The sequence below is a fragment of the Anomaloglossus baeobatrachus genome, chromosome 12, assembly GCF_048569485.1.
Source record: "Anomaloglossus baeobatrachus isolate aAnoBae1 chromosome 12, aAnoBae1.hap1, whole genome shotgun sequence".
In the NCBI taxonomy this organism is placed as follows: domain Eukaryota; kingdom Metazoa; phylum Chordata; class Amphibia; order Anura; family Aromobatidae; genus Anomaloglossus; species Anomaloglossus baeobatrachus.
In genome coordinates, this window is record NC_134364.1 from 34745671 (window position 1) to 35010596 (window position 264926).

General features: G+C 48.1%; 1 protein-coding gene across 1 annotated transcript; it reads right to left on the reverse strand.

Annotated features, from left to right (window-relative positions):
• Nucleotides 1-28729: 28729 nt before the first annotated feature.
• Nucleotides 28730-221959, reverse strand: LOC142257844 (putative N-acetylated-alpha-linked acidic dipeptidase). The gene is made up of 18 exons (XM_075330092.1): nucleotides 221839-221959; nucleotides 187463-187667; nucleotides 173415-173703; nucleotides 168693-168818; nucleotides 168421-168604; nucleotides 164191-164281; nucleotides 159156-159251; nucleotides 152059-152144; nucleotides 148162-148281; nucleotides 133986-134068; nucleotides 127209-127272; nucleotides 108682-108749; nucleotides 94541-94641; nucleotides 93737-93827; nucleotides 86054-86306; nucleotides 62234-62315; nucleotides 49359-49451; nucleotides 28730-31203 (listed from the first exon to the last, which is right to left on the reverse strand). Exons 2-18 carry the CDS (start codon nucleotides 187654-187656, stop codon nucleotides 30987-30989), a joined length of 2238 nt encoding a protein of 745 aa, XP_075186207.1. The 5' UTR covers nucleotides 187657-187667; nucleotides 221839-221959; the 3' UTR covers nucleotides 28730-30986.
• Nucleotides 221960-264926: the final 42967 nt, after the last annotated feature.

The following is a 264926-nucleotide window of genomic DNA, read 5'->3' on the forward strand; positions in this document are numbered from 1 at the left end:
ACCATGATGGTGCCGGGCACTTCGGGTGGAAAAAGCTGGAGATGCTGTTGAGAGAGCGGTTCTACTGGAGTGGGATGCGGGAGTCGGTGAAAGCCTGGTGCCGGGAGTGTGGCCCTTGCACGCTGAGGAGGAAGGACGAGACCAACCAGAGGGCACCCCTGCATCCAATCATCACCCATCAGCCGCTGGAACTGGTCGCCCTAGACCATGTCAAGCTCACCCCCAGCCGAAGTGGGTACGCCTATGCGTTGACCATCGTAGACCACTATTCAAGATTCATGGTGGTTGTCCCTGTCAAGGACCTGACTGGTCGAACTGCTGCTCGAGCGTTCCAGGCTTATTTCTGCCGCCCACATGGATATCCAGAAAAAGTGCTTACTGACCAAGGTCCGGCTTTTGAAGCGGAAGTGTTCCACGAGTTTTGCCAGTTGTACGGCTGTAAGAAGATCCGGACCACCCCTTACCATGCCCAGACCAACGGCATGTGTGAGAAGATGAACCACTTGGTCTTGGGACTCCTCAAGACGTTACCGCTGGAAGAGCGGAACCTGTGGCCGGAGAAGCTACCCGACTTGGTCGACATGTACAACAAAATCCCGTCCAGTTCCACAAAGTGCACCCCAGCATATTTGATGAGGGCTCGCCCCGGCCGCCTGCAGGTGGACCTGGAAATGGGGTTGGAGGCCCCGGAAGCCCTTCCTTCCACAGCTGAATGGGAAACTCGGCGGAGGGCACAATACCGGCAGATTCAAGAGTATGTCGAGAAGAACTTGAGTCGGAGTCGGGAACTGCAGGAGCAGCGCTTTAATCAGAAGGCGTCTGCTGGCCCTTTCCAGCCCGGGGATGTTGTCCTGAAGCGGAAGAGGAAAACCCACAAGCTGGATGACCAATGGGAGCAGAACCCGTACGTCATACAGCCCACCGGATGGGAAGATGGGAAGGCCTACCAAATTAGCCGTGACCAAGGAGGCACTTTGGCCACAGTTTCCCGGGACCATTTGAAAAGGTGCCCACCAGCATTGAGGGCGATGGCCGAAGTACCAGTTCCTCCACCAGTGGAGAAGGCAGAAGAGGTGATCCACACTGTGATGGGTGACTTCCCAGCAAACTGGCCTACGCAGAATGGCGCGGTGATTCTTCCAGTGATACTGTTCCCACAACCTGTGGATGAAGAAGTGGTGGAAGCGGTCAACTGTGAACCAGAACCAGTGCCAGTACCCAGGGATGAACCTGTACCCAGCTCTCCTATGCCTCCACCTGCCCCACACGATAGAAGGGAGGAGGAACTGGTTGTTCCCTCTGCCCCACTGCATAGCCCCACTGACACCGGCCCCCGAAGGTCCACCCGTCCCAACCTAGGTAGACCCCCACTTAGGTACAGGGAGACTGTCCTTTAAAGAGGGGGGTCAGGAAGTCTGTGTGAGTTCATGTTTAAAAGTGTTTGAAAGTTTTGAGAATGATAAGAAAAATGATGATTACCGAATACTTCACCTGATTCTTTGTGATTGAACCGGCCGGAGCCGGCACCGTTGTCCCAGTGGGGACCGTTTAAAAAGTTTAGCATGGGAACTATCTATGGACAAGCCCGTGAACTTGCAGGGCAACCACAAACGTTAGTGGCTTGTAAATATGTTGTTTTACTGTACCGTTTTCCGCAGTTGCCACCTCCGGAGAGGCAGGTTGGAGGGAGGGCCCTCAGCAGAGCAGGCTGGGGCCCAGCCACCAAAGGAACCGGTGGCTACCCTCTGGAGGGGAAGGACAGATCCCACTCGGGTAACTTGTGCTGGACTGTGGGTCAAGGGGTGCTGCCTGGGCTTTAGGGGCAGCATCAGGGCCAGGTTGCTTGGGTGGGAGAGAGCGGAAACCGTACCAGTAAAACCGTTTAGTAACGTTTAAGAAATGTGCCTCCCGTTGTGGGATGATGTTATGCTTTATATGTTACCTTTTTACATTTACAGAAAAATAAAACCGGTGTTGGACGGGCAGCCCGCGGACGGTCTGCACTTTGCTAAGGGGGAATGTGACACCCTGGGCAAGCCAGGGGTCACAGGTCATCACACCACCACACCTACATCCCAGTTAGGAACACCAAAGCTACCAAAATCCTTGTTGCCTTCCTCCAGGGGCTGATGTTCACACCAGGGGGTGGGCCAGGCGGTTGGCTCCGCCCACCGAGGAGTACACAGCCCTGGAGGCGGGAGAAACCAGGCAGTCAAGTGAGGGAAGTGAAAGTAGAAGGAGGTGGTAGAGGAGCTAAGTGAAAGTGAAGTAGTAGTGGAGCAAAGAAGAAAAGGAACAAAAGTGTACGTAGAAAGACCTGAAGTTAGTCCAGCTAAGTGCAGGACAGGTCAGCAAGGTCAGCAACAGCGGTGATCGTCTGGAGGGGGACTGCTCGGAGGTTGCTGGAAGGAACGCGGTCGAGTAGTGGCCCGGCAGTCTGGAGCAGTATACGAAGGACAGTCAGCACCAGGGCAGGGGCCTCTCGGACCCCGGCAAGGCTAGGAGTCGCCATAATTTGCCGAATCCGTCAGTGAAGGGGACATCGATCCCCCAACAACCAAGTCCCGATTGAAGACAACCGTCCAACCATTAGTGAGGAACACCGCCACCGCCAGGGCACCAGTTCCTCAGGGCCAGCGTCTGCGGGCAAGAGAGGGCTCCTCCGGCCCATATCCAAGCCGGGGAGCGGGTTACCGGTGGGAACCCATCGCTACCAACACAGAAACACTAGGTGCAGGTCAAAGGGACATCACCGTTACCTACTGGGAGAGCAAGTGCAGCCGTCCGTGGGAACCGTCTTTCCAGCCGTGTGGTTTACCGTAAAACTGTGTCAACGTCTCAGGCTGAGTGAGTACCACAGCGCTGCCCCCGCGTCCCTGCGCCCACCAGGCCCTGCACCCTTCCACACCATCACTGGGCCCCGGGATCACCAACCCCTACCCACGGAGGGGCAACGCAACACCTGGCTGCTCCGCATCACCACTCCCGGGATCCCCATATTGAGCAGCGGTGGTGCTACAAATCACCACAACCGTGGGTGGCGTCACGGACAATCTCCCCAACAAAAACCCCCTTTCACTCACGGGCGAGGAGTGCCGCTTGAGAACCCCCGGGATCCGGCCCACCGCTCGAGCCACCACTGAGCAGCAGCAGCCGGACCCGAGCAGAGGGGTGAGCGCGGTGCCGGCACCCTCCTCCCCGCCCGCGACACCAACATATTCCGCAGCGCTTTACACTTCAGGAGGATCATATACAAACAAGTAACAGTTATAGAAAATACAATATTTAGAGGGAAAAAAAAGACAACCCTGCTCGGGAGAGCTTACAATCTACAATGAAATGGGGAGGGGGGGCAAGGTACAAGTGCTTATTTACAATGACAATCCAGCCATCTCAAGGAAATGGGGGATAGATAATGCCTTCCTGGACCAATTGGCCTGAACCTTGAGATGCATTTGGGTGCCATGGAGTTTGAAGTGGGGTTATGTTGTGAGAAGTTGTAGAGGGACTGTCTGAATTGGATTTGATTAGGGAGTGTGATAGGCCGCCCTAAAAAGATGCGTTTTTAGGGTGCGTCTGAAGCTGAGTAAGCTGTGATTCATCCAACTTCTTGGAGTAGAGCGTTCCAGAGGATTGGTGCAGCTCGGAAGAAGTCTTGGATCCGGGAGTGGGAGGTTCGAATTAGTGGGGATGTTAGTCGAAAGTCATTTGCAGAGCGTAGCGAACGGGTGTGGTGATAGACAGAGAGGAGGGTGGAGATGTAGGGGGGTGCCGCACTGTGGAGAGCTTTGTGGGTGAGAACAAGCAGTTTGAATTGGATCCTGTGATATATGGGCAGCCAGTGCAATGACTGGCACAGTCATATTATCATGCCATATATCAATATTATCATGCCACCTGATGCCTCCTGCGTGGCACCAGCCTTTTGCAGACAAGAGTGGAAGCAGTCTCCTGCCTGCCTGAGTAAACAGTGGAGTAGAGAGCCAATGGCTCTCTACTATGCTACAGTTGTTAACAGTATTGGTGTCCTTAATGATTTAGGTTGAAAAGACCTACTGTGCCAATGTAAGGAAATTACTCCTACAGTAGGAATGATTATGCACAGTGAAACTTGCATAACCAAATGCTGACACCTAGTGACCAGAAACAAAATAGTTGGGAACTAAAAAACACCTTAGGAACCACAGAAATGAGATTTGTGACAAAGGAGGGAGAGAGAAGACCTATCCACAGGGACATGAAATCTCCTGTTATGCAGCAAGAAAATATAAAACTCTAGAGACCAGGCCAAGATCTCAGTAATCGTCCAGACTTGTATCAAGTCACATGTGAAGCGACACCTGCACTAGTTTACAGCTGAACACTAAAAGACTGTCACTGAAGATTATTTCGCTATTGAACTTGTCCAGGGTTGTAGATCTTTCTTGGAGAACAAGGAATTCCGGTTGTCCTTATTAATGTCATGGAGATACTTGCATACCTGAGCAGCAAGTTAGGAGGTTTAATTAACGGGGCTGCACTTGGATCAGGTGACCAGAAGGCCAGGAGGCCTACTTAAAGGGAAAGGATTAGAGCTGCGCTCTAGGAATTGGGGAGAGCAAGAACAGGTTGGTGATAAATGGGACTGTTCGTGGCCTACCGTTGAAGACTTGCAGCCTTGACTCCTCTTAGGTCGTGTAAACCCCTTTGGAAGACAGAGGGGATGAGTGATAGCCTTATTAATGCAACTCGGACCCTGACAATTGACGGACCAGTGTATCCTTCTCAATATTGCTCAGTGTATTACATCCTTAAAGTTATTCAGATTCTCTTTAGAAGTCTGATTGTCAGTACACGAAGATAACGGTTAACTGTATTTGAAAAGCTAGGGAATCTGTAGTTGACGATTAGAATATTGGTCTCGCTCTTTTAAGGGTGGTAGCTCCAGGTATATTATTTTATACTGCAGTGACCAGGGTTTTAGAGACAGATAAGCACCATTAAAGTCAACGAAGATCTTAAGTACTGTGTTGCAATATACTGTCAGTGACTTTTACTGTATCTCAGTCTGCATTCTCTGTGTTGCTGCATTCTTGTACCGGTTTACACCAACTCCCTTGAGTACTGTGCATAGCGGGTCTAATTGGATTTCTTAATTTCCGAGTTTGTCTAAAAATAGCAATGACCTTATTAACCATTATTTAAAATCGAGAAAATGGCACAGGTATAAGGTTTATAGCAAATTTCCAAACTCTTCTCAAGTACAGTGGAACCTTGGTTAACGAGAACAATCCGTTCTGGGAGTGTGCTTGTTAAGCAAGTTACTCGTTAGGCAAAGCAAGATTTCCCAGAAATCATTGCAATGCAGACAATTCGCTCCACAACTTGTTATATGTCCCATCCTGGTCCCCTGTTGTGCCATTTCACACATGCAAAAACACTCACAAACACGCACAAACACACAAGCACGCATGCACACGCACATATTATGCTCACCTTACCTTCCGATCCATCGCCGGCCTGCTGGGACTTGCTGTTCGCTAGTCCGGGCTGTGTATCGGGTTACCATCACGACGAGGGAGGAACTTCCACACTCAGAGCGCTGACATCAATGGCAGGAGCCGCTTGCCTCTGATTGGCTAGCGGGCTGCCTTTGAGTAGCATCTGACAGCGGAAGTTCCTGCCTTGTCGCGATGCTTGCGGATACACATCCTGGAGCGGCGAACTGCAAGACCCAGGAGGCCGGCGATGGAACGGAAGGTACACATATTATGCTCACCTTACCTTCCGTTCCATCGCCGGCCTCCTGGGTCTTGTAGTTCGCCGCGAGGATTCCTCCCTCGTGGCGATGTACCGGCGAACTACAAGAACCATGCGGCCGGCGATGGAACGGAAGGTAAGGTGGGCTTAATACTGTATGTGTGTGTGTGCGTGTTTGTTTGTGTGTGTTTGTGCGTGCTTGTGTGTGTTTGTGTGGACTGCAAGTGCGGGTCAGAGTGCAGTGGATGTACGTAACTGGAAGTGTGTGCGGTGAGGATTTTGCTCGTACAGCAAGGCTTTCTCGTAAACAGAGTTACAAATTTACAGAAAGCTTTGCTTGTTCAGCGAAATTCTCGTTAACTGGGTTACTCGTTAAGCGAGGTTCCACTGTACTAATTTTGGACATTTCTTTGAGCTGGACACTGCTTTGGAGATTATGGCACAAAAATTAAATTCCACTATTACCCGTGTTTCCCCTTAAAATAAGACGGGGTCTGTTATTATTTTTTGCTCCAAAAGAAGCGCTAGGGCTTATTTTCAGGGGATGTCTTCTATTTTTTCCATAAACAACAATCCACATTTATTCTTGAAGAAAAAAAAAACAACCTTTATTAAAATCTAATCTTGTCATCACATTCTGGAACATCCACATTTTGTGTTATGCCAATTACTAGTTCAGATGCACATTTTCTTATCTGATCTGCTATTCCCATGGTGCAGAACCAGTTCCTATAGTGGAGGATACATACCATATTTACAGAGGTTTAAATTACCTGCTTACATTTATTATTCTCTATGTCCTGCTAAGTTTTCCCCCAAAAGAAAGCAGACACCCGGTAAAAGAATTGCACTTACCAGACCCCAAACAATTAGAGTTGGCAAGTAAATGGGCTCTCATATACAGATCTGCATTGCTGTCAAATCCCCCTGCATTGTTCAATGATTGATTCCAGTCACCAGGGGGAGCCAGTCTAATTTTCGGGGAAACTGTATACATCTGCCATTGTATGTAAAGCGCTGTGGAATTAACAACGCTATATAATTGAATAAATATTATTATCATCTAGCACAATTTACATTGATGCCCTCATCTTTGAACCTATATATTCCAAACCTTACAGACAGCATGGAATGTCTCAAACTACTGCTTCTAAATATTCTTCAATATAGGAACATTTCTTACAATGTCTCAATACCATGATATTATTTTTCCCATTTGAAATAAGGCCATAAAATCTGCGTGTTTGCCGTTGCAGCAAGAACAACAAAACTTACTCTTTTCCACATTAAATGGGGCCTAAGGCTCATTAATCACAAGCGTTTTGTACAATATTCTAGATTTAAATCCAGATTTAATATATTTCATTATCTAGATGTAGAAGATCTTCATAAAGTGTGGGGTGGAGATAGAGGGCGCAATCATTTGTGCATATCTTTCAGCTACTCTAAACCGCTGTCAGTTACTAGCGTACAATCTAATATATAAAGCTGAATGTGTGTGTGTATGTATGTATGTGTGTGTATGTGTGTGTGTATATATGTCCGGGACTGGCATCTGCACCGTCGCAGCTACAGCCACAAAATTTTGCACACGTCTGGACCTTGAGAACGTCATAGGTTATGTTGTGAGGTGAAATTTTAACCCCGCGCGTTCCAATTTACCAATCAATTTTGCACCTATCTACATAATGGGGAAAAAGTGAAACAAAAAGTGTATCCGCACCGTCGCATTTACAATCACGAAATTTTGCACAGACACCTCATCTGACCCAGGGAACGTTGTAGACTATGTTTTGACAGGAAAATGTAACCCTGCATTTTACAGTTACGTTCCAAAAAACATGCCTCCATTAAAGTAAATGGAGCCTGGAACTACAGGTTATTCGTAGGAACTGTGATTGGTTGCTATAGGAACAAAAGACATTCATAGTATAAGAAGCTTATATGTGAGGTAATAAGATGTCAGTGGGGAGACAGATAGGGAGAGACAGAGAGAGACAGACAGAGACAGACAGGAAAGAGACAGAGAGATAGAGACAGACAGGGAAAGAGACAGACAGAGACAAATGGTGAAAGAGACAGACAGAGACAGACCTGGAAAGAGAAAGAGACAGACCTGGAAAGAGACAGACCTGGAAAGAGACAGACCTGGAAAGAGACAGACCTGGAAAGAGACAGATGGCGAAAGTGACAGATGGGGAAAGAGACAGACAGACATGCAGACAGGGACAGGCAGACAGGGAAGGAGGAGACAGCCAGAGAGACAGACAAAGATAGATGGGGAAAGACACAGACCTTGATAGAGAAAGACGGGGAAAGAGAGAGAGAAATAGAGACAGACAAGGAAAGAGACAGACAGAGATAGGCAGACAGGGAAAGAGACAGACAAAGAGACGGGGAGACAGACTGGGAAAGAGACAGATGGGGAAAGAAACAGAGAGATAGAGACAGACAAGGAAAGAGACAGACGGAGAAAGACAGATGAGGAAAGAGACAGACAGAGACCGATGTAAGAAAGAGGCAGACCGGGAAAGAGGCAGACCGGGAAAGAGGCAGACCGGGAAAGAGGCAGACGGAGCACATTACTTGGCCAATTTAGTTAAATCTGTGTGGAATATCTGTGGTGTTGAAATATATGTTGTGAAATACTTCTATTAGCTTAGTTTTTGCCTTTCAATAGTTACTTTTATATCTATTTGTTTTGTGGTTTTTGTGCAGAATACATTTTTGTTAATACATTCTATTTTGTTAACAGCAGTTATTAACCCGGGCGTAGCCGGGTAGTACAGCTAGTTCTGTTATAAATGATGACATAATTTTTGTCATAAATTTTGATATATTTATCAGACGCAATCGGCCATGCCCCACTCCTGTCTGAGTTTCATCACTTTTCAAAAAGTTGACAGAACAGTCCTGAACTGACATAAAAATGCCCAACATTTTCACAACAATGAGCTCTGCAAATTGGTCTGAGCACAGACCACAATGCTTGGACTGGCTGCGGCTGTCCTGACTCGAGCGCCACTGCCTCATAGAATTATTTTTCTGTGGGAGAGAAAGCGCACATAGGGTCATACCAGGTATGAGATTTCACAAGTAAGGTGCCAAAGGCACACTCACCTGCTGAAGTTGTGTCAAGCACAACTCCTATATGCACATAAATCAAATGGTGGTCAGCAGCAGCCCAAAAGAAAGGGTTAAAACAATGTAAATAAAAATAAAAGAGATACGGGTTTAATGCTGTGCTAGAAACCACATGAATCCAAAGGTGTGTGATGAAATTCTTTATTTTTGCAGGTCAACGCGTTTCAAAGACATATCAGTCTTCTTCATCAGGACAAAAGAACAATACCTGTGTTCTTTTGTCCTGATGAAGAAGACAGATATGTCTTTGAAACGCGTTGACCTGCAGAAATAAAGAAAAAAGGATTTCATCACACACCTTTGGATTCATGTGGTTTCTAGCGCAGCATTAAACCCGGATCTCTTTTATTTTTATTTACACTGCCTCATAGAGAAATATATAAGGCTGTGACACTCGGGTCAGGAGACCTGCAGCCAGCCTCTCCATTGGGGTTTTTTGCTTGAATCAATTTGCATGGACATCTGAATTCGCCCTAAGCTACTCGGCTGCTATAAGAGGTTACATAATCGCTGCAATGATCACTTTTCCTGCCAGCAATAGAGAGGCTGCCACCTGTACCCATCAGCTTATGCTAGGTGGTTGTCTTCTTTAGAGCCAAAAATCAGCTTCAATTAGTGTGGTCTTCTGCAAGACTTTTAGGACCCTATATTACTTTTCAACCTGGATCCAAGAAAAAAAAATTCTTGTGGGCCAGCCTGATCCTGGGTATGTGATTTTGCGGTTTTTCTATTTTTTTAAGTAATTCACAGTCTGGATATTGCCTACAAAGTCTGGACTGACCACAGCTTTCCAACTGAACAACCTCATAATCTGTTGAGTTTTGCTTAGGAGACCAGAGAACTCTCTAGCATTGAGTTCTGTCCTCGTATCGTGATGTCACAGGGGTAATGTAGTAATTGGGAACAGAGGCTCCTAAACTGGCCCTCAGGCTGGGGGGACACCCTAACTGTCCCTTATCCCAGAGGTACTTCTGAAGGTGAAAAGGCCTGAACCTCCAGCATAGCCCTGACTCCTGATCAGCCCTAAGTCTAATACTCCCTTACCTCCAAAACCAAGAGAGGGTCGGGACTGGAGTGGTGAATCCCACACAGAAAGTTAGACTGGGGGAAACCCAAACATAAACTCCCAGCAATCACTCACAGGGGTATAAACAAAACATGCTCACGAGGAAATAAAGAAAAGGAAGGAAATAAAGGACAAGCGTATTTCCACAAAACACCAGAATAGAATACAGCAGTTCACTAGGAGCTGGATAACCATGTGTGATGCCCCTGGATTATCAGGTCGTCACAGGGTACTGCACAAGCTGCCCTTCCATGCAGTATTCCACCTCCCTCTTGGTTCTGGGTCCCTACTTAAATGGTGTTGCCTCCAACAGCAAATCAAATCCTAGAGACACCCTGCACCACACCCACCTGACACACCAGTGGACGGCTTGAGTGGAATAGAGTCGCCCATCTGGGGGCGTCGGGGAGGGGAGGGGAGGAGTGTAGTCAGTCTGTCTGTGAGTGGAGAACTAGTTGGAAGTAGCCCTCGAGCTGAGAGGAGCTCAGAGGAAGTCGGGAGTGTTGACTCCTGAAGTAACTGCCTAGGTTGCAGATGGTGGTCTGGGCCTAGAGGAGGCGGACCCCCGATCGCAGGGGATTATGGCAAGGTGCTCGGACCTGTCGAGGAGGACGGCCGGCAGCCTAGCCCTATCACCGGTCTGGGACCTAAGGCACGACGGGGTACATGGACCCTAAGACAGGGAGTAGCTTCAGGCAACCTGACAATTCACCTGAGGAGAAGGGAGCCTTTACGATCCATTCCCACCCACTCCAGAATTGGGGCATTAGTGCAATCAGGGGGATAGAACTTTCCAACCAAAACAGTCCAGAAAATCCCAAGTGTGAGCCCTGAGAGCAAGCTCCCATACTTAGCCATAGTAGGGAGAGGGGCCCGGCTAGTTCCATGCTACCGGGCCATCAAGCTGAAGTCAAACTAAGTGCCAGGAGGCAGGTCACAGATCACCAGGCAGCACCACTTGGGGACAGGACCCGACGAGCTCCCCTCAGCAGCAGCGGTACTCAGAGACTTGGTTTAACCGGTTGTTAGTGTCTGCCTATGAACTGAGTGAGTACGAGAGTGACCTCTGCATCCCCACGGCACCCCCTCACCGAGTCCCGGGGCACCCCCTACCCATGGAGTGTTACAACACCTTGCTGCCCCCGCTCCATCATCCCCGGGTACTCCCAACGGCAGCGGTGGTACTCCCAATTACCACACACTATGGGTGGCGTCACAAACTATAACTCCCCTATAAATAGCCCCCTTTTTCATTCGAGTGGCTGCACGACCCCCGGGTCCGGAGACCCTCGAGCCACAGCGAACCCGGATCCGAGCAGCTCGGCTGCTTCCACGGGGGCGGTACACATGCACACAGACCGGACATGCAGAGCTATTATCAGCATGGAGGAGAAGAGTCCACCATCTTTTAAAGGGTAGAGGTGGCTGTGATAGGTCTCCAGAAACCCATGACCCTAGCAGCAAGTCACAGGCCAGCAGACATTAACTCCTGCTAGACCGCTCAGTAGTTAACACACAACAGGTCGTTGCACCACTCTAACTAGCAACGCTAATGCACCAGGTGGTGTGTCAGAGTCTGCAGTGTGAACAGGGCCAGAAGGCGCCATGACACCTGGTGTGTTTAGAGCTGAACGCCCATGAAAACGCATTGAGCCAATCATCATCTTGTGTTATTCCATTTAAAACTAGTTTTGCATTAATATGACGAATAGTCGGCAATTACTATGCGTCCGTGTTCTCGCCTCCTTTACCATTAAACTGTTATCACGTATTCAGATTATACATTTTTCATTTCTGAAAATGACTATATTTTTCCAGTTTAACCAATTATGTCAACAGTGGCTTCTACCTGTTTGAGTCTGATAAGTTCTGCGCCATTGAGATAAGCCGTATGGCATCTGTTATGTGCACAGCGATTACACAGCTATAAATGGAATGACTTCTGCCTCATTGCTCGCAGTCTGATTCATGCAGACCGGCAGCAACACAGGAAGTTGAAAATCATCTCTTGCCTCCTGCTGGTAAAATATAAATCCGTTCTACAGAATATTTGACCTGCAAGTTAAAAAGGGACCCTGTCAGGACTCAGGAGCTTCACGTTCGCCAAACTATTTATGTGGCGCCCTGGCCTAGCCAGGTCGTCACAGATAACACACAAACACCCCCCACCCACACTAGACAGGGACATCAGCCAAACAAAAACCCTTGTTGCCTCCCTCCAGTGTCTGATGTCCACACCAGGTGGGGCGGAGCTAAGCGGTTGGCTCCACCCACCGAGGACTTCACAGGCCTGGAGGCGGGAAAAGTGACAGTAGTCGAGGGTAGGAGTTTGAAGTGAGAGGAGCAAGCACTTGGGTGTCTGGGTTTGTGGCCCAGGCACTGACAGCAAGGTTGGCAGACGGTGGTGGCCGTCTCCAGGAGTGGTGGAGCAACGCGGAACCGTAGGACCGGGGACGGGCGACGGCCCGCCGGTACCGACCGGGGAGCGAAGTGAAGCCAGCACACACAGGCAGGGCCATCGGACCCCGACCAGGTTTGGAGCCGCCGACAATAGTCAGATCCGAATGTGACTGGAACCCCAGGGGTTTCACAACAGCAAAAGTCCCGATTGAAGGCAACAGCCCACACCGTGAGGGTATACGGCTACCGCCTAAGGCTAGAGACCCAAGGGCCAGCGTCTGCGGGCAAACGGGCTCCTCCGGTACCCATACACCGGGGAGCGGACTACCGTTGGGAATCCATAGTAGTCAGAAAGAGAACATCAAGGTGCAGGGAAAGACAGCCGCCATCACCTGTCCGGGGAGAAGCACTGCAGCCGGCTGTGGGACCCGTCCATCCAGCCGTTTGGTTTACCGAGGACTTTGTACCTTTCTTGCTGAGTGAGTACATCTGTGCCATCCGGCACCGCGCCGCGCTGTCCCTGCAACCCTGCACCTCACCAACCCTGCCTCCCCGTCACAACATCACCGGCGCCCGTGACCACCGACCCCTACCCACCGAGGGGGAAAACAACATCCCAGCTGCTCCCTACCATCGCTCCCGGGATCCCCGTCACCAGCAGCGGTGGTGGTGGTGCTGCCGCCGCTCGGTGGCTCGACCGGTGGGCCGGATCCGGGGACTCGAGCAGCGCTCCTCGCCCGTGAGTGAAAGGGGTGGTTGGTTTGGGGGATTTAGTCCGTGACGCCACCCACGGGTCATGGTGAAGATGGGCACCACCGCTGCTGGTGACGGGGATCCCGGGAGCAATGGTAGGGAGCAGCTGGGATGTTGTTTTCCCCCTCCGTGGGTAGGGGTCGGTGGTCCTGGGGCCCGATGATGAGACAGGCAGGGTTGGTGAGGTGCAGGGTCGCAGGGACAGCACGGCACGGTGCTGGATGGCACGGGTGTACTCACTCAGCAAGAAAGGTACAAAGTCCTTGGTAAACCAAACGGCTGGATGGACTGGTCCTGCAGCCGGCTGCTGTGTTTCTCCCCGGACAGGTGATGGCGGCTGTCTTTCCCTGCACCTTGATGTTCTCAGTTGACTACTATGGATTCCCAATGGTAGTCCGCTCCCCGGTGTATGGGTACCAGAGGAGCCCGTTTGCCCGCAGGCGCTGGCCCTTGGGTCTCTAGCCTTAGGCGGTAGCTGTTACCCTCATGGTGTGGGCGGTTGCCTTCTATTGGGTCTTTGGCTGTTAGGAAACCCCTGGGGTTGCGGTCACACTCGGATTTGACTATTATCGGCGGCTCCAAGCCTGGTCGGGGTCCGATGGCCCTGCCTGTGTGTGCTGGCTTCACTTCGCTCCCTAGTTGGTACCGGCGGGCCAACGCCCGACCCCGGTCCTACGGTTCCGCGTTGCTTCACCACCCCTGCAGACGGCCACCACCGTCTGCCAACCTTGCTGTCACAAACCCAGACACCCAAGTGTTTATTCCTCTCACTTCCACCTCCTGGACTAAACTCCAACACCTAACTGTCACTTTTCCCGCCTCCAGGCCTGTGAACTCCTCGGTGGGCGGGGCCAACCGCTTGGCTCCGCCCCACCTAGTGTGGACATCAGACACTGGAGGGAGGCAACAAGGGTTTTGTGTTCGGCTGGTGTCCCTGTCTAATGGGGGTGGGGGTGTTTGTGTGTTATCTGTGACGACCTGGCTAGGCCAGGGCGCCACACTGGTATATATGGGCTCCCAGACTGGACCCCAAGCTGGTATATGGGCCCTAGCCTTGGTATACATGTCTCCCGTTCTGCGTTTAAAAAAAATCATATACTCCCCTGCTCCAGCAGGCCTTCAGCGTTGCAGCGCGGGCAGAACATCTCGCGCACAAGACATCAAAGTCCTGGTGTCGCGGGCGGGGAGGAGGGTGTCAGCACTGCGCTCCCCCCTCTGCTCGGGTCCGGCTGCTGCTGCTCAGTGGTGGCTCGAGCGGTGGGCCGGATCCCGGGGGTTCTCGAGCGGCGCTCCTCGCCCGTGAGTGAAAGGGGATTGGGTTTTGGGATATAGTCTATTGTCCGTGACGCCACCCACGGTTGTGGTGATCTGTTAGCACCACCGCTGCTCGGTGTGGGGATCCCGGGAGTGATGGTGTGAAGCAGCAAGTTGTTGTGTTGCCCCTCCGTGGGTAGGGGTTGGTGATCCCGGGGCCCAGTGTTGAGGTGGGTAGATGCAGGGCTTGGTGGGCGCAGGGACGCGGGGGCAGCACTGTGCCTTGCGGCACTGTGGTACTCACTCAGCCTGAGATGTTGACACAGTTCTCGGTAAAACACACGGCTGGAAAGACGGTTCCCACGGACGGCTGCACTTGCTTTCCCCAGTAGGTGACGGTGATGTCCCTTTTCCTGCACCTAATGTTGTTGATGGTCTCGATGGGTTCCCACCGGTAACCCGCTCCCCGGCTTCAAGCTGGACCGGAGGAGCTCTACTCTTTGCCCGCAGGCGCTGGCCCTTAGAAACTGGTGCCCTGGCGGTGGCGGTGTCTCTACTGTAATGGTTGGGCTGTTGCCTTCAATCGGGACTTGGTTGTTGGGAGACAGACGTCCCCTTCACTGACGGATTTGGCAAATTATGGCGACTCCTAGCCTTGCCGGGGTCCGAGAGGCCCCTGCCCTGGTGCTGACTGTCCTTTGTACACTGCTCCAGACCGCCGGGCCACCACCCGTCCGCGGTCCTTCCAGGAACTTCCAAACGGTCACCCCTCCGGACAATCACCGCCGTTGCTGACCTTGCTGACTCTGTCCTGCACACAGCTGGACCAACTTCAGGCTTTTCTACTCTCACTTTTACTCTTTTCTTCTTTGCTTCACTACTACTCCACTTTCACTTCACTGTTTACTCCTTCCTCACTCAAGCTCCCCCTGAGCTGACTGCTAGGTTCTTCCCGCCTCCAGGGCTGTGTACTCCTCGGTGGGCGGAGCCAACCACCTGGCCCATCCCCTGGTGTGAACATCAGCCCCTGGAGGAAGGCAACAAGGATTTTGGTTAGCTGTGATGTTCCTAACTGGGGTGTAGGGTGTGGTGGTGTGATGACCTGTGACCCCTGGCTTGCCCAGGGCGTCACATTGGCACTTTGCAATGACATCACCACGCTGGGATTCGGACGTCCTGCGTGTGCGCTGTCATCAGCAGCAGTACAGGGAGGTTGTGTCTCCCTAGCACTGTCACAGAGGTGAATTATATTAGCGCGCTGTGCACGCCGATATAGTTAACGGTAACGCAGCTCTGGGTGGGTACAGCTCCGGGTGGACCCCTTCCTGAGCACGGGGCCCGGGGCAGCCGTAACCTCTGCCCACCAGAGATTCTATAGGTATAAGAAATGTCCTAGGTGACAAAGTCAGTGTTTCATTTTGACATTTGGAACAAGGGATTTGGATATTTTTGATGCTTACTTTTCCAGAAATCATCTCCTTTCTATTTCCTTCTATAATTGTACAAAGTATTGGCACGGAATGAAGCCATAGGACTTGCGGTAAATGTCTTGAATGTACTGGGAGCTTTCTCTATGCTTGAAAACAGGAAGCTGCAAATGAGCGAACAATTACTGGAAATAATCTAATATTCAAAAAGTCATTATCACATTTACCTGTGCCTACTCCTACAACATCCTTTTCATTATGTATACTTAATATAGCGCTAAAATGAGACTTAAAAGATTGGATTTGCATTCTTTGTGTTATGGAAAATCCGTGAGTCTTCCACACGGAGTTATGAATATACATAATATAAGGCAGCAAGTGAACAGCCGGTTGTAAAAAACAGGAGTACACAAGAGTACAAGACAAACTGGCAAGTGAAAGAATATCAGCAACTTTTATATTGGCCAATTGTGATAGTTGGGTAACTGGGTCAGAAATTGGTCAGGTTTTGTTGTGTGCTGCTGGTGTGTAGTGGTGGTTAGTTACTAACAAAAATGGTCCAAGAAAAGGCAATCATTTAAAGAGGACCAACCAGAAGGATTTTGGTATATGAGATGTTGATTGCAGGCTTAACTGTTATAGAAATATCCCATACTTGGTTGATTAAATACCTTTAATCAAATTTGCAGAACTTCACAGCACTTTGATGTGTGCAACATGGGCTGGTCTTTGTGGGTCGGTTCCTCTGCATTTATTCCTCCTCCTCCGGCGTTCTCTGGCTTGCCCCCTTTAATTTATTTGGATATCACACCGCGCTGCCATTGCTATTGTTGGCGGCGTGTGTGCATTACTACAGTACTCAAGTCTTCATTAAAATGGCGCTGGAGTCAGCGCATGCTCGTACTGCGATCTCCGGCACCATGTTATTGAACACACTGTGGTGAAGACTGAGAAGCATCAGCGAATGCACATTTTTTTTTTTTTCCACATCTGAGCACTTGCCCATGCTTTTCAAAGTCTTCACTGCATTGTGTTCAATAACATGGCACAAGAGATCGTGGTATGCGCATGCGCGGTCCCAGGCGCCATTTTAATGAAGACCTGAGTACTGTGGAAATGCGCACGCGCCGCCAACATCAGCAATGGTGGCGCAATACGATATTCAAGAAAAATGTGCAAGCCAGAGGACACTAGTGGAAGAATAAACATGAGGAACCGACCATCTTGAACACATCAATCAAAGTGCAGGGCATTTCTGCAACTTTGATTAAAGGGATTTAATCAACCAAGCATCATAGTTACATAGTTACTTAGGTTGAAAAAAAGACCTAGGTCCATCTAGTTCAACCTTCCTCCACCAGTTCTACATTTGGTCACTAAGTCATTTATAACCAACAATGTTGTGTGTAGTGAGGAAATCATCCAGCCCTGATATAAAAGCTGTTATAGTATCAGCCATTACTACCTCTTGTGGTGGGCATTCCACAGTCTGACTGCTCTAACTGTAAAGAACCCTTTCCTATTTAGCTGTCGGAATCGCTTTTCTTCCACTGACACTGAGCAGCGATCTGGCCCCTGCTGGGAGATCGCTGCTCGTTACACACAGCCCTGGTTTGTTTTTTTATTGTTGCTCTCCCGCTGATAAGCACACATCGCTGTGTGTGACAGCGAGAGAGCAACAATCCTGAATGTGCAGGGAGCAGGAGCCGGCGTCTTACAGCCTGCTGTAAGCTGTAACCAAGGTAAACATCGGGTAACCAAGGTGGTTACCCGATATTTACCTTCGTTACCAGCCTCCGCCGCTCTCGCTGCCAGCATCGGCTCCCAGCTCTCTGCACCTGTGGCTGCAGTACACATCGGGTAATTAACCCGATGTGTACTGTAGCTAGGAGTGCAGGGAGCCAGCGCTAAGCAGTGTGCGCGGCTCCCTGCTCATGTAGCTGCAGTACACATCGGGTTAATTAACCCGATGTGTACTGTAGCTAGGAGTGCAGGGAGCCAGCGCTAAGCAGTGTGCGCGGCTCCCTGCTCTCTGCACATGTAGCTGCAGTACACATCGGGTAATTAACCCGATGTGTACTGTAGCTAGCAGAGGCTCCCTGCTCTCTGCACATGTTGCAGCACAGCGACGCGTGTCGTTATGATCGCTGCATCAGCTGCTGTGTTTCACAGCTAAGCAGCGATCATAACAGCGACTTACAAGGTCGCTGTTATGTCACAGAAAATGGTGACGTAACAGCGACGTCGTTGTTGCTGTCGCTTAGTGTGAACCCAGCTTAACACTTTACTATCAATCCCATCCACAAGGTCATTAATAAAGAGATTAAAAAGAATCGGTCCTAGCACAGATCCCTGCGGCTCCCCACTGCTGACTACAGCCCATTTAGAGAATGTACCATTTATGACTACTCTTTGTTTCCTATCTTTTAGCCAATTCCTTACCCAGTTGCATATAGTTTCCCCTAGTCCTTGCTTCTGGAGCTTTAGTATAAGCCTATTATGTGATACAGTATCAAATGCCTTTGCAAAGTCCAAATAAATCACATCAGCTGCATTACCAATATCCAGGTTTGCACTTACCCCCTCATAGAACCTCAGCAGGTTGGTTAGACACGATTTATCTTTCATGAATCCATGCTGTCTGTCAGTTATTATATTATTTTCTGCAATATTTTTTTGCATGTCATCCCTTAAAATGCCCTTAAAAACTTTGCATACTACTGATGTCAGGCTTACTGGATGATAGTTACCTGGATCTATCCTCTTACCTTTCTTAAATATCGGTACCACATCAGCAGTCCTCCAATCCTGAGGCACCAACCCTGTTACAAGAGAATCTAAAAAGATAAGATACAGCGGTCTGTCGATTACGGAGGTCAATCCCCTCAATATTCGTGGATGAATGCCATCTGGCCTTGGGGATTTGTCAATGTTTAATTTACTCAGACGTAGGCATACTTCATCTTATGTTGAATTAATTATATTGGGTGGTGAACTTTGATTTTTCACTTGTTGAATGATCCCTGGTATAGTCAGTTCCTTGGTGAACACAGATGAGAAATGACTATTTAATATCTCAGTCTTTTGTTTGTCCTCTATAACTAACATGTTGTTATATTTTAAGGGGCCAATACTATCCTTTGTTTTCCTTTTGGCATTAATGTATTTATAAAAGATTTTGAGATTTATATTAATGTCATTGGTGATTTTTGTTTCAGTAGCTAGTTTTGCTTGTTTTATTTCTTTTTTACATTTCCTATTTATATCTTTATACTTCTGAAATGCTATTTCTGTATTCTCAGCCTTTAAGATTTTAAGCGCCTTTTGTTTTATTATACTTTGTACAGTCTTATTTATCCACCGTGGTCTCTTTTTATTCCTGGACATTTTATTACCAGAGGGTATACGTTTTTTACAGGACTCTAGTAGTATATCCTTTAAACTTTCCCCATTTATGTTCAGTATCCCCAGTTACCATGACTTTGTCCCAATCTACACATTTAAGCTCTTCCCTTAATTTGTTGAAATCAGCTTTCCTAAAATTCCAGGTTTTAGCATTTCCCCTTTTGAAATGTTCTATTGAATATTACGTTGAAGCTTACCATATTATGATCGCTGGTGCCCAAGTGCTCCCGAACCTGTAGATCTGAAATTGTAAATTGTATCCGGTCTTTCTATAACAGGTATGAAGAAGAAAACGGCACTTCCTTCGTATATATTTTCAAAAGATGTCGGGGTGCACTTCAGGTTCCAAAGCCATAAAACAAGAAGTAACAAGGCACTCCCAAAGTGTGATGAAAAAATATATTTATTGTGCTTGAAGAACGTTTTCGGCCCAAATTGGACCTTCCTCAGTAGCACAAATGTGAGGCAGCCCCCATGCAGCGGTGGATTCCGCGCCTGCAGTCCATGCTACATTACTCCTCACATTTGTGCTACTGAGGAAGGTCCAATTTGGGCCGAAAACGTTCTTCAAGCACAATAAATATATTTTTTCATCACACTTTGGGAGTGCCTTGTTACTTCTTTTTCTATAACAGGTACACCTGGATTCAGCATCTTACTGCCTGTATGGCACGGCCTTTACCTCATATAGCAAAATCCAGCTGATTGGTCCTCTTTAACTGATGATTGATGCATGGACACAAATTGATGCTGGTGGGTAATAGAGGCTTGCCCACCTGGTTCAACCTGGGAAAAATGGATGGCATCATGATAAAAGGAAGGAAATCCAGTGGATGCCGTGGATAATGATCAGCTTGGAAACCTTGTGTCCTCTTATATATGTAGATGTAACTGTGACTAGCACCACCTACATAAATGTGATTACAGGCAAAGTAGACCCCTTCATTGCAGAAGTCATCTTTAATGTCAGTGTCAGTTTTCAGCATGATGAGGTTTTCCTGCCACATTGTAATAATTGTTCAAGAATGTTCAGGTACATGACAGAGTTCAAGGTGTTGACTTGGTCCCACAATTTCTCCAAATCGAGTATATGTGGGATGGGCTGGAAAAAAATTCTGATCCATGAAATCCCCATCTTGCAACATACGTATAGGATCTGCTTCTAATATCGTGGCGCTAAACGCTTGGGAAGCCTTGTGGAGTCTGTGCCGCCTTAGGTCAGAGCTGTTGTAACAGAATGAGGGCAACCAACACAATAGAAGGCCATTTTTTTTAATGTGTTCTATTACCGTATGTATTGTAAAATTAATTTATTTCAAATCTGATTTATTGATGAAACTGTTGTCAACATACAAACATATCATTTGTGCAATTACAATACATAAACATCATTTTCTCAATACCGGGATAACATCCAGAAATTATTACATTACTAAATTTCTTGGAATTCTTCAAATTACAGTATCTTTGTGCTATTACCATATAACCATTGATAAATTATAGGTCAGAATTCCCACTTCTTTTGACTTCCCGTATCCTAATATAACAAAACAATCACTTCTCTCGGGGAGACCAGCCAGAGAAAACACTGCCGGCAGCCAACGAGGGCACTCAAGACAGTGAAATCCTAGGTACATTGCCCCCTGGGAAATATGCAAATCAAAAAGCTCCGTGGAGCCTCAGCTGTCTGTGGATGGATACCTGGCCTTGGTATTTCCCTTGTCATATCTTTAAACTTGTCAAAAAGTTGGATATTGACTATAAGGGCCACTTAATATGGTGGTTATGGTGGTCTCCTAAAAAGAGTCACTCCTTTGCTGGGTCCTTCCCGGAGGGATATCTGGCTGGTTTCTGTGTTGAGACTTCTAACAGAGGCTCCACGGACCTTTTTGATTTGCGTATCCTAATATACTCATTCTCATTGTATGTCTATTGTCTTTTGAATTATTGATAAATCTTTTCATATAAAAAATGAAACTAGAAAAATGCAGATTACTGCTCAGAAAAGAAAGAAAGAAGAGGAAAGTTACAAGCATAAAGAAGAGGAAATTAGAGAGAAGGGGGGAGAGCAAGAAAAGAAAAGAAAAAAAAGGGGTTGGGAAGGAATGAGACTCCCCACAGTTTCTCAGTTCAAAAAGCTCGCCAAACTCTCCACGCACTCTGGGGACTCCATGAACATAATCCATGGTCCCCAAACTGTAGTAAATTTTTATGTGTTCCCATTTAGTTCTGCTGTCAGCTCCTCCATTCTCTTGAGGTTTGTCACCTCCTCCAACCAATCCAGCACCATAGGGGTAAAATTAATTTATAAGACGTACTCTGAGATGGTCCTAGCAGTGGTGGAGGCTGAAGATATGGCCTTATGCATTTAGGTTAATAAACTAGCAGTGCTTATATAAAGGATATAAAGTTCTAACCTGCCATACATTGCAAATGGGTGGGAAATAACTTCATTAAAAAGTAGTTGGATCAGTCCTAAACACAAATGTATAGGTGATAGTATCTAATGACATCTCTGGCATGTCATTATTTACTGCTCTTATACATCCATAGAAAGCAGTAAGCAGTGACCTCGTAATGAGCCACACTAGGGGAGCAGCTTGGGCCAATGTAGGGCTATTTGGAGACCGGTGCATACACAAAAATGAATTAGTAGTTTCTGTCCTGAAGAAGACATTTTATTCGTCGAAACGAATTTGATTTGTCAGTAACGGAGGAACACACTGACCGTAGAAAGGTAATGCTGGACTTGTCTTTGAAAGAGTTATATGCAGATAGTTGCTGGTTCAACCTGCAAATCCTACTATCACCATCATTATTATATTAACTCCTAGGGCAACCAGTTATTTTTGATAAAACATTGGTATATTTACCCTTCACCTTTGAATACAGTACCCGGATGTCACGGGTGACAGTCATGTGGTTTCTGGCAATAGTAGGTCACAGCGTTTGGCTGTGCAAAAATACTGCCTGACTTTCTATTGTTCATGCTGTCAGTATTCATTGCAATAGGCAGCTTTCCTGCTGGATTTCATCCTCCCCCCTTTTGGACCTAGCAGGAGCTCACCTTCCACCCAGTTGGTGATCATCAGTATTCTCTTGGTGCTTAAATACTCCCTTGACTGGTGCTGCTGATATTATTCAGTTCATTCTAGCTCTGGTTGCAAGCAGGTGGCTTGCTCTCATTTGTAGTATAGTTGCTGAAGCTTTGCTGAACTCCTGCCTGAGTTATTTGTGGATAAATAGGTCATGCACTTTTCCCCCTAGGTGTGTCCTTTTTGTGTATTCCTTTTAGCGTTTAGTTGGGTTGACAAAGAGCTCATCCCACTCGTTCCTTATTTAGGGTCCAGCACAGGTATCCAGCTCGGTGTATAGGTGAGGAATCTATCTAGGGTGGTGAGAGACCCTTTGGTCAGGGGTCACCATCTCCCCCTTCCCTAGATGCAGGGGTCCCTTCCCTTACTTTCACCACTTGCTCGGTACTTATGTCACGGGCGGGGGTGCAGGCTACGGCCAGTGGGGAGATACTCGAAACGCTCGGATCCGGGATCGTGGCTGTGGCTTGAGTGGCAGCCGGATCCGGGGCTCTTGCAGCAGCCCATCGCCCACAACGTAATAAAGGGTTTGTATATACAGGGGAAGAGTTTGCCAGTGACGCCACAAAGGGGTTGCGGTGATAGTTTGGTGACACCACCGCTGCCTTGGTATGGGGGCACCCGGGGCTGATGGAGCGAGGCAGCAGGATGGTATCCCCTCCACGGGTAGGGGAGGTGTTGTCCCGGGGCCCAGGTGTAGGTGATGTGCAGTGCTGGGGCGCCGTCTGCAGGCTGGACCGGGTGACACCGGTGTACTCACTGTTAAGAAATAAATCACTCAAAGTCCAAGTAGTAAACCAAGTGCCGCATACCGATAGCCTCCAGAGGGGTGTGCTTGGGTCCCACACACCGCTTGACAGCACAGGGGCACTTCCTCGTGCACTTCAGTGTTTTGTCTTGTGTGGTGACTAGTCCGCATGAAACGGTAAAAATTCCGCTCCCGGTGTCTTTGCTGTGGGAGCTGTTGCCCGCGAGATCTGACCCTTGGGATTTTTGCACGCACTTGCAGACGCCCTATCCCCCGTGTTGGGCTTCCGTCTCGCTCTATCTGGAATACTAGTGGGACAAAACTCGGAATCTTGTCCCCTGCTGGCTAATTGACAAGGTTCTTGAAGCTGTCCTCGCCCTAGGGTTCAGGCACCCCGACTGTGCACGGCCTCCGGACCGGATTCCCTCTGTCGGCACCGGCGGGCTATAACCCTGCCTCGGTTCACTTAAGGTCTCCCGCGACTGGATCTTCGTCTCCTGTGGCTCTGCTCTGCCGTCTGCCACCTAGTCAGCTCAGGTAGTCCAGGAGCTACAACCCCAGACCACCACTCCTCTCACTTCCACAGCTCAACTCTGTCTTCTCTCCACCACTCTACTGACTTGTTCCCTCCCCTGACACCTCAGGACCCCTAGGTGGGTGTGACCATCTGCCTGGCCTCGCCCACTGGTGTGTCCCTATTGTTCTGGAGGGGTGACTAGGCTTTGTGGCTGGTGTTGTGCCTGTGTGTGGGGTTTTGTTGGTAGGCAAGGAGGAGAGAGTCCTGCATCTTTATGATGGTTGCAGTCTCCTGTGACAACCTGGTTTTGCCAGGACGTCGCACTTCCCTGTACCTAGCGTGGCACCAGAGTCATACACAAGCCTTTTACTGATCGTGAACTGACCATCTGAATCTTTCAAAAGTCACATAAGGACCATTTAGTCATTATAGTATGGACTGTTCATTGCCTTTAATACTAGCCATATCTTTAAGGCTTTCCATCACCGCTATATATAGGCTACTTGATTTTCTATAGTTATCTCCATTTTTGATCCATAATTGCTCTTATCCGGAATTTCTTGCTTTTCGTTCCATTGTCTCGCCATGCTCACTTCATGCCGAGTATCTCAGCAGGAATGCCATTGATTTTCTCAGTAAATACTTTTTGCCAATATTCCTGCTGAGCAGTCACATAAACAGCACCGTATATTGTTTTTCATCAAGCGGCGAAGAAAGGCATCCTTACTTTGAAGCGATAAGGTTACAGAAACCACAAGAAATTGCACAGGCTTGGCTTACAGTATATGGCTATAAAAACAAACCGAAGATTTCCTGGAATATCTGATTGTCGCAAAAATAAATTACGGTATACCAAGGGTTCATTTACAGATAACATTGAGTATGAGATGAAGGCACCGCACGATTGGCTTCTACACATAATGTTCATTTTATAATGATGGGAACAGTTTTCACTGGAAAAACGTAGCAAATATTGTGACACTATGGAAAATAGTGTTTAATTTTACAAACGTATTCCGCAATGCTTGAGCATATGTGCCGCCCCCGTGTCGGCAGCCGGGCTGCTCGGATCCCTATCCGCGGTGGCTCGAAGGGTGTCTGGACCCGGGGGTCGTGCGGCCACTCAAATGAAGGGGGTATTTACAGGGAATTGTGTTAGAGTTCGTGACGCCACCCGTGGTATGTGGTAATGTGGAGTACCACCGCTGCAATTGGGAGTACCTGGGGAAGATGGAGTGGGGCAGTCAGGTGTTAGAACCCTCTACGGGTAGGGGTGAATGCCCCGGAACTCTGTGATGGTGGCTGGGGAGTGCCGTTGGGTGCGAAGGGAGTCAATTTCGTACTCACTCAGTCTAGTAACTGACACCGACAACTGGATAAGCCAAAGTTCTGGATACTGCTGCCGCTGAGGGGAGCTAGGTAGGGTCCCGTCCCCAATGGTACTGCCTGGTGATCCGTGACCTGCCTCCTGGCACTAAGTTCACTTCTCTGTTGGTCCCGGTAGTATGGAACTAGTCGGGTCACGCTCCCCAATATGGCTAACTGTGGGAGCTTGCTCTCAGGGTTCACGTTTGGGATTTTCTGGACCATTTTAGTGGAAAGTCCTATCCCCCTCGTTGCGCTAGTACCCTGATTTTGGAGCGGGTGGAGAGCGGATCTTGAAGGCTCCGTTCTCGTCGGGTAAATTGTCAGGTTGCCTGAAGCTACTCCCTGACCTAGGGTCCACTTACCCCGTCATGCCCTGGTCCCAGTCCGGTGATGGTACAAGGCCGCCGGCTGTCCTCCTCGACAGTTCTGTGCCCCTTGTCACGATCCCCTGCGACCAGGGGTCCAGCTCCTACTAGGTCCAGACCACTATCTGCTACCTAGACGCTTCCAAGGAGCCCGGCTCCTGACCTCCTCTCTCCTTCACCTCCAACACTACCCTCTCCCTTTCTCTGACTGACTCCTGACACTCCTGACCTCCCTTTAACCAACCCCCCCAAGTGGGCGACCCTATTCCACTCAGGCTGTCCACTGGTGTGTTTGGTGGGTGTGGTGCAAAGTGTACCTAGGATTTTAATCAGCTGATGTAGGCAACACCATGTAGTTGGGGACCCATAACCAAGGAGGAGGTGAATATTGCACAGAAGGGCAGATTGCACAATACCCTGTGACGACCTGATAGTCCAGGGGCATCACCTTAAAATTATGATCTCCTCAAACTCTTATTGGGTCTTAACTCTGAGGATAATCAAGACTGGAGGCAGGGTTATCTTTTGGGCAGCACACACCCCAAAGCCTGGAAGATGGAAGATATAAAAAAGGTTTCTTCCAAAAGTGCCCATTATCCAAGAGTCATACAAGTATGGCTAATTTCACCTGTATGTCCATATTAATAACTGAAAAAAAACAGAAGAGTAACAGATTCCCTTTAAGCTTGCAGTATGTAATGGTTTATGTGTCACAATGTGGCTGCAAGAGAATAAAACACTGCTACAGTAGTTCCTTTAAAAGGAACCTGTCACCACTTTGTTGACGTATAAGCTGCAGCTACCTCCGGTGCCGGTGCCACCTCTTTTGGCCATCTTTGTTCTCCTTCTCTAGCCACGGTGCATGACGCGTCCGACATCATACACACTCGCCGGCATTCAGGTCCTGAGCAGGGCAGATCAAAGTATTGTAATGCGCCTGCGCAGGACCAGCGAGTGTGTATGACGTAGCCGCGTCATCCACACAGGCTTCAGAAAGAGGACGGAGATGGCCGAAAGAGGAGGCGCTGACACCGGACAACGGAGACGCCCATATGGCCAACCGCACGACCGTTAAGTAAGTATTATAAAGTGTTTATGTTCTCACAGCGGCCTGCACTCCTATATACAGCACGTTAGAATGCTGTATATAAGAGTCCGGTGGTGATGGCTGCAGCTTATACGCTAAAAAGGTTGTGACAGGTTCCCTTTAACAGATTTCTGCTGATCGCAGGGAATTGCTGCGCTCATAATTGGAGGAGCCGTCATATGAAAATGTTCTTAAGTCTTTTAAGTAATACTATTGGAGTTCGTGTCAAAATGATGAATTTTTTGTTTGCCAACTTCTCGGGAAAATGTTACTAATCTCCATCTTCCTTGTCTTGATTTTACCGCAGATAACGCACTCCGAAACGTAGATTCTACGATCCATTGTAGCAGTGTGTTTGAATAGTGATTGCTTTTGCTTTGTTTTGCTTTCCTGCATTTCTTTGTGACATAATTATAACTTTGGCACTGGGATGAATGGAGTTGAGACTCTGCACACAATTGTTGCTGAAAGCTATCCTCAAAAAGAGTCAAGGTCAAGATGCAATCAAATGGGAACAGCAAAAAAAAAAGGAATGAATGGGTGGACCGATCCTTCAGCTATGGCTTTACTGGTCAGGATGAAGCAGGTCAAGATCTGTTCTGTTCAGTAATGCTAATTACAAAGAGGGATACTTCTTTATTTTTTTTTCCAGGACAATTGCAAATATATTCTAAAGTTATAGCTGCCGCAGTGCCCATATTAATGCGGGGCTGGTTTTAAACTTCAGTTATGAAAAGTAGCTGTATTTCTTTTCTTCTTCTATAGCGCACTGCTAGTTATTACAGATGGGAAGAAAACTAAGATGATTTAAATGTCATTATAGAGACTAGTGGCAATGGTCACTGATCGGCTGCAGCATTCACATGACACAACAATGCCACGTCACCCTCTGGGAACAGCAGTGCTGACATCACTGGAACGGCGCCATTGTTTTTACTGTCTATGTGCCCTGACTCAATTTAAGCAGGTGTTATCCAGTAGTTGCACTAATTGAACCCAAACAGAGGCATTACAGTAAGCAGGGACCCGACAATAAGAGGTCACATTACCATTGGCAGTTGGGCTCTCGTAAAACTGGCCATTTTTGTATGCTAAGTATCTCAATTTTTGAATGTTTTTCATAGCAGAAATGCAAGTCTATATTGCCATAATCATTGTTCCATATATCGTAGCACTACAGAGTGCAACTGTCTACTGTTTGTTACTATGTTTCATGTTCAGTTTGCACCTGTTCACATATTAGAAAGTTAGGAAGTGCCATCAGTCTATAGCATGCTTTACACGTTGCAATCTCGCATACGATATCATATGCGATTTGCAACACCCCCATCTTATGTGTGGCACGTTCAATTTGTTGAACGTGCCGCACATACGATTAACCCCCGTCACACGTACTTACCTTCTATACGACCTCGATGTGGGCGGCGAACGTCCACTTCCTGGAGTGGGAGGGACGTTCGGCGTCACAACGATGTCACGCGGCAGCCGGCCAATAGATGCGGAGGGGCGGAGCTGAGCGGGACGTAAACATCCCGCCCACCTCCTTCCTTCCGCATTGTGGGCCGGGAGCCGCAGGACGCAGGTAAGATCTGTTCATCGTTCCCGGGGTGTCACACGCTGCGATGTGCGCTACCCCGGGTACAATGAACAACCTAACGTGCAATTCTAGAGAAATGAACGATGTGCGTGCGATGAACTTCTAACGTTCAATCGCAATCGCACGTACCTGTCACACACTGCAATGTAACTTACAATGCCGGATGTGCGTCACTTACGACGTGACCCCGCCGACACATCATAAGATACATTGCAGCGTGTAAAGCACCCTTAATTCTTTATTATCCAGTAGTGGACAGCCCCTTTTGAAGGGGTTTTCAATTTTTTATCTTTCCATAAAAATTCACACTTGCTGTGATAAAGATAATAACATTATCTGGTATTCACCCTCCCCATGTCCATGGCTGTGTATATGCTGTTACTCCAGTGATTTTGTGTAGGTTGCAGTGGTCTACAGCACTATTCCCGATCTCCAGAGCTTGTGCTGTCTACATAGGCCACTGATCTATGCAACATGCTGCAGCGTAGACCTGTCATTGGTGCACCATGTGCAGTTCCACAGGGGTCCAAGAGGTAAGGGGGCCAATACCACCTGAAAAGCAGGTGGGATTGTGCATTGGATTGCAAAAGGCCCATATATTGTAATTGCACAGGGGCCCTTTTCTCTGTGTTCACCAGTGCTATATACAATTGCCAGCACAGCGGCAGAAATATAGCAATGGATCCAGGACGAGTGAATACCAACAAATTTATTTTTATCATGGAAAACATGAAACTATACAAAAAGTTGAAAGTGGACTATCCATTTGAAGTGGGTATCCCAGAAATCATCTTTATCCCCGATCCACAAGATAACTTATAAATGTATGATAACTGGGGATCTGACTGCTAAGATCCCAAGAATAGATTGCTCATAATCTAGTGTAAAAAACAGAGGTAATGATCATGTGCAACCACACTCCTATATATGGTGTAAGGAGCAGTGGTAACACATGCTCACTACTGCTCCATCCATACAAGGGGCAGTTGGACCTTTTTATCTCATGACTAGTCGGGATACCAGCCACTGGGTCTTCAACAGTAATATTTTCAGAACCTATCCTGTGGACAGGTTTTCATGGGACCAACTTCCTTAAAGTTAGAGTTGCAGTTGTTCTCGAGAGTGTTCTTAGGCGTGTGCCATAAATCAATCATTCATGACCAAATTTCACCTTGTAGACTTAATAAAGTCAGACCATAATGGCCAACCCTTTTTTAATGCTGCCAGTGTGGTTAATAAGAAAAAAGGCATACTCCTATACCGGGGCAGTGTCACGCCGGTGATTCACATGGCTAGTAAGTGCCGCCCCGCTCACTGTAGGCACACCTCAGCTCCTCCCATGTCAGATCGTCATGCTAGCTGCCTCTTTGGAACACATCGAACACTGAAACATCCTCCTGTTGCTGTAGAGTGTCCACCCGGCTGTAGTGAGGTGTGGCCAGACTTGCAGGAGTTTGATCACCTGTCTCCTGCAAGTGTTGCTTCTCTGGCCTTTCCCCTTCCAGTATTGGATATATTAGGCAGCTTCTCCCTCCACACCTTGCCTGAGCTTAGGTTCAAGTCCATTAGTCTTGATCTCTATCTGGCTTCATTTGTGTTTGATTCTCTTGATACCGACCCTGGTTGTTTACCAGTTTATCCTGACCTCCCCACTCCTGACCCTAGCTTCGTATTTTTATCTTGTGCTGCCTGTCCCGACCTTGGACTGTCTCATTTATGTCTCTACTTTTGTTCTTGGTACTTTGTAAATGCAGTTTGATTTGTTAGTCAGCTGCTGCAGGTTCGATGACTGCCCTGGAGTGGTACCTGGTGACTACCCTAACGGCACAAGCCTATTATCACCAGTAGAGGTTCTAGTGAAGACCAACCAGTCACTTAGTCACACTCCTCCAGGGTAAGCCTAGCTCATGACATAGTGGGTCCACACCCACCACCATCACAGGCCGCTCCACCATCAGATGGAGGAGTTCTGATTCAGAGCTTACATGACAAATAATGTGACACCGGGGGACACCGCGCTTGGAACAGAGGAGTTGGAGGCAGTCTGAGAGGTAGATGTAATATTTCATTAAGCATACGGGTGGCTTATAAAAGGGTTGTCTAGTGATGTTCAACCCATTGGGAAAAAAAATATATATTATGCGGGATTACTGGAGCCATAGGAGCACGTCATTAAACGATGTAGTGCATCGTTTCAGAATCCTTGGGCGGGGGGGGGAATTGGTTGTGACACAAACTAATTGACTTGAACATAGAAGTCTGAACTATTAAGGCTAGGTTCACATTTCCGTTGTTTTTCCTCAGTCACATGCGTTGCTTGACGCTTGTGACTGATGCGTTTTACAACGGATGACAAGAATAAGAATTCATTGTCGGACTCCGTTGTAGAACGTGAGAGAGAGCGATCAGCTGATCGCTCTCATTAGCCGGCCGCCTGGTGATCAGGTGATCGCTCACAGCGGCCCGCTGACCGGGTGATCAGCCGATCGCTCACAGCAGCCCGGTGACCGGGTGATCAGCCGATCGCTCACAGCAGCCCGCCGCCGGGTGATCAGCCGATCGTTCACAGCAGCCGGCCGTCGGGCGATCAGCTGATTGTTCGGCCGCTGAGAGAGAGCATGCGCAGCGGAATCAAAAGGATTCTGCTGCTCAAAAAACACTACATGATGCGTTCTTGCCGCCCGATGGTCAATCGTTCCATGACTGATCAGTCGGGCGGACGATGCAACGCAAGGGCATCAGTCACAATATGCCACTCATACAAGTATATGGGAACAAACGGATTCCGTTGTTTACCAGAGCCGCGGATTGTGACTGATACAAATTGACGGAAATGTGAACCTAGCCTAAGCCTTTTCCATTGTCAAACCTAAAAAGTTACCTGTGTACATTACATGAGTATGAAAACAGAGACATCAGACAGGGGTGACATTCCGCACAGAAATCACAAATGTATTTGTTACATACGGCTTTTCTTTGGAAACATTGAATTGTTCTAGAAGCGAGATGCGAGTTCTGGTTTCAGTGTTTTGTGCTGCCTCCACCTATACTGCTGGGGTCCTCAATGCTTCTTGCAGCAGAGGCAATGGTGTAAGCAATTACAGAAATTTCCTTTTTCACTTGTTTCCAGCGTCTTTCCTGGTTTGGATCGTTTTCAATATCAAACATTGCTGAAGCCAATCCTGGAAAACTGGAGGCGGCGTACAGATTGTGCTGATTAGGGGCATAAATCACATGCCTGGGGAGATGAGAAAAATATCTGTCAGTGCAAGGTTTGATCCGCAGACAAAAGAAGCTAAACTTTTAACTGCCACACAATGCACATTGTAATGTTATTTTCTCCGGAACTGGAGAGATTGGAAAATATGACCTTTTTATTATATATTTTTATATACTTAGTCATATACATCTGTTTTATGATACCTTTGCGTTACTTGTCAGCTCCTTATAGAAGGGAGCAATAGTGATAGCAGCCGCTATGGAGCCCAGGGACTGAGTGGGCGACGCAGGTGCAGAAACAAGTTTGATGATGACTTTCTGCTGAATTATCCAGCTGTTTGCACTAGTAATCTTCAGCTTATTTTACAGGAATATGAATTTTATTTTTGCTTGTAGAATGGCTGTGACCCATACATTCCTGGGCAAAATTATGCCACTAAAGTGGGGTAAACTTTCATAACTTTGCTAGTTGGGCGTCGATGCTCCCGACACCGCTCTGCTAACTCCAACTAAACTGGTGGGGATTAGGTCACAAAAATTTGGTGATATATTATAGGGAATCTGTCAGCAAGTTTTTGCTACCTCACCTGAGAGCAGCGCCTCCTGAGGAAGACTAACGCAAGAAACGTGCGTCAGGGTATCAGCAAACAGGACCACTCGTTAAGGTAGCAAATCTGTTTTGCATAACTTAAAGCACACACGGGATATACAATAGAATCGCTCTTATATTTTGAAACTACTTTAATCCCATCTAGCACTATATAATTTATCACTGGCATATTTATTTTTTGATAAAGCATAATTTATTATTAGGCAATATGTAATGAATGGAATAAAATAAGGGAATATTGTTGTCCAATAATTGTTTTTTATTATTTAAATTGAACCTTTTAATATATTTATCAATAAAATCTAGTGTTTTATTCTTATACATTTGTCATGTCACTATCCTTTTTATTTGTCTCTCATTCTGGCTCATGATTGGGAATTTTTTGATTGTTGATTTCACTATGGTGACTTGTTGCTGAGTTTTTGATTGCTCATCTGAGAGCAGCATAATGTGGGCAAAGAGATTCTGTTTCTGACTATGTATCACTTAGATTACTGGCTCCCAGCCGTTCTGACACTGTGCATTTTTGGCTTTAGTCATGTAGCAGAGTCCAAAGGGCTGTTCATGCCCACAGCTGGCTCTCTATAGACATTGTACATTGACTGTGAGGTGTCAATCAGAGGAGGGGGCATACTGGATAAAATGAGGGAGCTAGCCACAGCTATGATAAGCATCCGGCTGCTTAAAGCAAACATGACTAATAAACAAAAGATCGGACAGTGACCATACAGGCATGCCTCAACTTTCACTCTTAAACCTTACAGCATGCTTGAGTCAACATATATAGTAAAAACCTGCTGACTGATTCCCTTTAAGGTGTTTTATGCCAGAATTCTGGCGTAAACACCTTGATGAATCTGTCCCATCGAGCTAAATTGCAATATCCGATATAATCATGTATAACAGTGGTGATATTAGCTTGGCTAAGGACCAGGGGGCACTCACTGCGAGTGGAAGAAAAGCGATTCTGGCAGCTAAATCGGAAAGGGTTATTTACAGTTAGAGCAGTCAGACTGTGGAATGCCGACCACAAGAGGTAGTAATGGCAGATACTATAACAGCTTTTATATCAGGGCTGGATGATTTCCTCAGCACACACAACATTGTTGATTATAAGTGACATAGGGACAAAATGTAGAATTGATGGAGGAAGGTTGAACTAGATGGACCTAGGTCTTTTTTTAACCTAAGTAACTAGAGTATATTTATGGCATAAGTATATTCTTCCTTCTAATCTTATTCAGAATATCCCCCCATAACGCCTTAACCCCTTCACCACTTGGTGACTTTTCATTTCCGGCAGTATAGCCATATGAGGGCTTTTTTTGGGGGGGGGGGGACGAGTTGTACTTTTGAATGACAAAGTGGAATTTAAGGGGTGAAAAATATTCTGAAATTTGTCAAAAACAAGAATTACGCTTTTGTTGCCATTTTCTGAGACCTGCGTGTGGGCTTATTTTTTTGCATCCTGAGCTGATGCTTTGAATTATACAATTTTTTGGGGGATAAATGTAATGTTTTGATGGCATCCTATTGCAATGTTGCAGCAACCAAAACAATATAATTCTGGTGATTTTTTTTTTTTTTTTCTTTTTCATTATGCTATTTACCGATCAAATTAATTTATTTTATATAGTGGAACCTTGGTTTAAGAGTAACTTGGTTTGAGAGCGTTTTGCAAAACAAGCAAAGCTTTTTAAAAATTTGTAACTTGGTTTAAGAGCAATGCTTTACAATAAGAGCAAATCCTCACAGCGCACACTTCCGTTTCTGTCCTTTCACCGCGCTCTGACCTGCTCTGGAGGTAACTTTCTGTACATATGTACTGTATACAGTATACCATTGCACAGTATATACTATATAGCAGCATGTCTATCAATTTGCATTTGTAGATACAGTATTGTACTTTCTTTCTAACTAGTGCAGAACATTGCTTATACTGCAAGCTAATTGCCTGTCCAGTATTATTTCCTATCCCACATTTGGCCCTTATTTTTTTTGTGTATTGTACTAGAATAAAGGTTGTCATATTTATATATCATTTTTTCCCTGTATAGTGCACCTCCCATACACCAACAATTCTATTGTAAGCTATTGTGCAGTTTAATCTGTTTTATGTTTTTTACTGTACAGTATTTTGTATTAGTGCACTGTGATAATTTTATATGAATACAGTACATTATATTACTGTAATAAGTTTGTATAAATACAGTAAATATGTTTGGGTTGTGGAACGAATTGTCTGTGTTTCAATTATTTCCTATGGGAAAATTTGCTTTGATATAAGAGTAACTTGGTTTAAGAGAATTCTCCCGGAATCAATGAAGCTCGTAATCCGAGGTTCCACTGTATTTTGATTGGCTGGTGATACCAAATATGTGTATTTTTTATTTTTTTCTTAATTTTTATTTTCAATGGGGGGTTAAAGGGGGGGGTGATTTGAACTTTTTTTGTGTTTTTTGAAAAAAGAAAATTTTTTTATTTATTTTTTTTTGCTTTTAAGAGTCCCTGTTGGCAGTTTTGAAGCTGATACAGTCTGATTGATTCAGCACTGCTCTGTACGGCACAAATACGGTCTTCCTATGACCACCAGCACTCATTGGCATTCATAGGAACTACGTCATAACAGTGACAGGGTCATTAACTAGTTTGAGAGAATAACTCTACAACACTTCAATATATTGTTAGAGGTTTTCTTTTGGGGTTTTTTTCGTGACGTTGTTCTTCAAGTTAGTGGTAAATTATGCTCAATATTATTTGCATTTATGAAAATATTGAAACTTTGGCAAGAAAAATTGAAAATTTCACAGTTTTGTAACTTTTAATTTTTATGCCCTTAAACTAGATAGTTACACCACAAAATAGTTATATAATATTCCCACATGTCTACTTTACATCAGCATCATTTTTGAAATGTGTAGGGATATATATTAGTATATAAATTTTATTTATTTTTTTCTGTTAACTGCTGGATTCAGCGGTGGCCGTGGTTAACCTCAGTGACAGCTCAGCTGATCGCGCGGCTGTCTTCAGTTGCTGTGTGGAGGTGACAGGAGCGGCGGTGTCTGCTGCTTCTCCGGTCACCTCCATGCAGCAGAGCTGGAAGCGACGCTGGACCATCCTGGATTACGCCGGACATGGAGGGCTTTGTCGGGGTTAATAAATTGGTAATGAGGGAATTTGTTAGTGTTTTTATTTCTAATAAAGGATTTTTCGGGTGTGTGTGTGTTTATTTACTGTCACTTACAGATTAATCATGGAAGGTATCTCGGGGAGACACCTGACATGATTAATCTAGGACTTATTGGCAGCTATGGGCTGCCATTAACTCCTTATTACCCCGATTTGCCAACGTACCAGGGCAAATTGGGAAGAGCCGGGTACTGTCCCAGAACAGCCGCATCTAATGGATGCGGCCATTCTGGGCGGCTGCTGACTGATATTGTTAGGCTGGGGGGCTCCCCATAACGTGGAGCTCCCCATCCTGAGAATACCAGCCTTCAGCCGTATGGCTTTATCTGGCTGGCATTAAAATTGGGGGGGACCGCACGCCAGTTTTTTTAATTATTTATTTATTTCTAATTTTTTTTTTTTTCAATTCAACAAGCTTTATGGGCTTGTTTGAACTGAAAAATACATGAAACAATTGTTGACAAAACTGCAGCCAAAAACGCACCAAAAAAGCAGCAAAAACGCACCAAAAAAGCACCTACATTTCTTGTGACATTTCCAGGCTTTCTGACAAGGTGCAGTTTTGGCTGCAGTTTGTGAACACGAAAAAGAAGCAGCGTGCGCATGTAGCCTAGAGCTCAAAATTGGTAGGAATCGTTAGCGGACACTGTCGCTTTTGCAAAGTCCCTGATGTGCCTAAACAGTAGAGACTCCCCACAAGTGACCTAATTTTGCACCCGTTGAGGAAGAAATCTAAAGGTGTGGTGAGTGTCTTGATCCCACAGGTGCTTCACAAAAAATTAAAACCTTCTCCCGTGAAACTTAGAACGTTTTTTTTTCCCCAAAAAAATATTTTTAGCTACACTTTTCATTTTTATAATGGTATTTTTCATAATGGTAACAAGAGAAAATGGACCACATAAATTGTGCAATTTTTTCTGAGTGCAGGAATACCCATGTGCCCAAAACCTTTATTGCCAAGATGGATAAGACTCAGCCATTAGTGTATGACAGCGACTTTATACCCTTTACTGAAAACACATGAGTGCTTGGCTAATTGTTTAGCACCTCCACAATGCAAGATCTTTTGATATCATAGTGAGATATGTAAATTTTACTGTAAATGAACCAGTGTATGGTTTCTTTGCTATAAACCTGATTTTTGGACAAATAAATACAAGATAAAAAAAAATCTTTTCTGTGGGAACACTGTATTGGAGCCGTGTGGATTCTTCCTTCCCATCTATTATGAGTCACACCTAGAAAAGCTGGAAATGTGGAAAGTCACACATTCCGTGCTACATATCTCAGATACATGTAGACCTAGACACATCCTACTATTGTTGTTCTGAATAATTAAAACTGTTTCATTAATAGCTGCTGAGAATAAAAAAACGTGAGAGGTCATGCCTGCAGTGTTTAAAGAAACATTGGTGCAAATTAAGTAAATTATGCCAAGAAGCCCCAATACAAACTAGATGGCCATCTGGTCTTGCTGAAACAGACTTTAATTTTATATGGGACCTTAAAAGAAATGGTTTGTCAGAATTATTTAAATTAGGTTTTTAGTTCCATGTAATGTTTTTTTTTTATGTAACAAACAAAAAGTAACTCTGCAATCAAGGTGATGATTCATATGTGTGGAAGATGGTAAGGAGATCCTTGTAAAAGATTACCCAGGTGATGATGTTGAGGCGTTCTTGACTGTGTTTGAAAGGGACACGGAACAGGAGAAGCTACCTTCGGCGTAGTGTGCGGAGGGGCCCATGCCATGGCTTACGGGGGAACCGCAGATGGTACTGTATATTATGACCTGCCCTTGCACGACACCAAAGTGTACGCCAAGTTCAAAAAATGTAAGATCTTGGAGTGCTCATGGACTAACTCTGACCGTCAGGCCCAGTGTTGCACTCGTTGCGCCCTATCATGGTGACAGACCTCCCCGGTCACTAATGTTTGACTCATTACATCTAGTTCAAACGTGGTTGAAACAGGAACCCTCCTCCCCATCGCAGATGGTGAAGCGCTTTGTAATGGACAGGCTCTTACACTCCCTCCCGAGGCTGAGGATATCTCTGGCAAAACCAGGACTGCATCAGAGTGTGGATGACCTGGTGGGTTTGATCAAAAAGCTACCAGGTGGTTGAGAAGTACTTGGGTAAACAAGAGGTCATAGCATCTCTATAGTGGGGTTCCCAAATGAAACTAGGGCCACAGATGGAGGAGAGGGGGGAAGGGCATCCAAGGTCTCAAGACCAAAGGCCCTAGCTAATCATAAAATTTCTAGAAGGTGTCCGGCCCCAGGTCATATAGTTGCCTGTTGCCTCATGACTACCGAGCCGATGGATTGCAACAAGGGTCATCGCTGCTGGTATTATGCATATCCGGGCTGCAGTGCTGACTCTCTACCCAGCAAGGGGCTACAGGCATCTCCCATTTCAGTGAATAGAGTGTCAATGATTAGTCTGTTGGACTCAGAGAGTTTGGTAACCCTATTAATGATTGGGTTAGGGTTAAGCTGGTGTCACACATAACGACGACGACAACGACGTCGCTGCAACGTCACCATATTCTGTGACGTTGCAGCGACCTCAACAGCGACGTCGCTGTGTGTGACACATAACAACGATCAGACCCCTGCTGCGAAATCGTTGCTCGGACCTGAATGCTCCAGGTCATTTTTTGATTGCTGCTATCCCGCTGCGCCATGCTGATAAGCTGATAATCCTTTTGTTTGACACCGCAGCAGGGACGCTACGCTACGTCTGAAACCACACAACGACCGTCGACGTCGCTATGATCGCTGCTCCGTCGCTGCTTTTTATATCATGTTTGACAGCTTACTAGCGATCATCTATGGTCGCTGCTACGTCACAGAATATGGTGACGTTGCAGCGACGTCGTTGTCGTCGTCGTTATGTGTGACCCCACCTTTAACCCTAAGGGTCACACTTCCTTACCAGCTGATTCCTGAAAAGATGTTAGGGGGGCGTCCATTGTATCCATGGGGACACTAAGCACTACCCTGTGGCCTGGGTGGACATAAAGACAAACTGTGGCACTAAGTCCCATGAAGTTGGTGTAGTCAAGAACATATTACATGCTGTTAAAATAGGGCAGGACTTTGCCTGGCTTTGGGACTTGTGGGAGAGAAGGGAATTACTGGGTTACTCGGACAACAACCATGGCACATCAAAATAAACCCCGTCACAGCCTGAGTCTCATGGGTTTCCCTTTTGTGTTTTGGTGGGTGATAAAAATGAGCCCAACTGCCTGAGGCCAACATTTCTGAGCTAGGGGTGTCTGAAGGAAACTTTGGAACTGCTCAACTCACGGACCTAACTCTTAAAGGGGCATTTGATGTAGTAATTTTTAACTGGGTTGCTCAAGAACTAGGGACTGAGACCACAAACCCATAGTTTGCCATAAATTGTCTAAGGTAGGCATTAGGTATTGTTCACAGAGGCAATGTGGATAAGCTTGAATGGGCAGCTTTTTTGACTTCATAAAATTTCCAGGGATACAACAACCAACCCAGCCACTTCTGGGCACAAAGGTATAACCGTAAACAAACAGTTCAGTCAGCAAGCACATATGTCAGTGCGTGCTCACCCGAACAGTTTACAGTCAGTTTTCTTGGAGTAAACTTTTCATAAACAAGAGGTAGGTGCTACAAGTATCTGTGTCCCCTTCCTCTTGAGCTCCAGTTCTGAACAAATGTATTCCAGTTTGTAATCTATTCCCAGTGAACAACCTGGTCCATCAGCAGTTTCCAGACACCGCAATCTGCTCCATCCCTAACAGACTCAAAAACTCAGGTGAACTCATGCCCTTGATTTTAGTCAAAGCTAGCCAGGTGCATGTAATCAAGCCCTGTAATACTAGGATTTAGGCTGGGGCCACACGGGGATTACTGCGATCCCCTCGCATGACACTCGGCTCACGCTGGCTGTACAGCAGAGCCGAGTGTCATGCGAGTGTCCCTGCGACTGAGGTCCGATCGTACGAGTAGACCTCAGCTGCGGGGGACGGGCTGGCACTGAGGAGGGACGGGCCAGTGCTGCGGAGGTGGGTGCTGACACATAGGCTAATATTGGTCCGAGTGAAATGCGATTTATTTTTTTAATTTTTTTTTAATTTTATTGCACTTCATTCGCACCGATTTTCATGCCGTGTGGTTTAGGCCTTAAACTAGTCCTACTGGGCTTTGCTGTATACCCTCCACCTCTGCTCAAAGACCACTTGTGCCTCTATTTTTGGGTACCATTTTACAGCTGTTTTGTATATGGGAATGTGACATTTTCTGGACCAGTTGCACCTGGAATGTTGACTATGACTGGGCCAGTAAGCAAGGGGTTTTGAGTGGGTCCCTATCCTTCCTAACCTTTTAGTAGGTTGCCATAATATATGGTAAAGGTCATGCTTTTTTACAACCAACTGTGACATATTTTCAGCTTGTCATATTTTTTGACATCCTGTAGGACAAAGTCATAGTATGATTTCTGTGGTTCCTTTTAAAGGTATGGAGCTAGGAACTCTGGCCATTGCCCTGACGGCAGTTTCTCCCTGTCTACTACCTTCTCAAAGACAGTCAGGAAAGCCTCGATGTTGTCCTTCAGAGCCATTTTCTGAAAGACCTCCCATATCGTTCACCTCACAGTTGTACCTTCACTTTGGCTCGCAGGAGGTGCAATTTCTCTGGACCAGACAGGTTCTGCCAAGTGAGACATTTGCTGCTGTTGTTGCTGCTGTTTCAGGAGTTTAATTTCTTGTTGGTCCTGCCACTGCCCCTGAGGCTGCTGCTGAACCAGTTACATAATCTCCTCCATGCTTTCAGACTGCGATTTCCATGCTGTATTTGCCTTTACCCAGGACATTCAATGTTTAATCTGTAATCACAAGTGCTCTTTGGGACTTCTGGCCTGTAGTCAAAGATTCACGCTCTCTGGTATGCATTAGGTAGCGTTCACACAGGCAATGTGATTTGGTTCAAACTTGCCGTTTTATTGATTTCATAAATGTACTAGAGGTTCAATAACCAAAAGCAACCTCTTCTGGGCACACAGTTATAACCGCAAACAGTTCATTCAGCAGGCACATATATGTTAGTACGGGCTCAGCTAAACAGTTTAGGGTATGTTCACATGCAACATATTATTTTTTTACCACAAATATGCAGCGTTTTGTCCCAAAAAAAAGCACCAAAAGTGCTCCGCCTCAAAAACACATCAAAAACGCAATGTGGTTTTGATGTGTTTGTGACGCCCTGGACCCCAGGAGTCACAGGTAACAACACCCACCACACACACACACACACACACACACACACACACACACACACCCATCCCTTGTGAGGACACACCCGTCACCCGAAAGGGAGACCTGATGCCTCCCTCAGGGCAAGTAGGGCACACCAGGTGGGTGGAGTCAGGCGGAAAGACATGCCCACCGAGGAGACTACTGTCCTGAGGCAGGAAATACAAACAGATTGAGTTGTAGAGTGACAGTGACAGGATGTGTAGAGGAGCAGAGCTGTCAGGGACCCGGGTTGGAGCCTGGGATCCGCGTAATGTCAGGCAGGCAGACGGTGGTGGCCGCCTGCAGGAGTACCGGTATAGCAACTGGTGGAACCGCCAGGGTTGGAGCCCGCCGGCCCTGAATCGGAGAGTCAACCATTTACCGGAGCACCAGAAACTAGGTACTCAGACCCCGTCCTAGCTTAGAAGCCACTGAGTGTAAGCAAATTAACTGATTGCAGTCTGGACCTCACGGGTTCATCCTCACCTAAAGTCCCGAAAGAAGGCAACAGCCCACCGATACCGGGTGAGAGCCCCCGCCAAGGGCCAAACATCCGACGGGCCAGCGCCTGCGGGCAACCAAGGGCTCTTCCGGTAGCTAAACACCGGGGAGTGGGCTACCACTGCTCATGCAAGGGAGCCAAAAACCAAAACGAGAGGTGCAAGGGAAAGGGGCCACCATCAGCCTCACAAGGGACACAAGCAGCCGGCTGCGGGACCCGACCATACCCAAACTTTGGTTCACCAGTGACTCTGAGTGTGAATTAATAGTGAGTAAACCAGTGCCATCCGGGCACGACATCGCACCGCAGCACGGCGCCCTGCACCCCGACAACATCATCGCTCATCCCACCAGGCCCCGGGACACACCGCCCCTACCCAAGGAGGGGCTAACATCCAGGCTGCGCCTTCAACACCGATCCCGGGAGCCCCCATCACTCCAGCGCCAGTGGTGGTGCATCCCGTCACCACGACCCGTGGGTGGCGTCACGACCCGTCCAACGACAACGCGGCCTCCGGCTGCGGACCTCGTACCACACCACCAACCCACTGCCTCCCCTTAACAGAGCGACGTGGCCCCCGGTCCAGAGGCGCTCGAGCCACCGACAACCCGAGCCCGGACCTCGAGCGGCTCGGCCCGGCAAGGGAGCGGCCGAGCCCCTCTCAAAGCGGTACACATCGACTCTTCTAGCGTCACGAACAGGATTCGGACAGTCCACTTACCTGTGGAAGTGCGCCTTGGAAGTATCCGTCAGCGGCGTCCTGCCGAAAAAGTTGAAGTTCCGCCATCTTGGCGCGAACGTTTTCCGCTCGAGTCTTCTTCCCCATGCAGTGAAGGCGCGAAGGTGAAGCCCCGCCCCAAAAGGAGGAGTGCTGGGAGAAAACCAAGGGGGAGGCGGGCGGAGAGGCTGCCTGATGTGACCAAGAAAATAAAAAGGCAGGGACTCCAGGACCCTGCATCCGTTCCATTCCTGGACCCCGTCGGTGTAGAAGCAGCATGTCTGCCCCGTCCGGGCAGCCCGAGGGTTCGGAGCCCACTCCCGGAACCGCGGCGTGGATAAGAGCCCGGACAGCGGAGATTTGTCAGTGCCACCGGAGCCAGACACGCCTCCTGATGGAGCAGTGGACCGCAGAGGTGGAGGAGCTGGCTGCGATCGCCCGGGCGTATGAGATGGAGGCCGAGTTGGAGGAGCTGGTGAGTGACCCACACCTCTATGTCCCCCAGGGACCGGCCGCTGCGGCTGAGGGATCCGGTCCCCTCCTGGCCTCTGTGCGGCCTCCTCCGTTGACCGCCGCTGCTGGTCCACCTGGCCTGCTGCCCCCTGTAATGGCAGCAGAGCCCGGGATGCCGCGTGAAGAAGGCCTGGAGGTCAGAGTGAGGCCCAGCCGAGAGGGGGCCGACAGTAGCAACTCCGGTACCGATACCGAGCCAATCTCAGGGTCAGAGGAGGCCGATGAAGGTCACCTCAACGGCAGTGCCCCGGCGGCCACTTACATGTCGCAAAGCGGTGGGAATGGATACCGGATGGCCCTTTCCCACCATGCCTGTTGCATGCTGGAAATGTTTGAGGCAGAGGTTGAATCCGCGTCGGAGGAAGAGCTGGAGTAAGAGGGTAGCCCGTTGGCTAAAAAGGACCCGTCCCCGTTGGGACTTGTGTTAATTCCCTGGTTGCATCTGTTGCGTGAGTGACTGCTCATGGACAAGGCCGTGGACTTGCTGGCCACCCAAAAACTATTGGGCTTGTAAAGATTGCCCCATCCTGCCCCTTTTACCATACCTTCCCGTTCCGTTAGCCTCCGGAGAGGCAGATTGGAGGTAGGACCCGCAGCAGAGCAGGCTGGGGTCCGGTCACCACCGGGACCGGTGACCATCCTCTGGGGAGCCCTTTGACAACTGCCTGGTGCGCCGTACTGTACCCGTTCCCGCCTGGGTGATTTGGCCATGTTCCTGTTTCCGGACTGGGGAAAAAAGGGGTGCTGCCCATTTCTTAGGGGCAGCATCAGGGCTAGGTTGTTTGGGTGGGAAAGGCGGAAGGACATGAACCCGTTCCGTTAATAAAGTTATGCAACGTTAAAGTAAAATGCCTCCCGTTATGGGAAGACCTTCAGAAATGTTATATTTTGTAAAAATTATATTATAATTGTAAATGTTTCCCGTTTTACCGTTGACAGAAAAAGAAAACAAAAATAAACCGGAGTTGGTCGCGCAGCCCGCGGACGGTCTGCATTAAACCAAGGGGGAATGTGATGCCCTGGACCCCAGGGGTCACAGGTAACAACACCCACCACACAACACACACCCCCCATCCCTTGTGAGGACACACTCGTCACCCGAAAGGGAGACTTGATGCCTCCCTCAGGGCAAGTAGGGCACACCAGGTGGGTGGAGTCAGGCGGAAAGACATGCCCACCGAGGAGACTACTGTCCTGAGGCAGGAAATACAAACAGATTGAGTTGTAGAGTGACAGTGACAGGAGGTGTAGAGGAGCAGAGCTGTCAGGGACCCGGGTTGGAGCCTGGGATCCCCGTAACGTCAGGCAGGCAGACGGTGGTGGCCGCCTGCAGGAGTACCGGTATAGCAACCGGCGGAACCATAGGGACCGGGCCAGGGTTGGAGCCCGCCGGCCCTGAACCGTGGAGTCAGCCGTTTACCGGAACACCAGAAACCGGGTACCCAGACCCCGTCCTAGCTTAGAAGCCACTGAGTGTAGGCAAATTAAATGATTGCAGTCTGGACCTCACAGGGTTCATCCTCACCCAAAGTCCCGAAAGAAGGCAACAGCCCACTGATACCGGGTGAGAGCCACCGCCAAGGGCTAAACATCTGATGGGCCAGCGCCTACGGGCAACCGAGGGCTCTTCTGGTAGCTAAACGCCGGGGAGTGGGCTACCACTGCTCAGGCAGGGGAGCAAAAAACCAAAACAAGAGGTGCAAGGGAAAGGGGCCACCATCAGCCTCACAAGGGATACCAGCAGCCGGCTGCGGGACCCGACCATACCCGAACTTTGGTTCACCAGTGACTCTGAGTGTGGATTAATAGTGAGTACACCAGTGCCATCCGGGCATGACATCGCACCGCAGCACGGCGCCCTGCACCCCGACAACATCATCGCCCGGGCCTCGGGACACACCGCCCCTACCCACGGAGGGGCTAACATCCAGGCTGCGCCTTCAACACCGATCCCGGGAGCCCCCCTTCACTCCAGCCGCAGCGGTGGTGCATCCCATCACCACGACTCGTGGGTGGCGTCACGACCCGTCCAACGACAACGCGGCCCCCGGCTGCGGACCTCGTCCCACACCACCACCCCACTGCCTCCCCTTAACAGAGCGACGTGGCCCCCGGTCCGGAGGCGCTCGAGCCACCGACAACCCGAGCCCGGACCTCGAGTGGCTCGGCCCGGCAAGGGAGCGGCCGAGCCCCTCTCAGGGCGGTACATGTTTTTACAGCATTTTGCCCAATTGGTTTTTTAAGTCAAATCTATTGACTGGAAGGGCTCAAAAATGCAGGCAAAAAGGCAGAAGTAATTGACATGCTGAATCTTGGGTGCGTCTTCAAAAACGCAGCCAAAAAAAGATGCCCAGTGTGGACATCAAAACAGAAATCTCATAGACTTTGCTGGGAGAAGGAAATGCATGTATTTTTGTGCATCTTTGTGACCTCAAAAATGCACCAAAAACGCAGGAAAAGATTACCTATGTGAACTTAGCCACACAGTCTGTTTTCCTGGAGCAACCATTCCAAAAACAATGCATACGGTCCTAAACGTCTGTGTCCCCTTCTGTCTTTGATCCTGTAGCTGCTAGCACCAAACATATGTATTCAACTCTGTGCCCAGGTCCCACTGAACAGCCTGGTCACACAGCGGTTTTTACACAATGCACACTGCTCAATCCCTAGCAGACTCAGAGACTAAAGGCCCCGTCACATGTAGCGATATCGCTAGCGAGCATACCCGCAAATCACTGCCCGTGGCGCACAATATCGTTCTGAGCCGTCACATGGACCTACCTGCCTAGCGACGTCGCTGTGGCCTGCGAACCGCCTCCTTTCTAAGGGGGAGGTTCGTGCGGCGTCACAGCGGCGTCACTAAGCGGCCGCCCAATAGAAGCGGAGAGGCGGAGATGAGCGGGCCGAACATCCCGCCCACCTCCTTCCTTCCGCATTGCCGTCGGCCACAGGTAAGCCGTAGTTCGTCGTTCCCGCGGTGTCACAAGTAGCGATGTGTGCTGCCTCGAGAGCGATGAACAACCTGCGACCTCAACAATCAACGATTTTTTGAAAATGAACGACGTGTCAACGATGGACGATTTGGTGAGTATTTTCCAACGTTAACGGTCGCTCGTTGGTGTCACACGCAAAGACGTCGCTAACGATGCCGGATGTGCATCACGGAATCCGTGACCCCGGCAATATATCGTTAGATACGTCGTTGCGTGTGACGGGGCCTTAAGGTGAACATGTTCCCTGGACAATTAAGCAAAGCTAGCCAGGTGCAAGTAATCAAGACCTGAAGGGCTAGGATTTAATCTAGTCCTCCCTGCAATTGCTACAGTGTGTGTGTGTGTGTGTGTGTGTGTGTGTGTGTGTGTGTGTGTGTGTGTGTGTGTGTACAGTGCCTACAAGTAGTATTCAACCCCCTGCCGATTTAGCAGGTTTGATAAGATGCAAATAAGTTAGAGCCTGCAAACTTCAAACAAGAGCAGGATTTATTAACAGATGCATAAATCTTACAAACCAACAAGTTATGTTGCTCAGTTAAATTTTAATAAATTTTCAACATAAAAGTGTGGGTCAATTATTATTCAACCCCTAGGTTTAATATTTTGTGGAATAACCCTTGTTTACAATTACAGCTAATAATCGTCTTTTATAAGACCTGATCAGGCCGACACAGGTCTCTGGAGTTATCTTGGCCCACTCCTCCATGCAGATCTTCTCCAAGTTATCTAGGTTCTTTGGGTGTCTCATGTGGACTTTAATCTTGAGCTCCTTCCACAAGTTTTCAATTGGGTTAAGGTCAGGAGACTGACTAGGCCACTGCAACACCTTGATTTTTTTCCCTCTTGAACCAGGCCTTGGTTTTCTTGGCTGTGTGATTTGGGTCGTTGTCTTGTTGGAAGATGAAATGACGACTCATCTTAAGATCCTTGATGGAGGAGCGCAGGTTCTTGGCCAAAATCTCCAGGTAGGCCGTGCTATCCATCTTTCCATGGATGCGGACCAGATGGCCAGGCCCCTTGGCTGAGAAACAGCCCCACAGCATGATGCTGCCACCACCATGCTTGACTGTAGGGATGGTATTCTTGGGGTCGTATGCAGTGCCATCCAGTCTCCAAACGTCACGTGTGTGGTTGGCACCAAATATCTCGATCTTGGTCTCATCAGACCAGAGAACCTTGAACCAATCTGTCTCAGAGTCCTCCAAGTGATCATGAGCAAACTGTAGACGAGCCTTGACATGACGCTTTGAAAGTAAAGGTACCTTACGGGCTCGTCTGGAACGGAGACCATTGCGGTGGAGTACGTTACTTATGGTATTGACTGAAACCAATGTCCCCACTGCCATGAGATCTTCCCGGAGCTCCTTCCTTGTTGTCCTTGGGTTAGCCTTGACTCTTCAGACAAGCCTGGCCTCGGCACGGGTGGAAACTTTCAAAGGCTGTCCAGGCCGTGGAAGGCTAACAGTAGTTCCATAAGCCTTCCACTTCCGGATGATGCTCCCAACAGTGGAGACAGGTAGGCCCAACTCCTTGGAAAGGGTTTTGTACCCCTTGCCAGCCTTGTGACCCTCCACGATCTTGTCTCTGATGGCCTTGGAATGCTCCTTTGTCTTTCCCATGTTGACCAAGTATGAGTGCTGTTCACAAGTTTGGGGAGGGTCTTAATTAGTCAAAAAAGGCTGGAAAAAGAGATAATTAATCCAAACATGTGAAGCTCATTGTTCTTTGTGCCTGAAATACTTCTTAATACTTTAAGGGAACCAAACAGAATTCTGGTGGTTTGAGGGGTTAAATAATAAATGACCCTCTGAATAAACTTTTCACAATTTAAAAAAAAAAAAAAAATAAAGAAATAACATTCTTTCTTACTGCAGTGCATTTCACACTTCCAGGCTGATCTACAGTCCAAATGTCACAATGCCAAGTTAATTTCGAATGTGTAAACCTGCTAAATCTGCAGGGGGTTGAATACTACTTGTAGGCACTGTATATGTGTATATATATATATGTATATAAAATTGTACACAGTGTTATATAAACAACTGTAGTTCTCATGGTGAAAGTTTTGCTTTTTTTTCAGGATATTGCTTTTGTTTGTATGGTGTGATAATATCCTACTGCCATATACTAATGATGTATTTGTGCTAAGCGCTGTATTATTCTCCATGGCGCCGTAAAAGCAGAAAAGATTGTTGTGCCACACAATTGCTGAAGTCACTAATGATGTTTCTTGTTTGCCAAGCCTGTGAAAAGCATGGCAATATAAAAATAGAATGAAAATGAGCACATTATAAAACATGCAAAAAGTACGATGCAGTTATCTGTTTCTGGCTCACATAAAAGGCTGGGAAGCAATTAAAATCCCCGCTTTGCTTAGGATGTGAGGTATGTTTACAAGGCGGGGAGATGTCGTTAATATTTTTTCAAACATGGCAGCATTTTATTGCGCCTCAAGAGTGGAATTTGGTAATTCTTCGAATCAGCTGTTAAATTGACAGCCGGCTCGGAGAACAGTTAGAACGTCGGCTCCTTAAACTCACTATATTCATGTCTTTCAGACATAAATACAATTGAAGGTATGAGCAGCAGGTTGATACTAGAGTCTATGGGCTCCTGGTAGGTATGATATTATTTGGTCATGTCTCTGTAAAGTCATTTTTTAAGAGACTTGCGTATTCAGCTGAAAAATGGAGGCATGGGGGGAGTAGTGTCCTCAGTGTTTAAAGTTTGGGTTTGTATAATGAGAGGCTTTCTGCAATGAGGTTTTGGGGATGTATAAGGACTCAGAGGAATAGTTTGTGGTGGGATGTAGGATGTGTATAATGAGGGCTACTTGTGGTTTGTTGTGAGGGGTGGCGTTGAAGGGAGGAATAGAGTGGGGGGTGTATAATGAGGCAAGATGTCTGTAGGGGGGATTTGGAGATGTATAATGAGGGGTGTTGTTGATGGTGAGGTGTATCATGAGGAGGAGTGTCTGGTTGGATTTTGGGGGGTGTATGAGGGAAGGTATCTGGGATTTTGATTTCTTTTTTCCCTCCTGTGCCCACTTAATTTGTTGATGTGAAACTGTAGTTCATAGTTGACTTCCTCCACTGCTTATTTTTCTCCTAAAAAGCCTGCACACTGCAAAAGATTTGTTGGCTGAAAAAGTGGTAAAGCATTTTCACACCTTTAAAGGGAAACTGTCCCCGGATGTTTATAATACTCACCTAACTGTCAATGCTTAGCAGACTGGTCAGATGGGCGTCTCCGTTCTCCGGGTCTGTGCCTCATCTTTTGGCCATCTTTGTCCTCCTTCTGAAGCTAGTGTGGATGGCACTTTCTACATCATCTACACTAGCCGACATTGAGGTCCCGCGCAGGCGCACTAGACTATTTTGATCTGCCCTAGTCAGGGCAGATCAAAGTGCACCTGCGCGGGACCTCAATGTCGGCTTGTGTGTATGATGTAGAACACATCATCCACACTAGCTTCAGAAGGAGGACAAAGATGGCCGAAAGAGGAGGCACGGACCCGGCGAACGGAGACACCATCCGACCAGTCTCAACTGCACCGACCGTTAGGTGAGTATTATAAACATCCGGTGACCGTTTCCCTTTAAGAGGATCGCACACAGGACTTGATACTGTCATAACCAAAACTAATGCTTTCAGGTGCTGTTGATCCTCCTGTACCATCACCTACCCTCGAACAGACCATGGAATAAGTGGATCTGCACCTAGAAGAACATTTGGCTGGATATTGACTCTTTGGCTGTAATTTACAGCTAACGCCACCACCTTCCTCCTTTGACATCACCTCCTCATCAATCTGATCTGATTCCCTGATTCAGATGTCTGTGTGGGAAATGTCTTCGGCATTTTCCAACCTCCTGATTCCCACCTCAAGATTTGCCCAAATTCATAGTGCAACTAAGGCTTTGGTTACCAGTGCCCTTACATCTACTGTCTACTACCTCCAACACAGCAGGACCTTTCCATTATGTTCTCCACCTCCTGTCTCTCATCTCATTCAAGTCCAAACAAAACGTCAAATGGAATAAGCTGCTGTGAATGATCTTCCTTTGCCCCCCCCCCCCCCCCGTGTGCTGTGGCTTAGGCAATTAGGGGTCAGAAAAGACAGAGATGTCATTGATTGAATTGAAAGTCCACTATCAAAGATTAAATGTTATAATGGTGGAGAAAGAGGAGTGTGCAGGACACTGACGAAAACTGACGTGGTCACCGAGGGACGTGCCATATAGTCCACAGGTCTTCCAATTCACCCCGCACTAATACGCTTGTGACATGTGTTTGATAGTGTGCTCAACAAATTCCTAAAAATCCAACACAAATTTTTGATTCCTTCAATTCTAGTAATTCACATTACCTATAGTATAAGTTGCCGGCTACTCCAAGAGGATCAATGAAGGCTCTCTCAAGTTGCATCAGTTGATCATTAATCATTCTCACCTCCAGTGGACTAAAAAGGAAAAGAGGAAGTTTAATATAATTTTTTTGATAGACCGTTTGATATGATTATTTTGGGAAATGCTTCTCAAACAGTGAGGCACCATTTAATTATTGGTGAGGCCCAACCAAGAAGACAATCTTCACAGTAACGATCATATGCGGAAAGCTCTTCTATGGCTGCAGCAAGCTCTGGTGTAACAACATTATTTACTCATGTTGTACTTCAGGAGGTAAATGGAAACTTAAAGTCAACTAAGAAGTAATTTTAGTTTTTGAATAACCTTCAACCTGAAGTCTGGGCATCACTACCTGTTGCGGGTCTGTCACATGAAGCTTTGTGTTTGGTAATACAGTTAGGTCCAGAAATATTTGGACTGTGACACAATTTTCGCGAGTTGGGCTCTGCATGCCACCACATTGGATTTGAAATGAAACCTCTACAACAGAATTCAAGTGCAGATTGTAACGTTTAATTTGAAGGTTTGAACAAAAATATCTGATAGAAATTGTAGGAATTGTACACATTTCTTTACAAACACTCCACATTTTAGGAGGTCAAAAGTAATTGGACAAATAAACCAAACCCAAACAAAATATTTTTATTTTCAATATTTTGTTGCGAATCCTTTGGAGGCAATCACTGCCTTAAGTCTGGAACCCATGGCCATCACCAAACGCTGGGTTTCCTCCTTCTTAATGCTTTGCCAGGCCTTTACAGCCGCAGCCTTCAGGTCTTGCTTGTTTGTGGGTCTTTCCGTCTTAAGTCTGGATTTGAGCAAGTGAAATGCATGCTCAATTGGGTTAAGATCTGTTGATTGACTTGGCCATTGCAGAATGTTCCACTTTTTTGCACTCATGAACTCCTGGGTAGCTTTGGCTGTATGCTTGGGGTCATTGTCCATCTGTACTATGAAGCGCCGTCCGATCAACTTTGCGGCATTTGGCTGAATCTGGGCTGAAAGTATATCCCGGTACACTTCAGAATTCATCCGGCTACTCTTGTCTGCTGTTATGTAATCAATAAACACAAGTGGGGGGCGTGTCCTGGCTATGAAGGAGTGAGGACGTGACTTGTCTTAGCTCCTGCCACTGGACTTTATAACTGATGATCCACGCAACTGAGGACTCTGCAACACAGGCTATGCAGCGGAGGAGACGAGGGAGATCCCAGGGGTGCAGCAGCAGAGCTTCACAATCGGAGGAGAGAGGGATCAAACACTTTTTATCCAGGCCGGGGCAGAGAGAAGCTTCACAGGTGGCACCCAAGATGGCTGCTAAGGCTACACAGGAGGTGAGCTCAGCGTGCAGCAGTGAGATGGCAGCTATGGAGATGCAGGGAAAGGCTCAGCAGCTGACGCGACTGAGAGGAGAGGCCACCCGGAGTGAAGAGGAGATACAGAAGATAAGGCCAGACAGCCCAAGATTGCAGGTACAGGGGAAACCCGGAGTGAGAAGCACGGGGGAAGTGCCTGCTGATACAAACAGTAGCCCTGAAGCCTGGAGGCCTCTGGAGGGGGAAGTAACGTCCTTTCCTATAACACACATGCAGGAGTGTGAGGAATTTCAGGAGGGGGGACACTGCACTGCAAATGAGTTACAGGTCCCTGACAGAAGTGAGACCATACCCAGGGAGAAGCACAACATAAATCTAAAGTTACCAGATGCAGACAAGCATGCAGGGTCAGGGCCAGCCATAACAACAACACAAGAGTCAGGAGTTCTGACAGAGCTTAATGAGATGCGGGCACGTTTCTCAGCTATAACCACCAGGGAAGATATGGAGGCATATATAACCAGGCTGGAGCAGGCGTACCGCACAGAGCTGTCAGCCCTGAAGGGGGAGGTGGAGAGAGTGGACACCCAGAGTCAAGTGCAGGCAGCTAAAATTCAGAATATGGAGGACACTTCACAGGCCCACGGGGCACTATTAGAACAACACTCCCGCCAAATACAATACGTGGTTGAAGCAATGGATGATGCTGAAAATAGGGGCCGAAGAAACAATCTCAGAGTGCGCGGCCTGCCTGAGTCTGTCGAGTCCAAGGACTTACATGGCACCCTTCAAGTGATCTTCAATAATATTCTGGGTGAACCATCAAGCCAACCCCTGGAATTGGATAGAGCACATAGAGCGTTGGGCCCCAAACCAGCCCAGAACGACCGACCTCGGGATGTGATCTGTAGGGTCCACCGCTATGTTATTAAGGAGGCCATTCTGTTTAAGCTCCGCAGTGGAGTATCACCATCGTATGAGGGGAGCCAAATCCAGATTCTACAAGATCTATCCCGTTTTACCTTACAAAGGAGAAGAGCTCTTAAACCTCTGCTGGACATTCTCCGCTCATACGAGTTTCCATATAGCTGGGGGTTCCCCTTCCGCCTGCAGGTTCGGCACGCGGGACGAATGCATGTTCTTCGGTCTCCGGCGGATTTACCCTCGTTCACCGCGGCCTTGGACATTCCATTAGTGCCTATAGAGGACTGGCCGGACTTTTCAATGGGGGGGGAGTCACCGTCCCAGCCGGTGATCGGATGCGTGGCTCTCGTAGAGAAAGAGGAGGGAGGCCGGTCTGATGTATAAGAGAATGGTGGATTAAATTGTTCTAGTATGTTTTTGGTTATAGGATCACAGTAAGATGGAGTCTATCCCCTGGTCCTGATGGGAATTTCGCGTTGTGGGGTTATTGTATCGCCCTGGACAGGGGGGTGGGGGGTTCCCTCCTTCCATCCTGGGTGTAATGGGGGGCGCCCCTCAACATTATAAGGTACAATACCCTCTCAAAGCCCCTTCTCCCTTCTTTATACAGAGCTTTAGTTGCAAATCAAAATATATATAGTTAAAAGTTGTTTTTTAGTCCAGGGCAGGGGGCTCCTTTGTGGAAAGTTCCCTCCCTGATTGGGATAACACGCCACAGGGTAGTGGCGTAGGATTAACATCCCTGGTATATAGAGATTCTTATTTTTCTGCATTTACCTGTAGTCTATTTGACCAAGTATAAGGGTCACGTTACGACCCTACAGGCAAGAGGTGCTTTGACCTTTTTGCCTACGGTACTCTCTCTTTGTTTGTAGTTTCCTTTATATACTTAATCCTTCTACCCCCCCCTCTTTTTTTTTTTTTTTTTTCTCTTTCTCTCCCCCTCTCCTAACCTTCTCTATTCTCTCCACCCACACCTCTCTTCCCATCCCCATCCTCTGACCCTACTTCCCGGTTCCTCACCGTTCCTCCTCCTCAGAATGACGCAGATTACCTTTGGCTCATTGAATGTGAGAGGCCTCAATGTCCCGCAAAAACGGTCTCAGGTATTCTTTGACATGCATAAGAAACGAGTCCATATATTATTGATTCAGGAAACACATTTCAAAACTGGTCACCTCTCTAACTTTAAAGACAGATATTACACCAAATGGGTCCATAGCACCAACCCAGAGTCAAAATCAAAAGGGGTGTCTATAGGCATCCATAAAGCCCTGGTGCACACGGTTCTGGACACGAGAGTGGACACTGAGGGAAGATTCATTTTTCTGAAAATTAATGTTAATTCATCTATCTTTACCATTGTCAATTGGTATTTACCAAACAGAGATCCGGCGACGTCCTGCTCCTCTCTCCTGTCATCATTGGATGAATTCGCAGAAGGGACCGTGATCGTGGGTGGCGATTTAAACTTCACTTTGGACCCTAAGGTAGATACAACTTCGGGACACAATTTTCTCTCTCTCAGAAAGCTAACAAAAGTTAAACGCTCAATACAAGAGCTTCGATTGGTAGATGTGTGGAGAACGTTACACCCAGTGGAGCGTGACTACACATACTTCTCCCCGGCTCACTCCTCGTACAGCCGCATAGACCTGTTTCTTGTGAGCCAAAAGGCTCTGACTTGGCAGATACAGGCCTCTATAGGCAGTATATCCTGGTCTGACCACGCTCCTATATTCCTGAGCCTTACTATCCCAGATGGGGCAGGGAGGCCGTGGTCTTGGCGGCTGAACGATAGTCTGCTTGGGGATCAGGGGTGCATGAAGGATCTACAGAACAAGATTGATGAATTTTTAGAAATACACTCAGAAGACCCCACAGCCCTTCCCGTGCAGTGGGAGGCACTTAAATGTGTGTTGAGAGGGGTTTTGATCAAACATGGGGCTAGGCTTAAGAGAGAGAGAGCCCAAACCATTTTGTCCCTACTTCAGAATATTTCAGATCTGGAAAGGGCCCATAAGAAGACATTATCACCTTTGACACTGGCGGAGCTAGTCAAAAATAGAGAGGAGCTTAAATCGATTCTCGACCGACAGTATGAGCGACATAGGACTAGAATAAAAAGATTCCTCTATGAGTATGCAGATAAATGTGGTAGACCACTAGCTAGGATTCTACACCCTAGGGGAGACCCCAGCCACATTCCCATGATTAAACAAGCAGACGGCTCTTCGACTCAGAACCCAACTCTCATCGCGGAACAGTTCCAAAAGTATTATAGAGACCTATATAACATAAAGGGCAAATTTGGAGACATGCCACATGACGCATTAGAAAATAAAATAAACGACTACGTATCCAGAATGGCCCTACCGGTTATACCCAGCGCTGAGGTTGAAAATTTAGAGACGGACTTTACAGAAGCAGAAGTGGCATCTATCATTAAAGAATCTCCCTCAGGCAAAAGTCCGGGTCCAGATGGGTTCACCCCTAAATTTTATAAAATATTCCAAACTCCGCTATCCCCGTTCTTGACTAAAGTATTTAATTCCATCTCAGAAAATTCCCAATGGGTGGCGCAATCTCTCGAAGCCCATATATGTGTTATCCCCAAACCGGGGAAGGATCACATGTTAGTTACAAATTACAGACCCATTTCACTGATCAATCTAGACCTAAAACTTTTTTCCAAAGCCTTAGCCAACAGACTTGCTCCTTCCTTGCCCGGGATAATACACACAGATCAAGTGGGGTTCGTACAAGGTCGGGAGGCGCGTGACAATACCAACAAACTGTTCCTCCTGATGACTCGGTCGAGGGCTCATTCTCTTCCCATGTGTTTACTCTCAGTGGATGCGGAGAAGGCCTTTGACCGGGTCAGTTGGAATTTCATGATGGCCGCTCTAAAGCAGGTGGGTTTGGGCAAAAAATTTTTAGATAGGATTGCGTCCCTTTATTCGAGACCCTCAGCAAAAGTTAGGACGGATGGGTTTCTGTCGTCATCGTTTCAGGTCCACAATGGAACAAGGCAAGGATGTCCATTGTCACCTCTGCTCTACGTCATTGTCATGGAGCATCTCGCGGTCGCCATAAGAAATAATGCTAGTATCCATGGGATAGAGGCCGGGGGAGGGAATCGCAAGTTAGCTTTATTTGCTGACGACCTTCTCATGTTTATTTCCCAGCCACACATATCCTTCCCGTCTTTGCTCAAAGAGTTCGAGGAGTTTGGTAACTTAAGTAATTTTAAAGTGAACTTCTCTAAATCAGAGGCTATGAATGTGACCCTGTCGGCGGAAGATCTAGCCCGTACAACCCAAAATTTTCCCTTTAAGTGGCAACCGTCAGCTATAAAATATCTGGGGGTAGTTGTACCTCGGGATCCAACAAAAATTATGCATCATAATTTTCTACCCCTGTTAGAGAGGACAATTAGGGATTTAAAGAAGTACGACAAAAAAAGACTATCGTGGTTTGGGCGTATCAACGCTATTAAAATGGATGTTCTTCCTAGGTTTCTTTTCTTGTTCCAAACGGTACCTATTCAGCTGCCGGGGAGTTACTTTTCCAAAATTCGGACGGCTTTGTCAAGGTTCGTTTGGGGGAATAGGAGACCTCGGACAAGCATAAAAACTCTTACCAGACACAAAAATAATGGAGGGGCAGGGCTCCCAAATTTCCAGTTATACTACAGGGCAACTATTCTAACGAGGATAATGGATTGGCACTTCCATAGGAACTCGAAACAATGGGTCGCGATCGAACAGGACGGATTGGGAGTCCCTTTGCACTTCCTCTCATGGATGGGAAAGGAGAGTAGGTCACAGATAGAGAAGGGAATGGAGTTTATTTGGACAGTGATGGGGATGTGGGACGGTGAGGTTAAGAGGGGTTCTCTCTCACAGGGGAGGGGTCCACTTACCCCCCTCTTTGGCAACCAGGAGTTCCCTCCGGGGCTTCATTCCAATAAATTTCTGGGATATGCTCGGGTGGAGGAAACTCGTTTTTTTCATGTGCTCCAGGGAAATACCCTGCCCCCTTATGCATCTCTACGGGCCACAGGGAGAGAAGTTTCCTGGATAGAATATATGCAGCTGAAATCGTTTCTATCCAACCAGGACAGGGAGAGGAAGTTGAGGACCCCCCCTACTCCATTTGAGAAATTGTTCTTGCAGGGTTCGTCACCTGGGCATGTCATCTCTCTTATTTATAAAATGCTGAACCAGAGAGACATGTCGGACAAACCCAAATTTGTCTATAGATGGGGAGAGGAACTGGGAGAGGACATTTCGGAGGACAGATGGAGCAGGGCGTTTCTGTGGACCCACAAACTTTCTCTGGCTTGTGCCGCCCAAGAGAAAAACTATAAAATTCTCACAAGGTGGTACCAATACCCGACCAAATTGCATGCTATCTTTCCCTCAGTGTCCGACATGTGCTGGAGATGTGGTACAGAAAAAGGGTCTATGTTACATATATGGTGGAGCTGTGCTAAATTGCAACCATTCTGGGACTCAGTGTTTTCTCTGTATAAAAAGATGAGTGGGGGTGAGGTGGAGAGATCTCCCCAGGTGGCCCTCCTCTCTATCCTCCCAGGTTCATTCAAGTCACAAAAGAGAGACCTGCTGCGATTTTGTTTAGCGGCAGCCCGTATAATTATTCCCAGATACTGGAAACAGACTAGATGCCCCACGTTAGCTGACTGGGTAGAGGAGATGGCAAACCTCCAGAGAATGGAGGAACTCACAGCTGAACTTAATGGGCTCACGGAAAAATTTATCACAGTGTGGGGACCGTGGATTACGTTCATGGAGTCTCCTGAGTTCACGGTGAGTCTGGCAGGTTATTTGGGATGAGAAATGGTGACATACCTTGTCTTTCCCTCTCCCCACACACTTTTTTCCCCCACCCCCTCTTTACCCTACTTTCTTCACTCAATTTGATTCCTTCTTTTCTAAGCTTATATCTGTTCTTTTTTTTTTTTTTTTTCTAGTTTTCTACTTTTTCTTAAATGTTTATTCAATAACTTAAAAGGGGATTGTTTTATGCTGAGAGTGGTCTTGTCAATTATCAGGAAGACATGTTTAGCTGGAACTCTGATTTCTAGTGTATGGTTTGTCATGGAGTGTTAGCATAAGGATAGCTTATAGAGTTCCAATGAAATCTACAATGTGATGTTATTTTTGTCATTCCGAAACTGAGAGATCACTGTTTATGTTTTATAATCTTTATAAATGTTCAAGATGTAAATAAACACAAGTGACCCAGTGCCATTGAAAGCCATGTATGCCCATGCCATCATGTTGCCTCCACCATGTTTTACAAAGGATGTGGTGTGCCTTGGATCATGTGCCGTTCCCTTTCTTCTCCAAACTTTTTTCTTCCCATCATTCTGGTACAGGTTGATCTTTGTCTCATCTGTCCATAGAATACTTTTCCAGAACTGAGCTGGCTTCATGAGGTGTTTTTCAGCAAATGTAACTCTGGCCTGTCTATTTTTGGAATTGATGAATGGTTTGCATCTAGATGTGAACCCTTTGTATTTACTTTCATGGAGTCTTCTCTTTACTGTTGACTTAGAGACAGATACACCTACTTCACTGAGAGTGTTTTGGACTTCAGTTGATGTTGTGAACGGGTTCTTCTTCACCAAAGAAAGTATGCGGCGATCATCCACCACTGTTGTTATCCGTGGACGCCCAGGCCTTTTTAAGTTCCCAAGCTCACCAGTCAATTCCTTTTTTCTCAGAATGTACCCGACTGTTGATTTTGCTACTCCAAGCATGTCTGCTATCTCTCTGATGGATTTTTTCTTTTTTTTCAGCCTCAGGATGTTCTGCTTCACCTCAATTGGGAGTTCCTTAGACCGCATGTTGTCTGGTCACAGCAACAGCTTCCAAATGCAAAACCACACACCTGTAATCAACCCCAGACCTTTTAACTACTTCATTGATTACAGGTTAACGAGGGAGACACCTTCAGAGTTAATTGCAGCCCTTAGAGTCCCTTGTCCAATTACTTGTGGTCCCTTGAAAAAGAGGAGGCTATGCATTACAGAGCTATGATTCCTAAACCCTTTCTCCGATTTGGATGTGAAAACTCTCATATTGCAGCTGGGAGTGTGCACTTTCAGCCCATATTATATATATAATTGTATTTCTGAACATGTTTTTGTAAACAGCTAAAATAACAAAACTTGTCACTGTCCAAATATTTCTGGCCCTGACTGTAGGTGAGATATTTCACGTGCGCTGAGCTCTGCTTTCATTTTAATGAATAGGCCAGATGTGCAGTTCTCCACAGCAACCGCTATACAGTTGGCGGATCTGTGCTGTTTCGCTGCGCAACTGATCACGTCCGGCCGATGCTGGCACAAGGAATAGCTGATCAGCATGAATGCTGGCAGTCGCACCCCCACCGACCTAATATTGATGACCTATCCTAAGGATGGACCATCAAGATAAAATATCTGGGACTTAAAAAAAAAAAAATGTGTCTAAGCACTAACAAGCAGGTAGATTGGTCACAAATCGCTCATGCCGGCGATTCACTGCTTCCGCTGATGTTGCGACAACAGAGCAGCGGCTTCTCATTCACTCAGACTGGACGGTACAGCCGTCATCATGCTGATTGACAGGGGGTTCCCACACTTAAGGCCCCGTTACACGCAACGACATATCAATATAACTAACGATATATCGCCGGGGTCACGGATTCCGTGACGCACATCCGGCATTGTTAGCGACGTCGTTGCGTATGACAGCAAGGAATGACCGTTAACGATGGAAAATACTCACCTTATCGTCCATTGTTGACACGTCATTCCTTTTCAAAAAATCGTTGATTGTTGAGCACGCAGGTTGTTCGTCTTTCACGAGGCAGCACACATTGCTATGTGTGACACCTCGGGAACAACGAAGTACAGCTTACCTGCGGCCGCTGGCAATGAGGAAGAAAGGAGGTGGGCGGGATGTTACGTCCCGCTCATCACTGCCCCTCCGCTTCTATTGGGCGGCCGCTTAGTGATGTCGCTGTGACGCCGAACGAACTGCCCCCTTAGAAAGGAGGCGGTTTACCGGACACAGCGACGTCGCTAGGCAGATAAGTACGTGTGACGGCTCTTAACTATATTGTGCGCCACGGGCAGCGATTTGCCCGTGATGCACAAACGACGGGGGCGGGTACGCTCGCTAGCGATATCGCAAACGATATCGCTGCGTGTAACACCCCCTTTAGGCAGTGGGGAGCAGGCTGTCAATCAGCATGATGTTGGCAGAGCAGAAAAGAGGTCTCCTGCACAGTTGTTGTGAAATCAGCGCAAGTAGCTGAATCGCCAGCAGGAGCGGTTTGTAACCGATCTGTTCCAGGAAGGAATGGCGCCGGGCACAACAGGCAGGTACAGTGCCTTGCGAAAGTATTCACCCTCTTGGCATTTGTTTGTGTTTTGCCACCTCACAACCTGGACTTTCACTATTTTATTTTTTTTTTTTGGGTTTACAACCATTCAGTTAGAGATCATGCCTACAACTCTTAACATTTGTTTTTTTGTTTTATTGTGAAGAAAGCAACAAATAGGACAAAATAACTAAAAAACTTAAGTGTGCATAACTATTCACCCCCCTAATGTCAGTACTTTGTAGAGCATCCAAGTCGCTTTGGATAAGTCTCTATGAGCTTTCCACATTTTGCCACTGGAACTGTTGCCCATTCCTCAAGGCAAAACTGCTCCAGCTCCTTCAAGTTAGATGCTTTCCTTTGGTGAACAGCAATCTTCAATTCTGACCACAGATTCTCAAATAAAAGAAGGTCTGGGCTTTGACGAGGTCACTCTAATACATTTACACATTTCCCATTAAACCACTCAGGTGTTCTTTAGCAATATGCTTTGGGTCATTGTCTTGTTGGAAGGTGAACCTCTGTCCCAGTCTCAAATCACTGACTGAAACCGATTTTGCTGAAGACTATCCCTGTTTTTCACACCAATCCATCGTCTCCTCAACTTGGACCATTTTCTTTGTCCCTGCTGCCCAAAAATATCCCCACAGCATGATGCTGCCACCACCATGTTTCACTGTTGGGATGGTGGTCTTGGGGAGATGACTGTGTTGATTTGTTGCCAGATGTAGCATTTACCTTTTGGTGGCCAAAAAGTTCAATTTTGGTCTCATCTGACCACAGAACCTTCCTCAATTCTTTTGGGGAGTCTCCCAAATGTGTTTTGGCAAAGTCAAAACGAGCCTTCCAATTTTTCACTGCAAGTAAAGGCTTTTTTTCTTTCTTTCTTCTCTATGAAGTGGAAGTGTAAGGCTTATTGTGGTCATATAGACAGATACTCCAGTCTCCTCTTGGGAACTCTGCAGCTCCTTCACAGTTACCTTTTTGGTCTCTGTGTTGCCTCTATGATTAATGCCCTCCTTGCCCGAGCTGAGAGTTTTGTTTGGCAGCTCTCTCTTGGCAGTTTTGTTGCGATACCATGTTCTTCTCATTTGATGTTGATCGACTTGATAAATGATTCTCCGGGGAATCATCAGAGATTGGGATATTTTTTTAGAACCCAACCCTGACATGTACTTCTCAAGAACTTTGTCTCTATTTATTTGGAGATCTCCTTGGTCTTCACGGTGTTGTTTGGTTAGTGGGGCCTCTTCCTTAATTGTGTTTTAGCCTCTGTGACCTTTCAGAAAAAGTATATATCCTGATAGACCATGGGGATCACTTATATGAAGGTAATTACATGCACCAGAATTTTTTAGGGGCTTCTTAGCAAAAGGGGTTTATACATATGCACAAGGCATTTTTTATTTATTTTATCCTATAAATTTTTTATTTTTGCCTATATTTTTCTTACTGCCCCAACTTAGACCATTTAGTGTTCATACATCACATGCAAATTGGGTCAGTTGCTGCAGACCTGGTGTCTTCCAGCAGCCCAGCCCATCCTCACCATCAGAGGCTCTGGTGAAGACCAAGTAGACACTTGGTCATGTCCCTTCAAGGTAAGCCCGGTCTGTGGCACAGGGGTCCATACCTGCTAGTGTGACAGCCATGATATTTGATTTGTAAAACTCCTTTAATACTGAGCACATTTTTGCTTAAAGGGAACCTGTCAGGTCCTATATACCCTCAGAACCACGAGCAGTTCTGGGTGTATACTGCTATTCCCTGCCTAACTGTCCCTGTATACACTAGCATAGATAAAGAGATCTTTAGAAAAAGTATTTCTAAAGATCTTTTACCGTATGCTAATGAGTGAGGGCACTAGTCCCCTGGGCGTTAGTTCCCTGGCCAGTTGCCCCCATTAGCATTTTAGTACACCCCTGTGAATGTGCAGCATCAGAGGATGATCTCACTCACCTCTCCTCCGCCATTGTGTCCAACGGGGGATTTCGACTCAGTGCGCCTGACCCCGGAGTTTGGGTCATGCGCACTACTGCAGTGTGAAGCCAGGACGTGTACACCCGGCTTCATAGTGTGCATGACCCAATCTCCGGGGTCATACGCACTGAGCCGAAATCCCCCGTCGGACGCGATGGCGGCAGAGAGGTGAGTGAGATCATCCTCTGATGCTGCGTATTCGGTAGCATATTAGCACACCCACAGGGACGTACTAACATGCTAATGGGGGCGACTGGCCAGGGAAGTAACGTCCAGGGGACTAGTCCCCTCGCTCCTTAGCATACGATAAAATATCTTTAGAAATACTTTTTCTAAAGATCTCTTTATCTATGCTAGTGTATACAGGGACGGTTAGGCAGGGATTAGCAATATACACCCAGAACTCCTTGTGGTTCTTGGTGCATATGGACCTGACCGGTTCACTTGGTTCCCAGCACCATATACAAAGGAAGTCCAGAATATAATGAATTTCCCTGCTCTGTACGGCAGCGCGCTGGTCTACTCCATGTATTGGCTATGACATGAATTGATCCCAGAAGACATGCGTCTTTCCATTGATATTCGCATAATCTTTTGCTGTATGTGTGTTATGGTTTGACCCATTTTACGGCATTTTTACTCAAAATAGGAAGGCGTATAGTAATCCCAAGATGTTTACATACCCACCTACTAAACCCTGATGAGGATGTGGTCCTTCAAGGAGCACACATTCGCACTGACAAGAAAGGTTATGCTTATTCTGGTGGCAGAATGTTTTCCAAAAGAAAATTTTCCCTCTGGAGAAAGGAGTGGAGGATATAATGTAACCGACAATCACGGCGGTAACATTTCCTTTATTCCCCGGTGTAAGAACATGCTGTGTTAAAATGTAGAAAGACTTCTGTTCATGTGTTTTGTTATAAGCCAGTAAAGCAGATTATTCATGGTATCATTTTCCCCTTTGGGAATCGTTTTATCTCAACATTTCTAGTTTACATTTGGACGCCCTTTTGAGCATAGATAAAATCTCGAAATATTTTAAACAGGTTTTAGTCCAAGCAATTTTACAAAAATGGTACAATATATTGTGGAAGTGTGTATTTTGGGTGCAGTACCTTTTTTTACTCTTCTTGCTGTTGGAGCATCAAAAACCTATTGTATTCTCCCAGTTCCAATTATTTGAAAAGGGAATCCACTTATGCTTCAGCTCTACTTACTTTTCTCTATCTGCTTTCTCGGCACGTGACTGCATGGCCTTAGCTGCTTGAAGAAATTCACCGACTGCCTCCTTGACTGAATCTGGAAATGGATAATTCAGAACTTCTGATACATATATAACTATCCTGTATAATACTGTATATAAAATTACAGTTGAAGGGAATTTGTCACCAGGTTTTTGATATGTAATATGAGAGCAGCATGATGCAGGTATAGAGACCCTGATTCTAGCAATGCAAATCTTAGGCTAGGTCCACATTTCCGTTGTTTTGCATCAGTCACATGCGTTGCTTAACACTTGTGACTGATGCGTTGTACAACGGATGACAAGAATTGGAATTCATTGTCATGAGAAAGCGGATTCCATTGTAAAACGAGAGAGAGCGATCAGCTGATCTCTCGGCCGCCGGCTTTTGATAGCGATCAGCTGATCTCACAGTGGCTGGCTAATGAGAGCGATCAGCTGATCTCCCGGCGGCCGGGTATTGTGAACAATCAGCTGATCGCGCTCATTAGCCAGCCGCCGGGAGATCAGCTGATCGCTCACAGAAGCCGGCCACCGGGTGATCAGCTGATCGTTCGGCTGCCAAGAGAGAGCATGCACAGCGAAATCAAAAGGATTCTACTGCTCAAAAAACGTTACACTCTGCGTTCCTGCCGCCCGACGGTCAGTTGTTCCACGACTGATCAGTCGGGCGGCGGATGCAACGCAAGAGCATCAGTCACAATCCGCCGCTCATATAAGTCTATGGGAAACAACGGAATCCACCAAACGGATTGCGTTATTTAGCAGAGCGGCGGATTGTGACTGATCATAAACAACAGAAATGTGAACCTAGCCTTACTGGTCTGTTTGGTGTAGTGTTGATTAAATTCCTGTTTTCTCTGCTGCAAATCTAGCCGACCTCATAATGCTGAGCTCTGTATAAATCAACCCACACCACTGATTGCCAGCTTTTTGCAAATCTACAGTGTACACAGAAATCTGCCAATCAGTTGTGATATTATACAGAGCTCATGAATTGGAAGACTATATGGCACAAGCAGTGGCGTAACTAGAGTCTGATGGGCCCCTGTACAAAGTTTGGACCTGGGCCCCCTTAACTGTACACCGACACTCGGGGTATGGGATAATGACGCCGACACTCTGGGTACAGGATATTGTCACTGACACTTGGCTTTTTCCCATGATCATAAAATCCTTTTTTTCATCAGCACCCAGCTTCCTTAGGTTTTGATATCCATTTTGTCCTCAGCACGAACCTTCCCCATGCTCTGCTATACATCTTTCCCTCAGAACCCAGCTTTCCCATGATATCAGAGCACGGGAAAGCTGATTGCTGGTGGAAAAAGGTATAGTAGAACATGGGAAAGCTGGGTGCTGAAGGGAAGATGTATAGCATAACATGGGAAAGCTGGGTGCTGAGGAAAACGGCCTCTTTCCATCAGCACAAAACTTTCCCATCCCATGCTTTTTATCTTTGTCCCCCCCCCCTCGTATATAGCTCTCTAAATACTATAATGGTCCCTAAATAGCCTTCCATATAGTATAATGGGTCTTACATAACCCTTCATATATTATAATGTAGCCCCCATAGTCCTTCATATTGTATTATGCAGCTCACATACTGTTTAATGCACACCACATAGGCCTGCATATCTTATAATGCAGCCCCATAGTCCACAATGTTTTATAATGTACCCCCATAGTCCATGTATGAGATGTCTTTCATATTATAGTATGCATGCCCCATACTGTTTAATGCATCCCCATAGGCATCCATGTATTATACTACACCCCCATGCTCCATGTATAAGGTGTCTTTCATATTGTAGAATGCAGGCTCCATACTGTTTAATGCAGCCCCATAGGGCTCCATGTATTCTAATGCACCCTATAGTGCATATATAAGGTGCGGCACCGCCCCCCCCCGACTCACTGGTCCCATAGCGGCCTCATGATCTGCCACTGAACAACGCCGCTCCTCTCTCACTGACAGGACCTGGCTGCTTCTCTGCAGGTCCAGGTCGCAGTCGCAATCTCTGTGACTGCTTTTGTTACGCCCCTGGGCACAAAGCAGCTAGTCTTGTAATGATGATATCTTGATGATAAAACATTCGTTTTTCGGAAACTACAGCCAGTGACTTATCACTGGAATCCCAGTCTCTGCCCCTATATAATGTTGATTTCCAGATTACATATCAAAAACATGATGACCGATTCCCTTTTAAATTTTCATGTATTCTCAATAGTCACAAGGATACCAGAATTTACACCATCAAATACATTGATGCTGGATCAGTCCTAGGTCTCCTAGGACTATATTTAACCACTTTCAAGCGCACTTTTGTATTAGGTTCTGCCCACATGACGGCAGAGCACAGTGCACATACGCCAGCTGGCGAGGTCTCTGTGCAGGTGTAGCGCCCCTGAAGCCAACCGGGTGATACAAGGTTCTGCATCCCCACAAGGATGCAGAGCCTACCCCTTAGGGACCCGAAGACCCAGTGCCTGTAACACCAAAAACCCAGGTAATCCCAGTTTTTCCCCAACAATCCAGTGGTACCCAGCTAGGGTCGGAAAAATCGATGGCCGCCTAGAGGTGAAGCCAATCCAGTCCACTAGTTGACCAGGTGGGAGGGATAAACTGTGGAAAGTTGTAGAGAGTACAGTGTAGAGTGAGGAGGTGGACGTGAGGAGACAATTTGACGCGGGTTAACGGTGACCTTGTACCCAGAAGAGTGGTTGCCGGTGGAGTACTCCCAGAACTACGCACCAACAAGGTTCAGGACCCTAGGACAGAAAAGAGCTCCAAGCTGACCTGTTAACACCTGCACAGCAAAGGGGACCATCAAGGACCTTGCTGACCCTAAAAATCCAAAGACTCAGTAGTAAAGGGAGAACCGGGGACAGGACCAGAGACTCCAACCCCACAGGGTTCACGCTACCGTCAGGCGGACAGAAGCGGACAAACCACTGGACAGGGACCCCCAGTTGCTCTACGCCATGGAGACCCATTTACTAGAGACAGGTGCAGGGAAAGAAGGTACCAGAGAACCAGACTGACACTGGGACGATGGGGACCTGTAGATGAAACCAGCCGGCCTCGGGGTAACCAGCTATTACCAACCAGCAGTGAGTAAAAACCAGTTGCACTATACCTCTGTGTGGACTACCTTCTTCCGACGCCTGTCACAATACCCATCGTCTGGGGCCCGGCGCTGCTTGCGGAGGGCCTACCATCCAGGCTGCAATTAACACCAGCCCCAGTAGTGACATTCTGCAGCAGCGGCTCCATACTTATAGCCGCAATATCGCAAGTGGCGTCACGTATGAACACTAACCTAAATCCCCTGCAAATACACCCCATTACAAAAAGGGCCCAGGGCATTGAACCGGGCAACAGCCACCACAGTGACATTCCCAAGAGAGACAGTGCTCGGGACCGAGTACCCCATATCCCTGTGCGCAACACAGGCGCAAAATTTCTCCCTGCTATGTGGATGCAGGAGGCATCATCTACGTCAATTAGAAGAGGGGACTGTTGTGAGCTGCAGCCGAGACGAGAGATAGACGCTGCAGCAAGGACCAGACTGTCTGGATTTACATAGAGCACAAGAGCATTTCAAAAGGTTTTGGGAGGTGTACAGGGGGAGTCTGGGGATAATATACACCTTTATGGAAGGCAGCACAGGCGCTGATGAAAGTGCTAATCTTCGTTCACACATGAAAAATCTAGTGACAGGTTCCCTTCAATCTTTATATAGTGATTTTCAGCAACAGCTGTTCCCCTATACCTATGACTAGGCTGCACCACCGTAGTTGTACACACGGTTAACTGGTTAGGGGCCCAGTCAGATCTTTCGCCCTCCCCCACCCCTCGGAGCTGTACCCCTAGCTACTCCTTTGACTAAACCGGTTAAACTCATAATGGTTGTGGCGCTGCACTACCTGCCTCAGCTTTTATATGAGCTACCATAGGCTGTGGTATATTATGTGATGCGCTATACTGTGATAGCTGAAAGGTATTCTCTGGATGCCTGCCTGGCCATGTCTGAGGTCATGTGAGCCTTCTCTGGCTGAGGTAATCTTCTGCATTGTGCAAAAAAGTGTCGGGCATTTTTGGTGATGTAACATGAATTAAATTGCAAATTGTTCAACGTTGTGGGGTCCAACAAATTTCATGCAATTTAAAATAAATTTGCCTTAAATTGATTTGCTTATCTTTGCTGCCATCTCTAGGATGGTAACCATTTATGGAGGGCAACAATAACTATTACTCATTTTTTGTAAAGCAAAGTATTTGTAGATACTGTGCAAAATGGAAGATATGGTAATTCTGGCAAATGGAATAGTAAAAGAGTAGGGTCTGGGGTGAAATGTGTGTACCTCCCTGTACACCTGTCCACCTGTCTTCCAAAGCTTTCATGCATCCCCACCTGCCACAAAGCCCCTCTATGGAAACTTACTATATTTACAGATATATGTTGTCTTCACAGGGACTTTTACCTACCTATAGCACTAGAAGTCCCAGAAATTTCGAGCTCCCCCCTGAAGTCCTGAAAGAGGGTCAAATGACCCTTAATAAACTGAATAGAACTAACTAGAAACTAAATGGCTAAACTCAAAAGGAAAACAACAACCTCCTGTGGTGCGACAGTAATGGCCTTAATTACAGACCAAAAGACGGTGATTATAGGAGGTTAGCTAAAATCCTTCAGGTCATTCGACCCGTCTCTGGGTTCCAAAGGTAGAAATGTTAAATGACCCCTCTCTGGGACTTCTAGTGCTAGTCCCTCTTTAGGATAGATTTTGCCTTTATTCCCTGAAACAGACATTTCTCTCACTATTAGCCCAGGGGCACCGCAATGGGAAGCGACTGTGTTCCCACATATGCTTATTTGCTCCTGGGCTGGTAGGTGGTGAGGATAGTCTTTGAGAATGTAACTGATCAGGAAAAATGTTAAGATTGCCAGTTCAGGGAAAAAACCCCACTCAGCTTTTTCCCAAAGTGGCTTTGCCTAGAAAAACTTGTCTGGTCTGCCGGCGTCTTAAAGAAGTCATGTGCACATACCCTAAAGAAGGATTAGTTGTCTGTGATGGGATTTTATTTTATTTTTTATTTTTAACTACTGGTTTGTTAAAATAATACCCCTTCAACACAACTTCCAGAGAGAATCCCATTTTATGTAGACCTGTTTACTCCCATATTAACTACTTGCTATACTTACAAAATTACGACTCGAGCACATACTTTATTAGAACCATAAATTGTCATTCCTCTGTTATTGATCATTTTCCCTTTCTTGCCTAACTCTCTACATCCCCTACATTTTCATGCTGCCAGGGCTTGTTGCGGACAGGTAAACTATGCAAAGAACTTTAGTTCACATGTATCCAGTCATCTATTTTGCAAAAAAACAAGAAAGAAGAGGAAAGGTCGCTTGCTGTGTGATACCACAGATTGTGCAAAGAAATGGCTGCTTGTGAACTTCTCACTTGGATGAGTTGTGTGCGGCAAGCGGGAGGGTAATGATAAAGCTGCTTCTCCGTCCACTCCACTCATACAAGTAGGCGGTGCTTGCAAGGCACTGCCAAGAGGAGACTGAGTCGGATGAGGTAGATGGATTATTTATTCAATGGATTGCTAAAAATTAGTGAAAAAGCACATTTCAGAATTGTTACAACTGCTTCAGGTTTGTTAAACACAATAATCACTCCTAAGACCACTTTCACACTTCAGTCGTTTCAAATCCGCCAGGTCCGTCGTTGCGACTGAATGACGGATCCGGCGTTTTTAGCTGTCAACAGACGCAACGGATGAGTTATTTCAAAGGATTCCGTTCACTGTAATCCTGTGAAAAAACTGATCCTTCGCGTCCGTTACATCCGTCGTGATCCGTTTGTTTTTGGGACAGCCCAATGGGAGCACCAGACATGTCGGGCATGCTCACTAGAACATGACGAAATCCAGCACTGGATTCCATCGAGTGACGGATTACGGTGGAATCCTGCACCATAGACAAGCATTATACCTCTTGATGGATTGCGACGGAATCTTGCGCAGTGCGTTTTTTTGACGCTCCAAAACACGTTAGTGTCAGTTCCTTCCACCCAACGGTCAGTCATTCCGCAACTTATCCGTCGTGTGGCGGATGCAACACAAGATAATCAGTTGCAATCCATCATTAATACAAGTCTATGGGGAAAAAAACTGAATCCTGCAAAATATTTTGCAGGATACTGTATTTTCTCAAGGCAACGGATTGTGACTGATGGAAAAAGACTGAAGTGTGAAAGTAGCCTTATTTATATAGGAACTGGATTTGACGTCTTGGACCAATTGAACCACAACCTCCTTCAATTTCTTATATTGTAGACACACCCTTGAACATTAAAATTGAACAAAGTCCCCTGCGGTAAATATGGAACAAAGGGAATAATTTCACAAATAAAATTCTGAATAAAATGTAGCTGCGTAATAATAATAATAATAATAATAATAAAAAATATATCATACTAGTTGTACTACCCGGCTTCGCCCGGGTTAATAACTGTTGTTAACAAAATAGAATGTATTAACATTCCCGGGATAGAATGTATAAATAGAATGTATTAACGCCCGGGATAGTAACTGTCTCTCTGTTTCTCTCCCATTCGCTGTCTGTCTCCCCCTCTGTATATATCTCTCTGTCTCTCTCTCTCTTTGTCTGTCTGTCTCTTTCCCTGTCTGTCTCTGACTGTCTCTGTCTCTTTCTCCGTCTGTCTCAATCTCTTTCCCTGTCTGTCTATCTAACTCTTTTCCTGTCTATCTATCTCTGTCACTTTCCCTGTCTGTCTCTTTCTCTGTCTGTCTCTTTCCCTCTCTTTCCCTGTCTGTCTCTTTCCCTTTGTCTCTTTTCCTGTGTCTGTCTCTTTGTCTGTCTCTATACCTGTCTTTGTCTGTCTCTTACCCTGTCTGTCTCTTTCCCTTTCTTTCCCTGTCTGTCTGTTTCCCTGTGTCTCTCTGTCTCTTTGTGTCTGTCTCTTTCCCTGTCACTGTCAGTCTGTCTCTTTGTCTGTCTCTTTGTGTCTGTCTCTTACCCTGTCTATGTCTCCCTCTTTCCCTGTCTGTGTTTGTCTCTTTCCCTGGCTGCATTGTGACACGCCAACATTCCATATAGGTGCGTGGCTGTGCATTCTTCTGAAGTTCTGGCTGCACTGTGGCTCCCAGCTCCATTCGCTTTAATGGACGCAGGTTTTTTGGTGAATAACTGTAAAGTGCGGGGTTAAAATTTCCCCTCAAAACATAGCCTATGACGCTCTCGGGGTCCAGACGTGTGAGTGTGCAAAAGTTTGTGGCTGTAGCTGCGACGGTGCAGATGCCAATCCCGGACATACACACATACATACATACACACACACACACACATACACACATTCAGCTTTATATATTAGATACTGTTGTCATTTGGACATTCATCGCATAGGTTCCATGGTGTCATTTAGCCCCACGGGCGCTGGGGTGGATACATTTAAAAATCAAATAGGGTTCACGATTTACCAAACTCTGAAATCTGCTGAAAAAAAAGCTTTGGAATCTGTTCTAGGATAGGCAAATGTAAATTAATTGAAATAGCCCTATTTTTTTATTGTTTCAATTTGTTTTTATTTCTATGCTCTAATATTAAATGTTTGGCTAAGCTGTGACTGAAAGTGTCATTTTTTATATTCTATCGGTGCTTGTTGAGCGGACAATGAATGGGTTGCACGGTTCTTCCAATGTATTGAGAGACTGCAATCATGTTCCAGTAAATAAATGATAAAGCAAGTGTTACCAATACATTGAAAAAATTAATTAACGTACAAAACCTCCTTAGTGACTGCTGACTGAAAAGTAGTACAACCCTGTCTAATGATAGAACAACATTTACATTTGGGATTCCCACTTCGGAAGCATCCCTTCAGATCGTGTGATGGATGATCTCCCCTCATCTTTGTTTATGACTATACACTATATATATATATATATATATATATATATATATATATATATATATATATATATATATATATATATATATATATTTGGGTACACTTTTTCAAGAAATCTATTTTTCACAAGTTTGAATTCATTAATTAAATCCATGTTTATAGTGCAATTTTTTGGCTATGTCAATATTGCCCATATGGTATATTACCGTATATTATTAATCCAATTGGGATAATGGTTATTTTAAAAGTCCAGGTAACTGTTGACATCAACATCCTTAAAACAAGTAGCTGTGATGATGTTACCAAAAGCACTTTTAGAGATAACTAAATCAAGGAATCCTGTTGGCAGAATAAGAAAACAAAAAACTAAGGCCTTATGGATTTCTATAGAGCTCATTTATATACATATATAATTGTCTAATTCTGTCTCTCTGTAGCGGAAATCCTGCGTCGCTGATTGGTCGCGGGTGGCTGGCGCGACCAATCAGCAACAGGCGCAGTCCGGCTGCGAATTGGCGCAGGATTTGAACCATTTTTTGCTGATTCGTCGCACACACACCGCTGCACACAGAAGCCTCTATATACACCCCAGCAGCCTCTATATACATCCCAGCAGCCTTTATATACACCCCACAAGCCAAAGTCTCTATATACACCCCAGCAGCAGCCTCCAGCACGATTATACTCACCTTGCACTTCCTTCTCTTTTCATACTCGGTAGTACTTTCTCCCTCCCCTCACTGGCCCTGCAGGCTGGGAGATGCGGCTACTTCCTATTTCCTCTTCGGCATATCCCGCCCACCTCTGTGCTCAGCTGCCTCCGGATTGGATGTGGGTTTTGCTGAGGGACTGGTGCGGACGGCCCCTTAGATACCCGACTGCGGACTAGGCCCTGTGCGCACTTGTCGGTTTTTGCCGCGGATTTCCTGCGGTTTTGCTGCATGTTTCGCTGCAGGAAATGTTCATAACATCTCTGCATTGATTCACCAGCAAAACCTATGGGAAAATAAAATGCTGTGCGTACTATGCGGATTTTGACAGCTGCATGTTTTGCTGCGGGATTCCCGCAGCAAAAACAATCGCATGTCCCTTCTTTTCCGGAGGTAGCTGCAGCATTTCACTCCATGGACTGCAATGTAATCGTAAAATCCCGCAGGGAATAACGCAGGTAGCAAATTCTGTGCGGTTCATTGCGTTTTCCTGCGTTATTCCCTGCGGTATTTCGCAGTTTCGGGACATAATGTTCATCACTGCCTGCGGTTTGCAGGGAAGTGATGTCATTATGACAGGAAGAGGAAGTGGAGCAGAGAGTAAACACACACACATCACAGACATAGAATACACACATATCATACTCACACACAGACACAGACATATAGATTACAAAAAAAAAGCGTGTGCTCCGCCGTATTTTTACCGTCCAGCCAAGGTAAGCACACAGCGGCGGCCCGGTATTCTCAGGCTAGGGAGGGTGAGGGCCAGGGTTAATGCCCCCCTCCCCCCTCCCGCAGCCGAGAATATCAGCCCGCAGCTGCCCCGGGACTGTCGCATCCATTATGCGGCAGTCCCGAAGTGTCCCCGGCTCTTCCCGATTGCCGTGATGCGGTGGCAATTTGGGGTAATAACGAGTTAATGGCAGCAGATCGCCGCCACTAAATCCAGGCTTAATCATGGCAGAGTCTATGAGACAGCTGACATGATTAACCCGTAAGTGAAGTGAATAAACACACACACGGAAAAATCCTTTATCTAATATATAAAGCTGTGTGTGTGTGTGTGTGTGTGTGTGTGCGTGTGTGTGTATGTCTGGGATTGGCATCGGCACCGTCGCAGCTACAGCCACATAATTTTGCACACTCACACTTCTGGACCCCGAGAGCGTCATAGGCTATGTTTTGAGGGGACATTTTAACCCCGCGCTTTACAGTTAATCACCAAAAAACCTGCCTCCATTAAAGCGAATGGAGCTGGGAGCCACAGTGCAGCCAGAACTTCAGAAGAATGCGCAGCCACGCCCTTATATGGAATGTTGGCGTGTCACAATGCAGCCAGGGAAAGAGACAGACACAGACAGGGAAAGAGGCAGATACAGACAGGGTAAGAAACAGACAGACAGGGTAAGAGACAGACACAAAGAGACAAACACAGACAAAGAGACAGACTGACAGGGAAAGAGACAGACAGGGAAAGAAAGAGACAGGTTAAGAGACAGACACAGGCAGGTAAAGAGACAGACACAGACAAAGAGACAGACAGACACAGGGAAACAGGCAGACAGGGAAAGAGAGGGAAAGAGAGAGACAGAGAAAGTGAGGGAAAGAGACAGACAGGGAAAGAGACAGACAGGGAAAGTGACAGAGATAGATTGACAAGGAAAGAGATAGACAGACAGACAGACAGACAGGGAAAGAGATTGAGACAGACGGAGAAAGAGACAGAGACAGTCAGAGACAGACAGGGAAAGAGACAGACAGACAAAGAGAGAGAGAGAGAGATATATACAGAGGGGGAGAAAGACAGAGAATGGGAGAGAAACAGAGAGACAGTTACTATCCCGGGCGTTAATATATTCTATTTATACATTCTATCCCGGGAATGTTAATATATTCTATTTTGTTAACAGCAGTTATTAACCCGGACGAAGCCGGGTAGTACAGCTAGTTTTAAATAAAACACAAAAAGCCCCCTCTTTCACCCTTTTATTAACCCCTCCCAACACACAGCTCTGGCGTAATACACTGAGGTCCCACAACGCTTGCAGACTGCTGCAGCCGCGACTCACACTGTGCTGAATGCAGCCTCGCAACGAGCCTGCAGAGGTAACCACAGGTCATTTCCCACGGCCGGTAATGTGAACACACTACCGCTTGGGAGAACTGCAGCGTGTCATTTGTTGATTGATCTGCCCTCTATCTATCCCTCTATCTATCTATTCTTCTATCTGTCTATTTATCTATTTATCTATCTATCTACCATCTATCTCAGAGGGAAATTACTTTTTTTTTTTTCTCAATGTGCTTTATTGCATTGAATGCATTAAAACACATGTACCAACCCGCGGCAAAACCGTGGCAAACCGCATGCGGTTTTCGGGTGCGGTTTGCCGCAGATTTTTACCGCAGGTGCAGTAATCTTTCAGACCCTGCGGAATTTTCTTTAGAAAATTCCATTTTCTAGTGCGCACAGGGCCTACAGACTGTCACAGAACCTGTGTTAGTGTAATAGTTTATATATATGATGATCTGTTTAATAATTTCGTTCAGTTGTATTAAGTTCTATGAACAATAAAATTTAATGATAATGTATATATTTTACCCTGTATATTCATTGCATTATTCTTAAATCTTCATAAATAAACTACGGTACATACATATTCTAGAATGCCTGATGCGCTACAATCGGGCCACCATCTAATTTACAAATAATTGGGCTTCGTTTTCAGTGCCTGTCTGTCTTGCCTCGGGTTTAGGACTCGATCCGGTGATCTTGTGCTATGTGGTCAGCTTCCTTCCATGCTAAGCTACAGCCTGGTCAGTACTTGTCCATATTTACGCTCCATGTACCAGGATTCTCTGCTGGCTAGATTTCTATGTGGATGACTACTAAGGAGTTCCAACCCTGCAGTTAAGGGTTTTAGGCAGAGACCAGGGTTGTTTTCACTGTATATTCTTTTTTTGCCTTTCTTGCTCCTATCTTTTGTTTTCTATTTGTTTAACCCTTGTTTGTATTTCATATTTCTCCTTTGTCCATTTGTGCGCATTTTTTATTTCTACACCTTGGGTCCTTGTCGATCTCTGCATGTTTACTCTATCTTGATTTGTAGTGTTCATAATCTCCACTCTGGTTCCTACGGCGGTTCGAAAGACGACTCAATGGCCTTTCAGGCAGATTTGTCTGAGTTGTGGGTTTCAAGCTTTGTGGCTGAGAATATCCCAGTCTGTGCAAAAACAATTAGGGTTTTGTGCAGATAGGGACACTAGTCTGCACAGGAACTATATATATATATATATATATATATATATATATATATATATATATATATATATATATATATATATATATATATATATATATATATATATATATATATATATATATAATCTCTAATATATAAAGCTGAATGTGTGTATGTATATGTGTATGTCCGGGATTGGTGGCATCTGCACCGTTGCAGCTACAGCCACAAAATTTTGCACACTCACACTTCTGGACCCCGAGAGCGTCATAGGCTATGTTTTGAGGGGAAATTTTAACCCCGCGCTTTACAGTTAAAACCTGCCTCCATTAAAGCGAATGGAGCTGGGAGCCACAGTGCAGCCAGAACTTCAGAAGAATGCGCAGCCACGCCCTTATATGGAATGTTGGCGTGTCACAATGCAGCCAGGGAAAGAGACAGACACAGACAGGGTAAGAAACAGAAATAGACAGGATAAAAGACAGACACAAAGATACAGACACAGACAAAGAGACAGACTGACAGGGAAAGAGAGGGAAAGGGAGAGACAGGTTAAGAGACAGACACAGACAGGTAAAGAGACACACAGACAAAGAGACATAGACCGACACAGGGAAACAGACAGACAGGGAAAGAGACAGACAGGGTAAGAGAAAAACAAAGACCGGTAAAGAGACAGACAAAGAGACAAACACAGGGAAAGAGACAGAGGGAAAGAGGGAAGTAGACAGACAGGGAAAGAGAGGGAAAGAGACAGACAGGGAAAGTGACAGAGATAGATAGACAGACAGGGAAAGGGATTGAGACAGATGGAGAAAGAGACAGGGACAGTCAGAGACAGACAGGGAAAGAGACAGACAGACAAAGAGAGAGAGACAGTGAGATATATACAGAGGGGGAGACAGACAGAGAATGGGAGAGAAACAGAGAAACAGTTACTATCCCGGGCAGCGCTGGGTGCTATGTTGTGAGGCGAAATTTTAACCCCACGCATTCCAATTTACCTATCAATTTTGCCCCTATCTACATAATGGGGAAAATGTGAAACGAAAAGTGTTGGGGGCAAACTGACAGCTGCCAGATGTGAACAAGGGGGACTTAAAGAATGAGAGCGATGGCGCCAAAGAGTATATACTGTACAGTTGCTAAGGTGGGGCCCCGACATGGAATACTCACCACACTCTGGGATATGAACACACACACAATGCACCACACACTACCACGTACTTGAACACATATACCACCCTCAGCACACATCTCACCACACATACACCAACCTCGCCACATAATCGCCCTAAACACACACAAGTCTGGTACATATACCACCCTCACCACACAACTCACCACACATACACCAACCTCACCACATAATCGCCCTAAACACACACAAGTCTGGTACATATATCACCCTCAGCACACATCTCACCACACATACACCAACCTCGCCACATATTCGCCCTAAACACACACAAGTCTGGTACATATACCACCCTCAGCACACATTTCACCACACATACACCAACCTCACCACATAATCGCCCTAAACACACACAAGTCTGGTACATATATCACCCTCAGCACACATTTCACCACACATACACCAACCTCACCACATAATCGCCCTAAACACACACAAGTCTGGTACATATATCACCCTCAGCACACATCTCACCACACATACACCAACCTCGCCACATAATCGCCCTAAACACACACAAGTCTGGTACATATACCACCCTCAGCACACATCTCACCACACATACACCAACCTCACCACATAATCGCCTTAAACACACACAAGTCTGGTACATATATCACCCTCAGCACACATTTCACCACACATACACCAACCTCACCACATAATCGCCCTAAACACACACAAGTCTGGTACATATATCACCCTCAGCACACATTTCACCACACATACACCAACCTCACCACATAATCACCCTAAACACACACAAGTCTGGTACATATATCACCCTCAGCACACATTTCACCACACATACACCAACCTCACCACATAATCGCCCTAAACACACACAAGTCTGGTACATATATCACCCTCAGCACACATCTCACCACACATACACCAACCTCACCACATAATCGCCCTAAACACACACAAGTCTGGTACATATACCACCCTCAGCACACATCTCACCACACATACACCAACCTCACCACATAATCGCCTTAAACACACACAAGTCTGGTATTATCCTTCAAAAATAAAAATCTGATTAATAAGCAGCCAAACTACAAGAACAACAAATGTACCACATAGGAAATACGGCAGCTGTCAGTCACATGACCTGTCTATATGTGTATGTGTGAGCTAATATATACTGTCAGGGGGAGGGCTTTCTGTTGCCTGGAGATTTATCAGGCTGCCAATAGCAACCAATCACAGCTTAGCTTCTATTTTGCTACAGTTAATTAATCTGAGCTCTGATTGGTTAATATAGGCAACAAAGAACATTCTCAGTATGTGTGAGGTCATAGGATGTTAAACCTGTGTGTAATATCTGTGGTGTTGAAATATATGTTGTGAAATGCTTCTATTAGCTTAGTTTTTGCCTTTTAATAATTACATTTCTATCTATTTGTTTTGTGATTTTTGTGAGCAGAATACATTTTTGTTAATACATTCTATTTTGTTAACAGCAGTTATTAACCCGGGCGAAGCCGGGTAGTACAGCTAGTCTAATATATAAAGCTGAATGTGTGTGTGTGTGTGTATGTATGTGTGTGTGTGTGTGTGTGTGTGTGTGTGTGTGTGTGTGTATGTATGTATGTCCGAGATTGGCATCCGCACCGTCGCAGCTACAGCCACAAAATTTTGCACACTCACACTTCTGGACCCCGAGAGCATCATAGGCTATGTTTTGAGGGAACATTTTTACCCCGCTCTTTACAGTTATTCACCGAAAAACCTGCCTCCATTAAAGCGAATGGAGCTGGGAGCCACAATGCAGCCAGAACTTCAGAAAAATGCGCAGCCACGCCCTTAGATGGAATGTTGGCGTGTCACAATGCAGCCAGGGAAAGAGACAGACACAGACAGGGAAAGAGGCAGACACAGACAGGGTAAGAAACAGACATAGGGTAAGAGACAGACACAAAGAGACACAGACAGACTGACAGGGAAAGAGCTAGACAGGGAAAGAGCTAGACAGGGAAAGAGATTGAGACAGACGGAGAAAGAGACAGACAGACAAAGAGATAGAGAGAGACAGAGAGATATATACAGTTACTATCCCGGGCAGCGCCAGGTGCTATGTTGTGAGGCGAAATTTTAATCCAGTTTACCAATCAATTTTGCCCCTATCTACATAATGGGGAAAAAGTGAAATGAAAAGTGTTGGGGGCAAATTGACACCTGCCAGATGTGAACAAGGAGGGCTTAAAGAATGAGAGCGATGGCGCCAAAGAGTATATACCGTACAGTTGCTAAGGTGGGGCCCAGACATGGGATACTCACCACACTCGGGGATATGAACACACACACAAAATGCACCACACACTACCACGTTCTTGAACACATATACCACCCTCAGCACACATCTCACCACACATACACCAATCTCACCACATAATCGCCCTAAACACACACAAGTCTGGTATTATCCTTCAAAAATAAAAATCTGATTAATAGGCAGCCAAACTACAAGAACAACACATGTACCACATTGGAAATACGGCAGCTGTCAGTCACATGACCTGTCTATTATGTGTATGTGTGAGCCAATATATACTGTCAGGGGGAGGGCTTTCTGTTGCCTGGAGATTTATCAGGCTGCCAATAGCAACCAATCACAGCTTAGCTTCTATTTTGCTACAGTTAATTAATCTGAGCTCTGATTGGTTAATATAGGCAACAGTTTAATAATTACATTTCTAGCTATTTGTTTAGTGGTGTTTGTGTGCAGAATACATTTTTGTTAATACATTCTATTTAGTTAACAGCAGTTATTAACCCGGGCGAAGCCAGGTGGTACAGCTAGTCTAATATATAAAGCTGAATGTGTGTGTGTGTGTGTATGTGTGTGTGTGTGTGTGTGTGTGTGTGTGTGTGTGTGTATGTCCGGGATTGGCATCGGCACCGTCGCAGCTACAACCACAAAATTTTGCACACTCACACTTCTGGACCCCGAGAGCGTCATAGGCTATGTTTTGAGGGGAAATTTTAACCCCGCTTTTTACAGTTATTCGCCAAAAAACCTGCCTCCATTAAAGCAAATGGAGCTCGGAGCCACTGTGCAGCCAGAACTTCAGAAGAATGCGCAGCCACGCCCTTATATGGAATGTTGGCGTGTCACAATGCAGCCAGGGAAAGACACAGACAGGGAAAGACGCAGACACAGACAGGGTAAGAAACAGACATAGACAAGGTAAGAGACAGACACAAAGAGATAGACACAGACAAAGAGACAGACCGACAAGGAAAGAGACTGACAGGGAAAGACAGGGAAAGTGACAGACAGGGAAAGTGACAGACAGGGAAAGTGACAGACAGGGAAAGTGACAGACAGGGAAAGTGACAGACAGGGAAAGTGACAGACAGGGAAAGAGACAGACAGGGAAAGAGACAGATAAATAGACAGGGAAAGAGATTGAGACAGACGGAGAAAGAGACAGAGACAGTCAGGGACAGACAGGGAAAGAGACAGACAGGGAAAGAGAGGGAAAGAGAGACAGGGAAAGAGAGAGACATAGACAGGGTAAGAAACAGACATAGACAGGGTAAGAGACAGACACAAAGAGACAGAGAGACACCGGGAAACAGACAGACAGGGAAAGAAAGGGAAAGAGACCGACAGGGTAAGAGACAGACAAAGACAGGTATAGAGACAGACAAAGAGACAGACACAGGAAAAGAGACAGACAGGGAAAGAGAGGGAAAGAGACAGGGAAAGAGAGGGAAAGAGACAGACAGGGAAAGTGACAGAGATAGATAGACAGACAGGGAAAGAGATAGATAGACAGACAGGGAAAGAGATTGAGACAGACGGAGAAAGAGACAGAGACAGTCAGGGACAGACAGGGAAAGAGACACACAGACAAAGAGAGAGAGAGACAGAGAGATATATACAGAGGGGGAGACAGAGAATGGGAGAGAAACAGAGAGACAGTTACTATCCCGGGCGTTAATACATTCTATTTATACATTCTATCCCGGGAATGTTAATACATTCTATTTTATTTTGTTAACATCAGTTATTAACCTGGGCGAAGCCGGGTAGTACAGCTAGTGTATGTGTGTGTGTATGTATATATATATATATATATATATATATATATATATATGTACGTGCGTGTATATGTATAATATATGTATATAGTTTATATAATATATATATATATAGGTTATACTACCTCTTTACTCGTGTTGGAATATGTACATGCATAACACTTTCCATATAAAGAAGAGGTCATCAATGAACCTCCCGTAAAATAATATACTGCCCATTGACAGGGGAGACTACATGATAGAGAGGGATTCAAAGTGTCCCTTCAAAATGATTGGTGTATCTTGGGGTTAACCGCATCCCCAACGCACAGCCCTTCAACTGTCTATAGCTCTCCCCCCCCAAAGGAAAAAAAATATATTGTGTTTTTTAATATACGGTAAATTCGGTACTGTTTTGATGAAAAAAAGTTAATTGCTCACTGGGAATGATTTTCTCTCTGGAAAGATGAGTCAATTGCTTTTAGACCCAAATCATGCTTCATATCATACAGTGAGTTAATGTCTAATGTAAAAAATGAAAAATTGGAGGGGACTGTTAATTTATTTCACTAATGACTGAGAGGGTAATTGTCGCACAATGGGCTGCAAAAATAAATATCGTGAGAAATTTGTACTGTTTATAGATTGAGTCCAGAATATTTTTCGAACAGATTTTAGAGATTGGTAAATCGTGAATCCTATTGGATTTTGAAATGATCCACCCTAGCACCTGAGGGGTTAAAGGAGACCATTGAGAACACGCAACGATATATATATATATATATATATATATATATATATATACTAGCTGTACTATCCGGCTTCGCCCGGGTTAATAACTGCTGTTAACAAAATATAATGTATTGACAAAAATGTATTCTGCTCACAAACACCACTAAACAAATAGAAATGTAATTATTAAATTGTTGCCTATATTAACCAATCAGAGCTCAGATTAATTAGCTGTAGCAAAATAGAAGCTAAGCTGTGATTGGTTGCTATTGGCAGCCTGATAAATCTCCAGGCAACAGAAAGCCCTCCCCCTGACAGTATATATTAGCTCACACATACACATATAGACAGGTCATGTGACTGACAGCTGCCGTATTTCCTATGTGGTACATTTGTTGTTCTTGTAGTTTGGCTGCTTATTAATCAGATTTTTATTTTTGAAGGATAATACCAGACTTGTGTGTGTTTAGGGCGATTATGTGGCGAGGTTGGTGTATGTGTGGTGAGATGTGTGCTGAGGGTGGTATATGTGTTCAAGCAAGTGGTAGTGTGTGGCGCATTTTGTGTGTGTGTTCATATCCCCGAGTGTGGTGAGTATTCCATGTCGGGGCCCCACCTTAGCAACTGTATGCTATATACTCTTTGGCGCCATCGCTCTCATTCTTTAAGTCCCCCTTGTTCACATCTATTCGCTTTAATGGAGGCAGGTTTTTTGGTGAATAACTGTAAAGAGCGGGGTAAAAATGTCCCCTCAAAACATAGCCTATGACGCTCTCGGGGTCTAGAAGTGTGAGTGTGCAAAATTTTGTGGCTGTAGCTGCGATGGTGCGGATGCCAATCCCGGACACACACACACACACACACACACACACACACACACACACACACACATTCAGCTTTATATATTTTATATATATATATATTTATATATATATATATATATATATATATATATATATATATATATATATTACTGTGTATATGTGGTCTATATATATATATACATGTATATATGCTGTATATATATTATATAACTAGAAGGTGGCCCGATTCTACGCATCGGGTATTCTAGAATTTACGTATTGTGTAGTTCATGTATGATTTTTGTTATATATATAGATGTTGTTGTGTGTAGTTACCAAGTGTTTGTGTAGGGCGCTGTACATGTTCTGAGTGTCGCGGGGGGTGAGAGCGGTGTTGTATGTGTGTTGCGTGTGTTGCGTTGTTTGTGGAGCGCTGTGTGTCTGTAGCGTTGTGTGTGTGTGTGTGTTGTGCGGTTTGTGTGGGTGTGGTGTGTTTTGGGGGGAGGTATGTTTTGAGCAATGTGTGTGTTGTGCAGTATGTGCGTATATTTGTGTGTGCAGCGTTGTCTGTGTGTGTGGGTGTCTGTGTAGGGCGTTGTTTGTGATTCCTAGTGTGTGTGTGTTGTGCAGTGCGCGTGTGTGTGTGTGTTGGGGGGAGGTGTGCACCTCCCATCGTGCTCCATCCCCCATGCTGCGCACCCCCCATCGTGCTGCATCCCCCATGCTGCGCACTCCCAAACGTGCTCCATCCGCCATGCTGCGCACTCCCAAACGTGGTCCATCCGCCATGCTGCGCACTCCCAAACGTGCTCCATCCGCCATACTGCGCACTCCCCATCGTGCTGCATCCCCCATGCTGCGCACTCCCAAACGTGCTCCATCCGCCATGCTGCGCACTCCCCATCGTGCTCTATCCGCCATGCTGCACACTCCCAAACGTGCTCCATCCGCCATGCTGCGCACTCCCAAACGTGCTCCATCCGCCATGCTGCGCACCCCCTATCATGCTCCATCCGCCATGCTGCGCACTCCCAAACGTGCTCCACCCGCCATGCTGCGCACTCCCAAACGTGCTCCATCCGCCATGCTGCGCACTCCCAAACGTGCTCCATCCGCCATGCTGCGCACTCCCAAACGTGGTCCATCCGCCATGCTGCGCACTCCCAAACGTGCTCCATCCGCCATGCTGCGCACTCCCAAACGTGCTCCATCCGCCATACTGCGCACTCCCCATCGTGCACCATCCGGCATGCTGCGCACTCCCAAACGTGCTCCATCCGCCATGCTGCGCACTCCCAAACGTGCTCCATCCGCCATGCTGCGCACTCCCAAACGTGCTCCATCCGCCATGCTGCGCACTCCCAAACGTGCTCCATCCGCCATGCTGCGCGCTCCCAAACGTGGTCCATCCGCCATGCTGCGCACTCCCAAACGTGCTCCATCCGCCATGCTGCGCACTCCGAAACGTGCTCCATCCGCCATACTGCGCACTCCCAAACGTGCTCCATCCGCCATACTGCGCACTCCCCATCGTGCACCATCCGGCATGCTGCGCACTCCCAAACATGCTCCATCCGTCATGCTGCGCACTCCCAAACGTGCTCCATCCGTCATGCTGCGCACTCCCAAACGTGCTCCATCCGCCATGCTGCGCACTCCCAAACGTGCTCCATCCGCCATGCTGCGCACCCCCCATCATGCTCCATCCGCTTAGGAGTGCGCAGCATGCCGGATGGTGCACGATGGGGAGTGCGCAGTATGGCGGATGGAGCACGTTTGGGAGTGCGCAGCATGGCGGATGGAGCACGTTTGGGAGTGCGCAGCATGGCGGATGGACCACGTTTGGGAGTGCGCAGCATGGCGGATGGACCACGTTTGGGAGTGCGCAGCATGGCGGATGGACCACGTTTGGGAGTGCGCAGCATGGGGGATGCAGCACGATGGGGAGTGCGCAGTATGGCGGATGGAGCACGTTTGCTCAGCCTCTCTCCTTCCAGCCTCCCTCAGCATCAGCCCCCCCCTCCCAGCCTTCCCCAAGATCAGCCTCTCTGCTCCCAGCCTCCTCCAGCACGCCGTGCTCCTCTGCCGACACTCACCCACACCCGATCGCATCCACTCACCCACACAACCGATCGCATCCACTCACCCACACAACCGATCGCATCCACTCACACACACAACCGATCGCATCCACTCACACACACAACCGATCGCATCCACTCACACACACACCCGATCGCATACACTCACACACACACCCGATCGCATACACTCACACACACACCCGATCGCATACACTCACACACACCCCCGATCGCATACACTCACACACACAGACACTGACGATATTGCACATACGCGCTGATACTCACAACATCCGGGGATATCACATGCTTCTGGCCATGTGATCCTCCCGCAGGTCCTGGAAGCTCACAGCACAATATCGCCGCCGAGAAGCAAGCGATATCCCAGGATGTTGTGAGTATGTGGATGCGATGTGATGTGTGTATGTGAGTGAGTGTGATCTGATTTGTGTGTGTGTGTGTGTATGTGTGTGCTGTTATGTTATGTATGTTCTGCAGCTGCAGGACCTTGATGTGTGGATGCGATGTGATGTGTGTGTGAGTGTGAGCCGGTGTACACTGGTAACTATGATACACATCGGGTAACTAAGGGACCTTAGTTACCCGATGTGTATAATGGTTACCAGCTTTCACGGCCTCCGTTAAGATCCCAGCATCGCAAGGTTATGTCTGGCGCTGCCGGGATCCTGACGGAGCCGGTGTAGAAGCAAGCGATATCCCAGCATGTTGTGAGTGTGTGGATGTGATGTGTGAGAGTGAGTGTGAGAGTGAGTGTGATCTGATGTGTGTGTACTCACCTGGGAATCGGAGCCCCGTGTCAGTTGGGCCACAGCGAGCGTGCATTGCGTGAGGGGGCGGGGCCTGCAGAGAGCCGGGGCGAGAGGCCAATCCGTGTGGGGGGGCGAGGCCATGGCGAGCCCAGCGGCCAATCAGCTTTGTGTCACCGTAAGGACACAATTTCGGAGCATGACAGACAGACAGACAGACAGATAGACAGACAGATAGACAGACAGACAGACAGAATAAGGCAATTATATATATAGATATTTTATTATGCAATTGCGTTACATTCAGAATTTTAGTTGTGATATTATTCCCTTTGTTCCATATTTACCGCATGGGACTTTATTCAATTTTAATGTTCAAGGGTGTGTCTATAATGTATAAGAAATTGAAGGAAGATGTGCTTCAATTGCTCTAAGACGTCACATCCAGTTCCTATATAAGTAAGGAGTGATCATTGTGTTTATCAAACCTGAAAGAGTTGTAACAACTTTGAAACGCGTTTCTTTTTACTAATTTTTAGCAATTCATTGAATTTTAAAAGCCATCTACCTCATCCAACTCATCAGTCTCCTCTGGCGGCGCCTGCAACTACCACTTGCAGGGCTTGAATACAGTACATTCCTCTATTACAAAATACATTACTTCTCTATACAACTCTGTTATGTTCATAAAGCAATGCATAAGGGATAAAGGTAACACCCTAAAAACCTGTAACTGGCCCTGCCGGTTCCTGTACAGTCTAGAGATCCCAACCCTGAGTCCTTAGTGGTTCCTGCAGGAGTTGGAATAACCCTGACCACAGACTAAATGATAGAAACTCAGGCCTATGCTGCCTGATCAGCCGTTGAGCTCTTATATTCCTCATAAGGAAGTGGAGGACAGATGGAAGTGCAAATTTCCTACAGAAGGGAAGGTGTGCTGAAGTAGAAAGTGATCCCAGAGTGAGTAAGACAAACCACAAAATACAAGAGAGGGTGTATATTGCTAAAGAATATTTTGCCTACTTACTGACAACAAACATAAGATGGGTACAGAGTGGAGAATATAGACAGCAGAGAGAGGTATCTTAGCTGGTATTCCACAGAAACTAACCGCGATATTGCTGGACATCAACATGAGAAGCTCACCGGCAGGAAATGCCAGCAGGGGGAAAGCAGCACCCGAAACGTGATTGGGCAAACAAATGAGTAAATGAATACACCTGTTAACGTAATAGAACTAACTCCAGGATAACACAAACTATACTCCCCAAGAAAAGGTGCATTTTCTGGTGTTTCAGCAGACAGAAGCCAACCATAGAGCTCACATTCAAGGGTTCGAATCTAGACATATGCCAATCTGTTACAATTCATAAAGTAATGAAGTAGATACTCACTGTTTCAACACACAACACAATTCTGCTTTGAGATCTCTGTTAGGCCTAAGACACATGGCATGAAAATCTGAGTGAGTGAAATGCGATGTTTTATCGCATTCCACACGGACCAATATTAGCCTATCTCCCAGCATCCATGAGTGAGCGATTATTTTCTAAGCCCTAATCGGACCGAGAAAACAATCGCAGCATGTTGCGACTGTAATGTGATCCTAGATTCTCTCGCACCCATTCAAGTCTATGGGGTGAGAGAAAAGTCGCACTGCACTCGCATTACACCGGTGTACCGCGAGTGCAGGGCGCGAATGGCAATAGCCGGCAACGGAGGAGAGAGGGAGATAAATCCCTCCCTCCCCTCCTTAGAGCCGGCCCGCCCCCCACAGCTGAGGTCCGATCGCATGGTCGGACCTCAGTCGCAGTGACACTCGCATAACACTCATCTCTCGCTGTGATGCCAGCGTGAGCCGAGTGTCATGCGAGGATCGCATTAGTTCCCCGTGTGGCTCCAGCCTTAAAATCTGCTGCTCAGCAGGAAAAACACAATTCCTTTAGAATGAAGATAAAAGGGATGCAATGTACTACATAGGGAGAGGACCGCATCCACAAAGTAGACAACCTCACACAAACTAGAGATGCCAGGAGCCTTGTCATGTAACTGCGTGAGACTCACGCGAGCTACAAAGAGACAAAGTCTTAATAGAGTCTAATCTTAGTGTATTGACACAATCTGTACTTAAATTCCCCAAGAAACGTTAATATATATATATATATTTAAAGCAGTTTCCCAATCAATATACAACTCTAATCTATGCTACAGGTTGAAAATCCGCCGTGGTTGAGATGATTTAGACGCGATCGCTGCAGCACGTTACTTACTCAGCGTGATGTTATGTTCTAGGAGCTCAGGTCCGTATCCTCTGTGCACTTCATTCACAACTCTTTGCAATGTCTCTGCATAAAGCACACAGTCAAAATGCAGAATCACATCATCCGCCAGACGCAGGGCTAATTCCCCCCACAGCCGCGCTACAGCTTGATGATAGTAGAAACCTTTGTCCATAAGACGAGAAACCAAATCCACTGTCTCATACACCGAATGATACATGGGATATGAAGCTATAGAAGACTTCTAAAAGAAAATAATTTTTTTTTTTAGCATTTGATAAAACTAGAACTTTTTGTTTATTATTTATTTTCAGCCTATGCTTTACACCAAATAATCTACTCCGCTAATTATTTAGGTAGTCACATGGATACTTAAAGGGAATCTGTCACCAGGTTTTTGCTCCCCCATCTGAGAGCAGCATAATGTAGAGACTGAGACCCTGATTCCAGTGATGTGTCACTTACTGTGCTACTTTGTGTAATTTAGATAAAAATCAGTGTTTTCTTATCAGAAAATTCTCCATAATGGACAAGTAAACCTGCTGCCATGTAGGCCACCATATTCATGAGTTCTGTGTAACCCTGCCTTCATTACTGATTGGATGTTTTCTGCCTATGCACAGTGTACACAGAAAGCTGGCAATCAGTGGTGTGGGCGGGATTATATAGCGCTCAATGTACACAGAAAGCTGCCAGTCAGTGGTGAGAGCAAGGTTATACAGCGCTCAGTGTACACAGAAAGCTGCCAATCAGTGGTGTGGGTAGTGTTATATAGTGCTCAATGTACACAGAAAGCTGCCAGTCAGTGGTGAGAGCAAGGTTATACAGCGCTCAGTGTACACAGAAAGCTGCCAATCAGTGGTGTGGGTAGTGTTATATAGTGCTCAATGTACACAGAAAGCTGCCAGTCAGTGGTGAGGGCAAGGTTATACAGCGCTCAGTGTACACAGAAAGCTGCCAATCAGTGGTGTGGGTAGTGTTATATAGCACTCAATGTACACAGAAAGCTGCCAGTCAGTGGTGAGGGCAAGATTATACAGCGCTCAGTGTACACAGAAAGCTGCCAATCAGTGGTGTGGGCGGGGTTATTCAGGACACAGCATTCAAAGAACTGGTTGATCTGCAATATCTAAAACAATTATCAAAACTACAACAAGCAGCCCAGTAAATGATGCATTCTTGGAATTGGCATTTCTACGCCTACATCATGCTGCTATTAGATGGGGTAGCAAAAACCATTAAACGGCCTCTAAACAGTACAAACATATAAATGCAAAAACCTTGTGACAGATACAGCATTGTGTAGGTCACGTTATATGTGCTTATTATATAAAGTAAGCATGAGTTTTCATTAAATGACATCCACTTTGCTTGGGCAGTTAAATAGACGAGATCTACACAAAAAAGTGCAGCAGAAAACATGTGGCTTTTAGTTGATGTGGGAACATATACTTGAGAAGGTTTCGGAGGAGTTTTTATACTAGAGCATTTTTGCAACATTTTGATTTGATAGTGCTTAGTTGGAATCCTGATGGAATCAAAAGGAACATGCAGCTTCTTTTTTTTCCTTCAGCTGTTTCTCAAAACCTAAAGTGGAAAAAACACCCCCCAAAACTCTTCTTATTGATTTATCTAATATATAAAGCTGAGTGTATGTATGTATGTACGTGTGTGTGTATGTGTGTGTGTGTGTGTGTGTGTGTGTGTGTATATGTATACCCACTAAAGGAATCCGCACCGTCACATTTACAATCACAAAATTTTGCACAGACGCCTCATGTGACCCAGGGAACATTATAGACTATGTATTGAGGGGAAGATTTGACCCTGTGCTTTACAGTTATGCGCCAAAAAACCTGCTTACATTAAAGTCAATGGAGCTGGGAGCTACAGGTCATTAATAGAAGCTCTGGTTGCTGTAGGCAATAGAGGATATTCTTAGTATAAGAAGCTTATGTGTGAGGTAATATGATATGGGTAGAGAGATGGACAGAGATAGAGACAGAGAGACACAGATATAGAGGCAGAGAGACAGACAGAAAGAGAGAGAGGTAGAGAGAGAGAGAGGTAGATAGAAAGAGAGAGGTAGACAGACACGCAGACAGGGAGAGGCGCATGTAGATACGCAGACAGGGAGAGGCGCATGTAGACACGCAGACAGGGAGAGGCGCATGTAGATACGCAGACAGGGAGAGGCGCATGTAGACACGCAGACAGGGAGAGGCGCATGTAGACACGCAGACAGGGAGAGGCGCATGTAGACACGCAGACAGGGAGAGGCGCATGTAGACACGCAGACAGGGAGAGGCGCATGTAGACACGCAGACAGGGAGAGGCGCATGTAGACACGCAGACAGGGAGAGGCGCATGTAGACACGCAGACAGGGAGAGGCGCATGTAGACACGCAGACAGGGAGAGGCGCATGTAGACACGCAGACAGGGAGAGGCGCATGTAGACACGCAGACAGGGAGAGGCGCATGTAGACACGCAGACAGGGAGAGGCGCATGTAGACACGCAGACAGGGAGAGGCGCATGTAGACACGCAGACAGGGAGAGGCGCATGTAGACACGCAGACAGGGAGAGGCGCATGTAGACACGCAGACAGGGAGAGGCGCATGTAGACACGCAGACAGGGAGAGGCGCATGTAGACACGCAGACAGGGAGAGGCGCATGTAGACACGCAGACAGGGAGAGGCGCATGTAGACACGCAGACAGGGAGAGGCGCATGTAGACACGCATACAGGGAGAGGCTCATGTAGACACGCAGACAGGGAGAGGCGCATGTAGACACGCACACAGGGAGAGGCGCATGTAGACACGCAGACAGGGAAAGGCGCATGTGGACACGCAGACAGGGAGAGGCGCATGTAGACACGCAGACAGGGAGAGGCGCATGTAGACACGCAGACAGGGAGAGGCGCATGTAGACACGCAGACAGGGAGAGGCGCATTTAGACACGCAGACAGGGAGAGGCGCATGTAGACACGCAGACAGGGAGAGGCGCATGTAGACACGCAGACAGGGAGAGGCGCATGTAGACACGCAGACAGGGAGAGGCGCATGTAGACACGCAGACAGGGAGAGGCGCATGTAGACACGCAGACAGGGAGAGGCGCATGTAGACACGCAGACAGGGAGAGGCGCATGTAGACACGCAGACAGGGAGAGGCGCATGTAGACACGCAGACAGGGAGAGGCGCATGTAAACACGCAGACAGGGAGAGGCGCATGTAGTCACGCAGACAGGGAGAGGCGCATGTAGACACGCAGACAGGGAGAGGCGCATTGTAGACACGCACACAGGGAGAGGCGCATGTAGACACGCAGACAGGGAGAGGCGCATGTAGACACGCAGACAGGGAGAGGCGCATGTAGACATGCAGACAGGGAGAGACACAGGGAGGCAAGCCAGTCAGACAGGGAGGTAGAAAAAACAAAAAGCAGCACCAAATGTGCACTACAGCACTAAACATTCCAAACTGTACTTATTTTAAAAATTTTGAGATTTTTGGCAAAAAATTGCAATTTCTTGAGCTGCTTCGCCACGTCACGGCAAATCTCATTTGAAGCAGTCCTACACTAAAATATTTTTATAAAATGTGCCATACGGCCTCACATATGAATAGTAGAACTGCTCTTAGCAGCACTCACCTGGTCTATTTCAATCCCGTACCCATGACTGAGTCATGGCTGTGGGCGGGACAGGTCCAAGCAAATGCTGCATGAAGTAAATAGCCTGTGGACAAAGCCTGATGACTTAATGTGAACAGTCACCAACCGCCAAAATCTAGACAGATGGAATACATCCCAAATTGGGGTGCAAAGCAAGGTGGAGGTCAACCACCGACCAATTCAATGAAGAAAAAACAAAAAGCAGCACCAAATGTGCACTACAGCACTAAACATTCCAAACTGTACTTATTTTAAAAATTTTGAGATTTTTGGCAAAAAATTGCAATTTCTTGAGCTGCTTCGCCACGTCACGGCAAATCTCATTTGAGGCAGTCCTACACTAAAATATTTTTATAAAATGTGCCATACGGCCTCACATATGAATAGTAGAACTGCTCTTAGCAGCACTCACCTGGTCTATTTCAATCCCGTACCCATGACTGAGTCATGGCTGTGGGCGGGACAGGTCCAAGCAAATGCTGCATGAAGTAAATAGCCTGTGGACAAAGCCTGATGACTTAATGTGAACAGTCACCAACCGCCAAAATCTAGACAGATGGAATACATCCCAAATTGGGGTGCAAAGCAAGGTGGAGGTCAACCACCGACCAATTCAATGAAGAAAAAACAAAAAGCAGCACCAAATGTGCACTACAGCACTAAACATTCCAAACTGTACTTATTTTAAAAATTTTGAGATTTTTGGCAAAAAAATTGCAATTTCTTGAGCTGCTTCGCCACGTCACGGCAAATCTCATTTGAAGCAGTCCTACACTAAAATATTTTTATAAAATGTGCCATACGGCCTCACATATGAATAGTAGAACTGCTCTTAGCAGCACTCACCTGGTCTATTTCAATCCCGTACCCATGACTGAGTCATGGCTGTGGGCGGGACAGGTCCAAGCAAATGCTGCATGAAGTAAATAGCCTGTGGACAAAGCCTGATGACTTAATGTGAACAGTCACCAACCGCCAAAATCTAGACAGATGGAATACATCCCAAATTGGGGTGCAAAGCAAGGTGGAGGTCAACCACCGACCAATTCAATGAAGAAAAAACAAAAAGCAGCACCAAATGTGCACTACAGCACTAAACATTCCAAACTGTACTTATTTTAAAAAAAATTTTGAGATTTTTGGCAAAAAATTGCAATTTCTTGAGCTGCTTCGCCACGTCACGGCAAATCTCATTTGAAGCAGTCCTACACTAAAATATTTTATTACAGCACTAAACATTCCAAACTGTACTTATTTTAAAAATTTTGAGATTTTTGGCACATTTGGTGCTGCTTTTTGTTTTTTCTTCATTGAATTGGTCGGTGGTTGACCTCCACCTTGCTTTGCACCCCAATTTGGGATGTATTCCATCTGTCTAGATTTTGGCGGTTGGTGACTGTTCACATTAAGTCATCAGGCTTTGTCCACAGGCTATTTACTTCATGCAGCATTTGCTTGGACCTGTCCCGCCCACAGCCATGACGCAGTCATGGGTACGGGATTGAAATAGACCAGGTGAGTGCTGCTAAGAGCAGTTCTACTATTCATGTGAGGCCGTATGGCACATTTTATAAAAATATTTTAGTGTAGGACTGCTTCAAATGAGATTTGCCGTGACGTGGCGAAGCAGCTCAAGAAATTGCAATTTTTTGCCAAAAATCTCAGAATTTTTAAAATAAGTACAGTTTGGAATGTTTAGTGCTGTAGTGCACATTTGGTGCTGCTTTTTGTTTTTTCTTCATTGAATTGGTCGGTGGTTGACCTCCACCTTGCTTTGCACCCCAATTTGGGATGTATTCCATCTGTCTAGATTTTGGCGGTTGGTGACTGTTCACATTAAGTCATCAGGCTTTGTCCACAGGCTATTTACTTCATGCAGCATTTGCTTGGACCTGTCCCGCCCACAGCCATGACTCAGTCATGGGTACGGGATTGAAATAGACCAGGTGAGTGCTGCTAAGAGCAGTTCTACTATTCATATGTGAGGCCGTATGGCACATTTTATAAAAATATTTTAGTGTAGGACTGCTTCAAATGAGATTTGCCGTGACGTGGCGAAGCAGCTCAAGAAATTGCAATTTTTTGCCAAAAATCTCAGAATTTTTAAAATAAGTACAGTTTGGAATGTTTAGTGCTGTAGTGCACATTTGGTGCTGCTTTTTGTTTTTTCTTCATTGAATTGGTCGGTGGTTGACCTCCACCTTGCTTTGCACCCCAATTTGGGATGTATTCCATCTGTCTAGATTTTGGCGGTTGGTGACTGTTCACATTAAGTCATCAGGCTTTGTCCACAGGCTATTTACTTCATGCAGCATTTGCTTGGACCTGTCCCGCCCACAGCCATGACTCAGTCATGGGTACGGGATTGAAATAGACCAGGTGAGTGCTGCTAAGAGCAGTTCTACTATTCATATGTGAGGCCGTATGGCACATTTTATAAAAATATTTTAGTGTAGGACTGCTTCAAATGAGATTTGCCGTGACGTGGCGAAGCAGCTCAAGAAATTGCAATTTTTTGCCAAAAATCTCAGAATTTTTAAAATAAGTACAGTTTGGAATGTTTAGTGCTGTAGTGCACATTTGGTGCTGCTTTTTGTTTTTTCTTCATTGAATTGGTCGGTGGTTGACCTCCACCTTGCTTTGCACCCCAATTTGGGATGTATTCCATCTGTCTAGATTTTGGCGGTTGGTGACTGTTCACATTAAGTCATCAGGCTTTGTCCACAGGCTATTTACTTCATGCAGCATTTGCTTGGACCTGTCCCGCCCACAGCCATGACTCAGTCATGGGTACGGGATTGAAATAGACCAGGTGAGTGCTGCTAAGAGCAGTTCTACTATTCATATGTGAGGCCGTATGGCACATTTTATAAAAATATTTTAGTGTAGGACTGCTTCAAATGAGATTTGCCGTGACGTGGCGAAGCAGCTCAAGAAATTGCAATTTTTTGCCAAAAATCTCAGAATTTTTAAAATAAGTACAGTTTGGAATGTTTAGTGCTGTAGTGCACATTTGGTGCTGCTTTTTGTTTTTTAGACAGGGAGGTAGGCAGACATATTTACTATCCCGGGCAACACCAGGTACTGCAGCTAGTTTCAATATAAATCCTTATTACTATTCAAATGTAAAGTCTTTCAAGAGACTTTTAGGTCATTTATGTGAATTTTTTTTTTTAAAGTGCACGCTTTTCAAAAAATAAAAAGTCCATCTGCATGTAGCCTTGTGGGTTTTTTGCTTGTTGTTGGGTTTTTTTGCATTTTTTTTAACATTGCCCTGATCTTGGGGTGAAATTGCTGGGATTCTCACACCAGAGCGTTTGTCAAATATCTAGAATATTTTCTACTTGTGAATAATCTTTCTCCTTGTAAAATGATTGTCTCTAAATTCTTTAGAAATGGCCTTCTAACCCTGCCTAGATTGATGTGCGGCAACAATTGCTTCTCTAAGATCATTGCTGATGTCTTTCCTCCTTGACATTGTGTTAATAGGAGCCTGAATGCTCCAGACCAGCAAACTGCCAAATCTTCTGCTCTTATACAAGTGGTCACACTTGCTGATGATCAATTAATCAATGACATGATTAGCAGCACCCGCTTTTTACCTTCTTAATTCTTTTGGAAGCAGTAAGGGTGTACTTAATTTTTCTTCACATTTCTGCACTTTTTGTTTGGTTTGAGTAAATAATGACAGTGTCACTTGTAATTTGCATGTTGTTCATCTGAGGTTGTATTACCTAATTTTAACACCTTATAAATAATCACTAATTATATCCTGAATGATACAAAAAATCATATCATACACCCATAACCTTTATACTTTTAGAGAAAAATTAACTTTGAGAACCTGGATTATTGAAAAGGGAATATACATAAAATTATCAAGTTTCAAAATGCTTTTTTCATCCAAAGAATAATAAATTTTAACTTTTTGATCTGTATTTTCTGCCTTGACTTTACATGACCTATAGCTTTACCTTTATATCTCGGTACAGTACCTTATCATGCGTGTATTGCATATCTATTGCTGTTACTCCAAGCGTTTGCAGGAATGATGTGTGGTCACTTCCTGATCCCAAGTCAAACACACTGTAAAACCCCCAAAAAGTTAAACAATCTGTAATAATCTATAGGAAGGCTGACTATTTTGACATTATATTAGTGAAAGCGGGTCACATTTCATATGTCAGAGCACTTCTTGAACTTCTAGGACTTTAGATAAGAAAATAAGTGGCATGTCCAATACAATTTATTAAGGCAAGTTTATTAGAGCTGCAGTGTTTGGTGAGAGGTTTCTAATCTCCGAAGAGCGACTGTCAGCAGGTTGTTGCTATTTAATCTGACGGCGTGGGCAGAAAGCCTGATTCTAGGTATGAGTCACTTGCTCAGCAGCTTGTTGTACATTAGATTCAATACAATCAGTGTTTTATCAGCAGGAGATTATCATTAGAGGACTAGCTGTTGCCTGCCAGGCAGTCCAGTTTATTTATATAACGCCACCCATGATAGCTTACTGACAATGTATGGAGTACACAGTGGTGTGGGCGGTTATATATAAAATATATATATATCATTAGAATCAGGCTCTCAGCCCCAACATCATGCTGATTTGGGATACCAGATCTGAAAAGCTACTGACAGATTCTCTAGAATGGCCTGTGGGTAACAGTCTATACAATCTTTTGTAATGAATAACTATAAGAAGCATGCAGACAACTTTAAATGATCACTTTTTTCTTTTCTTTTTTTTTTCCCTGGTTCTTTTTGATTTGCTTAGCAAGTATAGCTATCCCGAGACATACCGTGGGATGTTTGGATCATACAGCGACGGCTGATTCTTCACCCATGTGTCATACACTGTCTTGCGTCCTGCCCGTATCTCGCACGGATTGGGGTTTTTTACCTGGGTAATCAGAATCAATTCTATGGATTAATATTGGCTTTTGTACCATTTTACATCATGTCTAGTAGGCAAAATGTACAAGCTGTATTCTTGTGGGCAAGTCAGACCCTGTCCAGTATAAATACATGGTTAATTCGATAGATACATACAACTTTTCCATGATATTGACAATTTGATATTTTGAGGAATTTCCACCCATTTTCAATCCCCCTAAACTTGTCATTTTCATATCAGCTTAAAGTACAATAGTACAGATTGATTTCCATAACGGAATGACCCACGAGATCTAAATACGTTATGACATAAAAAGATGCTCACAATTGTAACGATCCATTATATAATTGTGGCGCCCCTGACCTGGTCAGGCACCACTGAGTACTGCACCCATGCTGGGGACAGTACAATACAGGTAATCCAGAAGGCTGACCGGGGTGTGGAACACAGGCGCATAGTGATCAGGTCTCACACATGTACCCATGAGAGGACCCCTGGGGATCCCAGGAGGGGGCAAGCCTTCACCTTCACTGGAATAGTGGAGGGGGTAGAGTCTCCATCTCCTCTCAAGGGGTGTGGTAAGAGAATCTGGTTGCTAGGTGGCGTAGGCAAGAACAGGAGAGGAGGAGCAGTGAGTCAGTTAGAGCAGAACTCCATAGGGCTCAGTGAGGAGCAGACCTGTGGGGCTGTTGCTGTCTAACAGCGCCCGCGCAGTGGCTACAGACGGGGGAGAACGGTCAACTAGGAGTGCTGCCTGAAAGCCAGCTTCAGCTAGAGAGTGCACGGAGTGGGAAGTAAGGAGACTGCTAGAGAGCACCAGGCCCAACCGGGCGGCAGATCCCGAAGCGAGGATAGATTCACCTTTCCCTGCTAAACCTGCCGGTGTGGGGCTCTCAAAGCCCACACCACAACACCACAAAAGCCGCAGCCACGTAACCGCAGTGAGGGCCCATAGGTCATAGGAGGCAAGAGGCTGGAGTGGCCTGGTCCGGGGAACAAGCACACGGCAAACGAAGGGGAGAGAGGCTTGGAGCATCTTCCCTGGGTGACCCCCATAGGGACTCAAAGTCGGGGTCACCCCAAACCACCAAGGGCTAAGGAAGGCGAGTCAGTAGTCACCCTCATAACGTCAGCCTGAAGGATACCTGGTTCCTACCTGGTTCATCTCAGCTACGCCCGGGTTACTCACCCTGCCATCTAATGTGAGTAAAAACCCTGAAAGACATCCTGCCTGTGTGGTCATTCTGCGACTTGTGGTACTACAAACCTACACAGGGCCCTGGGGCTTGCCTCACTCTCAGGAGGCTCCTACATCCGACTGCACACACCATCAGCCCCAGGCGTCCCCTAACCTGCAGTGGCGGTCCCTACTGGCCGCAATACTGAGAGTGGCGTCACGATCAAAAACAGAAGATTTCCTACCAGTGACCAGCACCAGCAACGTGGAGTCCCTGAAGGTAATGCACCGACACCGACACAACACCTGTGGGGCTTCACATCTGGCGTCACGAACAGGATAAGGACTAGACCTGTCCAGACAGGTGACCATGTGCCTGGGCGGTCCGCTTGAAAAATTGGAAGCGCCGCCATATTGCCACCATGAAAAGCGCGCTGAAAAACAACAGCAGCCCGCGCTGGAAGAAGTTACCGCCCACGAAGAGGTGTGGCTACCCAGAGATCCCCTGCAGAGTTCTGACCTTGCCAGCTATGAGAGTGGAAGCGTCGAGAAACGGCGGAACAGAAAGGGAGCCACAAGCCTGCTGCTGGGAGAGGAGCTGCTGAAAGAGGCAGAGCAGAAACTGGACAGCTTGTTACAGGAGGCAGCGAAGAGTCCACTGCTGGGAGATCGTGCAGAAGACGGCGCAGAAGAAATGGCGTCTGACCGCAGGAACCCAGAACCAGGCTCCGCTGCCTGGTGGTATCGGGAGCTGGCCCAGTTCTGTGACCGACTGGAGACCCGGGTCATAGAGCAGATCAGAGAAGAACGCACGGAGCTCCTGGAGATGGCTGCGGCGGTGCGGACCTACGAGGAGGGAGCCGCGCGACGCATGTCAGACCGAGCGGCGACGACGCAGGCCCCGATGCAGCCACAGATGGGTGAGTCGAGTGATGCCCCGGCCAGCACAAGTGCCCCGACCCCTGCTGCCACGCTCGCGGTCCCGGAAGAGGCGCCCGGCGCGGCGCCACCGGACCAGGCCGCAGCCACGCTAGAAGCGGCCCGCCAAATCCAGGCTGCTGCAGCCATGCCCCGCCTGTCCCGCAGGGCTCCGACCACCACGGCAGTGCTCATCCGTGCTGCAGGTGTGACGCTGACCCAGGCTGCCACCCTGCTGAACCCGGTCCGCCAAGACCCCAACGCAGCAGCGACGCTCGTCCGCGCCGCAAGTGATATGCTGAACCAGGCCGCAGCCCCGCCGGGTGCGGCCCGCCAAGCTACGGTCACTGCAGCGACGCCCGGCTCAGCCTGCACGGACCCCATCGAGGCTGCGACGCTAATTGAGACCGCGGCTGCAATGCCCAGTCCGGCCCGCCAAGAACCGGCCGCAGTGGTGATGCCCACTGCAACGCAAGCTGCAACCGCGATGCTAGACCAGGCCGCCGCCATACAGGGCGCGGCCCGCCAAGACCAGGCCGCCGCCATACAGGGCGCGGCCCGCCAAGACCAGGCCGCCGCCATACAGGGCGCGGCCCGCCAAGAAAAGACTACCTCAGCATTTACCCCGGCCTGTAAGGCCAGAGCAGACACCGCTCCCCGGTCCACAGAGGTTCCTGATAGGCAGCCCACGGTGGGTGAAGACCCTGCATATTGGCAGATGAGGGCTGACCTGGAGGCCAAATTTCCACAATGGTTGGTGAGCCAGTACATACCCCCTCCGCATACCCCAAAGAGTCTCCTGCTAACTCCTGCAGCAGCTACACCAAAGAGTCCCCCACCTGGGCCGGCTGAAGAGCATCCATCCCCAGCACTGCCACAGCCGGAGTGCCAAGAAGAACTAAGGGGGAGAGGAGGCCAGGAAGCAGAAGGGTTGACTCCGACTCCAGTGCCACCCGCAGCAGATGTGTATTCAGAGCCGGAAATGCTGCCATACTCCCGCTGGGATGAGGAAGACCTGACACCGTCTGTTGACGAAGATCAGCCCCAAGACCTCACCTGGGAGTTTGTGAGCTGCCCTCTACAGAACCCAGCCCGCAAGACACGGCGACACAGAACACAGTGTGCTCCAGCCCCACAGTCTCCAGAGCAGAAGGAAGTCACCGCCAGAGACCTACAGGAGAAACGGTCCCTGAGAAGGGCCAAAAGCCAGGCTAGAGGACCCCTGTGTTATGGCGTAGTGGAAGACTTTAATCTGAGAAGCGGCTATGGATTTATTGTAGCACCTGGCATCAAAAAGGGAATATTTGTTAACAGGAGAGATGTCAGCGCACACCTGCCTAGAGGACACCCTGGCAGAAATCTGAAAATGGGAGATTCGGTACAGTTTACCATGCACCAAGGTGAAAGGGGATTGTACGCACTTGATGTAGCCTTACGTACCAGCAAACCCTACAGCCATCCCATGCCACAAGAAAGACAAGAAAGACAAGAAAGACAAGAAAGACAAGAAAGACAAGAAAGACAAGACAGAGATAAAGAAACAGATACAGAAAAGGAATCAGATGCAGACCAAGAAAGGAAAGACACAGAACCTACAGATGAGGCAACCACAGATGAAGAAAGAGACAAAGAGCAAGAAAGTCACAGGTGCCAGTGCCCAACGTGCCCTCGCCCTAGTGAAAAAGAGGAGTAAAGTAAAGGAAAGTAAGAAGTTACTGTTTTGACCAGTTTTGACAAGTTTTGTTTGCAACGTTTAAGAAATGCGCCCACAAAAACTATTGTGAGAAATAAACTTTAAGGCTATGAACTTGCTATAGCCACAAACTCTCGCAGTGTAAATAGTTACACCAGTGGCACCACCACCAGGGCCAGCCTGTTTAGGGGCTTGGCTCGTCTGCAACCAGGGGGGCCCGTCCGTAGAAAAGGGCCTTGGCTCACCTGCGACCAGAGAGCACGCCTGTTTATGGGGCCTTGGCTCACCACCACAAAGAGGGTACCTGGTCAGCACCAACTGTGGAGGCCGCCTCTGAATCCTGCCAGAAGAGGCTGACGGCGCGGATCCACCAGGCCAGGTATACCCTGAAACCACCAGCCCATGAAAGCCGCCTCTACATCCTGCCAGAAGTGGCTGAAGTTGCGGCCAACGGGAGAGGAAGATTGGAGGAAAGGTCTGGGGAAGTAGATGGCCCAGACCTGGTTACCAACAGGACCGGTGACCTGCCTCCTGAGAGGGTTTTGGGTGGGTTAACGGACTTGTGGGTGGAGGGTGGTGATGTCTGATACCTGGTGCTTTTAAATGTTTTACATGTTTTAATGTTTTATGCATTTTAAAATGTTGTCTTGCAGCCCGAGGACGTGCTGGTGATAACTAAGGGGGAATGTGGCGCCCCTGACCTGGTCAGGCACCACTGAGTACTGCACCCATGCTGGGGACAGTACAATACAGGTAATCCAGAAGGCTGACCGGGGTGTGGAACACAGGCGCATAGTGATCAGGTCTCACACATGTACCCATGAGAGGACCCCTGGGGATCCCAGGAGGGGGCAAGCCTTCACCTTCACTGGAATAGTGGAGGGGGTAGAGTCTCCATCTCCTCTCAAGGGGTGTGGTAAGAGAATCTGGTTGCTAGGTGGCGTAGGCAAGAACAGGAGAGGAGGAGCAGTGAGTCAGTTAGAGCAGAACTCCATAGGGCTCAGTGAGGAGCAGACCTGTGGGGCTGTTGCTGTCTAACAGCGCCCGCGCAGTGGCTACAGACGGGGGAGAACGGTCAACTAGGAGTGCTGCCTGAAAGCCAGCTTCAGCTAGAGAGTGCACGGAGTGGGAAGTAAGGAGACTGCTAGAGAGCACCAGGCCCAACCGGGCGGCAGATCCCGAAGCGAGGATAGATTCACCTTTCCCTGCTAAACCTGCCGGTGTGGGGCTCTCAAAGCCCACACCACAACACCACAAAAGCCGCAGCCACGTAACCGCAGTGAGGGCCCATAGGTCATAGGAGGCAAGAGGCTGGAGTGGCCTGGTCCGGGGAACAAGCACACGGCAAACGAAGGGGAGAGAGGCTTGGAGCATCTTCCCTGGGTGACCCCCATAGGGACTCAAAGTCGGGGTCACCCCAAACCACCAAGGGCTAAGGAAGGCGAGTCAGTAGTCACCCTCATAACGTCAGCCTGAAGGATACCTGGTTCCTACCTGGTTCATCTCAGCTACGCCCGGGTTACTCACCCTGCCATCTAATGTGAGTAAAAACCCTGAAAGACATCCTGCCTGTGTGGTCATTCTGCGACTTGTGGTACTACAAACCTACACAGGGCCCTGGGGCTTGCCTCACTCTCAGGAGGCTCCTACATCCGACTGCACACACCATCAGCCCCAGGCGTCCCCTAACCTGCAGTGGCGGTCCCTACTGGCCGCAATACTGAGAGTGGCGTCACGATCAAAAACAGAAGATTTCCTACCAGTGACCAGCACCAGCAACGTGGAGTCCCTGAAGGTAATGCACCGACACCGACACAACACCTGTGGGGCTTCACATCATACACTGTGAGATTCCTGCTGAGAATTACTGGGTCAGGCTTTACTATTCAGGTCAATCATGGTAATTATCGATCAAACATCTCAGAGATTATTCTAACTCCAAATTAGTAACTATGTGCCATAAATCCTCCACAATAATAAATAAAAGATCAAAAATTCATAAGACGGATAGACACAAACACAAAATTGTGCTAAAAATCTAATATATAAAGCTGAATGTGTGTATGTGTGTGTGTATGTCCGGGATTGGCATCTGCACCGTCGCAGCTACAGCCACAAAATTTTGCACACTCACACTTCTGGACCCCGAGAGCATCATAGGCTATGTTTTGAGGGGAAATTTTAACCCCGCGCTTTACAGTTAGTCACCAAAAAACCTGCCTCCATTAAAGCGAATGGAGCTGGGAGCCACAGTGCAGCGAGAACTTCAGAACAATGCGCAGCCACGCCCTTATTTGGAATGTTGGCTTGTCACAATGCAGCCAGGGAAAGAGGCAGACACAGACAGGGAAAGAGGCAGACACAGACAGGGAAAGAGGCAGACACAAAGAGACAGACAAAGAGACAGACTGACAGGGAAAGAGACAGACACAGACAAAGAGACAGAGACAGACACAGGGAAAAAGACAGACAGGGAAAGAAAGGGAAAGAGACAGACAGGGTAAGAGACAGACAAAGACAGGTAAAGAGACAGACAAAGACACAGGGAAAGAGACGGAGGGAAAGCGGGAAAGACAGACAGGGAAAGAGAGGGAAAGAGACAGACAGGGAAAGTGACAGAGATAGATAGACAGACAGGTAAAGAGATAGATAGATAGACAGACAGGGAAAGAGATTGAGACAGACGGAGAAAGAGACAGACAGTCAGAGACAGACAGGGAAAGAGACAGACAGACAAAGAGGGAGAGAGAGAGAGAGACAGAGAGATATATACAGAAGGGGAGACAGACAGAGAATGGGAGAGAAACAGAGAGACAGTTACTATCCCGGGCGTTAATACATTCTATTTATACATTTTATCCCGGAAATGTTAATACATTCTATTTTGTTAACAACAGTTATTAACCCAGCCGAAGCCGGGTAGTACAGCTAGTATATATGTATATGTATATATATATATATATATATATAATATATTTTATATTTTATATATATATATATATATATATATATATATATATATATATATATATATATATATATATATATATAAATATAATATTTTTTTTTTTTAAAATATTTAATTATGCATCACATAGGAGTTGCACTTATTTATCAACCTATATCTATGTACTGACATACTGAGATTTGGAAACAATAGAGGAGAACCAATGCATTTATTGGCACTGGCTTATACAGAGAATGTAGCACCCCGTAGGAATCTTTTTTTTTTTTTTTTTTTTCTTTCGACATCTTTTTTTTTAGCACCTGTGTAGTTTCTCATCACCCATGTAAAGGGTGACCAATTTCCCTACCAAAAGAAGTGTGTAAATATTTCTGTGGTGATTTTTTAACGTAGTAAATGTTGAACAACTATGGAGTCCTTTATTTAGTAAGCCTCATTTACAACCATTTTTTGCCAATTCAATTTACCTCTGACGCAAGTCAAAGAAACAATCCAGAAATGGATAGATGGTCAAATATGTATAGTAGGAATTTTATTTGACTAATGCATTTGTAATTTTGTCCTTTTTGAAAGTCAAATACATTAGCGTTTGGGTGAAATTTATGTGAACCACCACCACAGGCTCATTTGTTGACAAGTAACTGATGCATAGCTCTCTCATTGATGTCTCCAACATCGTTGGTGGCCATCAATTCTGCTGAGCGTGAATTGACACATCAGTGAACAGCACTGAGGCCCACTGGTCGCTCGTCCAGCGTAGATGATGCCCGTTCCTGGTGGTGTGGTCAGGTACCCTTGCAGGTTGTCTAGCACGTAGACCATGCTGTTGTAAATGGTTTGAATGGTCTGATGTGACACTTGGGTGCCTCTCACCTTCTTTAAATATACCATGAGTTGTATGTCATTCATCATCCAGTTCTGGAGCACATTGTTAACAATGAAGCAGTCATCAGTGTGGAATGTGGCCAAAAGATGTCCTCTTCTCTGCTTTTCTGTGACTCTTCCAGTCTCTCTGTAACTCTGTTGCCACCTGCTGATGACACTCTGTGACACTCTAAGCTCAGTAGCCACTTCCATCTGAGAACATCCTGCTTGAAGCTTCACAATGGTGAGGTACTGTTGATCAATTGTTAGTTATCGTCTTGGTTTCATGATGTCAAAATCTGAACAACATGAGAGGACTGTTTAAATACCAATTCTAATTGAACCCTAACATTTATTGGGTGATTCATGGCTCAAACACCTGTTGTGAATTTTGCCATTAAGCTCCTTGTTGGAGAACAGGAAGTTGTGTGAAAACTACTGAAACATTGAACAGTTGGACATGTGCATCCAAACGTTTCGAGAAAGTCAATATTAACTTCAACTGAAAAAGTTAGGGATATTTGCCTTTAAGGTGAAATTTCATGAGGTTCCTATAAATTTTTATGAGTAGTGTATATAAATCTTTTTTTATACTGCATATGTGCTTTGAATATGGTTTTAACTAAGTATGCCTTATTTATTAATCCTTTGTCATTTCATTTACTTCATATTTATTGTCATTTTTATGCAGTGGTTGCTCTTGAAATCTTTTTTGGAGTTCCCAAACAGCATTAAAGGGCTTGCCTGCTTTGAACAATGGTTACTTGTTAGAAGTTCGGAATAGAAAAAGAAAGGAGGTGGCACTCACCAAGTAAAAAACTTTGTTTATTCTTTTAAACAAGAGACATAAAAAAAAGCACGGAGGAATGCGGGGGGGGGGGGGGGGAAGGGGGGCGTCAGAGTCGACGGCGGCCGCTTTGCGCTCACGGGCGCTTCGTCGGGTTCCTTCGTATTTATTGTAGGGAGCGCGTGCTACAATTTTTCTCCATGTATCGATGTTTTTTTATATGGCCGTATGCATATGGTCCCATTGAGATACAGCACTATTGTATTCGGGATCCCGGGTGAATGAATCCTAAAGTGTGCACAGAGCCTGAGAAGACTGACTCAACTGACTGACTTTACACCTACAATCCTTCTGCTCGATCTCAGTTTGTGACTCTCCATAAATCCAGACAATTTACTGTAAAGGGAACCTGTCACCAGAATTTTAAACTAAAAGAATCCCCTTCTGCAGCTCCTGGGCTGCATTCTATAAAGGTTCATCTTGCTACTGGCCCCCCTTTCGCACCTAAATAACAACTTTATAAAATATTACCTTTTGCTATGGTAATGAGGTTTGCTGGCCCCGGGGGCGGGCTGTATTTCGTCCCTTATTCCCCCTCCTGCCGCTGTTCGCCGTCCCCCAGTGTTCATTTACATAGATGAGGCCTCCGCCCTCATGTTCCGCAGTGCTCCTGAAATCTCGCGCATGCGCAGTGGCACTATCGCGGGACTTAGCACTGTTTTCAAATCACGAGCACCGCCGAGATTATGGGCGCCTACTTGGATGACGGTGGCGATGACAATGTCATCACCAGCATCATCCAAGTAGCCGCCCATAATCTCGCGCCTGCGCAATAACAGTGCTGTCCCGCGATAGTGCCACTGCGCATGCGTATGATTATGGGCGGCTACTATGAACACTGGGAGACGGCGAACAGCGGCAGGAGGGGGAATAACGGATGAAATACAGCCCGCCCACCGGGACAGCAAACCTCATTACCATAGCAAAAGGTAATATTTTATAAAGTTATTTAGGTGTGAAAGGGGGGCCAGTAGCAAGATGAACCTTTCTAGAATGCAGCCCAGGAGCTGCAGAAGGGGAGTCTTTTAGTTTAATAGTGAAAATTCTGGTGACAGGTTCCGTTTAATGGAACCACACCATGTCTTCTTATTTTGTGTTCAATATCACACCAGGAGGAACATCTTTGGCATCTGAAGAATTATCTGTCTGGAAGCTACACATGAGTCATGCTGCTTTTATAGCTCTCTGATGATGATGAAATGACAATATTTGTCTTTCCAGATGACTCCAGATATTGAAGTTTGAAATGTCAAGGATAAATATGTCACGATCCACTTATTCTTTTAAATGTTGCTGTCAAAGAATAGTGGATTGTAAATTCTACTGCATGTGTAAGAGGATGGACTGTGATGGTCGTGTTTCTACCCCTGAAACCACCAATCACGATAATTGCTGTGTAATGTGACTATTGTCATGCATCTTTTTCATATAAAAGGTAAGGGTTTGCCCACTACCAGACTACAGGGGCAGACAGAGTTAATGTTGGGACTAGCCCACTGTGGGAGGGGTTAAAGTAAAGAAAAGGGGACAGTTCCTGCTGAATGGTGTAGTTGAGAGTGACCTAGTGTCAAGAAGAACATTGGACGAAAAGTTCCTCTGCTGTGCACCTACAAAGATACCTCCACATAGAGAGAGGTCCAAACAGAATATAAAACTGAGGAGGTAGTCCCTAATTGTACAAACAATTGTACTATAAAAGTGAACAAATAGAGAAAGGACCAGATTTCAAAATAATAAAAGTTGAAAACTTTATTAGTCTCCTTTGACGCATATAAACATGTTACTGTGCAAGAAGGACCCGACTAAAGTAAAGATAGCGACAAGATGGAAGTGAGGCTATCGAGGCAAAAAGTGAATAAACAACCAGCTACCAGGTGTCTCCAGTCTACATCAAATATTGTTGAGTACATAGGCAGCAAAAATACAGATTGTGATCTAGCGGCAGGAAGATAGTCCTGCACAAAAAATTTGCCTAAGTAAGTCGCACTAAACTTTGTCCTACTATGTGGAGTACCTCAAAACATGGCATGTAAATCCAAAAGACCTTAAGGTAGAGGGGAACAAGGCATAAGCTCAGGATAGCAAGAATGTTGCATACATCTATCCAGGGGCAAAGGGTACAAAAACACACAGTGTCTACCATAAAGGTCAGAGGTCATCAAGTGCAAAAAAGTGTGTAGCACAAAAAGGAACAATGATACTGATATAGCAGCAAGTTAATAAAGGAAGTTAATCTCATCCAGCAATACGTTACACTATAAACACATGTAAAGTCACAAATACCAAATTACCTGGGGACATAATGTAGATGGTGTAAGGAACCAAGGACACAAGGGAGCCAGGCGTGCCTCGAAACGTGTTTCTCTGACATTGGGCTTCGCCAGGAGGTATGAAAAGTCTGCTGCTGCTGAGGCCATATGTATTGGGTAACGAGTAGCAGGAGGAGAGAGAGACCGTATGGGAGATAGCGTGAACCCTATTAGTGGGTTGAGAACAGACGAGGACATTGAGAGGGATCAAGCTCGATCCTCGGACACAGCTGTGGCGCCCCTGGGGCTTCAGTCGCCACAGGGTCCATCCCGGGTAAGGAGGAGGTCATTGCCGGTAACCACCAATTCCACACAACAGTCAGTTGCCCTCCCACTGGGACTGGTAGGGACCTGAGGGTGGCCATCACAATATGAGGAACCTACTTCCCACTAGTTCAGCAAACCGGGAGTGGAGCTAAAGAAGGGGGAACAAGGCGACACACTCAGACAGTAAGAGACAGACAGGAAACAAGTGAGGTGTGGAGAGAAGACTGTTGCTGAGGAGAGAGCTGCGCCATAGCTCCCTCAGGACCGAGTGCAGAAAGCAGGGTGTGGAACCCTAGGCTGGGTACTTCAAGTCCCACCAGCAGAATCTACCGGGCAGAAGATTTCAAGTCTTCTGGCCCACACAAAGTGCCCGGGGCATACTAGAGCCAGGAGCCATGACAAAAGAGCGGCACCAGTAAAGGACTCGCGCTGCCTGCCATATGGGACAGGACCAGAGCCAATACAAGGCAGAGGGTCACTATGTGGCTTCAAGCCACAGAGACGCACGCACACGCACATGAATGCACACACACACACACACACACACACAGAGTGCAGGAAGGAAGAACTCACAGAGAAAAGCGCCGGCTCTGACCTCCGAACTATCCGGGATCGGCTGGGGCCCTTGACAGCGGGATCCGGTACTCCAGAGGCGGTGATACTTCAGTGAGCAAAGAACTTTGATTGCAACCCATGTTGTGTCGTTCAATCCTTCCCGTGCCCTATCCTCGCCCTAGCTGCAAGGCAGCAGGAGACTGCTGATGCACCCCAGGGCTTTGGGGTACTCTGTTGCGGGCTGTATATTACTGTATATTTCACCGGGTGGCTGTTGCCCAGTTCTTTGACCCTGGGGGTCGCTTAAAAGAGAGTATTGTACAAGGAACAAATAAAAATAGTGTTTTTCATGACGCCACTTGCGGTATGTGGCTATATGGGGAAAGCCACCGTTGCAAAGTCTGTCACTGTTGGGGCTGGTGGTATTTTAAGCAGCTTAGATGTGATGGCTCTCAGTAAGTAGAGCTAGGCCCCAGGGGAGGATGATAGTGGTTGTAGTACATAGATGCAGAAAAACAATTAGGAAGGAAGAATTCAGACAACACAGGGGCTGCGGTTTAACTTGTGCTTTTACTCACTGGTTTGGAGATGCTGCAAACCCGGCTGGTGCTGGTCTTTACCAATCCGGTATTCCCTTTTTTCTAGTGCCGGTGTAGTAAACTGGTGAGCTTTACTTCCATGCACCCATTTGTAGTTTGTGGGTCCCCGTGGCCTGGACCGTATTGGGGTCTCCTCCTGTTGTCTCCGTCCTGGCCCATACGGCAGGGAGCTTGAACCTCTCTTGGGTTGGACCTCTGTCCCCGTTCCCAGGTTCCCTCTCTGCTGCTGTGCCCCGGACACTTACGTCGGTAAGGTCCTTGATGGGCCCCTCACCGGGCAGATTGTTATCAGGTGAGCCTGAAGCGTCTTCCTGAACTAGGGCTCTGTACCCCGTCGGTTCTCGGTCCAGTGAGCACTTGCACCTGGTAACCATACTCCTTTTACTCAGCAAGTCACTTTACACTTTGTCAGCACGTTAACGTCTTAGGCCCTGTGTGCACTGGAAATAGGAATTTTTTTGAGAAAATTCTGCAGGCACTGAAAGATTACCGCACCCGTGGAAAAAAAACGCAAAAAAAAATCCGCACCAAAATCCGCATGCGTTTTTATTGCATTTTGGTGCGGTTTTTCCACAGGTTGGTACATGTGTTTTAATGCAATAAAGCACTTTGAAAAAAGGAAAAAAAATAGGTTATTTCCTTCTGATATAGATAGAGAAACAGATAGATAATGGATAGATAGATAGATATATAGATGATAGAGGGATAGATAGATAGATGATAGAGGGATAGATAGAAGGCTAGATAGATGGATATAATCAATAGACTGATCTGTCCTCTATCAATCGATAGATAGAGTCCCTGTGACTGCATTTCTCCCGGCGGTAGTGTGTTCACATTACCGACCGTGAGAAATGACCTGTGGTTACCTCTGCAGGTTCGTTACGAGGCTGCATTCTGTACAGTGTGTCAGACGCGGCTGGATGCAAGCATCGTGGGACCTCGGTGGATTACGCCGGAGCTTTGTGTTGGGGGGTTAATAAAGGGGGGAAAGAGGGGGCTTTTTTGCAATTTTACGATCGATCATACCCGCCCCCGTCGTTTGTACGTCACGGGCAATTAGTTGCCTGTGGCGCACAAAGTTGTTAACCCCCGTCACACGCACTTACCTGCTGTGCGACTTCGCTGTGGGCGGCGAACATCCTCTTCCTGAAGGGGGAGGGACGTTCGCCGTCACAGCGACGTCAAACAGCGGCCGGCCAATAGAAGCGGAGGGGCGGAGATGAGCGGGATGTAAACATCCCGCCCACCACCTTCCTTCCACATTGCCGGCGGGTGCTGCAGGACGGAGGTAAGCTGCTGTTCATCGTTCCCGGGGTGTCACACGGAGTGGCGTGTGCTACCCCGAAAAGATGAGCAACCGGCGCCATTTTAATTAAACGAGATTATGAAACCGAGCGACGAGTACACGACTCACGATTTGTGAGCGATACTGTGTCGCTTGGAGGTGTCACACAGCGATGCCGGATGTGCGTCACAAAAACCGTGACCCCGACGATCTATCGCACGATAGATCGTCTCGTGTAAAGCACCCTTTAGCAGAGATGATGGACACTGGCCCGAAACAGCAAGTTAATGGTGTGCACCTTGCTCGAAGTCAGCTAAGCACACAGAGTCTGCTTTGCGAAGGAGAATGACGCCTCTTTCAGTTGCGCTCATATTCTAAAAATCAAAAGCACCTTGCTAACTGCACCCTGGGAAATCCGGCCTCTTTAGTGAATGAGTTTTTAAGCTGTGGCCTTAAGATCAATTCTTTAGCCCTAGTGGAAATGTATAGACTGTATAATGAATTACTGATATACTGAGCTAATTTTGGCCAGTTCTTGCTATTGTACAGTTTCAATGGATTTACCTTTTTGGCTGCTGCAAACAGAAGTTTATGCAGGATGGGAGTTGCAGATGCAAGGAGGGTGGAATTTCCTGTAAGGAAGAGATGTAATCATGAATCAAGCCATGGTTTCACGAGAACAAGTAATGTCAAGACCAAGCTAAACACACCCGAAATGTTAATAAGATAACGCTATGGCAGCATGAAGTTATTGGCTTAGCTAATGTTATCTTTATATCAGGAATTTAGGAAAGCCATATGGAAATGGAAATCTGCAGAATTGTTTAACCCTATATATGCGAATGTGTCGCCCTGGGCAAGCCAGGGGACACAGAACACAACCACCACACCCCACATCCCAGGTAGGAACACCACAGTCAAAACACAAACCCTTGTTGCCCTCCTCCAGCAGTCTGTTGATGCACACCAGGGGGTGGGCCAGGCGGTTGGCTCCGCCCACCAAGGAGCTCACAGATCTGGAGGCAGGAAGTTACCAGGCAGTCAGCTCAGGGACGAGCTTGAGTAGAGAGTTAAGCCCAGGCAGGGCAAGAGTGAAGTCCAGTGAAGGGCTACAGTGAACAACCAGAAGTGAAAGTAGAAAGGAGAAAGTAGAAAGTGACAGAAAAGCCTGAAGGTCCGTGACTGTGTGTCCGGACGGAACCAGCAAGGTTGACAACGACGGTGACTGTCCGGAGTGGGACGGTTCGGAAGTTCCTGGAAGGACCCCGTTGGCTGTGTGCCCGGTGGTCTGGAGCAGTGTTCCGAAGGACAGTCAGCACCAGGGCAGGGGCCTCTCGGACCCCGGCAAGGCTAGGAGTCGTCAGATCTGCTAAATCCGTTAGTGAAGGGGACGTAGATCTCCCAGCAACAAAGTCCTGATTGACGGCAACAGCCCGACCATTACCGGGGAGACACCGCCACCGCCAAGGCACCAGTTTCCCCAGGGCCAGCGCCTGCGGGCAAAGTGTAGAGCTCCTCCGGCCCAGATTGCAGTCGGGGAGCGGGTAACCGGAGGGAATCCACCGCTACCACCATCAGAACACAAGGTGCAGGGAAGAGTGACAACACCGTTAACTACCGGGAGTGCAGGTGCAACCGTCTGTGGGACCGTCCTACCAGCCGTTGGTTTACCGTACAAACTGTGTCCGTGTCTCAGGCTGAGTGAGTACCACAGTGCCGCAAGGCACAGCGCTGCCCCCGCGTCCCTGCGCCCTCCAGGCCCTACACTTCACATCTCTTCACCAGGCCCCGGGATCACCAACCCCTACCCACGGAGGGGCAACACAACACCTGGCTGCTACCATCACCATCCCCGGGCTCCCCATCCAAAGCAGCGGTGGTGCCATCACCACAACCGTGGGTGGCGTCACGAACTATAATCCCAACAAACACCCCCCTTTCACTCACGGGCGAGGAGTGTCGCTCGAGACACCCTGGGATCCGGCCCGCAGCTCGAGCCACCAGGAGCAACTGCCGGACCCGAGCAGAAGGGGTGAGCGCGGTGTGCTGACACCCTCCTCCCCGCCCGCGACAACTTGGCGCTGTGAACAGGATCTTACCGCTCTGCCGTCAGGTAGAGGTGCGCCTTGTTACAGCCGGAGGTATCCGGCAGAAAAATTTCAGAAGCCGCCATCTTTGGCGCGAAAAGTTCCCGCTCGAGCGTCTTCTCGAGCAGTAGAGGCGCGAAGGCCAAGACCCCGCCCCGAGAGAGGAGGGGCCGGAAAGAGCTAAGGGGGACGCGATGGCGGCTGGCCGCATGTGAGCGCGGCTGTGGAAGCAGGGACGCCAGGACCCTGCGGCCATTAACTGGTTCCTGGAAGAGGCCGCTGCTAAAGATGCTGAGTCCGACCAACAACACCGTGGTCCCCGCGCCCGGCATGGCGGCGTGGGTGGAAGTCCGGACCGCCCAGCTAAGCAGCCGTCTGCAGGTCCGCATGCAGCTCCTCCTGGAGGAGTGGGAGGCCGACATGGTGGAAGCGGTGGCTGCTATGCGGAGATGCGAGGTGGAGAAAGATTTGGAGGAACGGGTAAGAGACCCACGTCCCTGTATTCCCGAGGGATCGGCCGCTGCGGCTGAGGGGCCCGGCCTACACCCGTTCACCCTGCTGCCTCTCCCGCTACCCGCGTTAGCTGCTGCTGCCCCGCCACTAGGCCCGCTACCACCACCACCGGTAGCGGTACCCTGCCAATCCGCCCCGGCGGACCGACCTGCAGCAGAAGCTCATGACCACCCTGAACCGCTTCTATGGAAGAAGCCAAAGGCTGAGCCCGTCAGCAAAGATGCACCGGAGGCACGGCGGGGATGCAGCTGCCAGGAGGCAGAGGAGGCCATGTCACAGCGGGGTCCCTCATTACTGAAGGTGCCGGTCGTAGCCGACACGGAGGGACTCTGGCTGGGTCCGTCCCCCGCACACGCTGAACCGGAGCAAACAGAAAGTACTCCCGGCTGGGAGCGGCGGCAACATCAGCTGCGCAGGAAGATCGATGCCCGAGAGGGGTGTAGAGCGGATGTGCATGCCCGCATGAATATGGAAGAAGATCGCCTGCAGCGAGCTACCATTGGGGTCCAGAGCGGTGCACCATGTGAAGGTGGCACTAGAGCCCCACGAGTGAGAATGGACTGCTGAGCCGCAAAAGGGCAATGGAGGCCCGCAGCACCGTCCCCGTTGGGACCACCTGTTTGTTTGAAAAAGTTGAAAAGTTTTGCCAAAAATGAAAAATGATTACCGAGTGTTCACCTGATTTTGAGTGATTTGCAACCGGCCAGAGCCGGCACAGTTGTCCCCGTGGGGACCATTTAAGTTTAAAATTGCATGGGAACTGCCATGGACAAGCCCGTGAACTCTGCAGGGCAACCACAAACGTTAGTGGCTTGTAAATATGTTGGGTACCGTTACCGTTTCCGCAGTGCCGCCTCCGGAGAGGCAGGTTGGAGGGAGGGCCCTGAGCAGAGCAGGCCAGGGCCCAGCCACCAAAGGGACCGGTGGCTACCCTCTGGAGGGAAGGACAGATCCCGCTCGGGTGACTTGTGCTGGACTGTGGGTCAAGGGGTGCTGCCTGGGCTTTAGGGGCAGCATCAGGGCCAGGTTGCTTGGGTGGGAGAGAGCGGAAACCGTGACCGTACACCGTTGTAACGTTTAAAGTAAAATGTGCCTCCCGTCTTGGGAAGAGTTTATTAAAATGTCATGTATGTTATGTTTAACCTGTTATCCCCTTTTTCACAGAAAAATAAAACCGGTGTAGGACGGCAGCCCGCGGACGGTCTGCATTTTGCTAAGGGGGAATGTGTCGCCCTGGGCAAGCCAGGGGACACAGAACACAACCACCACACCCCACATCCCAGGTAGGAACACCACAGTCAAAACACAAACCCTTGTTGCCCTCCTCCAGCAGTCTGTTGATGCACACCAGGGGGTGGGCCAGGCGGTTGGCTCCGCCCACCAAGGAGCTCACAGATCTGGAGGCAGGAAGTTACCAGGCAGTCAGCTCAGGGACGAGCTTGAGTAGAGAGTTAAGCCCAGGCAGGGCAAGAGTGAAGTCCAGTGAAGGGCTACAGTGAACAACCAGAAGTGAAAGTAGAAAGGAGAAAGTAGAAAGTGACAGAAAAGCCTGAAGGTCCGTGACTGTGTGTCCGGACGGAACCAGCAAGGTTGACAACGACGGTGACTGTCCGGAGTGGGACGGTTCGGAAGTTCCTGGAAGGACCCCGTTGGCTGTGTGCCCGGTGGTCTGGAGCAGTGTTCCGAAGAACAGTCAGCACCAGGGCAGGGGCCTCTCGGACCCCGGCAAGGCTAGGAGTCGTCAGATCTGCTAAATCCGTTAGTGAAGGGGACGTAGATCTCCCAGCAACAAAGTCCCGATTGACGGCAACAGCCCGACCATTACCGGGGAGCCACCGCCAAGGCACCAGTTTCCCCAGGGCCAGCGCCTGCGGGCAAAGTGTAGAGCTCCTCCGGCCCAGATTGCAGTCGGGGAGCGGGTAACCGGAGGGAATCCACCGCTACCACCATCAGAACACAAGGTGCAGGGAAGAGTGACAACACCGTTAACTACCGGGAGTGCAGGTGCAACCGTCTGTGGGACCGTCCTACCAGCCGTTGGTTTACCGTACAAACTGTGTCCGTGTCTCAGGCTGAGTGAGTACCACAGTGCCGCAAGGCACAGCGCTGCCCCCGCGTCCCTGCGCCCTCCAGGCCCTACACTTCACATCTCTTCACCAGGCCCCGGGATCACCAACCCCTACCCACGGAGGGGCAACACAACACCTGGCTGCTCCCATCACCATCCCCGGGCTCCCCATCCAAAGCAGCGGTGGTGCCATCACCACAACCGTGGGTGGCGTCACGAACTATAATCCCAACAAACACCCCCCTTTCACTCACGGGCGAGGAGTGTCGCTCGAGACACCCCGGGATCCGGCCCGCAGCTCGAGCCACCAGGAGCAACTGCCGGACCCGAGCAGAAGGGGTGAGCGCGGTGTGCTGACACCCTCCTCCCCGCCCGCGACACGGTACTTTTTAGGGGGGTCCAGAAAGAATTGTAAAGTAGATGAAGTCAATGGGTATTTATAAACCTCCGCAGTAAGCAGCGTTCAGGCTGCCAGTCTTGTTCATTTTCAGCCTTAAAATCCAACATTATCTGATATTTGCTCCATTACTTACCATCTGCTGCGAGCTAAAAGCTGGTGATTTACCCTTCCTGCAAATCAGAATAGTGCATTGCATGCATATTTTCCATGTTGTCTTCCCTAGTCAATGTTGCTTTGATGAATAGTACATTCAGATTCCTTGTTCATTAACTTAATACATTCATCAAAACCCCCCCCCAGAAGGTCAAATATTGAGAAATGAGATCCTTTTGTAAAAGTGTTGTGGGATCTACATGATGTTCTCCAGGGCATGGCATGTAGGGTGTATTATCGAGAATACATAGTGTATACGTCTTACGATACTGGTGGAGCATGGCTGGAATCAAATGGCTGGAGGAGCACGGGCAGGGAGCAGCAAAAGGTAGTGAAGTTCTTGGAAATAGTAATAGGTATTGTAGGAACAATTCGGACAGGAGTCAGAACAGTAGCGTAACTAGAGTCCGATAGGCCCCGATGAAAAATGTGGACCTAGGCAGTCACTCTTCACTGCATGTTGATCAGGTGTATGTGCCCTTGTAGCATTCTAAACCCCACAAATATATGTGTTGCCCCCCCCCCCTCCACCTTGTTTATGGAGTAATGTCCTCCATCCTTGGGCCTTTTTTGGTTATGTTTCCCATCTTGGTGTGTATATATACATGTATTTGTGTATGTATATCATCTCTCTCTCTCTCTCTCTCTTTATGTATAATATATATATATATATATACACACACATAGATATCTATCCCCATCTGGGGTCCCCTCATGGTAAATATATCTCCCATCCTGGTATATATGACCCCATCCAGAGCCCTTTCATGGTAAATATAACCCCCTTCCTAGTGTATATTTATGTCTCCCATCCTCTAGGCCCCTTCCCGGTAAATGTCCTCCATTCTGGTGGACGCACATCCAGCTGAATTAGGTATTGGGGTTGGCAGGCCCCCTCCACCTCCGGTTGCAGTAGCGACCTCTACGACTGCGATCGTTACGCCCCTGAGTCGGAACAGTCTGGGTAAAATCATTCTCAGGCGCTGGAGACTGGAACTAGACTGAAGGCTAGACACAATACTCCAGCAATGATTTAAAGGGATTTTCCACTGCTAAGACAACCCCTTCTGATTCCACATGTTTACCCCAATTAAAATAAAAAAACCTTAACTCGCCTCCAATGCCGACGCCATTGCTGTGGGGTTGGGGCTCGTGTTCTCTGGGCTTATGTGAGGTGGTGCCGCCACGAAAGCCCAGAGCCTAATCTCTGCTGGCATATTTCTCCTCGGCTTCGAAAGCAGGAGTGATCAACAGGAAGTGAGAGGCAGCCGCAGCTGTGTCTTCCTATTAACTTATTCATCCGAAGACGGAGAGAAGCTGGCAGTCATTGGGTTTGGGCCCAAACAGGAAACAAGATGGCTTCCACAGGTTCAACATGGACCATCTTAGCAATTGCGGAAACACAATAGCAGCCTCCAGTGGTAAGGAATGGAAATACAGCACTAATTTTCAAAGTGAATAGTAGCCACTAGCGTTCAATCCGCAGATGGACAATAAAATCCTGACGTTATGACCACTTGCCTAATTATGACACCCTGAAAAAACCAGGGTGTCACAGAGGTCTGCATCAATCTTTTTGGTGCAGATCTCATGCTCCCTTGGGGAGTTTCCAACACAGTGACACACAACACCAGTGGGCGGAGCAGAGAGGTCTGAAGTGTCTGGGAGGGAACTATATAGGGAGTTTCCAGTTTTACAGTGAGCAGTCTGCAGGAGGTGTGGAGTCTGGAAGGAGCTCTGGTGTGGAGCTTGGGGAGAGGGGCAGTAAGGGCCTCAGGAATAGGTCAGCCGCTTGTGGGGAACCGAAGTGGACCGGGACAGGGTAGTGGCCCGCCAGTGCCGACTGTAGGGACCTGGTTCGGAGCCGTGCACGGAGCAGACACAGACATCAGGCAGGAGAAAAGCACCTGTATTACACACCTGGGTGAGGGGCCTGTCCTGACAGCATCTGCGGGCACTAGTTACCAGCAACTTGGATAATTCCTGGACTTGTGTTAGTTATTGCCTTATATCGTGAGTACTCCTGCACCACCTGGTCCAAGTCGTGGACTGCACCCGTCACTCCCAATCCATTACACTGAGCCCTGGGGCAACCACCCCTACCCACGGAGGGGGTTAACATCCAGCTGCCATTCCATCGCCCCGAGTGCCTCCCAAGAGCAGCGGTGGTACTCCATATTGCCACACACCATGGGTGGCATCACGAAGTATTTACAGCAATCGCCGTACATATGTCCCTTTTTTATTTGAGTGTCCGCGCGCCCCCTGGGTTGGGAGACCCCTCGAGCCACTGCGGATCTGGATCCGAGTCAGCCCGACTGCTGACGTGGGGGCGGCACATGATCATATATTAATTTATGGCATGAATAATAAAGGTTCTGATGTTATCTGTAGTTGGAGGGAGAAGAATCAATGATTTGGGATTTAAAAGGTCTGTAAGCCATTATGGTGGCTCCAAATGCAGTGGTACTGTTCACTTCCGTCTAGAATAATGTTGCGCTCAAGAAGGATTCATGTAAAATAGTTTAGGATGAAAGTATAGAAAAAAAAAGTCTCCTAATATCGATTAATGGATCTGAAATACAGATCAAGCTGCAAGATAAAAGGAAGATTTCAAAGCAGATCAATCAGAGTAAATGGCATGCTTGATTATTATAGCAGAAGGTCAAAGTGTTCCAGTTCATCATGTGAAGTGGTTATCTGTGACATATAAAGGCTCTTACTGCAATACCGAGCTTTGGACTCTGTTGCCTTGTATTCCATTATTAGGTTTTAAACTGAACAAAGCATTATGGCATAGGTTTGCGATATAATGTATGAATGTGTGGGGCATGTCAGGGGGCTACACTGAATGCACCCTGACTGCTGAGCCCCGTATATAAAGGGTTAAATCCATCTCCCATGCCCGAATCCGTCCCCCTTGTGTTTGTCCAATCCCACTTTTTTCCCCCTCCTACTGTTTTTTCCCTATATAATCCCCCTACTTCCTGGCTTCGGTCTCTCCTCAGCCTGAGACCCGGACGCTGCTGTGCTGCTGGATACCCGGACACACTTGCGCTGCTGGTGAGAGATGGCCGACAATTTGGCTGCTGCCGTAAGGGACAGAATCAGGAGGGATGGTGATGCCTGGCTTACCACTATCTTAGATGTGCCAGGTCCCGTCCCTCCTGATGCTCAGGCGGCGATCTCCGGCGGCAGGCGGTCCGCTCGGCGTACCCGTCCGCCGGAGCGCCTGAGTCCTACACCGATAATGTCGCGGGGCGTGCGCACTTCTCGTGCGCGCGCCTCGCGATTAGCCCCCCAAAACCCACCTCGGTTCCCGACCGCAGTGGCTACACGCCAGTACTGTCCCTCTGGCAGCGTGGACCTGCGGTCGGTAGCTGGGAAGTCGTTGGGCGTGCGCACTTCTCGTGCGCGCGCCTCGCGCCTAGTTCCTGACACTTCAGCCCGGCTCCCGGCCGCGGCGGCTGTGAGCCGGGACTTCCCCCCTGGCCGCGTGTATCCGCGGTCGGGAGCTATGGCATCGCGGGGCGTGCGCACTTCTTGTGCGCGCGCCTCGCGCCTACTACCTGACACTTCAGCCCGGCTCTCGGCCGCGGCGGCTGTGAGCCGAGACTCCCCCCCTGGCCGCGTGTATCCGCGGTCGGGAGCTATGGCATCGCGAGGCGTGCGCGCTTCTCGTGCGCGCGCCTCGCGCCTAGTGCCTGACACTTCAGCCCGGCTCCCGGCCGCGGCGGCTGTGAGCCGGGACCCCCCCCCCTGGCCGCGTGTATCCGCGGTCGGGAGCTATGGCATCGCGGGGCGTGCACGCTTCTCGTGCGCGCGCCTCGCGACCAGTACAGCCCACTTCCACCCAGCTCCCGACTGCAGCGGCTGTGCACCGTCGGGACTACCATCCTGGCTGCGTGGGTCTGCAGTCGGGAGCTGTTAACCCCCCTGCAACACCAATGCATGTGGATTCCTCCCCCCTCATCCCCTCCCAGCCCCTCACCCCCTCTCAGCTTCCGGCCGTGGCTGATGCACGCAGGCACTGTTCCCCTGTCAGTGCAGAGCTACGGCCGGTACTAGTTAACCCCTGCCTACCCGAACCACCATTCCTACATCCTCCATCACTACTTATAATGCAGGGTCGCCATGTCTGCGGCCCCTCGTCTATAGAGGGGTCTGCACACATGGTGCACCCCCACGTCCCCCTGTCTCCTCAGCATGATGCACCCCTGGCTGCTAGGGCGTTAATAAGCCCTTCTACCCCCCTTTCACAAACCCCACTGCTGGCCTTGCCGCCATTACAGTAGGAGGCTGCAGGTGTGCACCCTGCAGTGCCTGCCCCCACCCCACAAGCCCCATCTGCCCCAGGTGCACCTGCCCCAGTCTGTCAACCACCATATCTTGCTGGTCCAACGCAGGTGATTGCTGGAACACCGGCCCTCGGTAGTAGCCACCGTGGGCGCGGTAACCGCTCCTCCTCGCTTTCCTCGCCGTCACCCCCTCGCACCCCTCGCCGGCACGGACGCTCTGTTGGATCACGTGGCAGACGTAGCTGCCATTCCGCCCGTCGTTCCCAATCCTCTTGGAGGAGCCGCCATTCTCGTTCATTGGGGTGGCGTTCTACTTCCACTACACCGGATTCCTCAGTCGTGCCCCATGGGCATCACCGCCGTCGTTACCAACCTTCTCAGGGGGAGATTGTTATTCCCTCAGCACGTCGGCAGCCTGTGGCATTTGTTGATCCTGCACAGGAGCCTTCTGACGCCCCCCTCCCGGATGCTGGTGAGTATCGATACTCGGGGGCCGGGGGGGATAGGGCGGGTATGGCAGCGGCTATTAAAACACTTTTAGATAATTTGCAGCCTGCGGCGGGGGGGAATATTCTAGTTGGGCCTTCATCTCCTGGTCACCCTCTTATACAATCTAACCCTCCGCCTCGCTCCGATATTCATAGGGACGCTTTCTTTTGCGGCGTTACTCCTTTGGGATCCCACTTGACTGAGGAGACCGTCCGGAAAATTTGGGCGAACGATTATGTTGATATATGGTCTTTAGTTTCGACCGATCAGCATACAATCGATAAGGAGCGGTGTCCATCTGATCGTCCTTTTGCGGGGACGCCCAAAGTGGCGAAGTCCATTAACAATTGGCTTCAGGCATTTTTTGTTATGGGATGTGTCATGGGACAAAAGCACCCTGAGCGCTGTTCCGAGATGTTTATATATCTCGACACCATATATAATTCTTATAAAGCTCATGGGGGATCAGCCTGGTGGCGCTACGATGAGGATTTTCATCGTCGTTTAGCCCTTCAACCCCAGTTGGGCTGGGGAGTTAAAGCCACGGACACCTGGCTGCGTTTAATGTTGGCCCAGAAGGATTATAACTCCTTTCATTCTGTGCCTCATAGCACCTCTGCCGGCTTCGGCCCAGTGGCCGTTCGTAGACCTGGCACGTGTTGGTTATTCAATGCAGGCCACTGCCGGTTCTTTGGCCTTTGTAAGTTTAAGCACGAGTGCTCCGCTTGTGGCGGACCGCACGCATCAGCCCAGTGCCCCCAATCATCTGCAAAACTGCCAGCAACGCCACTCCACATGCCAGATAGTGATGCCAGTGAGCCGTATGATGGCGACATGGCTTGACCGATACCCAATAAAGGAGTAGCTGCTCAGCGGTAATTTGGCTTCACTTTTGTTTTAAGTTTCATCTTTTATCCTTCCTAGGGAACCTTCGTTTGCTCCAATCCATAACCGGATTCGGTTTTTCACCGTGTTCCTTCAAATGCTGTACGTTGAATTGCAATTGGCGGGATCCTGTTTTCTTTTCCTGACACCAAGTTGATTTTTCGTATTTTACAAGGTCACCTTTCTGCCATCATTTTCTGAGTTGTTTTCAACCCCTTTCTTGGATGATTTTCTCTTGTCCGCCCAGTTTTGCCGCCTCATGTACACCCTTGCCCCACATGTGCGTAGTTATTGCCATAACATTTTTGTATTCACTCCTGGTAATTCAGTCATTTAAAGCATTAGTGCTTAGATGCTTGACCCTAACATCTGTTTTCGCATCTGTTTTCGCACCCGTCATGTTCTCGGTTTTGTAATTCTATTGCTGATACTTTGCCCGTTTGGTAGTGCGGCGGTTGGGCCATTCTTATATTTTGAGTTGGTCAGGGAGCGGTGCAACGGACGAAGCCTCCAGTATACAATTTTATTGGGCCCTCAGGACGGGGTCGTGCTATCTATCATGGGTGGGGGTCGGAGCGCAGTCTAGTGACTTTTGCTCCTCCGTGGCGGTCAGTGGTCGAAAATGGTGGATGTTAAGCGAAGGCTGATTGCGCCGGGAGTCCGGCCTGGCATTACGCCTCGTTGACATGGTATATTTGGTTGGTTAATTATACCTGTTATTTCAAAAGCTGTGACCGACCCCAACCCAACAAAAGATGAGAGTTTGTACATATTTGGTTATCTCTCCAATAAAGTTCATTTTTGGTTTACTACATTTGTGTGTTTTGTTCGGGCATGGGACACTCGATACGGTGGTGGGGTCTCAGCAGTCTGTGGGGCATGTCAGGGGGCTACACTGAATGCACCCTGACTGCTGAGCCCCGTATATAAAGGGTTAAATCCATCTCCCATGCCCGAATCCGTCCCCCTTGTGTTTGTCCAATCCCACTGTTTTCCCCCTCCTACTGTTTTTTCCCTATATAATCCCCCTACTTCCTGGCTTCGGTCTCTCTGAAGTGATGAGCCAGGGGTGCCTTTGGCTGTGTAGTCGTGGCCATGGTTCCGAGGCAGACCCCTGGCTCCACCACTCCTTTAATGTTAGAGGCTGGCTCGGTGAGACCAGATGTGACGGCGTCCTCGCCGGGTGCGGTACAAAGAGTGTTCAGGCAAAAGTTGAGATGCAATAAAACCGACATTTATTCACAAAGGTTATTCCGGTCAGCAGATTCCGGCACTTTCTGGGGAGCTGGGGACAACCTGCCCAAACGCGCCCTCTGGTGGGGATATGCCCTAGATACTCCTCTTCTCCGGGCTCCCACTCTTAGGTCAAGCACACACCGGACCCACACCAGCGGAATAGACCTTGAGGTTGCGTCCACCTCCTTTACTCCGGCGTCCCCTGATGTTCCGCTCACACACCCACTGCCGCTCAGGTTGTTCCCTCACTGCTGTCCCGGATCCTTCTACCCCACACACACCCAGCCCTTTCCTAGTCATCTGGCCGACTCCTCCTCCCTGGTGGCAACAGCCGTCCCACCCGGCCACTAGGGGGTGCCCTAACACAACATCACATAGTAAAATAAACATTTTTATTAATTACAACCCCGGGTTAAATAGGATGGTACTAGTAGGGGGTAGGCCCACCCACTACATGCCTCCCCTCTTAAAATCCGAGCCTCCCGGCAAGGCTCTGTCTAAAACATGTAAACTGTAACATATAAAACAGCAAGGTGTTAACCTCCAGTCCAGTCCACGACAACCGAGGCGCCAGTCCAGCAGTGCTCCCGGTCTTTTTAGGGGCGCTCGGGGGCGCAGCGGCGCTCCCGGTCTCAGAGGTGGCGCCCAGAGGCTCAACAGCGCTCCCGGTCTTTCGATGGCGCCCGGAGGCTCAACAGCGCTCCCGGTCTTTCGATGGCGCCCGGAGGCTCAACAGCGCTCCCGGTCTTTCGATGGCGCCCGGAGGCGCAACAGGTATAAGAACTTGTAACAAAACTTCTGCCGGTTAAGCAACACTACCGGACTTTAACAGATTAACTGTAGAGACTTACTCTGGAGGCCAGGACCGCTTCCACTCCTCCGCCTGTGCCTGTATATAGGCTCCCAAAGACTGCCCCGGCTGGCGGCGTACCCTTCGAAAGGACAGGGGGGCAAAGGGTGGCTCCGCGGGTGCAGCTGTTTCTCCTCCTGGCGGGGGTGATGGCGTCGCTACCCGGGGCGGTTGTGGCGCAGGTTGCGGCACGTCAAGGACGATGACCGGCTGATTGGTTACGCTCTGGTGCACTGCTACCACTGAGGGGCCCCTCTCCGGGTCAGCGACCGGGCCGGCTGATGCTTCCGGGGCAGCGGACAAGGGGTGCCGGGAGCGAGAGGGCGCGGACGAGACCGGTCTTGGATGGCTCCGGCGCCGCTCCTGGAGCTCCTCCCACTCCAGCTCCTCCTGCCACTGGGCCGCTTCCCGGGCGGTCGGCATCCGATTAACGCCAACGGCGAATAGGCCGCGACTTCCCGCGTCCGGCAAGAATTGGACCTTCTCGCCCGGCCAGAGTGTGTGGAGACGCTTAGGCAGTCCCTCCACATCCAGGTGGACTCTATTATAAAAATAGTCGTCCCCGGTGCTGACCTCGCGGATGAAGCCGTATCCCTCCTTCTGATTAAATTTCACCACCACTCCGGTGGTGAACTGCAGGGCCAGCTCCTCGCCGCCGGGACCGGACAACATTTCTCTAAAGACGGTTTCAGCCATCAGGCGTTCCCGGACCGGGTCAGGTGTCGGGGATGGAGCTCTGGGGGGCTGCACCTGAGAAGGAACGATGACCGGATCCCACACAAAGCCCCGGTGATCTTCCTCCGGCTGCTCAGCTAGCTCTTCGGGCGGCACTCCATAAGAGACAGCGGGTGCTGCAGCGAGGGCGTCCTGCTGTGGGGTCTCCCCAGGGGCATACGTGACGTACGTGGCCCGGACCTCCGTGGTCGTGCCTCCTGTCTTGGCGTCCCACGTGGTCTTCCATGACACCTTCTCCGGCCGCGTGGAACCTCCCGGTCCGATCGGCAGGTCCACCAGGGCTGCCTCACTTGCAACCGCAAACTTAGGCCGCCCCCGTCCCAGGCTAACCAGAGCCATGGTGGTGGTGAGCTCTTCCGGCTGTCCCGACATCTCCATATCTGTCTCTGCTTGCTGTACGACCAATGGCAACGCTGTCCAGAGTGAGACTGAGGAAAGAGGAGGCGGGCCTTTGTTTCCCGCTCTTAAACAGAATCCTCCCCCAGCCTCTCGCATTCTCTTGACTCCTCCGCGGCGGTACTTCTTTCTTTTCCGAACACCGCCCACTTTGTATGTTTTCCTCAATGCCCTGAAGCTGGCGCCTCCCCTCTTTGGGCGGAGTACTCCGTACCTCCTCTTCGGCACCGGCCAGCCCCAGGCTCTTCTTTCGGCGCCAATTTTTCGCGCCCTTTCCTCCTTTTCATAGATAACGGCCCTCTTGTCGTCATCTTGTACCCAGTCCAACGCTGCGGGCACTGTGCTCTCTTCCCACCAGGGAACTGGAAATCTTCTCCCATAGTCAAAATTCTGTGCCTCAGGCACTACTTGGTCTTCAGCCTCTTGGGTCCCCGGCAAGGGACTCGGATCCTGCCGACTACGCCACATGAAGTGATGAGCCAGGGGTGCCTTTGGCTGTGTAGTCGTGGCCATGGCTCCGAGGCAGACCCCTGGCTCCACCACTCCTTTAATGTTAGAGGCTGGCTCGGTGAGACCAGATGTGACGGCGTCCTCGCCGGGTGCGGTACAAAGAGTCTTCAGGCAAAAGTTGAGATGCAATAAAACCGACATTTATTCACAAAGGTTATTCCGGTCAGCAGATTCCGGCACTTTCTGGGGAGCTGGGGACAACCTGCCCAAACGCGCCCTCTGGTGGGGATATGCCCTAGATACTCCTCTTCTCCGGGCTCCCACTCTTAGGTCAAGCACACACCGGACCCACACCAGCGGAATAGACCTTGAGGTTGCGTCCACCTCCTTTACTCCGGCGTCCCCTGATGTTCCGCTCACACACCCACTGCCGCTCAGGTTGTTCCCTCACTGCTGTCCCGGATCCTTCTACCCCACACACACCCAGCCCTTTCCTAGTCATCCGGCCGACTCCTCCTCCCCGGTGGCAACAGCCGTCCCACCCGGCCACTAGGGGGTGCCCTAACACAACATCACATAGTAAAATAAACATTTTTATTAATTACAACCCCGGGTTAAATAGGATGGTACTAGTAGGGGGTAGGCCCACCCACTACATCTCCTCAGCCTGAGACCCGGACGCTGCTGTGCTGCTGGATACCCGGACACACTTGCGCTGCTGGCCCACCCCCCCTCCCCTTTTGCTGTATGTTATATTGTTTAAGTCACAGAGGTCAGTGGTCGAAAATGGTGGATGTTAAGCGAAGGCTGATTGCGCCGGGAGTCCGGCCTGGCATTACGCCTCGTTGACATGGTATATTTGGTTGGTTAATTATACCTGTTATTTCAAAAGCTGTGACCGACCCCAACCCAACAAAAGATGAGAGTTTGTACATATTTGGTTATCTCTCCAATAAAGTTCATTTTTGGTTTACTACATTTGTGTGTTTTGTTCGGGCATGGGACACTCGATACGGTGGTGGGGTCTCAGCAGTCTATAGTATTGCTGTAGTTTAGAATGACACTATTCAATTTACCATGCAGCGGAAAAACAGGAACCTTTCCATTTACGCCTACATTTCATTTTAAATGGACTCCTTGTGCCATTAAGGCTATGTGCGCACTTTGCGTTTTTACCTGCGTTTTGAACTGCAGCGTTTTTATGCCAAAATGCATGCGTTTTGATTTTCAAGCAAAGTCTATGGGAATTAGGGATTTCTTGTGCCCACCATGCAGTTCAAAACGCTGCGTTTAATTTGCATAATTTTGGGCAAAAACTCAGCGTTTAAAGAAGCAGCATGTCAATTGTTTTTGCCATTTGGGCTGCGTTTTGCTAACATTGAAGTCAATGAGAAGTGGCAAAAAGCAACATCAAAATTCCAGCGTTTTACCTGCAGAAAACATGCGTTTTGGACTAAATAAACGCACGCGTTTATGACATTAAAATAATGGAATGATATGTCCCTTTACACACACACATAGTCTGACAATTAAATTAATGAAAAATATTAATTTATTGTTATTTTAGCCATATATAGTATAAAACCGCTATAATTATAATAAATATAACAATTTTCGTTATGATTAAAATAATTATGTTTCCTTTTTTTTTTCCTTTTTTCATAGTGTTTGATTGTTTAAACTTTATTTGGCAGTGTCTTTATGTTCAAAACGCATCTGTCTTTACGCAATGGAAAAGCATGTAAAAAGCGCTAAAAACTCAGCTAAAACGCGATAAAAACGCACGCGTATTTATCACGTTTCTGTGGTCAAAAGCAACTTTAGCAAAAGCAATTTCTGCCAGAGAATGCGTTTTGAACTGCAACTACCTCGACGCAAAGTGCGCACATAGCCTAACAGTGACCTGGAAACGTCATTCTCCAGGTCAGTAGAATTGGGGCAATACCAGAATTGTATACTTTTTGCATATTAGTGGGTAAAAAACAAACAGATCAATAATAAATAATATATATTTTTTTTTTTGGTCTCTATTTTTCGAGACAGAATTTTTTTTTCTTGGCAGATTGTCTTGATAGACGGAATTTTTACAGATTCAGAAAATACCCGATATGTTGTTTTTATTATGTTTTTAATCTGGGAGAAGAGAGGTGATTTAAACATTTTATATTTTCTAAAACTTTTTTTTTTACTTTATTATTTTTTGATACTAAAGGCTGCTTTACACGCAGCGACATCGCTAGCGGTCTCGTTAGCGATGTGATACGCCCAGATCGTTATTACGATTTGCCGAGATTGCTCATAGGTCGTTTTGTAGCGGTCACACGTACACATCTCACAAACGACGCTACATATGCTACAGCGATATATTGTTTGACCAAGGCAGTCGTGTGGATGTTGTTCGTCGTTTGCAGGGTGTCAAACGTAGCAATATGTCTGCTGCGTTCCAAACGACGAACAATATTTTGAAACTGAACGACGTGTCAACGATCAACGATTTTCACCGTATTTGTGATCGTTCAGAGTCGCACGTAGGTGTCACACGCAACGACATCGCTAACGATGACGGAAGTGTGTCACGAAAACCGTGACCCCCGACGACATATCGTCAGATAAATCGTAGCGTGTAAAGCGGCCTTTAGAGGACTTGAACCTGCAATTATTTACTCTGTTGTTCTGTATGCTTAAATATAGGGTAAATAATGGTCTCCTATCATTAGGAAGATGAGAGCCTTGGGGGGTTTCAGGAGGCCTCTTACTTTCATAGCAGCCCATCAGCCCCTCCGAAACAGCTCGCTGCTCGGATTGCTTACTTTAAATGTTGCTGTCTGAGGTTGACTGCAGCATTTAAGTGGTCAATAGCAGCAATCAAAGCTGCTGTTAGCGATGGTTGTTGGCTGTGTAACACAACTGGCATCCACTGTGAGTGGAGGGGGCTCAGCTTCTCAGTCTGCTCCATACCACAACCAGTATGTGATGTACTTGTAGGTCTGAAAGGAGTTAAAATCTACACTACATGTCAACTTCCATGAATAAAAAATTCTGCCGAGATTGACTGCAGCATTTAAGGGGTTAACAGCAGCAATCAAAGCTGCTGTTAGAGATGTTGTTGGGTGTGTAACACAGCTGGCATCCATTGTGAACAGTGGGGGCTCAGCTTCTCAACCTGCTCTATAAAACCACACCCAGTAATGTATTTGTAGGTCAGAAAGGAGTTAAAATCCACACTGCATGGCAACTTCCATTAATTCAAATTCTGCCGAGGTTGACTGCAGCATCTAAGAGGTTAACAGCTGCAATGAAAGCTGCTGTTAAAGATGGTTGTTGGCTGTGTAACACAGCTGGCATCAACACTGAGTGAAGGGGCTCAGATTCTCATCCTGCGCCATATACCCGGTAAGTGATGTACTTGTAGGTCTGTATGGAGTTAAAATCCACACTGCATGTCAACGTCCATGAATAAAAATTGTACGGCCCTAATTAATTTTTTTTCATATGACTGGCACTATAATAAGAACTAGGTTTTCTGTGCACAAATCCACATACTGTAGATGCTCTGCATCTTTTCCTTCTCGTGCAGCCATATGCTAGGAGGATTGAGTCAGATTAGTCTAGGTTCACATTTCCGTTGTTTTGCATCAGTCACATGCGTTGCTTGACGCTTGTAACTGATGCGTTGTACAACGGATGACAAGAATAAGAATTCATTGTCGGACTCCGTTGTAAAACGTGAGAACGAGAACGATCAGCTGATCACTTTCATTAGCCGGCCGCCGGGTGATCAGCTGATCGCTCTCATTAGCCGGCCGCCGGATGATCAGCTGATCACTCTCATTAGCCGGCCGCTGGGTAATCAGATGATCGCTCCCGGCAACAGGGTGATCAGCTGATCGCTCCCGGCAGCCGGGTGATCAGCTGATCGCTCACAGCAGCCGGCCGCCGGGTGATCAGCTGATCGCTCACAGCAGCCGGCCGCCAGGTTATCAGCTGATCGCTCACAGCAGCCGGCCGCCGGGTGATCAGCTGATCGCTCACAGCAGCAGGCTGCCGGGTGATCAGCTGATCACTCACAGAAGGCGGCCACCGGGCGATCAGCTGATCGCTCACAGAAGACGGCTGCCGGGCGTTCAGCTGATCGTTTGGCCGCCGAGAGAGAGCATGCGCAGCGAAATCCTAAGGATTCCGCTGCTCAAAAAACGTTACACTCTGCGTTCCTGCCGCCCGACGGTCAGTCGTTCCATGACTGATCATTTGGGCGGAGGATGCAACGCAACGTCATCAGTCACAATCCAAAAACAATTGTGACTGATGCAAAACAACGGAAATGTGAACCTAGCCTTAAGTAAAGGGATCTGCATTTTCTCCAGAAATATTGCAACTCTTGTCCATAGGTGACTTAGACTGGTATTCACTTAGATTGCAATATCAGATAAATTATGGCACATTTTGTATTAAAACAAAACCAAAACAACAACACATAAATTGCTTTAATAGAACATTAAATTGTTGACCGCTTTTACGGCTCAGACTTTACCTGAAAGAGACAAGTCCACATTGAGGTAGGCTACAGTACGAGGTCCTAAAGCTTTTCCCAATTCCTGTTGAGAGATAAAATGTATATATTTGGAACCTGTTTTACAATACAATCCAAGTCTATATTCTGCGTTACTGTGCTACTTCTATAATCAATTATTTAAAAACGGTCAAAAATGTAGTGTCTGCAGAATTTTTTTGCCACCAGATTAATGCTGGATCTTTTTTAATGGATGATTATGTACCGCCCCGCGCTCGGCTCCGGGCTCGTTGGTGGGTGGCTCGAGCGCCTCCGGACCCGAGGTCACTTCGCTCTGAAAGAGTGCTGGCGCTACTTAGGGGGGTTGTAGGTAGGTGTACGGCTGGAGCCGTGTTTAAGTTCGAGACGCCAACCACAGGTTGTGGTGAAGGTGGACACCACCGCTGCGGTACTGGGCACGCGGGGCAGATGGTGATGCAGCAAGGTGTTAACCCCTCCGTGGGCAGAGGTGGTGGCCCCGGGACCCGTTGGGGAGAGCTGGGTGGTGCAGGGCGGTGCGCGGCCGGATGGCAATGTTGTACTCACTGTTATTGACACACACAAGTCTCCGGTAAACGAAGTTGATGGTGGTCTGTGCCCGTAGCCGGCTGCGTCTGGTCCCCCACCCGGTTCGGTGGTCTTTGTCTTTCTCCTGCACCGTGTAGTGCATGTGTAGACTGCCTGTGCCTCAGCGACGGTAGTCCACTCCCCGGCTGTATGTATATCGGGAAAGCCCTTTTGCCCGCAGACACTGGCCCGTGGGATCTCTCTGCCTGTGCGGTGGCTTTCTATCCCCCTCGGTGGGCTGTTGTCTTCAGTCGGGACTTGGGTGGGAAAGGACCTATAGTCCAGACCGCAATCAGTCAATTAACTCAGTCCAGTGGATTCTGGACCTCGTTTCAGGGTCTGAGTACCCCCCTGTGTGCTCCGGTTTCCAGTCAGTTCCCCGGGTCAGTACCGACGGGCCACTACCCTGTCCCGGTCCACCACGGTTCCACCGAGCCGTCTTCCCGGCTCCTGCAGGCTAAGGCCACCGCCCGCCTCTTAGCCAAAGGTGCCCGGGCTCCAACCCCGGCACCTGTTAGACTCCTTCACTCCTCACACACTGACTCTAAACTCTCCTACCCATCTGCCTGGACTTCCTACCTCAGGCCCTCACAACTCCTCGGTGGGTGTGGCCAACCACCTGGCTCCGCCCCCCTGGTGTTTCCATCAAGCACTGAGGGAGGTGACTAGGGTTTATAGTTTGGCTGATGTTACCTTATTGGGGGGACAGGTGTTGTGCGGGGCGCTATCTGTGACTACCTGGCTAGTCCAGGGCGTCACAATTACTGGACATGTGAGCTCAGCCTTACATATTCACTAATGTATCTCTTTTCTGTTTTTCCCTTTCTGCATTTTTACTCAGTACCTGGTCTCTTGTTTTAAGTTTCCCCCACGCTCAATGCACCCAGTAGCAGTTCACATCTGGCTTGTGACTGACTGACCCATGCAGCGCCTGTCTATAACCTTTATTGTAAACCATTGCTTGCACCATTGCACCGCTCCTATATAATCATAGATTGTAGCTCTTGTAAGCAAGAAGGTTTCTCCTCTTGATGGAAGTTTTGGGTGGAATGCGACCTTTATAGACTACTTGGCCTTGCTCATCTTGACGAGGCATCTCTATCGGCATCCGGTGTATACACAATGAGCATACACCTCACTTCACTAGGTGTGCACCAGGTGCCACTGGAAGTGGCCAGACTGTGAAAGGTCAACCAAGCCAGGAGGCGAACTGTCCAACACAGAGGAGAGCGGGTCTACCCTCATTGCCCCTTTATATGTCACTAGAATATAGTACTTATCCTGAACGAGGCAGAATATAGAAGGACATCTTTGCCAAGCTATTACTACCTGTTACAATAAATTGCATGCAATAATTGGGGGAAATGAGTCAGGGCTGCCACTAGGAATTTCAGGGCCCCTGACTGGCATAATTTTGGGGCCCTCTTGAGAGTCCACCCCAGCTCTGCCTCCATCCCTACTCCTTGAATAAAACTATAAACAAATGACTCACCTCTCGGCACGGTAAGATTCCTCCAAATGGCTCTAGTCCCTGGTGTGTGAGCCTCCTGCTTGCAGCATGGTGACGTCACTACGCTGAGCTACTACAGCGCAGGAGACGCAGCCAGGAGAATGAGGAAGGAGTCCGTGCTGTATAGTGTTGCGCTGACTCTTTCCTCATTGCGGGGAGGGGGGGTCAGCTTCGGTCGCGACGCAGGGGATGGCGGGCCCGTGTACGGGCCTCGGGCCCTGTCGCACTGGGTGGCGCAGGCGACCCCTGCTGCGACCGCGGTAGTTACGTGGCGCCCCTGATTTGTAAACCAATAAATGAAGCGTGAAGGGGCCCCCCTTCTGTTGGGGCCCTGGACAAGAGTCCTGTTTGTCCCCCCCTGGTGGCGGCCCTGAATGGGTACAGATTGGTTAGATTAGTGCCACATAATATAAAGCTACATCTTTATCAAAACTGATCTTTTTACATGTGGTGTAAACATTTTATATCCTTTATATTCCTAGGCTATGAATGTAAAGAAGAGCATATCCATCACATGTCTAGGATCTGGTCTTTAATCAGTCTTCATACCTTATATGCAAATTGCAGGGGCGGACATATCTTTGGTGCAACATGTGCAGCCACACTGGCCCAAGAGGCCAGGGGGCCCATTTCTACCTCCAAAGCAGATGGAAATGTACATTTTGATGGGCTATTAGATTATAAAAGGCCTTTATAATGTTCTTCACAGGGGCCCTCTTCAGTCTGTGTCCGCACTGGAATTGACTGTCTGCAGCTTGAATGCCTCTATAAACCAATCTCGCGTACACTCCCATGAATATGATCCCGCTGCTTATCTGTTACTAATGTACTGTCCTATTGTTTTGAACACATTATTTCTCCTCTGCCCCTACCCAGCATGAGAAGCAAGGTTGCTGAAGTGAGAGAATGGGAAAAGGTGAGAGACTGAGAGCAGTGGAGAAAAGAGGCATATGTGATATCCCATACTACCGGAAGGGGCTGAGGTGGGCATGACTCAAGTTCCGAGTATATTGGAAGTCCAGTGAGGAACTCCAAGCATTTTTCAGGGAACTGTTCCAAAAAAGTTGTCTAGTTTCCCTTTGACTTCCATTATACTCGGTACTCAAGTCATACCCATCAGAGCACCAACTGCATGTTAAGAGTATAGAGCACCCAAGCATAGTGTCACGACAGGGGAGAGAGACTATACCAGCCATATGGAACAAAACAAAGGAAGGGAGGAGGAATGCCTTATAGCTAGGAAAAGGGGGAAGTGGTGACCCCTGATTACAACCTTTGGCTCACCCTCACTGCCCTCACCAACCCTATATAGGTCCCATACCAGTAGCTGAGCTGGAATACTTGGGGCCCTGTCTTATCCTGGCAAATAGGCCCTACGTAAGGATGGAGGGTATGAGCACTAAGTCAACACCACTAAGACTAAGGAGTACTTCTCACATAGCGAGATCGCTAGCGAGATCGCTGCTGGGTCACGGTTTTTGTGACGCAGCAGTGACCTCATTAGCGAACTCGCTGTGTGTGACACTGAGCAGTGATCTGGCCCCTGCTGTGAGATCGCTGCTCGATGCACACACTGCTGGTTCATTTTTTATTGTTGCTCTCCCGCTGTGAAGCACACATTGCTGTGTGTGACAGCGAGAGAGCAACAATCTGAATGTGCAGGGAGCAGGGAGCCGGCGTCTGGCAGCCTGCGGTAAGCTGTAACCAAGGTAAACATCGGGTAACCAAGGTGGTTACCCGATATTTACCTTAGTTACTAGCGTCCGCCGCTCTCACGCTGCCAGTGCCGGCTCCCTGCTCCCTGCACACGTAGCCGGATTACACATCGGGTAAATAAGCAAAGGTTTGCTTATTAACCCGGTGTGTACTGTGGCTACGAGTGCAGGGAGCCAGCACTAAGCGGTGTGCGCTGGTAACCAAGGTAAATATCGGGTAACCATACCCGATGTTTACCGTGGTTACCAGTGTCCGCAGCTTCCAGACGCCGGCTCCCTGCAAGCACAGCATCACTTCCGCGTTGCTGCTGGCTGGGGGCTGGTCGCTGGTGAGATCTGCCTGTTTGACAGCTCACCAGCGACCAGGTAGCGACGCACCAGCGATCCTGACCAGGTTTGATCGCTGGTGGGATCGCTGGTGTGTTGCTAAAGTGTGATGGTACCCTTAAGGAGGACACAAGGGAACAATACAGGGGAAACACAACTGCAATCATCAGAGCCCTGGTAGATTGCAAAAGACAAACGCTTATCTGAGCTGCAGAAACCACAGAAGTCTAGAGCAACAGATGATTACCTCTCCGTAGCTCAGCAAGGAACAAACTATAAACCACACCCAAACCACGCTAGGGTGAGGTTAATAAAGGAAGTCCGAGGATGGCAACTAAGAGGCAGGAAAACAGTTCTCCAGGATCATAGAGTCCGCCTGCTGCAGAAACCGGGAACTGTCAGCTAACATGTTGCCAATCTCTGTGACCTTCTATCACTCGCTGCCACTGGATTATCAGCCGGCTTTGATACCTCTATGACAGGCCATGACACATCTGTGACACATAGTGATCAATATCAGATTTGTAGGTTTCCGACCCCTGGATGATAGCAGTTGCAGAGCTGAACACTATTGCTCAGCTGAGTAGCGTCTGCTGCCGGGTACTCAAAATGCACTCAGAGTCCTTTATTCAAAGGATATGCCATCTTTAGCAAAATAGTGAAAAAAACCTTTGAGTCTTTCATCACAAGCGATCTCTTTTAATATGAGTTATCACATCATTTCTCCTGGCAAACCAGAGATTTTTAAATACATCCCCTGCAGCCACTGCAAGCAAAATTAATTATTACATGGGAGACCCTTCAAGTCCATCCTAGTTTTATATTCACTCTCTGACCTCTCATACAGCAGGTCCCGAGAAATGGATCTCTCCACTATGATGTCCATATGGTCCTACACCTAATAACAGGATTTGTCCAGATTGAATGACTGCTATGAAGTCAATTATGACAATAAAATGAATCTAGAAATAATTATTATTAATGATGACAAAATTGCAGAGCCGAGTGGGGACAATTGGTGAATGCCACCCTCTATTGGACAAATACATTATAACCCTAAACCTTTTTAACCCTAGAACGCGCAACCATAGAAATCTACACTTTCACATACCTGGGGCCTTTTAGTCGTGTGTGCAAATAACATGGAGTAAAGCCCGCTTTACACGCTGCAATGTATCTTACGATGTGTCGGAGGGGTCACACGTCGTAAGTGACGCACATCCGCCATCGTAAGGTACATTGCAGTGTGTGACAGCTACGTGCGATTGCGATTGAACGTTCATCGCACATCGTTCATTCCTCATGAATTGAACGTCAGATTGTTCATCGTACCCGGGGTAGTGCACATCGCAGTGTGTGACACCCCGGGAACGATGAACAGATCTTACCTGCGTCCTGCGGCTCCCGGCCGGTAATGCGAAAGGAAGGAGGTGGGCGGGATGTTTACGCCCCGCTCAGCTCCGCCCCTCCGCATCTATTGGCCGGCTGGTGCGTGACGTCGATGTGACGCCGAACGTCCCTCCCACTCCAGGAAGTGGACGTTCGCCGCCCACATCGAGGTCGTATGGAAGGTAAGTACGTGTGATGGCGATTAATCGTTTGTGCGGCACAGTCAACAAATTGAACGTGCTGCACATACGATGGGGGTGTTGTAAATCGCATACAATATTGTATGCGAAATTGCAACGTGGAAAGCAGGCTTTACTCAAATAGAAATACTTTTCAAAGTTTATTTGAGATGTGAATATTTCAAAACATTAGGTTAACAAGTAATCTTGCAGAAAAAAAAGAAAACAAGTAACCTAGCAGGCCTGCGAGGCCCCAGGTATGCGTTCTAGGGTTAATCTACTACCCATTGCTCTACTTTGTAGTTTGTCATTATAGTGGTTTTAATTTTGTTAAGCCATGGACTTTCTCTAAAAACATGTAATCTGTTTTAATGACATGTAACTGATAAAGAAAATAACATTGGGACAATGCGGGAACCTCCTAAAAATATGACGTGTGCCCCTCAATGTACATGCACTGAAAGGTTGCCAACCTATGCTGTAGACCAAGGGTGGGCAATTAATTTTCCTGAGGGACAACATAAGAGATGTGACTGTTGTGGAGGCTGAACAAAAAGGTAGAAATTTAATTCTGCTCAATATTAATTTTAACATATTATAATTATTTTATATTAATATTGTATCACTTAACATTGGGCAAAATTAAGTATGCTGACATCCCACTATATACAGTATGACCCCACACAGCCCCCTATATACAGCATGAGCCCACACACAACCCCCTGTATACAGAGTTCATTATCAGCCCCCCACATACAATATGAACTCCCACATAGCCCCCTATATATAGTGATATAGCAGATAGTCGTGATATCTGGACACTGGCATGGTGCGGCTCGCAGGCCACTGTATTTAGCCCTTCAGCTGTGTCGGTCCTAGGGCCGGACTGGAACAGGTAGAGTGCCAGATGTGGTCCATGGCATGCACTTTGTCCAGGTCTGGTGTAGACCATAATAGGAGGGTAATGTTTTTATAGATGTAGTCAGAGATCAAGATGATGATTACTAATACATATTAGGTAATTTTGTAAAATTCTGCAAAAAGTGTGGGGGTCAATCCATTTTACACTCACTTCTACACTCTCTGCAGATCCAATAAGTCCGTATTCCTCGGCTCCCCAGCTGCAGAGCAAAATAGATCTTCTTGGACGCCAACCTGCGGCAAACAATGGAGACATTATTTTTTTTCTTCCAAGTACAGTGGGTATACATTATATACTTTTTATGGTGAATATTTAATTTGCATCTGAGAGCATATTAATGGAAACGAGAAACAAGTACGTCCCGCATCAGTCTTCAATCAGAGGAACACCAGGTCCTAAACAAAGGAACCCGACTGGGTAACATGCCAGTACAAGGATGATCGGCAGCGTCCAACTGGGATGAGAGCGCATCGAAAATTGTTTTATTGTGACAAATCCATAATGGCTACATTTCCACCCATTACAGGTCTTTATCAAACATGATGATGGGTCGAAATGTAGCTATTATGTATGTATATTATACTGATATTAATGGATATAAGAAAGGAAGGGACAAGATATTTTTCCTCTGGGTTGGAGATCACTTGTAAATAATATATTAGGAGTTTGTATTCATAAAATATCCTTCTATACTTTGAAAAGCCAAAATAATTGTACTGGAAGCAAGCTGAATCTAGCACAGGAAAGTTACATAGAGATTAATGACAATAAAGTAATGAAAATACTGAATATAAGACTCCATCACACGAACACTGGAGAGTAAGCACAGTTATAAAGGAAAGGCAGCAGATGATCCGGCATGTCGGGGAATTAATTCTGGGTGCAGATCTGTCTCACATCAACATAATGTTTAATAATATTCCTAAATCTGTTCAGCCCTTTTGTCTGAAGGAGAGGAGGACGATTAGTGGTTACTCTGTGTTCTCAATCAATAATGATGCCGGGCCGTCTCCAAAAAATCATGGTATAGTATGACTATAGTATAGCTCTCCTGATAGAGCCATGTCTCTTACCTTATGTGCAGGGCATTGCAGCTTAGGTATCCATGGTTATGTCCACTCATATAACAGTTACTTATTGCTCATGCTTGTAACCATGGATACCTAAGTTGCAATGCCCTGCACATGAGGTAAGAGAAATGGCTATATCAGGAGAACTATACTACATTAATAAGTGGAGGTATTTGTTAATATTAATATTACACCTACTATACGAGGGGCGATCCAAAAGTAATGATAATCAATAATAAACACAATGAATATATTAAAAAAAATATATAATTTTCTACATAGTCTCCTAACAGGTCTATACATTTAGTCCATCTCTTTTCTAAACTTAAACTTCCCTTCGAAAAAAATGATTGATCTTGGCCCTCAAAAAAATCCCCAACAGCGGTTATCACGTCGCTATTGTCGTCAAATGTCTTGCCCCGGAGGTGTTCCTTGAGGCAAGGAAAGAGAAAGAAGTCACTGGGGGCTAGATCTGGCGAATGGGGGGGGGGGGTGTTCCACCAGTTCAAAGCCCGCTTCTTGAATGGTTGCCATGGCAACTGCAGCTTTGTGAGCCGGCGCGTTATCTTGGTGAGACAGCACTCCAGCCCGCAGTTTGCCGTGCCTTTTCTCCTTCATAGCCTCCCGCAATCTTCTTATTTGTTCTGCATGGTAGGAGCCCGTAATAGTGGCTTCCTTTCTTTAAATAGTCCACCATAATAATTCCTTCAGCATCCCAAAAATCGGATGCCATAACCTTCCCTGCTGAGCTTGACACTTTGAATTTCTTCGGCGTCAGGTCGTCGGCTTGTTTCCATGTCATAGATTGTTGTTTAGTTTCAGGATCAAAGTGGTGGATCCAGGTCTCGTCCATGGTCAAAAAACGTGACAAAAAATTCTCCTTGTCTGCTTGGAACTTTTCGAGATTTGCTATGGAAATGTCAACTCGTTTCTTCTTTTGCTTGTCGGTTAACATTTTTGTCACCCAACGCGCGGAGACCTTTCTCATATGCAATTCTTTTGCAAGGATTCTTTGAATACTGCCATATGAGATCCCTGTGACCTCAGCTACATGCCTGATAGTCACTCTTCAATCTGCCAATACAACTTCCTCAACTTTTTCAACTTTTTTTTCAATCCTCGTATATAGGATCTTGGAGATGGGAATACCCCTTTAAGTTTCATCACTTCAAAAGTTGCAACGTTTTGTAACCAAGAATTGAGAAGGCTTTTCATATCTACACTGGAGATATTTTCATCACATATACCGGTCTGCATTGTGCAGGCAGTAACGTGTAGGAGATTTATTAATGATTCACAATTTAGTATCTAAGGTATTTTTTTTTTTTTTTTTTAATTTTGAAGTAAGCGAATATTCCTCCATGTTGTCCCACGCTATTTTTTTTTATGTAAATGTGCAGATATGAGCAGACATCAGAGGTTTGGAGATCACAACCACCACCTGGTGTTATTGTAATGTCGCGGGCGGGGAGGAGGGTGTCAGCACACCGCGCTCACCCCTTCTGCTCGGGTCCGGCTGCTCAGTGGTGGCTCGAGCCGTGGGCCGGATCCCGGGGGTTTCTTCGAGCGACGCTCCTCGCCCGTGAGTGAAAGGGGGTGTTTGGGGTGTTGGGATAATGTCCGTGACGCCACCCACGGTTGTGGTGATTTGTAGCACCACCGCTGCTTAATACGGGGATCCCCGGGGATGGTGATGTGGAGCAGCCAGGTGTTGTGTTGCCCCTCCGTGGGTAGGGGTTGGTGGTCCCGGGGCCCGGTGATGGCTTGGGAGGTGCAGGGCCTGGTGGGCGCAGGGACGCGGGGGCAGCGCTGTGCCTTGCGGCACTGTGGTACTCACTCAGCCTGAGACACGGACACAGTTTGTACGGTAAACCAACGGCTGGTAGGACGGTCCCACAGACGGCTGCTTTGCTTTCCCGGTAGGTGACGGTGATGTCCCTCTTCCTTGCACCTGTATGTACGGTTGGTTGCGATGGGTCCCCACCGGTAACCCGCTCCCCGGCTTCAAGCTGGGCCGGAGGAGCACTACACTTTGCCCGCAGGCGCTGGCCCTCAGAGACTGGTGCCCTGGCGGTGGCGGTGCCTGTGTTGTACGGGTTGGGCTGTTGCCTTCAATTGGGACTTGGTTGTTGGGGGAAGCTACGTCCCCTTCACTGACGGATTCGGCAAATTTGGCGACTCCTAGCCTTGCCGGGGTCCGAGAGGCCCCTGCCCTGGTGCTGACTGTCTTTCGGAACACTGCTCCAGACCACCGGGCACACAGCCAACGGGGTCCTTCCAGGAACTTCCAAACGGTCCCCCTCCGGACAGTCACCGCCGTCGCTGACCTTGCTGATCTGGCCCTACACAAAGCTGGGCTCTCAGGCTTGCACACTCTCTGCTCTGTCACCACCTCTTGCTTTCCTCCTTTTCCACTTTTCTATTGTTTACTCTAGCCCTTCACTGGACTTCACTCTTTCCCTGCCCGGGGCTATCTGCCTGGTTTTCCCGCCTCCAGAGTTGTGAGCTCCTCGGTGGGTGGAGCCAACCGCCTGGCCCACCCCCTGGTGTGCATCATCAGACTCCTGGAGGAAGGCAACAAGGATTTGTAGTTTAGCTGTGATGTGCCTACCTGGAGTGTGGGGTGTGGTGGTGTGTGACCTGTGTCCCCTAGCTTGCCCAGGGCGACACAGTAACACCCCGGCGGAATCACAATCCCGATAATGCAGGGAGCGAGGATAACAGGATATCCGTGATGCCAGGATTCACGAGTGTCAAGCATCTCAACTCCGTTCTCTTTAGATTGATGGAAGAACTGGAATATTTCTTTAAATTGAAACCACAGCAATGTCATCTGTTTCCTTTACCAGTTATTCTGCGAAATGCATAATGTTACCTCTAAAACATAGTTGTTACCAGGTAGAAATGGCCCGAACGGCCTCACCTACACAACCACTTAGCGAAATAAAAAAAAAAAATTTTATTCCAGAAAAATTGACAATTTTTTTTTCACACTGTTATCTGTATGTCAGTTTTTGGGGTTTTTTGCATCCATAAAGCCCGCTATACACGCTTCAATATATCTCACAATCCGTCGTCGGGGTCAAGTTGTAAGTGACGCACATCCGGCATCGTTTGTGAGGTATCTGCGTGTGACACCTACGTGCGATCAGGATTGAACGCAAAACCGTTGATCGCAAACACATCGTATCTTTGTCTAGAATTGAGCGTTTTGTTGCACAAACCTAGTCAATTGTAACGTGTGACATCCCTCATACGATTTTGGTGTCTGATGCTATGTGTGCAGGTGTGCGCTCTGCACCGCAGCTTAAAAAAGGTCCGCTTCAGAGCGCAGCTGAAAAGCTGCGTTCTGAAGCGCCTCACAATGTCTGTCATTCACTAATCTCTGTCAGTCGGTCACTATCTCTGTCCCTCACTCTCTGTCCATGTCAGTCTATCCCCCTCTCTCATACTCACCAATCCCCGGCGCGGCGCTGCACGGCATTCACACTGCTCCGGCGGCTTTTAGTGTTTTGAAAAAGCCGGCCGCCCATTAAACAATCTCGTATTCCCTGCTTTCCCCGCCCACCGGCGCCTGTGATTGGTTACAGTGAGACACGCCCCCACGCTGAGTGACAGATGTCACACTGCACCCAATCACAGCAGCCGGTGGGCGTCTCTATACTGTGCAGTGAAATAAATAATTACAAAATAAAAAAAAACGGCGTGCGGTCCCCCCAATTTTAAAACCAGCCAGATAAAGCCATACGGCTGAAGGCTGGTATTCTCAGGATGGGGAGCTCCACGTTATGGGGAGCCCCCCAGCCTAACAATATCAGCCAACAGCCGCCCAGAATTGCCGCATACATTATATGCGACAGTTCTGGGACTGTACCCGGCTCTTCCCGATTTGCCCTGGTGCTTTAGCAAATCGGGGTAATAAGGAGTTAATGGCAGCCCATAGCTGCCAATAAGTCCTAGATTAATCATGTCAGGCGTCTATGAGACACCTTCCATGATTAATCTGTAAATTACAGTAAATAAACACACATACCTGAAAAAATCCTTTATTAGAAATAAAAAACAGAAACATATACCCTGGTTAACCACTTTAATCAGCCCCTAAAAGCCCTCCATGTCCGGCGTAATCCAGGATGCTCCAGCGTCGCTTCCAGCGCTGCAGCATGGAGGTGACCGGAGCTGCAGCAGACACAGCCGCTCCTGTCACCTCCACACAGCAACTGAAGACAGCCGCGCGATCGGCTGAGCTGTCACTGAGGTTACCCGCTGTCACTGGATACAGCGGTGTCCGCGGGTAACCTCAGTGACAGCTCAGCTGATCGCGCGGCTGTCTTCATTTTCTGTGTGGAGGTGACAGGAGCGGCTGTGTCTGCTGCAGCTCCGGTCACCTCCATGCTGCAGCGCTGGAAGCGACGCAGGAGCATCCTGGATTCCGCCAGACATGGAGGGCTTTTTTGGGCTGATTAAAGTGGTGAACCAGGGTATATGTTTGTGTTTTTTATTTCTAATAAAGGATTTTTCGTGTGTGTGTGTTTATTTACTGTAATTTACAGATTAATCATGGAAGGAATCTCGGGGAGACGCCTGACATGTTTAATCTAGGACTTATTGGCAGCTATGGGCTGCCAATAACTCCTTATTACCCCGATTTGCCAACGCACCAGGGCAAATCGGGAAGAGCCGGGTACAGTCCCAGAACTGTTGCATATAATGTATGCGGCAATTCTGGGCGGCTGTTGACTGATATTGTTAGGCTCGGGGGCTCCCCAGAACGTGGAGCTCCCCATCCTGAGAATACCAGCCTTCTGCCGTATGGCTTTATCTGGCTGGTTTTAAAATTGGGGGGGACCGCACGCCGTTTTTTTTAATTATTTAATTATTTATTTCACTACACAGTATAGACACACCCACCGGCTGCTGTGATTGGGTGCAGTGTGACATCTGTCACTCAGCGTGGGGGCTTGTCTCACTGTAACCAATCATAGGCGCCTGTGGGCGGGGAAAGCAGGGAATACGAGATTGTTTAATGGGCGGCCGGCTTTTTCAAAATAGTAAAGCCGCCGGAGCAGCGTGAACGCCGTGCAGCGCCGCGCCGGGGATCGGTGAGTATATGAGAGAGGGCTGCTCAATTCAGTTACTCAGGAGATTAGCGGTCACCGGTGAGTCCTTCACAGGTGACCGCTAATCAGGACGCGACACAGATAGAGCCGCAGCATGACAATGAAGTCGGGTGAAGTTCACCCGAGTTCATTCTGACAGTGCGGCTCTGTCTGTGTCTGCTGTCATCTGCCATTCAGCTCTGCTACATGGCTGTCTGTGTCTGCTGTCAGCGGCCATGTAGCAGAGCTGAATGGCAGATGACATAGTAAAAACGCATCCCTACACATTACACACGCTTGTCAAGTCAATAAATAAAAAAAAAAAAAAGGTGCCCAATGCATACGTCACAGAACACATGATCTAAAGGATCGCACACAAAATTGATCAATTTAACATAGACTACTAACGCACGTGTGACAGCAAATGAACGACCTACGTGCAATCTCATAAGATCCCGTATGCAACCTGGGCGTGTCACATCGCAAATGCGATTGTACAACTAATTGCAACGTGTAAAGCAGGCTTGAGACATCTGTTTGTTTTTCTACATCAATAATTTAAAAACTATACAAATCCACATAGTTTACTGTGTTAAAGAAGTTGTCCACTACTTTTACATTGGTGGCCTCTCCTTAAGGGTGCTTTACACGAGACAATCTATCGTGCGATAGAGCGTTGGGGTCACGGGTTTTGTGACGCACATCTGGCATTGCTTGCGACGTCGGGCTGTGTGATACCTCCGAGTGATGCACTATCGCTCACAAATCGTGAGTCGTGTACTCGTCGCTCGGTTTCATAATCTCGTTTAATTAAAATGGCGCCGGTTGCTCATCGTTCCTGGGGTAGCACACGCCACTCCGTGTGACACCCCGGAAACGATGAACAGCAGCTTACCTCAGTCCCGCGGCACCCGCCGGCTATGCGGAAGGAAGGAGGTGGGCGGGATGTTTACGTCCCGCTCATCTCCGCCCCTCCGCTTCTATTGGCCGGCCGCTGTGTGACCTCGCTGTGACGCCGAACGGCCCTCCCCCTTCAGGAAGAGGATGTTCACCGCCCACAGCGACGTCGCACAGCAGGTAAGTGCGTGTGACGGGGGTTAATGACTTTGTGCGCCACGGGCAACTAATTGCCCGTGACGCACAAACGACGGGGGCGGGTGCGATCTATCGTGAAATTGCACGATAGATCGTACCGTGTAAAGCAGGCTTTAGTCTAGGTCATCAATTTCTGCTTGGCCAGGGTCCGACACCCCGTTCCAGAGCTGCCCCACATTCTCATACCGGCCCCGACCGGGTACTGCACATCCGCCTCCTATTAATTTAAAAGTCCACGGCCGCTATCAGCTGGTGGGAACTGCCAGCTGCCACCAACACAGAGAACAGCTGTCAGACCCCTACCGATCAGACATTGATGACCTAGCCTAAGGGGCTCTTTGCACACTACGACATCGCAAGCCGATGTTGCGATGTCGCAGCTGCGATATCATGGTGATAGCTGCCGTAGCGAACATTATCGCTACGGCAGCTTCACATGCACTCGTCTGCCCTGCGACGTCGCTCTGGCAGGCGAACCGCCTCCTTCCTAAGGGGGCGGGTCGTGCAGCGTCACAGCGACATCACACGGCAGGCGGCCAATAGAAGCAGGGGGGCGGAGATGAGCGGGACGTAAACATCCCGCCCACCTCCTTCCTTCCGCATTGCAGCCGGGTCGCAGGTAAGGCGATGTTCCTCGCTCCTGCGGCTTCACACACAGCGATGTATGCTGCCACAGGAACGAGGAACAACATCGTACCGTCACTGCAGCTACATTATAGAAATGTCGGACACTACACCGATGATACGATTACGACGCTTTTGGGCTCATTAATCGTATCATAAAGGATTTACATACTGCGATGTCGACAGCGACGCTGGATGTGCGTCACTTTCGATTTGACCCCACCGACATCGTAGCTGCAATATCGTAGTGTGCAAAGTGCCCCTAAGGATAGACCATCAATGTAAAAGTATTGACCAAACTCTTTATAAAGGATCCAATACAATTAAACGATAGCTATATAGATGGCGACCATATGGCATCCTTTTTTTTTTATTTTGTGTACCAATTGAAATATAGTATACGGACAGGTCTCATCCAAAAAAACTAATCAGACTAGTGCATACATTTTTTTTTTTTTTTTTTATTTTTTTTTTTCTGTTGGTCTATGTTGTAAATCGTACATATGAAATTACCCATTCCCTAACATTGGTGCATGTGCTGACTCTGTGAGGTAATTTTTTTTTTTATTACAGGCAGCGCTGGGACCAAAAATGTTTTTCTGAATGTAGCTTTACAATAATTTACCACAAATAGGAAAAAAAAATCTGGCCATTGTTTGAGCTCTCCTCTGCTGTGCAGCCCTAGAATATTCTGTTCTCCGATATATTGGTGTATCAAATGCTGATTGCAGAGGTACCACCAATAGCCATCAATTTTCCAGAGAGATGGCGACACTGGTTGTGTCAGACTGTATAATATTGGGGTGTTACAGTGCCTCTAGTGGTTATTAAAGGGCTTTTCCAATAAAATCCCCTTTTAACCCTTCAATCAGTGATCAATAAAGGCAAGAATGATAGAAAAGCCTGATCAGGTATTCAGGACTGTCTTGAGTGATATGAGATTGAATAGCTAGCAGCTTCACAAAGCAGGGAAGCAAGACCTATTAATAAAGTATTATCCAGAGTCTTCATTTTCTATAAGATTTTATGTAAAATACAAAAAAAAACATAGCCAGCAACATGAAATTATTCATTTTTCCCCTTTTTTTTTTAAAAGGAGTGTATCAACTAAGCAGATGGCCGTGTGTGGAATGTAACCCCTATAAAAATTAAATCTGTATTGCTCTAATCTCTGCCTCTGTTCTGCAGAAACGGAAGCTTAATCCAATATGCTAATTAGTGTGCTCAATGTCAGTGCACCCCGTTTGTGGCCAAGAGGTTCTGTGCTCCCTGCCACCTACCGGTTTTGGATTCCCACACCTCACTCTCTCTGGTGATTGACAGCGCTGATTTGGTTGAGCTTTCTGTGCTAGGCAGCACAATGAGGGAGATGTGAGAATCCAAAGCCGGTGGGTGGCAGGGAGCACAGAACCTCTTGACCACAAACAGGGTGCACTGACACTGAGCACACTAACTGGCATATATAATTAAACTTCAGTTTATCCAAATTTAAAATGTAGAGGTGCGTATTTTATTTTGTTTTTTTTTATAGGGTATATATCACCTCTAAGGCTTTGTACTTCGTTTCTACTGTGGTAGCTGTTCTGTTTCAAAAGTCAGCTTTTGGGATCACCAGTGAGGTCCTCTGAATTAGGCCTCTTTAGGCCTAATCAATATCGAGCGCTCGGAGAAAAGACCTGCATTCATGTGAGCATGATCAGTTTTCTGTTTATTTAGCCAAGGTACAGATTATTTATACCATTTACAGATCAATGTGATATTGCAAAAAAAAGGCTTCTAGCTGGAAATGTACAAGTTAATCATATGACCTTTTACGTTTGAGAAAAACAAAAATGTAGAGTCATGCATATGAGATAAGAAGAACATTTAGCAGACAATAATAATCCTTGAGCTTGTTTCTCATTCCGAAGGCTCCATAATGGCTATGAACCTACATCAGATATACTAATGGAACAATAAAATATTTAAAATCAAGAAATATAGAAACTATTAACCCTTCTATATCACTACTGTCGGTATGGGCTGACAGATTCACTTTTAAACCCTGCTACATCCATTCTAAAGAGGTGAAAATTGTTTTATCAGTGCAGATGACATGTCTGTTAAGTCAGATGAGACCGAACAGTGTATCAAGTCAGATCTCGGGAATCTTTGATAAATGTAAAAATAGCTGCTATTTTCTGGGCTCAGAATAGATGTGAACAAACTTGGCTGCTTTTCCGAAGTCATAAATGTGTGACAAAAGTAAAAACATTCACGCAAGATTCAGAAGACTGATTCCTTTTTTTTTTTATTGCTTTTGATAAGAAAAAAGATATACATTATGAGATATTGAGTGATTTTTTTCAGACAGGGTTTTATTATAAACTTATGGGAAATTTACAAAAAAATCACATTTTTCCCCAAAAATTTCACATTGACTACAAACCCACCCCCCAAAACTGTCATGTTGGACATTGTATCTGCCCTGCCACATCATTCTATAGCGTAAATAGTGAGAAGTCGATCAATAGCGAGTTTATGGCAAAGAAAATTTAGTATTGTACTTGTTTTGTAGCCATTTAAATTTTGCCCGGGAGTCTAGTGGGCGGTCCTCATAACAGGTGGTCCTAATAATGGGCGGTCCTAGAGATTGATAGTTCTTTTTCAATGCATTGGTAACACTGTCAATCAATGGTTACGACCAGAATGAGCAAAGATTTGAATTAATAAAATAACAAATCTGTTTTTCATAATACTGTATATTATCTGCTCTGCTTTTTATGCTCTATACCAGGGGTCTCAAACTCGGCTGGGTGTATGGGCCGCACACAGAAAAAAAATAATTTGAGAGGCCGCATTCTTTTCAGGACAAAGTGACATTGGTAGTGGTACTATATATATAATATATATATATATATATATATATATATATATATATATAAACGCACACATTTTTTTTGTAAGTAATACAGTTTTATTTACAATTAGCACCGCATAGTAATTTTGGCTAACATCTTGTAGTAATGTGCCCCATCCTGTTCCCCATTCTGTAAAAATGTGCTCATCCTTGTCCCCTTGTAGCAATGTGCCCCATGCAGGTCCTCTTCTTGTATTAATATCCCTCCATGCAGCTCCCCTTCTTTTAGCAATGTGCCCCATGCAGGACTCCTTCTTGTATTAATGTGCCCATCCTGGTCCCACCTTGTAGCAATGTGCCCCATGCAGGACTCCTTCTTGTAGTAATGTGCCCATCCTGGTCCCACCTTGTAGCAATGTGCCCCATGCAGGACTCCTTGTAGTAATGTGCCCATCCTGGTCCCACCTTGTAGCAATGTGCCCCATGCAGGACTCCTTCTTGTAGTAATGTGCCCATCCTGGTCCCACCTTGTAGCAATGTGCCCCATGCAGGACCCCTTCTTGTAGCAATGTGCCCCCATGCAGGTCCCCTTCTTATAATAATGTGCCCCCATGCAGGTCCCCTTCTTGTGGTAATGTGCCCCATATGCAGGTCCCCTTCCTATAGTAATGTGCTTCATGTAGGTCCCCTTCTTGTATTAATGTGCCCCATGCATGTCTTCTTGTAGTAAACACACACACACACCCTGTGCAGCTTCCGATTAACAGACACACACACACACAAACCCTGTGCAGCTTCAGCTAACAGACACACACACAAACCCTGTGTAGCCTCAGCTGACACAGACACACACCCTGTGCCGCCTCAGCTGACACACACCCCCTGTGCAGCCTCAGCTGACACACACACACCCCCTGTGCAGCCTCAGCTGACACACACACGCACACACACCCCCTGTGCAGCCTCAGCAGACACACACACACACACACACCCCTGTGCAGCCTCAGCTGACACACACACACACACCCCCTGTGCAGCCTCAGCTGACACACACACACACACACACACCCTGTGCAGCCTCAGCTGACACACACACACACACACACACACACACACACCCTGTGCAGCCTCAGCTGACACACACACACACACACACACACACACCCTGTGCAGCCTCAGCTGACACACACACCCCCCCCTGTGCAGCCTCAGCTGACACACACACACACACACACCCTGTGCAGCCTCAGCTGACACACACACACCCTGTGCAGCCTCAGCTGACACACACACACACACACACACCCTGTGCAGCCTCAGCTGACACACACACACACACACACACACACACCCTGTGCTGCCTCAGCTGACACACACACTCCCTGTGCAGCCTCAGCTGACACACACACACACACACACACACCCTGTGCAGCCTCAGCTGACACACACACACCCCCCCTGTGCAGCCTCAGCTTACACACACACACCCTGTGCAGCCTCAGCTGACACACACACACCTTGTGCAGCCTCAGCTGACACACACACACACACACACACCCTGTGCAGCCTCAGCTGACACACACACACACCCCCCCTGTGCAGCCTCAGCTGACACACACACACACCCTGTGCAGCCTCAGCTGACACACACACTCCCTGTGCAGCCTCAGCTGACACACACACCCTGTGCAGCCTCAGCTGACACACACACACACAGCCTGTGCAGCCTCAGCTGACACACACACACACACACACACACACAAACCCTGTGCAGCCTCAGCTAACAGACACCCACAGTGCAGCCTCAGCTAGCAAAACACACACACACACACACACACACACACACACACACCCACTCTCAGCTGCCACACACTCCCCCTCTGCAGCCTCAGCTAGCAACATAGACACTGTTCAGCCTTAGCTACGGTAGTGCGACACACACACACACACACCCTGTGCAGCCTCAGCCAGCAACAGAAACACACACACACACACACACACACACAAATACATTCTGCTCACCTATCCTCCGTCGGCTCGGGAGCACGCAGGCACGGGGACCCGATAATGATCACAGCTGCTGTCACTGCTGAACTTTCTGCCAGCGCGTGCAGAGCACTCAGAGCAGTTCTCACTGCACAACAGCCACTGGCCAATCACAGGTAAGCATCTGAGGTCATATGCAGCAGGTGCTTGCCTCTGATTGGCAGGCGGCTGTTATTGCGTTCTGCAGCGAGAACTTCACTGTGCGCGGCAAAGGCAAAACTGTAAGCTGAAATAGACAGCTGGAGGCTGTGGCCCCTTGCACCGGTCGCCATCTTTACCGGGTCCACGGGCCAGCGGGCCGCAAGAAGCCACCTGAAGGTCCGCATGCGGCCCGCGGCCCGCGTGTTTGAGACCTCTGCTCTATACTATTGTACCAGTCAATTGGGCAGCTTTCTCATGGTGTCAGATTTCCTTTTAAACCCTTTACGACCTGGGACGTATCTGTCTCTTTAACAAGCCCGCATTATTCCCCACACAGGTCTGCAGATCTGATCAGTTTCACAGTGCGATCTAACTAGTTAACAGGCGCAGGTGGATCTCTGATCCACCTGTGCCTGTTAACTAGTTAGATTGCATCGTCACGTGAACCTCTCTTATGCGATGTGCATACTTGTGGTCATTTGTCAACTAGTTTATTTTCCGCTTCTCTCCATAGGGTGTTGAGAGAAGCAGGAAAGATTAATTATGGCACCTGCAAATCCCATATGAGAGTTCGCATGTCTGGCAATAACGCGAAATCCTGACAGTGTACAAACTGCGCATTGTCAAGATAACAGCCCTCTATAGTGAGATGGATGCATTGCAGAAATTTATTAACAACCTGGAAAATCTTTTCGAAATTAAGCATTTATTGGCACGGGCTACATCTTGATCGGGTTGCTGCTTGTTAAAGGCATAGACATCATTGTAGGACCTAAAAGGGAGATAATTATGTTTTCAAGGGGGCACTGTGGTTGGCACTGTTGTGTTGGTAATTCTCATTTTGACACCTTTATATAGATCCTGTTGTAGCAGTAAAGACTACTTTGTGATTGTAGCTGTTTTAAAGACCTGATTGTTAAGCAGTGGGCACAATTTTATAGGCAATTGTAACTTGCACCACACTAGTAGTAAGGAGCCAGGCATGTGCAACCCCTGTGCCAGGGTGAGCCAAGGTGGCATCAGGTCTGGTGCGCACCTTTCATGGCCTACACTTCTATAGATGACAGCAAAGTCATCAGTGGAATAGGTTAGACAATGCCATCACACAAACTTGGGCTGTTTAGGAACCCCTGTCCAGGATATCCCACCACTAGGATCTGTACCAAACTTTAAAACGGGAGTTTTTGAGGCGTTTTGTGTGGCATAGATGATTGCCTTTTTTTCACTTCTGTGGGAGTTCCAAAAATTCAAGATCATCAAACATTTGCTACCTCTTTTCTCCCATTCTACAGATAGATGAGACCCACATCTGAGACATTTATGACATTTTGTGTCGATATGTTATGTTATAAATGTTGAAAATGGAAATGTCTTTTAAGATGGTAATAAGGTAGTTCCCCCTCAGTATATACCTTTTTGAAGTAGCTTTGATAATGCTCTGCTCAATTCCATCAAAGTAGCTGTGGCACTGGATGGATCAATGGCACCAAATACCCAAGCATCTCGGTGATTGCCTAGAATCACATAACGATCTATGCAAAGAAAAGAAAGAAAATTATTCTGTTTATGTATTTTACACAGCAATTATTTAGAAATTCGATAATTAAAAGGGTTTTCCACTACTTTTTCACGCCCTTGCCATATATCGTAGCTCTACAAAACAATACCTTTTGTAATATATTTGTATTGGATGTATAGCTTCTATGAGCGCATCTCAGCAGAAATCACATAGTACTGGATTGTTAGGCCGGGGCCACACGGGGCACTAGTGCGATACTGGCATGACACTCGGCTCACGCTGTCAGCACGACAGGAGCCGAGTGTCATGCTGGTATCCCTGCGACTGCGGTCCGACTGTGCGAGCGGACCTCAGCTGCGGGGGGCGGTCTGGCTCTGAGGAGGGGCGGGCCGGCACGGAGGATGGGAAGGAGAGATTTATTTCCCTCTCTCCTCCGTAGCCGGCTATTGCGATTCTCGCTCTGCACACGTGGTACACCGGTGTACTGCGAGTGCAGTGCGATTTGTCTCTCGCCCCATTCACTTGAATGGGTGTGAGAGAAAAGAGTCTCGCATTACAATCGCAGCATGCTGGAATTGTTTTCTTGGTCCGATTAGGGCTGAGAAAATAATCGCTCATGTGCGCAGACACACAGGCTAGAATTGGTCCGAGTGGAATGCGATGTTTTATCACACTCCACTCGCACCGATTTTCTCGCCGTGTGGCTTAGGCCTTATGCAGATTCTTCTTCCTCCTCTGATGCTTCCTTTTCCATAACAGAAATCAGATCAAATGAAAGGAAATTGTCACTGGGCTTCTGATGGTGGGTGTAGATGTTTTGGTGTGAATCACAATTAATCTGCCTCACAAGCTGAGCTGACCATTTAATTCAGCAGTAACAGCAGGGGTAGACGCCTTTTGCTTTTGAAATGTAGATAGCAGCACTTTACTACCAAAGGGTTTAGGTAACCCAATCACTGATGTGGGCAGCTGATAAGGGCAATGTCACACTGTAGTACTGGGTGTACTGAGGAAGTGCAACACAAACTCCACTAGATGGCAGCAGAGTAGAGAACGAGGCAAATAAACCTGCCCAGGAGTAGTACAGTGAAGTCACCACAAGGTGGCAATAGAATAGTCAAACAAGCCAAGACGGGAACTACAGGCGAGACTAAAGGCCCAGTCACACACAACGACTTACCAGCGATCCCGAAAACAATGCAACCTGATAAAGATCGCAGGTAAGTCGCTGGGAGGTCGCAGGTGAGAGGTCACACAGTCAGATCTTACCAGCGATGCAGGAACAATACAATTCGCAGTAGCGACCTGTATAACGATCTCAGCAGTCACTGTGACCCTGTCACACAGTGTCAAATACAGCGATGGGTCCTGCACAGCAGGACATCGCCTTTGAAGAAAATGGCCTGGACCATTGTGCAACGACTAGAGATCTCACAGCAGGGGCCTGATCGCTGGTAGGTGTCACACATAACGAGATCGCTAACGGGATTGCTACTGCGTCACAGAAACCGTGACTCAGCTGCGATCTCGCTAGCGATCTCGTTATGTGTGACGGTACCTTAAGTACAGAGGAGCAATCAAACACATAGTGAGAAACAAATCACGGGGTCAAGAGCCTGTCAGTAAGGGTACCTTCACACTTTAGCGATGCAGCAGCGATCTGACCTGGTCAGGATCGCTGCTGCATCGCTACATGGTCGCTGGTGAGCTGTCAAACAGGCAGATCTCACCAGCGACCAGTGACCAGCCCCCAGCCAGCAGCGACGTGCAAGCGACGCTGCGCTTGCACGGAGCCGACGTCTGGAAGCTGCGGACACTGGTAACTAAGGTAAACATCGGGTATGGTTACCCGATGTTTACATTAGTTACCAGCGCACACCGCTTAGCTTAGCGCTGGCTCCTTGCTCTCCTAGCTACAGTACACATCGGGTTAATTAACCCGATGTGTACAGCAGCTACATGTGCAGAGAGCCGGAGCCGGCAGCACAGGCAGCGTGAGAGCTGCGGAGGCTGGTAACTAAGGTAAATATCGGGTAACCACCTTGGTTACCCGATGTTTATCTTGGTTACAGCTTACCGCAGCTGCCAGATGCCGGCTCCTGCTCCCTGCTCGCTTCATTTCGTCGCTCTCTCGCTGTCACACACAGTGATCTGTGTGTCACAGCGGGAGAGCGCCTTTGAAGAAAACGAACCAGGGCTGTGTGTAACGAGCAGCGATCTCGCAGCAGGGGCCAGATCACTGCTCAGTGTCAGACACAGCGAGATCGCTAATGAGGTCACTGCTGCGTCACAAAAAGCGTGACTCAGCAGCGATCTCGGCAGCGAGCTCGCTTTGTGTGAAGCACCCCTAACTGAGGTGTCAGAGGGGAGATGGAGAATCAGGTCGGGCCAAAGCTTAAGTCATACCTAGAAGTCAATGTACACAAGACAAGGAGATAAGATAGGAGGGACGGCCTTGGAGGAGGTAAACAGACACAGGGATCAGAGGAATGTGGTTGGACAGATCAGGAACTCACCAGAGCCAGCTACACACACCAAAGGCAGAATATAACTGGCAAGGCACAAAGGGAGAAGTGGCTAGATATAGCGTCCTGGGAACAGGAAGAGGGAAGTTAACCCTTGACATGATCAGGCCAGGGCTGGAACACTGCCAAAGCAGATACCGTCATGGATCATGACAGGCAGAACTTTGTATAACAGACACAGTGACAGGGCTTTACTAGCCATATGACAATTGTCAGATGGGCTGGTACCTACCCTGGGCTGCTGTAACACTTGGTATCTCCCAATATCTTCAGCAGCACAGAGTGGAGAAGGGAGGGGGGGAGCTAAGTGCTGGATAACAGGCAACTGCATTGAATTATGTAACTTGTAGTAACGGAGCACTGTGAGCCTGGGAAGAGGAAGGGATGGATGTAAACCTCAGAGCGGAGGTTGGCAGACACAAAGTGATGCTATCTGCATGAAAGAAGGTTTATATCAATATAAGAGTATGGATGCATTTACTGGCACATAATAGGACGACTGATGAATAAAAAAATGAAATGAGTTAGGGTAGTGGGTAACATCTTTAATGTGACGTTCATACTGTAAAGCCCCCTGTGTGAATGGAGCGGGGGTGTTCCTGATCAGTCCCAATTGAACCCCCTTACTCTACAGTGCCATTCATTGCCTTGCGCCATCCCTTACCACTATGGCATCATAGGCACTGCCTGAAGGCCAAAGCCATTAGAATATACTGTACCTGGAAAGGAAATTGCTATAAAGGATTCCCCAAATACTTCCATTTCCGTGTGTAAAACCATTAATATTTGGCTTGTGCGATTGAAGGGGCCATTATATAATCTGTAAGTGCCATTTACAGCTGCATTTATGATTTCAGTAGGTAATGTCAGCGTGTGACTGTGCAGAGAGCGGTCAATAGATGACAATAATTATCACCTATTAATAGACAGTAATTTGGTTCCAAAGATGGTCCTGAAGGAAACTTCTCTGATCAGATTTTTACAAAACTTTTTTAAAAAAAACCTGATCATTCGTCACTAGTTTGAAAAGTTGTTGCATATAGAAGATTAATAAATACCCGGCTTAACAACTATTCTTTTCTGTTAGTTATGCTCAGTTTTGGACAGTTATTACCTTGCTTGTACTGCCATCTTCCAAGGAACTAGTAATAGCCGTATTAAGGAAATTCCTTCTAATGACATTGAATGCATTATACACGGAATATCAGAATATAAAGTCCCATTTAATTAGACAGTGCACTGATTTTTGTAGTGCTTTTACTTACCAGGCTCATACTGTCCTTCAATAAATCCAAAGACATTCTTAATACTTTTCTGTACATTATATGTTTTCACATACAGTTTTATCTTGCTGTTAACAAAAAAATAAAGAATTAAAACTGTGACTAATGTAAATTGATCTGCCGAGCAAGCAGATATCTCGGGGATAAAATGAGTCGGAGAAGAAGACATTATCTATATGACCAACACCATAAAAACTCAGATACCAGTCTTGTAAAACATTAATATATACAGTGGCATGTAAAGGTTTGGGCACCAATGGTCAAAATTACTGTTACTGTGAAGAGTTAGGGGTACTTTGCACGTTGCGACATCGCTAATGCGATATCTTCGGGGTCAAATCGAAAGTGATGCACATCCGGCGCCGGTAACGATGTCGCAACGTGTAAAGCCTAGATGCGCCGATAAACGATCGCAAAAGCGTCGTAAATCGGTGATCTGTGTAGTGTCGGACATTTTCATAATGTCGCACAAATAGGACATACGATGTTGTTCCTCGTTCCTGCGGCAGCACACATCGCTGTGTGTGAAGCCGCAGAAGCGAGGAACATCTCCTTACCTGCCTCCACCAGCTATGTGGAAGGAAGGAGGTGGGCGGGATGTTTACGTCCTGCTCATCTCCGCCCCTCTGCTTCTATTGGCTGCCTGCCCTGTGACGTCGCTGTGACACCGCACAACCCCCCGCCCCCTTAGGAAGGAGGCGGGTCGCCGGCCAGAGCGACGTCGCAGGGCAGGAAAGTGCGTGTGTAGCTGCCGTAGCGATAATGTTCACTACGGCAGCTATCACAAGATATCGCATGTGTGACAGGGGCGGGTACTATCACGCCTGGCATCGCTAGCATCGGCTAGCGATGTCGCAGCGTGCAAAGTACCCCTTAAACCAGCTCGGTGCATTTTGGAAACCAGTCCTGTGGACCGATGAGGTTAAAATAGAACTCTTTTGTATGTGTGGAGAGAAAAAAGGGCTCAGGACAAGAACATTTTGCCAACCATTAAGCATGGGGGTGGATCAATCATGCTTTGGAGTTGTGTTGCAGCAAATGGCTCGGAGAACATTTCACGGGTAGAGGAAAGAATGGATTCAATGTAATTCTTGATGCAAACAGAACACCATATGTAAAAAAGTTAAAGTTGAAAAGAGAATAGCTTCTACAAATGTATAATGATCCAAAACACAAGTCAAAATCCACAATAGATGACTTCAAAATGCGCAAACTGAATGTTTTACAGAGGCCCTCATAATCCCCTGATCCAAACATCATTGAAAATCGGTGACTAGAGTTCAAAAGAGCAGTGCATTCAAGACGAGCCAGGAATCTTACAAAACTGGAAGACGAGCCAGGAATCTCACAGAATTGGTAGACGAGCCAGGAATCTCACAGAACTGGTAGACGAGCCAGGAATCTCACAGAACTGGTAGACGAGCCAGGAATCTCACAGAATTGGTAGACGAGCCAGGAATCTCACAGAACTGGTAGACGAGCCAGGAATCTCACAGAACTGGTAGACGAGCCAGGAATCTCACAGAACTGGTAGACGAGCCAGGAATCTCACAGAACTGGTAGACGAGCCAGGAATCTCACAGAACTGGTAGACGAGCCAGGAATCTCACAGAACTGGTAAACGAGCCAGGGATCTCACAGAACTGGAAGACTTCTCCAAGAAAGAATGAATGAAAATCCCTCAAACAAGAATTGAAAGACTTTTGGCTGCTACAAAAAAGCATTTATGAGCTATGGTACCTGCCAAAGGGCAGGCTACTAGGTAATAACCATGCAGGGTGCCCAAACCTTTGTAAAGGCCCATTTACGGTACCTTTTTTGATAATTTTCCAATGCAAAAGATGAAAATATTATTTTTTTGCCTAAAATACAAATGAAATATGTCATCTTTTAACTTTATGCCTTTTAGAGATCATTTCATGTTCAGCCAAACTGTTCACAATAACAGTAATTTAGTCAGAGCTGAAGGGTCTTCTGGGGAGCCCGTGTGGTCATGTAAAATGACATTTTCCTGCTCTCTGATGCTTCCATGGTGTATCTAATGATACCCGGTAAGTGTTCGGATTTGCGCTGAATTGCAAATTTCAAGAAATTCGGACCTGATCCTCCATGGATCTTTCCGCTCATCTCTATTCATGCTTGATTTATCTTTCCGACTACTCGCCTTGAATAGAAGATGCCTTGTAGAGATTCATTCAATGACAAAGAATACCTTTAATTATAATGATACACCTCAGAGGCTTCTATGGTCTCATTTAGATACAATTTCCTTAAGAGTATATAATTTATTTTATTTTTTTCGTTGGGAATGTGGATATCCTGACGTCGCATTTAGATATTCTTTGTGCTACAATTCAGCCTCACCGCACAGATAAACATTAGATTCTGCACAGATTACAATGGCTCTTATAATGGTCCTGATGTGGCATTATCATCTATGACGATGGTTACATGGGCAGTTTTTATCAAAAGGCTTTTTTTCCAACCAATCAATGTAAAATAAATTCTGTTCATTGTTGCGGCAGGGGATAAATATGGGTGCATTCATGTTCCTTCCTATTATTAGCAATTTGAGGTTGATTTCCATATATGCACTTAGAAATTTGTTGACTCAAATGATGGTCCATTAAGGAAACCTTCTGTTTCATAATGTTCTAAGAATCGCATTCAATAATGATGAGAACCGAAGAGTATTATTATGATAATGGTAATCTGTGTAATTTCAAGTCCTTCATTAAACAGGATCTTATGTTAAAGCAAATGTGCCAAGACGGGACACCAGAAAAGGAAGACTTATAGGTGTTATGATTGCAAGTTGTGCAGAGTTGTAACATGTCTCTCTGACTCCTACGGACCCTATTGTAACCCATGTCCGTGAGTGACATACTCCAGATGTGGATTTAGAAGGAAACTACAAGTACAATTTTGGTGCCAGGTTCACACAAACATACTTCACGGATCTCAATGACGAGACTGACCGAGGGTCTCCTAACCCAACTTTATAGCCTCATACACATGAGACTGTAAGTACGGGTCCCACTGGACCAAGAATTGCCATCTATAAATGGGCTGTGAAATACTCAGGTGGACCCAATGCAATGCAGCTTTTGCTGCAGGGAAAGACATAAACATTAGATTCTTTGGTATAGCAATTTGAATCTTATCTTTTAATAACAAAATATAATATTTACTATATCTTTATTAATTTGAAATATTAATAAATATTTTTAAAAATCCACTATTGACTTGGCAGTCAGACACAATAAAACCTTTAAATAACATTTATATTGGGTAACTGACAAGTTATGTCTTCCTGTTTGTTTTCCATCCATCCCAGACCACCATGACTTTTCCCTGCCACAAGTGGTAGGGAGGAGGGCACTCTGTGTTACGTGAAAGGCGGAGGAGGACAGGAAGGAAGCTTCCTGGCAGCTATGGACCGAGACACCCCAGAAGGGAGGGCCAGCCTTTCGATAGATCTGCATAGTTTTCCAATAAGATTTCTTCAGTGCCTCACTTTTATAGCAAATCAACTCCTCACTATGAGCATAAAAATCTCATACTCCCACACACACGTTGCATCCTGAATATAATACTGCAACACACTGTGTACTATAATAATGTAACAGTGCAAGACATTGCGCCACCTGAAAATCGCAACAGACCATGTATCCATAAATACAATTACACCATAGACTAGGTCCCCAGATATGATGCCATCATAACCCTGTGCTCCACACACTGCCCTGTAAATAAAATCCTGGCACATACTAAAGAAGAAATGCTACACTCCATGCCTTTTGAATATAATACCATCCACAGTGCCACTTGAATATCTGAGACCACCTAGTCCCAACCTGAAAAAATTAGTGCAACATACTGAGCCTCTTAAAAATAGTGCCATACACATTACCCTGTGAGGATTTCAGTCTCGCCGTGATGCCTCCTTAACATATTAGTGCCACCTATGGCTCCTGATCAGTGTCACACATTGCCTTCTGAAAATCACAATGTAAAGCCCCAAAAATATACTTTTGGTATATACACTGAACAAAAATATGAACGCAACACTTTTGTTCCATGAGCTGACCTCATCTCATAAAATCTAAAGCTTTTTCTATGTACACAAAAGGCTTCTTTTTAGGCTGCTTTACACGCTAAGATTTTGTATGCGATCTCGTTAGCGATGTGACACGCCCAGGTTGTAAATACGATATCCCAAGATCGCACATAGGTCGTCTAGGAGCGGTCACATGTGCATATTCAAAACGACACAACATCGTTTATCAATATATCGTTAGATCAAGGTGATCGTGTTGACTCTGACACAAAGTGTGCCGCCCTGGCAAAACCAGGGTGTCACAGAGGTCGGCATCCATGTTTTTGGTGCAGATCTCACACTCCCTTGGGGAGTTTCCCACACACAGAAACACACCATCCAATCAGGTTCCACTCACCCCCTCCCCAGGAAAAGGGAGGGGCGGGAGGAGCTTAGAAAGAGCAGAGCAGAGTTTAGTTTTCAGTCAGTCTACAGTAGGAGACAAGTCTGGAAGCAGCTCCGGTGGGAGCTAGGGAGAGTGGCAGTAAGGGCCTGAGGAATAGGCCAGCCGCTTGTGGGCCCCGAAGTGTAGTGATGGGCAGTCCGGCTCTCTTTTGGTGATCCGGTTCCTATGGCTCCGTTCACCAAAAAGAGCCGGATCTTTCAGCTCGTTCTCGGCTCCTTATTAAATATGTGTTCACCGCAGGTGAACACATATTTAAGATTATAGTAATGCCAAAAAAGCCCCGCCCACCAACTGCTAAGCCCCACCCACTTACAAGCGCCCAATTAGATTGCTGAGTAGGTGGAGTTTAGACGTGGGTGGGCGGGGTTTTGAAGGCGAAAAGAGCCGTTTAGATATTTTAGCGGCTCACAGTGGTGATCCGGCTCCTGTTGTTCACAGCAGGGAGCCGGATCTTTGTGTCGGATCGTTCGCGACCGACACATCACTACCGAAGTGGACCGGGAGAGGGTAGTGGCCCCCCCGGTGCCAGCTGTCGGGACCCTGTTCAGACCTGTGCACGGAGCAGACACAGATCGCAGGCAGGAGAACAACACCTGATTTACACACACGGGTGTGGGACCCGTCCTCACAGCAGCCGTGGGCACCAGTTACCAGCAATTTGGTTTACAAAGGACTCTGAGTATTTCTTCCATCTGCGTTCCTGACCCTCCACATCAATCCAGCTTCATCCAGCACTACGATAACCGAACTGTGAGTGTACTACTCCCTGCAATCCCTGCCACCACCACAACTCCCAATTGGGTCCCGGGACTTGCTGCCCCATACCATCAGTCCTGGGCATGGTCCCCAGAGGCAGCGACAGTGCCACCACCTTGTCACCGCAACCCACGGGTGGCGTCACGGACAATTTCCCCTACTTAATCCCCCTTTTATTGTGGAGCCTGGGATCACAGACCGGGTCACGCCACCGTACACCTACAAAAGTGACCCCTTGGTCGGGATCTGAGTACCCCTTATCCCTGGGTGACACCAAAGCATAATACACAACGATTCCGGCAACGTCAGAGGCATATCATTGACCATAGTTTACATACATAATTGACAAATGAACTGCAAAAACGCCACAGCTGAGCTCGGAAATGAGACACAAACAGGACCGCTGACAGGGAAAAATGACTTAAATAACACTTTGCGTCCGCCTTATAAACCACGGCGGACAAATCTGAACGCAGTTGTGAACACCAATCATAGCGGGGGCGTGAAACCTTGCGTGTAAAGACACGGCCGCGTCGCAGATGACGTACGCACCATCGATCTTGTTCATCGTTGGCAGGGTGTCACACGTATCAATCAGTCTGCTGCGTATGACAAGTCGAACAATATTTAGAAAATGAACGACGTGTATGCGATCAACGATTTTCGCAACTTTTGCGATCGTTTAGGGTCACTCGTAGGTGTCGCACGCAACGAAGTCGCGAACAAGGCCGGATGTGCGTCACGGAAACCGTGACCCCGACGACATATCTTCCGATAAATTGACGCGTGTAACGTGCCCCTTTCTCTCAAATATTGTTCACAAATTTTGTCTAAATCGATTCACCTCTTTCATGTAAAACAAACCCTGGAAGCAGATTCTCAGGGAGATCTATGTCCGATTTTACATTTCAGAAAAATATGGCTTTCTCTGGAATAAAAGAGTGGATCATAAATATCAAGATATCATTTTATTCAGCTTCCTATGACTTGCATGCCCATACAGATAGCGTAGAATATTTGATTCCCCCCCCCAACTCACTACAATGGTTGTCCTGAAATGAAAGCTGATGATGTAGTCACACTCAGCTCTGCTGTATTCTTTACCCGGACACTGACTGCCCTCAGATGAAAGGTGTCTGTAATCCCACTCCTCTCTAATTCGCTCCTGGCACTTTGTAGTAGCACACAATTCTGCAGTAAAATTAGTGAAGAGAGCAGTCTGTCTGCCATTGCATGTCTCACACAGAAAACTGCACTAAAGTGTGGATGTGGGGTTTTTTTTCCCCCCTGTATGTTGCTGCCTGTTTATAATTGGTTAACTCCATGCAGGGGAAGAAGTACACGCCCACATTAATAAATCTCTGATAAGTTCTAATTTTTACAAGCGAATATCTCCTCAATGGAGAGGAGAAATGTAAAAAATAAAGTTTTATTCAACTCTGCAGCCATTGTTTAATGATGTGGTGAGTTTATCATGCTCAACCTGGTGAAAGGAGCTGACATTAAACAATAGACTAAATTAAGCTGCAAAAAAACCTTTGATACACCTAACATATTAAAGAAGTTGTCTCTGTATAGACATTGATGGCAATTGCTAGACTATGTGACCCTCGTCGGTTATGTTAGAAAGGTTCTACAAAAGTCTAGGGGAGTTCACGCCCCACTGATAAATGTAACTTTATTTTTTTCATAATTTGAGCAAAATGTCAGCATATTGCTGTGATATTAAGGAATTTCCTGCAAAAAAAGGTAAATTGGCCATTTCATGGCACAGATCATTCTTGGTGGCACTGCTAGGTGTCTTTCTAAAAATGTTACCTTTTTTCATACGGAGAAGCAAACCCTGGTCCAACTCTGTATGTGATGTTCAACCTGCCTTTCCACTTGTTTGGCACCTCCATTCCTGACATCTTGCTGGGAAATATAAATATAAGCCAAAGTAAATTATTACAATACATAGTAGTCCTTGTGCATAAAGACTCTTCAGAAAAAAAATTCAGGATTGCCCAGCATACTTTTCTAATCTTGGTTGACTTGCCAGAAGTAGACTGGGGACTGGTTTCCTTTTAAGTCCCATAAAATGCCTTTTTAAAATGTATGATTGGAAAATAATCAGATATAGATATGAAGTTTGTCATTCTTGGTCACTAAATTTTAATAGGAAATAACATGGTGTGAAGTGGGCAATGCAGTTTTTGGCTGCAGAGGTTCTACTTGTGAAACACATTGATGGCACACTGCAGAAAAAGGCAGAGTACACCCCATAGTCATTCATAGTGATGCGTGTAATCACAGGCCTGATGATAGACATAAAAACATATAGAATGATGAGCAAAAAGGTAACAATGTTTTGAACTTTTGACCTTCAGCCTCCATGTCTCACCATCTACTACAGGATTGAGCAAAGATTACCTTCATTTTATAGACCATTAACTTGGCTTCTCATACATAAATATGATTTGCAATTAGTTAGCATATGATTAGTTATGCAGATTCTTGTCATGTCACTGCATTGTTACTGTTTTGCTCCTGGTGTTTTGAAAAATCCTTTACTTCTGTATACTACAAATTATAACTTGTTCTCACATTCACTAATAGCTCAGTGTGTTATTAAATTGATTTCCAAGCAAAAGGTCACTGGTTCAAATTGATGAGCAGCCATGAAGAGGATTTTCCAATAAAACAGAAACCGCATCATCCAGTTCATTAATAGCAGTCACTCGGCCAAGCAAATTGACAAACTGTATCATGCGAGTGCCATGACAGTTGGAAGAATATGAAATGAAGTTCATCCATCCATTCAAAAGCAAAGACGTGACGTCCATACAAAATATTGGTCAACAAGTCGGCTCATCACAAGGTCTTTAAGTTCTGGCACAACAAACACGGCAATGAGACCACAAACGGCCATGCTAGCACTGTGCGACGCACGTTACACAAGTCTAGAATGGTGGGCCAAAAAAGGTGAAGAAACCTCAACTTCAGTATGGTCATAAGAAGCGTCGGCTCCAGTTTGCAAAAAAGTAGAAAAAGTGGACAGTAGAAGATTGGAAATGGGTGATTTGGAATGATGAGACACAAGTCAATAGACTAGGCTGTGATGGGTATAAATAGGTCTGGAAGAAACAAAGTAAAAAGGGGCTAATGGATCAAGAAATTGAAGTAACTCTCAAGTTCGGTGTAGGAAGCCTGATGATATAGGGTTGCATCACAGTCAAAGGCATTGGATACTTGACCAGGATCGATGGTGATCTCAATGCTGAGCTATATGTGAGTATCCTACAAGACAAGTTACTTCATGCATTTGAGAACTATGGGTATGAAAAGGATGACAGCATGTTCCAACAGTACAATGACAAGAAGCATGGGTCAAGATCGGAGAAGAAATAGTTCAATAACAATGAAGTAGATATGCTGGATTGTCCCCACAGTCCCCAGGCCTCAACCCAATCAAACACTTGTAGGCAGAGTTATATAAAAAGCTGTATACAGATCCAAGTGAGGCAACCAGTATACGCCAACACTGGGAACGTGTAGAAGATTTTGGTCAAGACGTGCTGGAATCTGATCGAGAGCACAGAAGGATTCAGGCAGTGCTGAAAGTCAAGGGTAGATTTACAAAATAATAAAAATGTAAATTTAGTTCTTTAGGAGTGGAGCAAAACAGTAACAGTGCAGTGACATGACAAGAATTTGCATAACTAGTCATATGGTAAATCGGTGCAAGTCAAATTTATGTATGAGATAGCCAAGATGATTGTTTATAAAATGAAGGTCGTCTCGCGATCAAAGCTGTAGTGTATGATGAGATATGGATCATAAAAGTCAAACGTTCAAAAACCCTTTGCTCATAAGTGTGTGTGTATGTGTATATATATATATATACTAGAAGGTGGCCCGATTCTACGCATCGGGTATTCTAGAATTTACGTATTGTGTAGTTAATGTATGATTTTTGTATATATATATATAAATGTTGTTGTCTGTAGTTACCAAGTGTTTGTGTAGGGGCTGTACATGTTCTGGGTGTTGTCTGGGTGTGGCGGGGGGTGAGAGCGGTGTTGTATGTGTGTTGCGTTGTTTGTGGAGCGCTGTGTGTCTGTAGCGTTGTGTGTGTGTGTGTGTTGCGCGGTTTGTGTGGGTGTGGTGTGTTTTGGGGGGAGGTATGTTTTGTGCAATGTGTGTGTGTTGCATGGTATGTGCGTATATTTATGTATGCCGTGGTGTTTGTGTGTTGGGTGTTGTGTGTGTGCAGCATTATCTGTGTGTGTGGGTGTCTGTGTAGGGCGGTGTTTGTGGTTCCCAGTGTGTGTGTGGTGTGTTGTGTGTGTGTGTTGGGGGGAGGTGTGCACCTCCCATCGTGCTCCATCCCCCATGCTGCGCACCCCCCATCGTGCTCCATCCGCCATGCTGCGCACTCCCAAACGTGCTCCATCCGCCATGCTGCGCACTCCCAAACGTGGTCCATCCGCCATGCTGCGCACTCCCAAACTTGCTCCATCCGCCATGCTGCGCACTCCCAAACTTGCTCCATCCGCCATGCTGCGCACTCCCAAACGTGCTCCATCCACCATGCTGCGCACTCCCAAACGTGCTCCATCCGCCATGCTTCGCACTCCCAAACGTGCTCCATCCGCCATGCTGCGCACTCCCAAATATGGTCCATCCGCCATGCTGCGCACTCCCAAACGTGCTCCATCCGCCATGCTGCGCACTCCCAAACGTGCTCCATCCGCCATGCTGCGCACTCCCAAACGTGCTACATCCGCCATGCTGCGCACTCCCAAACGTGGTCCATCCGCCATGCTGCGCACTCCCAAACGTGCTCCATCCGCCATGCTGCGCACTCCCAAACGTGCTCCATCCGCCATGCTGCGCACTCCCAAACGTGCTCCATCCGCCATGCTGCGCACTCCCAAACGTGGTCCATCTGCCATGCTGCGCACTCCCAAACGTGCTCCATCCGCCATGCTGCGCACTCCCAAACGTGCTCCATCCGCCATGCTGCGCACTCCCAAACGTGCTCCATCCGCCATGCTGCGCACTCCCAAACGTGCTCCATCCGCCATGCTGTGCACTCCCAAACGTGCTCCATCCGCCATGCTGCGCACTCCCAAACGTGCTCCATCCCCCATGCTGCGCACTCCCCATCGTGCTCCATCCCCCATGCTGCGCACCCCCCATCGTGCTCCATCCCCCATGCTGCACCAGCATCAGCCTCTCTGCCCCCAGCGTCAGCCTCTCTCCTCCCAGCATCAGCCTCTCTCCTCCCAGCATCAGCCTCTCTCCTCCCAGCATCAGCCTCTCTCCTCCCAGCATCAGCCTCTCTGTCCCCAGCATCAGCCTCTCTGTCCCCAGCATCAGCCTCTCTCCTCCCAGCCTCAGCCTCCCCCAGCATCAGCCTCTCTTCTCTCAGCCTCTCCCCTCCCAGCCTCCCTCCTCCCAGCCTCCCCCAGCATCAGCCTCCCCCTCCCAGCCTCCCCCAGCATCAGCCTCTCGCCTCCCCCAGCATCAGCCTCTCGCCTCCCCCAGCATCAGCCTCTCTCCTCCCAGCCTCCCCCAGCATCAGCCTCTCTCCTCCCAGCCTCCTCCAGCATCAGCCTCTCTCCTCTCAGCCTCCCATAGCATCAGCCTACACCCTCCCAGCCTCCCCCAGCATCAGCCTACCCCAGCATCAGCCTACACCCCCCCAGCCTCCCCCAGCATCAGCCTCCCCCAGCATCAGCCTACCCCAGCATCAGCCTACCCCAGCATCAGCCTACACCCTCCCAGCCTCCCCCAGCATCAGCCTACCCCAGCATCAGCCTACCCCAGCATCAGCCTCTCTCCTCCCAGCCTCCCCCAGCATCAGCCTCCCCCTCCCAGCCTTCCCCAGGATCAGCCTCTCTCCTCCCAGCCTCCCCCAGCACGCCGTGCTCCTCTGCCGACACTCACAGATCCGATCGCATACACTCACACACACACACACTCACACATCAGAACACACTCACACATATCCGATCGCATACATTCACACACACACTGACGATATCGCACATACGCACTCACACTCACAACATCCGGAGATACCACATGCTTCTGGCCATGTGATCCTCCGGCAGGTCCTGGAAGGTCACTCCACAGGATCGCCGCAGAGAAGCAAGCGATATCCCAGGATGTTGTGAGTGTGTGGATGCGATGTGATGTGTGTGTGAGAGTGAGTGTGATCTGATGTGTGTGTGTGTGTGTGTTGTTATGTGTGTGCGTGTGTATGTTCCGCCGCTGCAGGACCTTGATGCGCTGGTAACTATGCTACCATGGTTACCAGCGTATCCCGTCCCCCGCTCGCTTGGGAGCCCACACCAGCATACGGCGGCAACCCCAGCAATGCGAGGGTATGTGTCGGCTGGGTTGGCGGCGTACGCTAATGTGGGCTCCCGGGGGTACAGTACTCACCTGGGAGTCGTGGCTCCGTGTCGGTTCGGGGAATGCGTGCAGGGGGCGGGGCCAGAGCGAGCGTGCATTGCGTGAGGGGGGCGGGGCGTGGCAGAGTTGCCAATGCGTGCAGGGTGCCGGGGCGAGAGGCCAATCCGTGTGGGGGCGGAGCCTGGGCGAGCGGCCGGCCAATCCGTGTGCGGGCGGAGCTTGGGCGAGCGGCCAATCCGTGCGGGGGGGCGGGGCCATGGCGAGCTCAGCAGCCAATCAGCTTTGTGTCACCGTAAGTAAGGACACAATTTTGGAGCAAGACAGACAGACAGACAGACAGAATAAGGCAATTTATATATATATATATATATATATATATATATATATATATATATATATATATATAAAATTTACGGTTTCCATAACTAGACATATCCTTTTGGAATACCTGAGATATTTCACAGCATTATTGTAACCAATTGGTGTCACTGGAATTTTGGGTAGGTTCATGTTCTTTTGGTCCAAGAAAAATGCAGAATCTAAAAGGAAAAATTTTATATACTTTTATTTATAATGGAAGTTTATAAACTATGTGAATATAAAGATTTTACATTCATAAAGAATTAAAGAGAAGCTGTCACTAGCTGCAAGGACAGTATAAATCTTACTAAGTGATTATAGCCAACTAGGTTTTAAGCTGAAACTCTGAGGATTATAGGGAGAGACCTGACTTGTCAGACGAGGCCTCTGACACCGGCTTCTACTCACCCAGGCAGAGATGATTATTTCCCCACTTGAAGAAAATCACTGGACACAATGGTGATGCTAATTTTGACAGCAGGAGAACACTAAGCCTAGTGATTGGCTGCAGCAGTGAGGTCAACCTGACATCACTGCTGCAGTCAAGTCAACGAAGACTGGAAGCAACAGCAGAGAGCCGGCACGGGAGCGGCACTGAGGAAGTACAGATGTTCCTTGTTATCTTTATTCAGAGGAATCCAAATAATAATTAAAAAAAAAACCTTAAAACACAAAACCTCATGAAGGAGTGACGTCTGGGGGTTTGGAGCAATATCACCAGAAAATTTTGCACTAACCACAGCACACAGCTCCCTTTAGCTGGGTGTATTAGGGTTTAATTTTTTAAGTAACTCTACTGTACACCAGGTAACAACAAGAATCTTAAGTTGCTTTTCTTTGTGCAGCAAGTTATTAAATGCTTGGGACCACATCAGTGATTTTTCTGTACTATTTCTCATAACGTATCATGTACCGGTGTTCTTTTGAGGACCAAGGTGAGGTAAAGCTGTTTAACAGGTTATAAATATTAGATTCAGGTCTTTGATCCTTGTATGTCTAATATACAGTATAATCGCTTTCAAATACTAATATATTTTTTGTAGCCATATCTTGCCACAATGAATACAGGATAACTCTCCTTAAGGTGCTCAAATGATAGAATTTGACATCTCAGTGCTTCAATCAGATCCCTAAAGTCAAAGAAATCAAGTAAACCATGGCTACTACATCCCCAGAGGTCAAATATCTGGGCAATTTAGCTTAAAAAAAGGGAGTCAGCACGGAACAATTGGAAGATAGTTGAAAACGAACTGTATGTTTATGTAGAGTGGCGCGGGACGGAAATCGAGGGGAAGAGTTTGACTCCAGATGTCTCGGCATGCTACATGAAATACCTAGTCCTGGTTGGGTGTTTGGACTTGTGCTGTGCGGGCTTAGAACCAATGTAGGCCACATACTGCAGCGGACATCGGCTGGCCAGGACCGAATGATGACTCACACTCAAAAGGAAACCAACAGTTCTCATTAAACAACTATTCTTTACTGTAAGCAGTGGCTTCCCAGGATGCCAATGCAGTTGAAAGCAATGATGAAAGATCATCATTCTCCCTCGGCATTTGATATCACAGTGCAGCGAGCGTGATGGCGTCACTACAACTAGTGGGGGCCATTATACAGTGTGAAGAGGTGTGGGGGCCATTATACTGTATGTATTCCTATTATACTGCATGTGTGGGGGGCTCACTGTTTATTGATCATATTGTAAATAGGTCACCACAATTTGCCGGTAGTTGAGGGTGGTACAGTAGGGTCATCATACTGTGTGTTTGGAGGATACTGTGGAGTCATTAACTGTGGAGTATTGTGAAGTGTTTGTGGGGCACTGTTGGTGCAATGAAAAGGGATTCTAGGGGCTTAAATAGGGAGAAAATGATTTTGTAAGGTCTGCAAAGTTGAGATATGCTCTTCTGTGACCCAGATGAAAATTATATTTTTGGGAGATGGGGGGGGGGCAAATAGAATATCTGCTATGGGGCCCCATGATTTCTATGTACACAACTGACTGTACACTTCATTCACTTTCATAACTTCAAATTCCAGACAGCACATTTCTGCCGGCGTGTTATAGTCTTGCACAGCATTATCAGATACAGTTCAACTTCCCTCTGGGTTGCTTCAGCTCTTACTGGTCCTTTGAGTCTCAGCACAACCCAGTCTAGCATTACAGCACACACCTTGACGGTCAACCCTCCCTTCCTGCAGTCCCACATCCAGTCTGATTAGAGGTTCCATCATGGTGAACTTTTAGCGAGAAACCGCTTGGGTGGTTGATTACGTCCAAATGCCAGTTAAGATTAATCGGTACCTTGATGGCTAAAGAGCCTGGCCACTAGAGTCCTGTCCTACTATTTGCTTGGGCCACTCTGTTCAAGGATTGGTCTCCAGTCTTTAGTTTCAACTTTGTTTGCACCCTGTTTCTCTGGCCACACTCGAGGTTCATGTTATCTCGCTTTCTATCTCCTCTCCTCCTTCATTGCCAAAAACCATCCCCTGTATGTAACCTTCACGACCAACTGGCAATCCATCCGTCACTTTTGCTCATTAGGTCTTCACTCATTCATCTAGAATTTGCGATTTGTGTCTTCATGGGTAGGAATGTGACATCCATAGTCCACCATTCTTACTTTTATATCATATGTCTCTGAAATATTGAAATATACAATAGGGTCTAGTATAAAGTGAGGATGAACTTTAGGAGGATTGCCCCACATCAAAGATTTTGTATGGATCGGCACCAACCATATAGCTTTTCCACCTTTGTCCATTTATGACAGAACTAAAGCTTAGTCCAAAAGGCCAAATGGGTAGCATAGTAATGTGGTATGATATCAGGCAGGTCTAATCCTTTCTGTGAGTTGCATACAGTGCACTTGGAATTCCAGATAGTTATCAAGTCCTTTCTAAATTTAATCTCTTAAAGACTATTCCAGTGAATATCCCAGTTGATAATCATGGATAAAGATATTTAGGCAATGTTATCATCTTGGTTGCTGCCACAGGGCCCAGTAGTGAGATGTGTAGGATTTTTCATGTGACTGATAGAGCTGTCAAGTGCAGCTCCATTGAATGTGGTGCCTAGGGCTGAATACTGCAGAACAGCTCCTATTCTTTTGATAGGAGAGGTAGAGTAATTGAAGCCTCATTGGGGGTCTATCAGTTTTCCCCATCTTCTTCCTATTCAGGTAGCAAGGGCTGCAAATATTAAACAGTCACAGCAAAGAGCCATTTCACTGAACCTCTGCTTCCATCAGCCTCTAGCCATACCTCAATTTTTGTTGTTTTAATATTTTACCATCGGAAGTGGCATTAAACAAATATGGGATAATTAGAAACAGTGCCCTCTGACACACATTCAGCTTAAGCAAGGCAGGGACTGGGGTCAGTGGGTGCCCCTTCCACCCCAGGCGATCATCAGCTCATGGAGCGCCTACCTTTCCCCACCAGACGCCATGTCCTCACCACCTCCGTGGCTTTGCATTGCCTGCAGCAGTGTGATGAGGTCACAGAGTGATGACTTCATCACGCTGATGCACGATGACGCGCTGGCGCCCTGCTCTACTCCACTAACCTTGCTTCCGGCACATGGCTAATTTCCATGTGATGCCCTCTAAGGCCTTCACATGCAAATTAGCAATGTGTAGTAGCCATAGCGACAAAGCCAGCCCCTCTGCTGTGGCTGTGACTGGGGCATGGTGAAGAGTGGGCCCTGTCGGACCCGGGGCTTAATAATTAAGATAAGAATTACCCCGGGCCTCCCTCTTCACTGGGCCCCATACACCAGTCATGGTTGTCATGCCCTGATGGCGGCCATGTTTATAGGAGACCTTAATGGTCCATATGACATTCTATGGGTATGTGCACACGCTCCATATTTGCAGCATATAAATCTGCCAATACTGGAGGGTTGGCAGGAAAAATGCTGACTACAACGAGCATTTTTTCCCCTTGTTTTTACAGAACTTTTTTATCCTTTTTTTTTTTTTATTTATTAAAAAAAGTAATTAAAATATATTCATTTGAATGGGGGAAAAACCTTGCAGAAATGTTAAAATATTTGACATGATGCAGATTTGAAACTGCTTCAAACTTGTAAGGAAAAATTAAGCAGCATAAGCCTGTGCATGGGATTTCAGATCTTACTCACTTTCCTGATACTGTAAAACACTACACTTTTTTCCTGGAAAATTATGTAAAAAACACAACGTGTGAACATGCCTTTATCCTACAGATTATATATTGTACTTTCTTAAAGTATAAAGCATGTATTATACAGCAGTGAATTGTATCTACAGACGATTCATGATTGCACGCTCCTTACTTGTAGATGGGTAGAATGGCGTTTGGGGATCGCCATAGTTTGTAAAAAGAGTTCCTCTCTGAGTCCCCGTCCCTGGTAGCCACCAATCCAACGGGTATACTCTGTCAAGGCTGCCAACCACATAGTCTGCTGGATCGGAATATAAAATCATTCCGGCGCATCCAAATCTTTCTCCATTTTTCACCTAAATTTACAAATTAAGAAATGACGATGGATCCTAATTCTAAAAAAAAATTCGTGTTTTTTTTCTATTTTTAATTTTAGTTGCGAACCTTGTGACCTCTGAAGATTTTACCATATCTGGCAATTGCCACAGTGCCGGTTAAATTCATAGAGAGATTCCTTGTTAGGTATTGGAAGTCTTCAACTGTTCCATAGTTGACATACACAGGATCTCCCTGCAATAAAAAAAGTCTGCTCAGTACCACAGTGATCACAATTTTTAGCTGTCTAAACTGCTGGCAACAAAAATAAATATACTTCTAAATGAAAATGGCAAAATTGTGCCCAAATAACCATTTTCCCTTTCTGGTTTCATGTTGCAAGGTCTGAGGTGTGAATGGGGAGCCGGTGTGTTTCATGGTGTTATCAGTCACACACTCTCTCATACTGGTCCCTGGAAGTTCAATATGGCTCCTCCATGGCACAGAATTATCTGTGAATCTGAAAAAGGAATTGTTGCTTTACATAAAGATGGCAGAGGCTATAAGAAGATTGCCAACACAATCTGAGCTGCAACACAGTGGCCAAGACCATACAGTGGTTTAACAAGACAGGTCCCACTGAGAGAGAACAGGCCTCACTATGGTCGACCAAAGGAGTTGAGTGCACATGCTTAGCATCATATCCAGAGGTTGTCTTTTCAAAATAGACATATGAGTGCTGCCAGCATTGCTACAAAGGTTAAAGGGCGGAGGGGGGGGGGTCAACCAGGCAGTGCTCGAATCATACGCCACATACTGCATTAAATTGGTCTACATGGCTGTTCTCCTATAAGAAAGCCTCTTTTAAAGAAAATAAGCTAACAGAGAAAACAGTGTATAACAGGGTGCTGCAGACCATAAAAGGAATAATTTATTTTATTGCAAATTGGTCTCCATTGCTGTTCTTCTAGAAGAAAGCCTCTTTTAAAGAAAATGCACAAGAAGGCCCTCAACCAGTTTGCTGAAGACAAGCAGACTAAGGACATGGAAAACTGGAACCATGTCCAATGGTTTGATGAGACCAAGATCAACGTATTCGGTTCAGGTGGTGTCAAGTGTATGGCAGCAACCAGGTGAGGAGTATAAATAAAAGTGATTCTTGCCTATAGTCAGGCATGGTGGTGGGAGTGTCATGGTTTGGGGCTACATGAGTGCTGCTGGCTGGGAAGAGCTACAGTTTGAGGGAACCGCAAATGCCAATATGTATGTATGCCAATATGTCCTGCTTCAGTATGTCACACATTCTGTGACATACTGAAGCAGGACAGTATTCCAACATAATGACCCAAAACAAACCTCCAAGACCACCACTTGCTAAATAAATTTAGGGTAGAGGTGCTTTATTGGCCAAGCATGCCTCCAGACCCAAACCTTATTAGCATTTGTGAGGCATCCTCAAATGGGAGGTAGAGGAGAGCAAAGCCTCTGACATCCACCAGCTCTGTGACGCTGTGATGATGGATGGAAGAGGATCCAGTGACTCCTGTGAAGCTGTAGTGAATTCCATATCCAAGAAAGTTAAGTCAGTGCTTGAAAATACTGGTGGCCACACAATATATTCACATTTTGTTGTACTGGTGAAAATGGCCAAATTGTGCCCAAAGGTCTTGAAAGGAGGGATTAAGGGGGTTCTTTGAGAATGAGATAAAATGGTACCACTGTTCTAATTCAAACTACAGCTTGTACTAGTTAAGTGTCAGTACAGGCTGGAGACTGAAGATATACAGGTCCCGAGACCTTTGTCTCAACTGACGAGATGTATGACAGATACCTCAGTCAACTGGGAGCACGGCTATGATGTGTGAAGAAATATGTTTCTTCTTTGCGGAGCACAAATGGGGGTTATCTCCAGCTTCATCCTGTTCAATGTTTATTTGTTTCCCACTTGGGTGCAATCAGTCTCTGTGTGCTACTATAAAGCTGTGAGACTTAGGGGTGCTTCACACACAGCGAGATCGCTGCCGAAATCGCTGCTGAGTCACGCTTTTTGTGACGCAGCAGTGACCTCATTAGCGATCTCGCTGTGTGTGACACTGAGCAGCGATCTGGCCCCTGCTGCGAGATCGCTGCTCGTTACACACAGCCCTGGTTCGTTTTCTTCAAAGGCGCTCTCCCACTGTGACACACAGATCGCTGTTTGTGACAGCGAGAGAGCGACAAATGAAGCGAGCAGGGAGCAGGAGCCGGCATCTGGCAGCCTGCGGTAAGCTGTAACCAAGATAAACATCGGGTAACCAAGGTGGTTACCCGATATTTACCTTAGTTACCAGCCTCAGCAGCTCTCACGCTGCCTGTGCTGCCGGCTCCGGCTCTCTGCACATGTAGCTGCTGTACACATCGGGTTAATTAACCCGATGTGTACTGTAGCTAGGAGAGCAAGGAGCCAGCGCTCAGTGTGCGCGGCTCCCTGCTCCCTGCACACACAGCTAAGCGGTGTGCGCTGGTAACTAATGTAAACATCGGGTAACCATACCTGATGTTTACCTTAGTTACCAGTGTCCGCAGCTTCCAGACGCCGGCTCCGTGCAAGCGCAGCGTCGCTTGCACGTCGCTGCTGGCTGGGGGCTGGTCACTGGTCGCTGGTGAGATCTGCCTGTTTGACAGCTCACCAGCGACCATGTAGCGATGCAGCAGCGATCCTGACCAGGTCAGATCGCTGGTCGGATCGCTGCCGCATCGCTAAAGTGTGAAGGTACCCTTATGGAGGAGGAGGATGAAGCTGGAGATGTCCTTGCTGAGCACAACATGGGTTAAGACCTATTTCTTCATGTATCAGTAATGATTCTGTCCGACTGATGTATGTGTGATACAGCTCTTGTCATTTGAGACACAGAACGCTGTTTATCTTCAGTCTGTAGCCTGTACTGACACATCCGTAGGACGGACTGCAGTTTGAATTATATTGGGCATTCCATTTTATGCATTTTGGGCATTTCCATTCTCATTGTTGGAGAACCCCCTTTATGTTCATGGACACCTGTTAATTAACTCCTGTTTATCACTAAGAAAAAAATTTGAAAATGAAAAAAATTATATACTTTTATATTATATTTGTGACCTCTTATCTACAGCAGTGATACTTCAGGTTCAATTGCGGAATTTCAAGGGATGGTGATAACAATATTTTCTAAACATAATTGTCTTTTTCTGGTCCACATTTAGCATTCAGTGTCACAAACACTGGCAGTTGTGGACACATGTGATTGATACATGACTCTATATTGTCCAGGCAAACTGTAAAGGCTACTTTACACACTGCGATATCAGTCCCGATATCGCTAGTGTGGGTACCCGCCCCCATCTGTTGCGCGACACGGGCATATCGCTGCCCGTGCCGCACAACATCGCCCAGAGCCGTCACACATACTCACCTGTCCGGCGACGTCGCTGTGACCGGCGAACCGCCTCCTTTCTAAGGGGGCGGTCCATGCGGCGTCACAGCGACGTCACTGAAACGTCACTGAACCGCCGCCCAATAGCAGCGGAGGGGCGGAGATGAGCGGGACGTAACATCCCGCCCACCTCCTTCCTTCCTCATAGCGGCCGGGAGGCAGGTAAGGGGAGCTTCCTCGTTCCTGCGGCGTCACACGCAGCGATGTGTGCTGCCGCAGGAACGAGGAACAACCTCGTTACTGCTGCAGTAACGAGATTTGAGAATGGACCCCCATGTCGCCGATTAGCGATTTTGCACGTTTTTGCAACGATGCAAAATCGCTTATCGGTGTCACACGCAACGGCATCGCTAATGCGGCCGGATGTGCGTCACGAATTCCGTGACCCCAACGACTCCGCATTAGCGATGTCGTAGCGTGTAAAGCCCGCTTAAGTCAACCATGTCTCATTAAACTTTTACTGGGATCAACTGTTCTTGATAATTGCTGGCCCAATGATGGTCAGGCAGCAGTTTGACTTTCAATATTTTCTCTATAATTAATCTGAATGTTTGGGATAAATTCAGGTGCACCTAGAAGCTCCTGCGCCACTGTGCAAAATCTGAGACCAAACTGCCACCTATCATGTGTAATTTATTCAACTGGTTTTATTTGAGTCCTTTCCCCTTCCTTCTACTAGATATTAAAGTCTAAATACACTAAATGCAAAAATCTATATCTAGGTATTTAATCCATTTAATGGTAGGGTGAACTCTTACAAACTTCCCAAAGTTGCCTACTGCCTGATTCTAATTGGTGTCGATCGAGTTCATGCTTGAAAAATGAGATCAGACACACAGTCGGATATTCATCCTTCCTCGACCAAAGTCATCCCAGACTCTACCTGATTTATTCAAGGGCATGCCTTTATATAGCCTAGGAAAGGGGCATGGTCGGCTCTACAGTGAGCATACTTGGATGTGTCCATTGGTCAGTGGGTTGAACAATGTGTTAGTCCATGAGCTGATTGGTGGGCATCATCGTAGGTGGGTCTATGACGTCATTGGATAAATCCATGGTGATGTTGATGGGAGGGACGTCATCTAATGGATCCATGCTGATGGGAGGGTCTGTGATGTCATCGGGGGGCATCTTGGGTTCCTCTGAAAACTGACTGGCTTATGTCTAGAGAATTGATTTCATTGAACACACTTCTCACAATGCTCTATGTCCAGAGGTTAATTAAGTATTTCATCTTATGGCTCTCCTCAACAGTAGCTTCTCAATATCCTGTGAAACCCTTTGCTGGTTGCATGTGTAAATTGTAAATCAATTTCTTGAGCATTTGAGGCATCCAAATATAGTAAAATGGTATTTATTTTTATATTTTTTAAAGTACCATACTTTCTAATAATCTTACCACTATAACGCCAGGCGGTGAATAAGCATTGAAGGGATTTACTACAGAAGAATCATTCTGATCAGGACTGAGAATCTTTTCAACTTTGTCTGAGAGATCACTTTCAGTACCATCATCAGATAAGATGGCCACGTAATTGGGGTCACTTGCATTGGGGTACGAAAGAAGAACTGTGTAGTTATAGATCTTGGATCCATCCAGACTTGATTTCCAAGTGTTATGTATATACTTCATAAGGACCTCTTCATCCTGGAAACTTCCAGCTATATGAGGTCTCTTAGAAAAAAATCTGCCGAATAAAAAAAGGAAGAAAAATTAACTATTGTTAAACCTTACCTCGTTTGTAGTAACAGCAGACAAGATCATTTATTTCAACAAAGGTGCATCTCACGGTTCACATGCACCATATTCAGTTGACAGCTATCTCTCTCAACTCCCTCAATACACCAGAACATTTGCTTACTTCTGTTAGCATCTTACCTCTCCATCAAACAAAAGGATCAAGCAATTGAATTTCATCTCTTGATCCTTATTTTCCCCAACATAATCTGGGGGGAATCAAGGTCCTCACTCAAGTGAACACAAATTGGCTGATCCTGCCAAAATTGACAGTTTGGCAAACTTTTATCTAATGTGTATAGGAACCTTAAGACTTTGTATCTAGTAGTTTTGGGAACCTGGATACTATTTCATCTAAACTGCACAATGTAGAACTGCATTAAATAAATGTTGGTCCATGGAGTTGTAGTAGAAATGTGACGCCCTGGTCAAGCCAGGGGTCACAGGTCATGACACCACCACACACCCCACATTCCCTGCAGGCACACCAAGGTCAGAACACAAATCCTTGTTGCCCTCCTCCAGGGGCTGATGTTCACACCAGGGGGGTGGGCCAGGCGGTTGGCTCCGCCCACCGAGGAGTTAACAGTCCTGGAGGAGGGAAAACCAGGCAGTTTAGCTAGGGAAGTGAAGGAGTAAACAGTGGAGTGAGGAGTTGAGTTGGAGAGTAGAAGGAAGAGGTAGAGGAGCAAGTGACAGGAGTGGAAGTGAAGGAAAGTGACAGCAACTGAGCCTGAAGTTGGTCCGGGTGTGTGCCCCGGACTGAGACAGCAAGGTTGGCAGACGGCGGTGACCGTCTGCAGGAGAGGCTGATCGGAGGTTGCCGAAAGGACCGTGGACGGGTGGTGGCCCGGCGGTACCAGAGCGGTATACAAAGAGAGGCCAGCACCAGTGGCAGGGGCCTTTCGGATCCCGGCAAGGCTAGGAGTCGCCGTAATTTGCCAAATCCGTCAGTGAAGGGGACCTCCGGGTCTCCCAGCAGCAAAGTCCCGATTGAAGGCAACCGTCCAACCATGAAGGGGAGACACCGCCACCGCCAAGGCACCAGTTTCCCAGGGCCAGCGCCTGCGGGCAAGAGAGGGGCTCCTCCGGCTCATATCCAAGCTGGGGAGCGGGTTACCGGTGGGAATCCATCGCTACCAACAACCGTTTCTAGGTGCAGGGAAGAGACAGTCACCGCTAACTTGCAGGGAATATCTACACCGCAGCCGTCCGAGGGACCCGTCCAACCAGCCGTTTGTTTACCATGAACTGTGTCATCATCCTTGGGCTGAGTGAGTACCTCCGTGCTGTGCGGCACAGCGCTGCCCCTGCGTCCCTGCTCCTCCACAGGCACCACAACCCGCCTGTCCACCACTCTAACGCCCCGTCATCGGGCCCCGGGACCACCAAACCCCCTACCCACGGAGGGGCAAACCAAAATCTAGCTGCTCCATACCACCACTCCCGGGATCCCCAGACAGAGCAGCGGTGGTGTCCACACAATCACCACAACCGTGGGTGGCGTCATGGACATTAATCAAATCCCCCACCAACAAATCACCCCTTTCACTCACGGGCGAGGAGCGCTGCTCAAGTCCCCAGGATCCGGCCCATCGCTCGAGCCACCGAGCAGCAGCAGCAGCTGCAGAGCAGCGGCGGCCGGACCCGAGCAGTGGGAGAGCGCAGCGTTGACACCCTCCTCCCCGCCCGCGACAGAAACCCTTGCCAAAACAATGGATTAATATATGTATAACTGATGGGCTTGTAGGGTGTCACGTGGTCGTGGGTGAGGGATTGACTCTGGAGGCCCCGCATGCTACATGGAAGAAGTAGTCCTGGCTGGGTGTGTGGACTTGTCGTGTAGGCAGGGAACAGGAGCAGGCCACATACTGTTGCTGATGTCAGCTCGCCGGGTCCGGATGATGACTTGTAAAGACAGTTCATTCCAAACAACACTTCACTCAACTTTTAAAGGGAACGAACCATCAGGGTTTTCATGTGTAAAGTAAAGCCAGTGCTATACTGGCACTAGGAGGCTAAATGTAACCATACTTTTTGTTCGGAGATTGGATGTTTTATTTCAGAAATATGTGTAAGTAAAGTTCCAGCAATGCACTGCTCTTTGATTGACAGGTGCAACAGGAAAAGAATATGTGGGCCATGTCTTGCTATCTAGTTCTGCCCATTTCTGTCTGGCCTGTGCTGTAATTAACGTCTATGACAGCGACATTAGGAAAAAGGCCAGGCAGACAGACAGAGGGGCGGGAATAGATAGCAAGACCTGACCCACATATTCCCTTCTTGTTGCGCCTGTCAATCAAATAGTAGTGCATTGCTGGAACTTTACTTGCACATATATCTGAAATAAACATCCAATCTCAGAACACAAGCTATGCTTACATTCAGCATCCTAGCGCCAGTATAGCACTAGCTTTACTTTATACATGAAAATCCTGCTCATTGGTTCTCTTTAATAGTCTGCAAAAATGTTACACTCCAGATAGCAGGCACATATCTTCCAACACATTACAGTTCTACAAGGCCATATCCAGGCACAATCCTAGTTCCAGCTGGGTTGCTTCAGATCTTATTGGCCCTGTGAGTTCCAGTCCAACATTACAGCACAACATATGATTGTCACTTTCATGGTTGGTCTCCTTACAGGAGTGAGATCAGGAGTCTCATCACTATGATCAGAGAAGAGCCATGTGCTCTCAGATGCTCGAGGAGAGTCCGTTGGGATAAGCCAACATCACTCACACACCAGTTAGAATTAAGTGGCCTGGTCAGTAGAGTCCTGTCCACTAGCTCCAATTGTCTGAGGCCTTTCTGTTCGAGCACAAACCTCAAAAGTTAACTATCTCGTCTCCGGTCTCCTTTCTTCTCTTTGTTGACACAAACTACCCATTGATTGCGACCTTCATGACTAACAGACTTTCAGTCCATAACTACTGCTCACTAGATCTTCACTTATGTAGTGCCCCTGAGCCACTCAGGGCACTACTAGGAACTGCATCCTCACGGGGATGCAGGACCTACCCCCAGGGACCTGGAACACCAGTGCCAGCAACACCTAGACACACCAAAATCCTAGTTACCACTCCACACCAGGGATAATTGGCTAGTCAGACACAAGGGGATGGCCACTTAGAGGGCGGAGCCAGACCGGAAGAATAGACAACCTGGTGGGAGGGGACAGCAGTCCGTTCAGTAGTAGTGAGTGGAAATGGAAAGACGTGCCTAGAGCTGGGTCGTGTAACGGTGGCCCCGGGGGCACAGGAGAGTGGTCGCCAGGACAGGTACACCCGAGTACCGCTAGGACCAGAGAACCGAAGGGGCACAGGGCCCTAGGTTAGGTGACAGTTTCAGATGGCCTGGCAAATACCTGCACAGTGAGGGGACCTTCACAGACCTCACTGACCCACAGATCCGGGGGCACCAGCAGTAAAGCAAGGATCAGGGTTCGGGACATAGACCAGCCCTACAGAGTCCACACTGCCCGCCGTATGGACAAGGAGACTGCCACCAAAAAGGGACAGTTAGGCCCCAAACGCTCCATGCTACGGCGACCCAAACACACTGAGGGTGTCGGGGACAGAGCAACCGAGTCATCAACTGGCACTGGAAATACAGAGACCTGAACCAGCCGTACAAGGGTCCAGAGTGAGTAGAGACTGTTAACTGCAACCCACGGTTATTACTCCATCATACATCTCCCAGGCTCAGCCCTACCTGCGGAGGGCCTACCACCACAGCTGCCATTACCACCAGCCATGGGGATAATCTACTCCGCAGCGGCGGTTCCACCATCCTAACCGCAACCCGCAGGTGGCGTCATACAAATGACTTTAATCTCCCTTGTAAATACTCCCCAATAAAAAGCACCCAGGGCACGGGACCGGGCAACGGCCACAAAAGGGACATTCCCCAGTTATACACTGCCCGGGACCGAGTACCCCAATCCCTGGGTAACACACTTAATGGACTCTTCTAGAAGTGGAAATATAGAACCAGGACAGCAAATTCTGAATGAAAATAGAACTGTGTGCTACTTAACAACATAGCAACGTGACACCCTACAGATTAATAGGTAAGCAATCACGTGAGTCATGGGCTAAAACCACCTGCTTCATATATGTATACATTTAATAGGAAATCAACTGTGTAAATCTTTAAGGAAAGTTTTAAAGTGAATGACTGTTCTCAGGGGTTAAAGTTTATTTCACTGATAATCATTCATGAAACTAACTAAAATGTGTACCTATAATGAGAACAAGATGGAGTTTAGTGATCATCTATCACTTATTACTAACACACAAACTTGAATCTTAAAGGGGTATGTGTGAATGTTGCATTAGTCAATCATGTGCACTGCCGCCCCATTCATTTTAATGTGCTCTGTATGCTCCGGTGGTTCCATTAAATTAAATCTGTCAGCAGGTTTTTGCTATGTAATCTGAGGACAACATGATGTAGGCAAAAGCGTATCTAGGAAGGCCACATGGGGCATTTGCACCTGGCTCAACCGGCAGGTTGGCGCTGTCGGGATGCATGATATGTCGGTCTGAGGTATCTCCCTGATGGCTGCTTTTTGTCACACCTACCCCCTCTGGTGAGAAGGTGCAGCGCTGGAGAGCAGGGGGAGATAGATGCGGATACAGTATGGGAATCGGGGAGGACATGTGAGGAGACTGCATAAAGTGTGAGTGGGCACAGAATAGAGACTGGGTAATGTGTGTGGGGAGGACAGTATACAGAGCGGGTAGCATCTGGGGACAGTGTGAAGGCACAGCAAGCATGGGACAGTATGCCGAGGAGGGGCACTGTATTGAGGGGGCACAGTATAGAGACTGGGCACTACAGGGGGGACTCAGTGTGAGAGGACAGTGTGACGAGAGGGATCAATATAGAAAGGAGAAAGCAGCATGGAGGGCATGTACCATAAGCTGGAAAGTGTGTGTATCATATTTTGTGAAGGGAAACCAGTGAGAACAATTATTTATTCAGGGGCACAGCATAGGGCAGATTTATTTATTCAGGAGAAATAAAATAACATTATTTTCAAGGTCAACATGTCGGGATGTGCTGCAGAGAACCAGAGAAGATGGAAGTCTGCAGAGACAAGTTATGGATGTGAAAAATCGTCATGGCATCTGGACCAGATGATGAAAAGAAAAGAACTCCAATTTGAGACTACATCATGTGTAAGGTACCTGGATGTACATGTTTATTTGTGGTACTGACTAATTCTCATCAGTCCTGTAGTAACTGTATGGTCTGCAGTCTGATAACAACAACTCACAGAATCTCTTTACCAATGTTAAGGACATATTCAAAGTTCTAGATTTATGGAATACAAATGCATATGGTGCTGGCCTGACATTACAATTGATGTACTATATACTGATGGTGGTTCTGGTGCTGAATTCATGTACAAATTGGGGTACCAAAGATATAGTCATGCACTGATGTTGGTTCTGGGGATTTATTTATGTACTAATGATAGTCCTGGTGATGTATTCATGTACTGTTGGTTCTTGGGATGAAATCCTGTACTAATGAGGTTTGTCATGTTGTGTTACTGTACTAATGGGGGTTCTTTCTGCTGATGTATTTCTGCACTGATGGCGGTTCTGGTGATTTATTCTTGTGCTTTCATTGGTTTTGATCCTGTACACATGCAATAATACATAACTTGTAAGATTACGTAATACATGGCTATGCTGATAAAGTATGTAATCTGACAAGTTAAGGGTTACTACATTTGTATTTATGTTAAGAACATTAGAAGATTTGTCCAAGTTTGTGATGACAAAAATCAGTCTTTGTGATTTCCGACTTTTGAATTCTCACAGCAAGCACACTGTCAGGATTTTCTGGTGCTGGCGGTGAGAATGGGAGGTCACAAAACTGCAAGTATGCAATTGTATACTTAATCACATGCCAACTATATGGGCATGGCCTTATTCAATACAAATTAATGAAGAGAGGCCAGACACACAAGGTTGGATTGTTGCCTGAAGTTTGCAAATCAGATACTTGCGCTCACATGACCGTCCACTCTTGCCACTAACGTGGGAGAATTCTAAAAGTGTGCAGAACGTACGCTGTGGGAATTTGGAAGCCATCAGTAACCTAGAGTGAGTGCACACTTTCATTACAAACCTGGACAATCCCTTTAAATATAACATGAAGCACTGTAGAAATTCTAACAGTGTGTAATATACTCACGGTCAGGATTCAGCTCTGTTTGGCCATTCATGCATTTTTTTTTTCTTATACTCAGTTACATGACATCTACTTGTTCTCCCTGCTTCTCGCAGTTTTTCACAGAACATGGAGAGAATTAAGAAGAGCAGCTAGTCAGCAAGTGACTGTAACTAATCGCATATGAAAGATCATCACATGACAACTACTCAAACCTCTTGAGGGAGGATGAGGATGTGACGCCCCTTTACTATAAGGTCGTCACAGGGTATTGCACAATCTACCCTCCCGTGCAGTATCCACCTCCCTCTTGGTTATGGGTCCCTAACCAAATGGTGTTGCCTCCAACAGCAAATCAAATCCTGAATACACCCTGCACCACACCCACCAGACACACCAGTGGACGGCTTGAGTGGAATAGAGTCGCCCACCTGGGGGGTCAGGGAGGGGAATTGAGGAGCTTAGTCAGTAGTTGGTGTTGAGTGAAGAAGGAAGTAGCCCTCGAGCTTTGAAGAGCTCTGAGGAGGTTGGGAGCAGGGACTCCCCTAAGGAAACTGTCTAGGTTGCAGATGGTGGTCTGGGCCTAGAGGAGTCGGACCCAGGGTCGCAGGGGATCGTGGCAAGTAACACGGATCTGTCGAGCAGGACAGCCGGCAGCCTTGCACGATCACTGGTCCGGGGCCGAGGCACGACTGGGTATATGGACCCTAGGTCGGGAGTAGCTGCAGGCAACCCGATAATTTACCCATGGAGAATTGAGCCTTTAAGATTCGTTCCCAACCGCTCCAGAATCAGGGCACTAGCGCAACAAGGGGGATAGGACTTTCCACCCAAAACAGTCCAGAAAATCCCAAGCGTGAGCCCTGAGAGCAAGCTCCCACACTTAGCCATAGTGGGGAGCGGGACCCGGCAAGTTTCACACTACCGGAACTGTGGCGCCCTGGGCAAGCCAGTACGTCACAGGTACTGCAACAACACACCCCACACCCCGGCTAGGCACATCTAGGTCAAACAAAAATCCTTGTTGCCTCCCTAATGGGGCTGATGTCCACACCAGGGGGTGGAGCCAGGCGGTTGGCCCCACCCACCGAGGAGTTCACAGTCCTGGAGGTGGGAAAAGGAAGGAGTTAGTTGAGTTTTGAGTTTGGAGTTGGAGGAGTGAAGTGGTAACGGAGCAGACCGACTGTGTCCGGGTGCGTGGCCTGGGCACTTACAGCAAGGTTGGCAGACGATAGTGACCATCTGCAGGAGGGGCTGATTGACGTAAACCGTAAGGACCGGGGACGGGCGGTGACCCACCGGTACCGGATCAGGGAGCGAAGAGAAGCCAGCACCATTCGGCAGGGCCTACGGACCCCGACCAGGCTAGGAGTCACCGTAAAACCGGTCAAATCCATTAGCGAAGGGAACCTCCGGGGTTTCCCAGCAGTCAAGACCCGATTGAAGGCAACAGCTCAAACCGTGAAGGGAAATATAGTCACCGCCAAGGCTACAGTTCCCAGGGCCAGAGCCTGCGGGCAAAAGGGGCTCCCTCAGCATCCATCCAAGCTGGTGAGCGGGTTACCGGTGGGAAGCCACCAGAACCGAGAACATAACGCAGGTGCAGGGAAAGGCAGTCACCACCAACCTACCGGGAGAAGAACAACCGCAGCCGTCTGTGGGACCCGTCCATCCAGCCGTTTGTTTTACCGGAGACTTTGCATTCATCATTGGCTGAGTGAGTACCACTGTGCCATGCGGCATCGCGCTGCCCCCACGACCCTGCACCTCACCAGGCCCCGTAACCCGCCTGCCATCTCTCTCTCACCGGGCCCCGGGACAACCAATCCCCCTACCCACGGAGGGGAAGAACAACATCCAAGCTGCTCCCTGTTATCGCTCCCGGGATCCCTGTCCAGAGCAGCGGTGGTGTCACAACCTCACCACAACCGTGGGTGGCGTCACGTACAATAAATCCCCAAAACGATCTCCCCTTTTCATTCACGGGCGAGGAGCGTCGCTCGAGTCCCCGGGATCCGGCCCACCGCTCGAGCCACCGAGCAGCAGGCGAAGCAGCAGCAGCACCGGACCCGAGCGTGGTGAGCGCAGCGTCCCCTCCCCGCCCACGACAGAACCACCAGAGAAGTAAAATTAGTGCCGGGAGGCACGTCACGGATCACCACGCAGCACCATTGGGGACGGGACCCGAACTAGCTCCCCTCAGCGGCAGCGGTGTCCAGAGACTTGGTTTACCCAGTTGTAGGTGTCTGCTTAATGGACTGAGTGAGTACAAGAGTGATCCCTGCATCCCACGGCCATACCCCACACCGAGTTCCGGAGCATTCCCCCCCTACCCATGGAGGGTTATAACACCTGGCTGCCCCCCGTCATCACCCCATCCCCTCCAGTTACCGCGCACCACGGGTGGCATCACAAACTCTGTAGTCCCTTGTAAATACCCTCCTTCATTTGAGTGGCCACACGGTCCAGAGACCCTCGAGCCACTGAGAACCCGGATCCGAGCAGCCCAGCTGCTTCCACAGGGGCGGCACAGGGACACCAAACTGAATTTTTGCCCCGGGTGTCAGGATAACCTAAATCTGCCTCTGATGTAGGACTGAGTCACTGATTTCAGGGACATGTCACTTATTAGGTTGTGTGCTGTTGTTTCCATACAATAAGTGCTTTATCACTAGGTCCTGCAAAAAATCTGGTCAGACCACACCCCCAGAACTGATTAGCCGCTTACTGTCGATATACAATGTAGACAGAAAGCTGTGGTCTGCGCGGGGTCAGCTTTCTGAGCTTTGCTACATCTAAAATCTCTGATTGTACCACAACTGCTGCAGCCAGTAAACTAAGTGACACATCGAAGGAATCAGGGTCCATTTTCCCTTTGCATTATGCTGCTCTCAGATGAGGTAGCAAAAACCTGCTGACAAATTCCCTTTAAGGCCAGAGTCACACTTGCGAGAGACTCGCGCGAGTCTCGCATCGCATCACCCGGCACGGCCACACACTCTCCTGACAGGATTGGGTCGGCTGCATATATTTCTATGCAGCTGAGACACTCCTGTCCGGAGAGCGTCAGGCTGTGTCGGGTGATGCAATGCGAGACTCGCGTGAATCTCTCGCAAGTGTGATTCCGGCCTAAGAATGGATACAGCAGCAGTGCATATGCTATTAAACACTGCTTATCACCAAATGTAAATGATCCTTAGGTCATGTTTCAGGAAAGAGAATTCCAGGCCAGATATACTTAATATGACCTTTACTTTCAATGGGTAACTGTAAACTAATATGGCCATGTAGGGAACTAGTAGAAAAGAGCTTAGATTAAACCTCACCATTGACTATAAAAATACACAACATTAATGTACTGTAGACCTAAATGTTTGTATAAAATATGTTCCAAGTCCTTCGTAATTAGGAATTGAGTAATCTCATCGCATCTCATCACATTACATCTCGCCGGTGGAAATATCAATTGATATTTTGAAATATAAACAGTAACAATTTAGTTAGAACAGTGAACTGAAAGAAGAGGCTGAAATCCCGTCTACAAACAAAGCCTTTAAGACCCAGAAGATGTCATACCCTAATGAAAGCAGGATGTTTTAGGCTAAGTTCACACTTCCGTTGTTTTGTATCAGTCACAATCCGTAGCCTTGAGGAATTACGGTATCCTGCAAAATATTTTGCAGGAATCCTGTTTTTCCCCATAGGTTTCTATTAGTGACGGATTGTGACTGATGATGCTGCGTTGCATCCGCTGCGACGCGGTCAGTTGTTCTTTAACTGACCGCCGGGCGGGAGCAACGCAGCATGTAACGTTTTTTGAGCAGCGCGATCCGTAGGATTTCGCTGCGCATGTGCTCTCTGGCTCCCCACCCCCGTAACCAGGATAAACATCGGGTAACCAAGCAATGCGCTTTGGTTAGTTACCCGACATTTACAGTGGTTACGGGTGCAGGGAGCCCGCGCTGAGCTGGTATCCAAGATAAATATCGGGTAACCAAGCAAAAAGTGCTTTGCTTATGTGGCACCCCAGGACCTGGTCGCCACAACAGCATTGCCCTTACAAAGGGTTAATGCTGAGCCTGGAGGTAATTGGGAGGTCCATTGGCCAGCAAGTTAACATCCAACGCAGTTCTCCCTCCGGCCAGCAGGGGGAGCTCTGAACCTGGAATTCCAGGGAGCATTCCTCAAGTCTGACCTGAGGGAGGAAGTAGCAGTCAGTCTGTAGAGATAAGTGAGAGCGAGCAGACGCAGAGTGTGCTGTCCTGTGGATCTGGGGCCTGGAGCTGGAGCAGCTTGGCCCAGGGAAGCAGGAGTAGCAGAGAGGCAGAGAAGAGACTCGGACATCGGAGTCTGTGGCCACCAGGGCTTAAAATATTCCCTGGTAGCCGAATCCGAAGGGCAGGAGAGCTGCAAGCACCTGGCCCATAAACAGCCCGAAGGTACAGCTGCAGCATCAGGGCCCGGTGAGGACTCCAGCAGAGAAGCACCAGAGAGGGCCTGCGCAGCCTACCACAGAGGGAAAGGGACGTACCACCAGTCCCAGCAGCAAGAGGGCCATTGCTAGATCCATAGAGCAGGGTTCTATCATAGTAAAGAAAAGAACAGGAGTAGGCCTCATACTCAGCTGGCCAGAAAGATTACCCCAAGTACTTCCAGGCCGACCGGATCCCCTTCACCACCTGTGACGGTCTCCCAGGACTGGACTGTTCTTAAAGTAAAAGAGGAGAAGGTAAAGAGACTGTTGTTTGTGACTGGTTCTTTCATTGCCTGTCGGCCCTGCACCGTGTTATCCACACAACACCATAGACTCTCACGAGCACTAACAGTGTCCCCGGGGCACCGCTCCACCTGTGGGGAGCAGTACCACCATTGCTGCCGTACCATCACCCCGGAGGCCTCACACAGCAGCGGCGGCTTAATAGCCGCAAACCACAGGTGGCGTCACGAAACAAATACTTTAATTGCTCCCAAGTCACCAGCCATATTTAAACTGACACCAACCAGGGCCACGGAGTCGGGCCCCGCCACCACTGACGATCCCCGGACTAGTCCGGCCCGGCACCGGGTGTCCCATAGCCCTGGGGTGGGCGAGTCACTTATACCCGATATTTACCCTGGATACAGTGTGCAAGGAGGCCGACACTTCACCACTCGGCTCCGCCCCCTCCCGCACTCCGCATGTGTACACTCAGACTCACACTCACACACACACTCACTTGTCCCCAGCCCTACAGTCCCCGCGGCACTGACGTCCTCAGCTCCACGGCACCGCTCGGCACCGCCCCCTCGCGCTCCGCCACCCTCCCGCACTCCGCATGTACACATGCATGTAGACACACACACACACACACACTCACCTGTCCCCAGCCATGCAGACCGCGGCACTGACGTCCTCTGCTCTGCCCCCAGAACTCCGCCCCCCGCACACAACGGAGTCCGACAAAAATTCTTTTCTTTGTCACCGTTGTCATCCGTTGTACAACGCATCAGTCACATGCATCAAGCAATGCATGTGAATGATGCAAAACAACGGAAGTGTGAACTTAGCCTTACCCGTGTGAGGCCACTGTCGCACGTCAGGATTTTAATCAGTGTTTTGTGAAAGGGTCAGATGATTCTATTTTACTTTTTATGTGTTTATACTCCACTGATTTTGGCTCTGAAATATAGAAGTAATCCATTGACCAAACTACTGTCATGCCAAAATGGCGCAGAGTTCTCCCCGTACATTCTTTCTGCTATGTCATACTTCTAAAAATAATTGCATTGTTTCCCCTTCTATGGTGGATTATCTGTTAGGCTATGTGCGCACGTTGCGTAAATACATGCAGTTACGCTGCGCTTTGTAGCGCAGCGTAACTGCATGCGTCCTGCGTCCCCTGCACAGTCTATGGAGATTTTGCAGGAGCCGTGCGCACGTGGCGTCTTAGAGCGCAGCGCTTCGGGCAGCAGCCGAAGCGCTGCGCTCTAAGACGCCACGTGCGCACGGCCCCTGCACAATCTCCATAGACTGTGCAGGGGACGCAGGACGCATGCAGTTACGCTGCGCTACAAAGCGCAGCGTAACTGCATATATTTACGCAACGTGCGCACATAGCCTTAGGGTATAACTGTCAAAATGGTCTGGCACACCTGTTGGTACCGATGCAATGTGTAGGGTCATATTCACAGTGTTAATGGCCACATTGTGCTCCTCCTGGAACCACTCACAGCAGGTTTTGGAAGTATGCCCTACCCTGGAGACTCACAGGGGTGTAGGAAAAGCTCATAAATTCTGATGGCCGTAAACAGGATCTGAGGGACTACGAACCCAAACATACAACCATGTGTGTAAACCCTGTAGATGGGTTAACATATCATATTTTTGAGATATTTTTGGTAGCATTAAAAAAACCAACAATATAACCAAGAAAAGGGGAAGGATACAGCAGTTTGGAAGCAATGTGATCCGTAAATGTGCTTTTCTTTATGCAAATTTTTATATTATGACGAGCCTTCAAGTGTTTGTAAAAGGTGTTTGGGAGCAGTGGCGTAATTAGAGTTCGATGGGCCGTGGTGCAAAACTTTGATCTGGGCCCCCATCCCCGCATGTTGGCCAGATGTATGTATATGTATGTATACATTTAGCGTTATAAATCCAATAAAGACATTCAAGTTGCTCCCCCATTATGTAGTAATATTTCCCCATCCTGTTCTAATGTCTCCCATCCTGGCTTCCTTCCTGGTAAATGTCTCCCATCCTAGGCTATTCCTGGTAAATATGTTTCCCCATCCTACTAAATATGTCTCCCATACTAGTATGTGCCCCATCCTAGTATATACTGTCCCTCTACTGGTATACTTGTTCCTCTCCTGTGCCTCTCCTGGTATAGTCTGTCCCTCTATAAGTATATTCTGTCCCCATCCTGGTAAATAAGTTCCTCTCCTGGGCCCCTCCTATATACTGTCCCCCTCCTGGTATATACTTTCCTCACCTGGGCCCCTCCTGGTATATACTGTCCCCCTCCTGATATATACTGTGCTCACCCTCCCCAGCCCCCACATTGCACGACGTCCTCCTCTATAGCCGGCCGGCAGCTTTCATCAGCGTCTGTGCTCTGGCAACCCATGACATCATTGTCATGCGCTGCCTCAGTCACAGGGACGCCGCTGAAAGCTGTCGACTTCTGTTTGGCCGGCAGCGTGTATCACGGTGCAGGGAACTGATGGGTCTGTGCAACGCAATGCATTTCAGCTGAATGTGCAGCTTCGGATGCACATCCAGCTGAAGCATAGGTTAGGGTCAGCGGGACCCTGCACGCCCGGTTGCGGTCGCAATCCCTGCAACCGCGATCATTTTGCAGCTGTTGGGAGCAAGAAATTAAGACAGTCTCTGATTTTAGGAAACAGGAGTGCAGCATTCTGATTATTATTATTGAATGCACAATCGGGAACGCTCATGTTGGGAGAAATAAACCAAATTTTTACTAAGAACAAGTTAATAATGTTATTGGCCCAGCTGATATAAATCTTAGTCTTACTGTAAGTTTTTGTGAATTTCCTCAGCCTGAATCTCTTGATGAAGTTGTTGGCTGTATTCAGGATCTCCATCTCCGCTCATTTTCTTCAGCCATGAAAGTTGAGTTGGAATAATTGCAAAATGTCCTATCAAAATCCCAATTAGGAGTGAGGCCACTGCCAGCGCTGCCAGTCCCAGAATTTTCATCCTGTGCATTGTAACAAGCCCTAGAATGAAGAATGAATTCAGGATTGGTTATTGCTCATTTAGTAAACATTATTTTTTATATATACATGTGAAAGTATGTATATTGCATGCATACTCCCTCCGTGTACATTGTAAAGAACTGACCCAGAACACACTTTTAGGTTATGTAAAAAGCAGAAAAAAAATCTAATATAGGCTATATGCATACAATGTCTTTTTCATTCAGAAATCCACTGAAAAAGCAACGTAAAGGAGCCCCATAAGTTAAACATAATGCACAGCTATGTAAAAACAACATTGCTGTGCACATGTTCACATGTTTGCAAACCCTGAAGCAGTTAAAATTAAGTGACATTCTCATTCTTTAGGCGGCTTCCACTCAGAATTCGCCTGCTCTGTATACTTGACAGTATAGTGTGAAAGACGCCGCCAGTAGTGCCGTAAGAATGACAGCAAAGCCGCTACAGAAAAATGAGCACAATTTTCCTGAAGCTGCTTCGTCTCGGTCAACCCAACAGCTGTCCTGTAATCGAAACGATGCTGTGTGCACATAGACACAATGAGGTTTTCCAAATTTGGAAAATCCCTGTCCTTAGTTGCAGTGGTGTTTTACTCCTCTTCCCCAGGTCCTGTGCCAAGTCTAAGCCACTTCTCGTGGTGTCTGATATTGTCAGCAGTGCTGCAGCCAAAATGTGAACTCAGCAGATTTGATCTGCTTGTGCCATCAACTCGGGCACAGCTGTTGAGCTCAGTAATTGTCTGCAGTTAGGCTGCTTTCACACTTGCGTTGTTTTGCATCAGTTGCCCTCCGTTGTGTAACTGATGCAACAGATGCGTTGCAGATAGCGGCACAGCTGATGTGACTGATGCTGCAAAAAACGATCCATTGTTTTGTTTATTTTTACTGTTTTACCGGAGGCTGGCTATTGTGAATGATCAGCTGATCATCCGGCGGCCGGACGATCAGCTGATCGTTCACAGTAGCCGGGCGATCAGCTGATCGTTTACAGTAGCCGGGCGATCAGCTGATCGTTCACAGTAGCCGGGCGATCAGCTGATCGTTCACAGTAGCTGGCCGCCGGGCGATCAGCTGATCGTTCACAGTAGCCGGTCGCCGGGCGATCAGCTGATCGTTCACAGTAGCCGGGCGATCAGCTGATCGTTCACAGTAGCCGGGCGATCAGCTGATCGTTCTCAGTAGCCGGGCGATCAGCTGATCGTTCTCAGTAGCCGGGCGATCAGCTGATCGTTCACAATAGCCGGGCGATCAGCTGATCGTTCACAGTAGCCGGCCGCCGGGTGATCAGCTGATCGTTCACAGTAGCCTGGCGATCAGCTGATCGTTCACAGTAGCCGGTTGCCGGGCGATCAGCTGATCGTTCACAAAAGCCGGCTGCCGGGCGATCAGTTGATCGTTCACAATAGCCGGGCGATCAGTTGATCGTTCACAGTAGGCGATCAGATGATCGTTCAGCTGCCGAGAGAGAGACATTGATTTCAATGATTAAACACAAGAGCTGAGCATGCGCAGTGAAAACAAAAGGAATCACGCTCAAAAAATGTTACATGCTGCGTTCCTGCCGTCCGACAGTCAGTCGTTCCACGACTGATACGTCACATGGCGGATGCAATGCAAGGGCATCAGTCACAATCCGTCGTCCATACAAGTTTATGGGGAAAAAACGGAATCCTGCAAAAAATTTTGCAGGATACCATATTTCCTCAAGGCAACGGATTGCAACTGATGCAAAACAACGCAAATGTGAAAGCAGCCTTAACGTGACATCAGCGCTGCAGACAATAACAGACACAGAGAGCAATGGTGGAAAGTCAGTGCTGGACCCGGGAAGGATAAGAATTTTTTTTTTAAACTAATTGCAGCTAGGAGAATAGGGGGTTTCTGAAACCTTAAAACCTCTAAGCATCCAATAAAGTCCTTTTCTATACCCGTTATCTATATAAAGAGTAGCCCATGTAAGAAATTGTGTCTTAGACTTTAACAATAATAATCTCAGTCTATATAATGCATGCTGCTGATTTACACTATAAACTTCATTAAAGCAGGGTCCGTCATTCAGATAACTTGGCATATTAGCCATCTTACTCATTAGATATCCAGAATCCAGGCGCAGACATTTCATAGTTGCAAGGCCCACAAGGTAAGGGGCCGCTACCACCTCCAAATCAAGTGTAATTCTGCATTATTAAGAGCAATTTGACTGCAAAGGGGCCATACCTTGCTTTTTCACAGGGGCCCTTTTCTATCTGTGTCCACTTTGGTCAGATGCCATTGGGCTTAGTGGCAGCTGTGTGCTGTTATTAACCCCTTATTATTCCGATTTCTACCGCACCAGTGCAATTGGGAAGAGCCAGGTAAAGTTCAAAAGTTCCAGGACTGCCAATAATCATGGGTCTCCCCAGCCTGAGAATACCAGCCCCCAGCTGTTGGCTTTATCATAGCTCATGTCGTTTTTTTTAAATTATTTAAATGGGAAAAAAAACCGCATGCGGTTCCTCCTATTTTGATACACAAACAAGATAGGCACACAGCAGGGGCTGCAGCCTGTAGCCGTAGGCTTTCTGTGCTGGGTGTCATAGTATGGGGTTACCGTACAACCATTTTTTTTTCTTTATATATTTATTTATTTTTACTCTACAGTTGCCCACAACCATGGTCTGTGATCACAAGCAGTCAAACACGCTGTCACACAGGGTGGGGGCGCGTCTGACTCCAACTAGTCGCAGATGCCAGGACTGCCAGAGGGCGGGGGAAGCGGTGAATATGTATGAGGCTAATGAGCAGTTCCAGAAAAAGACTGAGCACAGCAACACTGGAGACTCTGTAAGGATAGCCCGCTTGCTTTATTTTTACTTTTTTTTTTTTTTTTTTTTATAGCCAGAGTTTCCTGAGAACTCCAGGCCTGCGTGCAGCACCTGGATTCTTTGAAGCCACACGGATATGGACTTATACAGTCCACGTCCGCCCAGCACTAAGGAGGACATTATTTCTTGTGCCACCTTTCTTGTGTTTGTATCAATCAATCAAAGTGAATATCAACTCTTTAATGACCCTTGTGTCAGGTTTCCGGGTTTTCCAGTCCTCTTTTGAAAAAGCTTGCCCTCAGTTAACATGGAGTTTTGTGTTCTGTTGCCCTACTTCCTGTCCAGCTGCTTAAAAGGCCGCCTCTAAGCTTAGTCCAGTGCCTGAGTATACTGCTTGCTGTGTGCTCCTGCTTTGCTGCTGCTGCTACTTGATTACCTTTGGATCCTCCTGGAAATCTACCGACCGACTCTGGACCATACCCGGTTTCTTCAAACTGTGCCCGGACTCCGTCTGCCGTCTTTTGTCAGCACGTCTGCCCGGTTTCTTCCGGTTCATAACCATTCTGGACTTTCATTCCGTACGGACACTTCTGGACTTTACCGCTTGCCCCTTGTGTCCCAGCTGCACCGCATTTAGGCCTTCCGGGGTTGATTGCCGGACAGTCCCTGTATAGGGGTTCGCTCTGGTGGTCTCCCTGGGGGAGTCCGGTGCGTGGCCCCGGGAATCCCCTTCGCTCCGTTTCAGAAAGGTATTTTTTTGTGTTTGTTATACTGTGTATTTCCGTTGTGTATCTACCGTGGTTACATATCATAAAAACATCTTGTACCACAAACTCGTCTCTGGCTGTCATTGCCCTAACGCTATCGAAATCCTCAAACATACAATAGTATTACATTATACTCAGGCCATAAGAGGATTTCGCTGGGGCAATGACTGAGACACGAGTAGATCAGCTCTTTTCTATGATTAACTCCTTGCAGCAGGAGATGGAGGTGGTGCAGACTAAACTTAGAGATGTGGAGGCACAGCTGGGTCATGATCACCAGGTACTGGGTCCAGCTATACAAGATTTGCAAGTCAGAGTGGAGGCTCAGGAAGCCGGCCCCACTACGTCCGTATCAGCTGCCGGTATGCCTAGGTTACCCCCATTCCGTTTCAATGGTGACCGTAGTCAGTTTCGTGGATTTGTGAACCAATGTATACTGTTTTTTGATGTACATGCTGATTATTACCGTTCTGACCGGTCCAAAGTGTTATGTATAATTATGTTATTAACCTCACGAGCACTGGCTTGGACTAATCCTATGATAGAGAACCGGGACATCCGTTTAAATCACCTAGAGGACTTTCTGACCGCAATGGCGCAGATGTTTGATGATCCGAATCGCCGTGCTACCGCTGAATCGGCTCTCCTTTCCTTACGTCAGGGAAAGCGTTCTGTCGTTGAATACGCCACTGAGTTCAAGAGGTTAGTGGTAGACACCGACTGGGGAAACAATGCATTATTGTCTGTTTTCAGAAAGGGTTTGTCCGGTACCATCAAAGACGAGTTAGCTCGTTCCGAATCTCCAGGGGAGTTTGAACAGTTTCTCCAGCACTGTGTGCGTATTGATACCCGCTTGACCGAACGTAGACAGGAAAAATGGGCAGCTGTAAACCGTGTAAACAACTTTGCCTTTCCTTCCAGAGAACCCGCTCTCAGGACGCCACGGGAGGCCGAGGACGTTCCTATGCAAGTGGACTCTCTGCAAAAGCGAGAGACCAATGAACGTCGCGAACACCGGCTCCGTGAGCGTTTGTGTTTCTATTGCGGTCAATCGGACCATTTCTTGATCGACTGCCCGAAACGTCCGAATCGCCCAAATAAGGTATTGGCAGCCATGGCAGAGTGTGACAACACGGACGCAGAGTCCGATATCTCTGAGGCAAGTGGACACCTGGATGCGGTATTTCCCTTGACTGTAATGTCAACCTCACCGAAGGACTCGGAAGGGAAATATACCCATTGCTCGCTCCCCATTCAGATCCGGTGGGAGGGACAGCTAATACCTACCTCTGCAATGATAGATTCTGGGGCAGGGGGAAATTTCATGGACTCCTCTTTTGCCAGGAAACACGGTATCCGGACTCAGCAAAGATCCTCACCGGTTACCATGGAGACGGTTGACGGATCTCCGTTAATCTCTGGACCAGTTGATCGGGAAACCGTACCGCTAGAATGCGTCATGAAGCCAGGTCAGCAGGAGACCCTTGTTTTCATGTTAATTTCTTCTCCTCATTTTCCGATTATTCTAGGTATTCCGTGGCTACGGTCTACAAATCCGGTCATCGATTGGGAAACTAAGGAAATATCCTTCCCACCGCAGAGTATTCCGACCATTAGTCCAACTGTTCCGGTTCCAGTAACACCGAATGCGGAGGGCACTGTACAGGTACCTGTTCTACCCCCGGTGTATAATGACTTTGCGGATATATGCGACAAAAGAAAAGCCGATCGGCTTCCCCCGCATAGACCGTATGATTGCCCCATAGACTTACTCCCAGGGGCGGAGATCCCGTTTGGTCATGTCTACCCGTTGGCGGCACCTGAGCTAGAAGCACTAAAAGAATACATTGATGAAAGTCTAGCTAAGGGATTCATTCGTCCATCTACCTCACCAGCAGGGGCACCCATCTTTTTCGTGAAAAAGAAAGAGGGGACTCTGAGACCCTGTATTGACTACCGGGAACTGAATAAAATAACTATCCGGAACCGGTATCCGTTACCGTTGATTCCCGAGCTATTGGAGAGGGTCCAACAGGCAAAAATATTCACCAAATTGGATCTCCGTGGGGCATACAATCTACTCCGTATACGTCCCGGAGACGAGTGGAAGACCGCGTTCCGATGTCGGTATGGACATTTTGAGTACCTAGTGATGCCTTTTGGACTTTGTAACGCTCCCGCGACTTTCCAACATCTAGTTAACGATATTTTTAGGGATATCATGGACCAATTCATGGTGATTTATCTGGACGATATCCTAATCTTTTCTGATTCCCTACAGGAACACCAGGAACACGTCAAGACCGTACTTACCCGGCTGAGGGAAAACCACCTGTACATCAAACTGGAGAAATGCGAGTTCCACTGCTCACAAATACAATTCTTAGGTTATGTCATCTCTCCTCAGGGACTGAACATGGAGTCTGGCAAGATACAAGCAATTCTAGACTGGCCGGAACCGGGGAACATCAAGGAGGTACAACGCTTTGTCGGTTTTGCCAACTTTTACCGACGTTTTATCCGTAATTTTTCAGAGATCGTTCGTCCCATCACTCTGTTAACCAAGAAAGGACAGAAGTTTGTGTGGTCCGCCCAGGCCCAGGAAGCTTTCCATCGTCTCAAGGTTTGTTTTACCTCAGCGCCTATATTGGTACATCCGAATCCCGCACTTCCCTTTATCGTGGAAGTCGACGCTTCCGACTACGCATTAGGGGCCATCCTTTCACAAAGGACTGGGGACAAGAGTCTCTTACATCCGTGTGCTTTCTTTTCCCGCCGGTTGTCCCCTGCAGAAAGGAACTATGACATTGCGGACAAGGAATTGTTAGCGATTATTTCCGCTTTCAAGGAATGGAGACACCACTTACAGGGAGCCGCGCAGCAAGTGATAGTACTCACAGATCATCGTAATCTGGAATTTCTTAAGTCTGCCAGGTGCCTGTCTCCACGGCAAGCCCGTTGGAGCCTATTCCTTAACCAGTTCAATTTTGTCGTTACATACCGTCCAGGTTCACGTAATGGGAAAGCCGATGCCTTGTCCCGAATCCACGCCGTGGACTCCGTGCCTGGAACCCCGTCTCAGACCGTGTTATCGGATGCCAATTTCGTTGGAGTAATCCAGGACCAGGACTTGTGGAAGGACATCAAGCTGGCCTATGATGGTGACGTATTTCTTGCTGCCCCCCCGAATGATGTAACTCTGGTTCTTCGGAATGGTGTGTGGTTGAGAGAGCGACGCATTTATGTCCCGGAGGCCGTAAGACTTCGGGTTCTCAAGTTGGTCCATGACTCCGTGTTGGCTGGTCATAGGGGGGTACAGAAGACGCAGGAATTTCTGAACCGTTTTTTCTGGTGGCCTACCTGTTTAAAGGACTATGTCCACTCATGTGTGGTTTGTGCCCGGTGCAAGGTCCCTCGTGTGGCTCCTACAGGACTCCTCCAACCGTTACCCGTGCCATCTCGCCCTTGGGGGTCTATCTCAATGGATTTTATTGTGGAGTTGCCCGTCTCAGACGGTCACAATACCATTTTAGTGGTGGTGGATCGGTTGACTAAAGCTGCTCACTTTATTCCGTGTGCCGGTCTTCCCTCAGCCGCAGAGACAGTGGATCTGGTTATCCAGAACGTATTCCGATTGCATGGGGTACCAGACGAGATCATCTCTGACCGGGGCGTGCAGTTCACGTCTAGGTTCTGGAAGGGGTTTTGTACGGCACTCCAGATTGATGTCTGTTTGTCTTCTGCATACCATCCTCAGACAAATGGGCAAACCGAACGGACCAATCAAACACTGGAACAATACCTTCGCTGTTATGTCAGCCATCTGCAGGACGATTGGTTGAAGATGCTTCCGTTGGCGGAGTTCTCGTATAACAACACTCAGAGCAGCTCCACTAAGGTAACGCCCTTCTTTGCTAACTTGGGTTACCATCCGACTATTTTGCCTAGGTCACCGGTTGCGGTCTCAGTGCCTGCGGTGGAGGACAGATTAACAGAGCTACGACAAAATCTGGAGGTTCTGAAGGACACTGGCTACAGCTCAGGAGCATTACAAGAGGTCGGCAGACGCTCACCGGAGACCGGCACCCATGTATAAGGTAGGGGACTCTGTATGGTTGTCCACCAAGAACCTGAGATTGGGTGTTCCTTCGCAGAAACTGGGACAAAAATTCATCGGTCCGTTCAAGATCACCGGGATCGTGAGCCCTGTGGCCTGTCGGCTGCGGTTACCGCACCATCTAAAGGTACACCCGGTCTTTCATGTTTCTCTCCTCAAATCCGTCTCTCCCAATACGTTTCATGGTCGTGTCGTGCCTCCTCCTCCGCCTGTGATGGTCGACGGCGAGGAGCAGTTCGTGGTTGAGGACATTATTGACTCCCGGCTTCATCGTCGTCGGCTTCAGTATCTGGTACGTTGGCAGGGGTACGCCCCCGAGGACGATTCCTGGGAACCGGTGGGTAACATTCGAGCACCACGGAAGATCGCTCAGTTTCATCGACGGTACCCGGACAAGCCAGGCCCTGACCCGTCCTGAGGCCGTTTCTGGGGGGGGGAGTAATGTCAGGTTTCCGGGTTTTCCAGTCCTCTTTTGAAAAAGCTTGCCCTCAGTTAACATGGAGTTTTGTGTTCTGTTGCCCTACTTCCTGTCCAGCTGCTTAAAAGGCCGCCTCTAAGCTTAGTCCAGTGCCTGAGTATACTGCTTGCTGTGTGCTCCTGCTTTGCTGCTGCTGCTACTTGATTACCTTTGGATCCTCCTGGAAATCTACCGACCGACTCTGGACCATACCCGGTTTCTTCAAACTGTGCCCGGACTCCGTCTGCCGTCTTTTGTCAGCACGTCTGCCCGGTTTCTTCCGGTTCATAACCATTCTGGACTTTCATTCCGTACGGACACTTCTGGACTTTACCGCTTGCCCCTTGTGTCCCGGCTGCACCGCATTTAGGCCTTCCGGGGTTGATTGCCGGACAGTCCCTGTATAGGGGTTCGCTCTGGTGGTCTCCCTGGGGGAGTCCGGTGCGTGGCCCCGGGAATCCCCTTCGCTCCGTTTCAGAAAGGTATTTTTTTGTGTTTGTTATACTGTGTATTTCCGTTGTGTATCTACCGTGGTTACATATCATAAAAACATCTTGTACCACAAACTCGTCTCTGGCTGTCATTGCCCTAACGCTATCGAAATCCTCAAACATACAATAGTATTACACCTTGCCACATGACTTAGGATATGATTCCAAAGCAGAAACTCCATTTCCAAACACATGTTTCAGGGTTTTGCCCCTCCTCAGTGCAAAGCAGGAGATCTGATTTTGCTAGGTGAGAGGATTCATTATGTTCCAATGCTTATTTATTCATTGTCAGGCTTTGGCTTCAAAAACAAACTTCAGAACTGTCACAAAAATGCAAGGACAGAACAAATGGAATGCAGTGCTTATTATATGCGTTTAGAGCAGTAATTTGGCCCAATTCCAGGAGGATTTACCCAAATAGACTCTAAAGGCCGCTTTACACACAACGACATCGCTAACGAGATATCACTGGGGTCACGGAATTCGTTACGCACATCCGGCCTCGTTAGCGACGTCGTTGCGTGTGACGCCTACGAGCGACCGCTAACGACCCGAAAAACGGCAAAAATCGTTGATTGTTGACACGTCGTTCCTTTACCAAATATCGTTGCTCATTTTGGACGCAGGTTGTTCGTCATTCCTGAGGCAGCACACATTGATACGTGTGGCACCCCGGGAACGACGAATAACAGCGTTCCTGCGTCCTCTGGCAACGAGGTGGATGTGTTGTTAATGCGGTTACTCTCCGCCCCTCCGCTTCTATTGGTGGCCCGCTGTGTGATGTCGCTGTGACGCTGCACGAACTTCCCCCTTAAAAAAGAGTTTGTTCGTCGACCACAGCGACGTAGTTAGGAAGGTATGTGACGCGTACTAGCGATATTGTTCGCCACGGGCAGCGATTAACGAGGTTGCAGCGTGTAATGCGGCCTTAAGTTGATGTTCTTTTCTAAAGGTGGGGTGTAATAAAGGATATTCTTAGAAACCGCTTTAAGGTGAAATGAAATAGTAATAGGTGACATGTACCGCCCTGCGCTTGACTGCAGCCGAGCCGCTCGGGTCCGGGCTCGTTCGATGGGTGGCTCGAGCACCTCCGGCACCCGAGGGTCACGTCACTCTGAAGGGAAGCTGGCATTACGTGAAGGGGGATGATCTTCGGTGGGGAGGTTATGGCCGGGGCTGTGGTATTTAGGGATTTTAAGTTTGTGACGCCACCCACGGGTTGTGGTGAGTGTGGACACCACCGCTGCCGTTAACTAGGCTCCCGGGGACGGTGTTGTGCAGCCTGGTGTTGACCCCTCCATGGGCAGGGGGTGATGGTCCCGGGCCCGGTGGTTGCGAGGAGCGGGCGTGTTAGTGCGTCGCGGTGCGCGGCCCGAGGGCACTGTTGTACTCACTATGACAGATACACCGGAGTCTCTGGTAAACCAAAAGGATGGTGGTCGGTGCCCGCTGCTGGCTGCGTCTGGTCCCCCACCTGGTTCGGTGGTTCCCGCCTTTCTCCTGCACCTCGTTTTGTAGATTTCAACTGCCTACGCTTCAGCGATAGCAGTCCGCTCCCCGGCTGTGTGTGTCGGGGAACCCGTTTGCCCGCAGGCGCTGGCCTGTGGGATCTCTCTCCCTGTGCGGTGGCTTTCTATCCCCCTCGGTGGGCTGTTGACGTCTTTCGGGTCTTGGGACGGGAAAAGACCTAAGGTCCAGACCTCAATCAGTAAATTCAACGTGGTCCAGTGGCTTCTGGACCTCGTTCTGGGTCTGAGTACCCCTCTTGGTGCTCCGGTTTCCAGTTGATTCCCCGATTCAGTACCGGCGGGCCACAACTCTGTCCCGGTCCCTTACGGTTCCACCAGCCGTCTTCCCGGCTCCTGCAGGCGGCAACCACCGTCTGCCTCCTGGTCACAGGGTATCCGGGCAACGACCCAGATCCCCGACAGACGTTTCCTCCTTTTTAACTCCTCTCCTTTCCAACTACTCCACTCTCTTCTCCCTCCTAACAGATCTCTCTGTTTTTCCCGCCTCAGGCTATCCGAACTCCTCGGTGGGTGTGGCCAACCGCCTGGCTCCGCCCCCTGGTGTGAACGTCAAGACCTGAGAGGGGTGACTCAGGGTTTTTAGGTTGGCTGCTGTTACCTTGTTAGGGGATGGGTGTTTGTGCAAGGGCCTGTCTGTGACTACCTGGCTAGTCCAGGGCGTCACATGACACATTTATTTATTTTTTCAGTGTTTTTTTTTCCAGTGATGAAGTAATCATGTAAATCAGTAAGCCCAATGCCATTTTTAACTAGATTTAAAAAAAATTGAACAGAAAACTTTTCAAAACTATATTTTGCCTTTTTTATATGGACATTTTGTTAAATGTTATTTTCTGGAAAAATGTCATCTATTTCTCCTGACATTAGTTAGAATATTGTCACATCTAATTTTCACGTTTCGTCGCTGGCAGAATATCACAGCCCAGGGTGAGGATGGAGGTGTTTCTCCATGTCGTATGCAATACTGCAAAGATCATCTGTCACTTGATGTTGGTTACATGTCAGTATTATATACTGGATGACTGGTGTCTTTATGTCCGTACATATCAAATGTCAGACCACTGTAAAGCCACCCGGTCACTGCTCCAGGCCAGCAGTTGTGCGTCAGTGTAGAAACCAAATCGAATATAACTGGGCTGAGAATATAGAATTTTTAAGGATGTTTTGCACATTCAATTGTTTTATTACTATATTCTCTAGGCCAAGACCCTTGCCATGTTTGTTCATTTACTGATGTTTAGCTTTTGATAAAACCCTTCAAAGTGTTTTTTTTTAAGTCTGCAGCATGTCAATAATGCTTTAGCATTTTTCAGTTTTTTAAATTAATAAGGGAAAAAATTGCACTTAGGCCGCTTTCACACTGCGTTCCTATCCCCGTTCAGTTGTCCCTTTGGGGCTTCCGTCCGAACACCCACAAAACGGGTTTCGGAATTATGCGACGAAGGGGCCACTGACTATCATGGTGTAGACGAAGTCACTGTGTGCTCTGTCGTGCACTATTTTAGGCAGTTCACGCTTATTGGGAGGTGGACTCCCAGACAGTCTACTACGACTGGGTGTCCACGTCGAATAGGCGTATACTCCTGAAAATTTAGCACGGCCGAGCACACAGTGAATCAGTCTGCATCATTATAGTCAATGGCCCTGTCGGCTCATACGTCCGAAACCCGTTTTGCGGGGGTTCAGATGGGATTCCCGACAGGACCATTGAATGGAGAGCGGAACGCAGTGTGAAAGCAGCCTTATAGAAAAGATGGCAAAAATTATGCATTTTTTCACACAACCTTTTTTCTGCCCACAAACTGTTGCACATACTGTACTCAGTGTGTGCACACAACCGTAATAAACAATCATTCTTTTATCCTTTATATAACAGAAAACCGTTGTCACGGGGTTCTTCTCCAGTATCACACAATCAACAGAGTGAGACATGAGTGAAAAATCCAAAGAACATTTATTCCAAGCAAAATCAGATGGTCCATAAAATAATCCACCACACAGAGAGTAAAATAGTCCAGAAACACAGACACAGTGCAGTAAGTCATAAATGTCCGAGTCTCTCTGGGGAGCCTCAGCTTCTCCCACAGAGGATAAATCGTTCTGCTTCTCTCTTGAAGGTCTCAGCAAACCTGAATAATTTGCCAAGGTAAGCAGAGAGTTTGGGTGGATCTCAGGCCCCCCTCCTCCCGACTTAGGAACAAAAGCTGGTGGTGATTAACCTGCAAACAGGACAATGTACACACAAAGAATACACAGAATGGTCAGAGCACCACGCCTAAAATACGAACCTAAACAAAATTATACACAACCCCCCATATTCCACCATCAAAACTGTCTAAAAGTTTTGTACTAGTCCATGTGTATTTTAAAGGGTTATTCCACTTCAGCTGATCTCGTTCCAGCTTCTTATATCAGGTGCGGACTAGAGATGAGCGACTATGAGCTTTGGGGTTTGGTGTTCATACCGAACACAGATTTTACAAAAAAAAGCAGAGTTCAGGATTGAAGTTTAGCTGTTTTTACGATTGCAAAACACTCGCGTGAGCATCGCTTGTTTAAGTACGCTCAGTGCTCAGCCCAGTATGAGCCGCTTGCAATGTTTGAAAGGCTCACACTGGAGGTAACAGCAGACTTATTGGATGTAGTGAGCGTAAACAAAAAAGGAAAAATCCCTCCCTCCTCCAGAACTTAGTGATCTGTTTATGACTGGCTGCAAGTGGGCTGAGAGCCAAACTGCCCAATTAATGACTTCCATTTGGGTTCAGGTCAAGTCGGGGTCCGAAATTGAGCTGAACCCGTCAACCCGAAGTTCCATGGGTCCGCTCATCTCTGGTGCTTTCACTTTGGCTGTCTGTGTAGCACCCAGGAATATGGGGTACTCAGTTCTGGGCAGTACAGGTTTTGGGGAAGTCACGATGGTGGCCGTTACCCGGTTCCGTGCTCTGGGCCCTTTTTGTAATGGGGATATTTACAGGGGAGAATAAGATAATGTTCAAATGTGACGCCACTTGCGGTGTTGCGGCTAAGTGTAGGGAGCCGCCGCTGCAGAATGTCTCTACTAGGGCTGGTGGTATTGGCAGCTAGAATGGTAGACACTCCGCAAGTAGGGTTTTGCCCTAGAGGATGTATGATGCAGTGGGCGTCTGAAGAAGGTAGTCCACACAAGTGTTCAGTGCAACTGGTTTACTCACTGCTGGTAGATGTTGACTGGTTGCCCGAGGCCGGCTGGTTTCACCTCCAGGTCCCCTTCATCCCAGTGCCAGTTTGGTTCTCTGGTAGCTTCTTCCCCTGCACCTGTCTCTGGTAAGTGGGTCCCCATGTTATAGAACAACTGGGGGTCCCTGTTCTGTGGTTTATCCACTTCTATCCGCCTGACCATTGCGTGAACCCTGTGGGGTTGGAGTCTCTGGTCCTGTCCTTGGTTCAACCTTTGCTAATGAGTCTTTGGATTCTTTAGGGTCAGCAAGGTCCTTCATCGTTCCCTTGCTGTCCAGGTGATAACAGGACGGCCTGGAGCTCTTTCCTGTCCTAGAGTCCTGTACCCTGTTGGTGCGTAGTTCCGGGAGTACTCCACCGGCAACCGCTTCTCCTGGGTACCAGGTCACTGTCAACCCGAGTCAGGACATCACTTCGCTTCCACCCTTACTCTCCTACTGCTGTTAACTCACTTACTGCTCTCCTCAGTCTGCCCCTCCCACCTGGTCAACTAGTGGACTGGAGTGGCTCCACCTCTAAGCGGCCATCCATTGGTCCCACCCTAGGTGGGAACCATTGTATGGGGGATTGTTGGGGAAAAACTAGGATTACCTGGGTTTTTGTTGGTACCGGCACTGGGGTTCTGGGTACCTAAGGGGATAGGCCCTGCATCCTGGTGGGGATGCAGAACTTTGTAGCACCCTGATGGTTTCAGGGGCACTACATGTGGACAGCAAGGGAGGCAGCAATGACGACATCACTAGGTGGCTCACTCATCGCCTAGTTCATTCTCCATATCCTGGTTTACAAATTGTTTCAATAAAAAAAAAAAAATCTGTTGTATCATGTTCAGGTCTGCAGGCTTTCTTAGGGTATGTGCACATGTGACAGTGGAGCTGACGAGATTTTCCTAGGCAAATAGGCAAAGCCACTTGAGCAAATAGCTGGCAGTCTTTTTCCTGAAGCTGCCTCGTTGATGGTCTTGACAACGTTTTTTGTGGTGGCTCTGCCATTGGTGTCTTTACGTTATACTTTCAGCTATAATGAAGTTGTCCGAAGATTAAACAGGTTACATCTTTTAACCACTTCATGGTCTGAACCCTGAAGTGGTTAACAGTGTGAACATGTGCACTGCTTTATATTATGTTCCTGTTTTATTTGTTTTTTTTTTTGTTTGCAGCCAGTTTGGAAACGATTATTTGGTTGTATTCCAGGTGAAATCTACATGTGAAAGATGTCATGTGTATATATCCTTAGGCTTGTTTTCTGTAATGGCAAACCTACACAGCCACATCATTGACTGGGCCTATTATTACCCATATATTCATAGTATGGTCCTTGTAACTTGCAACACTACGCCAATATTAGTAAATGTGCCCAACTATGCTGTTGTGCCACCTGTCCTTGCCTACTCTGTGCCCCCCGTCCCTTGCCTATCTCCACCACCTGTTATCCATGCAGAGAGTGATGAGTCCAGAGTAAGGTGGGCTTCCCCTCATCTCGACCTTCTTCCTTGACAAATACTTGTTACACAGGGTGTGGCTTATAACTTGCCGGGTGTCATGGCGGCATCTGACGCTGTTCACATGACAGACTGTAGCACTCCACACTGTGATTTCTCGTCCCAACCTGAAGTGGTCACAGCACCCTCTCCGCTGGAGAGGGGTCCGGATGCCCTGCCCTCGGCTCACCTAGTTGGAAAGACCTGGTCATCGAGCTGCCGTTTACCAGACCTGAAGTGGTCACAGCACCCTCTCCGCTGGAGAAGGCTCCAGATGCCCTGTCCTCGGCTCACCTGGTTGTTAAAGGCCCGGCCATCGAGATGCCGCTTACCCGACCTGAAGCGGTCGCAGCACCCTCTCCGCTGGAGAAGGAACCTGAACTCCCGCCACCGTCCTGCCCGGCTGCCGAAGGCTCAACCCCGGAGCTGCCACTTGCCCGACCGGAGGAGGTCGCAGCACCCTCTGAAAGAGAGGGAGACCATATCAAGGCCGCGCTGGTGTCCCACCACCGACCGGAAGAGGTCGCAGCACCCTCCGCCAGGGAGGGAGAAGAGGTCCTGCAGCCTACCCAACCTACCCAGGACATAGCAAATCCCAGCAGGGAGGAAGAGGTATAGAGTGCTTCGCTTACCTGGTGTCCTGTTGATGACCGGGTGATGTCACTGTGAAGGGAGGCCCACCCCAGGGCCCTTTCAGCAACACAAGCCCACAGAAAGTGACGACGGGTGAGAGCCAGTCACTCACGCCCCCTTGTGAAGCCCATCCCGGAGAGTGAGCAGTTGGAGCCCAGGACCTGCAAGAAAAGCAGTCCCTGCAGCGGGCCAGAACCCAGGCTCGAGGTCCTCTCCACCTGGGAGTAGTAGAGGAGTTTAATTGTAAAAAGGGGTGGGGTTTCATAGTAGAAGCAGGGGTAAAGGAAGGGATTTTTGTGTCCTGGCAGGACGTGCAGTCCCACTTGCAGCGTGGTCACCCTGGCCGTGATCTGTACATGGGGGACATGGTGGAATTTACGCGGCATATGGGAGAGAGAGGCTGGTTCACCTTGGATGTGGTGCAATGTCCAAGGTGAACCTCAGTGAGCTCAGGCTCTACCCCCACCACTTCAACCAGGTCCCCATTGTCACCACCACCAGGGGACGCCCATGACACAACCTCCCGGGGTCAGTGCACCAAAGTACCAAGCACTGACCTTAGTAGACGAAAGTCAATTTAGAATAGAAAAAAAAATATATAGTTTAAAATGTTTTATGTTTTATGTTTTAAAGTTAAGTAACGTTTAAGTATAATGTGCCTGCAAGGACTTTTGCGTGAAGTTTTCAAAAATTCTTAGCACCTGGTTATGTGCACTTTAAATGGACCATAGGTTATGAACTGGCTATAACCACAAACTCTCGCAGTTTACATTGTTACCTCAGTGGTACCAACCCCAGAGTCTGACTGTTGAGGGGCATGGCACCACCAAGGGGGCACACCTTTTTATGGGGCCTGCTCTCCAACACAAAGAAGCAGGTACGCCTCTTTATGGGGCCTACCCTACACCACCAGGACAAAGAGGACTGTTGCCGGAGTGGTCTGCGGCGGACCAGGCTGAGACCAGGTCACCAAAAAGACTGGTGATCACTCCGTTTTCGGGTCTTGAGTTAAGGACTCGTGGGTGGTGGGTGGTGGTGGAATGGTACCTGGTATGTTTATATGTAAAAATCTCCCCTGTGTGGGAAAGGTTGTATTTTATTTTCTTGTCTTTGCAGCCTGAGGACGTGCTGTCGATTAACCAAGGGGGAATGTGGCGCCTCTGACCTGGTCAGGCACCACTGAGTACTGCACCCATGCTGGGACAGTACTTCCAGGTAATCCTAAAGGCCAGAAGGAGGTGTGTACGCACATACATAGCAACTAGGTCTCCCACACCATTAGAGGGGACCCTTGGGTAGTCTCCAGAGGGGGCTAGCTTTCAAATCTTTTCAAGAGGTGTAGAGGAGGGGCTAGGAGCTAAAGTGCAGAGGTTGTCAGGAGGAGAGGAGAGCCAGTCTGGTAGTAGAGCGTGGCGGTCGTGAGGTGGACATGCGCGCTGCTGACTCGCCCACCCCAGGGCTATGGGACACCCGGTGCCGGGCCGGACTAGTCCGGGGGTCGTCAGTGGTCGCGGGGCCCGACTCCGTGGCCCTGGTGGGTGTCAGTTAAATAGGCTTGGTGAATAAAGTTTGTGTTCGTGACGCCACCTGTGGTATGCGGCTATTTAAGCCGCCGCTGCTGTATGAGGCCTCCGGGGTGATGATATGGCAGCAATGGTGATACTGCTCCCCACAGGTGGAGCGGTGCCCCGGGGACACTGTTGGTGCTCGTGAGAGTCTATGGTGTTGTGTGGATAACACGGTGCAGGGCCGACAAGCAACGAAAGAAACAGGCACAAACAACAGTCTCTTTACCTTCTCCTCTTTTACTTCAGAAACGGTTAGTACTGGGAGACCGTTACAGGTGGTAGAGGGCTCCGGCCGGCCTGGAAGTAACTGAGATGTCGTTTTGGCCAGATGAGTATGAGGCCTACTCCTGTTCTTTTCCTTACTGTGATAGGACCCTGCTCTCTGAATTTAGCAATGGCCCTCTTGCTGCTGGGACCGGTGGTACGTCCCTTTCCCTCTGTGGTAGGCTGCGCAGGCCCTCTCTGGTGCTTCTCTGCTGGAGTCCACACCGGGCCCTGATGATGCAGCTGTACCTTCGGGCTGTTTATGGGCCAGGTGCTTGCAGCTCTCCTGCCCTTCGGATTCGGCTACCAGGGAGTATTTTAGGCCCTGGTGGCCACAGACTCCGATGTCCGAGTCTCTTTTGTGCCTCTCTGCTCCTCCTGCTTCACTGGGCCAAGCTGCTCCAGCTCTAGGCCCCAGTTCCACAGGACAGCACTACTCTGCGTCTGCTTGCTATGACTTCTCTCTACAGACTGACCACTAACTCCTCCCTCAGGCCAGACTTAAGGAATGCTCCCTGGAACTCCAGGTTCAGAGCTCCCCCTGCTGGCCTGAGGGAGAACTGCGTTGGATGTTAAACTTACTGGCCAATAGACCTCCCAATTACCTCCAGGCTCAGCATTAACCCTTTGGAGGGGCAATGCTGTTGTGGCGACCAGGTCCTGGGGTGCCACACTCCCCCTTAGTTAAACTCAGTACTCCCGGACTGAAGAAACAAAACAAAACATGTTACAACCTTAACCCCTTAACGACCGCCGATACGCCTTTTAATGGCGGCAAATTAGGGTACTTTTTCCGATCCGCCGCTTTTTAACGGCGGTCGGAAAAAAGGGTCTAGCGCCCCCCAGAGTCAGAAAATTTCCGGGGTCTCAGCTGCCGGGGGTAGCTGAGATCCTGGAGATCATGATTCGGGCCGGTTTTTCCGGTCCCCAGTCAAGTGATGACCGGTATACACCGTATACCGATCATCAAGTTATAGTAAATGACCGCGCCGGTAAAAAATGATTTATCTCCCATCTGGCATGATCAAACATGCCAGATGGGAGATAAATCTTTTTCCCGGTTCCCTCCGGTCCCCCGGTGTCCCCAAAGTGCCCCCTCCGACCCCCAACCCCCTCCCGAAAATCCAAGATGGCCGCGCGCACCGCCGAGCACAGCAGCGCGCCGGCCGCATTTACACTGTTCCTATGGTTTCTGTCGTATGTGCCATAACACATACGACAGAAACCTGCTCCCTAGGCCCTGCCGGGTCCCCCCCTACCCCCCCCCGGTGTCCCCCGGTGTCATACATACCTGTCGGAGCGCTGATCCCCCGCGGCCCCCTCCTCCGGTTCCTTCTCAGCAGACGCCGGTCACATGTGCCGAGCAGCTGACAGCTTCCTGTGTTCAGGACGCTGGCTGCTGCTCAGCACTGTGCAGCTGTGACCCAGGGAGGGTGGGTGCAGATTCTTTGCACCCACTCTCCTCAAATGGAGGGTCTGCCCTCCTAGAAAATGGGGGATACGTTCCCTGAACGTGTCCCCCATATTCTAGAAGGTCCAGAGTCGACGTGGGACGTCCAAATGGATTACAGTGGATTTTTTTTTTTCTTTTCAATAAATTGGTCAATCAGGGAATGTTTTGGGGAGTGTTTTTTCAAATAAATTTTTTTTTGTTGTCAATTTTTTTTTCTATTACTGTCAATTAGTTATGTCGGGTATCTGATAGACGCCGTGACATAACTAATTGCTGGGCTTGATGCCAGGTGACATTACACACCTGGTATCAACCCCATTCATTACCCCGTTAGCCAACGCACCAGGGCGCGGGATGAGCTGGGGCGAAGCGCCAGAATTGGCGCATCTAATGGATGCGCCACTTCTGGGGCGGCTGCGGCCTGCTATTTTTAGGCTGGGAAGAGTCCAATAACCATGGCTCTTCCCATCCTGAGAATACCAGACCCCAGCTGTCAGCTTCACCTTGGCTGGTGATCTAATTTGGGGGGACCCCACGTTTGTTTTGTTTTTTTTAATTATTTATTTATAAATAATTAAAAAAAAAAAACAGCTTGGGGAGCCCTCCAAATTGATCACCAGACAAGATGAAGCTGTCAGCTGTGGTTTGCAGGCTACAGCTGTCTGCTTTACCCTAGCTGGCTATCAAAAATAGGGGGGACCCCACGTCATTTATTTTAATTCTTTTTTTTTTTTTTTTTTGGGCTAAATACAAGGCTAGGCATCCTTTAGTGTCACATGAAAGGCACTAAAGGGTGCCAGCTTAGAATATGCAGGGGGGTGGGACGTTATATATGTTTGACATCTATCCAATCATCCACTGTAGCATTTTACGCTGTGTGCCTACAATCAGGGTTTGCAACGTTTTGGGCGCAGAGTGTTTTCCCTGCGTCCATAACGCTGCGTTGTGCAGTAGAAGCACAGTGGCAGGATTTTTAGAAATCCCGTGCCTACTGTGTTTCTTTTCTCCGCAGCATAAACCGACCTGTGGCGCAGCTTCCCGAGCCTCAGCATGTCAATTTATGCTGCGGAGACAAGAGTGCTCTCTGCAGGTAGCATAGAACTAAAGTCCACAGCAGCCTGAACCCAAATCGTGGGCATGGGCAGCTGCGTTCTCCCGTGGACAACACTCACATTTCTGCAGGAGGCTGACACTGGGTACTAGACGCCGTGTCACTGGATCATGGCCACATAGCCTAAAGGCTACTTTACACGCTGCGATATCGGTCCCGATAACGCTAGCGTGGGTAACCGCCCCCATCTGTTGTGCGACACGGGCAAATCGCTGCCCGTGCCGCACAACATCGCGCAGGCGCGTCACACATACTTACCTGCCCGGCGACGTCGCTGTGACCGGCGAACCGCCTCCTTTCTAAGGGGGCGGTCCGTGTGGCGTCACAGTGACGTCACTGAGCGGCCGCCCAATAGAAGCAGAGGGGCGGAGATGAGTGGCCGGAACATCCCGCCCACCTCCTTCCTTCCTCATAGCGGCCAGGAGGCAGGTAAGGAGAGGTTCCTCGTTCCTGCGGCGTCACACATAGCGATGTGTGCTGCCGCAGGAGCGACGAACTACATCGTTACTGCTGCAGTAACGATAATCGAGAATGGACCCCCATGTCACCGATGAGCGATTTTGCACGTTTTTGCAACGATGCAAAATCGCTCATCGGTGTCACACGCAGCAACATCGCTAATGCGGCCGGATGTGCGTCACCAATTCCGTGACCCTAACGACTCCGCATTAGCGATGTCCCAGCGTGTAAAGCCCCCTTAACAGTGAGAAATTTGTTGCTACAGCAACATTTTTGTGAAGTACCTGTGGATTCAAAATGTTTACTATACTCCTGATTAAAATCCTTGAGGGGTCCAGTTTACAAAATGAGGTCACTTGTGGGGGTTTCTGATGTATAGGTACCCAAGGGGCCCTGCTAATGTGACATGGTGCGCGCAATTTACTTCAACTTTTCTAAAATTCAAATGGTGCTCCTTCCATTCCAAGCCCTCCCATTTATCCAAACAAAGGTTTTTGGCCACATGTGGGGTATCCCTGCGCTCACAAGAAATTAGATAACAACCTGTGGGGTACACGTTTTGTTGTTGCCTCTTGAAAAAGTGAAAAATGTGTCGCTAAATCAACATTTTTGTGAAAAAAATTAAAATTTCAATATGGCAACCTAAGCTTATCAAATTCTGTGAAGTATTCGTGGATTCAAAATGCTCAATATACACCTAGATTAAAGCCTTGAGGGGTCTTATTTCCAGAATGGGGTCACTTGTGGGGGACCTCCACTGCTTAGGCACCTCAGGGGCTCTCCTAATGCAACATGGCGTCCGCTATTGATTCCAGCCAATTTTGCAGTCAAATTGCACTCCTTCTCTTCTGAGCCCTGTAGTGTGCCCAAACAGTTGATTTCCACCACATACAAGATATCACCAAACTCAGGAGAAATTGCGCAATAAATTTCATGGTGATTTTTTTCCTGTTACCCTTGTGAAAAAAAAGCTACCTGGTTGAAGTAACAATTTTGTGGTAAAATTTTATTTTTTTATTTTCATGGCTCAACATTATAAACTTCTGTAAAGCACCTGGAGGTTCAGGGTACTCACCAAACATCAAGATAAATTCCTTGAGGGGCCTAGTTTCCATTATGGGGTCACTTGTGGTGTCTTTTTGCTGTTTACATACCTTAGGGGTCCTCCAAATGCGACATGGTGCCCGCAATCTTTTTCAGCCAAATTTCCTTTCCAAAATTCAAATATTGCTCCTTCCGTTCCAAGCCCTCCCATTTCTCCAAACAAAGGTTTCAGACCACAAGTGAGGTATCACCGCGCTCATAAAAAAGTGGGTAACAAACATTGGGGTCAAATTTTTGGAATTACCTCTTGAAAAAGTGAAAAAATTGATGCTAAAGCAACATTTTTGAGAAAAAAATGAAAATTTTCAATGTGACAACGTAACGTTATCAAAATCTGTGAAGTACCTGTGGATCCAAAATGCTCACTATACCCCTAGATAGAAGCCTTAAGGGGTCTAGTTTCCAAAATGGTGTCACTTGTGAGGGGTTTCTGCTGTTTAGGTACCTTAGCGGACATGTAAATGCAACATGGTGCCCGCAATCTATTTCAGCCAAATTTGCTTTCCAAAATTCAAATATTGCTCCTTCTGTTCCGAGCCCTCCCATTTGTCCAAACAAAGGTTTCTGACCACATGTGGGGTATTGGCGCGTTCATAAGAAAGTGGGTAACAAGTTTTGGGGTTCATTTTGTTGTGTTATTTCTTCTAAAAGTGAATAAATTTGGGGTAGAGCAACATTTTAGGTAAAATTTTATTTTTTGCTTTTTTTCATTCCACTTTGCTTTAGTTCCTGTGATGCACCTGAAGGGTTAATAAACTTCTTGGATGTGGTTTTGAGTACTTTGAGGGGTGCTGTTTTGAGAATGGTGTCACTTTTAGGTATTTTCTGTCACTTAGGCCTCTCAAAGTCACTTCAAATGTGATGTGGTCCCTAAAAAAATGGTTTTGTGAATTTTGTTGAAAAAATGGGAAATTGCAGATGAACTTTGACCCCTTCTAACTTCCTAACCCCAAAACATTTTGTTTCAGAAATTGCGCTAATGTAAAGTAGACATGTGGGAAATGTTATTTATTAATGGTTTTGTGTGACATAACTCTCTGGGTTAAGGGCATAAAAATTAAAAGTTTGAAAATTGCAAAATTTTCAAAATTTTCATCAAATTTCCGATTTTTTCACAAATAAAAGCAAAAAATATCGTTCTAAATTTATAACTATCATGAAGTACAATATGTCACGAAAAAACAATGTCAGAATCACCAGGATCCGTTGAAGCGTTCCAGAGTTATGACCTCATAAAGTGACACTGGTCAGAATTGCAAAAAATGGCCTGGGCATTAAGTACAAAACTGGCTTCGTCCTTAAGGGGTTAAACAACTATAAGAGTCCAGTGTGGCTCCCTGCCGGGTGTCCATTACACTGCTCCATGGGGGACCCGCCACGATAAAACCCCCAACGTAGGCTCTGGGCATGCGTCAGAGCATTGCTGACCCCACTCTATGCACGCCGGACGGGTTTTTCTTCAGGGGTGTTGAGCACACTGGTGCTAACTATGAACAATTAAAGTGTTGGCCACTCATAGTCCAGTGGCCCAATTGTCCATTTACTTAATCACCTAAGACAAAAAACATTTTATACAAGACATTTCAACTAACTATATACATTCTGTTAGGTATTTTACTTTCTATGTTCTATACCTTGGAGGGGGCTGTCCCCGAGTGCTACGTTGGGACCGGCATAGCTCTGGGGTTTGTCCCTGACTACTTGGAGTGTCTTCCCCCTCCGTGTTACTGGTAGGCCTAACCCTGACAGGTATGCGTGATGGTTGCCTACGGGGTCTCAGATTCGCCAAGGGTACGACAGGTTCACCACTGGCAGGGGGTTGATTCTCCTGTTCTACTGCTGGCGTGTCATCTTGTGTTGGGACGGACAGTTCCTTAGGTGGATCTGGAACCTCTTCTGTCTCCAGCTCGACCAACTGCGGGAACGTCAAGACTGGTACCACTATGGCGTTATTGATTCGGGTCCAAGTTTTGGGGAATTTTCCGAGGATTGTTTGGATCATCTCTTCCTCCTTTTCTTGAATTTGGGGACTTTCTTGTGTTTCTTCTACTTCTTTTTGGATCTTGCAACGATCAGGGCACGCTTTCAGGCGGTCTCTAGAAACTGTTTGATAGGTCTTGCCTTCATCCTTGCTTATGAGGCATACCTTACTATTGTCAAAGTTGGAGGGAATAATGGTGTAAGGTTCATTCTCCCACTGATCATCTAATTTATGAGCCCTCTGCTTTTTCTTGAGGACCTGTTCTCCAGGTGCTAAGGGAGTTGCTGGGGCCGTTTGATTGTAGTTCTGTTCTTGTCTCATTCTTGCTTGGGACAGGCTTTTTTCTACGCATTCCTGAACTCTGCGGCACTGCTGTTGTCGCTCTGTATCCCAATCTTCTATCTCTTGAACTGCTTCAGGTGACACAGTTCCCATCTCCAAGTCTACAGGTAACTTGCCAGGTCTTGCTCGCATCAGGCAAGCAGGGCTGCAGTTGGTCGAATTTACTGGGATATGGTTATACAGGTCTACCAGATCTGGTAACTTCTCTGGCCATTGGTTTCTTTCTTCCAGAGGTAGAGTCTTGAGCATATCAATAACCACATGGTTCATCTTCTCGCACAATCCATTGGTTTGGGGGTGGTACGGTGTTGTTCTGATTTTCTTACAACCGTACATGTTACAGAACTCTTGGAACACTTCTGCCTCAAATGCAGGTCCTTGATCAGTCAGTACCCTTTCAGGGTAACCGTGAGGTCGACAAAAGTATGCCTGAAACGCTCTAGCTGCTGTTCTGGCTGTCTGTTCTTTCACAGGCACTACTACCAGGAAACGAGAGTAATGGTCCACAATGGTGAGGGCGTAAACATAGCCTGACCGGCTCGGTGTCAACTTCACGTGGTCCAGGGCCACCAACTCTAGGGGCTGCTTCGTGACAATTGGCTGTAGGGGAGACCTCTGGCTGGCACCATCTTTCCGCCTCAGGTTACACGGACCACAGTCTCGGCACCACTTCTCGACTGTCTTTCTCATGTGCACCCAGTAGAACCGATCACGGAGTAGGGTCTCCAACTTCTTCCACCCGAAGTGTCCTGCTTTATCATGGTAAGCTGCTAGGACCATTGGAGCATCCCTCTGTGGGACCACTATCTGCCAGATGAGTTCATTCGTTCACCAGTTGACATATCTCTTGCATAGCTTGCCTTGGTAGGTGAACAGTCGTCCCCTCTCCTTCCACTGCTGCTGGGCTTCTTCTGGAGCATCTGCGCCAAGATGGGTCTCAGCTTGTGCTAGCTTTTCTTTGACCAATCGCACGGCTGGGTCACCGTTCTGCGTCTCTTCCCAATTATGGTGGAGTAATGGGTTGACCGAGACCTCGTGCTGGTTCGAGCGCTTCTCTCCTACAGCATGCTCACACTGGGAAACACCTTGGTGATGGAAAGCCGGTAACTCTATCTCTTCGAGTTCATCCAGGTCTTCTCCAGACTCGGGTAAGTGAGGCATTCTGGACAGCGCATCAGCATTGTTATTCTTCTTGCCAGCCCGGTACTTGATGGTAAAGTCAAAGTTAGACAGCCGGGCCATCCATCGCTGCTGCAACGCACCTAGCTTGGCTGTTGCCAGATGTGTCAACGGATTGTTGTCCGTGAAGATGGTGAACTTGGCCGACGCCAGATAGTGCTTGAAGCGTTCAGTCACTGCCCAAACAATAGCGAGGAACTCCAGCTTGAAGGAACTATAGTTTTCTGGATTCCTTTCTGTGGGACGAAGCTTCCTGCTGGCGTAAGCTATCACCTTCTCTCTGCCTCCCTGCACCTGGGACAGAACTACTCCCAGGCCCACGTTGCTGGCGTCTGTGTACAGTACAAACGGCTGGCTATAGTCAGGGTAGGCCAGAATTTCTTCTCCCGTGAGAGCCCCTTTCAGCTGGACAAAAGACGTTTCTATTTGGCTGTTCCATTCAAATGGAGGGCTTTGCTTCTTAGCCTTCTTTTTCTGGCCCACCAGGAGATCTTGAAGGGGCGCTGCTATCTTGGTGAAACCATCAATGAACCTTCGGTAGTAGCCCACCAGCCCAAGGAACTGCCGCACCTCCTTTACCGTGGTGGGTCTCGGCCAGTCCTTGATTACTGTGACTTTCTCTGGATGAGGTGCCACACTTTCTGCGCTGACCACATGACCCAAGTACTGTACCTTTGGCTTCAAGAGGTGACATTTGGACGGCTTTATCTTCAGGCCATACTCCGACAGGGACTCGAACACTTCTGTTAAGTGCCTCAGGTGGTCTTCATAAGTCTTGGAGTAGACTATGACGTCATCCAGGTATAACAGCACGGTTTCAAAGTTGTGATGGCCCAAGCAGCACTCCATCAACCTTTGGAATGTCCCTGGGGCGTTGCAGAGCCCGAATGGCATACAGTTGAACTCGCAGAGGCCCATTGGTGTCGTGAATGCAGTCTTCTCCTTGTCTGCCTCTGCCACGGGAACCTGCCAATACCCACTGGTGAGATCCAAGGTGGAGAAATAGTTAGCTGACTTTAAGGCTGTTAGTGACTCCTCTATTCTGGGTAGTGGATAAGCATCTTTATGTGTAATGCGGCTAATTTGTCTGTAATCTACGCACATTCTCATTGTACCATCTTTTTTCTTTACGAGCACTAGTGGAGCTGCCCAGGGGCTACACCTATCTCTGATAACCCCAGCCTCCTTCATTTCCCGTAACATTTCTTTGGCACGCTGATACTGTGCTGGGGGTACAGGGCGGTATCTCTCTTTAATGGGATGATGATCACCCGTGGGGATTTGATGTTTAACCCCTTTTACCTGCCCAAAATCTAGGGGGTGTTTGCTGAAGACCCGCTCGTACTCCTGTACCACCCAGTAAACCCCATGCTTTTGGTGTGAGGGGGTGGAGTCGGTGCCCACATGTAATTTTTGGCACCAGTCTTCCAGCTGTCCCTTGGAGCCATTTGTCTTCCGCCTGGTCGGGCGGGATCAAGGATTCCACTGCTTTGATGGTATTGTTACTGACAGTGTACAGTTTTGCTACAGTGGCGTACCGGGGCAATTTGGCTTCCTCCTCCCCACAATTCAGGACGCGGACGGGCACTCTTCCCTTGCGGACGTCTGCTACCCCTCTGGCTATCAGGACACCAGGCCTACTTTCTGAATACACAGGTTCCACCAGGGCCTGGTAATCTTGACCCTTGAGGCCTATTGCTGCCCGACACCATATCAACATTTCACTTTTTGGGGGTATTGCAATGGGGAGAGGGTCACTTACCCTTACACTGCCAATTTCTCCTCCGGCCAGCTCTACCTGCTGCCTCCTCATCAGGGCTCTGAGATCCCTCTGTAGGGCACGCTGCTGCCCGGAGCTGGCACCTTCAGACGCCTGCTGCAACAAAATTATCACTTCGGCAAGACAATTTTCCATCACATTTGTACCAATGGTTAGCAGTGGGTTAGATTCTTTGCGATAAATATCTACAATTATTATCCCCTGACACGGCAATTCTACCCGCCCCACTTTAATGGTTACTTCCTTGTACCCAATTTGAGGCAAGGGCTGACCATTACTGGCCACAATTGTTAAATCATCATCTGGGCCATGGTCAATGTCTGAATCAGCCCAATATCTTTTGTACAGTTTATAAGGGATGGTTGTTACCTGAGACCCCGTATCCAGGAGGGCATTCAAAGGGATCCCATCCAGCACAATAGGAAGGACCGGGCGTCCTCCCACACACTTGCTGCGACTGGGGTTTGAGCCGGGCTTCCTTACACCTGGGGGTTGGCTCCTGGCCCCAGGTTCGGCCCATTTAAAGGACAGTGTCTTGCAATATGGCCCGCCTGGCTGCAGCGGCGGCAGATCGGTTGTCCCGTTGAATCATACCGGTCTGTGTCTTTTCCTCGGGTCGGCGGAATCCTCCTCTGTCGCATCCATGGGACGTCATCTGGGCTGGAGGCCAACTCGATTCTTGCAGGCGATGGGGTCACTTGTAGAGACTACACGGTCTTGGCAAGGGCAGCTACAGTCTTGGTCAGCTCCTGGACCTGCTGTCTGAGCTCTGCAGCGGGATCCTTATCCAGGGACTGCGCCTCAGCCCCTGCAGCGGCTCGTGTTGCAGGCACCACCCCTGGGTACGTGATAGCAAGAGGCCGGAGGGGTACTGGGTCATCCAGTGTAGATTCTCTCAGTACCCGGATGGCCTGGTCCTTAAACTTTGCAAAGTCCAGAGCAGGGTTCTGCAGGACCATGATACGCAGCTGGGTCCTGTGGGCATCTGACAGGAGCCCTTCTATGAACTGCTCAGTTAGGAGTTTGTCTTCTTCACGTACACTCTCTGGGTCCACCTGTTTAATTGCTCTCAGGGCCTCCGGCAAGTTTAAGGCATAGTCCCTTATGCTGTCTGTGGCCCGTTGTTTGCACCCAAAGAATCTCATCTTTATTTCTGCTGTGGTGCGGGTGTCAAAAGTACTCTTTAACTTGGCCAGTATCTGGGTTGCTGTCCCTTTATCTGTATCAGGCCAGGACTTCACTTCACGCTGGGCCGCGCCGGCTAGCTGCCCCATTAATATGCCCACCTTCTGGCTCTCAGTCAGCGGATACACTATGAACAAGCTGTGCAGCCTTTCTCTGAAGTCGCTCAGGGTATATGACTCCCCGGAGTACTGCGGCAGCCATTCTGCTCCCGGGATGTACGGCATTGTGATCGGCATTACCGGCGCTACAGCGGGGGCTGGGGCGACGGCGACTGGGATTACATCGGCCGGTGCTGCTGCGTCTTGAGCTACCACAGCCACCTGCTCTCTCTCTGTGTCGGACATCTTCCTCCCCCTTAGTGAACCTCACCAGGCTCCGTTCACTTTTCAAAATCTCTTCCGGGTAGTGCGGGGCACGCCTCCCTTCTTCCTGCGCTCGGCGAGGCTAATGGCACAGTCTTTTAAGCACAGTTTCTGCAGGCGCACAGAACCCGGTGGGACCGGGCACGAAATCCTGTTCGTGACGCCAAAAGTGACTCACCCACCCAAGGGCTATGGGACACCCGGTGCCGGGCCGGACTAGTCCGGGGGTCGTCAGTGGTGGCAGGGCCCAACTCTGTGGCCCTGGTGGGTGTCAGTTAAATAGGCTTGGTGAATAAAGTTTGTGTTCGTGACGCCACCTGTGGTATGCGGCTATTTAAGCCACCGCTGCTGTATGAGGCCTCCGGGGTGATGATATGGCAACAATGGTGATACTGCTCCCCACAGGTGGAGCGGTGCCCCGGGGACACTGTTGGTGCTCGTGAGAGTCTATGATGTTGTGTGGATAACACGGTGCAGGGCCGACAGGCAATGAAAGAAACAGGCACGAACAACAGTCTCTTTACCTTCTCCTCTTTTACTTCAGAAACGGTTAGTCCTGGTAGACCGTTACAGGTGGTAGAGGGCTCCGGCCGGCCTGGAAGTAACTGAGATGTCGTTTTGGTTATGAGTATGAGGCCTACTCCTGTTCTTTTCCTTACTGTGATAGGACCCTGCTCTCTGAATTTAGCAATGGCCCTCTTGCTAAATGCTGCTCTGCTGGGACCGGTGGTACGTCCCTTTCCCTCTGTGGTAGGCTGCGCAGGCCCTCTCTGGTGCTTCTCTGCTGGAGTCCACACCGGGCCCTGATGATGCAGCTATACCTTCGGGCTGTTTATGGGCCAGGTGCTTGCAGCTCTCCTGCCCTTCGGATTCGGCTACCAGGGAGTATTTTAGGCCCTGGTGGCCACAGACTCCGATGTCCGAGTCTCTTCTGTGCCTCTCTGCTCCTCCTGCTTCACTGGGCCAAGCTGCTCCAGCTCTAGGCCCCAGTTCCACAGGACAGCACTACTCTGCGTCTGCTTGCTATGACGTCTCTCTACAGACTGACCACTAACTCCTCCCTCAGGCCAGACTTAAGGAATGCTCCCTGGAACTCCAGGTTCAGAGCTCCCCCTACTGGCCTGAGGGAGAACTGCGTTAGATGTTAAACTTACTGGCCAATAGACCTCCCAATTACCTCCAGGCTCAGCATTAACCCTTTGGAGGGGCAATGCTGTTGTGGCGACCAGGTCCTGGGGCGCCACACTGCCACTACTCAGACCCTGCGCGGTGTAGTGACAGTTGGCGGGGGAGAACGGTCCCAGGTAGTCAGAGAAAGAGTTGCTCCTGGTGACTAGGCATGTACGGTGTACAGGTCCCTAGAGCAGACTCCATTTTATCTGCTAAACCTGCAGGTGAGGGGAACTACAAGTATTTCACCAACCTACAGAGTCCAAGCCTCAGCAGCAACGCAGGGACCCATAAGGAGACAGAGCCTGAAGCCATCTCACCTGGTCCGCGCTGCCGGCAAACAAGCCAAACACAGGGGAGAAAAGGCAGTTGCGACTCCCTAGATAGACCCCATGGTACTTCAAGTCAGGGGGTTATCCGAATAAAGAAGTGCTAGGAAGGCGAGCTAACCTGTTACCCTCAGACTGGCCCGAAGGAGCCCCTGGTCCTACCTGGTTCATCACAGCAACGCCCGGGTCAGCTCACAGAAACATCTGAGTTAGTAAAAAACAGTTAAAAGACTTTTTGGACTCAGCCTGAGTTATTCTGAGACCCGCTATTTTACTCACCCGAGCCCCTGGGGCCTGCCTCACTCACGGGAGGCTACATCATCTAACTGCAGACCCCATCAGCCCCAGACGCTCGTAAAATCTGCAGTGGCGGTCACTCACATCCCTGACTGTAAGCCGTGAGTGGCGTCACGACACAAACAAAACTGACATACCTGTTTGCCATATTGAGGAAGCCCTGCAGCGTCCCTGAAGAGGATCAGCATCCCCGGGGTGACACATGATCAGCAGACATGTGCCTCTAACAGGGGCGGGTGGATTGGAGATCCACCCACACCTGTTAACTAGTTGCATTCCTGTAACGGCGAGAATAAACGCATGCAGGCGGGGAGCGCGTCATTACCCTCCCATCGGCACCCCCGTAACGTGACTGCAAGGCATCCATGGTTTTTGATGACAGCTGTGGGTCATCTGATGACCCCTGTCACTGTCATGATATAGTTCTGGTGAACGCTGGCTGAGCGCTGACGTTTTCAGCAGATTAGAGCTGCTCTGTCCAGCACAAGTGATCGGACAATCACAGCTTCAAGTTCCCAAAGAGGACTAGTTAAAACAATAAAATGTGTCGAAATTTTTTTTTTTTAAATATGAAAATAAATAAACATAAGTTCAAATTGCCCCTTTTGCCCCATTAAAAATAAGTAATTAATAAAATAATTAAAAATACACATATTTGGTATTGCCGCATTAAAAAAAATAAGATAAATTTATGTGATCGGTAACGAGCATAACGAGAAAAAAATAAAAAAGCAAGAAATATGTTTTTTTTTTATATCCGTAACATTGCAGTAAGAGGCGACTAGAAACTTGCATTTAAACCAAAACGGTATAATTAAAGAGATCACCTCAAGATGCAAAAAATAAGACATCACACAGACCCAGATCCCGAAAAAGGAGAACGCTACAGGTTTCGGAGAATGCACCAAAAGCGCAATTCTCTTTTTTTTTTTGTATGAATTGCTGATTTTTTTTTTTCAACACTTAAAGAAAATTATGCATGTTTAGTATCTACGAGCTCCTAAAGACCTGGGGAATCATGTTATCAGGTCAATTTTACTATTTAATGAACATCATAAAATAAAAAAAATTGTAGAATTGCAATTTTTTCCTGTTTTCCAGTATATGTGGTAGTATGAATGGTGTCATTCAAAAGTACAACTCATCCCACAAAAAAACAGGCCCTCATATGGCTATATTGATGGAAAAATAATAAAGTTATGGCTCTTGAAAAGAACTAAGAAAAAAATGAAAACGGAACTCGCGCAACCAGGCCTTATATTAGTGCGCCATGCGTGGAGTTGGACCGATTGGCACAGATGTATGCACGAGCCCTAAGCCAGATGTCTTAAGGTTTGAAGCTAACAAGTCAGGTGATTTCATCCTGCTTTAACCACAGACAGCTTGAATTGGAGATTTGCTCTATTATTATAAATATCCAAGGTTTACTCTGAAGCAGTGTTTTACAGAAAACATACTTTCAACAGAGAGCTGGGAATGTGGTGATTTAAAGGGAACCTGTCACCTACTCACCTGCAGAGTGATACGGCACCTCCTCTATATTTGTGATCGCCATCTTGCTTACTTCATGTGAATGATGCATTCTACATGATCCACAGATTGTCCTCCATTGCACTCCTGCGCATGCACACTTCTCTCTTCCATCCTGAGGGCAGATCAGAGTATTGTAGTGCGCATGCTTTGGCGTTCTTTGATTTTTTCCTGAATTTACGCATTACACTGCTTTTTTTGTGCCCTCGGCAGCGCAGTGAGAAGTGCGCATGCACAGGAGCACAATGGAGGACTCTGTAGATGTAGAATGTATCATCTACATGAAGCAAGAAGGAGGACGGCGATCGCAAGGATAGAGAGAAGGTGCTGGGTCAAGACCAGCGATGCGTATCAGACCAGACTGGTGAGTGGGTGACTTCACGTAGACTTCTCCAGCTTCTACCTCCTGGCTTTGGGTAACACTAAAGGCCCTGTTACATGCGTCGATTTATCGTGCTATCGCACCCGCCCCCATCGTTTGTGCATTACGGGCAATTAGTTGCTTGTGTCGCACAAAGTCGGTAACCCCCGTCACACGTACTTACCTCCCGGACGACGTCGCTGTGGACGGTAAACATCCTCTTCCTGAAAGGGGGAGGGACGTTCGGCGTCACAGCGACGTCACACAGCGGCCGGCCAATAGAAGCGGAGGAGCGGAGATGAGCGGAACATAACATCCCTCTCACCTCCTTCCTTCCGCATTGCCGGCGGGATGCAGGTAAGCTGTGTTCATCATTCCCAGGGTGTCACACGGAGCAACGTGTGCTGCTTCGGGAACGATGAACAACCGGCACAGAGAAGGTGGGACGATATTATGAAAATGAACGACGTGTCAACGAGCAACGATAAGGTGAGTATTTTTGCTCGGTCACAGTCATTCAGTGGTGTCACACGGTACGATATCACTAACGATGCCGGATGTGCGTCGCAAACTCCATGACCCCGACGACATATCGTTAGATATATCGTCCCGTGTAATGGGGCCTTAAGCTAATAAGTTTTGAAGACCACACTATGATGGATTTTCATTTTTTTCCACCTCCATCTTTTCCTCTAATCCAGTGTTTCTCAACTCCAGTCCTCAAGACCCACCAACAGATCATGTTTTCAGGTTTTCCTCAATCAGGTTTTCAGGATTTCCTTAATGTTGCACAGGTGATGGAATTATTCCCTGTCTAACATTGAGGAAAACCTGAAAACATGATCTGTCGGTGGGTCTTGAGGACTGGAGTTGAGAAACACTGCTCTTTCCAGAGCCATTCCTTTTTTTATTTTCTATCCACAAACTCCTATGTGGGCTTGATTTTTTGCAGGATGAGTTGTAGTTTTGCATGACATCATTTAATTTTATTGTACAATGCACTGGAAAACGAGAAAAAACATAAAAACATTACAAATGCACTAAAATGGTGAGAAAATGCAATGCTGCCATTTTTTGGGGGGTTCATTTTATTATGTTTGGCAGTTAAAATGACCAGGTAATGTGTTGTGTTTTTTCAGGTCAGTATGTGATATCAAAAGTGGTGGAAAAAAAATAATAAAACAAATTTATTCGTACAAGACCTTTTTCAGAGACCCATAACTTTTTCACTTTTCCTTATGGTGATGCCTCGTTAGGCTTGTTTTTTGCGTATCAAGCTGATGTCTGAATTTATCCCTTTTTGGTCGCTTTTTATCCATTTTTTTTGAGAGCGGTACACAACTAAAAAAAAAATGTAATTCTGGTGTTTTAGTTTGTTTTCTCTTTGACATTTACCAAATGGGTTAATTAATTAATTTGATATTCTAATAGACTGGACTTTTACAAAAACAGAGGTGCTAAATATCCTTCTATTTCCCTTTACCAATGGTGGGGAAAGGAGGGTAATACAAAAGTTTAGATATTTTTACATTATTAATTTTGAATTCCTTTAGGGGACTTGAACCTGCGATTATTTGTTTGCTTCTATTATATACTGCAATTGTACTAACTTTGCTTTCGCCTCTGGGACCTATTAATCCTGTAATTATCAGGCGCCGAAAGGGAGCAAGATCTGCTGGGTCAAATCCAAATCAGCTTGAGGGTGCAGGTATGTAGCTGAATTTTCTCTGTGAATGGGGCAAATATGTTTGCCCCAGTTACAGGGAAAATTAACAATATAAAAATGTATGTAAATTTCAAAATGCCCCCCGAATGTCTTTTATGACCTTACGTGGATCACAGTGTGTAAAATAAAGGAAAAGCAAACCATAAAACAGTGTCTATTATCGTCTGCAGTGCTAACATAATGTCGGCAATATTGCAGCTGATCAGTGAGCTTAGTGGCTCTGAGTTGCTTATTCTATATAATCAGGCAGAACTGCAGTGTAAACCGATTGACTGCAGCGCTGTCGATGTGACGTTAGATGATAAGAGACATCAGGAGCAGCACAGACTCCGCACTGGACCCAGGGAGGGTGAATAAAGCATAGGGGTTTTTTTTGGTTTTCTGAAACCAGGAACCAATTTATGAATTAGTTGATATCTTACAATATATCTTATTGAGGTTCATCAAAAGTGTTATGTGTTTGTAAAAGTAGATTACCTTGATTTCAATGTCTAGAGATTGCGGAAAGTCACAGAAGATACTCAGATGGAGATAAAATCTACCGTCCGGTGCAGTCTGGTCCAACAGCTCTCGTTATGCAATCTGCTGGGTTCTTGTACTGCCCGCCTTCTGGTGCCTTCAGCCTGTGACCACTTTGCCTCCTAGTAATTGATTTATGGATCTTTGTATTTTCACATATGACTTCCTATCAACAATTTACTATTATACAAAGGTCATTGAGTGGTGTTAGATGGCAGAGTTGATAAGTAACGTGTGAATAGCCGAATGGATTAGTGGAATACAAGGAAACCGTGTAATTGCCAGGTTTTGCAATAATGTTATGGAGAGTTTTGCCAATTATGACTTGTAGCAGATAAGCACATCCCTAATGCATACTGACCGCTCTGCCTTGTTTTATAATAATAATAAATCTTTATTTCTATAGCGCCAACATATTCCGCAGCGCTTTACAATTCAGGAGGTTCATATACAAACAAGTAACAGTTATAGAATATACAATATTTAAAGGGAAAAAATACAACCCTGCTCGTGAGAGCTGACAATCTACAATGAGAAGGGGGGGGGCAAGGTACAAGTGCTTATTTACAATGACAATCCAGCCATCTCAAGGAAATGGGGGATAGATAATGGTTTCCTGGACCAGTTGGCCAGAGCCTTTAGATGCCTTTGGGTGCAGTGGAGTTTGACGTGGGGTCATTTTCTAATAAGTTGTGGAGGTATTAGGTGAAATTAGTTCGGCTAGGGAGTGTGATAGGCCGCCCTAAAAAGATGCGTTTTTAGGGTGCGTCTGAAGCTGAGTAATTTGTGATTCGTCCTAACTTCTTGGGGTAGAGCGTTCCAGAGGTTTGGTGCAGCTCGGAAGAAGTCTTGGATTCGGGTCTGGATGTCTGTCTGTTTTCTAATGGATTGAGGCACAAAGGAGTAAAAAAGAATTTAGAATAATAGGACTATTCATTAAAAATCAATCCAACAAAGCAAAGTATGTGGACAGAATAAAATTCTGATTAATTTTGTAATACTGCACATTATGCATTAAAAGGCATACCTGCTAGGGCCGATGATTGGCGGAAGCGTCACATGTCTGAATGACCACAACAGGATGTACATGTTGCTATTCAAGCAAACACTGGCCTTATGTCTGTCCCAACTGGAAAATGAATCATGAATAGTGTTATGCGGGCTTTACACGAGACGATCTATCATGCGATAGATCGTCGGGTCACGGTTTTCGTGACGCACATCCGGCATCACTTGCGATGTCGGCGATGTCGGTGTGACACCTCCTAGCGACGCAGTATCGCTCACAAATCGTGAGTCGTGTACTGGTCGCTAGGTTTCATAAAATTGTTTATTAAACATGGCGCCGCTTGTTCATCGTTCCCGTGGCAGCACACGTTGCTCCGTGTGACACCACGGGAATGATGAACATCGCTTACCTGCATCCAGCGGCTCCCGCTGGCTATGTGGAAGGAAGGAGGTGGGCAGGATGTTTACATCTCGCTCATCTCCGCCCCTCCGCTTGTATTGGCCGACGGCCGTGTGACGTCGCTGTGACACCGAACATCCCTCCCACATCAAGAAGTGGATGTTCACCGCCCTCAGCGATGTCGCACGGGAGGTAAGTGCATGTGACGGGGGGTTAACGACTTTGTGCGCCACGGGCAATCAATTGCCCGTGATGCACAAACGACGGGGGCAGTTACGATCGCTCATGCAATCGCATGATAGATCGTAACGTGTAAAGCCTGCATTAGAACAGAAGCAGTGGGTATCAGTAACATGGGTATTGTATTTGAAATGAGCATATCTATTCACATATGTCCCATACTCACTCTCTGGCAGCTTCACCTTCTTTCACTGCCGCTCCGGTTGGTCTACTGTGATTTGTTACCTTCCGGCAGCTCCAGTGTTTCATGGAGAGAGCCAGAGGTCACAACTCAATAAATCTCCGAGAGCCTCGTTCTGGCCTCTTTCTTCCCTTTGTAGACTTGTATGAAGCGCTTATGACAAAACTTATGACGACGGCCAATCAGACGTTACATCCCAAAATGGAGCAGCGGGAACGGAGCGACAACAAAAAAAAGTGAAGCAGCTTGAGGGTGAGAATAAGACAGGGGTCAGGGGACTTGGATTTAAAGCACCACTCTGTCTCAGATGCATCCGAGCTATGATTAGCAGCATCTGGTAGGGTGGGGTACGCCCTGAGAGTAAATTCTGATGAAACGACCAGCCATAAAATCAAAGAATGGTAGAGTTGGAAGGGACCTCCAGGATCATCTGGTCCAACCCCCTACTCAATACAAGATTCACTAAATCATCCAATACAAATGTCTGTCCAGCCTCTGTTTGAAGACTTTAATTGAAGGAAAACCCTCCACCTCTCACTGTAGCCTATTCCACTTATCACCTTAACTATCAAAAAGTTGGTTCTAACATCTAATGTTTCTTCATCCTTTCAGTTTCATTCCATTGCTTCTCATGTTTCCATATTCAAATGAAAATAAAGATGATCCCTCCACACTGTGACATCCCTTCAAATATTTATAGACCGCTATTAAGTCTCCTCTGAGCTTTCATTTTTGCAAGCTAAACATTTTGAGATCCATTAACCGTTCCTCCTAGGACATAGTTTGCAGTTCGCTCACCATCCCAGTCGCTCTTCTCTGAGCTTGCTCCAGTTTTTCAGTCTTTTTTACAATGTGGTGCCCAGAGCTGGACACGCTATTCCAAATTAGGTCAAGTAGAGGAGGACAATTACTTCACATGATCTAAACTCTATACTTCACTTAATACGTCCCAGAACTGTTTGCTTTTTTGCTGCTGCATCACACTATTGACTCATGTGCAGTCTGTGATCTATTAGTATACCCAAGTCTTTTTCACATGTGCTGTTGCTTAGTTCTATTCCTCCCATTCTGTAGATATTTTCAATTTTATTGTCCAGTTGTAGAATTTTGCATTTCTTTTAAATACCATTCTGCTAGTTGCTGCCCATTGCTCCAGCTTATCTAGATCCTTCTGAATTTTGTTCTGTGTTCTTTAGTTTTAGCTCTCCCTCCTAGCTTTGAATCATATGCAAATTTGATTAGTTTACCTACAGTTCCCTTATCTAGATCATTTATAAAAATGTTGAACAACACTGGGGCCAAGACAGAGCTTTGTGGTACTGTGAGGTGATTAATCAAACCTCATCCTCTGTGGCAGTCTCTGGAGCAGACTACTCAGATGTTGTAGTGTGTCATAAATCCTCCTGGCATATCGAGTCCTGTGTGGACAGAGTTAAACATTGTAATGAATTTGTATTCCAAGACCCTGCGATGGCTCTGTGATCTGAAGTTGCCTTTTAATATGACAACTTTCATGCGGTTTATGTTGTGTCCTGGAGAACAGAAATGTTTGGCCAAAGGTAACAGAGACTGCTAGGGCACCATGCCTCTGATCCTATATGGATATTGGGACACTAAAACATTCACACCACTAATCAAAGCTAATTAAGGATTCACTCTCTAAGCTCAGTGTTTGTTTATTTAAATGTTTTTTTATTATGCCATCCCTCTGCTCTGTTTGTGTATATACCGTGTTTTTCGGACTATAAGACGCACTTTTTTTCCCCCAAATGTAGGGGGAAAGTGGGGGGTGCATCTTATAGTCTGAATGTGGCTGCGGAGAATGAGGGCGCTGCGGTGGAGCGGGTCATCGGGGGCCCGAGCAGGCTTAGCAGCTCCTGCCATGACCACGTGGGCCCGCTCATTACATATGCACGCCTGTCCTCCCGCCCATCATCCCTCAGCGCTGGAGCCAGCGCTGACAGGTGGGCGGGGGGTGCGCGCATAATTAACATCCAACCCGCATGATTACCCCTGGCAGTGGCAATTATAGCCTGGAGTGATCATGTGCGGCTGTATTCACTGCCCCTCGCGCATCATCATCAGCGCGGGGTGCAGTGAATATTACGGTATACTCACCGGTCACTACCCTGCAGCATCGCAATCTCCTCCTGTCTGTGCTGGCCAGCTGATCTGTGTAGAGAGCGGTGAGCACAGCGATGACGTCATCGCTGTGCGCGCCGCTAGTCTCCACGCAGGTGAGCTGACAGGCAGACAGGAGGATGAGCGATGCTGCAGACAAAGGTGACTGTTCCACACTCCAGCAGCGCTGCTGCCAGCACAGACAGGGGGAGGAGTGATGCTGCGTGGAGCGAGGAAAGGTGAGTATAAATGTTTGGGGTTTTTTTGTGTGACACAGGATACAAGCCATATAGCAGGGTGGGGCCATATAGCAGGATGGATGGGGGTATATAGCAGGATGGATAAGGGCATATACCAGGATGGGGTACATATATACAAGGTTGGGGATCATATACAAGGCAGGAGGATCATTACCAGGCTGGGGTACCTTAGTAGAGAATTTGAGGACATTACTCCCATAACAGTGTCAGCAGCAGATCCTCGCCCCATAACAGTGTGTCATGACCACATTTTTTGCTTAAAATTTTATTTTCCTCCTCTAAAACAAGGGTGCGTTTTATAGTCCGAAAAATACGGTATTTGTGTTTCTTCAGATATTTTGTCATACCATGCCTGATGAAAAGACCTGAGAAGTCTTGAAAGCTTGCTTTATAACATAATTTTATTTTATTTTAGTTAGCCATTAAAAGTTATTACAACTAAAAGATTATAATTTTGTTTCTCTCACTGAGCGAAATCAATCATTTGTAAACTGGCTAACACGGTACCAAAACTTTTTCCATTTATCCAAGTACTTACTGTACATACATCTTACAGCTGTTTATAGATAGTGGATTATGTTATTCCTTCTATAGTACTGTGAATTTCAGTTGTTACATTCGCTTTCTTTAGAGAACATTAGATGCAAAATAGGAATTTAAAAGTTCGGTCTTCTTAGCATAATTTTTGACCACTTCACCCTTTTCATTCTGTAAAAATCCTAAAGCATGTTTGACTTTTCTTTTGATTTTTACATACTCCCAAATTTTTTTTTTTTTTTTCTTTTCGTCTCCTTTTGCAAGCTTCACTTCATTACTGGCTTTAGCTCTTCTAACGTTTGCTTGCCCTGCAGACAGCATTATATTTTTCTTTAGACATGTCCCCTCTTTAAATTTAAGATATCATTCTAAAAAGAAGATTTAAGTTCTGTATTCATCCATCCTGATCTCTTTAAATGCTTTTAGGGATTATTACTCATTGTGCAGTGAGAATTTCATTTCTCAAAATCTCCCATCCTTCTTGGACATTTCTGTCCTTTACAACAGCCAGGCATGGAACGTTTCCTACCCACTTTCCGAGTCCATTAAAATCTGCCTTTCTGATGTACAACCTTAAAGTCTAAAGCCTGCTTTACACGTTGCAATTTCGCGCCGATGGGTGACATATTCAATTTGTTGAACGTGCCGCACAAACGATTAACCCCCGTCACACGTACTTACCCGTCCATACGACCTCGATGTGGGCGGCGAACGTCCACTTCCTGGAGTGGGAGGGACGTTCGGCGTCACATCAACGTCACGCGGCAGCCAGCCAACTGAAGCGGAGGGGCGGAGCTGAGCGGGACGTAAACATCCCGCCCACCTCCTCCTTCTGCATTGCTGGCCGGGAGGCGCAGGACGCAGGTAAGATCTGTTCATCGTTCCCGGGGTGTCACACACTGCGATGTGTGCTACCCCGGGTACGATGAACAACATCACGTTCAATCTTTGAGGAATGAACGACGTGCATGCGATGAACGGAGTTTCGTTCAATCGCAATTGCACGGAGGTTTTACATGCTACAATCATACTTACGATGCTGGATGTGCGTCACTTACGACGTGACCCCGCCGACACATCGTAAGATATATTGTAGCGTGTAAAGCTGGGTTAAGTCCTCGCAGATCATCCTCCTCTTGTAATCTAAAATTTGAGGATAGCATGATATGTGCCGCCCCTGCAGTGGTCAAACCGCTCGGATCCGGGGGGTGGTTACTTGTGGCTTGAGGGTCTCTGGACCAGGGGGCTTGGGGCCACTCTAAATGTAATGGGGGGATTATTTACAGGGGGTAGATGTATCGTTCGTGATGCCACCCGTGGTGTGCGGTAACAGGGAGTACTGCCGCTGCCTGTGGGAGTACCCGGGGTGATGGAATGGGGGCAGCCAGATGATGTTACCCTCCACGGGTAGGGAAGGCCCCTGGACTCTGGATGGTGGGGTTGCAGGGAAGCGTAGACTTGCTGAGAGCAGTGGGAATGCAGGTACTCACTCAGATACAAAAGCAGACACTGACAACGTGGTAAACCAAGTCTCTGGGTGCCGCTGCCCTCTTGGTGGAGCTCGTCTGGTTATCCATCTCCTGCAGCACTGCCTGATGGTCCAGAGCCTGCCTCCGTTCACAAATTTTAGTAGTGTCCAAGTGGCCCGTAAGCTTGAAGCTGTCCAGGCCCCGTTCCCCACTTTTTGAGTGAAGGAGCTGTGCTCTCAGGAGCTGACGCTTGGGATTTTAGTGGGCTGCTTTGGTTGGAAAGCCCTATCCCCCTCGTTGTGCTGGTGCCTCCGATCTCTGAGCTTCGTGAAGACAGTCCATGAAGGCCCTATCCTCCGCAGGTTAATTGCCAGGTTGCTTGAAGCTTCTCGCTGACCTAGGGTCCAGTACCCCGCCGTGCTTTCAGTCCCAGATCGGCTATTGTACTTGCTGCTGACCGTCCTCTGAGACTAAGTCAAACACCCAGTCCCAATATCCTGCGACCGGGTCTCCGACTCCTCCAGGTCCAGACCACCGTCTGCAACCCAATCTTTACTCCCCGGGAGCCACACGCTACCCCTAGCTCCTCACTGCTCAAGGGCTATCACTCCACTGACTTGTCACCTCCCCCCAGTCTGCCTGACCCCTAGGTGGGCGGCCCTTTTCCAGCTTAGCAGCCCACTGGTGTGTCTGAAAGGGTGTGGTGTGAGGTGTGATTGGGATTTTTGGATGCTGATGGAGGCAGTGCTGCAAGTACAGGGAACCCAGAACCAAGAGGGGTTAAGTCCTGCACTAAGAATAAAGAGCGTGCAGTCCCCTGTGATGCCCTGACTAGTCCAGGGGCGTCACAGATGGCTGCCTCCTAAATTCCCAGCCTGCTTTACGTCCTCAACCATTTCCTCCCTGTTGGTAAGAATTAGATGGCAGATTCTCTTGTTCTCTCTTCTACCTTTTTGAAAGCGAGAGAAAGTGAGAAAAAAATAAGAGTTTTCTTGACTGATTATTTTTGCCAGAGACAGGTTCCCAACAAATATCTGCATAGTTAAAATCTCCCATGATCACAATGTCGTACTTTTTTGAGAACAAACACATCTGATGTAGAAAGAGTTCATCCATATCTTCAGTCTGTCCTGGTGATCTGTAGTAAATATCTACCATAATGTCCTTTCTGTTCTTCTCTCCTTGTATTCTTAAGGCCGCTTTACACGCTGCGACATCGCTAGCGATCGCACCCGCCCCCGTCGTGCATGCGTCACGGGCAAATCGCTGCCCGTGGCGAACAATATCGCTAGTACGCGTCAGACGCACATTCCTTCCTAACGACGTCGCTGTGGCCGGCGAACAAACTCTTTTTTTTTTAAGGGGGTGGTTCGTGCGGCGTCACAGCGACGTTACACAGTGGGCCACCAGTAGAAACAGAGGAGGGAGAGCAGCTGCATTCACGTCACTCCCACCTCGTTGCCGGAGGACGCAGGAACGCTGTTGTTCGTCGTTCCTGGGGTGTCACATGTAGCGATGTGTGCTGCCACAGGAACGACGAACAACCTGCGTCCCAAATGAGCAACGATATTTGGGAAAGGAATGACGTGTCAACGATCAACGATTTGTGCCGCTTTTTGGATCGTGAGCGGTTGCTCGTAGGTGTCACACGCAACGACGTCGCTAACGACACCGGATGTGTGTCACGAATTCCGTGACCCCAGCGAGATCTCGTTAGCGATGTCGTTGCGTGTAACGGGGCCTTTACCCAACGGATTCTACAGAGCTACCCATTCTCTGAAGCTTGGATTTTTGTGGAGATATATGCTTTTTTAAAAAATACACAGCAACACTTCCTCCTCTCTTGTTAAGACTGCTTCTTCTAAATAAATTGTATCCTTCTAGCCTTCTATTCCAATCGTGTATATCATACCACCAGGTTTGAGTGATGCCTATAACATCACATCGTATTCTTGCAGCTCCAATTCTCCTTGTTTGTTTCCCCTGCTCTGTGCATTTGTATAGACACATTATAGTTTGTAGTCTGTTTCTCTTGCAGGTTTATCAAAAGAAAAGTTGAATTACAAGTGGAGATTTCACATATTGTGCTCCAAAAGAAATCAATCTGAATATTCGCAATGGAGCGATGTAGCACAAAACAAGAAAAAGCAGTAAAATTAGGGGAGCTCAGGGAATGTTATAAGGTATTTAGCTCAATTTTTTTTTTTTTAAGTAAATGACAAGACCTCTTTAAGGCATGTGCTGTGTGTTCATGAGATATTTGAGGTCAGGTCAAGGATTGTCAAAGCACTACAGTGCCTTGGGAATGGGGCTGCGCAGTTCTCCTCACAAAGTTTTCAGATAGCAATTTTTTTAAATGCCTTAAACATTAAAGAGTACTTTGCACGCTGCGACATCGCTAGCCGATGCTAGCGATGCCGAGCGCGATAGTACCCGCCCCCGTCGCACATGCGATATCTTGTGATAGCTGCCGAAGCGAACATTATCACTACGGCAGCTTCACACGCACTTACCTGCCCTGTGACGTCGCTCTGGCCGGCGACCCGCCTCCTTCTAAGGGGGCGGGTCGTGCAGCATCACAGCGACGTCACAGAGCAGGCGGCCAATAGAAGCGAAGGGGCGGAGATGAGCAGGACGTAAACATCCCACCCACCTCCTTCCTTCCGCATAGCCGGTGGAGTCGGGTAAGGAGATGTTCCTCGCTCCTGCAGCTTCATACACAGCGATGTGCGCTGCCGCAGGAACGAGGAACAACATCGTATCTCCTATTGGTGCGACATTATGAAAATGACCGACGCTACACAGATCACCGATTTACGACGCTTTTGCGATCGTTTATCGGCGAATCTAGGATTTACACGTTGCGACGTCGTTACCGGCGCCGGATGTGCGTCACTTTCGATTTGACCCCGACGATATCGCAGTAGCGATGTCGCAACATGCAAAGTACCCCTAAGGGCTGCTTCTCACTTGCGAGTTTCTCGCAGTAGAGCAATGCGAGAAAATCTCGCATTGGAATCGGACACATGTTAGTGAATGATTCGGCTCTCATCTGCGATTTTTTTCTCAGTCCAAATCGGACTGAGAAAAAAATCGCAGCATGCTGCTTTTTTGCGAGTTTCTACTGCGAGTTTCTCCAATGCAAGTCTATGGGAGCGTGTAAAAAATCGGATGTCACGGGACGGCACTCACACCATCCTAGTGACATCCGATTTTCTAAATACATTTCTCGCAGGTTTCCTAAAACACTGGAAACGAGCGATGTCTCCCAATGTCTGTCAATCACTATTCTCTGTCAGTCGGTCTCTCCCTCTCGGTCTCTATTCTCTCTCTGTCGGTCCGTCACTATCTCTGTCCCTCTCTCACACTCTGTCGGTCATTTTCCCCTCCTCTCTCATACTCACTGTTCCCCGATCCCCGGCGCGGCGCTGCACGGCTTTCTCACTGCTGCGGCGGCTTTTACTATTTTGAAAAAGCCGGCCGCTCATTAAACAATCTCGTATTCCCTGCTTTCCCCGCCCACAGGCGCCTATGATTGGTTGCAGTGAGACACGCCCCCACGCTGAGTGACAGGTGTCTCACTGCACCCAATGACAGCAGCCGGTGGGCGGGTCTATACTGTGCAGTGAAATAAATAAATAAATAATTAAAAAAAATGGCGTGCGGTCCCCCCCAATTTTAATACCAGCCAGATAAAGCCATACGGCTGAAGGCTGGTATTCTCAGGATGGGGAGCCCACCAGCCTAACAATATCAGTCAGCAGCCGCCCAGAATTGCCGCACACATTATATGCGACAGTTCTGGGACTGTACCCGGCTCTTCCCGATTTGCCCTGGTGCATTGGCAAATCGGGGTAATAAGGAGTTAATGGCAGCCCATAGCTGCCACTAAATCCTAGATTAATCATGTCAGGCGTCTATGAGACACCTTCCATGATTAATCTGTAAGTTACAGTAAATAAACACACACACCCGAAAAAAATCCTTTATTAGAAATAAAAAACACAAACACATTCCCTCATTACCAATTTAATAAGCCCCAAAAAGCCCTCCATATCCGGCGTACTCCACGGACCTCCAGCGTCGCTTCCAGCATGAAGGTGACAGGAGCTGCAGAAGACACCGCCGCTCCGGTCACCTCCAAGCAGCAACTGAGGTGAGTAGCGCGATCAGCTGAGCTGTCACTGAGGTTAATCGCGGCCACCGCTGGATCCTCCAACAGCGACAGCTCAGCCGATCGCTCTACTCACCTCAGTTGCTGCTTGGAGGTGACCGAAGCGGCGGTGTCTTCTGCAGCTCCTGTCACCTTCATGCTGGAAGCGACGCTGGAGCATCCTGGATTCCGCCGGACATGGAGGGCTTTTTGGGGCTTATTAAATTGGTAATGAGGGAATGTGTTTGTGTTTTTTATTTCTAATAAAAGATTTTTTCGGGTGTGTGTGTTTATTTACTGTAACTTACAGATTAATCATGGAGGGTGTCTCATAGACGCCTGACATGATTAATCTAGGATTTAGTGGCAGCTATGGGCTGCCATTAACTCCTTATTACCCCTATTTGCCAACGCACCAGGGCAAATCGGGAAGAGCCGGGTAGAGTCCCAGAACTGTCGCATATAATGTATGCGGCAATTCTGGGCGGCTGTTGGCTGATATTGTTAGGCTGGGGGGCTCCCCATAACGTGGAGCTCCCCATCCTGAGAATACCAGCCTTCAGCCGTATGGCTTTATCTGGTTGGTATTAAAATTGGGGGGGACCGCACGCCATTTTTTTTAATTATTTAATTATTTATTTCACTGCACAGTATAGACACGCCCACCGGCTGCTGTGATTGGGTGCAGTGTGACACCTGTCACTCAGCGTGGGGGCGTGTCTCACTGCAACCAATCATAGGCGCCTGTGGGCGGGGAAAGCAGGGAATACGAGATTGTTTAATGAGCGGCCGGCTTTTTCAAAATAGTAAAAGCCGCCGGAGCAGTGTGACTGCCGTGCAGCGCGGCGCCGGGGATCGGTGAGTATGAGAGAGGGCTGCTAACTTCAGTCACTCGGGGGATTAGTGGTCACCGGTGAGCCCTTCACAGGTGACCGCTAATCAGGACGCGGCACAGACAGAGCCGCAGCATGACAATGAAATCGGGTTAAGTTCACCCGAGTTCATTCTGACAGTGCGGCTCTGTCTGTGTCTGCTGTCATCTGCCGTTCAGCTCTGCTACATGGCTGTCTGTGTCTGCTGTCAGCGGCCATGTAGCAGCGCTGAATGGCAGATGACATAGTAAAAAATACGCATTACACACGCATTACACACGCATTACACACGCTAGTAAAATCTCAGAAATAGCATCGCACTTGCGTTGCACTCGCACCTAACGTGAACTAAAATCAGCCGAGTTTTTTTCAGCCCAGTCGGACCGATTTTACTCGCATAGATGTGTTTCCACATTAACAGTTTAACACATTTGTCTGTAACTGCTGGAACAAGACCAAGCTTTGTATGAGGGAGATTTTTAATTCCAATCCCTAAATTAGCAGTGTAAAAAGTGAAATCACTTTAATTCTATTTGGGTTTAGTGCAGTCTAATATGACTTTCTGTATTCTGTGGAAAAAATTGAGGAATACATCCAAACAGCTCAAATACGCAACTGAAGACTGCCACTAGTGGGCGCTGGCGTTGTTTGTCAGTTAAATAGCGCTTGTTACAGAAACTACCTGGTACATGGCCGGGTGCAAAGCAAATTAATGGGTTTTAACTGGTTGAACGTGTTATAATAATCAAAAGCTGAACTTTAACAGCAATAAAACAACTATGTTTATTATTACTTCTGTGCCATTACTGTCTACTACATGTTTACAGCGACTTCCCTGTGTGTAATATCCCTGTACTGTGACATCACTGTGTGTAATATCCCTGTACTGTGACATCACTGTGTGTAATATCCCTGTACTGTGACATCAATGTGTGTAATATCCCTGTACTGTGACATCACAGTACAGGGATATTACACAGTGATGTCGTAATACAGGGATATTACACACAGTGATGTCACAAAACAGGGATATTACACACAGTGATGTCACAGTGTGTAACATCCCTGTACTGTGACATCACTGTGTGTAATATCCCTGTAATATTACATCACTGTGTAATATCCCTGTACTGTGACATCACTGTGTAATATCCCTGTACTGTGACAGCCCTGTTTACATTATCCCTGTACTGTAACATCACTGTATGCATTATCCCTGTACTTTGACACATCACTGTGTATTATCCCTGTACTGTGACATCACTGTATATATGTAGAGTGCAATGTGGTGGTAGTCATAGGCAAGAGATTGACTCTGGACGCCCTGGCATGCTATATAAACTATACGGTACTGGCTGGATGTGTGGACTTGTAAGATATGGACACTATGCTCCTTGCAAGCCACATGTTGCCACTGACTAATTTCCACAAGGAGACCGCCCGTTCACTTTAAACCACAGTATTTTACTTAATGTTTCATCATCATTAACAACATTATACATCAAATAGCAGGCACATACTTTCAAGCACATTTTAGGTCTGCAAAGCATATTCAGACACATTCTTAATTCGCGCTGGGTTGTTCCAATCTTATTGGTCCTGTGAATACCAGCATAACCCAGCCTAACGCTAGAGTACAATTTGGGACAGTCACTTTCCCTTCCTGCGGCTCCATGTCCAGTCTTTTTGTAGAGGAGATGGCCAGGGGTTTTAACACTATGGCCAGAGTAGGGTCTTGCCTCCTAGACACGTCCATATCCATATCTCTTCTCGTCGTAGAGGAGGGGATAAGGGGGTAGTCAGTAGTGCATGTGTAGCGCCCCTGAGACCCTCGAGGCACTACAAGGAGCTGCATCCTCTAGGGGATGCAGGACCTACCTCCTGGGACCTGGAGTACCAGTGCCAATTCCATCCAAACACGACCAAAATCCTAGTTCTCCACTCCACACTGGGCATAGAGGGTTAATCATGTAAGGGGATGGTCGTCATGGGAACGAGTCCCTTGGTATAACCAGCCTGGTGGGAGGGGTCAGCAGTCAGTAGAGAGAGTAGTGAGTCGAGTGGCACACAGGAGAGGTGTGCGGACGTGCCTGAGCTGGGTCCATTAACGGTGACCCCGGGGGCACAGGAGAGAGGTCGCCAGGATGGGTAACAGAGATAGCGCTGGGACCGGAGCACGCAAGGGGCACAGGGCCCTAGGTCAAGCGCAAGTTTTAGACTGTTTGGCAAATACCTGCCCGGGGAGGACACCTTCACGGATTCAGATCGGGGTTCGGACACTTACCTCCCCACAGGGTCCGCACTGCCTGCCGTACGGAGAAGGAGACTGAACCCCAAAAGTGACTGTCAGGGCCCCCAAATGCTCCATGCTACAGGGGGCCCAATCAACTGAGTGCTGGGGGCTGAGCAACCTGGGTCACTACATTAGCACTGGTCTTCCAAAGGACCTGAACCAGCAACCTCTGGGTCCACAGTGAGTAGAGACTGTTAAAGACAACCTGGTGTGGTCTCCGTTATTGCCCCCATTACATCTCCCAGACACAGCCCTACCTACGGAGGGCCTAGCATCACAGCTGCCACTACAATCAACCCTGGGAGTACCCACATTCAGCAGCGGCGGTTCTCCATCCTTAACCGCAACCCGCAGGTGGAGTCACATAACAAAAACTATTATCTCCACTGTAAATACCCCCCATTAACAAAAGGGGCCCAGAGCACAGGACCAGGCAACGGCCACCAAAGTGACATTCCCATTTGTTACTGCCTGGGACCGAGTACCCCCTTCTCTGGGTGCTACATATTAGAGCCTTGAGCTCTTCGACTCTTGGGGACACAACTCCAGGGAACGCCGCTCACCTACCAGTACCTCTCTGCCCGTTACCTTTAAGGCTTGGGGCCTTACTGCTTGAGTCATCCTCCAGACCATACTTCCTGGAGCCATTTCATCAAAAGGCCGGTTTCTAACCTCAGCATTGTCTTGCATTCTGTTTTTCAGTCAAAATTTCAGGATCACGCTATCTTCAATACGGTCTCCTTCCTCCTTTTTTCCTGCCACAGATCACCCACTGCATGCAGCTTCAATGACCTACAAACTATTCATCCTTTACGGTCATGCTCGGAGTCTTCACTAACTTTTTAAAAGCAAATAGTCTTTCTCTATCAGCTAATCTCTCTCATTGTGGGCTAGTCTCAATGCTTAACTATCTCTTATATAGTATGGTAACTACTGTTACGCAGTAAAGGGTATTGTGGTTGGTGGGAGCTATATTCCTCCTAGCCTTTTGCACTGTTGAGCAGGAGAGAAGAGGTCAATCCTCGCCTGGATCTTCTCTGCTAGTTCAGGTTGTGAGGCAACGCCTGATGTGCACAGTTCTATGATTAACACAGCATAAAAAAGAAGGCAGAACTTCTCAGTGTGTGGGTGGTTGGGCTGGACTTTGTATGGAAACCTATATCTGAATGGACTGGTATGTCCTGGACTTTTTGATGGGCTAAATGCCAAGCTGGACTTTCGTTCCCTTTGTATTCCTGCTCTGATATAAAACTATATATTTATGTTTATACTAGAAGGTGGCCCAATTCTACGCATCGGGTATTCTAGAATTTACGTATTGTGTAGTTAATGTATGATTTTTGTTTTATATATATATATATATATATATATATAGATGATGTTGTGTGTAGTTACCAAGTGTTTGTGTAGGGCGCTGTACATGTTCTGGGTGTTGTCTGGGTGTGGCGGGGGGTGAGAGTGGTGTTGTTTGTGTGTTGCGTTATTTGTGGAGAGCTGTGTGTCTGTAGCGTTGTGTGTGTGTGTGTTGCGCGGTTTGTGTGGGTGTGGGGTGTGTGTGTGTGTGTGTTTTGGGGGGAGGTATGTTTTGTGCAATGTGTGTGTTGTGCGGTATGTGCGTATATTTGTGTGTGCCGCGGTGTTTGTGTGTTGGTTGTTGTGTGTGTGTGGGTGTCTGTGTAGGGCAGTGTTTGTGGTTCCCAGTGTGTATGTGGTGTGTTGTGCAGTGCATGTGTGGCGGTGTGTGTGTGTGTGTGTTTTGGGGGGAGGTGTGCACCCCCCATCGTGCTCCATCCCCCATGCTGTGCATTCCCCATCGTGCTCCATCCCCCATGCTGCGCACTCCCCATCGTGCCCCATCCCCCATTCTGCACACTCCCCATCGTGCCCCATCCCCCATGCTGCGCACTCCCCATCGTGCTCCATCCCCTATGCTGCGCACTCCCCATCGTGCTCCATCCCCCATGCTGCGCACTCCCCATCATGCTCCATCCCCCATGCTGCGCATTCCCCATCGTGCTCCATCCCCCATTCTGCGCACTCCCAAGAGTGCTCCATCCCCCATGCTGTGCACTCCCCATCGTGCTCCATCCCCCATGCTGCACACTCCCCATCGTGCTCTATCCCCATGCTGCGCATTCCCCACTGTGCTCCATTCCCCATGCTGCGCACTGCCCATCGTGCTCCATCCCCCATGCTGCGCACTCCCCATTGTGCTCCATCCCCCATGCTGCGCACTCCCCATCGTGCTCCATCCCCCATGCTGTGCACCCCCCATCGTGCTCCACAGTCACACATCAGACAGTATACACGCACACATCCGATCGCATACACTCACACACACACCCCACTTCTCCCTGTGCCCATCGGTGGGCGGTCCCAGCAGCTGTGCTGCACGCCGTGCTCCTCTGCCGACACTCACAGATCCGATCGCATACACTCACACACACACACTCACACATCAGAACACACTTACACACATCCGATCGCATACACTCACACACACACACACACACTGACGATATCGCACATATGCGCTCACACAATCACAACATCCGGAGATACCACATGCTTCTGGCCATGTGATCCTCCGGCAGGACCTGGAAGGTCACTGCACAGTATCGCCGCCGAGAAGCAAGCGATATCACGGGATGTTGTGAGCGTGTGGATGCGATCTGATGTGTGTGTGAGGTGCGTGTGAGAGTGAGTGTGATCTGATGTGTGTGTGTGTGTGTCTGTTCTTATGTGTGTGCGTGTGTGTGTGTTCCGCCGCTGCAGGACCTTGATGCGCTCACCTGGGAGCCGGTGTACGCTGGTAACCATGCTACACAATATTACTCGGTGTACCATGGTTACCAGCGTACCCCGCCCCCCGCTCGCACGGGAGCCCACACCAGCGTACGCTGGCAACCCCAGCAATGCGAGGGTATGTGTCGGCTGGGTTGGCGGCGTACGCTGATGTGGGCTCCCGGGGGTACAGCACTGACCTGGGAGTCGGGGCTCCTATCGGTTCAGGGAATGCGTGCGGGGCCAGAGCAAGCGTGCAATGCGTGAGGGGGGCGGAGCGTGGCCGAGTTGCCAATGCGTGCAGGGGGCCAGGGCGAGAGGCCAATCCGTGGAGGGGGCGGAGCCTGGGCGAGGGGGCAATCCGTGCGGGGGGGCGGAGCCGAGGCGAGCGGCCAATGAGACGCTTGTCGTGGTAAGGACAGAATTTTGGAGCAAGACAGACAGACAGACAGAATAAGGCAATTATATATATATATATATATATATATATATATATATATATATATATATATATAAAGATGTCATGTGTGAATAAAACACTGACCTTTTTGGACTAAAAACCCAAGTAAGCCTCTTTACTGCATCCCTACCATCGCCTACCAGAGCTGAATCCCCACACTACATATACAAGTGCTATAACATGCAGAGGCATAGCTAGGAATTTAACTCAGTGGGGAAAAATATCTGCTTAGGCCCCTAACCGGTAACCCTGATTACAACTACGGTGGCACAGCCCTAATAGTGGGTTCAGGGGAACCTCAGCAGATGACCCTACTTTTACTGAAAATAAAGTTCTACACAAAGGCCAACACGGATATTACCGCCATATGGTGACCTTATAGTTATAGATACCAGTCCTGCAGAACATGGAAGAGATTAAAGTACAGTTATAGACACTTTAAACTGATGTTCTTTCTTACTGAGTTGGTCACTTTTCCCATCTTTTCCATCTGGCCAAGACCATCATATCCTCTTATTCCAGCCACGACTCGTCTGCAGAAATTACAAAAAAAGCACGTTTGAGTTCTCACATTTCCAGAAAATCCTCATCTCTTTCCAATCTGCACAAAGTACTCATCCTATGGAGTTGCTGTTGTGTGTCCTTATTACTGCACCTGCTGTTTGGCACAACTGGGCTCCTCTTACTGCCCCACATAATAATGCCATCCCTGTGCCCTTTGCAAAGTAATAATGCCACCTTTCTGCCCTTTAGATGGCAAAACTGCCCCTAGCAAGGATTAATGCCCTAGAAATCAGTGCCCACATTTTACCCCTAGAAGGTAATAATGCCTCCAGTGCACCTTTAACAGTCACAATACCCTGAATACCCCTATAACAATAATGGTTCGTAAGTGTCCACTTAACATTTACCAATGTCCCCTGAATTCCCCATCTGTGCAGCTGCTCTATACACAGTATAATAAGCCCACAGCTCCCCTATACACAGTATGGTGGGCCTACAGTTCCCCTATACATAGTATGATGTCCCATTGCTCCCCAAAACAGTGTATAATTACCTCACTTATAATGGCCCCCGTATTGGCTTCCACGCTGTATAATGGCCTCCATACTTTGAGCCCCCTCCCACAGATGTCCCTACAATATGAGGGGCCCACTCACAGTATGAGAGCCCCACACATTATATGACTATGAGGGCCCCACACAGTAGTACCCAAACTGTATAATGGACCCACATTGGCTTCTAAACTGTATAATGGGCCCCATATTTGTTTCAAACTCTATAATGACCCCACATTATTTTTATTATTATTTATTTTTATAGCGCCATTTATTCCATGGCACTTTACAGTGAAAGAGGGTATACGTACAACAATGATTAACAGTACATAACAGACTGGTATAGGAGGAGAGAGGACCCTGCCCGCAAGGGCTCACAGTCTACAGGGAATGGGTGATGGTACAATAGGTGAGGACAGAGCTGGTTGCGCAGTGGTGTACTGGACTGAGGGTTATTGTAGGTTGTAGGCTTGTTGGAAGAGGTGGGTCTTGAGTTTCCTCTTGAAGCTTTCCACGGTAGGGGAGAGTCTGATATGCTGTGGTAGAGCGTTGCAAAGTATACATTAGCCCTCAAACACTATAATAGCCCCTGCATTAGGCCCCAAACTGTATAATGTACCCTACATTTGCCCCCCATATTATAAAATGGCCTCTACATTAGCCCCCAAATTATAAAATGGCCCCACATTAACACCCAAACTCTAATGGCCTCTATATTGGCCCCCTGACTTTATAATGGCCCCCACATTGGCCCCAAAATATATAATTGTCCCACATTAGCCCATAAACTCTATAATAGCCTCTTTATTAATCTCCAAACTCTATAATTGCCCCACTTTAGCCCCCCAAATCTTATAGTGGCCCCCACACTTTATGAAGGTCCCAAACAGTAATTCCTACAATATATGAGGGCCTCCCTACACTGTTGCAGGGTCCCACACTGCATGTTGGTCCCCGATTGTTTTTATGCCCCCACAGTCCACCACAAGTGTTACTTTTTATTTTAACTAACACATACTCTCCTAATCCAGGATCCCGATGAGATCATCGGTAAGGCAAGGCAATTCACTGTCAGAGCACTGATGCACACACAAGACAACAGAGTCCCAATGCAATTGAGGCGATGGTCAAGGGACCACTGTGATGCAGAGTACAATTACGGTACACAAGACGAGGATGCAGAAACAAGGATTTACAAGCAGAAATGCCTTACATTTACATGCAAAAATGTCAAAGTTTAACAAGCTTCAAATTCTAGCTGAAGCCTTTACCCAAACCACTTCTACTTAAATCAACTGTTAAAATATGGAGAGCTCTTCTAAACATTACAAAAGATAAATCACCATGTGAACCCTTAAAAAACATTACGCTAGAAGTTCTGGAAATAATAAATCCTAAACTAGACCTATCTTATTGGAAAGAAAAAGGGATCTCTGACTTGGATAGTATAATGTCCAGAGAAACATTGGACACCTAACCAGAGATTCAAAAGAGATTTGATCTTCCTAAGGAGGAGATTACTAAGTGGAATAGTGTTGATCGCTTGATCAATCATAGGAAAGAGATTGTGTTCAAATTCCCAAGGACTATCATTAAATTCTTACATGACGCAAAGAATCTGGCGGTATGGAAAACAAGTAATATTTATAGTGAATTTAATGAGGATAAGGATGTCCACAGGGGCTCAGGCTTGGTTGCGTGGGAAAAAGAACTTCGCAAGACATTTGATGACACACAAATTGAATACGCACTGGACATTACCTATTCTAACTCGTTTTGTTCTTCTCTTCAGGAATCCTACTTTAAAATGGTCTCGAGATGGTATCTCACTCCCCAAAAATTGAATTTCATATGCCCTTCTAATTCGTCATTGTGTTGGAGAGGATGTCAAGAAGTTGGGAGTTTGTCACATATATTTTATTTCTGTCCAAAATTGAAAAATTTTAAACAGTTACTGTTATCTCAAATTACCAAATTGTCATTAAAACTAGAACCAGAACTCATATTATTATCCATAGGCCTAGAGAAAATCCCTAAGAAATTTCAGCATATTTTTTGTCATATTGTCTTAACCACTAAACTTTTATTAGCTTCAAGATGGCGAAAAGAAATTATTCCCACATTAGCGGAGGTCATAGATATTGTGTCAACCCATAGTGTCTTCGAATTTAACCTACCTGTTAGAGAGAATAATATGGACATACTCTAGACCAGGGGTCGGGAACCTATGGCTCGCGAGCCAGATATGGCTCTTTTGATGGCCGTATCTGGCTCGCAGACAGGGCTCCTACCTGTCTATGGGAAGGATCAGGGCCGGCGCCAGCACAATTGAGAGCAATGATGAGAGAGTGAGCGGCGCGCTCTCTCTCTTATCATTCTCCCCGCTGTGACTGTCGGCGTTCTTCTGACAGCTCTGCAGCGAGCGCGGTGACGTCATCACTGCGCGCCTGCTGAGAGGTCAGCGAGCGACAGCAATGGACGATGCGCCGAGGAGACCGGATCAGCGGGGGAACGAGTGAGCCGCCCCTCTACTGACACTGGGCTCCCCTGACTCACAGGCCGGCCACTACACAGCGGCACTAGTACACATAGGGGCCCGGCAGCCGCTCTGCGTCTATGTGTAGTGCTGCTGTGTAGTGGCCGAACTGTGAGTCAGGGGAGCCCAGTGTAAGTAGAGGGGCCCCTGACCTGGAGAGGCCACCAGCCATGTCTGAGCTGCAGGAGTGCTAGTCCTGACCTGCACAGCAGACGGAATCTCCATCCTGCAGGACCTGCGATGATGTCACGCCCATGTGACTGTGTGGGAGGAGACACAGGATGCCAGCAGAAAGCAAGAGAACTGAATCCTGAAGGAGACATGGACACATGACTGGTAATAAGAAAAGAGGGGACATGAGGGTGAGGGGGGCTGCAGGGTGAGGGGCATATGAGGGCTGCAGACTGTGACAGAAGCATGTGAAGGGGTGCAGAGTGTTTGAGAGGGGTAAGTTGGGGTACAGGCAGGGTGAGATATGTGAGCAGGGTGTGTGAGATATGGGGGTGTAGTGTGTGAGATCTGGGGGGTGCAGGCTGTATGGGAAGCAGTGTGTGTGTGTGTGTGTGGGATATGGGGGGTGCAGGCCGTATGGGGAGCAGTGTGTGTGTGTGTGATATGGGGGGTGCAGGCTGTATGGGAAGCAGGGTGTGAGAGATATGGGGGTGTAGGCTGTATGGGAAGCAGGGTGTGTGAGATATGGGGGTGTAGTGTGTGTGATATGGGGGTGCAGGCTGTATGGGGAGCAGGGTATGCGACATATGGGGGTGTAGTGTGTGGGATATGGGGGGTGCAGGCTGTATGGGGAGCAGTGTGTGTGTGTGTGATATGGGGGGTGCAGGCTGTATGGGGAGCAGTGTGTGTGTGTGATATGGGGGGTGCAGGCTGTATGGGGAGCAGTGTGTGTGTGTGATATGGGGGGGTGCAGGCTGTATGGGAAGCAGGGTATGTGACATATGGGGGTGTAGTGTGTGAGATCTGGGGGGTGCAGGCTGTATGGGGAGCAGTGTGTGTGTGTGATATGGGGGGTGCAGGCCGTATGGGGAGCAGTGTGTGTGTGTGTGTGATATGGGGGGTGCAGGCTGTATGGGAAGCAGGGTGTGAGAGATATGGGGGTGTAGGCTGTATGGGAAGCAGGGTGTGTGAGATATGGGGGTGTAGTGTGTGAGATCTGGGGGGTGCAGGCTGTATGGTGAGCAGTGTGTGTGTGAGATCTGGGGGGTGCAGGCTGTATGGGGAGCAGTGTGTGTGTGATATGGGGGGTGCAGGCTGTATGGGGAGCAGTGTGTGTGTGTGATATGGGGGGTGCAGGCTGTATGGGAAGCAGGGTATGTGACATATGGGGGTGTAGTGTGTGAGATCTGGGGGGTGCAGGCTGTATGGTGAGCAGTGTGTGTGTGAGATCTGGGGGGTGCAGGCTGTATGGGGAGCAGTGTGTGTGTGATATGGGGGGTGCAGGCTGTATGGGGAGCAGTGTGTGTGTGTGTGATATGGGGGGGTGCAGGCTGTATGGGAAGCAGGGTATGTGACATATGGGGGTGTAGTGTGTGAGATCTGGGGGGTGCAGGCTGTATGGTGAGCAGTGTGTGTGTGAGATCTGGGGGGTGCAGGCTGTATGGGGAGCAGTGTGTGTGTGATATGGGGGGTGCAGGCTGTATGGGGAGCAGTGTGTGTGTGTGATATGGGGGGTGCAGGCTGTATGGGGAGCAGTGTGTGTGTGTGATATGGGGGGGTGCAGGCTGTATGGGAAGCAGGGTATGCGACATATGGGGGTGTAGTGTGTGAGATCTGGGGGGTGCAGGCTGTATGGGAAGCAGTGTGTGTGTGTGTGATATGGGGGGTGCAGGCTGTATGGGGAGCAGTGTGTGTGTGTGATATGGGGGGTGCAGGCTGTATGGGAAGCAGGGTGTCTTGGCCACTGACAGATACAATTGCTCCAGCGGTCACTTAGTACACAAAGGAGTGTTCCTCTCTGCTGCACTAAGCCACCGCTGGACCTAAACAATAATTCGCTGTAAAATAATAAAATAGATAATTGACATAACTGACAATGCGTTGTGTGACATGTCCAATATTCCAGCTTCTTTCTTCTGCGAATGCCTCAAAGCTGGCATTCTCTCAACATCAGGTGGAAAGAATGCCAGCTTCCAGTCATGCGCAGGAAAAAGAAGAAGCCAGACTGCTGGACTGATGTCATGCATCGCAAGTTCACAATGTAAGTTATTTATTTGATTTTTTTACTGCTAATTACCATTGTTTGAGTCCAGTTGTGGCTTTATACAGCAGGGAGGAGCATTCCTTGCTGTACTAAGTGAACATTGGAGCGATTGATCTGTCAATGGCCCTTTAAACATATTGTACGGCTCTCGCGGAATTATATTTCAAAATATGTGGCGTTTACGGCTCTCTTAGCCAAAAAGGTTCCTGACCCCTGCTCTAGACGATAGAACCCCTGGACAACTACTTTCAGTCCAGAACTCCATACACCTGAATCTCCTTAATATACATCTCATTGTGAAGGAAAAAGCTTAAACATTTATATCACACAAGATCTCACTATATTAAAAATGTATTGGTTAACTGCGCATCTCACCTCAGGTTATCTGTAGTTTTTACTACAGTTTATGTAGTTAGTTGTAGTTGTCTATTGTCCTTTAATTAAGACTTGTTATGCAATCTTAAAAGAATGTTTTGACTCAATTAATTTATACTACTGTATCTTATTGAAAATTGTAATAATATGCTTATTGAGATTGTAGAGATTAATCTGCTCTCCCTCACTTCCTTCCATTCCCACATCTAACCTTTTTCACTCCTTCCTTGTCCTTCCCGCCACTAATATCTTGAATAAAGGTGATCTTCAAGCTTTCTTTCCTTCCTCCCCTCCCTCCTCCCCTCCCTTCCCCTCTCTATTCTAAGTAAGATGTTTGTTTTTCATGTAAAAAGTTCAATAAAGCTCTTTGGAAACAGATTCTAGCTGAAGCTTGCCAATAGCGCGTCGCCCCAACTATTACAAACACTGGTAAGCAGCATACAAGACAGGCAACTGCACTATACTACGATCTAGCTGGCCTCCGCTATATGGGTGTGCGGATGCCACGCTCTGACTAGTGGGGCCTATGCTACACCCTACTATGTGCGCACAAAGATAGAGACGCATGGCACCACTGGCTGAGGAAGCATGGCTGTACAGCCTGCTCAGCAAAAGGGACGGGGAAAGGTGTACTAATAGCCTGGATATCGAGAGATTGATCCATCAGGCATTTGCATAAGGCTAACAGGATCCATATGTGGAGTACAGGACTTTAACTGACCCATGAATTTATGTTATTCAAAGCCTCCTTAGGAACCCCTGTGTTTTGATTAAGCAGGGGGAAACGCGTCGAGGCGGAGCATTTAAGGAAATCTATTGTGGATAGCTTCTGCATGATGGTGATTAGTTTAAGGATGGCTATTATTGCATGCTAACGTTTCTAATATTACTAACCATGTGCATGACAGGCGGAAGATATGGTGGATATCTAATCGGACATGCTGATTATGGTGGTGTGGTTGGTCGGTGAGCAACATAAAAAATCCTAAACTGCTGATCTGGATACCATGAATCTTGTTCATCATCTATTAAAGTTGGATTTCTACTATCTACTAATCCACATGACAAGTGGTGCATATGGACTAATCTACTAACATCTCATTGGAAAATTAGAAATTGCATGTGAATTTGTTGCGGACGGGGGCTAGACCACTGCCGGGGGGTGCTCGGATCCGGGCTCGTTACTGTGGTTCGAGTGGCAGCCGGACCCGGGCTCGTGCAGCCGTCTGTCCTCACAACCGTAGAAAGGGTGTATTTACAGGGGAAGAGTCTGTCAGTGACGCCACTGGGTTGCGGTGATGACTGGCACCGCCGCTGCCGTGGTATGGGACGCCCGGGACTGATGGAGTGGGGCAGCAAGGTGGAATCCCCTCCACGGGTAGGGGAGGTGTAGTCCCGGGGGTAGGAGGATGGTGCTCGGTAGCAGGGAGCAGTAGTGTAGAATGGACCGGATGGTACCGATGTACTCACTGTGGTAATGAATCACACAAAGTCCATGTGGTAAACCAAGGCCGGATGCCGGGAGCCTCTAGAGGGGTGTGCTTGGTCCCGCACACGGGCTGACAGTGCAGGGTCCCTTCCTCCTGCACTTGTGTTTTCTCGTGTGTTGATGTAATCCGCCTAAAACAGGAGAAATCCGTTCCCGGTATTTGTATACGATGAGAGCCGTTGCCTGCAAATCTGACCCTTGGGATCTCTGTGGGTTCTGGCGGAAACCCTATCCCCCGCATTGGGCTTCCGTTTCGGTCTCTGGGCTTCTGGTGGGACGAAGTCTGGGACCTTGTCCCCTGCTGGCTGATCGGCAAGGCGCCTGAAGCGGTCCTCGCCCTGGGGTCCAGGCACCCCGACTGTGCACGGCCTCCGTACCGGATCCCCGCTGTCGGCACCAGAGGGCCACAACCCTGTCCCAGTCCACTTTAGGTCTCCTGTGACCGTATCTCCGTCGCCTGTGGCCCTACTCTGCTGTCTGCCACCTAGTCCGTGCAGGTAGTCCAGCGGTCCAGGGGCTCTGACCCCTGACTACCACTCCACTCCTATCCTCAACTTCGTCCAGACTCGACTCCTGCACTCAACTTGACTAAACTCAACCGACATGTTCCCTCCCCTGACACCTCAGGACCCCTAGGTGGGCGTTCCCATCCGCCTGGTCCCGCCCACTGGTGTGTCCCTATTGTCCTGGGGGATTACTAGGCTTTTTGTGGCTGGTGATGCCTGTGTGTGGTGTGTTGGAGGAATCCCAAGGGGAAGGCGATTCCTGCAACCTGGGAGGGGGGGGGGGGGCGGTACAGTCATCTGTGACTACCTGGTTTTGCCAGGGTGTCACAAATTAGTGTATTATCTAACACTGTACCCGTAAGGGGATTATGATTTTGTTTTAGCAAATGCTTTATTTTGTGTTAATGTGATCCTTTAGTAGAGATCATCTAGGGTTGGGTCATTAATGTGTATATGATCTTGTTTCCCTTATTTCTCTGTATCCTCCCCTTTCCTTTTCCTGTCCTCTACTATCTTTATTTAGGTATATTAAGGATTAGGTGGATTGGAGGGCATTTGGTAACATTATGGTGGAGCAATCTTGCTCCCGACCTATTTGGCCATTTTTCTACTGATCAGGCAGGATGCTAAAATCGATGGTAATTTATCTTCCTGGTAGTCAAATGCCTTGCCTTATCTATAGTCTTGGAAATGAAAATAGTTATGGTCTATATGGTGAACTGTATTTGTAGCACCCAGGGATATGGGGTACTCGGTTCCGGGCAGTGTACGTCTGGGGAATGTCACAGTGGTGACCGTTACCCGGTTCCGTGTCCTAGGCCCTTTTTCTAATGGGGATATTTACAGGGTATTATTGGATAAAGTTTATACGTGACGCCACTTGCGGTGTTGCCGCTAAGTGATATTATTAAGTTGGGATGGGCTATCGTTATTTAGCCCTTTCCAGCCTAACAATAGCAGCCCACAGCCACCCCAGAAATGGCACATCCATAAGATGCACCAATTCTGGTGCTGAGCCCGACTCTTCCCGTTGGCCTGGTAGGGTGGCAACTGGGGTAATAAGAAGTTAATAACAGCCCACACCTGCTTCTAAGCCCTAGCTTAGTGATGGCAGGTGTCTATGAGATGAGATACCCCCATCACTAATCTGTAAGTGAAAGTAAATAACCACAAGCACCCAAAAAATCCATTATTTGAAATAAAAGACAAAAAGCACCCTCTTTCACCACTTTACTAACCCCCAAGCACCCCACCAGGTCCAATGTAATCCACACAAGGTCCAACGACGCTTCCAGCACTGCTGCATTAGATGCTCACAGCGAGTGCCATAAAACATGACTGCCCACTATGAGCTCCACGCAGCAACTCTGCTGAGTTGCGCTATCAGCGGTGACATCACTCAGGTTAGCCGCAGCCACAGCTGGAGTCCTCCACCTGGGACAGCAAATCACCCGAATGACTGAAGTGAGTCGCACAATCAGCGGTGCCGTCACTCAGGTGATTTCCAGTCACAGCTGGAGTACTCCACCTGTGACCACAAATCAGGCCGTGACTGAAATGAGTCACAGGTGGAGAACTCACCTGAGTGAAGTCACCGCTGATCGCTCGTCTCACTTTAGTTGCGGCCTGATTTGTGGTCACAGGTGGAGGACTTTATTATAATAAATGATAAGAATGACTTTTTATAATAAAAAACACTACTTTCCATAACACCAATGAATGTAATTGTCCCAGATTTTTTCTTTTGTGATCAATGTGGTCATCCAAAGAGCTGTAGACTTTACACCGACACGGACGTGATCGCCAGTAGGTCCATAGAGTTATTTGTTGCTCACGGCCAGATTCATCCTCTTTGTAACCAGTAAAGACCTGTGTTACTGCCATGTAAGTATTTATATCAACAGTATTTTGAGGCCATTTGTGGTGTCCCTGAATTCTTATCTGAGGAACACAATGCATTTGTTAAGGAAAATCGAATGTATATGTGTGGAGAAGGATATGCTTCTGTGTAGTATAGGTGTTGAGTCCCTGTACTCATCACCTTTGTCTTTGATGGGTCAGTACTTCCACCAGCTATGGGGCACTGCGATAGGGAGTTCATGTCACGGATGTGTCTGGACCTTCAGGTACTGCTACTAGGACCAGGTGCAGAACGGCCCGGTGATCGACCAGACATTAATGGACGCTGTCCCTTTAAGGGCTGGATTTGTTTTGTTTTTTATGTTCCTTGCCAGGTTGGAGGGGCCTTTCCTCCAGCTGGTAATTAAGGGCCTTTATAAGGTTGGGCCTCTCACTTCTCCAGTGCGGGTTATACTTTTCACTTGGAGAAGTTGCTGGCTCTGGTGTGCTCGTTGTTTCAGACTTCTGTAGCTGTGTTTTCTGAAGAATCCCTCTCTAAGATAAGTTGTTGTTTTTTCCCCTTTTGCTGGTTATTTTTGTGTTTGTTTTTCCCCCTGTGGATTGGTGGGTGGTGGGATTTTGTCCTAGGGTCTGACTAGGAAACAGGGGCACATTGGTGGGTCACACCTCCTAACCATTATAGGTACCTGTGGTTTCGGGGTAAGCGTAGGGTCCCCCAGTATCAGGGTCAGTGCAGGAGCCCTTGGACCCCCTCTTTGTGTTACTGTCGCAGGCGGGGGGTGCGCTGCTCGACCGCGCGCTCGCGGCTCGGGTCCGGCTGCTGCTTGCTGCTCGGTGGCTCGAGCGGTGGGCCGGATTCGGGGACTCGAGCGGCGCTCCTCGCCCGTGAGTGAAAAGGGGAATGGTTTTGGGGATTTATTGTCCGCGACGCCACCCACGGTTGTGGTGAGGTTGTGACACCACCGCTGCTCTGGACGGGGATTCCGGGAGCGATGACGGGGAGCAGCTTGGATGTTGGTTCTCCCCTCCGTGGGTAGGGGGGTTGGTTGTCCCGGGGCCCGGTGAGGTAGAGATGACAGGTGGGTTACGGGACCTGGGGAGGTGCAGGGTCGCAGGGGCAGCGCAGTGCCGCACGGCACAGGGGTTGTAATACTTATATATGTTCTGAGGATTTCGATAGCGTAGGGCAATGACAATCAGAGACGAGTTCCTGGTACAAGATGTTTTATAATATGTAACCACGGTAGATACACAACGGAAAACACAGCAGTACAAATACACAAAATACCTTTCCGAAACGGAGCGAAGGGAATTCCCGGGGCCACGCACCGGACTCCCCCAGGGAGACCACCAGAGCGAACCCCTATACAGGGACTGTCCGGCAATCACCCCGGAAGGCCTAAATGCGCCGCAGCCGGGACACAAGGGGCAAGCGGTAAAAGTCCAGGAGTGTCCGTACGGAATGATTGTCCAGAGTGGTTACGAACCAGAGAGAACCGGGCAGAGTGCTGACCGAAGATGGCAGACGGAATCCGGGCACAGCTTAGAGAAACCGGGTAAGGTCCAGAGTCGGTCGGTCGGTAGTCTTTAGGAGGATCCAAAGGCAATCAGGATTAGCAGCAGCAAAGCAGGAGCACACAGCAAGCAGTATACTCAGGCACTGGACTAGGCTTAGAGGCGGCCTTTTAAGCAGCTGGACAGGAAGTAGGGCAACAGAACAGTAAACTCCATGTTAACCGAGGGCAAGCTCATTCAAAAGAGAACTGGAAAACCTGGAAACCTGACATTACTCCCCCCCCCCAGAGACGGCCTCAGGACGGATCAGGGCCTGGCTTGTCCGGGAAACGTCGATGAAACTGGGCAATCTTCCGGGGTGCCCGAATGTTACCCACCGGTTCCCAGGAATCGTCCTCGGGGGCGTACCCCTGCCAACGTACCAGATACTGGAGCCGACGACGATGGAGCCGGGAGTCAATAATGTCCTCAACCACGAACTGCTCCTCGCCGTCGACCATCACAGGCGGAGGAGGGGGCACAACACGACCATGAAACGTATTAGGGGAAACGGGTTTGAGGAGAGACACATGAAAGACCGGGTGTACCTTTAGATGGTGCGGTAACCGTAGCCGACAGGCCACAGGGCTCACGATCCCGGTGATTTTGAACGGACCGATGAATTTTTGACCCAGCTTCTGCGAAGGAACACCCAATCTCAGGTTTTTGGTGGATAACCATACAGAGTCCCCTACCTTGTACATGGGTGCCGGTTTCCGGTGAGTGTCTGCCGACCTCTTGTAACGCTCCTGGGCCATAGCCACAGTGTCCTTTAGAACCTCCAGATTATGTCGTAGTTCTGTCAATCTGTCCCCCACCGCTGGCACCGAAACCGCAACCGGTGACCTAGGCAAAACAGTCGGATGGTAACCCAGGTTAGCGAAAAAGGGCGTTACCTTAGTGGAGCTGCTCTGAGTGTTGTTATATGAGAACTCCGCCAACGGAAGCATCTTCAACCAATCGTCTTGGAGATGGCTGACATAACATCGAAGGTATTGTTCCAGGGTTTGATTCGTCCGTTCGGTTTGCCCATTTGTCTGAGGATGGTATGCAGAAGACAAACAGACATCAATCTGGAGTGCCGTACAAAACCCCTTCCAGAATCTAGACGTGAACTGCACGCCCCGGTCAGAGATGATCTCGTCTGGTACCCCATTACGTGAACCTGGACGGTATGTAACGATAAAATTGAATTGGTTAAGAAATAGGCTCCAACGGGCTTGCCGTGGAGACAGGCACCTGGCAGACTTAAGAAATTCCAGATTACGATGATCTGTGAGTACTATCACTTGCTGCGCGGCTCCCTGTAAGTGGTGTCTCCATTCCTTGAAAGCGGAAATAATCGCCAATAATTCCTTGTCCGCAATGTCATAGTTCCTTTCTGCAGGGGACAACCGGCGGGAAAAGAAGGCACACGGATGCAAGAGACTCTTGTCCCCGGTCCTTTGAGAAAGAATGGCCCCTAATGCATAGTCGGAAGCGTCGACCTCCACGATAAAGGGAAGTGCGGGATTCGGATGTACTAATATTGGCGCTGAGGTAAAACATACCTTGAGACGATGGAATGCTTCCTGGGCCTGAGCGGACCACACAAACTTCTGTCCTTTCTTGGTCAACAGAGTGATGGGACGAACAATCTCTGAAAAGTTACGGATAAAGCGTCGGTAAAAGTTGGCAAAACCGACAAAGCGTTGTACCTCTTTGATGTTTCCCGGTTCCGGCCAGTCTAGAATGGCTTGTATCTTGCTAGATTCCATGTTCAGTCCCTGAGGAGAGATGACATAACCTAAGAATTGTATTTGTGAGCAGTGGAACTCGCATTTCTCCAGTTTAATGTATAGGCGGTTTTCCCTCAGACGGGTAAGTACGGTCTTGACGTGCTCCAGGTGGTCCTGTAGAGAATCAGAAAAGATTAGGATATCGTCCAGATAGATCACCATGAATTGGTCCATGATATCCCTAAAAATATCGTTAACTAGATGTTGAAATGCCGCGGGAGCGTTACAAAGTCCAAAAGGCATCACTAGGTACTCAAAATGTCCGTACCGACATCGGAACGCGGTCTTCCACTCGTCTCCGGGACGTATACGAAGCAGATTATATGCCCCACGGAGGTCTAATTTGGTGAATATTTTTGCCTGTTGGACCCTCTCCAATAGCTCAGGAATCAACGGTAACGGATACCGGTTCCGGATGGTTATCTTATTCAGTTCCCGGTAGTCAATACAGGGTCTTAGAGTCCCCTCCTTCTTTTTCACGAAAAAGATGGGTGCCCCTGCGGGTGAGGTAGACGGACGAATAAATCCCTTGGCTAGGCTTTCATCAATATACTCTTTTAGTGCTTCTAGCTCAGGTGCCGCCAACGGGTAGACATGACCAAACGGAATCTCCGCCCCTGGGAGTAAGTCTATGGGGCAATCATACGGTCTATGCGGGGGAAGCTGATCGGCTTTTCTTTTGTCGCATATATCAGCGAAGTCACGGTAAACCGGGGGTAAAACAGGTACCTGTACAGTGCCCTCCGTATTTGGTGTTACTGGAACCGGAACGGCTGGACAAATGGTCGGACCACTCTGCGGTGGGAAGGATATTTCCTTAGTCTCCCAATCGATGACCGGATTTGTAGACCGTAGCCACGGAATACCTAAAATAATCGGAAAATGAGGAGAAGAAATTATCATGAAAACAAGGGTCCCCTGCTGACCTGGCTTCATCACGCATTCGAGCGGTACTGTTTCCCGATCCACTGGTCCAGAGATTAACGGAGATCCGTCTACCGTCTCCATGGTAACCGGTGAGGATCTTTGCTGAGTCCGGATACCGTGTTTCCTGGCAAAGGAAGAGTCCATGAAATTTCCCCCTGCCCCGGAGTCTATCATTGCAGAGGTAGGAATTAGCTGTCCCTCCCAACGGATCTGAATGGGGAGTAAGCAATGGGTATATTTCCCCTCTGAGTCCTTCGGTGAGGTAGACATTACAGTCAAGGGAAATACCGCATCCAAGTGTCCACTTGCCTCAGAGATATCGGACTCTGCATCCGTGTTGTCACACTCTGCCATGGCTGCCAATACCTTATTTGGGCGATTTGGACGTTTCGGGCAGTCGATCAAGAAATGATCCGATTGACCGCAATAGAAACACAAACGCTCACGGAGCCGGTGTTCACGACGTTCGTTGGTCTCTCGTTTTTGCAAAGAGTCCACTTGCATAGGTACGTCCTCGGCCTCCCGTGGCGTCCTGAGAGCGGGTTCTCTGGAAGGAAACGCAATATTGTTTACACGGTTTACAGCTGCCCATTTTTCCTGTCTACGTTCCGTCAAACGAGTATCAATGCGCACACAGTGCTGGAGAAACAGTTCAAAATCCCCTGGAGATTCGGAACGGGCTAACTCGTCCTTGATGGTACTGGACAAACCTTTTCTGAAAACAGATAATAATGCATTGTTTCCCCAGTCGGTGTCTACCACTAACCTCTTGAACTCAGTGGCGTATTCAACGACAGAACGCTTTCCCTGACGTAAGGAAAGGAGAGCCGATTCAGCGGTAGCACGGCGATTCGGATCATCAAACATTTGCGCCATTGCGGTCAGAAAGTCATCCAGGTGGTTCAAACGGATGTCCCGATTCTCTATCATGGGATTAGCCCAAGCCAGTGCTCGTGAGGTTAATAACATGATGATACATAACACCTTTGACCGATCAGAACGGTAATAATCAGAATGTACATCGAAAAACAGTATACATTGGTTAACAAATCCACGGAACTGACTACGATCACCATTGAAACGGAATGGGGGTAACCTAGGCATACCGGCAGCTGATACGGACGTAGTGGGGACGGCTTCATGAGCCTCCACTCTGACTTGCAAATCCTGTATAGCCGGCCCCAGTACCTGGTGATCATGGCCCAGCTGTGCCTCCACATCTCTAAGTTTATTCTGCACCGCCTCCATCTCCTGCTGCAGGGAGTTAATCATGGAGAAGAGCTGATCTACTCGTGTCTCAGTCATTGCCCCAGCGAAATCCTCCTATGGCCTGAGTATAATGTAATACTTATATATGTTCTGAGGATTTCGATAGCGTAGGGCAATGACAATCAGAGACGAGTTCCTGGTACAAGATGTTTTATAATATGTAACCACGGTAGATACACAACGGAAAACACAGCAGTACAAATACACAAAATACCTTTCCGAAACGGAGCGAAGGGAATTCCCGGGGCCACGCACCGGACTCCCCCAGGGAGACCACCAGAGCGAACCCCTATACAGGGACTGTCCGGCAATCACCCCGGAAGGCCTAAATGCGCCGCAGCCGGGACACAAGGGGCAAGCGGTAAAAGTCCAGGAGTGTCCGTACGGAATGATTGTCCAGAGTGGTTACGAACCAGAGAGAACCGGGCAGAGTGCTGACCGAAGATGGCAGACGGAATCCGGGCACAGCTTAGAGAAACCGGGTAAGGTCCAGAGTCGGTCGGTCGGTAGTCTTTAGGAGGATCCAAAGGCAATCAGGATTAGCAGCAGCAAAGCAGGAGCACACAGCAAGCAGTATACTCAGGCACTGGACTAGGCTTAGAGGCGGCCTTTTAAGCAGCTGGACAGGAAGTAGGGCAACAGAACAGTAAACTCCATGTTAACCGAGGGCAAGCTCATTCAAAAGAGAACTGGAAAACCTGGAAACCTGACAGGGGTACTCACTCAGCCAATGATGAATGCAAAGTCTCCGGTAAAACAAACGGCTGGATGGACGGGTCCCCCAGACGGCTGCGGTGTTTTTCCTCCCGGTAGGTTGGCGGTGACTGCCTTTCCCTGCACCTGTGTTATGTTCTCGGTTCCGATGGCTTCCCACCGGTAACCCGCTCCCCAGCTTGGATGGATGCTGAGGGAGCCCCTTTTGCCCGCAGGCTCTGGCCCTGGGAACTGTAGCCTTGGCGGTGACTGTGTTTCCCTTCACGGTTTGAGCGGTTGCCTTCAATCGGGACTTGATTGCTGGGAAACCCCGGAGGTTCCCTTCGCTGATGGATTTGACCGGTTTTACGGCGACTCCAAGCCTGGTCGAGGTCCGTAAGCCCTGCCGAATGGTGCTGGCTTCTCTTCGCTTCCCGGTTCGGTACCGGTGGGCCACCGCCCAACCCCGGCCCTACGGTTCCGCGTCGATAGGCCGCTCCTGCAGACGGTCACCACCGTCTGCCAACCTTGCTGTATGTGCCCGGGCCACGTACCCGGACACGGTCAGTCTGCTCCTTTACCACTTCACTCCTCTCCCTAACTCAACTCCAAACTCAACTAACTCCCTCCTTTTCCCGCCTCCAGGACTGTGTACTCCTCGGCGGGCGGGGCCAACCGCCTGGCTCCACCCCCTGGTGTGGACATCAGCCCCTGGAGGGAGGCAACAAGGATTTTTGTCTGACTTCGATGTGCCTAGCCGGGGTGTGGGGTGTGTTGTTGCAGTATTTGTGACGTCCTGGCTTGTCCAGGGCGCCACATTACAGCCTTCCTTATTCCTCGGAGTCCACTTGCTGGGTGTCTCTCCCCACACCCAGCGTGACAGTTCATGTGCCCTTCATATGCTAATTTGCTCCTAGGCTGGTGGGAGGAAAGCGTGGTTGTTGGAGCTTCCCCTGGTTTTGACAATGGGGTGTTGTGGGTTCGCTATATAGACGATGTCTTTGTGATATGGAAAGCGGAATCCACAAATTTTGAGGCCTTTGTGGCCAATCTTAATGTGAACACGATTGGTCTCTGTTTCACTTGTGAATATAGTCAGGAACGACTACAATTTCTTGACATTTTGATTGAGAAAAATTATGATGGCAGGCTTAGCACCAGCACATTTAGGAAGAAAACATCTACTAATGCCCTGTTACAGTGGGACACTGCACATCCCTACAACCAAAAGAAAGGGATATCAAAAGGGCAATTCATTCGCATGAGGAGAAACTGCTCGGATGATGCTGAGTTTCACCTACAGTCTGTGGGGTTGGAGTCTCTGGTCCTGTCCCTGGTTCTCCCTTTGCTACGGAGTCCCGAACTTCATGATCAGTGAGGTCCTTGATGGTCCCCTCAATGTGCAGGTGTTATCAGGCCTGCTTGGAGCTTCTGCCTGACCTAGGGTCCTGTACCCCGTTGGTGTGTAGTTCCGGGAGCACTCCACCGTACACTGGCAACTAACCGCCTAGGCCCTCAGGTCACTGTTCAGTCCTCCAGTCAGCGCATCTGCTCACGATCACTGTCTGACTCCGACTGTCTACTGTCTCTGACTGTCCGCTGTCTGCCCCTCCCACCTTGTCAGCTAGTGGACTGGATTGGCTCCACCTCTAGGCGGCCGGCACTGGTCTTGTGGGTCCCTAGAGGGTAGGCCCTGCATTCTGGTGGGGATCCAGTACCTTGTAGCTCCCTGATGGCTTCAGGTGTGCTACAATAAGGGGTGGTGCCTGTGAGATACTACACTGGAGATTAATGTAGGAGGTTTATTGCTCTGATTTAACCCCGAGTTTGCTGATTTCACTCTGTAGCAGTGGCTATTTTCTGTATACTTATCTGCAAAAAGAACAAACACAACAATGTAAAGTCCTTCTGTTACTATCTAATTGTTTATGAGGGTCATTTCCTCTGCGATGATGTCTTTATTTTGCACTGCTTGGTAAGAGGACATATCCTTTGGTTTCAATTTGCTATTCTATTGATACCAGGGCTGGAAAGCGTTTTTGTTTTCCTCTCCTCCCACTTGTAACTATGTTTATATGTGCAAGTGTGAAGCCCCGCAAAGCTGCATTACCTTCAGGGACACCACGTGGAGGGATCCTCTGGTCACAGATCAGCTTGACTTCTATGGGAAATGATTCGTGACGCCACTCTCGGTATTGCGGTCAGGGTCACCGCCACTGCAGTCGGGTAGCACATGGGGCTGGTGGTAGGTGCAGTTAGGTGCTGTAGCCCCCCGAGAGTGGGGCTGGCCCCAGGGCCCAGTGTGGGTGTGAAGAACCACAGGTCGCAGAGTAACTCAGTCTCAGTCCAGAGATGTCTTTCAGGGTTTTTACTCACAGTTGATGGCAGGGTGAGTAACCCGGGCGTAGCTGTGATGCACCAAGTGGGAACAGGCTCCTTCAGACTGACTGGTGAGGGTGACTACTGGCTCGCTTCCTAGCCCCTTGTTGTTTGTGGTGACCCAGACTTGGAGTCCTACGGGGTCACCCAGTGAAGTTGCTCTCAGCCTCTTCTCCCCTCTTTCGGCCTGTCTGCTTGTAGCCTGGACCAGGTCACTCCGGCTGCTTGCCTCCTGTGAACTATGGGCCCTCTCGTTGCTACGTGGCTCCGGACTCTGTGGTGTTTTGGTAAGTAGCATTAAGTGCCTCTCCACCTGCAAGTTTAGCAGGCCTAATAAATAGGTTCCTGCTCTGGGTACCCATACCTCCCAACCGTCCCGGATACAGCGGGACTATCACGCTTTGCAAAGTTTGCCTCGTTGCCCCGGGCGGGAGGTCTTTATCCCGGCTCCGCCCACCCACTCTCTCCCCGCCTCGCTGCTTTTCCCTCCTACCATCCTAACACGTGTCTTGAGCATTACAGAGCAGAGCGCGCTAGTCTCTGTGCTGCTGCTGCTGCTGCTGCTAAGGTAATGAATGTCCCCAGCGCTGATTCCCTCCCCCTCCCTCCCCTCCGGTCCGGAGCCTGTGCTCCTCCAGCTGTTTCTCTGATCTATCGTGTGTGCAGTGTTTGCTTCTCAATGCTGCAGGCACACGATAGATCAGGACATTGGGGAGAAGACAGTGTGTACTTACCACTTGTGTCCTCTCCTGCAGGTGCACAGACAGCACTGGCCGGTAATATGCAAAGATAGAAGCATTGGCAATGCTTCTATCAGCTACCGACCACATGATCTCCTGCCTGGCAGAGCTGCTGCATCTTAGGCTACTTTCACACATCCGGTTTTTGCTCTGCGGCACAATACGGCGCTCTGCAGAAAAACCGCAACCGTTTTTTTTTTCCGCCGGTTGCGGGTTTTTTTTCATAGACTTACATTAGTGCCGTATTGTGCTGCATGGGCTTGCGTTCGGTCCGGTTTTTGCCGCATGCGGCAGATTTAGCCGATGCCGCGGCCGGATGGAACGTTCCCTGGCACGTTTTTTGCTCTGGCAAAAAAAAAACGCATCGCGCCGCATCCGGCCGCTGCGGCGCATTTTTCAATGCATGCCTATGGACGCTGGATGCGGCACGATGCGGAAAAAAACGCATCCGGCCGCCGCATGCGGTTTCTTCCACTGCGCATGCTCAGTAGCATGCCGCAACCGGAAAAAAACGGACGGGCCGCATGTAAAAACTTATACAAAGGATGCGGTGTTTTCGCCGCATCCGTTGCACAGGTTTCACAGCCGGATTGATCCGCACTGCTCAATGTGTGAAAGTAGCCTCAGGCTAAGTTCACACCACCGGTTTTGCAGAGCTTGCCAATCCGGCTCTAAAACTTATGCAACGGATGCGGCGACAAAACCGCATCCTTTGCATAAGTTTTTTACATGCGGCCCGTCCGGTTATTGCCGCTTGCGGCAGGCTACTGAGCATGCACAGTGGGAAAAAAATGCATGCGGCGTCCATAGGCATGCATTGCAAATCGCGCCGCATCGGCCGGATGCGGCGCGATGCGGGTTTTTTTGTTGGACAAAAAAACATGCCAGGCACTGTTCCATCTGGCTGCCGCATCGGCTAAATCTGCCACATGCGGCAAAAACCGGACCGAACGCAAGCCCATGCGGCCCAATACGGCACTAATGTAAGTGTATGCAGGAAAAACCGCAACCGGCGGCAAAAAAAAAGGTTGCGTTTTTCCTGCAGAGCGCCGTATTGTGCCGCACGGCAAAAACCGTATGTGTGAAAGCAGCCTTAGGCTAAGTTCACACATCAGTTTTTCCAATCAGGCACAATCCGGTTTGTGCCTGATGCAACGGGTCCGTCTCAGATTGTGAAAAAACTGATGGGACGGATCCGTTTTTTGTTTTTGTTTGTTTTTTTTTGTTATGCTGAGAGAGAGACAGAGACCCCACCATCACTGCACAAACACTGGCACTACCTCACACGCATCATCACCGCACACGCCAGCACTAACCAGCACGCATCATCACCGCACAAGCAGGCACTACCTCACACGCATCATCACCGCACACACCAGCACTACCCAGCACGCATCATCACCGCACAGACAGGCACTACCTCACACGCATCATCACCGCACACGCCAGCACTACCCAGCACGCATCATCACCGCACAGGCAGGCACTACCTCACACGCATCATCACCGCACACCCCTGCACTACCGCACGCATTATCACCGCACACGCCGGCACTACCCTGCACGCATCTTCACCGGCATTACCTCAGTGACGTCACCGCTGACAGCGTGACTCCCTTCAGTTGCTGCGTGGAGCTGATAGAGAGAGGCGGTGTTCTACTGCCGTTCCTGTCAGCTTCATGTAGTAGAGCTGAGAGCGTCGCGGGACCTCTGTGGATTACGTCGGACCTGGAGGGGTATTTGGGGATTTTAATAAAATGGTGAAAAGGGTGTTTTTTTGTCTTTTATTCCAAATAAAGGATTTTTTTGGGTGTATGTGTTTATTTACTTTCACTTACAGGTTAATCATTGGGGGTGTCTCATAGATGCCTGCCATGATTAACCCCTTATTACCCCGATTGCCACCGCACCAGGGCAATTCAGGAAGAGCCGGGTAGAGTCCCTGGACTGTCACATCTAATGGATGCGGCAATTCCGGGCGGCTGCTGGCTGATATTTTTAGGCTGGGGGGCTCCCCATAACGTAGAGCTCCCCATCCTGAGAATACCAGCCTTCAGCACTGTGGCTTTATCTTGGCTGGTATCAAAATTGGGGGGGAACCGCACGCCGTTTTTCTTTTAATTATTTATTTATTTTACTGCACAATATAGACCCGCCCACCGGCTGCTGTGATTGGTTGCAGTGAGGCAGCTGTCACTCAGCGTGGGGGCGTGTCTGCCTGCAACTAATCATAGGCGCCGGTGTGCGGGGAAAGCAGGGAATACGAGATTGAATAATGAGCGGCCGGCATTTTCAAATCAGGAGAAGCCGCCGGAGCAGTGTGACAGCCGTGCAGCCCTGCGCCGGTGATCGGTGAGTGGGTGAGAGTGAGTGAATAAGTCAGTGAGTCAGTCAGTGAGTGAGAGAGTTTGAGAGTGAGTGATTGATTTTCTGACAAGCAATGAATTGATATCACTTCTGGGCATGCTCAGAAGTAAAAACCGGATACGGTACATGCTTCCGGCATTTGAAGCATGACATCGAATCCGGCTCGCATAGACTTTCATTATGCACCATACCGCACAGCGCCGCACCCGGAGCTATGCATTTTTTTGCCGCTGGCAAAAAACGTTCCTCTCTGCGTCCTGTGCGGCCACCGGAGTGATGTTTTTTGCCGCATCAGGCAAAAACCGGATCAAACGCAAGTACATGCGGCACAATCCGGTGCTAATAAAAGTCTATGCGGAAAAACCACACTCGGCGGCAAAAAAAAAAAACAGATGCGTTTTTCCCGCAAGGCGCCGGATTGTGCCGCACAGCAAAAACCTGATGTGTGAACATACCCTTAGCTGCACACCCTGTTCAGCTCTCCTAGGTCCTAGCTACCTGCACACCGTGTTCAGCTCTCCTCCTGGGTCCTAGCTGCCTGCACACCCTGTTCAGCTCTCCTCCTGGGTCCTAGCTGCCTGCATACCCTGTTCAGCTCTTCTCCTGGGTCCTAGCTGCCTGCACACCCTGTTCAGCTCTTCTCCTGGGTCCTAGCTGCCTGCACACCCTGTTTAGCTCTCCTCCTGGGTCCTAGCTGCCTGCACATTCTATTCAGCTCTCCTCCTGGGTCCTAGCTGCCTGCATACCCTGTTCAGCTCTTCTCCTGGGTCCTAGCTGCCTGCACACCCTGTTCAGCTCTTCTCCTGGGTCCTAGCTACCTGCACACCCTGTTTGGCTCTCCTCCTGGGTCCTAGCTGCCTGCATACCCTGTTCAGCTCTCCTCCTGGGTCCTAGCTGCCTGCACACCCTGTTCAGCTCTCCTCCTGGGTCCTAGCTGCCTGCACATTCTATTCAGCTCTCCTCCTGGGTCCTAGCTGCCTGCATACCCTGTTCAGCTCTTCTCCTGGGTCTTAGCTGCCTGCACGCCCTGTTCAGCTCTTCTCCTGGGTCCTAGCTACCTGCACAACCTGTTTGGCTCTCCTCCTGGGTCCTAGCTACCTGCACACCCTGTTCAGCCCTCCTCCTGGGTCCTAGCTGCCTGCACACCCTGTTCAGCTCTCCTCCTGGGTCCTAGCTGCCTGCACACCCTGTTCAGCTCTTCTCCTGGGTCCTAGCTGCCTGCACACCCTTTTCAGCTCTCCTCCTGGGTCCTAGCTGCCTGCACACCCTGTTCAGCCCTCCTCCTGGGTCCTAGCTGCCTGCACACCCTGTTCAGCTCTCCTCCTGGGTCCTAGCTGTCTGCACACCCTGTTCAGCTCTCCTCCTGGGTCCTAGCTGTCTGCACACCCTGTTCAGCTCTCCTCCTGGGTCCTAGCTGCCTGCACACCCTTTTCAGCTCTCCTCCTGGGTCCTAGCTGCCTGCACACCCTGTTCAGCTCTCCTCCTGGGTCCTAGTTGCCTGCACACTCTGTTCAGCTCTTCTCCTGGGTCCTAGCTGCCTGCACACCCTGTACAGCTCTTCTCCTGGGTCCTAGCTGCCTGCACACCCTTTTCAGCTCTCCTCCTGGGTCCTAGCTGCCTGCACACCCTGTTCAGCCCTCCTCCTGGGTCCTAGCTGCCTGCACACCCTGTTCAGCTCTCCTCCTGGGTCCTAGCTGTCTGCACACCCTGTTCAGCTCTCCTCCTGGGTCCTAGCTGTCTGCACACCCTGTTCAGCTCTCCTCCTGGGTCCTAGCTGCCTGCACACCCTTTTTAGCTCTCCTCCTGGGTCCTAGCTGCCTGCACACCCTGTTCAGCTCTCCTCCTGGGTCCTAGTTGCCTGCACACCCTGTTCAGCCCTCCTCCTAGGTCCTAGCTGCCTGCACACCCTGTTCTGCTCTCCTCCTGGGTTTTAGCTGCCTGCACACCCTGTTCAGCTCTCCTCCTGGGTCCTAGCCGCCTGCACACCCTGTAGTTAACTCCCTGCCTGTTCTGCACATTGCTGATCTGTGGTGGCTCAGAGCGATCACGGACAGCTTCTGCAGTTTGTTTGCTGGATGGGTGTAGATGGGGAGGGGATATGGGTGTGGCCGTTTGTAAAAATGGGTGTGGTTAGAGGGCGTGGCCTAAAAATTGCTGTTTCGCGCCGCAAACTTTGTCCCTCTTTCCCTTCTTTAAAAGTTGGGAGGTATGGGTACCTGTAACCCGTGCGGGCAGCGTCTACAAAGCAGCCCCCTTAATCCACCACCTCTCAGCCCTCCTGGCCCTAGGTAATGTTTCAGGCGGCACTACCAGGTAGCCCTTTCTCCTCTGCCAGTCGCCACTGCGCCTGCGGTGTCTGACTAGTGACAGCCTGCAGGGTTCCTCCTTGTGACTGCTCTCTCCCTCAGCTTCACTTCAGACTGACTCACTACTCCTCTTCCCTCTGTGCCTGTCTACGCAACTTAGCAACCAGGCTCTCAACCACACCCCTTGAGTGGACATGGAGGCCCGCCCCCTCCTGGATTTCCCAGGAGTCCCTATCAAAGGTAGATGTGTGAGACCTGATTACTATGCGCCTGTGTAGTCACACCTCGGTCATCCTTCTGGATTACCTGTATTGTACTCAGCATGAGTGCAGTACTCAGTGGTGCCTGACCAGGTCAGGGGCGCCACACAAGCACTTCCATCTCAGCTATGGAGGTGACTGCACTATGTATCGGTATAGTGGAGCACTTGTACAGTATGTGTCCCACTTTGCAGCCTGTATAGTAAGAGGTGTTCCTGTCGGTGTGTGAATGGTGATGTCACGCTTTCACACCATGTGTTCCACGCTTTCACGCCATGCGTTCCACAGCAGCATGGAGAGATAATGAATGATGACGCTGTATGAGGGAGCGGATCCGGAAATGATTGCTCTCTCCAGACAGAACGCTGTTCCTGCTGTCCATTTGGTGATTTGTGAGCAGGAACCAGCTATGGCACACTATGAATGAGCTGAGGAAGTGTGGAATTGTTAAGAAGTCACTCTGATTGCTGCAATATGTTTGTGTAATGGATGGAGTGATTTTGATGTGTTTTCTCTATGTGGCATAAATTTTTACAGCCCAGTAAATGGTGACTATGTGGATTGGTGGAGAGTGGCACTATTTTCATGCGCAAGGGTTCTTGCTCCCCTGATGAATCTGCCCAGAAGAAACGCGTCGGGAGCATCTTAGTCATCTTTGATATCGTGCCTTGACCGAGACTCCAGGATTTAGGCCTAAAGGGGGCTTTACACGCTGCGACATCGCTAATGCGGAGTCGTTGGGGGTCACAGAATTTGTGACGCACATCCGGCCGCATTAGCGATGTTGCTGCATGTGACACCGATGAGCGATTTTGCATCGTTGCAAAAACGTGCAAAATTGCTCATCGGTGACATGGGGGTCCATTCTCGATTATCGTTACTGCAGCAGTAACGATGTAGTTCATCGCTCCTGCGGCAGCACACATTGCTATGTGTGACACCGCAGGAACGAGGAACCTCTCCTTACCTGCCTCCCGGCCGCTATGAGGAAGGAAGGAGGTGGGCGGGATGTTCCGGCCACTCGTCTCCGCCCCTCCGCTTCTATTGGGCGGCCGCTCAGTGACGTCGCTGTGACGCCGCACGGACCGCTCCCTTAGAAAGGAGGCGGTTCGCCGGTCACAGCGACGTCGCCGGGCAGGTAAGTATGTGTGACGGGTCTGCGCGATGTTGTGCGCCACGGGCAGCGATTTGCCTGTGTCGCACAACAGATGGGGGCGGGTACCCACGCTAGCGATATTGGGACCGATATCGCAGCGTGTAAAGTAGCCTTAAGGCTAGGTTCACATTTCCGTTATTTTAAAGCCGTCAGGTCCGTCAGCGACGGATCCATTGTTTTTTAGATGTCAACTGACGCAACGGATGTGTTTTTCACAGGATTCTGTTCACAGGAATCCTGTGAAAAAACTGATCCATCGCGTCCGTTAGATTCGCTGTGCGTCCGTTTTTTGACACATCTGTCATGATCCGTTTGTGTTTGGGACAGCCCAGTGGGTGTGACAAACATGCTGGGCATGCTCAGTAGAGCATGACACAATTCAGCGCTGGATTCCATCATAAGACGGATTACGACGGAATCCAGCACCATAGACAAACATTACAAGCTTGACAGATTCCTGAGCGGTGCGTTAATTTTGACGGCCCAAAAAAACGTTACATTCTGCGTTTCCGCCCGGCGATCAGTCCAAAAGCGACTGACCGCGGCGCAGCGGATGCAACGCAAGGTCAACAGACGCAATCCGCCACTAATACAAGTCTATGGGAAACAACGGAATCCGCCAAACGGATTCCGTTGTTTACCAGAGCCGCGGATTGTGACTGATACAATTTAACAGAAATGTGAACCTAGCCTAAGACACACTGCATGAAAATCGGTGCGAGTGGAATGCGATAAAACAGCGCATTCCACTCAGACCAATATTAGCCTATGTGTCAGCACCCATGATCAGACCGAGAAAA

Bases quoted from the DNA above. Each gene is read 5' to 3' on its own strand.
- LOC142257844 (XM_075330092.1), bottom strand. From the start codon at position 187,656: ATGCACAGGATGAAAATTCTGGGACTGGCAGCGCTGGCAGTGGCCTCA. The intron at 164,282-168,420 runs GTAAGGAGCGTG...TTTTCCTTTTAG, and splicing joins GCCATTCTACCCATCTACAA to ATTCTGCATTTTTCTTGGAC. The intron at 134,069-148,161 runs GTATATACTGAG...TGTTTGCCGCAG, and splicing joins ATCAAAGCTACTTCAAAAAG to GTTGGCGTCCAAGAAGATCT.